Consider the following 288,358-nt stretch of genomic DNA (forward strand, 5'->3'; position numbering starts at 1 on the left):
TGAGTTATATAGAATTACCATAAAAAGATACAATGAGTAATATATAGAGAATAAGTCAAATTGTTTGATTTAAATGTAAGATTTTTATGGTTTATGATATATAGAAATATTTAAAACTGGAAACGGGATAAATTGTTTATCCAAGATGGAAACAAAGATTTACAGTTTGGGTATATAACAAAAAAAAGTAGTTAAGGATGTACTGCTTAGTATAATAGAGAATGTATATTTGTTTTAGATAGAGGAATTTAACAGAAGTAAGGGAAAAGGAACAAAGGGTGGGAAAGCTGTTGGAAGTCAACAAAAGGGGGGGAAAGGGAGGGGGTTAGAAGTGAAAAATTTGGGGAAAATTGAATGTAATGTAAAAAATAATGGATTCTAACCCAATAAAAAAATTTTCAAAAAAAAAAAAAAGGAATTTTGTTGTTGCCTGCATATGGTGTCTGGTCTTGCTATAACCCTTACCACTGCTGCTTCACTTAATAGTATATTGTGCATCTCTTGGCACCCTCTTTACTCTGTTTGGGCATGCTGACTGCATATTACCGAGATGGCACAAAAAACCCTTCTGAATATCTCAGTGTCATAATACTTCGGACATATTTGTAAACAGGAATCACGACAGTGGGTGGGATCGGTTTTTTCTCCATCAATATCACTAGTCCCCCAAAAGAGGGGAATGGGTGTTGCAAGGAATCTCATATTTACTTCAAGCACATGCTGTTTCTTTTCAGACATTATTAGAGCAACATGGGATCCAGCTAAACAGAAATGAAAACTGCATTGCCCCAATAGTGTATGAATCATCAATGTTCAGATTGCTTACTTCAGTGCAGTAGGTATTGCATATTTGAGGAGATATAAAAGGAACCTATTTCAAAATATCCTGAGAACATTGAATTCTATCTCTTGACCTTGTGTTAAACCCAAAATCGGCCACTGCAGTTCATACATCTAACCATTGTGTTTGAGATAGGGATGAGATATTGGTGTTCTGTCCCCCCCCCCCCCGCCATTATTAACTAGCTTTCTGTGTTTTGATCTTTGCTTCATTTCCAAGATGCTCCAATTTTTCTTTTAATTCAGTATCTCCAGGACCATGTCACACAAGTGGTCAAGGGTGCTAAGTATCAAAAAATAAGCTTACTGTTTTAATGAGCTTGTCTTCAGTGCTAGATATTATACCCATCTGAGGAAAGTTTAGTGCCGTCCTGAAGATTGTATCCAACTACAGTTGTAATGAGTTTGGATCCTACCAGCTTTTCTGTTTTGATATTGATTCCTTTCCTCACTGTAGCCCTTGTCTCAAGTGGCTTTTGTCCACAAAGCTTATGCCATCATCCCTGGCATAGGCTTTTTGGTAGTCAAGAGAGGGTTCTTCTCCATCCTTCCCCAGTGCAAAAGCTGGTAGGATCCAACCTGTTGGAAGAGGAAGACTAATGTTGTTCCTTTCTCGGGTTTCAGAAGCAGACAAACCAGAAAGTTGGGGATCTGTTTACTCTTTGCTCTTTACTACCCTGGCACTATCCTTTGATGGGTAGATTGCTAATCTCAGGACTTCCTCCTGGTGACATCTCATCTTCCTTTCTTTGTCACAATTTCCTTTTCTCCTCACCATATTTCACAATGGATGCAGGATAGGTAGGGATTTATCTTTTCTGTTTCCTATTGAGTTTGGAATTCCTACAATAAAGAATTCTCATTTCTTTTCTAAACCTTAAGTAAGGCTCTGAGTGTAAGTTTGTTATTTTCTCTCTCTCGTGCACACTAGCCACACTTCTACACCTCAATGTTTTTTCCCTGAAAATGATGCAACTCTGCAAATAGGTTATGGGCTCACTTTACGGGTAACTGAAAGGAGCAATACAAACTGTGTTGGATGATTTACTTATTGAGTCAAAGTTGAAGGGATAGGCTCACTAAACAAATAATAGTCTCTGGTCAATGCAGTTTAACTTCCGAATGAAGATCAGAAAGGATTAAGAAGTCAGAGAACAATAGGCAAGATGAGCGACCCTTATGATAATGCTGCTAGTTCAGCTATGTCTAGCAGCTCACAGAACAGTTCCACTCTCTCTAATCCAATACAGAGATTGAATGAGAGAACACATCTCCAGCCTGGAGATTAGCACCGCTGGTCAGGCTAAAGCCTGGGAATTATTCATACTGGAAGGAGCATTTGGAACTCTTGCTATCTCTTTATGGAGTTTGGAAGGTAATTGCTGATGATTCTCCCTCACCCTCAAACTCTGATGAGATGCATGAATGACAATTGCAAGATAAGAAAGCATCTTATTTGCTATGCAGTATTCTTAATGAGGATCAAATGGCTCTGATCCATACTGCAAAGATTGCTAAAGAAACGTTAAAGCTTCTGGAGTCCTTTAATCACAAGTCTGGATAGCCTTGAGTTAGACAGCTTAAGCGATGGCTTGCCTCCATCTGATACGCAGAAGGGGAATCCTTTGATAAGCATCTTGCTCAGCTCATGCATATTTTTAACTAGTTGAGTGATTCAAGCTTACACATTTCTGAAGAAGATCAGCTGTCTACCTTGTTTATTTCTCTACCAAGCAGTTTTGCTAACATAAGTTACCTAGAAACCAAATGGGTTCTGTCTTTAACTGACACTGCATGTAAAATATTGTTGGAAATTCAGAGACAGGAATGTTTAAGAAAAATAGAAGAAAATTGTGTGCTGAATTTGCTCATAAAGCTAACACTGGTTGGAATGGTAGGAGAGCAAATTCCTTGAGGTTCAAGGAAACAAAGGGATGAGATCATGTTACAGAAAGGCAGTGAGAACTTACAGGAGATGCTGTGAAGGTAAGGGTGTTTACATGGAAGTGCTAAAAGCTTTATTTGCAATGTACACTCACAAAGTAAGTGTCTGTCTAAGTAGAGTTTGAAAGGTGGACCTCGCTTGTCTGTCAGGGTAGTGGAATGGCATTGTTCAAAAAGCAATGCTTGGATTGGCGAGTGATTCGGGTTTGCAGACAGGCAGTTCATAACCGCCCTGAAATTGAGAGCTAATGTGCTACCTACTCGGGAGTTTCTTGGTAGAGGTAGACAGGGTCAGGTTAGGAGCTGTCGGAAATGCGAGGCACGGTACGAGTCGATCTCGCATATATTAGGGCAATGTCCAGCTATCCAGAATATGAGAATTCGTCGCCATAACAGGATCTGTGGGATACTGGCTGATGAAGCCAGGAGAAATGGATGGTTAATTCACCATGAGCCACACCTAAGAACTGCTGAAGGAATATTGCATAAGCCTGACTTGATCTTTGTTCGAGACGAGAAGGCCATTGTGGAAGATGTAACAGTCCGGATGGAATATCAGAGGAATGGCCTGAAGGAGGCTGCTGAAGAGAAAGTCAGATATTACCAAGAGCTGGAAGCAGAAGTTCGAAAGTTGACCCGTTGGTGCCAGAGGAAAATGGATTGAGGAGAATTTTTGTCTGTTGAAACTGTTGGGATTGTCTGCAACCAGGAGTAGGCAGATTGCTAAATTGATAGCAAGAAGAGCTCTGCTGTACTCCCTAGATATGATACATTCTTTTATGTCCACTTAACATTGTCTGTGGCAATGTGGCTCCCTATCGCTTTTGGTCGGATGGTGGAACCACGTGCTGCTGTACAGCCGCGTGGGCCCACTATACCTACCTCCTTTTTTTAAAATTGGGATATTTGGGTCATTAATATTTGCAGTGTGGGAGCATATTACACCAGTGCTATGCCAGCTGCATTGGCTGCCAGTGGAGAACCGAATCAGGTTCAAGGTTTTGGTTTTAACCTACAAAGCCCTACGCGGACTGGGACCGACGTATCTGAGGGACCGTCTCTCACCATATGAGCCCCGGAGGACTCTCCGCTCTGGTGGAAAACATCTTTTAAGTGTCCCTGGCCCTAGGGAGGCCCACCTGGTGTCGACCAGGGCCAGGGCCTTTTTGGTCCTGGCCCCGACCTGGTGGAATGCTCTGTCTTGCGAGACAAGGGCCCGGAAAGATTTGCTTGCATTTCTCTGGGCATGTAAGACAGAGCTATTCCGCCAGGCATATGGCTGATGCCGGGCAGTGCCCGCCCCCCCCATGAAGGGGGGGGTTAAACCATCGCCCCTATGCGAACACAGAGGCATGTATGAACCACTATGCAGCATGAATTGTAATATTTAATGTTTTTAAATGTTTTTAAATGTATTATTTAATGTTTTAAAATTTTTAATGATGTTTGTATTTGTTATCCGCCCTGAGCCTGCGAAAGCGGGGAGGGCGGAATATAAATATAATAAATTAAATTAAAGGCAACCAAACCTTTTTCCCCAAAGCACAGTGAAAACAAAACAGAGAAGTCACTTGATTTATCCACTCAGATATTATGCAGACTCTAGATGACAGAACTTCAGAAGGAATTCTTGTTGGATATTTAGCATAAAGCAAAGGATACAGAATCTATGATCCAGATACCAAAAGGACAATTGTGAGCAAAGTCATATACTTTGATGAAAGTGAGAAAGGTACACCTATAGAGGGAACATTGAAGAGAACAGCCACACAAAGCTCTTACACTTCTGCCTTTTCCCCTGCAGAGGATGCAACTCTGCTAACACAGCCCCACGTAGTTAACAGGATCATGTGAATCAGTTCCTGCAGTGCAGACAAATGCTGAAATTTTAAGAACTTGTTTTGAAAGATGCAGCTCTGATGAAAAAAGAGCCAGGATTGGCTGTCTGGACAACACAGACTAATATATATTGTCAAAAGTGCACTGAGAGTATAGAGTGGCACATTTTATTGTTACTGAGTAGCAAACATAAGGAGATAATCTCCAGTACTATGTCAGTACTTCAGCATGAAATGGCATTCCTCTAGCTTCTTTTCATCTAAAGTGAGGCTTCTGAAAGGATCTGTTTCTGAACAATATAAAAATAAGTAATACCATTCTTATCATGGAGGCATACAACCTCTGGTATAGAGAGGGGGGGGCAATATGTATTACCGAATAGATTTCATTTTCCATGACCTTAGAAAATAGATAGGTTTACCTCTTACTATTTTATCAACAATCTATGACACATACATTTCTCTTTAGACAAAGTTCCCTGCAACATTGACTGTTTCATATCCTTTTCAATGCCCCCCTGAATGAACACTTGATGCAGCTGTCTGAAATCAGGATGCAGATATAACTCCTAAATGTTGATATGCACTTCTATTTTATTTTCCCATTTACTCAGACAATTTTTTGGGAAGGTGAAAAAGGTTGGAAAGTAAACTTAAATTTTCTGAAGTATTGCTCTATATAGAGATTGGTCAGGTCGAGTTACCAAAGGATACTAAAAACAAACTATGACATTCCCTCATCCTTAAACAACAGAAATGGCACTATAGACCTTTTAAAATTCCAAAAATAACTAACTAGTTTATTTACTTTAGAGGGGAAAGGTCAAGTAAAATCAGAGGTTGAAAATTTCTAAGGTAATTCAGCATCTGAGCTAAAATCAAAACATGCACAGACTTCAATTCTTATGTTTTTCACAGATACTTAAAGGTAGGGATGTGCACCATCCCCCCAAAATCAGTAAATCCATTTTTTTACCAATTTTATGCCCCCCCCCAAGGTGCCTCCATCCATTCTCCATTATGCCCTGTGAGGAAAAACATCTGGGAACTATCCGGGGGGGGGGGATGGCGTTTTTCCTGAAAATTCTACCAAATTTTCAGGGGTCCTACTCCCACCTGTTCTCTATTGACCCCCTCCCCCAGTTTCAGAAAGATTATGTTCCAGGGACCAATTTTATGAGCCCCTGAACAAGATGCCCCCAGCCACTCCACTGTTTCCTATGGGAAAAAGTCAAAGCTGACTCCTGTTGCAGAAATACGCTGAAGCAAGGCTGCCGTGGCCATGGCACACTTCTATATGCAAGCTGAGCTCATCCCAAAGAAAGCCCAATAGAACCAAAATGAAGCACAGCGATGGAATACCCCCAGAACCAAAGTGAAGGAAGGGAGCCAACACTACATCGGAGAATCACATCCATTCTACCTAAACCAAACTGAAACAAGGGACACTGTTGCAACTTAGCCCAACAGAAGCAAACTGAAGCAAGGGAATGCCTCGTGCTTGTGGTTGGGTAATGCTTGGTTCTGTTCTATGGTGTTTCCTCACAGGCTGAACCCAGAGTCTGGCTACAGTGAATGACACTAGTTCTGTTGGATTTTCCTTGTATTCAGCATGTTAGGAAGCCTTTTTACTTTCCACCTTGAGTCTCAATGAGAAAGGCAAACTATAAAGAAAGTAAATAAAAATAACCAGTCATATACCAACACTTGCTGATGGACAATTTTGAAATATATCTTTAAGAAGGTACAGCTAAAATAATTTCTCATACTTGCTGTTTTCACTCAAGCTCTGCTTGTTCAAGTGGGTTCTTAGGCTGTGGGTAGGTTTGTAAGTTCCTCCTTGGTAACCAATGGGAGACTTACCATGCTGGGGTGGGGGGCTCACTATCAATAACACTGGTGGTGTGCAGACAGAAGTGATGCCAGAGTATCACCAAGGACAATCTGGCACATCATAAAAATGAATCTTCAAGAAATGCCAGTGTTTCCCTTATCATTTCCGGTTTAAACGGGAAGTGGCACAGGTGTACAGCTGGAGTGCTAGGCCTTTCTCCTCTCCTCACTTTCTCCTGCTCTTATCTGAGGCACCAAAAGGCATCCAAAATAATTGCCAGGAGATTGCCCACCATATATGGGCACCTGGAAATTCTAGGACAAAATTGCAGTCACTAAATATATTTGTCATACAGTCAACTTCAGTAGAAAACATATATATTCATGTCGTTCAAGGTTTGGGAATTTAGAAGATGTATGGAGAAGAAGCAATCCTAAAACAAAACAATACACGTTCTATTCGGCGAGACACTCGACACTATCAAGAATTGATATGATCTGGGCCTCCAAAGATTTGGCGGTATGGACTAAAGATGTGGAAGTAATGCCTAAAGTAGGCTCAGATCATAACCCAGTAATGTGGAAATTTGGGAAAGGCACCAAAAGACGAGGATGGAGGATAAATGAAGACTTGCTGCAAGTAGAAGATAATATAGTGCTACTACAAAGAGAGACCAAATTCTTTATACAATACAACTTAAATAAAGATGTTTCAACTGACAAAGTTTGGGACACCTATAAAGTAGTGATAAGAGGAACTCTAATGGATTTAAATGCAAGAGACAAGAGGAGAAAAGAAGAGAAAAGGCAAGAAATTATGGAAAAGATAGGAGTTACAATTAAAGAAAAGACCAGGGAAGAAGAAGCTGTATCAAGAAATAAAAATTTTGCAAGAACAGCTGAGAGTAATGAATAATAAAGAATTAGAGTGGGAACTGAAAAAATTGAATCAAAAGTCATTTGAAGGTGCGAATAAACCTGGGAAATATTTAGCATGGCAACTGAAAAAGAAAAGGGAGAAAAAAGTAATAACCATGATTCAAGAAGATGGCAAGATGTTAACAGATCAATTGGCTATCAGCAGAGCCTTTTTTAAGTACTATGCAAAACTGTATCAAAGAAAAGAAGTGAATTTGGATACTATTGATCAATACTTGAACAAGATCAATTTACCAATATTATCAGGAAAATGGAAGGAAAAGTTGAATGCAGAAATAACGGAGATGGAAATAAAAGAGGCTATTCGGACGACTAAATTAGGGAAGGCACCAGGCCCAGATGGAATTACGGCTAGGTTCTACAAATTATTGGAAAATGAATGAAATTTTAAAAGGACAAAAGATACCAGAGTCTTGGAATGAGGCTAACATATCATTGATACCAAAAGAAAACCAAGATTTAAGTAGTGTTAAGAACTATCGGCCTATTTCATTGTTAAATAATGATTACAAAATTTTTGCAAAAATTTTGGCGGAGAGATTAAAGGACTGGTTAGTCGAGTTCATTGCAGAAGAGCAGGCAGGGTTCTTTCCAAACAGGCAAATTAGAGACAATTTGAGAACTGTAGTGAATGCTATAGAATACTACGATAAACATTGTGAAAGAGAAGTTGGTTTCTTCTTTGTGGATGCAGAAAAAGCTTTCGATAATCTGAATTGGAATTTTATGTTTGCCACAATGGAAAGGCTGCAAATGAGAAAAGACTTTATTCAAGCAGTAAAAGCAATATACAAAGACCAATGTGCAGCAATAGTAGTAAATGGCGATTTAACAAAAAAATTGGAAATAAGAAAGGGTACAAGACAGGGGTGCCCATTATCTCCGCTGTTGTTCATTTTGATTTTGGAACTGCTATTGATTCAAATACGAGAAGATGATACTATAAGAGGCATAAAGATTAAAGAATTTACCTACAAGGTTAGAGCTTTTGCGGATGATGTGATGGTTATAGTGGAAGATCCAATACAAAACATGCCGAAGTTGCTTGATAAGATAAAAGAGTTCAGAGATCTGGCTGGATTTTATGTTAATAAGAAGAAATCAAAGATATTATTCAAGAATATGACTAAACAAAAGCAACAAGAATTAATGGAACTTATTGATTGCGAAGTAACACATAAAGTTAAATGCCTTGGAACTGAGCTAACTGCGAAAAATATTGATTCATTCAAGAATAACTATGAAAAGCTATGGCAACAGATTGATAGAGACTTGATTAAATGGAATAAATTAAATTTGTCATGGCTGGGAAGAATAGAGGCAGTTAAGATGAATGTGTTACCATGGATTATGTTCCTATTACAAACAATTCCAAAAATTAGAGACACTAAACAATTTGAAAAATGGCAGAGGAAGATCTCTGACTTTGTATGGGCAGGCAAGAAACCTTGAGTAAAAATGAAAGTTTTGGGTGATGTTAAAGAAAGAGGTGGACTGCAGTTGCCGAATATTAGACTATATCATGAAGCAATATGTTTAGTTTGGCTGTCACTGAAAGACCGCAAACTCTTAACATTGGAAGGTTATAAGAAGTTGTTTGGATGGCATGCCTACTTATGGCAGGATAAAATAAAAGCTGATTCTATGTTTTTTCACCATTATATCAGAAGGAGCCTCTTCACGGTCTGGAAAAAATATAAAAAATATCTGGGTGAAGGTATCCCCTCTTGGGTGGTACCGTTTGAAGTGATCGACCCGAGAGCTATTTATAATGAAGAACATCTACCATATAAAGAGATACTGATTATGGAACAAAAAATGATAAGAATCAAAACGGAGGAAGAGTTATCTCCCTGTTATGGATGGTTCCAATATAGACAGATTAGAGATCTTTACAACTCGGATTGTTCAAAAGGAGGAATTAAATGGAAAAACTCAGAGTTGGAAGAGACTATACTACAAGAAAGTAAAAAGAAGATATCAAAAATTTATAAAATACTTTTGAAGTGGTATACAGAGGATGAGACGGTCAAAGTACAGATGGTGAAGTGGGCAAATAACAATGGAGTCATGGGAATATTTATGGAAAACTACATTGAAGATTTCAACTTGTACCAGTATTAAAGAGAATGTCTATAAGATGATTTATAGATGGTATTTAACACCTAAGAAAATTGCGCTTGGAAATGCAAATATGTCAGATCAATGCTGGAAATGTAAAAAGCATGAAGGATCATTGTACCATATGTGGTGGACGTGTGAAGTAGCTAGACAGTACTGGGGAGATATTTTAGAAGTAATAAATGAGATTTTGCAGACCCAAATAAAGAAGAACCCAGAACTATTGCTACTGAATTTAAGTATGGAAGATGTCCCTATGCAATACAGAACATTACTATTTTACATGACGACAGCAGCAAGACTTTTATACGTGCAGAAATGGAAGGTGCAAGAAATACCAACTATTGAAGACTAGATGTATAAATTGCTGTACATGGCGGAAATGGATAAAATGACAAGAAAGTTGAGAGATCAGAACTTAGCAGAATTTTTTACTGATTGGGGAAGATCGAAAACATATCTAGAAAAGAAGTGGGACGTGAAAGGAGAATTATGGCAATTTGAAAATTATTAGAATGTTTTTTTTAATTGGAAGAGACAGAATCTTTACCATATGAAGTGAAGTATTAGCTAATTGTTAGCCTAAATTTAAGTGGACTTGGAGTTAATAGATATTGGTAAAATTAATAAAGTAGATATTTTATTTAATTGTTAGCTTAAATTTAAATATATTTGAAGTTAACAGATAGTAATAGATAATAGATTTTAAGTTAATAATAATAGATCCGAAGCTAACAGATAGGGCTTAGTTTAACAAAGTAGAATGTAAATATAATATAACAAGTTACAGAAAAAGGGGATAAATTAGGAATAGATTAAGATATAGGGTTGGAAAGCTGTTGAAAGTCCTGAAAAAGGGAGGGAGGGAAAGGGTGGGGGAAAATGATATTGAGATGATATTTGAAAGTTGTATGTATTAATATTCTCACCTAATAAAATAAAAAAAGGTTTGGGACTTTAGATACTTTTTTCGTAGATCGTATACTGATTAAGGAGATTAAGACTATAGGGATTCTACAAGTTTGAAATGTTTGGCTTAGAGGAAGGTGCTCTGAAATCAGTTTGGGTGTTTCTATAATCTAAATACTTCGTTATGATCCACAAATTTTATTGACACATTAAAAAACACATTGTCAATTTTATTAACACATTAAAATCAACTGAAAACTAGTTATTATTAAAAATATTAATTCAAAAATATAAATAAAGAGGCATAAGAGGTGCATTTTGGGCAAGTAAAATTTGGCAAAACCAGCCAAATTCCTTAAAAAATCAGGCAAGAAGATTTTGGACTTTTTGAACATAGGTGAATGGCAAAAGTAAATATTTACAGGTCTGAGCATCCTTATGAGCAGTTTCCCCTCAGATTACTTACTGTCAGATTTTTTTTCAAAACTCCACAGTATACCATCAAGTATGACACCTGTATCTGTCCTTGATGCCTCTGCATGTGCGTATTGACCAATCCAAGGTTACAGCTGCAGTGGCTAGGCATTATTTTCTACTAATGTGGTAGTGGTTTTTTCAGAGGCTGCAATTACAGAAATAGCTTCTGGTTCCACAGATGAGCCAGCGTGCAAAATACTGAATAAAGTACAAAGACTCAATAAACCTTTCAGGCAAAAGCAGAAGTGATCTATCTCATGGTGAAAGTTGTATGCATGATGGGGTGTGGGGTGGTAGTAAAGTTTTAGTAATTCCATGTTGAGAATGAATGAATGAATGAATGAATGAATGAATGAATGAATGAATGAATGAATGAATGGCACCTCCGATTCCCATTTGGACTGAAGAGCAGCCTGGGGAAGATTCTAACTCCATATGAATGCAATATAGTATGGGGGCTTATTCCTGGATAGTTTGGCTGTCAGGCCTCTATGTAGCAGCTAAACAGGCTTCAGATTGCAAAAGGGAAACAACACTAACACTGTGCAATTACAGTGGCGACTTTGCTAACGAGAAGCCAGCTATACCCAAGTTTCCAGATGATTTAATGTGATGGGGGTATGTAGGGGGAGGAACAGGTCAGAGCAAAGGGGGGAAAACCCCTATCTGCTTGTTTAAATTTGTTTAACATTTTTTAAAAATATTAGCAACATTATTACAAATTAACATAATCAAAAAAATCAATTCTCATCATCTAAACTATTTGCACAAAGCAGTTTTCAGAGTTCATCATAATGTAAATCCTAATTCATGTCTTGTGCTGTGAATATAATGCATTCATTTAAGTTATATGATTTTTATTTTTCAGCAAGCTGTTTTGTAAATTGGTATATTAATTGGGAGACTAGAAATATACATTTAATGCTAATGCTAATGTATTGTTATGGTAATGCTGTTTAGAAGCATGTGTCCTGGAGTAATAGGCACATTTAAATGCAACTACTTGCTGCTGGTGGTCATGCAAATCAGTCTAGCTTGAGATACAAATTATAAATCAATAGTGCATGGAAATGATCTGATACAACTCCAGAGAATGCTTTTTTTTCATATTTTCAAGCTCAGTGGGACATAGTCCGAAAAAACTTGGTGTTATATTCTGTGGATTGACCTTCAGTGGCTTCTTTACCAGCAAATAGCAAGTATCTACTTGAACTGACACCAACTTTGCAAACTTCTACATGCAAATATTGAACTGATCAATAGCAAATAATAAACGGCACTTTAGTGTTTGCAAACAGAGACAGAAGACAAATATCACTCATGGACCAACCGACCATCATACTGACTTTTTCTTAAAGGATCATTTCTGAAGCTTTCATTCATGATGAAAAGAAGAGATATCCCCAGGCCAAACAGTCTCTTGATAACTTCCTTTTTAAAGAAATGCACTATTGAAGAATGTTTAAATTACAGTGACCCAGAGGAGTTAGCCGTGTTAGTCTGTAGTAGCAAAATCAAAAAGAGTCCAGTAGCACCTTTAAGACTAACCGATTTTATTGTAGCATAAGCTTTCAAGAATCACAGTTCTCTTCGTCAGATGCAACTGACGAAGAGAACTGTGATTCTCGAAAGCTTATGCTACAATAAAATTGGTTAGTCGTAAAGGTGCTACTGGACTCTTTTTGATTAAATTACAGCGGTGCATTTCCATTGTGTGAAGTTAGGTAAACAGATGAACCTGAGGATGCTCTATACAAGTACATAATTGTAGAACAATCACACTGGGGTCAGGTAACTTCATATTGGATAAACTTGTGCTTGCTTTGGCTGATTCGTACTCTGATCCAGCATCCTTGAAGCAATGCTAAACGGTGCTCTGAAGGAGTATTCAGTGGTATCTTCTAATTGCTTTGTGGAAACAAATTCTTTATCTGGAAGATCCTGGGCAAGAGTTTAAACTGGTAGAACCACAAACAACAAAATACTTAGCTTGTCTCTCACCCTGTCTAAGTCACTGCATTCCAAACATGATACAGCAGCATCTACCTGCTGCTTGAAAACTGTGCATAGTGCAGTATCAAAGTGCTGCAAAACATTGGCAGGACTGTATGAACTCATTAGTGCTGTGTTTCACAGAGTATACATTACATTTTGCCAACAGAGCTTATAAAGAGATACTGCTGTTATATAAATGGAAAGGGCTTGTCAACATACAGTTGAAGTTTATTTCTGATCTGGATACCAAAAGGAGTTAGCATTGTTGTCAAACAACTCTTGGTTTGTTGGAAATTGCGATGTCTGGTGTACAGTAGCGACAAGGAAGGAAGAAGGGAAGAAGAGCCTTCTCCACAGGGGGCAGCAAAGATCACTTAGTTAGGACAGTGGGAGCAGCTTCTCGTTTCCTGGGGGTCATTTCCTTGTCTTGTCTCATATTGGGCTAATCAGGGCAATATCCTGCTTCTTCTCTCTTCTGATCCTCTTCTTCTCTAAGATGTAGTCAGATAGTGAGGACCTATTTCTATGTCTCTCCTTTACTCTCAAGTATGTAGTTCCCAAATAAACGTTTTAACCTCTTTAATCAGCACAGCGTGCCTTCACTGCACTTTATTTACCTACTCTGCCTAACATGGTTGTTGCAAGCTGTTGTACCAAGAGCAGCAGAGGCAAGAAAGTTAGTTACTGTGGTCTTGAGGGCTTCCAATTATATGCCATATAATCACTGTTTGCAATTTTAGTCATGTTATAACTAGCTGTTTGAGAATGTCTTTTAAAAAGTGCATTTAATGACATTTTATGCTTTTTATGGGAAATCATGTTGGTTTTGGGTAATAGAAATAATAAAAATTAAATTAGAAATATTTTACCCAATGTCACAGAAAAGCTACGAGCCCATCGTTTTGAAACCACTTGTTTTCCCTGGTTTGAAAGTCATTTTTCTGTATTAAGTTGTTTTTAATGCTGTGGCAAACACCTCCGTTTATTTTATTTTAAAATATTTATTCCCTGCAGTCTTCATAAAGACATCTTCCAGGTGGCTTTCCTTTCCTTTCTCCTTTACAGTAGTATAAAGAGCTCTGAGGGTGGAATCATTGCCTCCCTCTGTTGTTTCAGATGAGATAAGACTGAAGTCAAGGACTGCCTGCTTCAACCTGGGTGGGTTCTCAGGCAGCACAGTTTCAGTGAACTGCTTGGTGTCACCTGCTTGCTGAACTTCAGATAATCATTTGTCACTGTGTGTGGGTGTGCAGCTAAGCTTACTCATTGTGCACTCAGTGGTCTCCTCGCCTCTATTGCTCTGCAGGCTTCTGGCATTATAAAAGGATGCTGGGACTCACTCTGCCTAGATAGTGGAAGAAAATGTATGTTTCATGCTGTGGAGGCAACTTGCCTTGTTTTATACCAGGAACGACTGTTTCTGGTCCAGTCTTCCTCTGGTCACCTTGAAGAATTGTCTATAACTCTCATTAACACCTCACGACTAGACATGGGCACAAACAGAAAAAAACCCTGAACACCCTGTTCGTCGTTCGGTGCCATCCATGAACAACGAACAACAAACATGGATGAACATGAACTGTTCCCAGACATACTCGTTGTTTGTTGTTCATGGGGGCCAGAAACCCCCCACCCCAAACCCCCCACTTCACCCCCCTCCCCTCAAACCCACTTACCTGGCCCTTTAAAGATCCCTTTAAACAATCAGCTGGCAGGCAGCAGGGGGGAATTCCCACTGCCGCCTGCCAGCTAATAGTTTAAAGGACCCTTTCCTGCCACTTGCAAGGGGCAGGGCCCTTTAAACACCTCACAAACTGACCTTCCCAATGTTCAATTTCCACCAAATTTTCAGGGGACATAGTCCCCACTGTCCTCTGAAGACCCCCCAAGTTTCAGAGAGATTGTACCCCAGGAAAGGCATGATCCATGGGTCTCCCCGTTGGCTGTCATTTTCTGTTCACAGTGGCAAAAACGGGACTCTCTGCTGGAAGTACTTTGAAGGGTTAAAGCCAGAAGGAAAGCCAGAAGGAGTTCAGACAAAGTTCAGTTCCTCTCTGCCTCTGGTTGCCAAGGGGATTGATTGCAGCAGGTGCCAAAATGTCTGGCTTGCCCAACGGCTGCCAAAGGCAATGAACGAGGCTTGCAACGACCACCTGTTCGTTTAGGATGGGGCCTCACAAACAGCTTGTTCGAGAACAGCATATTAGGCTGTTCGTTGGTTTTTTCTGTTCATAATGCTGTTCGTGCCCATGTCTACTTGCGACAGCTCAACTTTAATTTGGTTTAGGATGTTCTCCTTTCATTCTCTTCAGGCAGTGGTTTTGTTTCTTCTGGCAGAAGTACCATTACCTTCCTTGCAGTTTTCCTAAGACTTGCCCATTTGTACAGAAAGAAAAATAGGCTGACACTGGCTCTAGCTCCCTTTTTTTCAGAAGCAGTTCATCTCCTACTTGGCTCTAAGTTTAGACCAAATGAGGCATTTGCACTGATCGGAATTTTTACAAGGCATTCAATTAATTCTCCTTATCCACCTGAGTGCATCAATTCCCACAACCTCAGAGACAAACCCGCGTTTCTTTGCCTTCAAGTTGCACCTTTATCATTTAAGCTATTGACTAACCTATCATATTCTCTTCCTCATCTTCTGGAGGGATGTTGATGCAGCTCTAAGAACTGCTAGTTGGCTAGGACCTCTAAGAAGATTTTATTCCGTAAAAGGCCACATCCATTACATCATGTTTTACATTCTTCATACTGGGTGCTAAATGTAGGCGAACTACAATGGATCTAATGGGACCCCATCCTTTTGACGCATGTATACAAGGCCTCAAGGCCATGATAATCTGATGATGTTCACCAGATTAAGGAAGGAGTTAAAGAGTCAGGAGCAAAGTATGTAAACCTCTGCAAACTCTACTGAGCTGGACTATAATTAGGACTGGAACATTTATTGCTTAAAATTTTATGGTTGCATGATTTAACTGTGATTCATTAGGCAACAAAATATAAAGTAATTCAAAATATGACCGGGATGGGACAGTTCATAGAAGTAGTACCATTTACCTTTTTGACAGACACATAGTGGATTCCCATCAACTTGTGCCAAACAAGTAGAATTGTTTATGCATGGATTGTAAGGTATATCACATGGGTTGTAGCGATGCTGGCAAGTTCTTCCAATATAAAATGGAGCACAAACACATAGAAACTGCCCATAGGTTGTAGACTCATAGCAAGTGGCTCCATTCAAACATGGATCAGGATCACATTCATTGATATCTTCACTACACTGTTGTCCTGTCCAGCCTGCAGCACACAAACAACTAAAGAAAAGAGAGAATTGTGAGTCTCATGAAGTAAAAAACATTGACTTAGCTACAAGACTCTCAGTTATCTGCCCCATTATATTAATTCTGTTTTTATGGCCTAAAATTTCTAAGAACATTTTTCAATAGGTGAAAATAAAAACCTGTCGGCAAAGAAAGCCTCAATCTCAGAAAACAAAAAGAAAATGACTGTTTATATACTTAAAGGATATTGTGCTGTGGAATCCTGCAACTGAGGATGTATGTGCTCCAACAAGTAAGAAGAAGAACACTCACACTGCTGTGGATATGCTCCTGAATTGGATGAGAGCGTGACCTATGCCCATCCATGCTTAAGTGTAGTGGCTAAGTACATGATCTATGGGCCAAGCTACAAGTGACAAATGACACTTGAATGGCAAGTGGATTGAGTGGAGGGCAAGTGAACAGGGAGAAATACACTTGCTGTTCAAGTGTCATCCGTCACTTGTAGCTTGGCCCTTAGTCTCAGGAAGTCCCTAGTGGGAATAACTTTTCAGACCCAAATTAAACCTGACGGAGGCAGATCCATCTATCTAAATGAACATATAAAGTGTATTTATCAACAAAACAAAGCTATATAGAGTGCTGGGTCTGATTTAAACAGCAAAAGGGAGGTCATGGGTGGAAGCACTGAACCGCCTCCCCACAATATGTTAGCTGATGGCACTTTTCTCTCAGCCAAGTTTCAACATTGGTACAGATGGGAAAAACTGCCTTACACCAAGGGCTGCAAGGAGATATACCTCAAGTGGGTACTTCAACTGAGCACTTGAGGTTGAATACCTGTTCTTTGCTTTATATCTGATCAAATGCCTGTTTTGTTTTGTTTTTGCTTTATATCTGATCAAATGCCTGTTTTGTTTTGTTTTTGCTTTATATATGATCAAATGCCTATTCTTTGCTTTATATATGATTGGGGACGACGTCATTTAAACATATGGATCTGCTGCCATCTCATGTAACTTGGGCCCTACTTATGAATGCAAACAATATGCCCAGCAAACAACAGTAGAAGCAGTTATGAAGAAACAGTCATTGCTATAAGCATCAATTGCTTAATGGGAATGGAATGTTATTTATCTTCATGTAGAAAAATATCTGGGCGTTCAAGCACCTCTCAAAGGACACACCCCAGATCTCAACTCTATCCCATTCTTTACCTTGTGGCAATATTTTGTGATATGTTACATCAGCTCTAGGACAAAAGGGCAACATTGAACTGCAAATGCAGTGAGGTGGGAGAAGAAAAATGTTGTTTATTTCTTCCAAAATAGGTGAAGTATGACATTTTGCTTTAGTGAAGCATGGAAAGAAGGAAAACCTCTGAGTTCCAAAAAGCATCCTTGCTCTAATATCAACATATTGATTTTATTTTGACACGCCAATAGCAAACGTCCCTAGATGGTTACTTTGTTACTTAAAAAGAGAATTAAAGTATGAAAATATCTATCTAGTACATATAAACTTAACCATGAAGGTTAGGGAGTTGTTGTCCACTGCATCATTACTATGAGTCATCTTGCTTGCCAGCCTACAAGAAAAGAATCCCTTCATTTTACTTGTAGTAAGTTGGCCTTTACCCTACATATCATCCCTTTTCTCTTTTAACTAGGGAAAGGAAACAGTTTTACAATATGTAGGCAGCTTTTGACTTGGCCAATTTCCATTCAAAATCTGTGGGGAACAGCAATTAATCTGGTGGCTTTCTAAAGGGCTAGGGCTGTCACTGGAATGCTCTTACAGCATAATAACCAAAGGTTAGCTGAGTACACAGCACATTTTACGCCATATTATTTAAAGCTGGCACATTAAATTATTACTATCCTGTTACTCAGAGCACACATTTATAGAGCAAGAACAGTCCCCGTTTAAGGTTGCCATTTTGCAGTTGTGGCCTGGATTTCTCCCAGAATTACAACTGATCTCCAGTTTCCCTGGACGGAATGGTGGCTTTGAAGGGATCATTCCCTGCCTCTGCATAGCAACCCTGCTTTTCCTTGGTTATCTCCTATCCAAGTACTAAGCAGTGCTGATCCTAATTAATTTCCTAGATCTAACAAGACTGAGCTAGCTAGGGCCATCTAGTTCAGGTATCTAGTTGATACCTAATAAAAATGTGAGCTGTTGCAAGTTAACTCCCAAATGTCCCATATTGAGTCTTGAGATTTTTTTAAAAAAACCTTTCAGTTGGAAATGCTAATACATGGCTGGAGTTCTTTCTTTGAAGAAATGTTAATACAATAGGAATGTGCTGTGTCAAAATGCTCCTTGATGGATTGATGCGAAATAACGATTGATGGTTTGAAAGCTTCAGTGCTAGGAGAGTCTAGATCTCTCTGAGGTGGTCACTGTTTTCTAGCAAGTAGAATATGATCAAAGTGGCCGTGTATTCAATTGTGCACCTGCCTCTGATAGCTTTAAGTCATTGTTGTGGAGAAACAACAAACTCCCTTTCCGAACCACAATTGAGACTGGAAACTTGCTGAACTTGGTACTAACATGGAGCCAGAAAAAGAAAGGTCAAAAATATGGAAGATTGATGGCAAATGAATATTAGGATAAATGATCTGAAATCTGTTTTTTAAGAAAAATAAAATTTTATACCATTTTAAATGACTGAATGTTTTTTTTTCCTGTTGAACCAGCGGACATACACAGTAGTAAACTAAACTAACATGTACTGCATATGGGCATGGAGGAATGCAGAGAGAACATCTTTCTTCAAGAAAGAATAAATAGAGACATTTATGAAAGAAATATAAATGAGTCAAAGAAAGCAAAAGAAGGGGCATTAAAAGGCACATACTGATAAACATAGTGCAATTCACTGGACCATTATCCAAATTGTTCTATATGTCAGGCCAGGCACATGGCCTATCCATGTAGAACTAGGACATGGCCAGTCAATAGCACAGCAAATGGATAGTGAATACATAACAACAAATTAAAACACACTAGAACACAGATTCCGGGGTAGGGATTGTTTGTGTTCTAGTGCATATACAGTTCCAAGTATGATACAATAAATCTCCTAGGGAATAACAGATGGATGGATACTCCATCTTGTAAGTACCTAGGGAAATACATGCCCTAATTGGGAGACTTTGCTTTGATAGCAAAATAATAGATTTATCTGTGCATCTGACTTTGGAATGTCAGAGGATCTCAGGATGAAAAAAAAAACCTACCATGTGTCTCCATGGGGGGAGGGCACTGGGGAAAGAGAGGGCACTGGGCAAAGATAATATGGAGAATTCATATTATCTTATTTTTGAACCGATAGGCCACCAGCACTTTTTTGATTGGATGATCCTGCCATTCACTTGATGAGATAGAAGGGGTTAACACATGGTATACCTTGCTTTAGTTTACAGCCTGAAAAAAGGTGGAAGGAACTCCAGTGTAAATAGCAACAGGATAAAGGGAGGAGTCATCATGGATCCATGGTAGAGTGTCTGCTTTGAACACAGAAGACCCCAGGTTCGGTCACAGGCATCTCAACTTCAAAGGATGAAGTGATGTGTCAGGCAGGCCTCTACTGGAGACCCTGGAGACTTGCTGTCAGTCAGAATAGACAATACTGACCTTAATCAATCAATGGTCTGGCTCATTATAAGGCAGGTTTATGTGTTCAACAGCTTCAACTGTTACTGTGGATTAAAGTTAATACACTGATGTCTGAATGAATGTTTAGTTGTGACGGCTGGGGGGAAAGGTAGCCCCCAAATATCAGTGTTGCCAAGACAACTCCATTGTGCCATAGTCATTGGAGGAGAACAAAACAATAGAGAGTAAGGAAAGCAATTAACAAATCTAGAAAGATGATATTCAGGTCAGAGGCACAGAAAGGATTTTTAATACTTCATATAATTTTGTCTCTGTTAATGTGAAAAATACAGCTAAAGAGAGCAATAATATGCCTCTCAAGTATAGCATATGAAATAAAATATACACAATTAAAGAGACATTTTAAAGAAGGAAAGTGTTCAGCACCAAAAATGAAGTCTGGGGTTTGCCTCTGGGATTTGGGCAGAGCAAAGGAGGAGGAAAATCTGACTGACGAGTTGTCTGTAAACAGAATGTCACTTCAGGCAACACACAAGGAAGGCAGAATATGGGGGGGCAGCACCAATTAATGGTCAACCACATACATGGTTTCTAACTTACAAAATTAACCTTGTAGTTTTGGAACTTGAAGCAGAAGCTTTGTAAGGAAAGGAGACCTCACCTACCCCGAACACACTTGTGGTGAAAAGCAAAAAGTAAATATGGAAAATGAAAAAAGTTACCCAACAATATGAACTAAAGGAGAAACATGCATACCTCTTGTATTTACCGTCCCCATGCAGCCCAGCCTAGTGTAGTTTAGGTTTCAGGAAAAGAGAAACACCTTTGGCTTTATGCAGCATCAAAGACCTCCCAGTTCAAAGACAACATGGGAATTGTTTGTGCATACTCTGTGCTTCGGAGGCGATTTCTTACGTAGCTTACTATCTCATACCATCTCTTTTTATGTAGCATACCATCTCTTCTCATACTGTTAGGTATCTGAAGAAGTGAGCTGTGGCTCATGAAAGCTCATACCCTACCACAAATTTTGTTAGTCTTATAGGTGCTACTGGACTCTTGCTCTTTTCTACTACATACTGCTATGAGTAGCACATCATGGCACATAACTTCTGGCACAGTTCTAGTATCACATGACAAATGCATTTTAATCAACTAAACAGTGGTTGGCTCAAAAATGATGTCTGGAAAATTAGCTAGAAATAAATGTAAAACTGACATTGTACTAGCATTAGAGAGTTACCTGGATTCAAACTTCTGCTAAAAAAGAACCTAGGGAGAATGACAACAAGGCTTCTCAAAAATTAAAGAACCCCAAAAGAACCAAAAATTGATGTTTTGTACATTCTGTTCATTCAGAAAAGAAAAGGTCATTATTGAGAAATTTTTTAAAAGAAAGAACAGATAATGTCTATTAAAATTTAAGGGATTACAAAAGAATACACTTTTCTTCACTGCCTGGCTAAAATAAGACTGCCAAACGGACCCCCTGTAATTTATATGGTCTGAAAGTCACTTTTCCTAGCTCATTTCACTAAATCCATGATAAGGGCTGACTGTGTGGCTTCTACAACTAATCCCCCTCAAAGCCTCTCCAGCCAAGCCACTTACGTTCTACTACAGTTCCTGAGGATTGTCAATTTCACAAGGTTGGAATAATCAGTCTTGAACCATCTTGAATCTGAAGCAGAGTCACAGTGGGGAAAGTATCAGAATAAACTAAGAAATTTAGGAATAAATTATAATTAAATGAGTCTCATGAGCAGTAGTACACCGTAAAATATATATATTTATGTGTATTAATATCCATCTAAGCAAACAGCATCAATCTGTGTGCATGTGGTTAGATGCAATTTCAACTCATTGCAAAGAATGCCTATATTACAAACAAACTCTTGACATTTTAGCTCCTGTGGAATCACTGCTTTAAATTGGGCAAGCCTGTTAAGACTATGCACTTTAAGGGCTGGTTCTGAAGGAGCTGGGTTTTTAAAAAGTCAGATGTAATTGTCATGTCAGGTATTGTTAAGGCACTCCAAATGCTTCATTTATTAGATATAATGAAAACTCACTCTTCGACTTTGTTCTGAAAGTGATCCTTAAAGATATAGGAATGTATTAGTGGGACTCCCCATGTATGTGCATATCTATTTGTATGATGCATACTTTTTATTCCTAAGCAATGCCAGAAATCTAATACAGAGCCTACAGATTGTCAAGATTGCAATTTACTGTTGAACACAACTGTGGAAACTGCTTAATGAATCATTGGCTTGTTAGCAATAATGTCATATTTCTATTTGCTGAGATGAAGAGCTACTAAGCATTTATTATCTTGGAAATTTTCAGAACCTTTCTGTCCCAAATTGAAAAGCAAATGCAGTAAATTCTTGCCAAACAAAATCTGCTGCAGGTAAGCAGCAGAAGATATTTTACATTAGGAAGAAGTTGCCAATTTTTTACAAAAAATGTCTGTGAAGCCAACAGAGCTGACCATACCAAGTCCTTCCGAAAGAGCATTGTGTTCCATTGACTGATGAGAGATAAACAAAAGCTAATGGGCTTTTCAAGTTTGATATTTCAGCCCAGCTTGCTAAAGGATCAATCAAAGTCCTTGTCTTTGCCATAGCTACAAGCCCTTCTGCATTATGAAATGTTCAAGGCTGAAGCACAAAAAAGCAATAGTCTCAAAGTTGGGTCCTCTTAAGCACTTCCAAGGACAGGAGCTGAGTATCTGATGCCACATATGTTAGATGGATTTCCGATAACGGCTACCATCTCATGATTCAGTAATTTTCACTTTGATAAGCCTACTCTGGGAGGATAGAGAGGGAAAATTCACCTCTTTACCATCTTTAGTAACATGGTAGTTAGTGTATGTTAAAAGAGGAGCTCAAATTGAGGTCACTATTTTTGGCTATTATTAAGCATATTCCCATTTAAATATGTTTTCTGTAGTGGTAGCAGTCATTCTAGTCAAATCCAGCCTACCCAGCATGAGAGTCACAAACCGGCTAGGGAAAATGCAAACTATGGATGGGCATTCAGATATATCCAGTCTTGAACAAGGAAATTTACAAGGACAATTTAGGGAAAGTAGGTTTTGCACATTTGATCTCGCAGGATACCTATAAGAGTAGCCGAACTAATTTAATTAACCAGAAACTAAAAATTCTGGATATTGATATAACATCTTTACAGACAAATGAGGCCCTAAGAGTTATAAAATTAAAACTAAAGGATCTTGATTACAGCAGTACTCTCCAGAGAGCCAGACGTACATGTTCGGGCTTATCCCTGGGACTTTCACCCCCAGAGGCTATTCCATCTTATTGCTATTCTTTAAAGATTCCAGCTCAACGCAGAGCCTTCACATTGGCTAGACTTAACTCCTTCCCCTCTAAAGTGCTTTCTGGTCGTTTCTCTGGACTCCCTTATTCTGAACGAGTTTGTGACTGTGGACAAGGAAAGTTAGAGACCTTGGATCATATAATAGTTTTTTGCCCTAAGTGGAGTAAGGAAAGAGAGAGATTTATTATTCCTATTATGTTAAAAGAAAAGCTTCCCTTCCTTCCTTGGGCAATCTCAGTGTTATTGTCTGATAACTTTCCTGACAATCAAACCTCTGCTATAGTGGCTTCCTTTTTAGCCACGGTGATAAAGAAACAAAATCTTCATGAGTTTAGATAGTTTAAAGTGATAATGATGAGTTATGTCTGTGTGAATTGGGTATGTTCAAGTGTACAGTTCATATTTTGTTGGTGTTTGTATGGCTTATGGCTTCGGCCGGAAAAGCAATAAACATATTATTATTATATATCCAGTCTGAATATATAACCAAAAATTACCTTATTGGCTTTTTGGGGTACTATATTTGGGTCAATATTTGGTATTCTTGAGAATACCTGTATCTGGGACCAAATATTTCCAGAAAAACTTGGGAATATTCAGGAATATCAGGGGCCAACATTTTAAGGATGTGATTTTTTGGAGTGCTAGTGTACCTCTAGCTACTCTGGTCTCTCTGTGCCTTGGATTAATTCTGCAGCCTGCTTTCTGGGTGCCTGTAAAGATCCTCTTCTATTGCTGACACTGTTGCGCTTTGTTTGAAAATATTATTTAAATTAGTATAATATTAATTAACAACAGTGTACTTATATACCTTCCCTCTGGACAGATTAGGGCCACACTCAGAGTGGTGAACAAAGCCAGTGTTATTATCCCCACAATATAGCTGGGGAGCTGAGGCTGAGAAAAGCGGCTTACCCAAGGCCACTTGCAGCGTTCATGGCAGTAGGGGGAGTGGAACTAGCAGAGTGCTGATTCGCAACCCAGCCACTTAACCACAATGCTGCAGCAGCTCTTGTAATCCATAACAACTTTTCTACCTGAATATTAGCAGAGTGCACTTAATGAACATTGTATATTGCAAAGGCTTTTTATGACCCTGAAAGAAAACAAATGGAGGCAAGTCTTACTGGGGTGTCCAATGATCCTGAGCCATAAATTCTCCCAGTGCATGTGCACACGCACGGACACGCATGCACGCACACACAGGCTGCTCTCTTTAGCCATATGTGTGCTGACACATAATCTCTGCACCCCTTCACCCCCATATTTTGCATCCAGATGTAGAAGCTGAACACACTTGTGTTTACCGAATGTCAAGAAAAGACTTTAGTAACAACAGTTGCTCATGAAAAACTCTGATCAGACTTTTTTTTTTTAAGACTAGAAAGTCGACCTAAACCCTATTTTTTTGAACGACCGGGCTGCAATTGTTTTTAAGCCAGGTCAACCTAATAATTTAAAAAGTAAACCTAAGCTCCAATCAAACAAAAAGGTTTCTTATTGTTTTGTAAGTCTAACAATAGCCAAATTAGTTTTTTTTTGACAGTGAACCATACGCTGAAATTTATTTTGTATTTTTTAAAATAACCCTCATCTACAACGTAACCAGAAATTTCCCTTAGAACAATTAAATTTTTCAAAACCAACAGAACACCTCAAAATTTCTTTAAAGCACTGCAAAAAATACAACACAGAAAGATCTTTAAAAGAATTCTAGAAAAACTGTAAAACCAGAACAATGACAAAATATAAAAATTTTAAGATAGCAACAATCTGGAACCCCCTCTCCCTGCAAAGCACTAACCTTTACAAAGTTAAAGTGAAAAGCAATTAAAATTAAAATTCTAAAACAAGCTGAACCCCCCCCCCTCCACTGAGCGACGCGGAGGGCAATCTAAACTTCCCTCTGTCTGGAGATCAGGGGGCAGGGCCACCAGCCATGTGACCATTTTCAAGAGGTTCCGGAACTCCATTCCACCGCGTTCCTGCTGAAAAAAAGCTCTGCATATAACTAATTTTTAAAGATCTCTTTTTCTAAAAGCAATGGAAAATTCAAGGTAATAAAACCACTCTAAATATATTGCTTGCATTTTAAAATGCACATTTGCTATTTAAGCATCTTTTGGCACAACTTTGATATTTTTCTGCCTTTTCAAAACAAACAAAGCAAAACAAAACACTACTTTGGTGTATTTAAAGCTGATCTTTGCCATATACTGAAAGTACAATGGCATATCGTTTCCTTTTTCTAGCTTACTTTTCAAATCCACCTATTATATATTTTCAAGTTCCAACATTCACAAGGATTAACTCTTTTTCAAGTCTATTCCAAGGATCCTATTTCTTCTTTTTTAAAACCTACCTTTTTAAAACAGGAATGTCTAGCATTTCAGTTTGCCTGTAAAGATGAAGATAAAAGAGGATATTGACCCTATATGAGAGGGAAGGCATTTGATAGGCAAAAGCTGGAGAGAGAGATAAAGAAAAGAGACTCTTATTATCATAACAGTGCAAGTGTGTGCCTCTTGCATGTTCAGTCTTACACAGGGAGACCTTAGAGGGCTTGTGTATTTTTCGTTCTATCCAGTTTAATTGGTTCTTTCCAATTTAATTGGTTCAGCCCTTTTTGCCTTGTTCCTTTTCCTCATTTTCTAGTATTCATTTTCTGATTTCTATGCATTTCTTATCACAGCTTTTCCACTCATAATCTCTTCTATAACAGAAACTGAAAGAACACATGCTTAATATATTATGTATTAAGTTACATGGTGCACAAGGCAGAAAAAAAAATCTGACACAGAGGTGGATCAATTGTTATGCTTTTCCAGTTTAATGCATGTGGATATTAATTACTTTCCTTCCATCATCCTCTAATTCAATGTGGTCATATTTGCAAAATTAATCCCAGAAATAAAAATCCAACTCTGAATGTAATCTACAGCCCAGTTGCAGAAGGGATTTAAGTGAGGCACTAAACCAGATTTCTGGATCTCAGCCTAAGCTTGCAATCTCCAAACAATTTATCCTGAATTGGTGGTGGAAGAAAGTGCTATCAAGTCCTAGCTGACTTATGGCACCCCCTGCTGGGGTTTTCAAGGCAAGATAGCCTTATTTAATCTAATTAAAATAAAGGCAATGCATGTTATCAAGAGGACAATTCCACACTGAATATACAAAGTATTCTGCACTTACTTCATCTAGACGGCACAGCTGAAAATAATAATATGTGTATGTCTATTAGTTAACTGTATTTGGTGAATCAAATCTACTTAGTCTAGCTACACCAAAATCATATTCTCTCTCTATAAGCTATATTAAATTACCTCAAATAAATATAATCATAAGGATTAAAACTAAAAGTGCCCTTGTAACTTCAGGTATTCTTGAAGGAAATAGCTTAGTGTTGGTGAAAGGGGATGCAGTGAGAGGCAGAGGGGAAGCAGAATGAAAAGTTCTCCCCAAGGTCCTTAGGTTCTTCTTATGATTTCCGTTTAGTGGCTTGCAAAGGTGGTCTTTCCTTTGTTTTCAGGGTAAACTCTTCTCGCTGGTCAAGCTGCTTTTGAAAACCCCATGAAGGAAAATAGGATCAACAGTATTGTCTCCCCTGAGCCACATCTAACAGCTTTAATGAGATCAAAATAAAATAATATAATTGAAATGGTCACTTCCTAGCTCATAAAGGCCCCAATTAATTAGATATGAAGCAACTGCCCTTCCATTTTATCACATACTAAATACAACTCCCTGTAATAAAATGTCACATATTTCACTGAAAATAATTGTAGTTTTAACAGAACTTTAAAGGCAAATATAAAACTATTTTACATATTGTATCTAGTTTACAGTTCTTAAAAAAACCTGAGAATTGGGAAGCTCAGTAAAAACAAAGCAGATCGCATCCTGGATGGATAAAATTATAATAGATTGGTTACTTTTCTGGCACTGAAAAAAAAATTAGTTTCTTCCTTATTCTACATAGAAAAATAGAAACTCACTGGAACCTATAGAGGTTTATCATATTCTTTTCCTGTCTAGCATCATCCTGTGGCCTACTCACACCTCTACAACTGTTGTTCCCACTGAATATTAATAGTAAATTCATGTTTCAGCCTCAGCTAGACTAGGGACAGTATCACTGCTTACTAGGGATCTGCACTAAGAAAAAGCATTTTTTCAGATTGGATATTAGGAATGTCATACATTTTGGTATTCCCAATATTTGGGGCCTCTCATATTGTTTTTGTATTTGGATCATTTGGGGGGGGATTCCAAAATTAACTGGGTCCATTATTCTCTATGAAAGATACTTTCTAGGGGCCTGGAGGGATTGTTTTTTTACGCCAACATTGCAGTGGAGTGAGAGCTGCCAGCCTGCTAAAGACCTTCCGAGTTTCAAGAATATTGGGTCACAGGGTTCAATTCTAAGGCCCCCGAACAAGGTGCCCTCAGCTATAATTCATTGTTGATTATGGTGGGGAGAGAGAGAGAAATCTAATGCTTTTTTCAGGGAAAAGAATCCTAAGCCAAACTCACAAGAGTAACCATTGACCAAAAAGAACCAACAAAACCCCAACATAACCAAGGCCAAACCAGAAAATCCCAACAGCAAGCAGCAGAAGGCACACACTCCTCCTCCCCAAAAACGCTCACCCCGAAGTTGCAACAGCTCCCCCCTCCCATTGTAGGCTTCCTGAGCAAAACAAGAGAGGGGGGAGGGAGGTGAGGCAATTCTGACAGGAGAATGGCATTGCTCGTTAGGAGGATCTCAATTGTCTGTCCAATCATGACATTCTTGCATGTGGCCTATGAGAGAATTTTGATGATTGCACAGACAGTTGAGTTCTACTTAATGAGCGACACCATTTGCTTCTGAGAATTGCCTTCCTCTTCTGACCAGTTCTGCCTGGGAAACACGTGAAAGAGAAAAACAAGCTGCTGCAACCTTTGAAATGGCAGCCCTGGTTATTCCCGAATATTTCTGGGATTAATCAGGATAGAAATATCAGTATGATCGAGAATCCCAGATATGATCGGGAATGGATCCCTGAATATTTTTGGACTAGATACACATAATTGCTCTCCCCTACCAGCTACTCTGCTAGGGAACAAAACCCCATGCACACAACAACCCATCCATGTATTGACTTCCCATGTGGGGAGGGAAAGCAGGGGCATGTGTGCTAGCCCTGTCCCCCACTAGATCACTGAATTGTGTGGGGGATGTGAAGACACGGAGAACGTGTCTGTGCACATGCCCCCACCTAGTGATCAGCAACATTCAGAAAGTGGTGTCACTGATCACAGGAAGCGACATGCATGCAGGCTCTTCCTCCATGCATTTGCACCATGCAGACACCTTGGCAACTGCACAGAGGTGGGAGTGGGGCCGGCTTAGTGAGTCAATGCACTGACCAGGACAGGAACTTTTTTATTTGCTCCATTTGGAGTATATAATTAGGATGGCTCCAGAAGGATTAATTAGCTACTGTCAACAGGATTTATGCTTATTGTTATTAAACTGTCAAGCACTCTGAATCTTCCGTGGACTGGCAGAAGAACCCGAACTCACTGTTATTTGAATACATACAATGTACAAGGTGCAGAGGATAGGCATTTTCTCTCTGCACATTTTTCCCATGCAGGCAAAAGCAAAGCATGGCCTGTAACCATGGTGCGTTTGGAGTCATGGTGGGATTAATGAAATGCTGGCCAATCCAATGAAATAGGTTTGGGGACCCCACATGTTGGAAGGAATTAGTTTAATAAATTGTCCAGTTCAGTTTGTAATGAATAAACTCTAATTTAATCCATGCATGTTGTCTGGTGTCTTCATTTTTGGATATTATGGCAACTACTAAGCTTTGTGTTTCAATGAAACTGAAAAGTCCTTATTGACTTAATATGCTTTGCAAACTGAGAGAAACAGGGCCAGTAAAGAGAAACTGAATGGCAGTATTGGTTCACATAACAGCAAATGGTTATAAGGCTAGTCAGTATCTAAGTGAAATGTTGCCTACTTGTAAATTCTGCTTACCATATAGATTAAAAGCACACCACTGTTTACCTATGGCTACATTCAGATGTGTTATTTAATCATGGTTAAGGAGAATGTGCATAAACTCAGCTTGGTGCTAAGGCTTACTCAGACATCTTGCTTCTCGTTCTCCACCCTCCTGTTTTTTCACAGAGAATCATGGTTAGAAATTAAATCCTGTTACCCACAAGGTATGAATGCAAGCACAATGAGTGAATTTTTTCACTAATTGTGCCTGATTTTACTTTGACTAATCTGTATTATTTACTATCCTAATTGGTGGGGGAGAAATTAACTCAGTTTAACCTGTACACTTATATTTGTACATCATAGATAACCAGGGTTAGCTTTTAACTGAATTTCTCTGCCAGGTTCAAGCATAACTTAAATGCAACTAAATAAGGCCAGGGCTATATAATAATTTGTAAAATGCATCTGTTTCTACTTGGACTCTACATTAGCAGTGACAGTGTCAGATGTTGCCAGGGTGCTGACTTGTCCAGTTATTTGGGATACTTTTCAGTCTAAGGGTGTGGGTAGGATCCTTGGAGGTTTGAGGCTTACCACCTGCTTGTATGACCCTTGCCTTTCATGGTGAATTAAATCTTCCAGGGGAGCTGTCTGACTAGGCAAGATGTAGTTAATCAACAAACCAAAGGTGGGAACGGTCACAATTGAAAACCAAGCTGAAGTGAAAAAGGACCGTGAAAGGACGCAAATTCGTTTCCAAAGTTTTTTTTTACTGGTTCATCTCAGGCAACGTGTTGTACATCCAGTTTAGTAATAATCATACAGAGTAAACCCCCGCGAGAAGTTGGGGGTTTCTCCCGGCGGGAGAGTGGCAATGGGTGTGCCTGGCTAAGTATCCCGTTTCGGTATATACACGCTTCTTCAAAAGCCTCCATACATTTGCCAATGAAACCTATTTTGTTTGTATGAAGCAGGAGTCGTATAACATGTGAATTTCCTTATTTTAATCCTGGGCAAAACCTCTATCCTTTCTCGATCTCCTCTCCTGCTTCATACAAACAAAATAGGTTTCATTGGCAAATGTATGGAGGCTTTTGAAGAAGTGTGTATATAGCGAAATGGGATACTTAGCCAGGCACACCCGTTGCCACTCTCCCACCGGGAGAAACCCCCAACTTCTCGCGGGGGTTTACTCCCTGTATGATTATTACTAAACTGGATGTACAACACGTTGCCTGAGATGAACCAGTAAAAAAAACTTTGGAAACGAATTTGCGTCCTTTCACGGTCCTTTTTCACTTCAGCTTGGTTTTCAAGATGTAGTTAATGCCTTTTTGAGAGAGGGGATGTTCTTCCCAGCCTTGGAACAGCCTGTGATATGTTCACTTCTAAAGAAGCCTATCTCGGCCCCAGGTGATTTCAACAACTATCAACCAATCTCAAATGTTGAGCAAGGTGATTGAATGGGTAGTGACTAGAGGTAGGCACGGACTGGAAATCGGACCAAAATTTAACATGGACTGGGCCAGTTCGGCATTCACGAACTGGCGGGTCATGGGACGGCCATTTTCCATGGACCCCATGGACTTTTTGCTGGTCTGTGGTCCGTTAAAGCCTTTCTGCCCCGCTGGCATGTGGTGCCGGGAACGCTTTAACATTTAAATCCACCCCCCCTTGCTCCAGCGAACTTATACCTATATAGTTTTAATTTTTTAGCTTTTGTAACTTTGGTTCTTTCAAATAGAATCATGGAATGAGGCTTGGCAGCCTCCCTGCCTTGTGCCCTCTTTCCCTACTTTCACTTTTTCCTGGCCTTGCAGAAATTTCAACCTAGACAAAGATAGTGAGAGAAGAGTGTTCTGGAAATGCCATGATTTATTACAGGACATGGCCTTAAGACTCTTTGGATATTTTGACTTTGCTTCTCAGCACTGGTCTATCATCACCATTTGTAACAATACATGGGCATTCTATCTAGATGCTTATTGAAACATGCCAGAGGTTACATGAATGAATCTATATAGACTGAGTATTGCAAGATACAATTACAAAATTTGCCCAAGGATCATAACTACTCAAACCCAATTATTTATCATAGGGCTGGATGAGGGACACTTAAAAATATCACTTGCAGGATACAAGTATACAGAGTACAAGTATTTTAATTTAAAATATTTGCTTTTTTCACATGGTACAGAAAGATAAGCTCAACCATTAATAAGATTTACCAAAAAAAAAGTAATTGATTGAGCTTTTAGACCTGTAGTAGACCCTGAGTACTTAATTTTTTAATAGCAATTTTGTCATTCAACTGAAGTATTTAAAAGGAAGCCACATTGCTATAGGTCATATAAACAGAAGAGAAAAGATATAAATACAAGCATTTCTTTAGTTTAAAAATAATGCATTAGTGTATAATGTTTAACAATATGGGTAGTGTTAACAAATATTGCAGCCCTCAAGCTGGACTGCTTAATAAATCCATCTGTTATGAAACAATTTTCACGGGGCTTCCATCCTCCACATGGAATTTTTACAGAATTACAAGAGATGGACTACAGAGATCAGTTCCTCCAGAGGTCACAACAGTTTCAGAGGCTAGACTCTATGGAATTTCATCCCTGCTGGGCTCCTTTCCCAAATGCTGCCCTCCTCGGCTCCGTCCCAAATCTCTAGGAATTTCCAAGTTAGAGTAGGCAACCCTAATTTTACCATGTGATATGACGTTAGTCATATGTCTGTTGTATGAAGACAACTCATCCTAGGCTAAACTGTCTCTGAAATGGATGAGAAATCAGAAAATATATTTGTGTGTTATGTGCCATCAAGTCACTTCCAACTAATATGACCCTATGAATTAATGACCTCCAAAATGTTCTATCATTAAAAGCCTAGTTTAGATCTTGCAAACTGAAGGCCATGGCTTCCTTTACTAAGTCAAGCAATCTCATGTTGAGTCTTCTTCTCTTCCTACTGCCTTCAACTCTTCCTAGCATTATTGTAATTTCTAGTGAGTCATGTCTTCTCATGATGTGTGATCACAGTACAATAGCCTTACTTTTGACTTTTTATCTTCTAGGGAGTAATCAGGCTTGCTTTGGTCTAGGACCCACTTATTTGTCTTTTTGGCAGTACATGTATCCATAAAATCTTGAGGAGTTCTGGAGGGCACACTCTTATCTCCCATGTTATTCAACATGGGAGATACATGGGAGATAAATATTGGATGTCACCAATATTTAGATGATATCCAACTCTATATCTCACTATCCAGGTCCCCATAGGACACAGTCCTAGAACTGCTTATGCTGTTTCAGCATTTCTTCAACTCTGTATTGGATTCTTGCTAATGCTATGTCTTTGTAAACTTATATTTATTAACTCTATGGCATTGCTTATGGAAATGTCCTTGATATTGACTGTACTAATTTCACACTGTGTAATCTGCCTTGAGTCTCAGTGAGAAAGGTGGACTATAAAGGACATAAATATGAATGAATGAATGAATGAATGAATGAATGAATGAATGAATGAATGAATGAATGAAATTTTCCTCCAGCATCACATTGCAAATGAATTGATTTTTTTCCTGTCAGCTTTCTTCATTGTCCAAATTTCACATGCATATACAGAAATGGGGAGTATCAGAGTCCGTATTATATTTATTTTGGTTCCAAGCAATACTTCCTTTCTTTGAGGATCTTTTCTAGAAGAGCTTCACTGACACACTCAATCCCCCTCACCACGTTAAGGTATGTTCCCAATAGGGATCCCAGGTCTCCCAGTGAGGGCAGGTAATCCCCCACTTCCACCCTCTGCCCCACCACCACTCACCTGGATGGTATGGGGAGAAAGTGGGGGAGCAGGCCTCCCGGGAGCACTCCGGGATAGTGTGATGATGTAATTCATGGGAGTGACGTTATCTTGCCACCCTGAGAGTGCACCCTAACTTCGCAGCTGGCTGATTTTGCCTGAAATGGGCTCAAATTGGCCCAGTGTGAAGCACGAGTTCACTCCAGGGACCTGTGATGTCATCACACCACCCCAGGAGTGTACCCGGGAGGTCTGTTCCCCTGCCTCCCCTCCGCCAGTGAGGAACAACGAAAAGGTAAATGCTGGTCCCCTCCCTCCCACCAGGAGGGTAAGGGGACCTGGCAACCTAGTTCCCAAGAAGGGGGAAATGTATTTCTTTTAAAAGATGTTGGTATACCTCCACACAAGGCACGGAAACAGAAAACAATAAACCTTCCCTATACGCTAGACTTATTGTTCCAACTAAGCAGTCAATGGGCTAAGAAGGGTAACTGTTTCAGTTTCATCCTAAGCACAGTTACACTCTTTTAAGAACATGCAAGTCTATGGGTTTAGAAGGGTGGAACACTGGTTAGGATTGCATTGTTATTCACTGGAGGAAATAAAAGAACCCAGAAAAACATTTAGTTATTTCAGTCCCTCTTCATGTGGCAGTTACAGTCTAAGCTCTCGTTGATAACTGTCACAATCTAAATAAGCTGATTTTTAACTCAGGCTTTCTTTATGAGCAATTTCTGAAGAGCAACACTCAATATTTTATTACTGCCCCTTTCAGATTACAAAAGAGTGTACAAAATATTGTATCTTTTATGCAGATGTGCAGTCTTTACATGGAGATTTTTTTTCTCAGCTTCATGAACTTTGGAGATAAAGTTCTGCTTTTAAAAACTTTTATTGCCTTATTTACACAGCCAAAGAGGCATTTAATGGAGGCCAATATGATAATTACCCATTCCAAATGTGTCTGCCTTTGTACTAGTAAAAAGAAAGTATTTTTTTTCATAGAACATCTCTACCAGTAGATTGTTTGCAGTTGTCGTTTTCTATAACACTTATTGATCTAACATAATAGAACAATTTAAACAGTATCCAGAAACAAGATAGCTATAAAATAAAATTCAATTATCTGTGAAGGGGGGGAAGGGTGTTACTTTTTTAAAAGCAAAATTCATTTATACCAGAAGGATTTCACATTATTCTTTGAAAAAGCAATTTCCAGAACAAAGTAATATGTACAGTTCCTATGTGTACATTTTCTAAATGTTCAATTTTTCTCCACGGTAAAATTATTTTTCAATAGAGTTCTTTATTGGTAGTCTTTAACTAGTGAAGTAAAGTTGCAAGGTAGGGTAGATGTGCTGGGGGCAAAATAATGGCCTCTACCAACTTATGTCTATGTTAATTTCAATAATATTTTCCTTCTGAAAAACAGGCAAGACCTGATAATTATAAGACAGAATACATTTATGAGTTATTATGCCAAAGAAATATAGTCAATGTAAACAAGCTAGCAAATGTTAGTTGTGAGACTAGAGTCTGAATGAAAACAGATTGTTAAACCTCAGTGATTTCAAAGGGATTTATTCACAATTAACCATTGCTGGGCTGTTCCACTAGAAATTCTACAGATGTGTACCTTCAACAGTGCACAGCAGAGCACTGGCATTATAAGTGTGCATGACGTAAATGGACTTAGATGCCAGCAATTAACATAACCGGCAACCCAATCCAGAGGGCCACGACTAGAGATGGGCGCGATCTGGATTACGATCAACCCCCCCCCCCCCCATAATGGCAATCTCCCAATCATGACCTGGTGGATCGTTGTCTTCCACGGCAAACGATCCAGCAGTCAGGACTCCGGGGCGATCGTGATAGACCGGAAAGCTAGACATTCAGGCGTCAACAATCTGTTCCCCTGGCAACGGAGGCAGGGGAATGCCTGAGCTCTGTTTGAAACTTGATAATATTTCCCCTAGCGAGGAAAAGCTCTTCTCAGTGTTAACTCTTTCAAAAACCCCTTGCTTTGAGAGCAGCTATCAAGCTGTTTTGCGCTCCTCTCCTGAGTTTGTTCAGTGCTGAAAGCGTTAACTGAAAAGAGATATCTCTCTCCTCCTGGCTTCTCAGCCCAGTGCCTGCTTTTTGCAAGAAGTTGGTATGTGATTTGATGTTTCATTTGTGTTTTTCCTATTTAAAAAACCATAGGATCCGCGAGGATCTGTGTGGATCCTGGTTTTACTTTCTTCCTGTTTAAAATATGCTTTTGGAAGACTGGCTGCTTGCTTTTAAAATCGGGTGGGATGGAAGATTCTATCCCTGCTTTTTTTAAAAAGCTGGCTGAAACTTGTTGACAGGGTGTCTCTCTCTCTCTCTCTATTTGGAGGCAGGGACGGGTTAAAAACTTTTCCCTCCTCTGCTCTAAGTACGTGTGTGTGTGTGTGTGTGTGTGTGAGAAAACGCCAGGTTAAAAACTCCCCTCCCCTCTGCTCTAAGTGTGTGCATGTGTGTGTGTGAGAAAACGTCCCCTCACTGAGGGGAGGAGGCTCGTCGCCGGGTTAAAAACTTTCCCCCCCATCTACTCTAAGTGTGTGTGTGTGGGGGGGCACCCCTCCAATCCCAGATCGGAAACGGGACTTGATTGGAGTGAATCGGTGATCTGGACTCGTCACCAGCGTGGATCCACAAACAGCTTGATCAGTATTTTGGGGGGGATCGTGCCCATGTCTAGCCATGACAGCAGAAGCGGCCAGCCACTGCTCATCTGAGGTGCTGCTAGTCTGCTCATTCGCCACGGACATTCTGCAGGGAGAGATAACACACACCCCTTCACAAGGCATGGACAGCATAGCAAGCATGCTAGAGTCCAAAGCAACCCCAGCAGCACCCACCAACTCAAGAATGTTCCTAAGAGACACACACACACTGGCAAAGCCCATCACTGCATGCTGATTTGGCCATTGCCCCTCAATACCACTCCCCACAAGAGAGCCAGCAGAAATACCCAGCAACAGCACACAGCTTGAACATTTCTCCCACAGCCCAGAGGGAAATGGTACCCATGCAGGCAACAGGACACCCACCACTACCCAGTGAGGGTCTGACTGGCAGCAAAAAAGTTGCCTGCAGACAAGCACCCCTGCTTGAAGCCACACACCCCTTCCCCAGAAAAAGTAAAAAGGTAAAGGCCAGGCTCAAACCCACAGTGCCCACCCCTGGCATCTTAACCACTGGGACAAGAAGGCCCAAGATGGAAAGGAGGCATGCCAGCATACCACAGGCACTCTACTGGAGCCAGGATGTTACCAACAGCCACTTGGAGGCAGGCAGAGATCATTGTACACACAGACACAGCTCAGTGGAAAGGCACTGGGATACCATAGCCAGGGGTCCTGGTTCTATTCCCACATGGGGGGGGTGAGAGGTGGGCAAAAGCCTCAGAGCTGATGTTTTGTCCTCTGCAAAACACAAAAAGGGGAGACAGCCCACCTGCGAATGAACCCTGCAGACCCATCATTTTGAAGGGACTTCCCTTCACAAGCCCTCGATGCTGCATTCATGGCATCAGCTTCCCTGTGTTCATCCTGGATCCCTTGGGCACTTGCACCATCAAGATGCATGGCTTATCAGATGCCTGCTGTGCTATGGGAGACTGTGGGACCTAGACACCTCCCCCATGCTACAGCAGCCACACACCCCTTTGGACCACCTTCCCACCCATCCCCTGTGGACTCTGCACATAACAGCTAGCAGAATAATAATAACAACAACATTTGATTTATATACCGCCCTTCAGGACAACTTAATGCCCACTCAGAGCGGTTTACAAAGTATGTTATTATTATCCCCACAACAAAACACCCTGTGAGGTGGGTGGGGCTGAAAGAGCTCCAGAGAGCTGTGACTAGCCCAAGGTCACCCAGCTGGCTTCAAGTAGAGGAGTGGCAAATCAAACCCAGCTCTCCAGATTAGAGTCCTGAGCTCTTAACCACTACACCAAACCACTACACCAAACGAGTATGGGAAGGGGAGAGGGACCAATATGTGTAGTCAGTCTTCTAGGTGCCACTGGACCTCTGCTATATCATGCAGCTGAACAAAACAGACATCCAGTGACACCAGAAAGATCAACTACAACAATACCACCATCTGCATCCCTGAGTCAGAACCCAACCTCTTTAATGTATGAAGGGGAGATCAGGAAGCCCCAAGGGAACCTCATCATAGGCAGCTCTCCTGGGAACACTTTCCTTGGAGTATGCCCCATTACATATGGCATAGTGATTTGTGGATCTGGCTGGGGTTGCACCCGTAAGCTCACACTGGTAGCTTCAGGTATGGAAGCCAGCATGGTTGAGATGGTGCCTAGACTCATGCAATGGGGAAGGAGGAGGCAGGTGTAGACCCCCAAGCTGGGGCAGCTGGATTCCCACTCCTTCTCACCCACAGCCCTAACCTAGATAGTCCAGGCAAGCTGAATCTCATCATATCTTGGAAGCTAAGCAGGATCGACCTCGTTTAGTTATTGTATGGGAGACCTCCAAGGAATACCAGGGTTGCTATGCAGAGGCAGGCAATGGCAAACCACCTCGGTTAGTCTCTAGCCATGAAAGCCCCACTGGGGGGGGGGGTTAACCATGTCAGCTATGACTTGAGGGCACTTTCCCCTCTGCCGCCACCACATAACGTTGCCAAATGCCTCTGCCCCAAAGTGGATCAGGAACAATCAGACTCCTACTGCAGGACTGATGGAAGTCCTCCTCACCACCCCGTTTTCTCCTAATTTATCAAAGCAGGGCCCACAACATAAGGCCGATACAACCACTGTGGAAGGGTCTAGATGGCAATTATGTGCTGCTGTATTTAACAGATTCTGGAAGCCATGATAAATATAGTTCCCATACTTTGTGGGCATGGTTGTACATACTTACCATAGTGTCCAGAGACCAAAGGAGGCTCTACCATTCAGTTTTATTACAGCCTTTATTTTATTACAACTACAACAGCCTTCTCTACCTCCCACACTGATATTAAGAGGATATTAACAGTAAACCTGTCGAATACTGCAGAACCACTCTGGTTGGCCTCGGACTGCAATAGCAGCAGTGCTTATTTGTAGCTGGACTTGGATAGGTAAGAGCTTTTAAGTTGAGAAAGCTCTGATGTCTGTCTAAACCACCCTCAGTGCATTGCGTTGTTCCAAAAAGTCCCTTGAAGTCAATGGTCTTAGAGGGAGTAACTCTACAAAGGCCTGCAGTACCTGTATAGGATTCTGCTACATAATAGTTGTGTTTCATGGATTTAGAAGATGCCCACTTGTGCTAGCTTGAGAAATAATATGTTTGCTTTCAGAAATACAAACGTACATTTGTATTAATGGTCTTTTTTGAAAACAGAAGTCTGTCTTTTACAGTGTTTCTACATGTGCACATTTATATGAGATTGCTTATTACTCATTTGCCATGGTTCAATGGGATTGAATGCTAGTAGCAATTCCCATACTTTCAAAATTTTGCTACTTTGTGCATGTCATAGACATTGGCCATGCATGAAATCTCTCATCTGTACCAAACACTGATGGATGGGGTTTTCTTTCATTTCTAATGAGCCATTGTAAAATGCCTGCATCATTTTATATTTGTTTGTTTAAACTTCATATTTTACTCGGATTTCTCTAAAGATGTCACTGTGCCTTCAGAAAACTATTGAATCAAGGGCAAAAGAACAAACAAAATTGATTTTGTTATGACTCATCAGCAGCAGGCATGTATTACAAAGGGCTTAGATTAGAAATAATGAGGTCACTAAGTTTCTTTCTTGTGCACTTTTCCCTTCTACTCCTCATTCTCCATGTATAGGTTTTGCAATTTCAACTTTTCTCATGAAGAGACATTGCAAATAAAAATTCCAAGTGGCAGCAATATGATTTGCACAACTAAATATGCCATTTTTGGATACAGTATAGAAAATATTAGACCCAATTCAGACATTGATGGAGTGGCAGGCTTGCCAATTCCCTGTTGATAGGCCCCATTTCAATCTAGTAATGTTTCAAGGATTAAAGATGTGTGATAGATTAAACACACACCACCATCGCCCTAATCTGGGCAGCTAGTCCCGGTATCAGTAATACAAATGGCATTGCAACAACCTTATGTCTATCTGCATGTTGCCAAGTGATGCCACAGAAAAGTGGAATAAACCACAGCTTATTTGTAGAGCACATGCCTTAAAGAAAGCATGTGTCAGGTCCATTCCACGACATCTTAAGTTAAAAGCATCTTGGGGAGTGGGGGGAGGAGAGAAAAAGCTCCTCACAAGAAAGTTTTTGCCAACATAGACAATACTGGGTTAGATAGACCAATATGCAACCCTGGCCTGTTCAAATCCAGATTTAAGTTAAAAAGGAGTTTCTCTAGCTAGACTTACTGCACAGTTACCACCACTGCCTTTTCCAAACACACATTTCTTTTTTTCTTGGAGAGGGGGAAGGAAATAACTGGTAGTAAGAAAACCTTAGTACACTCAAATCGCTTGCTACTTGGCCTCTACAAGAGATGTTCTGAGAACAGTTGGGTGTATCATTTTCTGACAAGGATTATAGGATTTATAATTGGGGTTCTACAAGATTCACAAGAGGGGAAGCTATCCTTACCCCCTCACTCAGTAGTCCAGTCATTTGCCTGCCAGCCAGCCAGCCTGGCCAAAGCACCACCTGCCTCTCATGAGGGCAAAGCTCCCATCCCCTCATGTGGCAGGGGGCAGTGTGGCTCCTCTGTCACCTGCCTGCAGATCTTCTGCTTCTCCTGCCTCCAGCACTGTCCCCGTCTTGGCACCCAAGATGGGCTGGGGGTGCATGGGCAGAGTGTTCCGCTCTTCTTCTTCGGCCAGCCTACAGTGTTGCAGCCAAGACAGTTGGGGGCAGCAACAACTTCCAGTTTTCTTCCTTTGCCTACCTCCAGTGTTGCATCCTCAGTGGCTGATGGGAGAGTGGCTTCTACTCTTCCCCTCTACCCTCATCCTCCACACATGTATGCCTGAGTTGTGAGAACAGTTGTCTGCAGTTACACAGGCTTAGATTTTGTTCTTAGATTTGTTGTTATCCCCCCCCCTTTTTTTTTTAGGATTTTTTCTGCAAACCTGGTTTGTAAAAATGAATGTTTTGTGTCTATAGGGCCCTAATTAATGGATTTAAGTATCCACAGATGGGCTCACATTGGCAAGTAGATATAATGACCATTATCTGAGCAAAGCCCTCTGAAGGTGCCACCCTGTAAAGGGGCAAGATCAGCCAATACATGTGCATTCTTTGTTGTGGCTCCCACTATGTAGGAGGTCAGGAAGGCTCCCATACTTTTATCATTCTGCAGAATTTTACAAAGCAGAAATGTTCAGGAGATCATTTTTTAAAGAGATTGTAGTCTAATGGAACAGTTCAGGAGGTTGCTTTTATAAGAGAACAGAATTGTAGTCTACTGTAGTCTATTTATTGTAGGTCTCATCTTGCTGCTTTGTCTCACCTTTGCAATTCACTTTCTGCATTGTTAATGCTATATTTTGCCTTAGTTTGCTTTAGGGATGTGCACTAAAAATTGGATTTTTTTTTAATTTGGGTATTAGGAAGGCCATAAATATTGGTATTCCTGATATCTGAATCCAGAAATACTGGTTTAGTATTTGGATCCAGGATTTGCGGGGGGGGGGGGGGAGAATCTCAATATACTTGGCTTCATTATTCTCTATGAGGGAATTTTTCTGGGGGAGGGAAGCCAGGGAAGTGTTTTTCAAACAAACTACACCAAAATTGCAGCAGATTAAAAGCTAGCTGTCTTCTGATGACCTCCCAAGTTTCCAATCCAATCCAATTTATTACAGCAAAAGCCAGCAATATAAAACAATACGATTACAAGCAATAAATCAATATTATCAATACAGGAAAACCACAGGCATAAAGGGATAAGAGTGAAAATGGAATAACAATAATGAAAATAGAAAAAAATTTATAATGTTTTTTCCACTAAGAGAAGTTTACGTTTTCTGATAGCTAAAGAGCAGAATTTGGCCACAGCATAGGTTACTGAGCTCTGAGAATCTTCTAAAAGAAATTTGCGCAGAACTTCTGGTCTAAATTCCAAATAGGATTGCAAAGGGATGAATTTAGACAAAAGAGGTAGTATGAGGCGAGACCGTTCTTCACAATAAAATTCACAGAATAAAAGTATGTGAGTAACCAATTCCACCATATTGTCCATGCATGGACATAAGCGCTCATACATTGGTATCTGCCAGAATTTGCCGTACAATACAGCTGAAGGCAATGCCTCAAACCGGGCTCTAGAAAATGCCCATCTGTAGGGTAATACTGGATAAATATGGGGCAGCTGAAAAATTAGGCCAAGATTTTAAGCACCTGAAGTTCTTGGGAAGTAAAGCTTCTTCATTTTGAAGTTCAATATCAAGAAGCCTCTGAGTAATAGCTGTTTTTGCCATATTCAGGGTTCCATTAAAAAGATCTTCAGGATTTAGGCCAATTTGCTTGATCTTGTTAAAGATTTGTGTGAACCAAGGTGGATAAGGGTTCGCAGCTAGGAGATGAGTTCTCATTCCCTTTGGATTATAATGAATTTTCAGCCAGAGGAATATTGCCTGTTCCCATACTTTTAATTCAACTCTGGGTAATCCTGCCTCTTGTCTAAGTATTACATTAGATGTACTCTTGGGAGCACCAAATAGAGATCTAAGAAATTTTGATTGGACTGTTTCAAGAATCTTAAGATTGGCAGAGAGTCCAATTTGTGAGCCATACAAAAGTTGGGCCAAAGATTTTGCCTGGTAAGTTTTTAAGGCCATAGGGAGAAAGCCAGCGCCTTTCCTTCTAACCAATTTAAGGATGGCATTTGCACTTCTCTCTGCTGAAGTGGCTGATGAGGTCAGATGTGCTGAGAATTTGGCATTATAGGAAAAAGTTATGCCTAAATACTGAAAGTTCTTAATTTGATCTATGACATTTCCTTTCATATTCCAGATATATTTCCTAAATGAGCTGCCAAAATGAACAATTTTGGTTTTAGAGAAATTAATTGTTAACAATTCAATGTTACATTGATCATTAAATTTTTCTAAAGCTCGCTTCAAGCCAACTTTGGTCTGAGATAAAAGAACAGCATCATCAGCATACATTAAAATTGGAACTTTTCTGCCACTAGAGAACACGGGCATGAGTGTCCGTTGTATGAAAGCATGTGATTAGAGAATTGACATAGATGTTAAATAGGAACGGGGCCAGTAGACAACCTTGTCTGACCCCTTTTTGGACTGGAATTCTTTTTGAGAGTCTGCCGTCCGGTGTAAGTCTTATCTGAAGGCTATTATTTTCATGTAACTTAATTAATAAAAACAATAGCCTTTTATTGATGCCCAAGTCAGCCAATTTAACCCAGAGCCTTCCCCTAGACACAGAATCAAAGGCTGCCTTGAGATCCACAAAGGCCCCATACAGTGTCTTCTTCCAGTGTTTCACATATTTATAAATAAAATAATCTAACACCAAGCAGTGGTCAATAGTGGAGCGACCAGGTGTAAAACCGGCCTGTTCAATCTCGAGTAGATTATTTTGGTCTAACCATTCACACAGTTTTAAACAGAGATGTTTCGTGTATAACTTACAGATCACATTCAAAAGACTAATTGGCCTATAATTTGACGGATCAGAGGGATTACCCTTTTTAAATATGGGAACAATTGTGGCCAAGCCCCAATCCTTAGGAAATTGAGCTGAGGCATCTATGTATGAGAACAGATTTGCTAAGACCGGAGCCCACCAGTTTATATGCGATTTCAGAAGCTCAGCAACAATAAAGTCACTTCCTGGGGCTTTACCAGATTTCATTTGTGAAATTAACAAGGAAATTTCAGATTCAGAGACTGGTGGCCACTGTGTAGAGTTATCTAATGAGATAGCAGGGGGAGCAGAGTGCCACTGATCCCTAAACAAAGCACTATAGTGCTTTTCCCATACATCTGCGGGGATAGTACTAGCCAGGGAAGTGTTTTTCAAACAAACTACACCAAAATTGCAGCAGATTAAAAGCTAGCTGTCTTCTGATGACCTCCCAAGTTTCAAGAAGATTGGGTCAAGGGGTCTAATTCTATTTATTTTATTTAATTATTTAATTCAATTTATATTCCGCCCTCCCCGCATCAGCAGGCTCAGGGCTGAGTACCTGAACAAGGTTCCTCCAGCTACTCTCCAGTGTATCCAAGGGACGGGGACAATCCCATGTTTTTTCCTGGGCAAAGAAGCCCTAGCCAAACACAGAAGAGCAACCACTGACCCAAAGATTCCCAGAAAGAACTTACAAAGCCCATCAGAACCAGAGAATCCCAGAATAATTGGTAGCAGAAGGCACATACACCTGAAACTTGCCACCATTTGCAGCAAGTTTCCCTTGGATTTTGAAGGTTTGGGGAAAAGGAGGGAGGGGGGAAGGAAAAGAGGTGACTCTCAGGCAGCAGGTTAGGAAGAGCTCTAGCTGTCTGTCCAATCATGCCAATTCTCTCATAGAACATGGTCTATGAGAAAATCCTTGTCATTGGACAGACAGAACTCACTCTCCCTAACTTGCCTAAATGTTTTTGTCATCTGCCTTGAGTCTCAGCAAGATAGGCAGCAATTTTAACAACTTTGGTTTCCAAGGTATTTATTTATTATTTCATATTTATATCCCACCCTCACTGCAAGCGGGCTCAGGGAGGCTAACAACATTTAAAAACAATTTTAAAACATTACATCTGTATAAATATTAAAACACCATTTAAATAGTGACATTTTGTATTGTGCAGCAGCAGCAGCAGGAAGACTTATAATATTTTGCATGCATACTGTGGTGGACAGTTTTTCACCGGGGGCGGGATAAATTTCCTTTTCCCTCCCCAGGCCAGCAGAGGCCCAACCTTAGCCATGAGCCTGGTGGAACAACTCTGTCTTGCAGGCCCGGCAGAAAGACAATAAATCCCTCCAGGCTCTGGTCTCGGTAGACAGAGTGTTCCACCAGGTAGGAGCCAGGACCGAGAAAATCCTGGATCTCGTCATGGCCAGGTGGGCCTCCTTGGGGCCAGGGACCACTAATAGCTGTTTTTCTCCCGATCAGAGAGTCCTCCAGGGAGTATATGGGGAGAGATGGTCCCACAGATACGCTGGCCCCAGTCCGCCTAAGGTTGCTGACCCATAGAAGCTGAGAGACACTGAGACTGATGTGAAAGAGAGTTTCAGTAACCTGGTAGAGGTGATTATGCATAGAATCATATCTCATTTCTCTCTCTCCCTCTTTTTTTTTTGCAGTGTTTTATTAGTAACATTGACTGCAAAATGGTGCAAGTGAATGAGAAGCAACCAAAAGCTGTGTCAAAATGTACATAGTCCGATAAAATATTTTTAAAAATTCTCTTAGTTAACCTACGTAGAATAAAAGGTGAGTGAAACGCATGAACAGAAGTGGGGAAATATATTCATCACTAGGTAATAAATTGTGGTTGTCTCACCTGCCCAAACCATTTTATAGGTGATCTTTCCTGTATGTACTCATTTCAAAAGGATGCATAAATAAAAAGTAACTCAGAGGGCTATTAGTAGTATGATACAGAATAACATGTCAATACTAAATCCGTAATTACTTCAAAGTGTCTCACCTGGAACAGAGAGAAACAATAGGAGCACATATTTTCTTATCATAACCAAATGTGTTGTGACCTTTGGTTCATGACGAAGCAGATTTCTGCTGTAGCTTCTTACAGAAATTGATTCTAGCACCCACAGACATCAATTTTCCTTCCTTTGCTAATCACAAAGAAAGTGGCATGTTGTTACCTCTGGATCACATTTTGCAGATGAGACTAAGCTGTTCTTCCTTATGTTTTTACCAATTCTATACTCTGCCAATCACTATTTTAACTTTTTATAAAGTGTGGCCTGTTTTGCCAGTCAGCTCTGCCAGGTGTAGAATTTTACTTTAGCCGCACCATTGCAAATAACAGCCTGTACTATTTTATAGCTCAAATCAATCCATAAGAGTGGTGATTTATTAAACCTTCTGTTCTAAACTGTGAGGACTACATGCTTTAAGGACTGAAAACTACAGATATTTGTTGTATCCCTATTAATGAATTAATATAGCTTTTTGGTTTTTTCCCCACCGATACTAACCCCATTAGCAAACATTAAAGGACAGATATGTAAACTGCAGATAAAATATCATTGCAGCTGTTCATAAGAAACTGCTGATATTGGTCCATCTAGTTTGCAAATCTGAGTGCCTAAAACTTGTTTCATCCTAAATGACTGGATTTCTCACATTACTACTGAACTGAAAAGGAAATTGGAATACGAATGTTAATTTCAATGCTGAGTTCAGTCTGCCGTCTGCTCTTACTGGCACCGCTTTCAACTGTTGTTGCCTTTCTGCCTTCAACTGCACCTTCCCCAGAAGCAGTCAACAGCTTCAGCCACAGATGGAGAATCTGTATAGTGCTTACTGGTCCCAGATGCCAAGCTCTGGAACACTTCTTGCTAGCAGCATCTGGCTGTTTCCCTGGCAATTCATCTATGCTTCACGGCAGAGCTGCATCTCAGACTATTTTATAGTTTGGCTGTTGCACTTCTGGCTGGCCTTTAGTTGTGCCCGCAGTGGAAATGAGGAGGATGGAAGAGACTGCACACACAGCTGGTTAGAGAACAGGCTGCAACTTCATTAAGCACATAGCCAGTAAAGGGAAATGTCCATGTCATAGGCATGGTTGAACTAGCCCAAATGGCAGAAGAATACAAGAAGCAAATAGTTCCAGGTCCATGTTTGTTGCCTTTAACGACTCATCATGATGTTGATGGGTGCCTCATCTCACTTTGAATCCATACCAGAGTCCCTGCATGTTGTTAAAACATCAGCAAATCTATACACTGCCAGTGCTAACCAAATTGTACCAGCAATTCCAAAGAAGATACTAATAGATGGCTTAAACTAGGCTTTGTTAATGGCTTATCTGCATCACTTTATTCTAACTTTTAAGTGTGGGTTGTAACTACTGACATTAGATATCAGCATTTTGGGCAACTCCACTATGGCTCCCAACTTGGCTAGCATTATTGGTAATTTTGCTTATCCTAGCATGCATATCAAATTGTGTGGGAAGATATTAAGCCTCATTCCCCCCTCTCTCAATATGTCCCTCAAAAAAACTAAGGTCTTGGTTGCTGCTGCTCAGCACCAAGGGAGTTCCTTCCCCAAGCCATATTGCCACAAGGTCAATGACAGGATAGCTGTGGAATGGCCCTTCATTCTTAATTGCCTCCAGCAGGTGAAAAAAGAACTCCATTCAAAGCTAACATGAAAGAAACCCCAAAACTTCCTGCTCTGTCCTCAAGATGACCAGCTAATCCCATATTGTCCACAAGGGATGGGTAACTGGATGCAACATGGAGGAGGTGGAACAGGCATATAAAGTATCTCCAACCCACTTTACCACTGACTATGCACTAGCCCAGGCCTACCCCATAGTGCCATGCTGTTCAAGGGGCATGCACAACAGTATCCTTGGCTCTAGACAGGTTAGTTATAACAGCAAGCAAAGAAGAATACAATTGATATGCAGCGTAATCCTAAACAGAATTACACCAGTCTAATCCTATTGATCTTAATTGGCTTTGACTGGAGTAACTCTGTTTAGGATTGCACTGAAAATCTCCTAAGAGCACTGTGGGACCAGAAAGTATTTCTGGGAAAAGCTAACTGATTTTCCACAGTACTACATATACATAAACTCAGTTTAAAATGCACAGGAGAGATCATCATATATACAAAAATCACAGAAATCATATATACAAAAAAAAAGTGTGTCCCTGCGAACAGCCCCCCCTTCCATTTTCCCCATGATGGCAATAAATGAAATGCTATTTAATAGCAAGAGAAACAGGTTGAATTTGTTGCTGATTGAGCCATGGTTTGCTAGTTTCATATATACCATTATTTAAGTTGATTGACTGAACTAAATGTCACACTTTTAGACAATTATATCCCCTCCCCCACAAAAAAATTATCATTGATAAAAAAAATTGAGGTATTTCAGTGTATTGGTATAATAAAAGTTAGGTGCATATGACATCTTTCATTTCTAATGTGCGATAAAGTGCAGTCAAATTGCAGCTCCTGCTAATCCAGCGTACCACATTCTGCATACCTGCCACATTGCAATATCTCCCTAGCTTTGGCTGCCCTAAGCCAAGAGTGTAACTTCCCCATCTAAACTCAATGAGACATAGTAAACAGCTACTATATTACTTCCTGCCTAGAGGGCATATTTTATTCTTCAATGGTTCCTCAGAACAGTGACATTTTTACATAAAACCCTAGTCAAACATAAAATTTAAAACAACCCACTATCAAAATCTGGTAAACATTTTTCAAGCCAATGTTTCTGTTTATACCTGCCAATAAAGCAAAATGGGTGCTCCTGGTATCTTGCATGAGCAAATGATAACATTAAAAGAGCCCTTTTTTTATTGGCTTTCGGCAGTAACAATCATGGAAATGGTTGCTTTGGTGAGCACAGGTGAAGCATATTCGCAGCAAAAATTGTAAAATCATATTTAAATATATGTAGTTTCCTCTAAGAAGTTATTGCTGTTTCCCTAATGCATACAGGTGGTTTAGAACTCAAGAAGCTGAATTTACTAAAGCATAGATGAACGTAATGTAGCTTCCTCCGCCTTCCTTTGAAAAAAGTCCAGTTTACATAATCATTTAAATATACAGGGCCATTCTGAATAATTAGAAAACTGGTTTCTCATGTATATAGCCCCTAAAGTCCATGTAGATATATTTTCAATTTTTAAAAGATGCAAATAGAATTATTATTGTATAATTTCAATAGTATCTTTTCATTTACAAAGTACTTCGTATTTCTTACTTATTTCCTATTACTGTGCCTACTGCATTAGATATTGTAATATCAGGCATATTACTTAGTATGTGAAGATATGGATCAGTATTCCAAATCAAGCAACAGGCTTCAAAATTGTTAAAAGGGTCTATTTCTGGAGGGGGAGGGCTACAGTCGTGACTTCTTATGCAGTCATGTCATTTGATCAGGATGAGAAAGGGCATCTATACAGAAACAGGCCGGCACCATGCATAATAATAAACAGGATAGTGCTGTAATGGTAGGACAGTGATAATTAAGAGCAATTCTTTCAAGATTTTGATGATGAACTACAAGCAATACCTGGGCCATTTTCACACTACTAACCTGCTTCCGTGACGTTGTGAAACATCACACAAAAAATGCGGAAGATTGCATCTTCTCGCAACAGTTTTGCACGATGTCGCACAAAACTCTCACGAGAAGACACTATCTTCTGCATTTTTTGTGCGACGTTTTGCAATGTTACGGAAGCAGGTTAGTAATGTGAAAACGGCCCTGGTCAGTACTTGGATGAGGAACAAAGAAAAGCAGCACTGGAAGTTCAGTCTTACAGAGTTACTCCTCTGTCTCCTTTCTACTGTTCAAAAGTTTCAGGTGCAAGAATAGATATCCACAACCACTGGATCCTAGACCAATTCTAGCTCCATCCCCAGTTAGCAACACACTCTATCCATTCAACCATTGCAGTACTTGAAACTGCTCAGATACATCAAGGAGAGGGAGGGAGATTTGCCCCCCCAGTTGGAATGAAGACAGACACAGGTGTTGGATCTAAGGGCCACTTTATTAAATAGCCTCAACGACAACATTAACATAACTGCAGCTAGGGTAAAGCGGCACAGGTCAAGACACGGAGTCCTACCTAGACCTCCGCCTTGACCTGCCTGGGCGAGCCCCGAAACCCCGGGTGCGAGCCCTCCATGTGGATGGCTAGAAGACCCGGCCAGCCAGGCAAATGGGTTCCCCCCTTTCAAGCTCCTAAGCCTCAGCCGTACAGCAGTGAGGTAAGGACTTGCACGTGGGGTTCCCCCAAGCAGTCTGCCCACGCGCGCTGGCAGCCGTCACAAGCAGTACCAGCCGCTCCTAGCAGACCCTTCTTCCCTACCAATAGGGAAACACCAAGGGTGCTCACCGGCCCGCTAATTCTAACCCAACTCCATACCGCCAGGGACACCACTAACAAGCACCACCACCAGCCAAATTCCATCACTCCTGACCAGGTGCAAGGTAGGCAAAAAACCTCCCATCCCGAGTCCAATTGGGGATAAGAGGAAAAAATTCCTACCTGGCTCTGCAAACAGCAGCCGGCTAATCCTGCACCAAGAACAGGGTGAGGTGGGTGGGCCGAGTGTTAAGCCAGACTGAGGCTGGGTGAGCGGAGCCTCGTTAACGAGGCTGCTGGCTCCGCCCACCCAGCAAAGCCCCGGATGCCCGGGAAGGCTGGCCTGCCTTCCATCCTTCCGGGCGGGCAAAACACAGCCACCTCCTTAATCAGCTATGCTGCAGGAGGGTTGGCCGATTTGCCCCCCCAGTTGGAATGAAGACAGACACAGGTGTTGGATCTAAGGGCCACTTTATTAAATAGCCTCAACGACAACATTAACATAACTGCAGCTAGGGTAAAGCGGTACAGGTCAAGACACGGAGTCCTACCTAGACCTCCGCCTTGACCTGCCTGGGCGAGCCCCGAAGCCCCGGGTGCGAGCCCTCCATGTGGATGGCTAGAAGACCCGGCCAGCCAGGCAAATGGGTTCCCCCCTTTCAAGCTCCTAAGCCTCAGCCATACAGCAGTGAGGTAAGGACTTGCACGTGGGGTTCCCCCAAGCAGTCTGCCCACGCGCGCTGGCAGCCGTCACAAGCAGTACCAGCCACTCCTAGCAGACCCTTCTTCCCTACCAATAGGGAAACGCCAAGGGTGCTCACCGGCCTGCTAATTCTAACCCAACTCCATACCGCCAACGCAAGAGCCAAGCCTCTGCTTAGGCTCGAGCGCCCCACTAATGGCCTAATGCCAACCTAAGCCCCAGCTGCAAATCGTTGAGGAATATCTCATTGCCAGTTTCCGACAGGTGTACCCCGTCACCCCGGTAGAGGTCGGCAAATTCGGCCCTGATCCTGGGGTGCGGCAAATACACCCCCAAACCCTCGGCTAGGGATTTCTGTATGGCCCTATTGGCCTTCATGCGGGCCCGCTCAATAGCTGGGCGGTCTTCCGCTTCCCGCCAAACCCTTCGAGGCAACATGGTGGACCACATGACCAGCACCCCTGGCCAACGCCGGAGTATCTCCTGCAAATCCCATTTTGCTTGCAGAGAGAGAGCCCTACCATGAATAAGCCCCAGGTCATTCCCTCCCAGATGAATAACTAATATATGGGGCGCAGGGCTCCGCCGCTCCCTAAACAAGAGTGGCAACAAACCGGGCCACCGAAGGCCGCGACGACCTTGCCACTCCACCGTAGCCCATTCAGACAAGCCAAGCTGGGACCCGACTCGCGTCCTCCTAGCTTGATGAGCGGCCCAAAACACCATACTGTGCCCGCAGATCAAAATCCGACGTTTCTCCGAGCAGGACACAGCACCTAAGAAAACATCATTAGTAAAACCCTTAAAACCGCTTGAGAGGGCGAATGTATGAACGGTAAGCAGATGACTTCCATCTGCCAACTCCCTGAATGGCCTGCGCTGAATACCCCATGGCTGCTGCCGTAGAGGCAGCCCCAATCCTGAAAGAATGGGTGCCGAATTTGACGCCTGCTAACCCAAACTTAGCCAGCGCCATTTCGGTAACTGTCCAAAACTGGTAGCGCGTCAATGGCAAACCATCCTCATGCTGAAACAAAATTCCGCAGTCAGTACCCCGCACCCTAAGGTACCTACGAAGGGCCCTTACTGGACACAAACTTGGGTCCGCACAGGTCCCAAGGCTAACCACAGCCCCCTTCCGCTTCTGATCCGTCTTAGATCTCCGAATCATGAGGGTAACTCCATCCCCCCTCAACTGTACATCCTGGGCCAGCAAGGCCCGGCCAGATGTGTCCCTTTTTGACTGTACCACCAGCTCACTGACCCTCAGTGCACCAAAAAATGCTACCAAAGCTGCTGCATGAAAGAGCTTAGCCTCAAAAACGGAGGTGCAAATGTCACCCCAGGCCTTGATAAGCCCCTTCAGGATTGTAGGAGAGATAGGCTCCCTAGGGTCAGTCCGCAGCACAGCCTCACGCGACCAGCCCTCTAGCATTTTGCGCACCCGGAAGTCTCCCGTGGCCTCAGAAAACCCCCGTGCTTTGCTTATAAATGCCAAAGCGGCCAACTGGCCACGAATGGACTTAACTGCCAGCCCCCGACCCTTTTGGTGCACACAAAATTGCAGCAAGTGCTCCACAGGAATGGGCCACAGCTGGCGCAAACAGAAATCCTTCCTAAACCCACCAAATTGGCCTACCGCTCAGTCGTAGGCACGCTGAGTACTGGGAGCCAACGCCAGCCTCACGGCCCTGGATACCTCGGACTCCCAAGCTGCCATAACTCTTGGGGCATCTGAGCTGGCACCTTGTTGGCCTCCAGGGCAAGCTGCCAAAACCGCTCCATCTGTTGGCGAGACAAAGCGTCCGCCACCCCATTACTCACCCCAGGAACGTGCTTGGCCTTAAACAAAATGTTCCACCGGAGACACAACAACGTAAAGGCTCTAACAAGCCTCATGACCCGGCAAGATTTTGAAGTCAAGGAGTTGACTACGTGAACCACCGCCAAATTGTCGCACCAGAAGTGGACAACACGGTTAGCCAATTCCTGTCCCCACAGGTGGACTGCCACCAGAATGGGAAAAAACTCCAAAAAGGTCAGGTCCTTGTCTAACCCAAAAGCATGCCAGTCAGGTGGCCACTGATCTGCGCACCAATGCCTTCGGAAATAAACACCGAAGCCCAAAGAGCCAGATGCATCAGACGTAACCTGCAGCTCGGCTTCAAGCAACAGGTCATCCCTCCAAAAGGTAATTCCATTGAAATCCCTGAGGAAGTCGGACCAGACGTCCAAATCCTCACGCATCCCCCTAGTAACCTTAAGGCGGTGATGGGGGGCCCGAAGTGATGACATGGCCTCACAAAGCCTCCTCAAAAAGGCCCTACCAGGGGCGACTGCCTTGCAGGCAAAATTCAGGTGACCCACTAGCTGCTGCAGCTCTAAAAGTGACACCTTCCGCTTAGATTTGAACCCTTGAAGCCTGTCCTTAAGGTCAGCGACCTTTTCTGGGGGGAGTCGAAAGCACTGCTTGACTGTATCCATACCCTGGACGGAATGCAAATTATCTGACATAAACGGGGAACGTGGACCTTGAACCGGGATCCTAAAACCCAAACTAAAACCTTGAAACAAAAAGAGGGCATCATGCCTCCTGGGGTAGTCGCGCAGCAGCCTCTCAAGGACCTTCAGCCTTACCGGGCTGGGACCCTTTACCGGAAGGCTGCTGGCCGGCAGCACCACCACCTCTGGGCTTCCTACCGCCGCCACCCTGTCTAAGCTTGGGGCAGGAATTGTACGAGTGGTACCCGGCGCAGGAAGGGCACTCATGCCGGAACCTACAAGGCTTACGGCCGCACTGCCCCTTAAACGCAAACTCCCAGCACAGCAGCCGGGGTTGAACCTGCTGCCCCGCTGCAGAGCGGGTAGTGCCAGTCGAAGAAGCTGGAGTAGAACGCTGAACCAAGTGACCGCTATCAGAGCGGTCACCCACACTGGGCTTTGCTGGAGACATCACTTGCAGCCACAGCTGCTGGTGAATCCGGTCCCAGGGAATATTGGGGTTAAGGGCAGCCCTCATTCTGAACTCTTCGTCGTACTGCATCCAAGCAGCACCCGAAAAGCCAGTATAGCCCTTGTAAATGATGTCTAGGTACTGCAGCAAGGATGCAGCCCTATGAGGCTGAGCCCTCACCAGCACCCCTGCGTAAATTAAGAAACCAGGCAGCCAGTTAGCCCATGTCCTATCAACACGGCGTCGCTTAAGACGCTCCTTATCCCTGTCATCCAACTCATCCTTATCCTTCTTTTCCAATTCATGAAAAAGAAGGGTAAAGAGATCAACATATTCACCCTTGACAATCTTATCACGGGTGGCCTGGGTTAAATGATCACCCAGGGGAAGCGCTGTGTCCCCAAAGGGTAGGGCACTAAACGGCACCTGCCCATATGCCAGGGCTGAGTAGGGGTAACAACCCCAAAGCCCACCTGCACAGCCAGGCCACAGTGCAGCTTGCCCCTGTCCCCATAGGCCATCAGTACCTACCCACGTGGGATGAGATGGTGCAGCCTGGTGAACCCCAGCCAACCCCGCAGCCTGGGGCTGCCACGGTTGCTGGCCAAGAACAGGCCAAGCCGAGGGAAGTTGCTGCACCGTCCCAAGGGCCGCACCCGAAGAACCCTGCATGGAAGGATGCCCAAAAGGACCCCATGGCCATGAAGGTCCAGGTCGAGGTGCAAGTTCCTTACCAACAGGCTCCTGAGGATCCACCGCCACTGCCACTGGTGCAGAGTCTAAGACCACCTCTTGCTCAGGGTCCACCTCCGGTTCCGCCTCCGCATGTGTTGCAGCTGGCTGAGTACCACTGGAATTACCCGCCGCAGGACCTGCAACACCTTCCAAAACAGAAAGACGCCTAAGAATTTCCCTATTCGTGGCATCTCTAGAAGCCCCTCGTATGGGCCGAGCCCTGCCCTTACCAGGCGCAGGCGCCAAGGATACACCTTTACTCCGCTCCAGAGCAGCTATACGCTCCAAAATGTCCTGCTGGCTAACCTGCTCCCCCTCATCATCAGAAGAGCTGGCCACAGGAGCCGGACGGTTGGCTGGCGCCCGCCTGGCAGGCTGCTTGCCCTTAGGAGGGCCACTACCTTTTTTAGGGGGCATAACGCCAATCAAACAATCTCCCCCCACAACAACTGCCTATAAGGCAGCACACCGTACTGCCCGCTCACCACCCCAACCTGGGATCAAAAATGGCCACCGCCTGCAAGGCAACAAAATGGCCAACACTCTAAATTTTGGTGGGGCCCAGTTCCCCTGTTATTGCAGGAAACCAACCAGGCCTCCAGGCCCCCGAAATGGGGAGCCCACTACGGCCCTAGAGGCACAATATAGTGGGCTAAGGAGAAGGGTGGGCAATAAGCTGATACCCCCAGACACTGTAACACGGGGGGGTACCCAACACCCCGCAGCCACCCAGCAAGGTTCGCGGAGGAGTGAGTGGGGGGGGGAAGGCCGAAATGGCGCGCCGCGCCGGCAGCCCACTACGGGCCGCACTGACGCACAGTGGGAGACCCGCCGCAGCCCAGGCCGACCCTGGCTCCCGAGGCCGAAGTGCCCGCCTATCAGCCGCAGCAGGGGCAGATACGAAAAGGCCCCTCCGCTGCCGCAGACGCAGCAAAAGGCCCGCCGCTGAAACCGCCGCCGAAAGGCGCGCCACCGCCGCCGCCGCGTAGCCCGACGTCGCCTCCGCCGCGGCAAACACGCCCGTTGCCGCCTCCGCAGCCACCGGCAGTCCCGCTGCGAGAAAGCTGCCTCTGCCGCCGGAGCTGGAGCCGGAGTTGCCGCCGCCGCCGCCGCCGCCGCCGCCGCCCAACCCAACGCTCGGGAGGAGAAGAAACACGTCCTCTCCTTCCGAGCGTTAAGCCAGACTGAGGCTGGGTGAGCGGAGCCTCGTTAACGAGGCTGCTGGCTCCGCCCACCCAGCAAAGCCCCGGATGCCCGGGAAGGCTGGCCTGCCTTCCATCCTTCCGGGCGGGCAAAACACGGCCACCTCCTTAATCAGCTATGCTGCAGGAGGGTTGGCCGACTTTTCCTCTTATCTTCTTTGTGCTCTATTCTGACTTCATTGGTGTCATCAATTAGGGATGTTAAACAAAATCACATATCCGCTAGTGCAATTGAGGATTTGAGAATTAAATAGTTACTATCTAACTTGCACCTTTGATCACTAATGGTTCTAATATTATGCCAGTGAATGAGAATGATCAGACAGGAGAGGTGAATGGCAGATGTCTCCTGGGTCTTACATTAGGATGTAAGAAGAGCTCGGAACTACAGAAAAGGAAATTATTTGTTCAATGGTTTGAACGGATGGTTTAAAGAAAGCACTTTGCCACCTTGGGTTTTTCTATTGTCAAATAATTTGCTGTTTCACCTTCTTATTTTACATTACTCTTATTTCACACTTGATAAACTTTCTTGCATGACTGGAAATTCAATTGACCCAGTTTGGCCCAATCTTGTCAGGCCTTGGAAGCTAAGCGGGGTCAGCCATGGTTAAGTAGTTGGTTGGGAGACCACCACCGTAGACGTGGGTTGCTGAGCAGAAGAGGGCAATGGCAAACCAACTCTGCTCATCTCTTGCCTGGAATGCCCCATGGAAATGGTCACCATGAGTCATTATATGTTATGATTTCAGAATTTTTGAAACAGACTCTAAGAGTCACTCTAAATGAGATGAATTTCATGAGGACATTCAATTGAAGTTCTAAAAAGTTCTTTAAAATCAAGTTCTAAAAAGCAGATCGGAATGCATTGCAAATTTCCCCTCTCTATAGAGCTTCCAAATATTGCTGCTCTGGGGGGTTTGTTTATTTCCTCTTCGCCTACCTGAAGACTCCGTTTGTTTCACCTCCCGTTCTAACAACAACAATAACATTCAATTTATGTACTACCCTTCAGGATGACTTAACACCCACTCAGAGTGGTTTACAAAGTATGTTATTATTATCCCCACAACAAAACACCCTGTGAGGTGGGTGGGTGAAAGAGCTAGAAGCTGTGACTGACCCAAGGTCACCCAGCTGGTTTCAAGTGGAGGAGTGGGGAATCAAACACAATTCTACAGATTAGAGACCCTCACTCATAACCACTACACCAAACTGGCTCTCTGGGAGCCAAAGAGGAAATAAACAACCCCCTGAGGAGCAATGTTTGCAAGCTCTGTAGAGAGGGGAAATTGACAAAGCCTGTTTTTTAGAACTCGGTTTCCTGGCTAACATTGTACCTCCCTTCACTTGAGCGTTCTTGTGAAATTCGTCTCATTTAGAGAGACTCTAAGTAAGTAGATAATGTAATTTGCACATCAGGAGACCTACCAATCAACTAGAAATGTGCTAAATGTTAAAAATGACAAGCATAAAACAAGCCAACCAGTTAAGTAAAATTCAACAATACAACCAAACTTAGAAAATAAGTTAAGAAGGGAAGAATATGAGTCCCCCAAATATAAAAGAACAGAAGGCAGGTTCATGCATCTTTATTCAAAGACTATTTCCTGATTAAGAATGATGAGCAAAAAAGGAGAAAGATGATCACATATGATGAGGACTTCTGCTACCCACACACTGTGGGGTTTGTAATCTTTCATGTTCTTCAGTTGGAAACAGCACTAGAAGGTACTAAGAGAGTCAGAAAGTCATGCAGCTATGCTGCTCCCCCCCCCCCGTAACTTCATATAGCATGGAGAGCAGAAGAAAGAGATAAGGGCAAGAAACTATGCTCTATTTTCATGTCACATTAGCCCAATAGCTGCTTTTCTGCTCCAAAGCACCTCTAGGAGGTACCAGTCTGGGAGAGAAATGTGCTTAATCCTCAATTTCCTGGTATTTTTTCATCATGTAATATAGTCCTGAACCTAAAAGTGGCTGCTGAAGGGGGAAATTTCCTTCTCTCAGCCACTTTGGGAAGTAGACCAGAGCAAAAAAAAAGAAAAAAGGAAGGAAACATTCAGTTAATACTAAATGCAGTGAGACTGTAACATATAGAATGTGTTGGAGCAGAGAAGAGGACATCAAGCTAATGTTACATGTGGATATTGGGCAAAATGTAGTTCAGTCCTGACGTGCGAATCTTCCTCTTTCCATGCATGTTTTCTTTTTTGGCTTTCCCAACCACAGCAAAGCTGCTTAGGCTGAGAGCCGGCTTTGCAGCCCCGCCCAGAGGAAGCTGGCAGGCTCCTGTCCCGGGCATCTGGGCTTTGGCCGGAGGTGGAGCCAAGAGCCGTTTGCAGGCGGCTGTTTGCAATTAAACATTTTGTTCAGGGCCAGACACGTTCCAGGTGTTAATAATGGGGTGGCAGACGCTTTGTCTCACCAACAGATGGAACGATTCTGGCAGCTTGCCCTGTGGGCCGACAGGCAACCAGCAAGGATGCCCCAAGAGCTGTGGCAGCTTGGAAGGCAGAAGTGTGCAGAGCGATCCAACTGTCCATTGCCCCAAGCACCCGCAGATCATACAGCCGTGCGGTAGGGCAGCTCTATGAGTTCAGGGCAATGGCTGGACTTCAGTAGTTATGGCCCATCCCACTGGAACACTTGATGCATTTTTGTGTCATGCAGCGGGGACGGGGTCTTTCGGTAAAGTCCATTAGGGGGCAGCTTGCGGCCTTAGCCTTTGCCAGTAAGGCATGTGGCTTTCCTGAATTCACAGGGGCTTTTAGGCTATGCAAAATGTTGGAGGGATGGTCTAGGGAAGTGAGGACACTTGGGGACTCCAGGCAGCCCATCTCCCCATTAGTTTTGAAGGGGTTGGGGGCTGTATGGGGGGAGGTATGCTCCTCTACGTATGAAGGGAAGCTCTTTCATGCTGCTTCCTTGACAGCCTTTTTTGGGGCCCTACGGGTCAGTGAGTTGGTCCCTCTGTCTCGTAGGGATAACTCTGGCCGGGCCTTGTCAACCCAAGATATTAAATTTGTCGGGGATACGGTCTCCTTTTGTATTCGGAGGTCCAAGATGGATCAGCAGCATAAAGGGAGTACATTGCTTTTGGGCTCCTGTGGGGATCGGTAACTTTGCCCTGTTAAGGCCCTCAAAGAATATGTGGAACTTCATGGGGAAGGCAAAGGTGTCTTATTCCGCCATGAAGATCAGACCCCCTTGACCAAGTACCAGTTGGGTGGTGACTGAGAGGGCTCTAAAGAGGATTGGGATGTCTGGGGTCAAATTTGGAACCCATTCCTTTAGGATTGGGGCTGCCTCTACGGCAGCAGCTATGGGGTATACTCACCAGGCAATCCAGCGTGTGGGCAGGTGGCGGTCACAAGCCTTTCAGACCTATATGCGCCCCCTGCCTCAGTTTTAAAGGTTGTTGTTACTTGCTCCTTCCTCAGGTGCAGTGTCAGGCCATGGGAGGAAGAGGATCCTGATTTGTGGCCACAGCATGGTGTTCTGGGCGGCCTATCAAGCCAGGAGAACACCAATTGGATCACAGTTGAGTTTGAGTGCTGTGGCCACAGTTGAGTGGCAGGGACAGCGTGGCCTTAGATGGCCGAGCCTACTGCCGCTCTTGTTTTGGGGAAGGATGGGTCCTCCCCCACACATTTTGGTCATTCACCTGGAGTTAATGATCTGAGGCTGATGCAGGGCAAGGCCCTGTCAATGCAGGTAGCGGAAGACCTTGGGATTATAAGCAGCCGATGGCCGGGCATGCTTATATTTTGGTCAGAGACGCTACAGCGGCAGGTCTGGCAGGAGGCCTTAGTTCCTAGGGCAATCGAGGGGGCCCAGTGCAAAGCTAATCACGCCATTAAAAAATCCTTGTGGAATGGCTTGGGTATTTACTTACCACACCCCAGAATTAGGGCTGAATTTGCCCACCTCTACCAAGGTGATGGTGTACACCTGTCGACAGAGGGCAATGACATCTTTTTGGATGACCTGCGGCAAGGGCTTCATTTGGCTTTAAGCCATATGTGGGGCGCGAGGGTCTAAGCAGAGGCTTGACCCTTGCGGGTCTGCCATCAGTGTGGTATGCTTGTGGCGGCTACCATTGCACAGGCAGACATCTGCTGGGGATCGCCAAGTACAAGGCCTTCCTTCATGCTAGACGGCTGGGGCGTTAGGTGCTTGATGGGGGGATCCCTTGCCTGGCTGGCTGGGTTGCAGCCATTCAAGGGATAGCCTACACCCAGGGCTTTGGGGCTCACCCAGGCAGGTCAAGGCAGAGGTCCGGAGTTGATCCCGTGGCTTGACCTGTACTGCTTAGTTGGCCCTTGCCTTGTTTATGTTAATGGTCATTTTAATAAACGGTCCTTTAATACCAAGCCTGTGTCTGTCTCTTCATTCTGACTGGGGTTGCAATGGCTATTGCTGTTTCTGGTGATAACAGGTTAGATCAGAAGACTTCTTTTACTAACTTGGGGAACTTTCCTCTGTCAGATGACATCTCTTAACTTAGGGTCAGGCTAAAAGTGAGTCCAGACATGTATTTGTTAACAGATTGAGTGAAACAATTTTACTTGGGAACTGTAGTTTTAAAAGACATAACAGGTCAAGATCACTGGGAGAAGAAGGATTCTCTCACTGCTCTTCACAGCCTCTGCTGGCTACTAAGACAACCCTGCTCGCTGCTCTGGCTGCCATTACTGCTGGGACAATGATGGAACTTTGCAATGGTTTTCTTTAGCAATCTCAATGGGGAGAGGAAGGACCAGTTCCCTCTCCCCCTCCCCACTGCTCTGAGTGGAATCTACTGTTTCAAAGTCTTGTGAAGGTAAGCAAGCCAGATTCCAGGTCTTAAAATAAAAGTTTTATCTCTAGCACAACAAATTGCAAAATGAGATTAGGAGTCCTATAATCACAGTTTACTTTTCTTGTTACTTAAAAGAAACTGAAGGGTCCTGTGTTGGTGCATGAGTGTGTAACTTTCCCTTACAGAACTAACACCAGGACCTGGGGAGGGAAATTTGGTTTGTGAAAATAGCAGAGGAGAAAAGGTTTGAAGCTCCTCTAGCACCACTTCTGCAGTCAAATTAGCAGCTCCGCTTTAAAGTTTTGTTGTTGTTTTTTAATGAAGGTAATCTCACAGATCCCCCGCATTATTGTCCTGTTTGACCCCAAGCAAAGTTTCAGCATTGTCCCTAGCATGGGGAGGCAGAGATGGGAGGAGCTGGTTATTCCTCGCTCTGTTGAGATTGCAAAAAGAAAAATTTGCAGAAGTTCCTCTTTCCCAGCGATCCCGCTTGGCTCAGTCTTTGAAAACTACCATTCCCAGGTAAAATTGTGTCACCTGATACATTAATGAACCTGTGGCTCTGTCACGTTTAGCCTGACCCTTAGTGGAAAGGATTTGCTGGATGAGTTCCTGAGCATAAGAATGCATCGTAAAGAAATATGTCTCTGCTATTTGTTCTAAATGTCCTGTCATTAAAATTCTTTGGACTATGTCTCGCACTGACAAAATGTGAAACAGTAAAAACCTGTTACTAACTTGCTTTCTCCCATCTCTTTGTGAACTTTTACACATCAAACACATCCCTACTTAGTCAATTGTTCAATATAAATGCCTTAATCTTTTAAGCCTATTTGAATATGATTTTTTTAAAAAAAATCCACTTGATGTATCATTTCTACATTTCACACATTTTTGTGATGGAGTACCCACTGAGTTATATAAAGGTATTATCCAGTATAGATTCCAAATGCCATTTTTGCTCATCTATACGAAATCTCAATGCTTGAGATTTTGTATAGTCACAAATGGAGATTACACATGTACATTTCTTCCAATGCTACCTTTCTCATCTTCCCAAAAAAGTAAGTGTGTGGGTTAGTTTTCTTTATTCCTGTAAATCAAAGATAGCACAAAGAGAAATTGAGCAGGCAAGAAATATTTTGCTACACGGGAACACTATAGGGACTGAAAGATTTCTTCTTCCTGATTTCCCTTTGACCATACTGGCTCCACTAGCAGCTTATATTTATAATGGATTAATCCACAGTTTATGCTTAGACTGCTTTCATACACTCTACATGCTGCCTTGGAAAACTATTCAAAAGTTTTCAAGTACAACAGCACAGCTGCCAGCTTTGTAAGTTTAACACTAAATGCGAAGTGCCTTCCAAGGACAATACAGAGTTCTGGCCAGGCTGTTCAAAGGACTGCTCATGCTCATGAGAGCCCACCTGGCAGCTCTGATCAACATCAGAACACCTGTGCAATTTCACCTGGGCAAGGTAGTTGAGCACCAGAAACAGGGTGTTGGAGCTGAAGTTCTGTCAGTGGGGTTCTACTGGTGGAACAAAACTTCCTCCTCCCTTATACTGCAGCCTACAAAGCTTCCCAGAAAGCTTTTCTCCTTACCTGAGAGGAAACCATTAGGAACAATGGTGAGGGGGTAAAATGAGGCTTTGTTGTAGGCAGGGGAATTTGGTGCCCTCCCTTTTTCCAATGACAGAAAACAACCATTGGATCCAGCAGAGATGCACTCTTTGCATCTAGCTTGTTGAGTTTGTGGTTTTGTCAATCCTCTTCTATTTCTTGCATTCCCAGTTCATCATAAACATATATATTTTTAAGTTTCATAAGGTATTTTAACATTTTAAAGCTTAAAAAAAGAATTGTTCTGAATAGTTGATTTTATTGTTCCCTGGTCCCCCCCCCCCCCCATGCTTGTATCTCTGTTTTTGCCCAGGGGAAAGAAAGAATGATGGATAAAATAAACATAGAAATAAATTAGAACAAGAACCAAAAAAAAAAAACCTGAAGGGAAGAAAAAAGGGAACTAATAAGCTTAGACAAAGCAAGTTGCATAGCAGAAGATTGATCAACAGCACCACCCTAAGCAGAGTTAAGCCTTAGGGTAACCATTGCAAGTGACAGAGAGTAAGTTATCAGATTTAGAACGACTAGGGCCCGCATAGGGTTCCAGCCATGGGTGCTCAGGAGAATGAGGAACAAATCTAACAAAGAAAAGTAGTTAACCAGCATCCAGAAGGGGAGGCTAGATAAAGTTCAGCAAAGGAAGGAAAGAGATTAAGCACAGATATGAAGCAAAGGTAGTGGCTGAATTTGGGAGAAGATGACAGAATAGTAACTGGAAAAGGACAGGGATACTATGGGAAGAAAATCAACCCATATTTATTGACTGTAAGGTGTAAGACTCTCTGGTCCTCCAGATATTGTTGCTGAACCGAGGGAAAGAGATTCTACTGACATCATGAGAATGGAGGAGTATATTGTAACCTCTGTCGATATGACTGGTATGCTTTAATGTAATAAATCTTTTGGCAGGCATCCTCAGAAGGAAAAGTCAGTTTCTGTAATAGACATTGAACCCACCCTTGAACTCAGTATTGAGCTTATGACGAGTCTGACTTAATATCAAATAACCTTAATATTTTAGAGTGGGGATGAGAAATATTGTATATTTAAAGCTAATGAGGAAGCTTCATCAAGACAACCCAGGCATCTTTTAATACATAAGCAATTTAAAAAACAAGACACAATTCAAGGTGGCTTATTAAACTTTATGGAGCTCTTGCTTTCAGCCTTCCTCTGAATGCGCCGTCAAGTAGTCCATGATGACCTTTCACTGCCAGCAGGATCATTTCATGTCAGTGCCGACAGAAATGAGAAGAATGAAAGATTCACTCTCGGAGTACCTTCAAATGCTTTCATTTTGACAATGAAAAGCTTGGCACAAAAAGACCTACAACAGCTTATCAAAGAGATGTAAACAAATATAGAAGCTTTCAGGGCCATGGGTTGACGCGATCACCTACAACATCACAAAATGAAGTCGTGATATTGCTTTTAAAACTTAGGGTGGATGGATGAATCCATTTTTTACCCAATTTAGTAAAGAAAACAAATGGAAGAAAATAGAAAGAGCAAAGATACCAAAACATCTCATCTTATATTGATTAGTATGAATTATTCAGAGATGTTACAAAGAACGGCCTTTTAGCCAGCCCTCAATAAACATTTTAGGAGTACGAACAACAATATACTGGATGCAACTGAGGAGAAAACATTTTCTTACAGAAAGCTCCACTAGTTTTATAAAACAAGCCCTTTCCATGCAATAGTGTGGGAGCTGTTTCCCCCCAGTGTGCAGAATCAGCAGAACCACATGGCTCTTTCCCACCCAATTGGTACTTCAGTGTTGTGGTAAAAGAAAACAAACAACAGATTGTGTAATCACTGAACACAATGGCCATAGATCCACACAAGTGTTAAGTGGGAATGAACTGGTGTAAGCTGTAAACCTTGCCTACTGACATTTAATAAACAAGAACATGTAAGTAACTGCATTCATAATGGCTGTTCATGATTATGTGACAAATGTAAACTTTGAAAAGTAAATAAAAATGGGTGAAATGCTAGAGAAGGAACTAAATTCTGCCTCTTGTCTATCCATTGGGAAAGCAGCTGCTTCAGAAAGCTAGTACCGATTGATCCACGTTGCTTATCAATCAGCCTTCACCATTTTCAGCAAGAGATCTTTCTTGACTGCTCTTTACTGGTTGCTTTTACCTGAACAAGTCAGCATCTTGGGTTCCAAAAAGTCCTGCCATGTTAACCCAGATGACCATGCTCAGAAAATGGAGCAGGAAAGAAGAAAAAAAAACCTTTTAACCCTCCCCCTCCTGAAAATACAAAATAGAATACATATATTACCTGTATAGTTGCCTGTGACTCACTTTTCTCAAAGGAGAATGCTCTATTGAAACACAAATAACATTCAGCCCCTACCCTCACAAATGACAGAAGTGGTTTATTGCTATTCAGCAGTTTTGAAATTTAGCCAATGCAGGGACAAAAGAATAGTTGGAGCTATTAAATCACCAGTGCAACATTTAAATCATTTGCAGAGAGAGAGGATTCTTCTTACCGATAGTTATTGAAGAGATCGATGCAAGTTCCATTGTTCTTACAAGGTTCAGAATCACACTCATTGGATTCAGATTCACAAAATGTCCCTTCCCAACCAGGCAGGCAACTACACTGGTAACCCTGAAATGAAGTAGAAAAAAATGGAACAATGAATTGGACTCCTTCTCAATGTGTCGTCTACTTACTAGTATAATTTCTAAGTCTATACAATTACTATTATTCTGAACCCCAATTATCTGCCTGACTCAGTTATGATGCTGAAAAGGATCTGTGATTTATATGCTTTTAAAAAAAATCTAATGCAAACAAAGGTTGCTTCCATTATTATATACTGGCGGCCCTTCTGAGAGATGTCTGTATCAGGCTGCCGATAGTTTCTGATGCTTTTTTCTCCTCTCTGGCTTTTTTTTTTTTTGCTAGCGATAGCTATTTGAGTACTGTATTGGCATTAGCAATTTTTTTGGCTGCACTGGCTGCTATATGAAGGTGGAAATAGAGGGTGGAATGAAAGTGATTTGTGTTGTCCAAGAGATAAAAAGCAGTCAAAAAAGTCAATGATGCAAGTAGGAAGAGACATTTGTTTATTCAGATTAAAATTCCCTATGAGTTTCACCAGGAAGGCTTCTTGAGGGGAATCTCGTCCGTCTTTCAATGAGAATGAAAGCTTAGTGTTGCCGTCTAATAAGAATGCATTCTAATTGAAAGGATATTAAAAGACAAATGAGAGTCCCCTGAAGAAGACTTCTTGGCGAAATGCATAGAGAATTTTCATCTGAATAAACATCTTTTTTCTTACTTGTGCTATTGGCTTTCTTGCCTGCTTCTGTTATCTCTGTGATTGGTGCAGCCCGCTCGTTTTACTTCTTTGTGTTATCCAAAACCATTGGGTCATAAAGGTTGCTTTCATTTCACAACAGTGATGTGAGAAATGCTTTCCTGTGATTTCATTCTACAATGCTATGGAATTACATGAAAAGGTAAATTGTAAGGGCCCTCCTTATCTGATTTACAACTGGGAGAGAAGAGCAAACTGTCTTACTGGATCTAACTGATATTGTTTTGATCTTCCAAACATAAGTATGTTGGCATGGGATTAAAGTATGGAAAAGCAGCAATGTGAAAGTACTCAACATCTGCCAAAGGGCACTATAATCTCTACACTAAGTTTAAAATGTAAACCTAAATATATTGAACTTATGAGACTGAACGTGCAATCCTATGCATTCTAAACCCATTGAAATCAATTGGCTTTTACTCGAGTAACTCTGAATAGAATTGCACTATTGGTGTTTTAAAATAAAAATGGAGCAAGGCCAGGGAGCACCTAATGCTAGAACACTGAGCAGGTGTGATAAGACCATGCCTCATATCCCCCTCCTATCTATTCTCCCAGGCAGAGAGAGCGATTAGATCTGCCACATATCAGACTTTTGGCTGTGTCATTCAGCCCTCTAGAATGGCTTACCTAAGGAAATGGCATGTCAATGATAACTGGCTTTGTAAGCCACCATCAGCAGCTGCTGAAGATGAGACAGGCAGGACATTAGCACTTTAATAAATAAAAACTCTGCCAGTGCTTGGATAGTAGACCACTGGGGATCTCACACAAGCTGCTCTGTGTTTTCTATAAAATGATCATAATAACTAAATAATAAATCATTGAATAACAGCATAGCACCTTATTGATTAGTGCTCAAGGAAAGAAACTTATATCCCTGCTTAAAAAAACACAAACATTCAAAGCCACTCTATGAAAAATGAAGTAGAAATGTAGTCACGGATCTCCTCTCTCTTCTATAATGGGGTGGATTATTTTCCTTCATTTGCTCTTCTGTTAGGAAGAAGTTGAGGAAAATTGAATGACCCACCAGACAGTGTAACTGATTTTGCTTTAAATTGTTTGCCAATTTGATTTTTAACTAAAAACACCCTAATAGGTGCTCTTAAAATAGACCTGTGCTCTACAATTGAACTTTTACAAAACTTCACTTCTTGGAATAAAAGATCTTTTATGTAGCAATAATCTATCACGCTTTGTATCTGTCATGTTGAACAGCCCTTTTTAAATGGAAAAGAACAAAATGTGCAAGTCTTGATTATTGAGGAAAGAACTCCAGCTCTGTACGAGATTGTTAAATGGTATGGACCAGTTAATCAAGTAGAGGCAATCGCTGTAAAATGCAGGAATAAAGACAGAACATTCAGACTAACAGAAGTATCAAAAAGATTGATTTTTGAGATCTTGTGCGCATCCTTTATAAAAGGCTGTGAAGGTCTTTGTAAAGAGATAGTATATGTTTTTAACCACTTTCAGCTCTCCTTTGTATAAGGGAAATACAACAATGCTTTTTTTTTGGTTAATATTGATCCATAAATACAGAGGTCAATAGGGCAACCTAGATTACTTATATAAACATGAATAGATCAAAGTGGTCTGAATTTTTTGAGATTATCTTATTATACCTGGAAACAGGACTACCCATGTCATGTGCAAGAAGCGGAGGGCATGGATCCAATTATGTACAAGCAGAAACGGAAATGGGCTTAGCACAGTCCAACCTGAAAAAGAAACTGCAACATCTTGCACTCCCCCCTCCAGATATTATGAACACATATTGGTTGTACAAAATCTTGCTCAAGCATAAATGTCAGTTAATATACATACTATAAGTCTGACACAGCACAAACTACTGCAGTCTTTTTCTCATATTCCCACTTGCACAAGAACTCTATTGCAAGCAGACCTTTTGCGCTGGATCCAACCCAATAATAGCCACCAAGGTGTTTATTGTATTTGTACTCTTTATGACATCTGGGAGGATGATTTCTTTAATGTGAGGATGGACCCCAACATGCATAAACATTACATTATATAATGAATTTTGGTATCCGGGTCTCACAGGGGACTGAAAAGAAATATGGTTTAATCCAGAAAAATTTAGTTGCAACTAGGTTCCATTAATTCAGACCTAATTAACACTGAAAGCAGGGGTGGATTCTCATGTCTTCTTCCATTCATAAAAGTTTTCCCTCCATAAGAAAGACAATAACAGTGAGAAGAGGTCTAACTTGGTCTTATCTTCCTGGCATACTATTTTTTTTGAGGAGTATGAGGCCCAGCCCACCCTTGCAGTTTAATATGGTGCAGCTGAGGCACAGGTTTATTACTTCAATGAGAACAAGATCCTATAATCACAATTAATGTTAACTACATTGTGCTCACTGTCTTTACAGTGATGTCATATTAGATGAAATCACCATCTATTGAACTTGATCTACAGTGGCTGCTTTACACAAACAAACTATGATTCAATGTTTTGGCCATCAAATGATGTATTCAACTATAGTAGGGTGCTCAGAAGGTTTGTATGACCAACCCTGGGATTAAAACATTTGATGCCAAACGTAGGAACATCTCAAATCAGGAAAACCAGTCATTACAGCTACTCTCTGAATATTCACAGTGACTCTCCACTGACACATGCGCACATACACAAAAGCCAGAAAGAAGAGCCTCAACAGCCATTCTGCACATGAGGAGCATCCTGCATGATTCTTTGGATCCAGACCACAGAGAATCATATACACCGTTTGTTTCATTTTAACTCTGTGCAAATAAACAAAAGCAAAAAATAATAATACCCCGACCACCCATGGCAAACTTCAATACACTTAGAACTATATGTGGTGCAACAAATCAACATTTTTTAATATTCTTAAAGGAACAAGATAATTGCTGTGAGCAGCAGGTGGGGAAAAAATTAAGCCAAATTATTTTGCCAAGTATATAGCCTTTACTGAGCAACATGCCCAGTGCAGTAATTTTGCAATTATAAGAACAGCAGTTTTTATTTCATATTGGGAAAAAAAATAATCTACAGTAGAAAGGGTCAAACTGAGAGCGATTGAACAGGCGCGTTTGCACACATGGCATTACATATGCACACCTGCGTGCTTTCATCTAATTAAGTGCTTCAGCTTTTAAGAACACTTCGCTTCTAAGCATTTGCATCTCTCTAAGTCATACTACATTGTTGAGGCAGGATTCATCATTTCTGAAGCCTCAGTCAATTTTATGTTACTGGAAAAGGCAGAAGAACATCTGGCAAACAAGCAATCCTGAACAGAATGTTCATCACAGGCAACAAGTGCTTTGCATTGCAAAGAGGGTACAATCTTCATTGGGGTATGCACCAAGAAAACTTCTGTTTCTGTTTTGGTTCTGGGGGTTCTGGAATAGTTCCATTCCATTACCAGTTTGATCCAGGTAGGCCAGTGCCGGTTCAGAACTGATCCATTTTTTTGTTTATTTTCATCGTTGCACATGTGTAGGCTGCACATGCACAAATGCATACTGTTCTTTTCAAAAGGGTGGAGTGGGGAAACAAGGCTCTAGGGTAGCTGTTTCAACCATTAGTTCCCCTCCTAAAGCATTGACCCACTGAGATTTTCCTCAAACACACGCATAACACAATGGACCTATAGAAGGTGAGTGTCTGTGGGTGGGGCAGTGGTAGTGGGGTGCTCCAAAGTAGGAAGGTGCTCCAACCAGTGCAGCAACATTAAAAACAACCCTGCTTCATGTTCACTTTTTTCTTTTTCTATAGTGCCAATAACTTACTTCCTTTGCATTCTGCTGTTGAATACTGCTGCTATGTTTCTTTGTGCTTTTTAGTTTTATTCCCACAATGAGAGGCAAATCCAAATGCTTCCTTTTGATGCTCAGCATTGCACTGCAAAATAGAGTGTTCTTACTGCCAATCTTCTCTATTGTCAAAGTGCAGGCAGGCAGGCAGGCAGAATGATTGTCTGAATTCCTTCCTCCAGCCCACCCAAGCAGACCTATATTTTCTGAACGAGTTTTCCCTTTGCTGCGGGGGCAGGCAGGATTGTTTTTGAAAGGGTGATGAATTTACACATTTGACTCAGAAAAGAGAGAAAACTTGAAAGACTATGGACACAACCCTAAACAGGTCTACTCAGATGTGAGTCCCATATTATTCAATAGTGCTTACTCCTAGAGAAGTGTATTACAAATTGCAGCCTATGATTAAAGTCTCTCTTCCAAACATTTCCAAAGCTGATAGGAGGGAAGGGATCACCCCTTCAGGAGGACCCAATTGGCCGGAAGAAGAAAATGCCATTTCCTAGGTAGCTATGGGGAGGGGGGGAGGGAGATGCAGTCACATGCATTTGTCTCATTCCTCCTTCCCACCAACAGAGTTAATTACTAATGTAAGTTCTCTCTCCTCTTGGGATCTGATTGGTGAATGCTGTTCAGGAAAAACAAGCTGCTGCCCTACAAGGTGAGCCCAGTGCCTACCTGCTGCTGGAAGGTACAAAACAAAATAAAGCACACACATTTTTTGGTAGGAGGGACTTTTTATAATTTAGTTTCCCAGATTTGGTTCAATGTTCTGGAAGCTGCTTTAGCAAGCCAAACCAGTGATATATATTTTTGTCCCATTTTTTCCATTATGCATACCCTAATGTTCATATTATTTCTGGGCAAATGTGGCTTATGCATAGCTTTAGTACCAAAGGTAAGACTCGACAAAGTTCTGAGTTATGAACTAATTTGAATCCCAGATGATGATTTGCTAAATAAATTGCATCATACGAACTAAGGTTATGATCCAACGGGCCTTACATACACACAACTTTTTCAAACTTTCTGTTTCCACTGTAGCTCTTTATGTTTTCTGCTCTCCCCACAACTTGAGAAACCACTCTTCAGGAAGGGGACTCTCTGGAATGACATCTGATGACACAGACAGGAAGACAGTGGGGATGAAAAGTCAGCACAACTCTCATAAATCTCTGGACAGGTACTTAAGAATTCTTAAAGTGCATCTAGGATGCTTGGATCTTAGCCACAAATGGTAAGCAGTGTTATATCTCACACTGAAGACCCAGAAGCATAATCACTTTGCAATGTTGCCTGCTCTGAATAGGACACAACTATATGGATGGGTCTAAAAGGGTCGTTGCTTCAGCAATATTCAAATCATGGAGCATGAAACAGTGATTGAAAAGGTCACATTTAAATTCCATTATTTTCATCACTTAAGACAGCCTACAAGGAGATCAATACATTTAAAGGTAATTTAGCAACTACTAAAATATCAGGAGGCCTAATCATCTCTGCTTACTTCAAAACCATAATGTGAAGCTTCTTTCAGAAATTCATGCCTGTCAAAAAGAGTTTCACAGAATGATATACAAGACATATTTTTAGCAATGAATTATTTAACTCTACTCTTACATTAACCATTGCATACCTAAGAAGTCATAGTGCAAAACCAGTGGTACAGGTGCTTGACCAGAAAGATTTTTTTTTTAAAGCTTCATTCAACGAGATATCCTTAGGGATCTTGAAAAATTGATGAGATTGGCATGTGCTTCTGCCAAGGGGGTGAGAAAACTTTGGGCTTCAACTATATTGTTGTGCCCTCACAACAATGTGTATTTGCTGAGCTGATGTGGTGGTACAGAATTTTCATAAAGATCTCAGCTATTTGGGGTATTTGATTTCCAGCCTGTCCACCTTGTGTGAGATAAGGGGAAACTGTCAGTTTTCCTGACTGTGTGGTTAAACCCTTTCTCAGGTCATAACAGAAATACCATGTAGATTAAAGTGAGGACAAAAAGTTAGAGAGATTATGGAACCAAGCATTGTTTTTTTTTAAATAATTTTATTGGATTAGATATCATTAAATTGTACATTACAATCAGTTTCCTTTAATTTTTCCAATTCTAACCCCCTCCCTTTCCCCCCCTTTTTGTTGACTACCAACAGTTTTCCAACCCCTTGTCCCTTTTCCCTTACTCATTTTAAATTTATTCTATCTGTCAAACATAATCTTTCACTTTCTTCTAAGCTTATCTATATAACACAGTGCTCCTTCTGTCTTCCTACTTACTTTAACAACTAAATAATACATAACTAAATAATACATTCTTGGCATATTTTCTTTTGATAATAATCATTTAGCTAATTTTGGTACTCTATACTCTATCTTATAATCTCATCTTCAATTACAATGAAGATAAGATTATATATGGGGCGAACAATTTATCCCTCTTTTAGCATATTTTTAGATACTTCTATAAACAGTACATTCAATATAAGTCAACCAATTTAACTTATACTCTATATATTTCTTTTTCTACATATCTCATCTTCATACTGTTTTAATTATATAAATTGTATTATTCTTTCCTTATGCAACTATCCACCAAAAATAGTCAACCAATTTGACCCATATATACCTCCAAACCAATTCAATCAATTTAATACATAATCTATACATTAATATATATTTTCCCACCTTACTTAAATTCCTTCATTGCAATTATAAAATTATCTCCATTATACAATTATTGCCAGAAATGAAATTAATTAGTTTCTATCCTTATAATTAGTTAATTTCTATCATTATAATTCTTGTAATAACACCTATAATACTTAATGCTATATATAATAGTCTAATAAAGTAGTTGCTTAGAAATTCTCATTTACCTCTCCACCCCCCGGTAAAGTCACCTCCCTCTACTTTTATTGTATTTCAGTAATTTTCAAACTGCCACAGTTCTCCTCCCACCTCCCATTTCTTCACTAAATATTGTTTCAGCTTCTCCCAATCCGTGTTGAACTGTCCTGGATCAAGGTCTCTCAGTTTTGTCGAAGGCTTTCACGGCCGGAGAACGATGGTTGTTGTGGGTTTTCCGGGCTGTATTGCCGTGGTCTTGGCATTGTAGTTCCTGACGTTTCGCCAGCAGCTGTGGCTGGCATCTTCAGAGGTGTAGCACCAAAAGATAGAGATCTCTCAGTGTCACAGTGTGGAAAAGATATCTTTTCCACACTGTGACACTGAGAGATCTCTATCTTTTGGTGCTACACCTCTGAAGATGCCAGCCACAGCTGCTGGCGAAACATCAGGAACTACAATGCCAAGACCACGGCAATACAGCCCGGAAAACCCACAACAACCATCGTCTCTCAGTTTCCTTGTCATTTTGTCCATTTCCGCCATGTACAGCAATTTATATATCCAGTCCTCAATAGTTGGCACTTCTTGCACTTTCCACTTTTGCGCGTACAAAAGTCTAGCCGCTGCTGTCATGTAAAATAGCAATGTCCTATATTGTGCTGGAATATCCTCCATTCCCAAGTTCAGTAGCAGGAGTTCTGGGTTCTTATTAATTTGAAATTGTAAAATCTCACTTATTACTCTTATTATTTCCCCCCAGTACTGCCTAGCTACCTCACAAGTCCACCACATGTGATACAAAGATCCCTCATGCTTTTTACATTTCCAGCATTTGTTAGACATATTCAAATTCCCTAGCGCAATTTTCTTTGGTGTCAAATACCAACGATAAATCATTTTATAGACATTCTCTTTAATATTGGTGCATGTCGTGATCTTCATCGTATTTTTCCACAAGTATTCCCACGCCTCCATTGTTATTTCTTTATTAAAGTTTATAGCCCACTTCACCATTTGCACTTTAACTGTTTCATCTTCAGTATACCATTTCAGCAGCACTTTATATACCTTAGAGATTTCCTTTTTATCCTCTTGTAAAAGTGCCTGTTTTAATTCCAAATTCTCCATTCTTATCCCTCCCTTCACACAGTCCGAATTATAAAGATCTCTGATCTGTCTGTACTGAAACCAATCGTAACTTGGAGACAACTCGTCCTGCGTCTTTATTTTGGGTTTAGAAAATTCCATTCGGGTTATCTCCTTGTATGTTAAACACTGTTGTTCATTATCGACAGTTCTCGGATCTATTACTTCATATGGAACCACCCATGAGGGGATTCCATCTTGTAGGTAATTTCTGTACTTCTTCCAAGTTGTGAATAGGCTTCTCCGGAACCAAGCATTGTTTATTGTAGAGTTTAGACCATTAACACTTGCATAGAAGGGAAATCTTGATTGTCAGGCTTAGGTCTGATGAAGCCTTTGTGGGGTTAACCACCACATGCACCAAGATGGACTCATCAGAGCCAACACTTACACTGACAGTAACCCTAAAAAGGAAGATAATAAAGAAACGGGGCGGGGGGGGGGGGTTGCTATTGAACTGAATTTCACATATTGGTTTGCACTAAGCATCTAGTACATTGAATGCAGGCATCTAGTACAACCACAAATGTTGCACACCTTTAGTAAAGCAGAGGAAAAATTCCATTCAAATACATATCCTATGAGCTTCCTTTTGTTTTAGCTCATACACGCAGGCTAGCTGAATAAAACTAAAGGCTTGAGCTGGATGAAAAGAATGCCATAATGGAGAGGCAGCATGTGGCACCAACTGACCAGCATTCACATCTTTATTTGGTATTTTATTATCCCAGCCCTACATTGTTTGAGTGATGTAATGCTTTGTGAAGTGGCACTGGGACAGTGGTTGACACTCCAAACCTTGGATATTTATCGCATGAGTCTTTTGGGCACTCAGAATGGATAGGGATAAAATGCTTTCACTAAAATAGAAATAGGAGCAGAGTTTGAACAACATATATTAGTTTTCTTCTGCTGACATTACACATTTAGACCACTGAACTACCAAATACTTTCAATTTCACATGTAATCAGTTTGCTGCTGAATGCTGTAGAACTGTATATTGATGAGTACTACTTTGCAGAGAGTCTAATGCAAGTGGGGCAGGATGATTCACACAGGACTGAGTAGTACAATTGGATAATTCACATGACTGGGTAGTATAATATTCTCTTCTTCCTTTCAAAGACATTGTACAATGAAATATGTTCACTGGCATATTGGCTTGATGCAATGATCTAAGACCAATCCCTACTTGGCTGCTATTCCTGAATAATTCTGAACATTTGTCATGCCACGGCAAGACAAGACAGACGCTCAGAAATAAATGCTAGTCTATATTGCAACTCCAGGACCAGCACATTAGGCATACAAAAATTCTACTCTCATTTGTGTACCACTATTGACATGAATGCCATTGTACACAATGAAAGGAAAGGAAGGGTTTGACAATGAAATGTTTGACTGTAAACCTAACAAAGGTGTGAGAAGTATGGATGTTGCATGAGTTCAGGCAAAAGGTGCACTCAAAAATTGTATAGGAATCAGCAGTGTAAGGAAAAGTCATCGACACACTTGGGAACATGTGAATTGCAAGAACAATGCCCTGGTGGAATTGTGGACAGCAGTAAGAAGCCAAAAGCAGATCCTAGAGTCAAACAATGCTAAGCAGAGGTGGAGACAAACTGGTAAAAAACAAACAAACTGTGCAGTTTGTGGTTCATTGCATTTCATGAACCCCTGAACCATGAACTTTCATGAACTTGCCCTGGTTCATGAACCAGTTTGTTCAGTTTGTGGTTCATCAGTTCCCCAGGCCCTAGAACAGCCCCCTTTACTGTCAGAGATGCCAAATATGCAGGGACTCTTCAGCAGGCTCTCCTCCAGCCCCTCTCTAAGTTTGGTGAAGATTACATTTCAGATCTCCAAGTTATAGACCCCCAAAGCGGGTGCCCCCAGGAAAGTCCCATTAGATATACTGGGAGCCACAAATGCCAATTGATTTACATAGGTTCCATTGCAGGAAGCACATTGCAGGCAGCACCAAAAAGTTATGGGATAAAGTTAGAGAATCTCCCTCTGAGAATGGAATGACAGCCCTCAGACATGGGTTATGATGGTGGCCACCCCCTCCTCGCAGGCCCAGGAGGCAGTCAACAGACCAGACCATCTCCCTTCTGTCCTGTGGGGGCCATGGTCTCCAGGGGTGGGGGGGTGGCCTGCAGCACCCCTCTTGTGCCTGGAAGGAGGCCACCACATTGGAAAGGATGGGTTTTGTCGGTGGCTTCCCCCTCCTCGTGGGCCCAGGAGACTGTCAAAAGGCAGCCTCCCTTCCTCCCAATGGGGGGTCATGGGTTCAGGGGGTTGGAGTAGCCCACAGCACCCCCTTGTGCCTGGGGGGAGGCCATCACATTGGAAAAAGTGGGTTTTGTCAGCTGCTGCCCTCTCAACGTGGGCCTGGGAGGTAGTCAACGTACTGGACCACCTTTCTGTCCTCTGGGGGCCACGGTCTCCAAGCTGGCTGTGTAGCAGCAGAGGAGGTCAGTGGTCTTCTGAAATGGCTTCAGGACATGAATCATATGGGAGAGGTGCTAGGCAGTCTGTGGAGCTAATGCTGAACTCCTCTTGCCCCTGCACAATGGGCACAGAGGACATGATATCCTGCACCACATTTCTTTGCTCCAATAGACAAACCATCATGACATAAGTGGAGTTCCAACGGGTGGGCATGTCTTCGAAGAGCTGGTGCTTAGGATTCCCCTCCCCCACTCTTGTGCAGCTGGTGGGAAGAATGAATGTTTCTGGAAAAGCAGCCAGCCAGAAGCTGTCCAACAAGTCATGTGTGTCTGACGTTCCCCTGCCCCAGGGGGCAGCCACCAACAAAACTCACCCTTTCCAATGCGGTAGCCACCCCCCCAGCAATGTTCCTCCCCCCATGTGGTCCTCACCCATCCCCTGCACCTGGAACAGAACCACTCTGTAGCCCGGCAGCAAGGCTGTCCCCTCCTCTCGGGGCCCTGATTTTACCCTGGGGGTCCGTAGGTCCTCCAGTTGCCACCAGTGGGCAGTGAGGGCAAGGTAGCCATGTTGATGGATGCTCCACAGGTCCGCCATTAAGTGGATAGTTTGCCCTTGTGCTCTGGACAGCTCATCATGGACCAGCTCTACCACAGAGCAGTAGATTGACGGCAAGACTCGCTGGCCAATGGTCCACTGCAAGCGTATAGTATACCAAGGGGCTACATGATGCAGCACCCGACAAAAGACCACACCCTCCACAACAGACAAAAGTAGTCTGTCCAGGGCAATCTCCACCACCACATGAGTGAGTGTCTCCTGAGCCCTCCCCCTGTTTCCTTTTCTTTGAAGTGCCAATGACCGCAAGGAAACAACTAAAGGGGAGCCACTCCTACCCACAGCACCTTCAGTGCTAGTCTTCTTCCTCAGTGTGGACTCTTGTTCCCCTCCCCCTTTTCTCTGCTCACAAGCCTTCTTTGTTCCCCCTGCTGGTTGGGTCTCCTTGCTCCAGAGGCAACAGACTCAGGTGGTGCCTCTGCAGATGTCTCTATAGGGTGCTGGACGATAAGTACTTGGGGTCCAAGCCTCTATGCACCAGGACACCACAGTGCCAGTAACCCACCACACAGAGGTTGTTGGAGAGAGTTGTGAAGTGCTGCCAAAGTACAGGACTGAAACAGGGACTGGGACAATTGTGGCTGTGCCAGGAGGATGCAGTGAGGGGTGGACTGCAGGCAGGGCCAGCCTCAAGAGGTTGGGATGTGGAGGAGCTGGATATTTTTCCAAGACTTCCCGATGTACCTTGAGATCCCTCCTCCTCTTCCTCAAAATTTTTTAGCAGCTGCTCTTCCTCTGGAAATGCTGGCAACTCTTCTGCCTCCCCCTCAATCCTCACAAGTGAATCTTGAAAAAGAGGCTCTGACCCCACTACTGCTGGGCACTGGTGAGCCGGTAGGACACGCATGGGACTTCTCCCCCCCCCCGCCCCACGACCACCCTTGCCCCTCATTCAAACCTTCCTGGAGCTGATAAGAGCACTCAGCCAAGGAAACCACTGAGCTTGGCCCCTGAGCCTGGCAGTAGGCCCTGAAACATGAGGGGGGGAGTCCTAGCCCACCAGCCAAACACCTTCGCAGGTGGGACAGGTGCCCAAAATGAGAAAGGAACAAACAAAATAAAAGAACAGATTTGTGAGCCCTCAGTCAAGGAAAGCCATTGAGCTTAGCCCCAGAGCCAGGCGGCAGCCCTGAGACAGGTGGTAAAGAGGTCCCTAGCCCACCAGTCAGACACCTTCCCAGGTGGGACAGGTGCCCAAAATGAGAAAGGAATAAAAGGAATAAACAACATTTAAAAAATTGTGAGCTCTCAGCAGAGGAAGCTACTAAGCGTGGCACCAGAGACTAGCAGTAGACCTGAGACTGGGGTGGGGGAAAAGGCCCCTCACCCACCACACAAAACACCTTCCCAGCCAGGGAAGGTGCTCTAAATAAGAAAGATTGTTTATCAGTCTCATTTTAAGCAGCAAGCCAGAAACTCCACCAAAACGCTCCAAAATCCTCCTTCTCTCTCTCCAACTCCCAACAGCAGCTCTTCCCTATTTCTCTGCCTGTTGGCTGGCTATTATATACTCATTGCTCTCCATAGAGCAGAATAGGAGCTCTCTGGTTGGCAGGCAGGTTTTGAGGGCTAAGATTGGTGTTTCCACTGCTGCAGAAGGTCTGCATACATTTACTCCCTCTGTTGCCTAGGGAATTAATGGATCAGCACCAGGCTGTCTGGCTTCACGAACTGATTACAAATCGAATGAACAGTTCAGAAATAAGAAATTCCCACTTTACTATGGGCCACGAAATTTCTACAGAAACCAATATATGTTGCTTCCATGGTGTTTTGCCTTTCTTTTGGGAGGGTAGGAGAGAATTCTTGTGTAAATATATTTCATTTCGAAATAAGAGTCATAATACTAGATGGACTTAAATGAAAAGTTGTGGCAGTTTGTGAAAAAGGAGTCCCATGAATCTCCAGTTCGCAAATGTCAAACTGGGCCAGTTTGTGCTGAATTTTGGTTCATAATTCAGTTCATGCCCAGCTCTAATGCTAAGTCTTAATGATAAGGAGAGAAGGCTACTCTGGGTTACAAACTGGAAAAAACACAGTAATTGACACTTATGCATGTCTTTCATATGTATTTCATATAAATAAAAATAATAATAACCTGAGCTTCCCTTTCAAGAATCCATTGAAAACTTTCTGCTGCTTCTTTATGTAACACTACCCACTTTTGAAAGAATATAAATGAGTTGGTTATATCTCTTCATTTTAAACTGCTAGTGGTTTCACATCTGTTGAGCTCACTGCCAATCAAGCATCTATCAAGGTATTAAAATCACTTATATTTGGCATGGGCTTGTAGTTTACTATCTAGCATAGAGCATAGTGCTAATGATCAACTGTACTTGGTAAGAAGACAATAAAAGGTCTTCAGAGGGTGCAGAATTATTGTGGTTGCCCTTAGGAAAAGGGTAACAGGACCTCCAGAAATGTGTTTGAGATTTTATACAGGCTCCCTGTTGTCGCCTGCAAAATCAGAGTAAAAAGCAGCAGAAGCCAGATACCCTTCCCCCATGGCTGAACCTTCCTGCCCAGCTAGCAAAGGGCACCAACAAGACTAGGCAGCAGCCAGTTTTTCTATCATGTCTCCAGGAAATTTTATTTGAATTGATATTTCTATTAGTTTATTAGAATCACTATGAACTTTCTGGAGAACCGTTTTATTTTAAATCAAGCATTCAACAGCCAATACTAGTAAGATTGAACAAACAGTTCAGAAATAAGAAATTCACACTTTACTATGGGCCACGAAATTTCTACAGAAACCAATCTATGCTGCTTCCATGGTGTTTTGCCTGTCTTTTGGGGGGTAGGAGAGGATTCTTGTGTAAATGTATTTCATTTCGAAATAAGAGTCATAATACTAGATGGACTTAAATGAGTTGGCATAAAATGTTCAATTCAGACAAGAATTTAGGGAGAGATTTATACGTTTCATTTCCATAGAAGTCAAATGTGCTAAGTTTCACTATGTTTGAATAGGATGAATAAAATTGTAATTAAAAGAAAAAAATATCTTAAAGTAAAGACATTCAGAAGGCGTAATAGTTTTGCAGCTATAAACATTTTTAAGCTGGTGACAAATATAAGCATTAAAAACACCACAGGAAACAATTAAGAACAATAATAAAAAAAACTATTGAAGAAATGAGACTGTTTAAAGCTTGCTGTTTAGGAAAGCAATTTCTTTTAAATGAAGCATTTTGAGGATCAATAAGTAGGCTGGTCTTTTTCCCCAAATACAAATGTAAACCAGATAAAAAAATATTAAAATTGATGATATTCTGTGAGATTTGTAATTTGTGTAACAGCTTGAAGTATGTTGTTCTGTAACTATTGAAATGTTTTTCTAATGTACTAAGTTTTTAATGTGTATGCATCTCTCTGTGTGTTTTAAACCCTTTCTCACAATTAATGATAATCAAAGGGACAATGTCAAGGAAGTTGGCTCCAAGGTGGCAGGTACAGCATAGCAGAAGAAACTAAATAAAACAACAACCTTAAGCTATTTGTGCAAATAAACCAAATAACCAATCCAGATTTTTGAAGGACCTTTAGAATATTGAGGCTTTGATCAGTGTATCTGGTATGACATTTACCTCGATCGTTCAGTGAATAGTGAAAGGTCATAAGCAAGCGTCAGTTGAACACAAATGCAGAAGAATTCATTTCTTTGTATAAGGACACCCAAACCTTTCAGTTTGCTCCCAGATCCTAAGACCTGACAAGACTTAACAAAAAGTAGTATTCTCAAGAAGCCTTTACTTTAATGACACATTTCACTTGTTGTTTTGCTTTAGTATTTTAATATGTGGAATGCGCACAACCAATCCTTTAACACAAGGCAAAAATAAGTATTGAACAAGTAATGTATATTCTACAGGTAACCTTTACCTTCTGTAGTATTTATGAGATCAGTGAACATATTTCCTTGGATATGAAGCAGAAACCTATGGTTAGAGGGTTTCTCTTGCATATTAGAGAGATTTTTACAGAATGTCTGTTCCCTTCCAATCAGATTCAAGTTTTTAAAATAATGAGAAAACATGTTTGTGATAGTCTGAGACCATATGGTAAGCATCCATTCATCTATTAGAATTTTTATCTCAGTAGAATATTTTGAAATATACTGTGGGGGTATATAATACACAGCACAATACACAGTGCCATCCTAGCCAGAGTTACTTCCTTCAAATTCCACTGAAATTGATGGGCTTAGGTGAAGCTCTCCTTAAGATTGTACTATTTAGAAACCCAGTTTGGGAGAGGGAACGAACTCTGCTTAACCCGTAGTTCTTGTTAGCCATGATTTTTCAAACAAGAAGGGAGGGCAGAGGATATGCAGTAGCAGGCAGGTTTGGTTAACATTTTGGTTAAATAAGTTTACTGCAGCCTCAGTCGTAGGTCTTCCAGCTGGAGATAGTCCAGTTTCTAGGATTTTCATCTCCATCCAGTGTTCTCTTCTAGGAATTATTTGTATTCTTCAGAAACTGGAAGTCTAATATTCCCTGACCAGAGGCACACATAGCCATTCTGATCTATATTGTTGAATGTTTTAAGTATTTTTAAAGAATTGTACTATATCCTTCCAGGGCTGCAGGAGTTAACTCAGTTTATTACTAGTTTAATATCTTATGGAAAGTGTCTGCTTGAGTTCTCTCCCTCTTTTTTCTCTAAGGAAAGCAATTTAAAGACTTTTCTGGTAATTGGAAATGTTTGAATTTAAATGGTAAATTCTGTGGCTCAATGATATCCACAAAAATGGTTGCTGTTATTGGTGGTGATCACTCTAATTTGCAAGGTTTCTCTTTAACCTTCCAGCTACTTGCCCCTTATTGTTGCAATTAAGTTTGAAGAAAGAAATCTCAGACTGCTAAACAGAAAAATCTAACCGTTTCACAATACTTAGCTTGGCTTCAGGCATATACACAACCTTCTTTGATTTATTTCTATTATACTTACAGTTACTGAAATAAGGTTTGGGATTTCTTTGTCAGATGGGAGATTTTTTTTTACTACATCATACTGATGTTCCATGCATCTTCCAAACCACCATAATCACACCAATAAATGTCAGAAGCCTCAGCAGGAAATTGACAAGACAGGTCATCTACCAATAAACTACCTTTTAAATGATCCAAGCTTTAAACATCCTTTCGTTTGAGCACATAGATGATGTGCATCCTTACTTTCTCACACCCTCTTCCCACTTCCTATTTAGGCAGGTACACAGGATAGTTTTGTTAATCACAAAGCCTGAAATCTCTTTCTTTCTCTTCTCCTTCCTTCCCACTCAGTGCGAGGGCATCATTTTCACTTATCTTTGGAAGCAAACTATTTTGATGCTGTGTTTAGCATCCAAATACACTAATCTAAAAAGCTGCTATGGCTGATACTGTTAATATTAGCATAGTAGATTTTTTTTCTGTTTACTGAAATGTTATAAAATAATATTTAAGAGCAACAATTCAAACTTAGTAATAATAAATTAGTAGTAATAAATTAGTAATAGTAATAATAAATTAAAATAAAAGAGAGCTTTCGGGGTGTGCATAGAATGGGAGTAAGATTGTCATGCATGCCCTCTATAAGGGTAGACAACATCCTAAAGGAGAAACAAAGTACTAACAAAATGAGCACTCTTATATAAGCGCATTCCTGTAATGGTGGACAGATTTGGGAAGGAGTGGATAACAAACATTGTAATAAGAATCCATTTGGCTACCTTATCAGATGCACTATTATGTCCATCTGAATATGGACTAAATTTCTGGCATGGTATGTAGTTAGTCACGGTGGTACTATTGATTTCCAGTGAAGAGCTTCTTGTTCTCTGGACAATGCCAAACACCTGCAAACTTCCAAAGTAATGTATAGAAACATAGCACTGGAAGCTACCACAAGAGTCCAACCCCCTGTTCAATGTCTAGAAGAATGCGCAAAAAAAAAGGATTTGTACAATGTTCAATGGTGATTACTCTCAAGGTAAAAGTACACTGTTAGTTAGAATAGTAATTTGATTTGGATTAGGATAGGTTCTATTCATCCATAAAGCTGGCTTTGGATATAACTTAGTCTACCTCTCAGGATTGTTGTGAAGATCAAATGGGATACATATATAATAAATACATGTGCTGGTTTTTTTTAGTCTGACAATGCAATCCGGAACATAGTTACACTGTTTTAAATCCACTGAAGTCTATGGAGTTGGAAGTGTAACTTGGTTTATTATTATTATTATCATCATCGTCGTCATCGTTATTATTATTATTATTATTATTAAAATTTATATTCCGCCCTCCCCGTGGACAGGCTCAGGGCAGATTACAACATACAGATAGGTTTAGGATTGCACTGTAACATTCTTTTTGACTCATGCAACTAGTATCAGAGTTTTAGATCCTTGTCATAATGTAACAGAGTGACTATTAAATATCTGGATTATAAACAACAATCTCTCTTTTTCATCTCCTCCCAAAGAGAAGTTCCCTGATTGTAAAGAAAATCAGCTAGCCTGCACTATAAAGTAAGATATTAGTCAAGCAAGAGAGTTTTCCTGGAAACAAATTAATTTAAAAGCAAAACATATTTGCTGGAATGCAGGCTAAGTTAGTCCATATTGTGTTAACTGAAACACCTGCAGAATTGGCAAGAAAGAATCACTGACAAACTAATGCCTCTTAACAGCTGAAAATAACTTCCCCTTAGAACTGCCAGATGCCTTCCATTTAGGAAGAGTTCCTCATTTTAAAACGATCCTCCTCTAGAGAGTACTATAAATGTTTCGTATTTCAGGACTTCATCTCCCAAGCATATGCAAACATGCCCACATCACTGCTGATTTTTCAAACTAACATGGTTGTTTTGAACTCACAAAACACATTTGAGTGGCTACAGTGTGAAAGCAGACAGGTGGAGCACAATTCCAGAGGGGTAGCTGTGCTAATGTGTTGCAGCGAAAATAAACTGGGGAATCATAGCACCTTAAAGACCTTTGTATCTGAAGAAGTGGGCTGTAGTCCATGAAAGCTTATGCAAGCAAAGTGAAGAACATACGGTCACAGATCAATAATGTTAGGAATGAGACACATGGGGGCTCATCCGTCAATCCTTAGGGCTTAATTAGATGACAGGAGATCTGCAAATGGATCTCCTGCTGTTTTAAATTGCAAAAAGCAATTGTAGTGCAGTGGTATAGGGAAGAACAAGATTAACTCTTTCCTCCTTCACAATTTTCACTGTTCCACTCCATCACCATCACACCACCATCACACTTCCAGCTGCTCAATGGGAAAATATATCTAGGTACTGTATGGGGGCTTCTACATTTCTTCCCAGAAAGCAAATAACAACTTCAGGAAAAAGGGAACTTAGATTGCAAAAATGGTCATCCGCAGCCGCAAATCAGGGCCTCAGAAACTGCTCCGTGTAGTGTGATGGTTAGAGTGTCAGGGTCTCACCACATGAGACAAAATACACTTGAATCACCAGGATAATTCAAGTGTATTTTGTAATTCAAGTGTATTTGAGTGTAATTTGAGTGTAATTCAAGTGTATTTTGTCTCACGTGGTTTGATCCAGCAGACCCAGGTTAAAATCCCCACTCTGCTATGAAGTTTGCTGGGTGACTTTGGGCCAATCAAACATTCTCAACCTAACTTACCTCAGAGGGTTGGTGTTGTGAGGATATGATGGAAGAGAGATTAATGTTATAAGCCACTTCAGGTTCTCATTGGGGAGAAAAGTGGGGTATAAATATCTAAATCAATCAAAATAAGTGCATGTTTAAAATGAGCAAGAGGTCTACTTACTGACCTTCCACAGTCACATCTAGTTATGCCTCAAAATTTAGTGGAACTAAATTGAATCATTAATACTGGTCCCATTGATTTGAATAGGTCTTATGATCTGTTTAAGCATTTGAAGATCAAACATCTAAAAGCTTAGTTTAATGGCATTGTAATCAGAAAGCCTGGAACATGTGCCCTGGAGTTCTCTGTGTCTCCCAAAATTTGTCCTTGTCTTTTCTATACTACTCCTGTTTTTCTGTTCTGCTGCCGGGAAGTAATGTGCTGGTGGCAGTAGCGGAACAAGGAAAAGTTGCAGTTGTCCCCCCATCTCACTCTTCCTTCTTCCAAATGTATTCTGGGAATTCCAGAAGTGGAGGTATAAAGAGTATGGAGGGATGACACTGCAAGAAGAAATTTCTTTCCTCTCAGCTGCCTCCCATTCTCATTGATTTATTCCCTATCATACTTCCCATGAACAAGGAAGATAAATGGAAGTGGGGTGGAAGAGCGCAGAGGGGATAGAGGAAATTTTTCACTGCCTCACAATTACATCCAAACCAGACAGGGGAAAAAATGACGATGGGGAAGTTCATCTAACTTGAAGACTAACTTGAAGCTTTTCAAGCGGCTGACACAGGTGCTCTAACTGACAGAGCTCATACATCTGTTCAACATCTGTAGTTTTTTGAACCTCAGTGGGACAAAAAAATATGAATGATGCAGGCTCTGAAAACTACCACCTGCACTCAGCCTTAGTTGCATATTCACACTGGTGGATTGTGCTCATTTCATATGTGGCACAAAAGAATCAGCTGAAAAATAATACTCAACGAGTCATATTATGCAGATGATTGCAGAAGCTGGAACCCGGTCTCCTCATTAGTCACAAAGGTCATTGGGTAGTTTTTTAGGTAAAATTAACTAAAAGAAGTCCAGCTTGTAAGTTTGCTGCAGAACAGCACACAGTTTGAGCTTGTGCCCTCTAAAACCATTTTGTCTCCTTTGCATCAATGAGAGTAAACAAAGTCACTGAAACCAAGCAGTTAACTCGGGTACCGATGAAAATCAGATCGTTTTTCTTTAATCAATGGCATGCTGCTGAGTGGTGCATTGGTGGATGGAGGGTGTCAGCTTATGCATGCTGAGACTTGAAAATGCAATTTTTGCCAATAAAACACCCAAATGGTTTCAAGTACTGTACCTGCTCTTTACTTCATAATATGCATAATGTGTATATAATCTCCTAAAAGTTAATACACTAGAAGAAACGCTTCAGCATATTGTACACGGAGAAGTCATGAGATAATGGAGTGTACTGAAGCATCTTGCTGTTTTGATATTTTATTAAACATGCACGTTGTGAACAAAAAGGGAGAGAAAGAGAGACCATTTTTTTCCAGATAAGAACAAGGAAAGGCAGAGTAAGCATTATTTTTGATTTCCTTCATCTATTGTACTCGGTAATAAACAAAGCCAAGAGAATAGCTGTAACATTTTGTGGAAACAAATTAGACTCAAATTCTTACAGTCTATTCATTAACCATCCCATCCATTCCCATCTCTCCCATTCTCGCCCCAAACAACAAAGTAAATAAAAAAGAGCGAGAATAAGGTTATCTATAAAGACTTGTTTTAAAATGCACTGACAAATGCCCCGTTATTTCAAAATACAATTATTGTTGCCAGTAAAGGGGCTTCCTGATAGATAGTGGAGGGAAATATCATTATAAGTGGTCATGTATCCAGGAGGATGAGGATGTTGGTGCCATTGTGGGCTCTCCGACCCTATCGGATGATTCCTCTGTGGGGCTCTCAGCCAGTGAGGTTGGTGGCCCTTCACGGGTTTGTGCTGATTCCTACTCCTGTGGCTTCTTCACTTCAACAGCTGTGGATCCTGGGGTCAACTTTGCCAACATGCCCATGGTGTTGGGAGGTACCTTTGCTGCTGCTCACCAGGTGCCCATAGTTAGCCACATGTTCCTGGGATTGTGCAGAATGAGCTGGGCCTGACCTGGGAGTGGGGTGTGCTTTGGGGGGGCCGTGTGTGTGTTGGTGGGCCCCCCTTCCCTTTTTTGTTCCTCTGCTTCCATTTTGTTTGGCGGACGCCTGTGCCTTTCATGGTGTGTGGCAGTGGCTGTGGACCAGTGCTGAGTGGGTCTGCCCCACTCCTCACACGTCCCTGTGGCCAGGCCCCTTTGGCTGCTGCCCTGTGGTTGGTTGGTTCCTCCTTATCCATCAAAGCCTCTGTGATGTTTTGTGGGTGCAGCAGTACAGCTGCTGAGGATGCCAGTGTGGTCACAGGCCATGCAACCACTCTGCAGGGGCATTTGGCTGTTCTCTGGCCTGTGCAGTTTTCCCTCAGGAACAGACTTCAATGCCTCCGAATGATATAACTCTCCTTAGGAAGGCACTGTTACTGTTGCTTAAACAATTATTAAACTTGATAAGATAAAATCTTGTAAATTTAAAATTGACCATTTATAGATTAGATCTGACCACAAAACTAGTTTTCAAAGTTTTGAAGCAGCCATTTTGGGAAAAATCTAATAGACATAATTCACTAATGAAAATGAATATATTCAGTTTCTTTTACACTAACTCCTCTTACAGGTTCTGATTTTTGGATAGCCCTCCTCAGCATGTAAGAAATTCTGATCACAAGCTACAGCAGATATACTGTGGTGAGGTATGTGGATTAGCTAGCATGCAGCTGACTTGTATTTAGTTCCTCTATAGATATGTTAGGCGAGGGGAAGCTTTAACTGCATCTTGACCTTTAAGTTAAAACAATGCTAATGTCCAACTTAAAGTTCATATCTAAATAACAAGACTTTTCCAGCTTGACATTTCCTCATCTGAACTCCATATAAAAAACCTATTTTCTATTTTGAAGAAAGTAAGAAATGTGATAGCATAGCAGCACTGCAAAATTAACAAAAAAAAATGCCCCGTAGAACACTTGGTATCAAAAACACGAGAAACAGCATCAGAGATGACTGGTTAACCATCGACTAAATGATCCATGGCAGATGAATCTGCATCTCAGCCAGGATTGGATAGAAATGCCAATTTTATCATCTGGCACATCCATGTGGCATGCAACTATCATTATTTTTCTTATTACAGTGACTCTATTATGATGTACACAGGAAGGCAACTGCATGTCCATACACTTAATGCTCTGGTTTCAACAACTGGCACTTTCACATGACCTAGACTTTGTTACAAGTTCGCCAGCATCCCTGCACATATCCCAAGGCAATTGTGGGCTGGTGCAATTATATAAATGACCATTCTAAGCTCTTTTAATGGGTTAGGATGCTGATGAAAATATGGCCAATATAAACTGGTGTATATGAGCAATGATTAGGCCAGTGTAATCCCAACAGCAATGCTAACATGTTCAGGATAATGGGCATATCTGGGGAACAATGGGGCTCAGTTAGACTCCTGAGACCCCTCAAACTTGGTCACAACCTTAGCATAGGTGTAAAATTACTCCAGACACAACTCTGGAGAAATTTTAAAAATGCCCATATAAGTACCCCCCAACCACCTTGATACAGTTTAAGATACCAGCGAAGTCTAAAAGGATTAGATATCTGAATATTATATAAAACAAGGCATGCTTAGCTCAGATGTTAGAGTGTATGGCATGGAGTTTGTTGTAATGTATACAAGCAGCCACTATTTTTGCCTTAGTGACCATTCCTTTGATGCTATAAGTTATCTTGACTAAGCCTTGGGTTACATCCTAGATGCTGAAAGTGGTATTTCTATCTGCCTGGCGAATGGGAAACTGTATTGTAGATTAGATTTCTTGTTCTATGTTTTTGGGTTATCACCTTCATTATTTTTCCTGTATATGCCTGTCGTGAGTTAATAAATATTTTATACCATAAGTTCAAGAGTTAAGTGGTTCTTTTGAAGTTGGTCAGATGATCTTAATTCCCCAATAGAAAGCTGCAACTTGGGACAGCAATGAGATCTTTCTTTCTTTTGTAAGTGGTTCTTTTGTCTCTGAGAACCAGGGACAGTCTGTCCACTGGACCCTGGTATACACAGGGAAGATCTTGGTATAAATGTTCACCAGGCAGTTTGGTTTGCACTTTGGTTTGCACTCAGAGGGATGCCTATAGAGACCACCCCACCACCCCACCTCAGAAAGTGGAAGACACAGTTATCACACCCATTGGCCTAAATATTCTAAACATTGATAATCTTGATCAAACACAATTACTCTGCAGGTTCAAATGCCTATATAGCAACCAAAGCAAATAGGGCAGATACAATTGCAATGAAATCCCCTAAAAGGACTGGAAAAGTCTTAATGGCTACACTGTGACCTGCGAGAGGAACTTTGCGCGAACAAGCCGTTTGTGAGGCGCCATTGCAAACAAACAAGTGGTCGTCGCAAGCCTCATTCGTTGTGTTTGTCTGCTGTTCGTGAAGCCAGACATCAGGCACCTTCAATCAATTCATTGGCAACGGAGGCAGGGACTGCCAGAACTCTGTCTGCACTCTTCTGTCACCCTGGAAACCCCAATCTAAGCCCAACTTAGCTTGATGGGCAGGTCTTCTTCCCAAGTGTGGCGCTCCAAATTGGTTAAAATTAGGGGGGGAGGGGGGGAGAATATGGAAATGAGAGTTTCAATTGAAAATCTGTAATATTAATCTTTACTCACCCAATAAAAATTGTTAAAAAAAATATTGGTTAAAATTGGTTACATGGGAGTAGACACCAGGGGGGAGGGAGGCCTGGTATGAATGGTGCACAAGCTGCACATGGTCATGAGGGATGTGCTCGGGCTGGGGAGCAAGCCAAGGGACAGCTGGGACAAGGGAACGTTGTCGATGTGCAATCTGCTGGACAGCTGCTGGCACATCGCTTCCCACTTCTACCATAGCATCAACTCTTCCTGCAAGCTGTTCCAGAGGCAGGGGGAGGGGGGACTCCGAGCACCAACTCTTTCAGGACTTGCCCACCCACTGGACCTCCACCTAAGATATATGTTGTCTGATGGAGCAGAAGGGCCCATTGCAGGACATCCTGTCATCTACAGACGTTCTGAGGAGGGGAGAAGAGCTGAGCCTCAGCTCCATGGAATGGAGAGTCCTTGTCCAGATGCCCCAGATGCTGAAACCCTTTAAGGAGGCCACCAAGCTCATGTGCTCGTACGAGGCCAGCCTGGGTCAGGTCATCCCCCTGATCCATGGGCTCAACCAGTTCCTGGACAAGGAGCTCAAGCACAAGAAAGAGCTGCTCCTCAGGGTCTGGGACTTTGTGAGGATGCAGGCATGCATGGCTGAGCACTTGCATCCTCTGCGCCATGAGGTGCCGTACCAAATGGCCCCCCTCTGTGATCCCCAGATCAAGGGCAGCATCGCCATGTGGGCGGGTCAGATGAAGCACTGGAAAAAGGAGCTCCGCAAAGCGGTGCTCCGTTTCCAGAAAGAGAAGGCAGGATGGAGGGAACCGGGCAGGGGCGAGGGGCAGGCAATGGAGAAATAGGAGGAGGAGGAGGAGAAGGAGGGGGAGGAGTTGGAAAGAGAGACACACCAGGAGAGACCCACCCAAATGACCCCATTTGATCTCTGTGCCTCGTCGGTGGGCTGTGTGGTTGGCCGCAGCACAGTGGGTGCATCTCTCATAGTAGAGGACTCAGCAGGGGCTATGGTGCGAGAGTACCTCATGGAACCCACCGAGCCCCGCCACTGCAATACCTTGGAGTATTGGGTGAGTAAATCTGCCTTTTGGCCAGATCTGTCCATCATGGCAACCAACATCCTGTCCTGCCCTCCCACCAGCATGCAGAGTGAGCGGGTGTTCTCCCACCTGGGAGACGTCCTCTGTCCCCACCGTACACGTCTGCACCCAGACCTGGTGGACATGTTGACCTTCGTCAAGGTCAACCTCAACCTACTTGGGTATCCCTCCTTGGACCTGGACCTACCTGGGCTCTAAGCCACCCCAAGTCTACTGTGGTTCTAGGCCAAGCTCCTCTGTAGCGGGCTCTAGCCCCCCTCAGTTCTCGGGGCTGCTTCCATGGCTGGTAACCCTTTGTCCCCCTCTACCAGACAAGTTCTCGTTCCCTCTTTCAACCTCTCCCTCTTTGGATGGCACCAATACGACCCTTCCCCACAACTTGTCCTGCCCATCGAATCCTCTCCCTGACAATTTCCCGGACAGTCCCTCTTTCAATCTCTCCCTCTCTGGATGGCACCAATACGACCCTTCCCCACGACTTGTCCTGCCCATCGCATCCTCTCCCTGACATGTTCCCGGACAGTCCCTCTTTCATCCTTGCCCTCCGTGGATGGAACCAGAATGACCCTTCCCAACGATCTCTCCTGTTCTGCCCATCCCATCCTGTCCATGAAGGCAGGAAGGTGCGTCATGTCAGCTGCCATCGCCTTTAGTCACTAGGGACTACCACGGCACTGCTGCCATCTTTGGGCCTTCCCGGGCCCACTCCGCAAATCAACTGTAACAAGTACAACCCTTTGTCATCCTCTCCCTGACAAAGTCCTGGACGTTCCCTCTTTCAACCTCTCCCCCTCTGGATGGAACCAATACGACTGTTCCCAATGACCTCTACTGTCCTGCCCATCCCATCCTTTCCGCGAAGGCAGGAAGGTGAGTGATGCTGGTGATAGCCTCCACTAAGACACAGGAGGGGAGGATAAGCCTCTCCCAGAGCAGTCTGCATAATACTTCATGGTGGATGTTGGGGTCTTCCTTCCCGGTCCTTCTCCACAACGTGGCTGTTAACCTTTGGTCCTCCTCACCCTGTCAAGCTCCCGGTCCCTCTTTGGACCTCTCCCTCTCTGGAACCGTCCAGACCCCTCCCAATGGCCTCTCTTGTCCATCCCGTCCTTTCTGCGAAGGCAGGAAGGTCGGTGATGTCAGCTGCAGTGTCTCCCGGGCGCAAGGAACAGCTCAGCTGCTGTTGCACATGAAATTGTGTGGTACTGTGGCCCCTGTCAATGGCACTGGCTATTCCCTCTGGGCAGGGGGGAATGGGTCCCGCCGTGACCAGTCACATCCTTTCCGTGAAGGCAGGAAGGTGGGTGATGTTTGCTGCCGCCACTGACAATATCAGTGGGTTTCTCAGCTCATGGCTTGCAATTGTTGGGGGCTTCCCAGTCCTGCGGCGCAATGTGGCCAGGAAGGCTTTGTCCTCGTCTTCCTGACAAATTCCCTAACGGTTCCTCTTTCAACCTCTCAGATCCCACCCAACGACTTCTCCTGTCCTGTTCGTCCCATCCTTTCCACGAAGACAGGAGTCCTCCTCTCCCTGACAAGTTCCCAGTCCCTCTTTCAACCGCTCCCTCTCTGGATGGCACCAATACGACCCCTCCCCACAACTTGTCCTGCCCATCGTGTCCTCTCCCTGACAAGTCCCAATCCCTCTTTCAACCTCTCCCTCTCTGTCTGGATGGCACCAATACGACCCTCTCCCACAACTTGTCCTGCCCATCACGTCCTCTCCTCTCCCTGACAAGTTCCTCTTTCAACTTTGCCCCCTCTGGATGGAACCAGTACGACCCTTCCCAACGACTTCTCCTGTCCTGCCCATCCCATCCTTTCTGCGAAGGCAAGAAAGTGGGTGATGTCAGCTTCCTCCACCTTTGAGCACAGGGGACTACCATGGCACTGCTGCCACCTTTGGGACTTCCCGGTCCCACTTCGCAATGCGGCTGTGACCAACAACTCTTTGTCCTCCTCTCCCTGACAAGGTCCTGGACGTTCCCTCTTTCAACCTCTCCCCCTCTGGATGGAACCAGAATGAACCTTCCCAACGACCTCTCCTGTCCTGCCCATCCTGTCCTTTCCACGAAAGCAGGAAGGTGGGTGATGTCAGCTGCCGTCGCTTTTGGCCACGAGGGACAGCTCTGCTGCTGTTGCGTAGGTGGTTGTACAGTACCGCACAGTGCCCCTATCCATGGTGCCTTCTGTCCACGCTAAGCAGGGGGAAATGGGTCCGGTGGTGCGACTCACGTCCTTCCTTTGAAGGCAGGAAGGGGGGTCATGATGTCTGCCGCCACTGCCCTGTGACTCAGTGGGTTTCTCGGCTCATAGCTTGTCAATGAAGGGATCTTCCCAGTTCTGCCCCTCGATGCGGCCAGCAACCCTTAGTCCCCCTATCCCTGACAAGGTCCCGGTCCCTCTTTGAACCTCTCCCTCTCTGGATGGTGCCCAAATGACCCTTCCCCAAGAATTGTCCTGCCCATCGCATTGTCTCCCTGACAAGTTCCCGGACGGTCCCTCTTTCATCCTCGCCCTCTGTGGATGGAACCCATACGACCCTTCCCAATGGCCTCTCCTGTCTTGCCCATGCAGTCCTTTCCGCAAAGGCAGGAAGGTGGGTCATGTCAGCTGCCGCTGCTTTCAGTTGCGAGGGGCAGCTCAAAAGCTGTTGCTGATATGGTTGTGCCGCATGGTGCCCCACATTCAATGGCACCTGCTGTCCCCTCTGAGCAGGAAGGAATGGGTCCCTCCCACTCTTTCCATGAGGGAGGGAAGGTGGGTGCTGTCTGCTGCTCCTGCTTTTGGGCATGAAGGACAGCAGAGCTGCTGTTGTGCATATGGTTGTACAGCACGGGGCCCCCATCTATGGGCACCTGCTGTCCCCTCTGAGCAGGAGGGAATGGGTCCTGGCCGCAACACCCGTCCTTTCTGCGAAGGCAGTAAGGTGGGTGATGCTGGCGGCAGCCTGCCTGTACTGCTTGCACAAGTTAGCTGTCTCTGAGTGGTGTAGATTCTGTGGAACTGCCGTCTTCTGTAGGGTGTGCTGAATAGGCTGCCACATCCATGGCGGCAGGCCAGTGGGTGATGCAGGGAGCAGCCCACAGCTCTCCATGTGGGCACCTACCTGTCTGCCCATAATCCCCTTTCCTAGGGGAACCAATACCTCCCCCACGACAGGGGGGGAAGGCATCCTCCACCGCCTCAACAGCCAGCACATGAGCCTCTGCTTCTATGTGTTAAGGGAGGGCACTACCTCCCACCCTTGGTTCTTTCCTTTCAACTTTCTAATGACAGGATAACGCAGATATTTATGCAATCCACGTCTCCCCAACATGCCTGTACACGGTATCTGCTCTCCTGTAAATCCAATACAGGTATTCAATGTATCCATGCATCCCTCTATCCTATACACCTATCCCATACAGCTATGCACCTGTCTATTGAGAAACCTGTCTATTCCATGTACCTAAACATCCAATGCTCCATGTCCAGCTGGTGTGTTTGGCCAGCAACAGCCTCTGCACCACCTCTGGGAGGCCTGGTGGGCGGGCACATGGAAGGTGCTGCCGGCGAGCGGCCAACCCCCCACCCCCTAGAGGGGAGGCGGCCCGCCACCACCTCTCCAGCCCACCAGGCCTGGCAGCCGCCGACATCACCCACCATTATACCTTGGTAGAAAGTAGCCTCTAGGAGGCCTGGTGGGCGGGCACATGGGGGGTGCTAGTCAGAATCCCCAAGCAAGAACCAAGCAGGCTTGGGAACCAACAAGCACACTATGTATGCAGAGTTTTGGCACTCAGATGGAGTTTGCTGCTACTGCAGAGGGTTACTCATTAATATACTTCTATTTCCTTTGACTTGTTTCAGGCTGCCATCTAATAGGGTTAGAGAACAGGATAAACTTTATGCAGAGACCAGTGCCAATCATCAACTGAGCCTGCAACATGACCACCATCAGCAGTGAACAGTGAGCGTGAAGTTGCTCTTTATTCTGGTCTGGCTCTAGTACTATTAGAAGCTTCCTAACAGACAGGTGTTTGACCAGGACAATTGTACCCATCATGAGCATACAGTAACAGGAACTATCATTAAAGTGGTGTCAGGCTCCAAATAGGGAACTAGTCTTTCCCCAGAACCTATGAGAAATCACCAGTATGCAATGAAAGCCATAATTGCTAGTTATTCAGGCTTCTGTAATGATCAGACATGTGAAAAGACTTGAGGTGATTTGCAACTCTAAAAGCAAATGTTAAGGTCAAATAATGGATGGTCAGATAATGTGTCTGATTTTCCTGGATTAATTACCAATTAGATCAGAGAATCAGGCTCTATCTACCTCTGTTCCTAATACTGCATACCCTTTTACCATCCAAGAAAAGAGGATTTCCTTTCATTATTTTGAAATGACAGCTCTGCCTTGCTTGCCCTGGTCAATAGCTGTCATGGCACAAGCCATTCCAGAACATATTTTTGTAGACTTAAAGCAGAATGGAATAGCAAACAAGGAGGACTCATTGCTAATATCAAATCAAGAATGTCCTCCCCAAGCCACTGAAGCCATACGGTGATTGGCAGAAATTGGAAATGCTGTACACAGAAATATCCATAGAGACAATCCTCTTTGGAGGGAACATCTGCTTAATCTTCTGGTTGGAAGACATCCATGCCACTCTGATTACCTTCTGAGACTCCATCTCCCCTTGCTATCTACCTATCATGCTGCTTATGAAAGTATGAAAAGCTGGCAACACAAGCACTAGACATTACAGTGTCCATTTCTGGAAATTATTGATTGTAATCTTTAATAACTGAATGAGGAAAAATATTAAATATAAAGGGGGTTGGTTAAAATTTCATTAATTAATTTCCAAGGGTACAGTCCTAGCAAACTATTTGGAGGAAATGTGGAAACAAATTAGATCAATGTGTGTGAATAAATCCATTAATAAAATGACAGGAAAAGTCATTTTCCTGTAGGTTACAATTTCCTAATGTGTAACTAAGTAGAGTCATGGCCTACCGAGCAATTAAATTTAGGAAAGTAATTTTGTTTTGGTTATCTTGGCCAAAGCCTGCAGGAGGGGTAGCAAACTTCCCATTCCAGTATGGAGTATGCTGGCAGCAATTCCCTCCCTCATTAATCAATCTGGATACTGACCTTCCATGATGGTACACTGACGGCCTTGAATTTTCTCCATATGTTCAGCTGGTTTGGTGCTGACTGAAAAATCACTGGCCCATTTAACAGCATTCTGGAAAAGGTGCCAAGTCACTGGGAGATGCTTAACAAAACATCGGCTGCTTACCAGCACTATTGTCTGCGTACTGCTTCAAAAGGAGGGGAAATGGAGAGAAAACAAACCTTTCTACAAATTCATTCTTCAGAGTGAGTGCATCATTTTTTTAAAAAAAACACAGGAGATAAAATCAGTTGATTCCTATTTATAATCCAGTGTCATAACTCCTATTTGCCATCTTCACATGCATGAAAGTATAATGCAACTGGGATTCAGACGCTGTTTGTTTAAAGGAAGCTATGGAAATGCTGCCACCAGACCTCAGCAGTATCAAATGTGGTTCATAATTTCAATGTTGCAATCATTTTAATATATGGGAAACAAACGTCCCTGGTGCTGCACAGAAATCTGGTTAGGCCATGTTGTCAATGTGTAACTCCTTAGTCCAGTAGACAAAAGCGGTTTTAGACTCCAATACAGCAGCCAGACTCTGAAGCCAAAATCAGGCTGTGCCAGTCTTTTTGCTTGCCTGTGCAGCGTTGTTTTACTAACATAAAACCTTTGAGCTGGAAAATGAAGGGCATCGGGCTAATGGCCTTTCCCATTTAATGCGATAAAAAAGTCTTCTAGAACCTGGCAATGAATATTTCCCCTGCATTTCAGCAGAAAATAACTTCAACTTTAGAACAGTGTGCATGATGTTGTTACAACCAAGGTACCCTATAAAGTTACTGTCCAGTCATTTGGCAGATCAATATCTAAAATTTCTATTCTCATCCCCAAAGTATCCTTCATAAATTTCTGCACAGCAGCCAAAAACTGCCATAATATAATTATATCTCTGGCACTTTCCAACTGTACTGTATTGTGTTTCAGGATTGACTCATACCACAGCCTGATTAGAAGGGCAAAGGAAGAAGACAGTAGATGCCACTCACATCATCAGACCATCATACTTAATTTGAAAGAACAAAATTAAGTGACAAGAGAGGCCGTCATGCATTTGGCTATCTGATCTGTTGTAGCTCTGAGTTAGAACCAGGTACCAAAGTCATATGTCAGAAGACCTGCTTAAGTATAGAATTAAGGAATATGTATGCCTCTTTTAGCAGAAAAAGACCAGTTGAAAATAAAGTACCAAAAAAGTGGAATTTCTCCCTCCATTATTTATGAGTAATTTGATGTATGGGATTCTGTAGTCTGAGTACAGGGCAAAGTTTCAATACTCCCATCTGATTTTCCTGTTCTTTTCTTTGTGGTTCTGTCATCTGTTAGATTTCTATGTGCATTTTATGCAATTTCTTTTTCCATTTATCGCACAGTTTGCTATAGAATAAAATATCATCACTATAACTAATAAATCAGAAAAACACTATTTTGAACATCACCGAAAATGTGTTCCAATGTTAGTCTTAAGAGCCTATGGATTCTTTTGCTTTGGTATAGATGGGCGAAATAAATCTAGGGTACTGAGTAAGATAAAGGCACCTTGAGGCATTACTATTCAACAACTCACCAGCACCAAGTCTTCAAAAACAGCTCTTGCTAAAAATGAACTACATGAGATAAATTTCAAAGAGCTGTGCAATTTTTCAGGAGTGTCTTGGGGTCACATGGGCCAAATCCACATTACTTCTTTTTTTCCGCGTTTTCCCCGCATTCTCCCCGCAATCTTGAGTGCCGGTCACATTACCTCATTAAACAGACGCATTTCATTCGCATTTCTCCCGAATATGTGGTCACAGTTTTTCAACGGGAGTTTCACGGTGGCCGTGAACAGTCCAATGCGCAATTTACGCGGTTTTTTTAAAAACCACCCCCCCTTCCTGTCTCTCCGGCCGTTCCGAGAGTTCCTATTGGCTGATTCAACTTGCAAGTGCTCCGTAGTCTGCAAAAGACTGTTTTTGACTTCATAGCATTGGATTTATTGATTATGCTGTTTCTGAATCAAATCTGGTAGTTTGAAAAATCATTTTGGGGTGAATCCATCCTCAGAACGGACTCGCAAAACTTCCTTTTTAACTGTTTTTTATTTTTTTATTTTATATTACTGTAATATCGAAATTACAGTGAATCAATCATTCAAAATAAAGAAAACAGTCGCTGCCGAGGGCCGCCCCAGCGGCGGGGCTGGAGGCGCTGGGAAGCCGGCGGGCTCATCGCTCGCCTCCTCTCCCGCCGGGGTCAAGAAGGTGCCCGGCAGACCGAGTCGAAGCCCGGGCGCAGCTGGAGGCTCCCAGCTCAGAGCAGAGAAGGGACTGGCCGAGGCATCCCCGGCTGAGCCGAACGGCAGGGCTTGCGGGGGCTGCCGGGACAGCAAAGGTGGCTTGGCCCGTGGGCTGGCACATCCGCGGAGGGGGGCTGAAGATGAACAGGGATTTTAAAAACTGCTGCCGAGAGAAGCGGCGGCGGCGGGCCGGGGATGCCGGCCGAGGAGACAGCCGCGTCCCTCCAAGCCTCTCTCTGCAGTGAGCCAGTGCTGCGCTGCCGGGGGGCGTGGATGCGCTGCGCTGCGAGGCGCCCTCTCCACTGTGGGCACTCCGGCTCAGGCGCTCGCCACGCAGAGGCCCAGCTCGCGGGGCGCCTGCCCCTGCGAGGTTGCCCATCAGCGCGGCGGTCCGCGGGAGGGGAGGGGGCGCAGCCTTCCCCCCTTGGGGTAAACGGCCCTCTGGCCACCAAGCCGGCTTGACCCCGCAGGCGCTGCCGCTCCAGTCTTGGAGAGGGGGGAAGGGGGAGCGGACGGCTGGGTGGCGTCTCGGCACGCTCCACTCGCACAGACATGCAACCCGCACCTTTCAAACCAGCCTTTCAAACTGCACCTTTCAAACCACCTTTCAAACCAGCCTCTTCATCCAAAGTGGCTGACCGGCCTGAACCCGCCCAAAGCTTGGCTTTGTGAAACTTCAGTAAAATTCGAGCACTGAACTGTCCTGCATAGGAAATGCCCACGAAAGCTTCCCGCATGCTTCAAAATGTCCAAAAAAGAAACGGAAGAGCCATCAGTGCTGTCAGTGGGGGAAAGAGAGGCATCATTATCTTCAATGATGTTTCTTTATAACACAAGATCGAAATAACGGAAAAGTGAGCTCAAAAAAATTTTTAAAAAATGGGCGGGGAAAAAAGGTCCCGCCCAAAAAAGCAGTTTTCGAGCGGCCGTGTGACCGGAGGGACGCGCGAGAAAGGCGAATTGGAAGCAGGGATGTGAACGAAGAGAAAAAAATCACGGATTGGAGGCAAACGGAAGATATCCGATAAACATGCAGGTAATGGGTGAATGTGGATTCGACCCTGGTTAAAACTCTGAACACCATTTTAAAAACATTGCAGTATAAGTCAGAAACAAACTTTACTGAAATTTCAGAAGTAAGTGATTTGGAAGGCAGAATAAAAAAAAAAAATCAGTGACTTTGTACAACACCAAAGCACCCACACAGCCTCCATTAAATCTACCCTAAGCAATGTATAATGTATCAAGGCTTACCTGCTTGTGCTATGAGCTAAACTAAGCAGTGAGCAAATGTAGCCTAAGTGCTTAGCGCAGACCTCAGAACTTCCCATTCTCAACTCATTTCTTATGGACAAGCCAAGGCAAAGAGTGCTCTAACTCGTGATTCCCATGCAGAGATCAAGGGCCAGCAGCACTACTGAAGCATCTATCATGCAGCCTGGAGAGAGTTCAAGAGCCCTCTTTCCGTGTTTTAGCCTATGCAAGATGGAGCTGGGGTGGAGTTATTCTTGCAGGCACTCTATTCTTCAAAACAGCAGGCAATCGGGGAATTAGACACACCTATCCATTGTTATCTCAAAGGTTTTTGTTGCTGTTGTTCATGGGTGCACACTTGGCTGCTGCTATTTATAGTGAGGATCTTCAGGTCTTGATGACCAGTGCAACATCAAAAGTTGTGGCTGTTGCCCCTTCTCCATAAAAGAAGGCAATCTTGTGTTCAAGTTATAATTGTTTATGTTATATTTAAGCATCCTATTGGTGGTATCAGTATTTCAGAAGGTTATGCACACACTGTTGACACCTATTTCCTTGCCAGAAAATAAATGAGAAATGTCACGGGCAGCATCAATCACTGAAATAGCTGGATGGGGGTGGGGGGGGGGAGAAGAAAGAGAATGTTTTCTCCATCTGTGTATCTTTTCCCCTTAATACAGTCAGAAGCTCTCACTCACTGGCCACCATTTCAACACATAACAAGTCACCTGCATTCTCAGTGACTGAGGCCTCTGGCAGCATAGCTCATGCAACAGCTCATGTGAGTGGTCATGTTCTAGCATGGCTGCTCATAGAAACTAAAGATTATAAAAGTACTGTGTGCTCTTCCTGAGATTTAGATGCACATCCTCATCTCAGAAGCAGCCTTTTGCGAATGTGTTTAAGCTGACTCATCTGAGGAAACTTACTTTCACATCAGACTGGCCTTTCTGAAGTTGTGTATTGGCCTACAGATTCCCAGTACCAAGGCTGGAGGGCGGGCTAGGCTCTGGCATTCAGTCCAAAGCTGGGGCTCCAGAAGTCAGGCAAGACGCGGTTGTTCAGTCCAAGGCTGAGATTCCAGAAATCCAGTAAAACACGGTGGTTCTGTCCAAGGCTGGGGTTCCAGGAATCAGGAAAGGTGTCGTTGTTCAGTCCAAGGTTGGGGTTCCGGCAGTCAGGCTAGGCAAGGTCAGGCAGTCCGAGGTCAAGCTTTCAGGAAGCAGGCAAGATAAGACAGAGTGATTGGCTTCAGTGATCATACGCATACACCTAGCAGCCTCTTTTGGCTGGTTTTATAACCCCAGTTGTGCAGCCAACTGCTCAGGAAGGATTCTGCAATTACTCTTTATCATCATCAGAGAGTAGTTGGTGCCAGCTCAGATGTGCACTTTGCCATCTTTCCTGCAGTTCAGTTCTCAGCCTCTGTCTGCAGTGCTCTAAGTGTGGAGGTAAGGCTAGAAGACTGGGACCGGCTAACTGAGTGTCCCCTGCTGGATCAGGGCTAAAGGGTGTTGGCTCTGCCCCAGTTGTTGGTTGTGCCTGCTGATTGGCCAGCATCTCCTGCTGATCAGCTTTCGTTAGTTCAGTTTCTGTTAGTTCAAGGATGGCTGCATGGGGCTCCTCTTCTCCTGAGGAGTCCTCACCTTCGCTGAGCCCTGGCTGACTCATCATGACGTGATGTATATTGACACAAGTATAATAGAATAATATAAATAATAATAATATAATAGCACTGAAGCAATTAAAAATTGGATATCAGTGTAGTCCCTGATTGTTAGCACTTTGGACTGCTTTGCGAAACAAATTAGAGACAGAATGGAAGGACCACTATAGTGAGTATGGTCATCAGTCAGGGCTTCCCTTTCCTGCTCCTTCTCTCCTTCCCACCCATTTTGTTCTCCCCTTGTCTTCAGCTTCCTATGCTCCCCCTCAGTAGCCTCTCCCCTAAGGCCCACTTGAGTGGTGTCTGCTGATCAGAGCCCAGCTGTATGATCGGGAATGTGCAAGGAGTTGTGTGAGGTAATTTACTTTTCCATGTATCCCCTTCCTCGCTCTATTTCCCCTTTCCCTCCTCCTGGAAGCCTCTATATGCTAACCTTTTTATTATTAGTTTTTAGTTCCAGCTTATTCTGATAGCAGAGTTAATCAAAAGGCTTACATTTTTTGGTTACATGATATATACCATGCATTTTATTTCGTCTCTCCAATGTCAAGATGACTAGAAGTGATGATAAAGGGCATCTCTGTCTTGTTCCTTTTTCTATTTTTATTCTTTCTGTTAAGTCCCCATTCACACTCATTTTTGCCTTTTGTTCCATATATATCATTTGGATCATGTTTACAAATTTGGCTCCATATTTCATCTCCTTTAGTTGTTCTACCATAAACCTCCAGTTGACGTTGTCGAAGGCTTTCTCTGCATCCAGAAATATTAGAGCCATTTGTTTTCCTGGGTGTGCTTCGTAATATTCTAAAATATTTCATACTATTCTAACGTTATTTCTTAACTGTCTTCCTGGTAGGAAACCCATTTGGTCTTGGTGGATTATTTGATTCAGTATCTTTTTCAGCCTAGCTGCTATTATTGTGACAAATATTTTATAATTCATATTTAACAATGAAATAGGTCTATAGTTCTTGATTTCTTTGGGGTCTGTATTTTCTTTATGGATTAGAGATATAATTGCTTCATTCCATGAATCTGGAATCTTCTCTCCTTCATAGATCTTTTCCAATAGCTATTTAAAGGGCATTGCCAAGCATTCTTCAAATGTTTTATAGTATTCCGACGAAAGTTATTTCTTCAGAAGAGGGGGAGGAATCCAGCCCCACCGTCCCTCTCCCTATCTTACTCCTTTTCAGAAGACCAGTTCTTTATCTCCTTTCACTTGTCAGGCACTGTTCTCTTTGTTTCATCAGACTTACAATTTAGTCATATCATCCTCTCTTGTTTGTACAGGTATTCCTGTTTGTTTTCTATCGTCCCGGCGTTCGCGGCTTGATGCCTGAAAATGGCGTCCTCCATGATCTGTGCTGTGAGGAAAAACTCACAGGGTTTCAACTCCAGTGCCTGGAGTGAGTCCCCAGTTAAGCCCCTTGCTTCAGAGTCCCCTCTCCGTGGGGTCTCCCTTGAACTCAGGAAATCCCAAGTCCCTAGACCACAGGGTTTGACTCTCCTAACAGAGACAAGTCCCTTGGAGCAATCAACCTCACTGTGCCATGCCGGCTCTATATGCTAACCTTTCCCTACATCCTTTTCTCTTTCAAACCCAATAAACAACTTGCCATTAATCAGCCCATCCTCACATCCACAGTATAAAAATCAATAACAACACTTTTAAATTATGTCTCTTCGCGGACGACATCTTGCTGTTTCTCTCTCATCCTATGGACTCTCTAAAGCACCTCCACGAAGAACTAGATCAATTTGATCTAATCTCAGGGCTAAAGGTTAACAAGAACAAGTCGAGCCTACTCCCTATAAATCTGCCTGATCCGTTGAGTAGCAAGGTCAGATGGCTCTTCCCGTATCATTGGGCTCAATCTCACCTACATTACTTAGGCATAAATATCCCCCAGAACCCAGATCACCTGCTCCGACTGAATCACCAGCTGATAATGAAAGACATTAAGAGCGCAATATTCAAATGGAACAAACAAACGTTATCTTGGTTTGAGAGGTAGAATTTGATTAAATCCTGCATCCTTCCAAAACTAATATTCCTTTTCCGAATGATCCCAATAGATATCCCCCATCACGTACTGGGACAATGGCAAGCATCTCTTAATAGGTTTCTTTGGGATCATAAGCGTCCCAGAATAGCTTTCAAGATCTTGAGGACCAAACGCTGTAATGGGGGATTTAACTTCCCTGACATTGGTATGTACTACACAGCAGCTAGGCTGACGGATATAGCTCAAATCCTGCATCACAACACACACTTTGACTGGATGGATGTGATGCATCCGCAACATCAAACCCACACGATTGGCGAGCTGTTCTGGACCCATACCACCCACCGTCCCGCCTCATCAAGCGGGGGCATCTTCCTCAAGGCGCTTTTGAAGCTATGGGACAAGCATAAGTCTAAACTGATCCCTAAAATCTCTAGATTCTCGCTAGTGACCTCGCATGACGGGATACCGCCTCGAGATAATAGCACAGTCTCAGCATCCTGGGAGAGCTTTAGGAACAAAAGGTTGATAGATATAGCATCTAAATCTGGCATCTTAAACAGGGCAGAGCTAGCCTGCAAATTAGGTAGGGAAGTTCCGTGGTACCTCTATTTTCAGTTAACCTACTTTGTGCGAAGCCTGGAGATAAGGCAAGTCTTTTCCAAGTCTAGGACGGAGTTTGAGATGATTCTTGAACCCAACTCACTCACCCTCAAAGGACTTCTGTCCAAAATCTACCACTTGCTGATAAACTCCCATACTAAACAGAATGTGACATTGAAAGATAAATGGCAACTAGATTGTGGGGTTGACATCTCACAATCTGACTGGGAGCGGGTCTGGTCCTCCAAATTATTAAGCATCCCGGTCATCAATACCAAACTGCAAAATTACAAAATTCTCCACAGGTGGTATCTTACCCCTCATCAGTTGGCAAGAATATATCCCAGATGGTCCCCTCTTTGCTGGAAAGGTTGTGGTGAACAGGGGACCTTTATACACGTATGGTGGGGATGCCAGTCCATTCAAGGATTTTGGCGCACGGTTCTCAATGAAATCACAATTATCACCTCCCACGTTATCCCACCTAGCCCTGAACTAGTCTTTCTGGATATCTGGACTGATTCCACTATACCACACCAACGGAGGGACTTAATACGCACACTCCTGAATGCTGCCAAGAATGCGATCGCAATCAAATGGAAGTCACCTGTCCCCCCGGGCCTACACATGTGGTACAGGATGGTGTGGGACCATCTTATAATGGAAAAAATAACTGACAGCGTGCAACTTATTACAAACCCAATGAAATCTTCTGACTTTGCTGCCAAGTGGTTCCCTTTCTTAGATCATCTAGCCAAAAATGAGTTGTTAGCATCGCAGCTGCCCTTTCAGGAAATCATACAACCAGAAGTGTGAGGGGTCAGGGGGCCATTGTGATACTAGAGTAGTCACGTTAGCTTGCTCATGAGATGTAGTTCAACTAATATCCTTTCCTGTACTTTCGCAGACTGTGTAATGTATGTTAGATAGAATATATATACCGGAAATAGTTTCTTATGTCCCAGTTGTACTATGGAAATTGTTTTGTGTACTGTTATCTGGTATGTTCTCCTGCAGTTGATATTGTTATGACTTGTTGTTAATAATAATAAAAATCTTTAAAAAAAAATCAGCCCATCCTCTTCATCTATTAATAATTTGCTTTTTTATATATTGCCTTTTACAACAATGGGGACCCAAAGCAGCTTACATCAATCTTCTTGTCTCTATATTATCCTCACAACAACCCTGAGAGGTAGGTTAGGCTGAGGGTGTGTGACTGGATCAAAGTAACCTGGTGAGCTTCCACTGCAGAGAAGTGATTCAAACCTGGGTCGCCCGGATCCTACTCTGAAACTCTAACCACTATACTACATTGGCTTTTTGAAATGGCTGCTGTTGAACAGTAGCAATCAGCCAGGCCTGCATCATGTAGTATCAAGTTGCTAGTGGTTGCTTCTGACCCTGGCCCCAATGAGTCCTCCTTCAAAAGCCCAAACAGCCTGGAAAATGTTCTGCTCCTGCCTTTTAGTGACAGAAACCAAGCCTGGAATACTGGCTCAACTGTTATGGTTCTCTAGCAACAGCCTCTCAGGGAATCTAGTTAAAGCTCCAGGTGCTCCTTTTATTATTTGAGTTTTTTTTTTTTAAACTCCTAGATATAGGAGGTTTAAATTAAATGTATGTATGTATGTATGTATGTATGTATGTATGTATGTATGTATGTATGTATGTATGTATGTATTAGATATCAGATTTATCTGCAAACCTAGGACATTTTTTAAGTGTGTAGGGAGATGTGTCTTGTCCATTCATGGCTGCAATCACCAGATTTAAATATCCTCAGATCAAGGCCATTTGGCTATTAGTATAGAAGATAACTTTGAACATGGTACATGCTAACATTCCTGAGGTGAAGCCCTTTAAGAGGTAGGGAAATGTTTCCTGAACAGTAAAGGCATTATGTTCTGTTTACAACAATAGCAGAAACATTAGTCATGGAACGAGTTACTTTTTAACACTGATGGAAATGTATGCAAAAAATTGCTCCTACCATTGGATCAGTCTTAGAAACACTCTTTGGTTTTGATGGTGAAGCCTAATCCCTGAGTATTAATACTTTATTTACTTGATCGGTTCACAATTTTATTTTTCAGCATATATTATCTTTTCCTCCCCTAAAGGGATACTAATAAACATACCAAAGTCAGGCTGAGTTATCCAGGGCTATGTCAAAAGATGATATAGTAGCTTGCTTTGGTGACCACTCCTCCATTTTCCAGATGAAAGTTCCACATCCCTTTAATCTGCTCTCATACTTCAGCTATGGCATTGCTTTAATCCATCACATTGACAGTGCAAGCTGAACACTGCACACTTCACAAACATACAAGATGCCATAAATTGTTTTAAGAGGCATTAGATGAATGGTTCTTGCTGCTGCAAAAATAACACCACCCAAGTTGTTTGCAGCTGTCCCATTCACAAAAAAGTAGGTGAGCTCATGTAGGACTGATGTCAGCAACATTCATCTTCTTCCTTTACCCTTCTAGTCAGGCTCTGTTATCTAGCAGAACATAAAAGTGACAGTCATATGTGTGCTTGATGAATGATGTTATGTACAACACTTAGGTTGCAATCCTGTACACCCTTTACTTGGAAGTAAGCTCTGAATATAGTGACACTTACTCCTGATTAAGCATATGTAGGACTCTGCTCTTAAAAATGTACAGAAAAGGCTTAGTTTTAAAAAATATTTGTTGAGTAGTTCTGTTGTTACTTATATTTCCTTATTTAGGCTTTGGGAGAAAAATCAGAAAGCAAAACATCTAAAACTCCTGCATAATTTTGGTGAGAGAGAGAACTAAGAACCAAAAATGATCGCTGTGGGTATTATCTCCTGTTTCTCAGTAGAATGCACCTGAGGCATCCTTATTGTGCTCTATCAATTATTACAGATAAATTATAGAAACTGAGGACACCCACTGTGATAATCTTCCTTAAAAATCTTAGCGATAAAAAGTACTAAAAGGACACAAAATCCAGTACCCTCTAAAAAGTCTAAAGTATTTATGGATCAGTACTCTACAGATCAATGTAGTCCATAAAATACAATTAGCACAAGACACGAGCAATAAGAAGCACCATCACAAAGTCATTGCAAAACAGGTAACTCAAACAGAGGAGACAGGTCATATGCAAGAAAGAAAAGCAAGAACTTTCAATATCTAATAGTAAAGCAGCTGGCCACTGTGACAATCACAAAAGCAGTTAAACCATCCATGTGCAAGACAGAAGCTTCTGTATACTTGAGAGACTCCCAGGTATGTGGAAATATATGATGTCGTAAATTAACCAAAACAGCCTCCACCTCAATGGCTTGAAGAGGACTGAATAGCATAGGATGTTGAGTGTAGTTAAGAGTCAGTTAAAGAGAAGATAGAGAAAATTAGCTGACTGAAGAACTTAAAGAATCCTGGAGGGAAGGATCTTGGGCAGTAGATGAGTTCCCAATTTCCTCCCAATGCAACTTTTCACAAATTCCAGCATTTATTACATACTGCCTTGCACAGTTATTAGGAAAAAAATTGAGAAAGTAAAAGGTTAGTATCCTAATCACTATTGTAGTCTGTAGAGGTAGTTTACCATTGCCTGCCTCTGCATAACAACCTTGGACTTCCTTGGTGGTCTCCCATCCGAGTACTAACCAGGGTCATCCTGCTTAGTTCCGAGATCTCATGAGATCAGGCCAGCCTGGGCCATCCAGGTCAGACCAACATACCATACATTACAGTAATTTAATCTGGAAACTGCCAAAGCACATGTGACTATGATCATGATTTTATGAGAATTTATGGCTATTCATAGTTATCTTCGCCTTTACCACAAATCATCTCAGTATCTCATAGCAATCTATCAACCAGTTTCATGAAATCTTTTCCTCCATCCTCAGTCAGGTTCTCACATTTAATAATGAAAATGTTTGTTATTGGCCCCCATATACAGGACCTCATATAATGAACAATTTAATTTTTGTTATTTCAGTCCACAGGGTTAGCCAGTTAATCAACCATAACTTCCTATTTTGTTTCTACATTAACCAAAGTGGTTTCCACTTTCAGCCCTCCAGCTGTTTCCATGAGCTATTTTTGCAAAGCAGAGAGGGAGCTTTCTTCCCGTGTTAGAATCCAGAGAGCTGGGCTGTTCCACGGAAGGAGATTAGGGTTTAGGAACAGAAGACTCACCCACTCCTTTTCCAAGCTTGCTGCTCTCCCAGTGGCTGGACTATGTTTCCAACCAAAGTACCAAATAATACTAAACATGACAGTTCAGTGGCTGGACTCTGAATAAGCTTCATATCTTTAGTATGATCACCATGCAATTATTTTGAAACTGAGGAAGGAGGTATTGCATTTAGCTCTGCCTCTTGTGGCAGCCATTTTGGCTTTGGCTCTAACTCCTATGGTAGCCCTTTTGGGGTGGCACTCACCAACTGCTCTCAAAATCCCAAAGGTGCCAACAGACTCAAGTAGGTTGGGGTCCCCTGAAGAAGCAGAATCCAGCATGGAATTTCTTTACACTTGAACCATATGAGTGAAATTCCATCCCAAAAGTACTCATGCCACCTTATCTAGAACTGACATTTATGTTAGAAATGTATTCTGCTTGAAGTAGACCTCAGAGCTGTCTACCTGTTGCTTTTACCGGCATTTATGTCCCTTAGCTCTTTATATGAATGTGTAGCACCCACATTAAATAGCCAAAAGAACAACCATCAAACAAAAAGGAATAAAAGTGAATTCCATTTTGACAATGCTTATTATCTTAAAACAGCCTTTGAGCACAATGTGATTTTACACTACAAGGAATATACAGATGATGTATTTGGTGCAAATCAGCATTATTGGTCCAATCTAAAGACTAAAGAAAACATATTCCCAACAAAACAAACACTGTCTGTGTGTACAGGGATGTATTTATTCCTACGGCAATTGAATTCTCCTCAGGGAAGGTGCCCCTCCCCCCGCCCCCACTTGGCTTTCAGAGGAACGATGACCCAGTGGGGATTTTATTGATTTGCTAACTATGTCACAGTCCATTTAAAACAAAATGGTATACGTTTCTGACAGAGGAAAAAGACAAATTACTGTAGGAGAATGGATAGACTTGAGTGATGGTAACAAAAAAAACCCTCCCCTCTCAAGACATAAGAAGAAAAATCTAAAATATGATGCCGTAAATGGGAGTGAATTAGCCTTTTTATGACAGCATTTAGTTGTTGAAGAAAACTGAGACCATGAGCACAGTGACTCCCAAGGCAGAGGTAAGCACTAGTCAAGTAAGTAATTTGTCCTGTTCTTTTTGTGTTTTTACTGCTACGTTGTTCCCAAAACAGGAGAAAGACAAAACAGGACTCAAAGAGTCACTTTGAAACAGTGTTAGCTAGATTTTTTTTGGCAAGTGTGCCAGAAATCAAGTCCAACATCTTTGAATAACTATATGCAAATGCACACAAAGCTGCCTTATGTTGGGTCAGACCATTACTGAGGTCAGTATTTTCTGCTCTAACAGTGGCTTTCCAGTGAATCAGGCTTTCACATCACCTGCCACCTTATCCTTCCAAATGGAGATTCTGGGGATTGAACCTGGGACCTTCAGTGTAAAAAGGAGATGCCCTTCTACTGGGCACAGTCCTTTTCTTACTATGGTATGCAATAGGGTTATTGGCTGTGGAACTTTTACAGCCTTAGCAGTTAGCATCTAATGTAGGAAATCTGGGAGAGGGCAGCAGGGCAAGGGGAGAGAGGCAGTGGGACTGTAGTCCAGGCTTCTGGGTCCTTCTGGTCCCCAATGCCACACTTGCTGATTATGGCATTGGTGTCATTGGCGCTGATAGCTTCTCACCCAGCAACTGGGTGAGTTTAACTGTACATGCTGTTATGACATTCCCTCATCCTTAAACCACTGAAATGGCACCAGAGGCATTTTTAAAATTCCAAAAATAACAAAGTAGTTTCTTTACATTAGAGGAGAAAGGTCAGGTGAAGTGAAGGACCGAAATTGTCTGAGGTAAAAATGAAAACATGCACAGACTTCCATTCTTATGCTCTTCACTGTTACTTAAGGCTTCTGTTTTGAGGCTTTGGTTCCCTTGTTTTCCCCCAAGCACTCCAGTATACTTTCTTTCACTATTCTCTTTCTCTTCGGGAGTTAAGAATTCTGGTACCTATTTTCTAGTATCCCAATCCCTTTCTCTTCACACACTAGTGCTTTCCTTCAGATGTTAATTGAATCTGAAGGTCACTGAAGGCCTCCACAGGCAGTTTCCAACCACATCCAACCAGGGATCTTTTCACTCTCCAGAGTTACCTCCCTGTTTGACTGAGTAGGGAAAATCTCTTCTTCTCAGATCTATCCCTTCTTCGATGGTTGTTGTGGGTTTTCCGGGCTGTATTGCCGTGGTCTTGGCATTGTAGTTCCTGACGTTTCGCCAGCAGCTGTGGCTGGCATCTTCAGAGGTGTGGCACCAAAAGACAGAGATCTCTCAGTGTCATGGTGTGGAAAAGATGTAGGTCATTTGTATCTACTCAGGAGGGGTGGGGTTGAGCTGAGTCATCCTGTAAGAGTTTCCCAGGGTGTGGAATGCTAATGGCGGGAGGCTTCACTGTATCCTGAGAAGGTTCTTTTGCATATGGATTGGTACTTGATGTGCTAATCTTCTCTGCAGGGCTATTGTCAGGGATAGAATGTTTTGTTAGCCTGGTGTTTTTCAGAACTGGAAACCATGCTCTGTTCATTCTTAAGGTTTCTTCTTTCCTGTTGAAGTTTTGCTTATGCTTGTGAATTTCAATGGCTTCCCTGTGCAGTCTGACAAAGTAGTTGGAAGTGTTGTCCAGTATTTTGGTGTCCTGGAATAAGATACTGTGCCCTGTTTGCGTTAGGCTATGTTCAGCCACTGCTGATTTTTCAGGTTGTCCAAGTCTGCAGTGTCTTTCATGTTCTTTTATTCTTGTCTGGATGCTACGCTTTGTGGTCCCAATGTAAACTTGTCCACAGCTGCAGGGTATACGGTATACTCCTGCAGAGGTGAGGGGGTCTCTACTGTCTTTTGCTGATCGTAGCATCTGTTGTATTTTTCGGGTGGGTCTGAATACTGCTTGAAGGTTGTGCTTTTTCATAAGCTTTCCCATCTGATCAGTAATTCCTTTGATATATGGCAAAAACACTTTTCCTGTAGGAGACTGTTTTTCCTTGGTTGTTTGATTCATCCTGGGTTTGATTGCTCTTCGGATTTCATTTCTGGAGTAGCCATTTGCCTGAAGTGCGTGGTTTAGATGATTAATTTCCTCATTGAGAAAGTGCGGCTCACATATCCGTCTTGCACGATCCACTAATGTTTTCATTATGCCTCTTTTCTGTCGGGGGTGGTGATTGGAGTTTTTGTGTAAGTACCGATCAGTGTGAGTTGGTTTCCTGTAGACCTTGTGACCTAACTGAAAGTTTGCTTTGCGGATGACCAAGGTATCCAGGAATGGGAGTTTTCCCTCGATTTCTTTCTCCATTGTGAATTGTATGTTCAGGTGGATGTTGTTGAGATGATTCAAAAACCCCATCAATTCTTCCTCCCCATGGCTCCAAATGATAAATGTATCATCCACAAACCGGAACCATACACTAGGCTTGTGGGGTGCTGATTCTAGAGCTGTTTTTTCAAAATGTTCCATGTAGAAGTTTGCTATAACTGGGCTGAGTGGGCTCCCCATGGCCACCCCATCCATCTGTTCATAGAATTCGTTGTCCCACTGGAAGTAACTGGTTGTCAGACAATGGTGGAATAAGGCTGTTACATCCTCTGGGAAAATCTGATTAATAAGTGCAATAGTGTCTTTTACTGGAACCTTGGTAAACAGGGATACAACATCAAAACTGACAAGTATATCTTGTGGATTGAGTTTCAGAGAACTGATTTTGTTGATGAAATCTGCTGAATCTTTGATGTAAGACGAGGTTTTCCCGATGTGGTCCTGCAGGAGATCTGCCAGATGTTTAGCTAATTCATATGTCGGTGAACCAATGGCACTCACAATGGGTCGGAGTGGGACTGAATCCTTATGTATTTTGGGGAGTCCATATAGTCTAGTTGGCTGTGCTTCAGTCTTGCATAATTTTCTGTGCGTGTCGGGATGTAGTGAGGAATTCTTGATCAGCGCATTTGTTAGCCTGGTGATTTTGCAAGTGGGATCTCGTTTTAGTTTTTTGTAGGTGGAGGGGTCCAGGAGTTCCTTAATCTTCTTTTTGTATTCCTCTGTTTTCATGATCACTGTAGCATTGCCTTTATCAGCTGGTAGAATGATGATGTCTGGATCTGCATTGAGGGTCTTGATGGCATTTCTCTCCTTACGTGTTATATTGCTGGTGGGAAGCTTTGCCTTTCGTAGAAACCTGGCTGTATCTCCTCTTATTTCCTCAGCTTCCTCTTCAGGTAGATGACGAATGGCAGCTTCTACATTTGCAATGATGTCTTCCACAGGAATTCTGGTGGGGGTGACTGCAAAGTTTCCTCCCTTTGCCAAGATGGAGGTTTCTTCTGGTGAGAGTTGACGGTCTGTCAGATTGATGACAATGCGTGCATTGTCGAGCATTGGGCTTGTCTGTCTTTTTTCCTGTAGTTTGCTAAACTTCTGCTTCTGTCTGGATGTGTGGTTGGTAAAAACTTGTTCCATCTTCCTGTAGGTGAGATTATCGATCTTGTCCCAATCCTGACTTCTCATTTTATGGCTGGTGTTGATATGCAAGCAAAATAGCTCCTTGTCTGTGGCAGCAAGTTCTCTGCGGGTAGTGTGGATTCTCTCACGTAAGAGGGCCTGTTCTAGACGGTCATAAATGCGGTTCGCCTGTGTGGTTTTGAAGATTCTTTTAGTTGTGAGAAAAGATGGAATGGTTCTTGTGTCCCTGCAGAAATGCCATCAAGACCCTCAATGCAGATCCAGATGTTGTATCCCTGTTTACCAAGGTTCCAGTAAAAGACACTATTGCACTTATTAATCAGATTTTCCCAGAGGATGTAACAGCCTTATTCCACCATTGTCTGACAACCAGTTACTTCCAGTGGGACAACGAATTCTATGAACAGATGGATGGGGTGGCCATGGGGAGCCCACTCAGCCCAGTTAAAGCAAACTTCTACATGGAACATTTTGAAAAAACAGCTCTAGAATCAGCACCCCACAAGCCTAGTGTATGGTTCCGGTTTGTGGATGATACATTTATCATTTGGAGCCATGGGGAGGAAGAATTGATGGGGTTTTTGAATCATCTCAACAACATCCACCTGAACATACAATTCACAATGGAGAAAGAAATCGAGGGAAAACTCCCATTCCTGGATACCTTGGTCATCCACAAAGCAAACTTTCAGTTAGGTCACAAGGTCTACAGGAAACCAACTCACACTGATCGGTACTTACACAAAAACTCCAATCACCACCCCCGACAGAAAAGAGGCATAATGAAAACATTAGTGGATCGTGCAAGACGGATATGTGAGCCGCACTTTCTCAATGAGGAAATTAATCATCTAAACCACGCACTTCAGGCAAATGGCTACTCCAGAAATGAAATCCGAAGAGCAATCAAACCCAGGATGAATCAAACAACCAAGGAAAAACAGTCTCCTACAGGAAAAGTGTTTTGCCATATATCAAAGGAATTACTGATCAGATGGGAAAGCTTATGAAAAAGCACAACCTTCAAGCAGTATTCAGACCCACCCGAAAAATACAACAGATGCTACGATCAGCAAAAGACAGTAGAGACCCCCTCACCTCTGCAGGAGTATACCGTATACCCTGCAGCTGTGGACAAGTTTACATTGGGACCACAAAGCGTAGCATCCAGACAAGAATAAAAGAACATGAAAGACACTGCAGACTTGGACAACCTGAAAAATCAGCAGTGGCTGAACATAGCCTAACGCAAACAGGGCACAGTATCTTATTCCAGGACACCAAAATACTGGACAACACTTCCAACTACTTTGTCAGACTGCACAGGGAAGCCATTGAAATTCACAAGCATAAGCAAAACTTCAACAGGAAAGAAGAAACCTTAAGAATGAACAGAGCATGGTTTCCAGTTCTGAAAAACACCAGGCTAACAAAACATTCTATCCCTGACAATAGCCCTGCAGAGAAGATTAGCACATCAAGTACCAATCCATATGCAAAAGAACCTCCTCAGGATACAGTGAAGCCTCCCGCCATTAGCATTCCACACCCTGGGAAACTCTTACAGGATGACTCAGCTCAACCCCACCCCTCCTGAGTAGATACAAATGACCTACATCTTTTCCACACTGTGACACTGAGAGATCTCTGTCTTTTGGTGCTACACCTCTGAAGATGCCAGCCACAGCTGCTGGCGAAACATCAGGAACTACAATGCCAAGACCATGGCAATACAGCCCGGAAAACCCACAACAACCATTGTTCTCCGGCCGTGAAAGCCTTCGACAATATATCCCTTCTTCCTTGGCCTGTTTGCGAGTCTGCACTCACATCCCAAACCTCCTTGCCAATTTTCTGCAGTTCTCCTGTCAGTGTTAGAACACCTCTTCCTTAGGACTCCTTCTCAACTCATTCACACTGGATCTCTTTCTACTAGAACTGAAAAAGACCCTCCTCTTTCCAGCCCAAGCTACCCAGTCTGAAGTCTTGGAGTAGCCTGTCACTCTGATTCTCCGAGATAGTAACACTTAACAGTCCTGCAAATGTGTGTACAGCCCTTCCAGGCTTCTTTAAGACATGCAGAATATCAAAGCTGTCCTATTTTCAAATGTTATGGATGCCTCAGTAATAGATGTCTTCATGGTGTTGTATTAAGAAATTATAGTTTGATACTACTGGCTACTGGTTTTAATGTTTATTTTATGCTAATAATACTGTTGGTTGTTCTGTTGTTTACAGTTAATATTTAAATCATCTGTGAATGATTAATTAGTGCAAGTGACATCAGGTTAGGGAAGCTGAGATTCATAAAAGACGAGCTACCTCTGTATGAGATTTCTTATAAAAAAGACTGTCTCCCCAGTTTGTGCCTTCTCTAAGATCTAGTTACTGCTTAATTAACAATGAAATCAACAATACAGCTGCTAATTTCATTTTCCAGAATATAGACATTTTTGATCTTTTTTTCATTTTTAAAAGTCATTTTTACTGAAATAAAAGAAAGTGCCCCCCTTACCATCTGGAAAGGAAGTTTAATTTTATTGTCTATTGGCACAGAAAATCAGCACTATAGCAATGTAAAAAAAAAAAGCCAAAAATAAGAAAATGTGTACTAACCAGATGAAGATCCACACATGTTGAATTGTGTTTGCATGCATTAATGATGCAGTCATCGATGTCTTGATCGCATATTTGTCCTGCATAACCAGGGTTGCACAAACAGTAGAAGCCATCTACAACTGCAATGATTTAAAAAAAAGTGTCAGTAACACATTGGGGGCATGCAGTCCTTGTTGCTGCGTGATGACTTCACTTTTGGCGCAACCCAGAAGCAACGGCATTGCACCAGGGCCGATTCTTTAACAATTGGCTAGAAATGCCATGTTTTGGCAATGCATTCACTTCTGGGCTGTACCAAAAGTGACACCATCAGCTAGCGATGAAAGGTGTATGCTTCCCCCATTTCCCTGGCCTGCCTCATCCCTCCAATCAGCTGCTGAATGGCATACATTCTTGGGAGATTGCCTGCCATACAACTAGGCATGTAGCAAACATAGGCAAGAAGTATTTTGTCTTGAGAACTGAGAAGTAGCCCTGACATGGATGCCCTAGGCAAGCCCAATCTTCTCAGTGCTCAAAAGCTAAGCAGGGTCAGCCTTGGTTAGTAGTTGGATGGGAGACCACCAAAGAAGACCAGGGTCGCAGAAAGAGGCAATGGCAAACCACCATTTTTCAAGATCTCTGGCCTTGAAAAATCCAGCAGGGGTTACCATAAGTAAGCTATAACTTGATAGGGCACTTTCCACCACCACTGAGACATAATCAATCACCTGACCTGACATTTCTTAGATGTTTCTGTATCTATGTCACGTTGCTCTTTCCACACTGTTCATTGTCATCCATCAGGAATCCTTCCAGTATCATTATTATCAATTATATTATCATCCCACCTGATCAAGGCAAATAGATGGGTTTTCCCTTGTCCATTTTATCTCCAGAAAACACTATAAAGTAGGTCTGGCCGAGATAGTGACTTGCCCAGGATCACCAAGCATGTTTCATGGCTCTGAAACTGAGTCTGATAACTATTACACACTTGATCCACTTTCCTAGGTCAGAATAATGTTGGTGTGGGGGGGGGGGCTTCCATCTGCTTCCAAAGCCACCATTATCGGGCAGGGGCAGTTCTCATGGTCCTCAGGCTACCAGCAAATATAAGAATAGCACACAGATATGAAAACTCAGCTATGTACACTGGAAGTTAAGCTGAAAGAAAGTAAGTCTGACTGGTTAAGAGCTTAAGGGTTTATACTGGACCCAGCCATTCAAAGGCCATGCAAAGTCATTCATGGCCTTGGACTCTCATATTTGCAGGATCGCCTCTCCTCCAATGCTCCGCCATAACAGTTTTGCTCATCTGAGTAGGGCCTTCTGCAAGGGTCACCCTGCAAGATCCACAACTGCCTGTACATGCGCATTCTCCAAGTGGCCTCCGCATTGCGGAATGGCCTGCTTGAGGAGATCCGGAAGGTTCCCACTCTTCTGGAATTCTGCAAACTATGTAAAATAGATTTAAGAGGGCATTTTTGTAAAGGTAGTAGGGCTGTATTACAAAGGAATGGGTCACAGGAACATGGCAGCTGTCTGCTGGAAGCTCACTTGTAGAGCACTGAATTTTTATTTGTTTTAAATAAGTCCTTGCTCTTTTATCTTGAGTGATTTATCACGAAGGAATGGTTCAGGAAGATGCTTTAATAAATGGAGAGAGAGTGTAGACTGTATCGCTTGTACAGAATGTATTATCTGTTGATTTATGTATTATCTTATGCTCATTGTGTTGTGTTTCTACTTATGTAATAACATTTTTGTATTGTTTAATATGTCATGTTTAATATTTAATGTTATGTTTGATTTCAAATTTCTGCTATCCAAGTCCTATTACATTGCTTTAATAAATGCTTTAACAAATGGAAAGAGAGTGTAGACTATAATGCTTATACAGAATGTATTATCTGTTTCTTTATGCATTATCTTATGCTCACTGCGTTTTTTCTACTTATGCAGTAACATTTTATATTGTTTAATATGACATGTTTAATATAATATGCTTGTTTTCAAATTTCTTCTATCCTAGTCCTATTACCAGGGCCAGCGCGTTCATAGAGGCAGGTCCAGCAGCCACCTTGATCGCTGAGGTGCCGGAGGGGGTGCTCGCTGTGGAGGTGGCAGCAGCAGTGCTGGAGGACTGGGAATCCACCCGCACGCCACCCCGGCCGCCTGTCACGCCTGGCCCGCAGCCGCTGCAGCCTCCCAGCCCTCCCAGTCAGCTGCCCCGTGCTGCAGCCACCGCCGCCAGCACGCAGCAGGCGGCCGGGGCGGTGCGTGGAGCAACTGAGCGGGACGGCTGGGAGGGTGCATGCACGTCGTCCCAGCTGCCTGCCACGTGACATCATCATGCAGTCCAGGTGCACATGCGCGTGGGGACAGAAACAGTGCTGAAGCTGCCCCGGCCTCAGGCGCCAGAAAACCTGGTACTGGGCCTGCCTATTACATTGCTTATTAGATGTCTCACCCTGTTGACGGCATTGACTTACATTGTGTAATCTGCCTTGACTCTCGGTGAGAAAGTTGGTCTATAAATAATGTAAATAAATAATAAGGAAACTGTGAGAGGACAGTGTCCACTGCAGCTTAGAAGAGGAAAAATAAACAGCTGCTTTGTAAAGCAAAGTAAATTGTTGCCACTCCCTTCATCAAGCTAAGGGGCTGATATATGAGAGGAAAGACATAGGGAACCTGGGTATTCTTATGTTATTTTACAAAGAAAGAAACATTTATTTTCTGGTGTGGCACAGTTCACATTGCACCACTTTATTAAAAAGAAGCTGTACAAGAGCTGAAGCCTGGCAGTCTTTATCAGCTCCTTTCATTTGCTTCCATGTTCCATTCCAAGCCTCCTGAGCTAACAATCAGTCCTTCGCTCTTTTTCATCATTAGTGATGTAAAAAGAGAAGCATCTTTGGAGAGTTACATCTATACAAGGGACACAGTGACAGCAATGATTGCAGTTCTTACAGGCATCGATTTATTATAACTTCACACAGGTCCCTGGGTTCTTCATTATCTCCAAGATTTACCATGTAATATATGCTGCCACTCAGTCTCTGCACATGTAACTGCTATTACTCTCATTAAATGCTTGGAGCCCTTTTGTTCCAGTCATATTTTTTTCTAACTAACCTGGATACTTGGACTTTTCTTAATGCACAGTTTGAAGTAGCAGCTGAAAGAGAGTACTTTCCCTTCCTTTTAACTTGAGAATTAAACTTTGGACAGCTAGTCAAAGCTAAATTTGCAGTATAATTTCCACAACTACAAATGATGTCAAACAATGCAAAGTTTGTTGATGAATATTCACTTGTACTCAAATTTGAAAGTTTTCCTTCCAGCCCTTGCTAAATAAAATGTTCTTAAGTCAACTGTGACAGAAAAACCCCCAGCCAGTTCAGTTGTCATTAACTATTCAGGATGTCTATGAAGGACAACTTAAAATTGGCCTAAGATTTCCATACAATGAATTTCACACGTTTTAAGATGTCATTAACAAAATTCTGTTCACTGGTTCGGTGGTTTATGCATCATATTAATTTCTAAAAGTACCTTTCTTACTTTGCCACAAGTACAGATCTATCTCTCTATATACAGGTTATGCACACCTGCGAGAGGTAAGAGGATACTATTAACGGAATCCAAAGGGTCACACAGATGCAGCTCTGCACACACAGAGGGGATCCGTGCAAAAGAAGCGCTGCTGGATCAGACCAATGGGTCACTCAGTCTAGCATTCTATTTCTCACAGTGGCCAACCAGGTGCCTTCAAACAGTTCCTCCCTTTGTTTGCCTGAACTGTGCCTCCTCACTCCAAATTGCCTCCCTGGTTGCTTCCCTTTGCATGAGCATCTGGGATCCTGGGTATATATGTGTATTGAGACGAGCACTTAGCGGTGCATTTAGGAATGCATTTTGCCAATCCTCTTTGTCCATATACAGACTTGGATTTTTTTTTCAATTTAAAAAGGGCATACCTGATGCTAAGTAACTAAATCAAATGCACTCTACTGTGATCCCCACCGCCAGTTACAGTATAGTAAATCCTCACTATTTGCAGATTCCTGACTCACCATTTTACTTATTCTCAGTCTGCAGTTTGATCACATGAGGTCTCCAAATCTGGTTTGTTTGTTTTCCCTTAAGGCACCATCACTATGATCATTCATCATTATATTTTGCAGGACAAAAGAAAATTTGTTCATTTACTGTGAATTTCCATTCTTGGTGATACCATGGTGGGGCAATGTCTTCTCATGGGACAGCACCTCTCGTGGTTGCAGCCTCATGGCAACCTCATGGGAGCAGCTTCCTTGAGAATCCCAGAGCAGTCTCTGAAAAGCCCTTCTGACTGTAGTATCATAAACAGAACACTCCATAATCTTGAAAAGAGTGACCGTAAAACAAAGAAAATGAAGAAGTTGAGCATCCCACTAGGCTCAAACTGTGTAAGCCCGCTACAAAATGTAGATTATCTCCTCAGAAGCCACCTTGAGGTTCTCAACATATGACTTCAGACACGGTTAGGGAGCTTGTCCCACTCCATACTATCAAGAATGGAAATTCACAGTAAACGAACAAGTTGTCCTTTCTCTGGTGCTAAGGGTGGGATGGTCTCATGGGATGTAGCAAAGTAGTGCATCCCTAGGGTGGATCTATGGTATCATTAGGTGGACACTATGCTCTGAAGGACTTTCTGTCCAAATAACAATAATAAAATGAATAAAAACACAGTTTAAAAACACAAAGGCTCTCAATAAAACAGAGAAGTTAATTAAAAGCATTCATTAATTTAATTAATTAAAAACATCTTCAGTTGCCTCCTAAAGATGGATAGTGAAGGGGCAATGTACACCTCTTTGGGGATGTTGTTCCATAATCATGGGACTGCTGCCAAAAGGCTCTCTCTTGTGCACCCACCAGGTTAGCTTCTTTCCCTTATGAGACAGTCAGGATCTCTCTATGATCTCCCTATGATTGCTATTCCCAAACAGGAACAGATGGGAGAAGATGGTCCTTCAGATACACTAGTCCCAAACCCACACTTTGAATTCTGCTCAGGAGCAGATTGGTAGCCAGTGTAATTGCTGTAATATTGAGGTCACATGTTCCTGGTAGGTGGCCCCGACCAGCAGTCTAGCCGCAGCATTCTGCACTAACTGCAGCTTCCAAATGCTCTTCAAGGGTATTCCCAATTAGACCACATTGCAATAGTCCAGTTGAGATGTAACTAAGTCATGGCTCACTGTGGCCAGATCTGATTTGAGGCGCAGCTGATGCACTAGCCAAAACTGGGCAAAAGCATTCTGAACCTCTGCAAATACCTGGTTCTTGCTCTTACCTAGAGAATCTCCATCTTGTTAGGAATCAGTTTCAGCTTGTTCTCCCTCATCCAGCCCATTACTGACTTCAAACGCCAGTTCAAAACATCAATAGTATCTTTGGAATTAGGTGGAAAGGAGTGGTAGAGCTGGGTATTGGTGACACTGCAGCCCTAACCTCCTGAAGACTTCTCCCAGTGGCTTCATATAGCTATTAAATACCATGGGGACATAAGACTGAACCTTGCAGAACCCCACAGTCCTTCTTAAAGTGGCACACCTTTGGACTGATACACCAGGGAAATACATTCACTAATCCATTTATCTACAGAAAATGGTGACACTGTAACCCCAAAGACTTCTTAAAGGAAACAAAAAGTGTATCTGTCTTCTCAAAATTCTTAGTTCTATCCATGTAAAAATAAGAACCTCTTTAACATTTAAGCAATGCCATACCCATTCCCTAGTATAGGATGGGTTGGGACAGAAAGAAGGAAGGACTATGTCCTCCAATCTGGAAAAACTGAATTTACCTTAGGAATGAATGCAGAATCTGCCCTAAATTTACCACTATGAAAGAGACACAAGTCTCTTTTAACAGAGTAGGCAATTATTTCTGAGATCCTGCAAGAAGTAGTTAAGCCTATGAGGAACACTGTTTAAAGGGGTAGTTTCCTTAATGGACAAGTCACCATGAGTTCAAAGGGAGTCTTCATCAGGGATGCGAGGGCTGCATTCAGATTCCAAACTAAGAATCTGTGTATGACAGGTGGATTAAGAAGTGATACTCTTGTAAGAAAGCATTTTACACGTAGATGTGGGAACCCTTCATCCTTTTTGCCGTGGAGAGCATGAAAGAACCATTCCCTGGCATTTCAGTGTGCTCAGTTTCTTGTCCAAGACATCTTGAAGAAATTATACAATATCCCCTAACCGAAGGCACTGAATTATCTATAGGTTTATTTTCACACCATGGGACAATCTTTCTCCAGATGACTGGTGAGATGCTCAAAAAGTATGTACCACCAAATAAGAACAGCTTAATACTGATCAATGGCACTGCTGAACCTCCAAACTGATGGGCGTATGAGGTCTAGCTGTGCGTGCTACAGTGGTCCTTGAATAAGTAGATCTGGTCAGCTGGGCAGATGCCAATGTGTCTGTGACAAGCACCATAGCAGATCCTGAAACTAATGTTTTTGTGGCCAAAAGGTTGTGATTAGAACCACTTCTTCTTTCATATCTAGGATTCTCCGGATTGTTTGTGAGATAAACTGCTTTGGAAGAAAGGCATCAGCTGCTAAGTTTCCCTTACTATGTAGATAGCCTTTGCCAACATCCTGCTCATCTTAGTAGCTTGGTTCATTCCAGTTCAGATTCTTTGAACAGGTGCCTCCCTATTAGTTTACATAGGCCTTTGCTGTGTGGATGAGTATATTTTTTTATAGATGTTCCTGAAAAGTGAGAAGTCTTAGTCAAAATGCCCTGAATTCTAGTTTGCTGATGCTCATCTTGGACTTCAAGGGGGGGCAGGACTTCTGAGCCATCTCTCCTACGGAATAAGCCACCCTCTCTCCAGGCTAGCTTCCAGTGTGACCAAAATCCCTGAGGTCACTCCTGTGCTAGTCTGTCTTGTGTCAGCCTCTGACAAGTCCACTGGTGCCAAAAAGTCTCCATAATCCAAGGTTGTTATGATGGATCTGACATTTTCAGTGTCTTTTTCTTTCAAACTTCTCCTTTTCCATTGTTAGATCGAGAATAGCCCTGACATCCCCTTTTTTTTCTTTGAATAAACCCCAGATTCTTGCTCTACAGCTCCAGTTTCTACCAGGTGTTGAACAGTATAGAGAAGCAAGCAATGCTTGGCAGGGTTCCTGTTCTTTGAGATCTGACTAACTGTTCAGTGGGAAGTCTTCTTAGTTTCAGAGAGTAGCCATTAGAGATTGTGTCCAGCATCCGGTGGTTGGGGATCAATTGTTGCCGCATTTCTGTGCAATTTTAGAAACAATGAATAACACTCAGGGCAAAGAGACTGCTGTGATAGTCTGACCAAGGTATTTTTCTTTCATCTTCCCTTGATAGGTAACATAGGAAGGTGGATTTTTGGATCATGTCAAACCTCTGTAGGAAAGCTTGGATCTATGCCATTTAAAGTCCTGAAAGTTCCCAGTGCTAGTCGTGAAATTGGAATAAAACCTCTTACAGGATTTGTCCCCTTTCTGTCTAGTGGGCAATGCCTTCAGTGTGTGTGTGGGGAAGGTGGGCAGTTTTCCCATTTCTGCTGCCTCACATCCTCAAAATACCTTCATGTGGACCAGACAAAATGGGAAACTCCCCACCCCCACCCCATTAGCATATGGTATAACTTAGGAATGATCTTGAGTCTAAGGAATGAATGGAGAGAGTTTATTCAGGAACTACAACTTTGACAGAAAGCTGAGAGTAACAGAATAGATACTAACTGCCTCACTAAACAAGGAGAGGAGGGACTTCCAGGAAGAAGCAGGAAGTAGCCTAAGAAGACCAATCTGGAGACATGCAAGAAGGACAAAAGAGAGGCAGAAAGAATGATCTTATTTGCCATCTGTCAGATTTGCCGGTATTCTGTGTCTTCTGCCTTCTCTCTGTGCAAGATATTGTATTTCCAACACACACACCCATTCTTTTTGCATGGGGGGGAAGCTTGGGGGAAAAGCAGAAACTCTCTCTTCCCTAGTGGTTGCTTTCTCTGCCTTCTCTCTGCGCAAGATATTGTATTTCCAACACACACACCCATTCTTTTTGCATGGTGGGGGAGAAGCATGGGGGAAAGGCAGAAACTCCCTCTTCCCTAGTGGTAGCTTTCTGAGCCCATTTGGGCTTTCCTTTTTTTATGCAAGCCATTCCTCAAAGCTGCTGTGTGTCTGCGCACGCCTGGGTTGGCTCCATGGAGAACTCAGGAAGTGAGTAATGTTTAGAGTGACCTGTGGTAACGGCTGCTCAAATTGCACAGAAGACTTTCATCGACTCCCGAAAGCATGAAGGCCAGGTGATCCCATGCTCATGCCAACATTCTCTTGCCTTTAGACAACAGTTTCTTGCCATGATTTCTGTGTTTGCTCAAGGGAAGGAGAGGAGGACAAAGAAAGAGAAACCACTCGTTTCCCACCTTTACTGAGGGCCAAGTTACAAGTGATGAATGACACTTGAACGGCAAGTGAACAGACTCATGCGTACTCCTCTCTGATCACTTGCGCTCCACTTGATCATGTAGTGGAGCGCGTGAGAGAGAGAGAGAGAGAGAGAGAGAGAGAGAGAGAGAGAGAGAGAGAGAGAGAGAGAGAGAGAGAGAGAGAGAGAGAGCTATTCTTGTGCCTTACCTTGCTGGGAAGGCACAACATACCACAGAATAAGCAATAAGGAGAACAGATGCTACTACAGCCTTTCATGATTGTGAGCTGCACAGAGCCACCTTCTCCATCTGCCAGCCAGAGTGGGGGAGGAGAAGACCAAACAGCATCAGAGCTCTCTTCTCTTCCATTGACTATTGTCTGCATTGCATAATTTGTGTTGTCCAGCCAGAAAAAGGACCAGCACTTCGTACTGATGCTGACTCTCCATTCCTTTACCCTGAGGGGAAGAGAAGACTCTGATAAGGTGGGAGTCACCTCTAAGCAGAGCCAGCCATTACTGTGGCTTCAGGACTTCAGCTGGTTTCCAACCCCCACCCCCATCAAAGATGGGGGAAGGGGAGGATGAAAAGTAAGGCCATGGATTAATGAGTCATCTCGCTTCAGTAGGAGCAAAGCCAACAGCCTTCTCTCTGCTAGCCAGACAGGGGCAGAGTCTCAGGAGAGCCCTTCCTATGGGTCATTAAACAGCTGTGAGCCTGCCTGCAACCATGAGAGGCACTATCCCATGAGAAGACTGTCCCACTCCTACAACTAAAGAATTGGTTGTTTTGTTACTGGGAGACAGCAGACCCCTGCCAGTACTTTTCTACATGTAATTTAAGTCCGTTGCTTTGGGTCCTATCCTCTGCTGCCAACTGGAATAGCTCCTTGCCCTCTCCTCCAAATGACAGTCTTTCAAATATTTAAAAAGAGCAATCATGTCCCCCCTCAATCTCTTCTCCAAACTAAACATTCCCAAAGCCCTCAGCCTTTCCTCGTAGGGCTCAGTCTCCATACCCCTTAATCATTCATATGATTATGACCCTCAACATACATAATCGAAGCAAATCAAGAATTGTGAATGAGTATCCGTGGATGTTGGTTAGCCATGCAGAATCTTGCTGCTGTACAGACACAAAACTGCTCAGAATGCTGATCATTTTAAATGGTGAACGATTTGTCGAGGTGATGAACTGAGGTGTTTCGACTTGACACAAAGTGGCATTGCACTTGGAGTGTTAATTGCCTTTCTTTTTGCAAGCACTGCAGCATCTCTGCCTTGCATGTTTGGGCTCAGCAAGGTTACTCTGACAATGAAGGTGTAAGGTGTTTTGACAAACATTCCTTTTGCTGCCTTCTGAAAAAGGTACACTCTGATAGGCACAGAAAGAGTTAAAAGTTTATCATGCTGGCCCCCAACAACTGGCACTCTGTCGTTCATCAGCATGATCTCATTAAATGCAATATTCATAGGTATTTGTTAAACTCATTGCAAACACTGCCTCAGTGCTCAGAGGAGCTTCTTTTTCAGCACCTGAAAATTATCCATCGTCAAATATATTGCGCAAAAGGCATTTGGGCTAATTGAAGCATCAGAAGAGACAACTCAAAAAATCTCATTAGAATTTCTCATTAGCTGCAATTGTGACCTCTGGAAACATAAACCCCTATGCCAGGAAATGAGACAGTTTGGCAAACTCCCTTCCTTCAGGATTAGGATGCAGAGTTGTAGCCAGGACACACATACTAGTGAGCTGCTGATCTCCCTGAAATGGCTCAAATTTAGTTCTGACATCAAATCCAGCTGCTGAAAGGGACAGCAACACTCAAACCCACCATCATAGCAATATCCATGGAGGCAGGGGCTGGAACTGCACTCATCAATGTTGATCTCACAACGCGGACCCGCAAAGCCCTTCACACACTGGCACTGGAATCCAAGAGGAAAGGCAGCCAAATCCATCTCTTTTAGACATGCAGCTCCATTCTCACAGGGGTTGCCACCCTCACAAGGTCTGAATTCACAGTTAAAACCTGGAAGAGAAAAGAAATGGCAAAGCTGATCCCATTTAAGTCATGAATCAATCCCTAAAAGTGTTGCCTATCACATTCGATATTTCACCCAGGTTAACCTCTTCCACCTAGAGACTCACAGTATGGGCCTTCTTTAAAAAGCTTATTTTAAAAATGCATAACAAGGCTCTTACTTTCTTTTCAGTTTTAAAAACCGTTATTTGTTTAATTGTAATAGAGTTTGTGTATATAAGTACTGTGTAGGCTTTTCTTTTGAATTTCTAATTCAGATCTGGAGGCATTATTCCAACTCGATTAATTTTGGATTTTGTCAACCCAGTTCGATTTACTGTACATTAACATAGGAAATTACTCATGCTGATTCAGTCCCTTGGCCTATCAAGGTCAGTATTATCTGCTCTGGAAGTGGATTCCCAGGATCTCAGGCAAAGGTCTTTTGCATCAGTTACACAATCCATTTGGCACTGGGGCTCTGAATTGACAGCCTCAGAATCAATTTTCTCCCCAGATATTTGCCTACATTGAAAAATACAGGGATTTTTTTAAAAAAATGAAAGCCATAGGATAACAGAGAATAGGCACCTCTATGGATATTCCATGTAAATAACAGAGACATGCAGAGGTCTGGTTTAGATCAGGAACATATTTTAATATAAGAAGTAAAAAAATAATCCTGCCAGGAAATCAATCTGATAGCTGCTTTCATTGGTTTCAATAGGAAACACATTTCTGACTGTAACTCTCCCATTTCCACACTGAAACTTCACAAAACCTTCAAGGAGTACATGCTTCACTCAAGGGAGCCTCCCTCCCAAATTTTAGGAAGAGTAGAGAAATTAGCCTTGGTTTTATAGGCAATTAAAACTCTTACTTACACAGCAGGCAAAGCAGATAAGAATTGGAATCTGAATGAGTCCTTTCTGAATACTCAGCTGGGGTGGGGGAATTGCTGGTTTTTAAAAAAGACAATATTGAGTAGTAACAAGAGAACAAAATGCACACCCCCCACACACCTTATTTTATTACTTCCCAGGTCTCTGTTGTGATTTCCATCCCAGGTCAGCTAATTTCCTGTATTGTAGAATGCCAGGAGAAAAAAGCTTTAAGCGCTACACATGGGCTGGGGCAGGGTTTATCTATTCTGACCTGGACACTCTAACTTCATTCTAAAATAGACCACCCTACTCTCAATTTCTTTACATCTGAATGTGGGGCTGCCTGTCTTTTTTCCCTACTGGTGCTAATGACAATAGTGGGGGGATTTATAATGAGGAAAAGGTAAAGTTGCTTAGAGCTCTTACATGAAATTTATCATTTAGAGATGTCAGAGTCTAAACCAGCAGTTCTCTATAAAGAAATGATCTGATTATCTATCTATCACATATTATTTGGTTTGGCCACTGTGGAGGCTGGGTGGGCTCTACCGCACCTTTGAAACGTCACCAACAGTGCAGTACTTAAACACTTAATAACAAGATAAAAATAAACACACTACTTAAAATATGCATCTGTCTGTCTGCAAGCAGTCTTTTTTCTCACTGAATAGAATATGCACACCCACAGGAACCCAGCCATCTAAACCAGCCAGGTCCCATGGCTATATAGAATCAAAAACCTGGGAGAATGCAATGAGTGGAACAAAACAAACGCTGAGGACAAAAACACCAACTCAGATGATTCTTTTTAGCAGGAAGATAGGCTACCTCTTCTGGGTGGACAACAGCCCTTTTATACACAGATGTCCTGAGGTAGACTCTCTCTTTACTATGCCTCCAGCCTCCTGCTGCTCAGGAAGATAAGACCCAAGAGCAAGGTACCAAAATATGTCAGTTTCTGATCATTCCTCAGTGTAAGAATCAATTTTGTTCAGATTTTCAGCATTTCTGACATTTACAAATGAGTGTTGTATCAGATTTTGCTTTGTAGAATTATGGTTACACAGTCAGATTCTAAGTTAGGCTTGTATAAATGATAACTCCAGCCAACAGCCCATTGGCTTGATGTAGCAAATATTTTTGAGGGCTTCTCTTCATGACATTTCCTTCTGGCAGGAAGGCAGCGAGTAACATTCTTCTACCAAAAGACTTAAAGCTTGCTTGAAAATTCCTTTTCGTAGTAAGTATGTGCTTGATGAAACCATATATAAGGATTATATGGAATATAAGGAAATGTTGAACAAATATCTTGGGGTTTGGCCTCCAGTGAACACATTTTCCAACTAGATGAAAATGCTGATGAAAAGAGTGTAATACTCTGTCCTGAGTGGATATCATAAGTCTAGTTCTCAACCCCATTTTTTGGTATCAGGTATCTTGGAAGAGGCACTCCTTTATTCAAGCCAGTATGGGCAAGACATCATCCAATGTATGATGAAACAGCACTTCATACATAGTACATCAGGGTCAAATCTAATCAAGCTTTCAGCTAGTAACAAAGGAAGGAGGAACCCCCTTTGATCACCAAAAAAGTCTATGCTGGGGATCATGGGATTTGCATGTACAAAAGCCACGTGGGATGAGGGCAGTAATAGAGAACTGGTTAAGAATGAGCTAAAAAGCTGGCTGGATCCAATTTTATGCCTTAACTTTTTGTCTATAGTCTTCTGTGTAGACAGCAAACAGCAGCACTGGCAAGGCAGGAAACCTTTGAAAAACAGTGCTGGGGAGCAACATCAAGGAACACCTTGGCTGCAATTCATTGTTTACTTGTCCTCTGGTAACTGTGTGATTTGAAACAGAATGCTGGACTAGATGGACCACTTGTCTGCTCCAGCAAAGCTGCTCTTGTATTGTTGAGAGGGATGGGAGTTCAGGCTAAATTCCGTACCACAATGAAATCAATGGATTCTCATCTTGTTATCTAGGAATGTTACAAATCTCCACTGCCTATTTTACTTGCACTAGGTCAAATACATTCCACCTACGGGACAACTGCTATGAGGTATGTATGCGTATAGGCACGTATTATACTTAGGCAGACCATGAGAGGAAGGGCAGGAAGGGTTACATCGGTGCTTAGTTCTTGTGGCTCTTTCTTACATGCCCAGGGTAACACCATGTTGGGGTCAGGAGGTAATTTTCTCCAGGCCAGTTTGGCCAGGGATCCTGGAGGTTTTTGCCATCTTCTGGTCATGGAACAGGGGTCACTGGAGGTCTCTGTGTGAAGGAGGTAGTTGTGAATTTACTGCAGTGTGCAGGGGGTTATACTAGATGATCCTGGAGATCTCTTCCAACTCTTATGATTCTATTATTCTATTCTATATGAGAAACTACCTAGAAAACACATGTAAGCTGTTCTGAGCACTTTTGATGAAGAACAGGGTTCAAATTTGTTTCATACAAACAAACAAAGCTGTCATATTGCATTTTTACTACCACAGTGCCTCATAAGGCAGAAAAATGTGGCTATATGTAGTTCTGCACACTAGGGCTTGAAAAGCCGTAAAGATGGATGATCTAAGGAAATGAGCTTAGAGATCTAATGAGATATTTCTAAAGCTTCAGTTTTCCAGCAGCTTTTTTATTGAACCCCCAACTTAAAAAGAAAAAAAAACCCTTCAGCATCTCTGTGATTTATGAGTTACAGGAAATAAGTAAATTAAATTTTCACTTTAGTCAGAAAGCATAATGCAATAGAAAAAAATCAACAATCAAAGCACTCCTGGTGGATAAAAACCTAATTAAAAAGAAGCTGACACACTCCCTGGTGACCTCTGTTTGTTATTATTTAGCAAAATAATTTTAATAGGAAAAAAGTTAATACCACCAAATCTCTGGATACTAGTTATTACTAGAATACTATTATCTCCATGTTCAATATTATCTCATACATTGCTTCGGTGAGACATCTTTTCTGCAGTATTATCTTTTAGCAATTTTAAGACTGCACTGATGCTACATGATACCTAAACTTGTATTAGTGTAATTGTTGTGACTTCTCTCAAAGAACCCTGAAACTTGTAGTTTAGCACTTGTTAGCAGTCCCTAGTCTCCTGCTACAAACAAACTTCTTGGGATTTAGGGTAAAATCTATAATAACTAGACCAATTTAAGTTTCTAACTGAATCACATCCTAAGGAACACTTAAATTTCCCAAAATTCTATGAATAGCATTTATGCCTTGAGGAAAATCTCCACTTCAGAGAGCACACACTGGATTTTTCTTCATTGTCCTGGATGCAGGCTATTAGGAGATGAAGGAGATTATAACCTTATCTCTAGATCTCAATCCAAATGGCAAACCACTTAAGATCAGTAATCCCAAACATGGTGCTTGTGAACACCATAATGCATACCAACATGTTTCATGGTGCCCACTTGCTCCTTCCCCAAAACACCTCTTACCAAAAGTGAAGACTCAATCCCGCCACCTCAAAGGTAGGAGTTCCTTCAGGGAACCCTGGGAGACATCACTTTAAGTCTACAGAGGGTACCTGTTCAAAGACAGTGGTCCCCAGAAAGGAAAGATGATTGGCCTGGGATCTCCCAACCTTTAGTTATTGCCTCCTATGGCAGCTGTTTAGCGGTGGCTCCCACTACCCTTTCTAAAAATTCCAAAAGTCTCTCAACAATAGATGGTGATATAGACCTAATTGGTTTCTCAAATTCTATAGGGAGGGTTCAATACTGATATCTCATATTATGCCATCTCTGCCCAAGGACGTACATAACTGCTTATTAAAATTCATATGATAGTACTAAACAGAATTTTTAAAAAGAACTTTTGTTGTCAAAGGCCCTAATCTATCTAGAAGAGTGGTATATAAGCACAGTTGTAGTAGTAGTAGTAGTTGTTGTTGTAGTTGTTGTTATATTTAATTCCAAGCTTGGCCCAAGAGTGCTTATCAAAAAATCTACACAATAGGCCTGGTACAGAAAAGGTATTTGTTTCTATAACCAAGGGCTGGGGAGGACTCCTAATTTGCAGAATGATCACACAACTTAAAAATAGGGGCTTAGCCACCTAAGGAACCCCCCCCCCAAATTGCTGCGATCTTGTGAGAAAAAGCAGAGACAGGATAGCACCTGCAGAAGGCCCTGTTCAGATAAGTGAAGCTGCTATGGTGCAGCATAGGAAGAAAGGTGGTCCAGCCATGGAAGAGTTTTATATGTGGTAGCCAATATACCTTGAATTGAGCCGGATAACTGATGAGTAGCCAATGGAATACCTACAGAATGGGAGAAATATGCATATTCCTCCTAACTCCTGATAATAATCGAACTGCATCATTCTCCACCAACTAGACTTTCCAAGGTAACTTAGAGAGGAGACCTATGTATAAAGCATTACAGTAATCAAATCTCTGTGTTACCACGGCATGGTTCCAGATGGCCAGATCAGCCATGACAAGGTAGGGGACCATCTTCAAGTCTAGTCTGAGTTTGTAGAAAGCATTTTTTTGCAGCTGCCTTAACTTGCTTTTCTAACAGTAGCACTAGATCTGTTAGAAAAGCTCTTAAATGAGTCTGTAAGGGTCAGACGAACTCCATCGAAAGTGGGGGATACAATATCCTTCAAGATTTCTGCCTTCTCAAAAAACATCACTTCTGTCTTATCTGGGTTCAGTTTTAGTTTGTTTGCTTCCGGTCATTTAACCACAGTTGTCAGGCAGCGGCCCAAGATCTCAGCAGTGATTTGGAGCTGGGTGTCATCTGCATATTGATGGTATCCAATTCCATAGCTACTAATGATTTCTTCTAAAGATTTTACATAGAGGTTGAATAACACATTTTGTAATAGCACACTTTGTAAACTCCTCTGAATGGCCAAATCGTCCTGAAGGGCGGCATATAAATCAAATGTTATATAAATTGAATGTTATAACATGGGAGATAAGATTGCTCCCTATGGAACTCCACAAGATAATTCCCACTTTGGAGATAGCTGGTTTCCAACAGCAACCATTTGAGTCCGTTCCATGAAAAACAATTTAAACCAGTCCAAATCACATCCTACTCCTGCCTCCAAATGCCTCCACAGGATGATGTGGTCTACTGTATCAAAGGCTACAGAGAGATACAGGAGAAGAAACAAAGAAACATGTCCTTGGTCTACATTTAGATGGAGCCGCCAGAGCTGTCTCTGTTCCATATCCTGGCCTGAATCCAGTCTATAAAGAGCACCGAGCACCAGAGTTATCCAAGAAGACCAGGAGTTGGTCAGCTACTGATCTCAGTCTCAATCACTTTGTCCAGAAAGGGCAGATTAGAGACGGGGAGATAACTGGCTGCATCATTTTTGTCTAGGGATTTTTTTTTTAATTAGCAAGTGGATAACCACTTGTTTGAGTAGCCAACGGAAGGTGATCTGTGTTAGTGGCTGATTTATGATAGACATCCAGGGCTCATTTATATGGTTCTTACATGATTTTAGCAACCAAGATGGGCAAGGATCCAGTGTAAAAGTAGTGGCCTTCACAGATGCCAGGATACTATCTATATCCATCATTGTAACTGGGCTACAGTGGTCCATAAATGGAAGAGATGGTGTATTAAATATTTCTTCCATCTTGCCTATGTTATAGAAGACATCCAAACAACAACAACAAAAACAACAGTATGCTTATATACTGCTGTTCTGAACAGATTAGTGCCACACTCAGAGCAGTGAACAAAGTCAGTGTTATTATCCCCACAATACAGTTGGGGAGCTGAGGCTGAGAGGGGTAGCTTACCCAAGGCCACCTGCAGAGCTCATGGTAGTAGTGGAGTTAAACTAGCAGAGTGCTGATTCACACACTATTTGGGCTATTTTATCAGCAAAAAAAATTGCAAAGGCATCACAGCCACCTGTCTTTACTTTAGACTGTAAAGGTTCAGATTTAGGAGTTAGAAGATGTTTGGATACCTTGAACAACTGGTATGGTTATGGACTAGCTGATGCAATAGTTGCAGAGAAAACACTGTTTCATAGGTCTTCCAATGGGCTCTGCATCCATGCTGTATCAGATTCAGCATGAGTTTTCTGCCAGTGCCACCTCATTCAGCATGAGTTTTCCACCAGTGCCATCTTCCAGCTCACTTTATGTTACCCAGCTCTGTGGTTAACCCATGGGGCTAGCTTCTCTCCCAAGGGATGGAGAGGTTGAAGAGGAGCAATTTTGTTAATAGCTTTGAGGAGCTTCACATTCCAAGCTCCTACCACAGCCTCAATAGAGCATGGTGTTGGGAAACCATTTTAATCAGTCCCCTCTTTTTGCAGTGTATCAGGGCCATATTCACCTTTGTCTTTAGTAGATAATGGGCATACCATGGTTCAGGTCAAATCTCCAACCCTGAAACAAGAACTTCCTTCAAAGGATCAGTGCAAAATATTAAATCCAGGGTATGGCCACTTTCATATTGTGGGGCTGCCTGTCACTATTGAGAGAGGCCTAAGGCTACCAGGGAAGCTACACATTCCTGGCCAGCCTTACAAGGAGCATTCAGCATGAAGTCTCTGAGAACAATTAGTCTAGGTGTCTCCAACACTACGCCTTGAGAGCACCTCTGCCAACTCAGAAATGGTGCTTACTTGGAAGCTGGGTGGCCAGTAAACAAATATTTAAATAACAGACTGAAGAATAAAGGCAAATGTATGTAATGTATTACCATCCTCTGGAATACTCTTATAGCATTCTACAGCATAGACTTGTTGCTAATAAAAACCCCACATAAATGTTTTGGCCCCTTTTCCATCACTTAATCAAAGCCCTTTCAGCACTGGAATTTTTTTTTTTTTACATTTTTTGGTTGCTGTGTCCTCTCTTATGATTTTGAATGACTGCTTGATCTTGGATCAGCTACAGTCTTAACATATTGTCAAACTCTCAAGGTTTTTAAAATCAACTGCTGAAGACTACCTACTGTTCTGATGAACTACATCCAGTAATTTATGTTCTTCCTGACCTAGGGATCATCTCTTTCTCACCAGGAAAAAAAATGCCAAGCAGCATGCAGCTATTTTAATAAAGGAAACAAAAAAAAAATTCTAAATAAAAACAAAGCGTAGACTAATGGACAATGTACAAGAAAGTCATCTATTACGTTCTATACATTTTATTATTCATATGGGTTCTACCCCTACTTTATTTTTCTCTCATATATATGCCTTAAAGTACAAGTGAGAAATTATCCTAAAAACTGTTCTGTGAATATATCTAATTATTGAAAAAAAACAGGATTAAACTAGCAGACTAGTAAAATATCAGAACAATATGATTTATGATGCTACCATTCTATTGCTGTTACATATATTGGGAACAAAGAAAGTGGTTTATTTTTATGCTGAACCACAACAGAAGCCTTTCCAGATTGAGGTTGAGGCTGTACCACTTCAGATAGAGATTGAAAACTTAAAATAAAAATTATCCTCATAGAAAACTAAATACCAAGGGAAAAGTTATTCTTCTTTTTGACATGACAGTTTTCTACATACAGACTTTTGAAAAACAAAAACAAAAGAGCTTTCAGTGATGTGCATTCTGAAGTGGTATAATCTACACACCGGTTTACAACTCACAGTAAAAATTAGGTATATGGATGCAAAGTATCGCCTTACCATCAATATATATCCTGAGCTTGTGTAGTTCCCACAACCTCAGAAAGTCATACATGAGAAAACTTGTTTCCCTAGTGTATGGGACCCCAATTTGGATAGGGACCAGAGTGTGGGGCCAGGGCACACTGGAAAGCAAAAAGGCCTGTCCCTAGCCATGCCCTCCCCTGCAGCTGGGGGAAAGGAACAAAAGACAGCTCACTTGCTACAGTGGCAATTGAACTAGCTGCCCTGGTTCTAGGTGTACGGCTGTGCTATATGTCCACACACACACACACACCCTGGCCCAGGACAAATAACACTAACCATGCCATTTCAAGTCAGGAATACAGAACAGGGGATAAGGATACAGGCACTTTACTCCCTGTGCCATGGTACCAATCCAAATCAGGTCTCCACATGCGTAGGAAACAAGTTCCTTGCATCTATGTGTGACTGTCTGGCATGTTAAAAATCTTAACTTGTAGTTTAGCCTAGAGATCTAAGTGCAGAGAATGTTGCTCACACAGATATACTTTACTAAAAGAAAAGAAAAAGAAAATCCTTTAATCCATCTACTGACCAGGCAGAACAATTTGGGAAGTTTTGGGGCTTGTTCACACTTAGCTCTAGCACATATATTTGATACAAAAATGTGCCTACAGTTCAGCCCTGCTCCCCTGTAAATACATGTGTTAACCATAAAAAGAACCCCCCTTTATATCATCTACTGGCCACAAAGCAGGAAATATTACTTTGTGAACCACTTTGAACAGATGCCTGGAAAAGCAGCATATACATTTATTTAAGTTACAAACAAACAAACAAAAACAAACAAACAAACAAACAAGGTCAAACTCATCCTTATTATATCTCAAATAAGGTCAGAGCTTTGAAAGACATCTGTGTTAAGGCCCTCAAAGCAGAAATGTTTCAATCTTCCTTATTCTTGGTACGATTTTAACCTGTGATGCTTCATTTTTATGTCATTTTGTTTCCTTACACCAAATTTGACATTTTATGATGTTATTTCATTTATGCACCACTAAATCAGCTCTATCCATTGGGTTGGGTCCAAACTATATTTTCCAATGGCAGAACGGAAGTTTCCTGCCTCCCACCTTCCGCCTCAGCTCACTCTTCTTCACATAACGCTGTTCCTAAGGGATAGGGGACCTTGAGAAATAATAATGGGAGGGGGTCTGAGGCAGAAATGGGGAACTGGAGGAAATTTCCAATTTAGTCTCGATCCAGTCCATGAGGTGTACCATATATGCATAACAGAGGTATAAAAAGTCATATATGTGTATACAATACATAAAAATATTCAAAACCAGCAGAAAAAATGCGGATGAAGGTGGGACTAAAACAAGGGACAAAAAACCTGCATGAAAATTAAAAAAACAAATGAAACAGGAGCTGTCTGCTTATCCCTGTCTCTTTCATACACTTTCCCTAAGATTTAATAGCTTCACATTAGAAGCTTCGTATTAAGGTGAAGAGGAGTCAGTCATCTAAAGTCACAGCAGCCAGTGCACAGCTTCCTCTGCATATTGGATGTTCTAAACATCGAAGCCCCAGAAAATAATGTTATACTCTTTGCCTTTAAGGCAGTTGTTTTCAGGGAGATTCAAGCACAGAAGGGATCAAAAGCCAAAGATGATGTACAGGTTAACTCCCTCCTCCATGGTAAGTCTAGCATGAGTCAATTTCACAGGGCTATTCAAGAAGTCATTATCATGTTTTCTTGGTAAACTTTTGTTACCGAGTGGTTACGGGGTAGTTTGGCCAGTCATCTACATTTTACCCCCAGGAAACTGGGTACTCATTTTACCGATGTGGAATCCCCCCATAAGTCAGTAATGACTTAGTGCTCACACAGGGGACTACCTTTACCTTTTACTCAAGAAATATGAAATTTCTTGGACTGTGGTGGAAATTTCCTGAGGGCCATGTTATACACTTGCAGTTACAGATGCTGTCACTTTGCCTGTCTTTTCTCCCATGCCAGGTCCTATAGTTTCCATTTCAATTTTTTTTTTTAAGATTAATGTCTTCTTTCAAGCCCTCAATGCTAGCACTCAACAAAAGGAGCAGCATTTCACAAGATAACACTGATTATAGTCTGCAGGTGCATTTATGTTATTTGGTGTTGGGTATCTGTTTCACAAGCACACATATACAATCTTTCAGCACATTGTGTGGCTAAAAATCTGATATTTCACTTCATAGGAAATTAGTAAAATTGCACCAGATGTTGGAGGACAGCAAAAGGAAAAAAGGTGTTATCTTTTTGTCAATAGGAAACAAATACATTAAGCTGATTCTGCCTGATGCATGTGGAAAATTTCACGTGCTAATAACACTCCCTTTTGCATGACAGAGTGAACTATGCAAAACTGTCACAAAACAGAACTTTTAAAAAGTGTTAACTGTGATAAAAGCTTTCTCGGTTTTTCTTAAGGTAGAGTGGCATTTAAAGTCACTTTCGATGTATATTCTCTCTGATGGCCAGAGGGGGGAAGAGGGTGCGGCAGGAAATATAAATCATTTTGTACCATTTAGAAATAGCACCAAACTACAGAAGCACCATCCTCCCCCATTCCCACATGTTTTCTGTCTTTACACTCCATCATTTTTGGTCTAGCAATATTTCTGCCACCATATTAGCTGTTTCACCCTAACCTCTCTCCTGTCGCTGAATTTCTAATCACTGAGCTACAAGGCATTTCAAGGTTACTGGGTGCCACGTCAAGGTCTTCCAGGATAAATATAATGAAAATGATTTTGTAACAAAGCTTTGATATATCTCTGCCTCTTTTAAAAATATAGATAAATCATATATAAAGACTGGAGCAATACACAGCTGAGACTTTCTGCTTTCTCAAAGATCTGTGTAAAAAGCATAGAGTTTCCCAAAATAGCTTCTGTCAAGTTCTGTCAAATAAATGACAATAATAATTTAAATTTGCCCACCTAAAATAAGTCTACTTAACAATATACTTATTAAATCTATATTTAGCATAGTACCTTTAAATAACAGTTTTTCAGTAATGTATTAATAGTTTCACATTTGTCATCAGTAGGAAACGGGAGTTAAACTTTTAAGATAGAATTAACATAAAAGTCCTAGGAATTTAGTTTTATCACCTGGGCTACATATTGCAAAATCATTTCTGATGATGACCTTCATGAACGTTAGAAGCAGCTTAAAGCTTTTCATGGTTTGCAGCAGCTCAATGATGGGCTCCATCCATTACTGTGTAAACCCACAATGGGAGTATTAAATAATAGTGCAAAGGGGGGGGGGGGTGAAGCTTGAACTAGGACTGAATTATTTGAAAGGGGGAAAATACAAAAACCTTGTAAAAGCATGCATACAGTAATTTCACTAAACAAGAACAGTGCTGCTTTCCCAGTATAAATCATTATGTAAGCTTCCTTAATCTAGGGACTTGTCACACTTTGCTATGTGTAAGGAGGAGGGGCATTTAATCACAGTCTGCTTTTCTCATTTTGATTTTTTTAAGCGTACCCAGTCACAATCAGGAAAAGAAGAACTTTGCAAGAACAACTTTGCAATGGTTCTTGGTAGATATCAAATGAGGTAAGCGGTTTTCTCTCAGAAGGCTAGAAAACATCACAAAACCAACAAAAAAATTCTGTCTCGAAAAAGCAGCACTTTGCACCTTCAAAACACATGCTGTCACAAATCAATGAGGTCATGCAACCATGCCAACACATGCAGGACACACACTGTGACATCACAAGAGGAAAAACTGAAACGCTATGCCATACCTGCATAAAGTTCTGAAAAGAACAAACGTGAGGATTATTTTTTAAGAAAACTTTCTAAAGCAAATTTTCACATAAAATGGTATCTTTCCCATGTTCATATCATTTCATGACTCAGTAATCCTTTATCTTACCTACTTAATGTAGCTATGCATATTTGTCAATTTAGTATAAGGAATACAAGAAAAACCCTAAAAGCATTTACATTTCACTTTCTGTCCATATAGTGTTTTTCTTAAGGATCATGCCTGAGGTTATTTATAGAAACCTATTTCCTTGTATCTGTTGTCCAGATATTGTGAGATTTGCTGGAGCCAATCAGAAGCAGTGTTGTAGAAGTAGACTCAAGCAACATTCTGAACAGTTGGGCCTCCTGGGTCTATCATATCAAGAACTATCAGTCTCAGAGGGCCTTTTGCACAGGCAGAAGGGAAGGACACCTGGTGGGAAGGACAAAGAAAAGTACCATAAGACAGCAGGAGCAAGAGCTCCTGCTTCTTTTGGTAAGATTTACAGGCCCATAATATATTTAAGTGTCTAATTCATGTACAGTCACAAATAGGGTTGCCAGATGGTCTCTGCAAAAAATAGTGGATGTAGGTAAAGGAGGGGCAGTACTCATATGAGGAATGATCTTTGTGTGAACGCAGTGTGTGCACATTTCTGGCCCCAGCGTGATGACATCACTTCCGGAAGTGACGTCTTTGTGCCACCTACAGCTATTGATGGCATCGTGTGGGATCCTTGCTGGACTGCAGGTATTTTATAATGGGGCAAGAATGTTTAAGCCAGCTAGCCATCTTGTCTCTGGAATGAACATGCAACAGAATTTGGCAGAGGAGGTGGTAATTCATGATTTTGCAATAAAAAAGGCTGGAAAAATTAAGTTTTATGTAAATTGGAAATCTTTGCAGCGCCACATTGGCCCATTAGAATTTTATTTTTAAAAAGACATTGATAGGATAATCCCTTTTTAGTGACCAAAAAGTTACAAATTTAGAAACCTTGTAGAACTCTCAGGCTGAGTTTTATTATTAAACAAAATTGCAAAAGCAGGCACTTTTCAGAAATGTAGAATATTTAACAGTAGTTTCAAAACAAAAACTTTTTTTATGGTTCATGAGATTGTATGTATGGGATGAGGGATTGTGATGCTGGTGTGTGTGAGCATTTTACAAACTCGAAATGGGCTCCCAAAATAATGCCTGGGCCCTGAATATAGGATACCCTGTGCTCATGCAATAAGATCTGTGACCACAAATTCTGGGTAATCATTTCACACAATCATATTTTGAGCTTCTCTTGCTGTTTGGGACTTGGAAACTCTCCACGTATATTCATTAGAAAACAAAATAATGATAATGATAATCAGAATGTACCTCAGTTACAGCACGTGCCTGAGAGTACATTTTTAAACTGTAATATATGACAGTGAAGAGTAAATAAATAGTCAAGCTATTTAACCCAAAAGAGAAAACACTTTTGTTTTCTGGAACTGCTTCTGCAGAGGATAAATCAACGTTCATAAAATCATTACAAGTTTTGCATATAATGCAAAACCTTCTTTATTTTCTCAAAACATTCTATTTCTCTAAATTTAAAAGGTCAATAGAAAGTTCAGGAACCAAGAGGCATGCAGCAATTTGCCCCCTCACTGTTGATCTTTAGGAGGCAGCTGAAGACTGTTGTTTAGGACTGCTTTTAATTAACTTAGTTTTATCTAATTTCTGGTAGTCTTATACTGTGTTTTAAAAAAAATAACAGCAACAACAATAATAACTGTACTTATATATCACTCTTCTATAGAGATGGACACAGATTGAAAAACAAATCAAAATTTGACACAGACCGGACCGGTTCAGCATTCACGAACAGGTGGGGCGTGGGATGCATATTTTCCATGGACGTGATGACTTTTGGGCCAGTCTGTCAGTCAGTTGGTCCGTGAAATCAGACAACCCAGCGCCAAGCAATCAATTCCCTAGGCAACGGAAGGGATGTCCGCAGACCTTCTCTGACTTGTCAGAGAGCTATTTTTCTCTATGAGAGCAGAGGAATACACCCCCCCACCACCACCTCTCAGGCAAGTGATTTCAGTTTCCAGCAGGCAGTAAGACCTGGAGAAACTGCAGGATGGATTTTTCAGTCACAGAGGGAGGTATTTGAAGCTTTTGCTTGAGATTCTGGCTGCTTCTGTTCCACAGCCAGGCTCAGAGGCTAAGCCTGTGAGGACTCAAATAATACTTTTATATATTATACTTATTAACAGTATCATTATTATTTAGAACACTTGTCCTGGCTGGGAAGGTGCCTGGGTGGGCCAGAGCTCTGGAACCCCCCCATCCTTGCCAAGTGCAAATGCACCCCGCCACACACACATACACACACAAGGGGAATTTTAACCTCCTTCCCCATGGGTCCTCCTGTCCCCTAGTCCACCAGTGGCTGCCAACCTCTGGCTGCATCCCAGCAGAGGGTCTCATTGTCCATATCTGGGATCATTCCAGGAGGATCTGAACCTCCCTCCTTTTGGAAATTCCTTGCCACTAGACCATGAGGATCCATGGTTTTGAAGCATGTTTTTGCACTGTGGTGGTGCAATGAAGCAGTGAGTGCATGGTTTTTTGGGTGCAATTTGTGGCAATAGACATGATATGGGATTGTGTGGTGGATTTTGAGTGGCTCCATATAAAAATCAAGAGGATCCCTGAGGATCCGTGCTTTTGAAGCATGTTTTTGCTCTGTGGCAGCGCCACAGATCAGTGGGTTCATGATTGTTTCAGTATTGTCCGTAGACTAGTACATGATCCATAATATGATGGCCTTTTTGTTTTGTTTCAATATAAAAATCATATGAATTCATGAGGATTAATTTAAAATCATCTGGATCCTACTTTTACCCACTCCCTTTGATCTGTTCTCAGAGACCATCATTCCACTCTGGTGGCTGTCATTCCTGCCCCAGAGCAGTTTAGCCACTCCCAGGGACTGTCATTCCACTCTGGGGAGGGACTTCATTCCAGGCCCAGATAGGGTTGCCATCTCCCAGTTGGGAAATTCCTGGAGAATTTGGGGGGGTGGACCCTGAAGAAGGCAGGGTTTGGGGAGGGGAGGAACCTCAGCAGGATATAATGCCATAGAGATCTCCCTCCAAAGCAGCCATTTTCTCCAGATGAACTCATCTCTGTGGCCTGGAGATCAGTTCAGGAAGATTTCCAGTCACCACCTGGAGGCTGGCAACCCTAGGCCCAGAGCAGAGCAGTACATCTAAGCTTGTGTAGAAATAACAGAAAATAGTGCCTCTGCAGAGCAGTTTCCATTCTCTGAAGAAGATTCTCTAACTCCATTCCACATTTTCATTGCAACTTTTTGGTGCTGTCATGTATCTCAATGGAGCCAATGCAACTTAATTGGCATTTGAGGCTCCTATTATATCTAAGAGGACCTTTCCTGGGAGCAGGTGGTTTAGGTGTCGATAACTTGAACGTCTGAAATGCAATCTTCACCAAACTTGGAGGGTGGCTGGAGGAGAGCCTGCTGAAGACTCCTTGCGAGTTTAGCATCTCTGAGTATGAAGGGGGGCATCCTAGGGTCCCCAGAGGTGACTGACTGTGGACCAATGAACTGGTCCATGAATAGGGGCAGGTCCATGAAAAGTTCATGGTCCGTGAAACGCAATGTATCATGGACCAATGGTCTGTGGTTTTTTCCCGGTCTGTGCCCACCTCTACTCTTCTACACAGACTGGTGCCCACTCAGAACAGTGAACAAAGTCAGTGTTATCATTATCCCCACAATACAGCTGGGAAGCTAGGGCTGAGAGGAATGGCTTGTGTATTTTTTATTATTATATTATTTATCTTGTAAGTTGCCTTGAGTTCCTGCATGGTGGCTAATTTTTTAAAAAATATATATATAAGTAACTTTGGCCTTCCTTTGGTTCCTGGACAGATATTTTTCTTGTCATCCCAATCCATATTACTTTCAAGGCATTCTCTCTTGTTTTGCTTTCTCCCATTCCATCCTGGCCAAAGTATTTTGCAGTATTCCAAATATAGCAGAAATTATACTTAAATCGAATTAAAACACTTGTCCTGCTGCTCATGCCTCTTACAAACTTCACCAACCTAACTTAAACTAAGGGATACTGAAGATCTGCTGGAGATTTTACAGCTGAATAGATTTAAAAGAATCATGTGTTGATTCAATGACAAAACCAACAGCAACCACAGAGAAAGAGTTTTAAATTGGGAGATATTGCTTTCATATTTCAGCAGAGTCCCACTTCTGAGAGATATTGGTTTTCTAATAGCCGCAAATCTCCACTGAGTCTCATCACAAAATGACTAGCTGTGATCGCAGAAAACAAATGGTTGATTTGGCCTATTGTTTGTACATCATCTCTCCTCTTCAGGAGTGCTTAAAATCCTTTTACTTATAATCTGTGTTTTAATTATCTCTGTCCATAAATAGTTCTGTATTGAAAACTATTATTCTCTCGTTTATTCCTTAGAAGTCTTTTCTTTTCGTTTAGCTGTTCTTACCGGCCTGCTGCATCTTCTTCTTCTTCTCCTCCTTTTTTTTGAAAAATATTTAATAATTACTACCATTTTGCTTTAATTTCTGTTTGCCTTCTTGGGGGCCCTGTTTGGGGTGGAAAGGTGGCATACAATTTTTTTAAAAAAAATAGTAATAAACATCTGGGGATGTTTGTTGTTAAGGCTGCAAGAAACAAATACACATTGCCTTTTAAATGAAGCATGCTCGGATTTTTGACTGAGTCATACAGCAATTTGGATAAAAAGATAGTCCTCCCCTTCCACTCCCCCAAAATTAATTGAATAACTTCTGAAATCTTTTGGGCATTCTACAGTTGCAGAATGTTACATAATGATGAACTGCTCTGTAGCCAGTCAGGAACATGCTAACAGGATAGAAAAATGGTTCCAGGTATGATCTGCTTTATTACATAGTACATTTATACTTCCCTATTATAATTTTGCCAGCTTGATTGTCTGGCACTCTTTCTTCCATTAACTGGCCAGCACTACAACATCTTCTTGGGCAAAGATCATCCATTGTCTGGGCTCTGGAATAGAGGTGGGAACAGACCAGAAAATGGACCTAAATTTGACATGGTCCGGCCCTGTTTGTGGTTTGCGAACAGGCAGTTTATGGGACCACATTTTTCACAAACTCTGGTCCATTTGGGTCAGTCGGTCCGTGGTCCATGAGTCCAGACATCCTGGCACCGATCAATCAATTCCCTAGGCAATGGAGGGGATGTCCACAGACCATCTGCAGCCCTTGGAACACACCAATCCTAGCCTCAAAACCTTGATAGGCAGCTCTGGCTGCCAACCAGAGAGCTCCCATTCTTCTCTATATGAGCAAGGAGCAAGAATTAATTCCCTAGGCAATGGAGGGGATGGGCATTCTACAGCCCTTGGAACGCACCAATCCTAGGCCTTAAAAACTTGATAGGCAGCTCAGGCCAGCAGAGAGCTCTCATTCTTCTCTAAGAACATAAGAACATAAGCAAAGCCATGTTGGATCAGGCCAGTGGCCCATCCAGTCCAACATTCTGTCACACACAGTGGCTAGAAATCCAGTGCCATCTAAAGGACTGTCAGTGAGGCCAGGACACCAGATGCCCTCCCACTGCCTTCCTTCCAGCACCAAGACAACAGAGCACCACCTCCCCACAAAGAGAATACCATCTATCTCCTGTGGCTAATAGCCACTGATGGACCTCTGCTCCATATATTTGTCCAGTCCCCTCTTGAAGCTGGCAATGCTTGTAGCTGCCACCACCTCCTGTGGCAACGAATTCCATGTGTTTATCACCCTTTGTGTAAAGTAGTATTTTCTTCTATCTGTTCTAACCCGACTGCTCAATAATTTCATAGAGTGCCCACGAGTTCTTGTATTGTGAGAAAGGGAGAAAAACACATCTTTCTCTACCTTCTCTAACCCGTGCATTATCTTGTAAACCTCTATCATGTCTCCCCTCAGTCGTCTTTTCTCCAGGCTAAAGAGCCCCAAGCGCCTCAATCTTTCCTCATAGGGAAAGTGTTCCAACCCTTTAATCATTTTAGTTGCCCTTCTCTGTACTTTTTCCAGTGCTATGATATCTTTTTTAAGGTGTGGCGACCAGAACTGTACACAGTACTCCAAATGAGGCCTCACCATCGATTTATACAGAGGCATTATGATACCGGCTGATTTGTTTTCAATCCCTTTCCTATGAGAGCAAGGAGAGCAAGGAGCAAGAATTAATTCCCTAGGCAATTGAGGCAATGGATGTTCTGCAGCTCTGAGAACACCAATCTTAACCTTCAAAACCTTGATAGGCAGCTCTGCTTGCCAACTAGAGAGCTCCCATTCGTCTCTATGTGAACAAGGAGCAAGAATTAATTCTCTAGGCAATGGCTGAAAAGGTGTCTGTGTGTTGAGTGAGGGGGCTCTTCCTCCACCCTTTTCTGTTTGATTTTGCTTCATTGCAACTTTTTGGTGCTGCAAGCCAAAGCAAGTCAATTGGCATTTGTGACTCCTAGTATCTACTAGACGTTTCCTGGCATGGCCACTTTGGGGGTCTGTAACTTGGACCTCCAAAATGCAATCTTGGCCAAACTTGGCGGGTGGCTGGAGAAAAGCCTGCTGAAGCCTTGCTACAAGTTTGGCATCTCTGAGTGTGAAGGGGGCAGTCCTAGGGCCCCCAGAAGTGACAGACCATGAACAGACGAACCAGTCTGTGAACAGGGCAGGTCCGTGAAAAGTTCGTGGTCTGTCAAATGCAGTGGACCATGGGCTGACAGTCCGTGCCCACCTCTACTCTGGAGTGTGTTGTTTCCTTCCCTGTGCCTTTGTGATGAAGGTCCTGAATCAATGGACAAAGCTTCATACTTTGCATGTTCCATTTTTGTAGAGAATCGGTCATATACACTGGGCCTACACTGTTGTCATTGCATACAAATGTTCACAAGGAACATTTTGTGTGCAGTTGAGGGTGGATCAGTCCTGGATACCACCATGTGCAAACCTGAAGAGATGGACCATGTATGAACTAGTACTATGACAATCCTAATTACAAAGCAGTTTCTGTGTAAAGAAAAAATGTTAATTGTTCTGAGCTTTGGAGGAGAGCATTAATGTAAGATGGACAGAAAAAGGCCAAACAATCAAATATGAAATTGGGGCTGTATCACAAGATGTTTTGCGAACAAAAGAAATATATTGGAAAATTTAGGAAAACACACACTTCAGATTCCCTCAGCAGAGAGGGAATAACTCTGAAGAAAGAAGCAAAAAATGTAAAGAAGGAAAAGAAGAGCAAATGCAAGGGTGACTGGATTATATCAAGAGTAAGAAAGTCTAATTTTCCCCAAAGGAAGTACTGAAAGACCTGCACAGCTCAATTAGGCAATCACTGAGTAGGAAAGAATGTAGTGTAATTCCTTTTCTTTTTGTTGTTCTCAAGCTTAAAGGAGGTGACAGTTTTATAACCCCATCATTTTCAAGGTCATCTTTCTCAGTCCTCTCCTTATAAAAGATGAACTGAACTGTATTTATAAGGCTCTGTTCAGGGACAGAAAAGCATAGTGACACCCAGACAAAATGGGACAAGGAGGATTCTAAAATTTACAAACTGTGACATTCTTTTTGGAAGGATGATTTTAAAGTTCTTTTATTTTATAGGATAAGCGTCAATATCTTTTTTTCCAAAAGATATGTGCAACCTCTTGATCCTGCTATTAAATAATGGTTAATATTTATCAATAGCCAAGACAAAAGGAATGACACAATACTTCTCTGTTTGATTTCCTCATAATTCTCAAGATAGTCTATGGATTTGGAATTAACCTTTCCAGAGCCAGAAATCTGCAAAGTGGGGCAGATGCCAAAGGCTGAAGGCTTCCCAGGGCCCACTTGCTGTGAAATAACTGTTTCTTTTATTAAAAGTCCTGTGGCATATTAAAGGCTAACAACTGCCATTTGCCACTGCACGCTGCAGTAAAGGGTAGAGACTAGGTATGGGCACGAACCAAAAAGAACCCGAACCATGAGGTTAGTGGTTCGTGGATTTTCACGAACCAGGAAACATGAACTGGCATGGAACTGGGGCCAGTTACGAACCAGTTCATGGTTCGTGGGGTTTAAATACCCCTTTCCGGCTGCTTAGCAGTGGCAGGAAAAGGAGCATTTAACAGTTTAAAGGGCCCTTTCCTGCCTTGCAAGCGGCAGGTCCCTTTAAACTATCAGCTGGCAGGTGGCGGGAGGGATCCCCCCTCGCCACCTGCCAGCTGATAGTTTAAAGGGCTCTTCCTGTGGTAGGGCCTTTTAAACTGCCCAAACCCCAGCCCTTACCACCCCCAGCCCCAGCCCCAGCCCCAGCCTTACCTTCCCCTGCGGTGCGCAGCGTCCTCCCTCTCCTCCCACAAGGGGCAGGAAGGCCATTTTCGGCCTCCTCTGTCCCTCTGCATGCCTGCAGAGTAGCAGAGGAGGCCAAAAACAGCCTTGCCGCCCCTTGCAGGGGGAGGAGGAGGAGTCATCAAAGTAAATGTGGGACTGGAGGGGTGGGGGGTGGGGCTGGGATTTGTGGGCCGTTTAAATGGCCCTGCTGCTTGCAAGCTGCAGGAAAAGTTTAAACTGTCCCTTTCCCAATACGACCCAAATGAACCCAAACCAGTAACCAGTTCGTGGAAGTTCATAGAAAGGAGCTTCCACGAACTGTGGTTCGCAAATCACGAACTGGCCTGGTTTGTGTGTTTTTTTTGGGTCGTAATTGGATTCGTGCCCATCTCTAGTAGAGACAGGTGGATTGACAGACAGAGACCAAAGAGATAACTGCTCATGCATATACCTGGCTTGTAATCGATACACTTAAAACTGTTTGAACTTTGTGTGAATTGTAGAAATGTAGTGTTAATTTAAGGCAGACTGTTGTGATCTGGTATTTGTTTTTGCTGTTGTTAAATTGTTTGTTAATTTTTTAAAAAATTCAAAATAAAAAAGTTTTTAAAAACCCTCTATCTACATCTCCCACTATAGGCTCCCTTCATTCAAAACAGGTAGCAACCCGAGAAAGGGCCTTCTCAGTCATGGCGCTGAAAATTTGGAACTCTCTCCCAGGAAGACTTTCAGTCTCCCTCTACTGTTGTGTTTTGGGTGGCTTTTTCATTTTGTTTGGCATTCCCTCATTAACTCTTATCAGCTCTCCTTAGTGTTTATATATGCATATATATAAAAAGCATATATATATGCTTTTTAATGTTTGAAATGTTTAATGTTTGAAATGTATGAAATGTTTTAGTGTTTTAATGTTCAATGTCTTGGGGATCCTGAATAAGGTAGAAAGGCAGCAAAGAAAGGTTTTAAATAAAATAAAATAGCTTTGGAATCATAACTTTAAAGATGCTAGTACTACTGTAGAATAAGTGGTTTGATTGAAAGAAAGACAAAATTAATTTGGTGAATAAAAACTTCAGAACACAATTGTATCTTTGAAACAAGCATTGATACGTGCTAACATAATATACCTGAGGGAACATATAGGCCTAAATTCCACAGCTAATTGAACTTCATATGTAAAGTCATAGTGGGGACACCAGTTTTTACCCCCCTCTCCCTTGTTTATATTTTGGTTGGGAAAGAGGAGAGGGGGCTGCCATCTGAGATTTTGATTGTATATATATATATATGTTGATGATTCTGGTTTTAATGTATTTAAATGTCTATTTTGTATTATATTGTAACCCGCCCTGAGCTTGCTTGCAGGGTGGGCGGGCTATAAATTGAATTAATAATAATAAAAATAATAATGATGATCAGGGTTTTTTTTTCAGTTGGAATGCAGTGGAATGGAGTTCTGGAAACTCTTGAAAATGGTCACATGGCTAGTGGCCCTGCCCCCTGATCTCCAGACAGAGCGGAGTTTAGATAGCCCTCCATGCCACGCGGAGGGCAATCTAAACTCTCCTCTGTCTGGAGATCAGGGGACTGGGCCACCAGTCATGTGACCATTTTCTCCGAGGGCAACCCCCTGAGTTCCACCACCTCTTTTCCCAGAAAAAAAGCCCTGATGATGATGATAACAACCAGACTGAAATTTTTACATGGGGGAATTATTCAAGCATGTTCCTCAATTCCTCTTTTAAGTTTGTCATTTTTTTAAAAAAAAACCCTTCTCATCTGATAACATAGCCAACCTCTTTCAGGCAATAAATAAACAAAGTTTATTTCACATTAGTCACAGCATAAGAGATAATTGGCTGGTCACTTTTGAAGCTTGCTTTGAGAAAATAAAGGCCTAATAATGCTGCTTGGAAGAGTGAAATGAGTTCAGACAAGTGACAGAAATGCTTTCTAAAGTTAATTATGTTTACTTTTCCTTCTCCCTCGGTGTTCATTACCTTTAAATGGAGCCACACATTGGCAGGAGTAATTACCAGGTTGGTCAATGCAGGTGCCTCCATTCTTGCAGGGAAATGAAGCACACTCATCTATATCAGTTTCACAGTGCATACCTTTGAAAAGATAATTGAAGATGCAGCAATTTAGTAAGACAAGCAGGTGCCAATTAATAATTGTTCAATTTGTACCTCAAAATCCCAAATCCATTCTGTGTTGAGAAGCCAGTCTAAATCAAGCAAATAAGGACCTTACATATATTACTGTCAGAGCCTATTTATTTCACTTTACCTCTAGCTGCAACAGCTTCCTTTAACTTAGCACATCCAGACGTCTCTGTGTGGCAATATTAAAGCCTGTTTTAAGTGTGACCTCATTCATCATATGCGTTGCTATTAAAAGTCCACAGATGGAACCAGTGAGCCAGTTTGTTGGAATGCAAATGAAACATTAGGTTGGGGCAGTTAAAGAGTGGGGGGCGGGAATGGAGGAAATGAATCCATAATGCCTCAGTGAATGACTCGGAAGCTATTTTTCCACAGAATACAGGATTCATTCCCAAAGCTACTTACCAGTAAAGCCAGGTAGACAGAGACAGTCATATCCACCAATAAGGTCTGTACAGCTTGCATTATGGAAACAGGGGTTTGAGAGACATTCATTTATGTTGATTTCACAAAGTGTGCCTAGAAATGATAGGAAAAAGAAGGGGGCAACAGTAGTTTGCAGCATTCCAGATATTTGATCATGACCACATTTTTATTTCTTTTCCATTTTTACATAAAGTAGCTTACTTCCAAGAATATTCTGTCAGCTTTATTATTGTGCCTTCAAACCTGTTGCTCTCCAGCATTTAATACTTTATTATTTGAGTTATTTCACTAGTTTTCTAAGATCAAAGTGAAAGTGAATTGATTCTCAAGACTTATGGCAGGCAATTTCCTTATCAATATACATCAATATAAAAAGAATAGAAAAGACACTGAAACATAATAGATTACATTTGCTGTGTCATGAAGAAAACCTTTCTTCTGTTCTGGGTAATGCAGTAGATGAACTTTCACCAAAATGAAAAGGGAAATTGAAACAGGAAAAAAATATTTTGTAGCAAGCAACAGTCCTTAAAATTCGTGGGTTGTTGTGGAGGGTATTTTGAAGGATAAGAGAAAGAGTCCCTCCTCTTCTTCCTACTGTTACTTCCCCCTTTCCACATTTTCACTACAGAATCCTTGTATTTGCTATCTGTGCAATCACAAGAAAAAAGAGTGTTGGGAATTTAGCAACTATGAAAAAGAAGAGACAGAGAGAAAACACATCTATATTTAAGAGAATGAATTCAGCAGCCACTGTCCTTGCATGTAACTTCCAAACATTCAGGTGAGCCTGGGAACAGAACTTAAATGCACCGAGTTTTGAAGATACTCTCTGTACACAAGGGCCTAGTTATATGTGTATAGGCTCTGTTCACAGATTCAGTTGAATGCACAAGGTCAAGTAAGTGCAATCCCAATCTCCCTGCCAAGCATTCAAGTAATGTGGATTTGTTGTGTGAACTAGCCAAGGGCATGTTAGAGATACCCCAACAACTGACCAGTCCAGTTAACTACCAGTTGTGATCAGGCAGCCAATTAATCAACAGGCTGTTCAGCTGTTTGCAACCTGTCCCTGTATATTAAAGAAATAGGCTACTTGCAGCCATCAGAAGCCATCACTCAGGTCATGAGAATCAGTTGGGAGTCAGCTTTTGATCTCCTGCTAGGAAAATTTTGCTCTGTACTCAGCATGGGGGCGGGGGGGAATCAGGCATCAACTCCCAGCTGATCATCTGGAAGTGGGGTTCTTCTGATTCCCATCCTAGAAAATTTGCTGCCCCCCAGATTTACTGAGGTGCAGCATATTTGTGTGTGTCAAGCAGAGTGATCAAAAGCCCAGGTGATGTTTCCCCTCCCCCAAGCTGTAGTCTTGGGCTGCAGAGAAAAATTGGGACTCCTGGCAGCAGCATCGTTGCTTGAGACGGGTGCTGGGCTTTGTAACTTTGCCCAGATGGAGAAACAGACTCCCTTCCTGGGCATCCTGGTCTTGGCTGGGGGCAGAGCCTGCAGTAGGCGGCTCTGCTTACCCAGCATGCAGTCAATCTCTTCACTCAGCCCACCCGTCTCACCCTGTTGTAGAGCAGGATTAGCCGGCTGCTGTTTCCAGAGCCAGGTAGGATTTTTTTCCCCTTTACCAGATTGGCTGTTGAGTAAGGGTTTTTTTCGCCTACCTTGCACTGTTGGCAGGGGTTAGAGGTTTTGGCCTGGGTAGTGCCATTAGGCTAAGTCCCTGGCAGGAATTTATTGGGAAATAGGGAGCGGGCCAGTGAGCACCCAGTGGCACTTTCCCCATGGTGGGGAAACAGGGCCTGCCAAGAGTGCGGTATGCTTGTGACGACTACCACAGCACGGGCAGATGCCTGTGGGGATCCCCAGGGACAAGTCCTTCCCTCATGCTGTATGGCTGGGACGTTAGGAGCTTGATAGGCGATCCATCTGCCTAGCCGGCCAGGCTACAGCCATTCCATGGATGGCCTACTCCCGGAGCTGTGGGGCTCGCCCAGACAGGTCAAGGCGGAGGTCCAGGTGACCCCGTGGCTTGACCTGTACCACTTAATTGGCCCTTGTCACACTTTATGCATTGTTATGTTAATAAACAGCCATTTAGTTCCACGCCTGTGCCTGTCTCTTCATTCCGGCTAAGGTTGCAAGGAGAGGAACCAGCTCTTTCTCCTCTCCTTTTGCAAAGACATTAAAAGTGTTACTTCTGTCCCCACCCAGCATGGACTGCATAGAAATTAGTTCTTTGCCTTTTTCAACAAAGAGTGAAAACACTGGTTCAATCCCCAGCTCAGAGAGGAAGGAAGTCAAAGGAGTTTTTTCTCACCTCCCTTTTGCAAATTTACCGTGTAGCTATTTGATTGAGTAAACCTCCTTCCCAGCTGATCCTCCATTCAGCTATGACTGCTTCTGACCAACTTGTTCGGCACTTGTTCAATTTCTCCATGTAATCTGGACATATCCCTGATCAGCTCATGCATCAAACAAGGTAAGTTAATCTGCTGAAATGAGAAACTTGTAGCACCCTAGCGCGGATGTGTGTGTCTGTGTGTTTGTGTGTGTGAGAAAAAGAAATATTACTTAAGCTGTAACATCATTTTATATTCTATACTTCCATATTTATTTCTGTAAATAATTAACAAGCAACACAGAACATTACTTAAACTTGAAGATCTTTTAAGATTCAAAGCAATCTAATTAATAAATAAAACAATAAATTAACTTTAATAAGGCTTTTAAGACAAAAACTATAGAAACAATGTAGTGTTAAGCAATTGTAGGTCTCATTAATTTCTGAAATCTGTGAAGTTTAGTATTGGTTAACAGGAGCATGCCCTGTATTTTCCATGAATACTGAAAATCAGTGCAACTTTTGAAAAATGGTAGAGTCCAGTAGCACCTTTAAGACTATCCAACATGCATGCATCTGACAAAGAGAGCTGTGGTTCTCGAAAGCTTATTCTATAATAAGTTGGTTAGGCTTAAAGGTGCTATTAGACTTTTTACTATTTTGCTACTATAGACTAACACAGATAACTCCTCTGGATCTAAGATTTTGAAAAATGGTCAGTGTAAACCAAGGGCATGTAGCAATATTATTGTTTTCTATTTATTTTTGTATCAAAAGCTTTATATTCATTATGATAAATTTTCTACCCTACTTTATTAGAAAAAAATTGTACCCGTCATCAAGGCTACCACATCTGCCAAATTTCAGACTGTTAGGACAAAAAGTTCTAGTTTTATAAGCAATCAAAACTGGTCACAAACATTTGTAGCTGTAAAACCTTTGTTTTCCATTCAGTGTGGATAAATTTCTCAGGGACTGCATCCCCCCAATGGAACTTTAATGGCAAATTTCAGCAAATAGGAAAATGGGTCCCAATTTTATTGCCAAATGAAGGTAGAAAATGTGCAGTTACTGTTAAACACAGGGAACCAAATTAAATGCATGGAATCCATTCTTTCTTTGTTATTTCCATTTGGTTTTGTTCTTTATCATTCCACCTTTCTCTCAGAAAACTGGGGACTCAGAGAGGTAACTAACTATAATAAAACCAATACATCATAAAAATATCAACGAATAACTGTTAAAATTTATTTGATATTATTTGTTTATAAATAGCAGGCAGTGAGCAAAAAAACCTTTTTGGTAAGGCTTTTTTCATTAGTTTGGAAATGAATGCACATCACTAGTAAATACATGCAATTGAACAAGCATTGTATTAATTAATTTCACTCAGTCTATTACCCTGTGAATGGATGCATTACTTTGGTGTAGATAATATACAGTGAGTGAGTTCTGCTCTCTTACAAGAATACCCTTGGCACACTACCACACCAGTGTATTGTGTCTTTTCTTAAAACAAAATACTCAGTCACACCATACAATCTAATATATTGTGAGCCCTTTGGGGACAGAAATGCACTAGAAAAAACTTTTGCAAGCACTCTGAGTCCACGTCTTAAAGAGGAATATAAATCAAACAAATAAATACTTGCTAGAATACTAGACTCCCCTCTCCCACTATGCTGCACAGCACAATGCCAATTTTCCACAGGGTACATTAACAAAACGGCAATTATTGTTTATTTATATAACACCATCAGAAAGCATAACACTTTAGTGAGTACAGTATTAACAACATCAATAACTGAGCAGCAGCCTTAACCACACCATAAATACCCCTCAGCTTTGAACACTCCGCGTGTGATCGGATCAAACTGAACCAGATTTAATTTATTAGATTTCTTGCTGGCCCTCCCTTCGAGCAGGCTCAGGGTGGGTTACATTATACAATGGTACAATAAATTAAAACAATCCTCCAAGCACCTGCCAAGTGTTTGACAGTTTCCCTTGTGTTTGCTGCCCCAGGATAGCAGTAAAACAGGAGGTTAGACTTCCTTACATGTCCAGTGAGCTGTGTTCAGCTTGGTTGGGCACAACTTGTGGCAAGCCTGCTCTCTAGGAAAATGAGTTCTGGAAACTAGCCATGTTCATGTCATTGCGGCTATTTACTACCAGAGCCATCAAGCACCACAATATGTGCCCAAAGAGTTGTCCTTTTACTTTTACTAAGCTTGAAGATTATGAACAGCAACAAATCTATAAGCAAATATATCAAACCAATAGTCCAATCCTAGGCAATATAGGTGGTAGAAAGTGCCATCAAGTCACAGGTGACTGACTTACGGCAACCCTCTAGGTTTTTCAAACCAAAAAACACATTCAGAGGTGGTTTGCTATTGCCTGCCTGTGCATTGTGAGCCTGGTCTTCATTGATAGTCTCCCATACAATTACTAACCAGGGCTGATCTTGCTTAGCTTCCAAGGTCTGATTAGATTAGAGTAGCCTGGAACATCCAGGTCAGACAATATTACTTGGGAGTAAGTCCTACAGAACCTGATGGTGCTTATGGCTGAGTAAACCTCAGTAAAATGCACACCATTGCCCCAGAACTAGATTGAAGTAACCAAGGAACTAATATTAGCAAATATTATATGGAGATATTTTGTATTTTCAGCTGACTTTTGTCAGTTTTAGGATTTAAGAGATAATTCTCTTTTCTTACTTAGCATAAACTTAAATTTCCTGTGCATATCTTTACATCAACTGTATTTAGAGATTGATAGAAGCCAAGAAAAGATTCTTTTTTTTTGTTACCTTGAAAGCCATCCGAACACAAGCAGCTGAAGGCATTGAGCTGCTCGACACATGAAGCACCATTCTGACATGGGCCACTCAAGCACTCATCCACTTCTGTCTCACAGTTATCACCTAGAAATAAGTGAGAGATTTAGTTTATTAAATATCATTGAGTAGCATAGCTAAGAACAATAGTCAAGTTACACAGGATTTTACCAATATATCTTATTTTCTTGGAAGGAATCCCACGTTTTCTTAAACTTTTTACAAAGAGAGTGTGCTAACACCTTTTGTATTATCTCAAGCACAATTCACAGGATGCTAGCCAAGAAGCATCCCTGTATTGTCCTTAAAACAAACAGCCTTAAGAATAGTTTCATGTGTGTAGCTCTGTTGGTCTGCATTGTATATGCTGAAGGCACAGTTTGGCCCTTGGATAGTCAAAGTGGATAACCTTTCTACAATGTAAATAAATGAACAGCACAATCTTAATTGGAGGGGGGCTGAAAATGCTCAGGGACCTGAATAGCCCCTATGTCAACATATCTTGCTGGCACTTATGTTATCATAAACCCAATTTATGCTGATGGAGCTTCTTAGCGGAGGGGGGCATCATGCCCAGCTGCTGGTAGACTTTAAGTGTAATTTTGCATGCCAGCATGGGCAGAAGTTAGTCAGCTCCCTAAGTTGCTCCAGGCTGGGGACACCCCAAACAGCAGAGGAAAGTTACACCACAAGAAAAGGTGGTGTACCACATAGGTGCCCATGCACTGGGAAAAAGTCAAATTGTCCCTCCCCCATGCATGGCCCTGCTCAAATGGCCTGGAGGAACACAGGATGCCAACTAAAGCCACAACCCCAGCAGTGGCCAAGCCCCCTCTCAGACACCCAATCATGGCCTCCTCATGTATTTACTAGGCCTTGGCAGGAGGGGTGACACAGTATTCACTGGAATGATGATCTTTGTGTGCTTGCGCTCCCAGCGTTGGTGGTGAGAGTGCTCCTGCGCTTTGTGCAGTGCCAGTTCAGCCTATTTTTGGCAAAAATTGGCCACCATGAAATGTGGGAGCTCAACAACATCACCTCAGGTTTGTGACTTCCGGCAGATCACCAGTGACTGGTGAGCAATGGGTCAAGCCATCAGAAGTTTGGCTGACACTGGTGAGCAACTGATCCCCTACCCTACTTAAACCCTGGCCAGAGTACCCAAGAACTTGATTCATTGAGGGCACTCTCCCTTCACGAGGACCTTAGTGGGCAGACTAGCATAACCAAAGTTACGCGGGCATCCCTACACATCCACTGCAGCACTGCTTAGGATTGCTCTGCACATGTCATGTTTACAGTGAGAAAACTGGTATCTGTGCATATTTACTTGCATACAAGTCCTACTAAACTCAGTGGAACTAAAGATGCAAAGATATAGGATGCAAAATACCTAATTTGAGCTAGACCAGGTTTACTCTAGTATTTTCCCCATGGGGAAAGGTAGTTTCCCCTCTACTGCCACAGCCGCTGATATGTCAGCAGGACTTCCACATGGCAGGTTTCCCTGCACTTTCTCTCCTTCAGTGCCACTCCCAGGCCTTTCACAGTTTTTTTTTTCCAATTGGCAACTGAATATCATTGTAATATATTAACAATGTGCCTATAGATTCTCTGGATTCCCAGTTTTATTTTTTTTTTAAAGTGAGCCTCTAGCTCCCTTTTTAAAAAAAATTAAAGTTGAGAATAATATAATATTGTAACATATTGTGATTATAGTATTGCAACGTTATAACAATCTGTGATCTGAATCACAGATTGCTATAATGTTACAATATTATAATGATAGTCAATTGCTGATTAAAACAGAAACAAAAAATCCCCCCTCCCCCTTGTCCAGAGCAGCAGGAGCAAAGGACCATCACAGGCATGGGGGCAGAGAAAACAGCTGCAATGTGGGAAGGATCAGGAAAATCACAACTTTCCAACCCACATAGCAGCCATCCATGCCTTCCTGGGGTCTTTGCTGTGAACTTTGCAGAAAAGTAGGTTTAGGAAAGACCAGAGAAAAGTTGGGGAACCCCCAGGAGGCGCATAAATGCATACCAATGATGTGGGGAAGCAGGAAGGGGCTGCTTTGCAATCACATTGAAAACAGGGAATGCAGGGAACCCTGTGGAACAGCCTCTATATATTGGAACTTCAACACGTGCCTATTTTTTTTAATTGTGTCTCTTTGTTTCTGGTGTAATTAATAATTCTCTTTAAATGAGGAAGACTGCTGTATGCTACTGTGGCAGTTGCAGTGATATATTGAAATAAGAAAATGCTTTCTTTCAGCATTTTCTTTCATGCGTAATCAGATATTTAGAAAGGAATTCTTAATGATTTAAAATTTGGAAGTGTAATTTGGAGCTTTCTCTCTGAAATGTATTTAGAAAAAAATTTCAACTACAATTGTAAGCATAGTGGATCCCCCCCCTCCAGTGGAACAGAATTAAGCACATGTTAACTCTCTTATTGATATAAATGACTTTTAAGTCTTAATTCTAATTGTATTGCTTTCACAGTACTAAACAGCTGCTATAACAGTGTACTGTGTAACTTCTGCACTGCTTAATGCGTCATGTATAAATATGCTTGTGCTTGGTTTTTAGCTCTGTTTTCAGACTGTATGTTGTCAGTCTCCTGATAGTCAAGCCCTATTGCATTGTTCATTGAACATCCCAGCTATTGATCATATTTGTCTTACACTGTGTAATCCACTTTGAGTCTCAGTGAGAAAGGCAGACTATAAATAAATTTGCCATCGACAATAATAATAATGTAAAACTGTGCTCTCCCTGCCTCATCTTAGCAAAACAGGTACCATGGATGAGTGGATCAAACACCACTGAGAGATCCAGGATAATTAACCAGGACACAGGAGTTAAATTTTGGCTAGATCATGCCCACTGTGATGCTAGAGGCACAATCCAGCCAAGGTGAGCATTTTCAGGTGATTCTAAAAGGAGAGTGAATGTCAGTACTGATTTTAACAGTGAGACAGACTTTCTTGTTTCATTTGAATGGCTAAACTTGTGTATCAGCTTATTCCTCATTAATAGACTTTTTCTGAATACAAGGCTTACAAACATCAAAATCTGGATGATTAAGAATTACAGAGAATTTCCACATTTAGCATAACTACAATTATAGCACAGACCCTCAACTTTTCATGGGCTGGCCACCCACTTCAATTGTACAATTATGTTTTCAATAGAAATCTATGCACAATGCCTACACAGAAGGCAATAGACAGTACAACTGGTTGCCTGTGAAAGAACAAATCCTTCTCCTACTGATGTTCCCACCTGAACTGGCTAAATTCATACAGGATCACTACAGTTTGGCAGCCAAAGAAGCATACTCATTTTCACGATGTCTTTGGTATTAGAGCAGATTTAAACAAGACACTGGCAAGGAAAAAGCACTTGTTCTGGGCCCAGGCTGCTTACTGGCGTAAAGTAGCTACGCATGCATAATTATTAACCATTCGAGAAGTCCAAAGCCTGGGCAGGTGATGTACTGACATCCTATTAAGCAAGTGTAACTGCATCACATAATTGCAGCCCAATTTAAAAGAGATACCGTGTGAATGCAAGGCTGTGAGTAAATTCTTTTGCTTCACTAATGAGATGTTTAAATCAGAACCTAATCAACAACTGTGACAGATAGACAATGGAACAAACATACCATTGGTCAGAGAAACAAGATCATGGGATCCTCCTATCTGACTTCCAATCAACACAGGGGAAAAGGGGGACTGAGCCTGATCTTACATGCTTTCAGCTATAAGAAAATTCTGGAACAGTAGACCATGATGGAGAAGAGAAAGTAAAAAGAGTGGAAAGGAAGACAAATAGGCCTGTGTCTAAATCCCTTTCTAATATCAAAACGAAGCAAACCCCTAATTCAAGATGTTGAGGAGAATTTCATTTATATCCCACCTTGGCTATACCCTGTTAATACATACACAGCTCACATTAAAGGTCCCACAGACCATTTTCAATGACAGAATTATGGCCATTCTCTCTTACCAGTAGGGTGCAATCAGTCAGACTGCAGAATGAAAACATTAATATAGTATGGGTCTGGTTCAGATGCATATTAGTTCCCATGCAAGAGTGAACCTGGCTACTGGCGAACTTCCACACAGACAAATGTATAAACTAAGACTTCCATTAGAGGCTTACCTTGTAGTTACTGTGATTTGCCATGAGCCTTTTTCAAATAGGTAACTAACACAGAATGCAGTAGTCATGTGTACAGGCCCCGCATGGGTTGCTAGTGCATATAATCTCCACTTCTACATGCAGTCCTTGCTGGGTCACAGACACATTTAGGTACAAGTGACCATATGACAGTCACCATGTTCAATTAATATAAATTGGGCCATTTCTGCCAAAACCAAACTCCAAAAACTGATGAAGACATCTGTTATATTTTTATTCCAATAAAAAGATTTAAACTTACCTATAAATCCAGGTGCGCAGAAACAACGATAACCTTCCAACTCATCCTTACAGAGGCTGAGAGAACCACAGGGTTGTGATAAGCAGTTACCAATATTTGTTTCACAGAGCTTCCCAGTAAACCCTGTTAAACACAGTAAAAACAAATCAAGAAAGGGGGTTAAAAAGATAAATGTTTAAAAAGAGGAAATTAAAATAACTTCTCAAACTAGGCAACCATAAAGTTGTAACTTTTGAATATTACATAGCACTTTTAGTTGAAAAGTTGTCAGAAAAATAAATAAAATCATAGTCAGAATTTTAAATATTCATGACATCTTACAGTCCTCTGAGAATATTACATGACGTTAACAGAAAAAGAACAACAAAAAAGCTTCATATTGTGTAGCATATCTAGAGCCCAGATTTGGGCTATATATGTGGACTATAACAAGCAAGACTTGCAAAGTGAGCCTTTATTTCAGAAGTAGCATAACTAGAGATGGGCACAATACGCATTACGATCGGAAAAACCCCACGATAATGGCGATCGCGCGATCGTGAACCGGCGGATCATGATCGTCCATGGCCAACAATCAAGCGGTCGGGAGAGGCCTGGATCGGGGCAATCAGGCTCGGATCAGGGATCCAGACACTCAGGCGCCAGCAATCTATTCCTCTGGCAACAGAGCCGGGGAATTCCTGAGCTCTGTTTGCCCTCCTTCTGTCGCCCTGGAAACCCGAATGGAAGCCCAGCTTTCCTTGATCAGCAGGGCTTCCTTCCAACCACGGAGCAGCAAAGCAGTCACAAGTTGGGAGAAGACACCCAGGGGAGGGAGGGGGAAGGGGGTGTTCTGTAGCCATGCGCACTCCAATCTCATCCCTGCAAACCCTGATAGGCAGCTCTGACGGCCAAACACAGACGAGCGGCCAGACCCCCTGCCCCCTGAGGGGAGGCGGCTCGTTGCTGCCTCCCCATGCCCGCCAGCCACCAGCATCACCCACCTTCCCACATAATACCAGCGTGCCCCACTTTGGCCTCCACAATCCACGGCTCGGGAACAGGAGATGATCGGTGCGGATCGTTATTTCGGGATCGTCGTCGGCGCCGATCCACAATCCCCTGGATCGTTAAAATTTTTTGGATCGTGCCCATCTCTAAGCATAACCACTACTGCATCTGCTTTAGTGGTACTAGTACAGTTGTTGATCCCCTGGTGGGGGCAGGGGATCCCCTGTTCCCAGCCTCCACACCCTGCCACCATTCACCTGGCTGACAAAGGGAAAGGTGCAGGAATGGACTTCTTGTGGTATACTCCTGGCGCAGCATGATGATGCCACTACCAGGAGTGATGTTATCACACAGGCCCTGGGAGTGCTCCCAGGCTTCATACTGGGCCGATTTGGGTCACTTGGGGGCTCAAATCAGTTCAGCATGAATCCTAAAAGCAATCCTGTGTCCTGTGTGATGTCACTCCCCCAAGTGACATCATCAAACCACACTAGGAGTGTACGTGTGCTTTGCTCACACACAAGGACATCCCAGAGGTAAGTTCCAGGTCCTCCTCTCCCACTAGGAGGGTAAGGGGATATAGAAACCCTAGGCATTGAATGAGTGATTGAGGGTTTGCAAGCCAGTATCCCAGAAAGAGAAGGAGTTCTTTCAAGGAAGTCGTGGAGGAAGATAGTGGAAGAAAAATCATTAGTTTGGTCCACCTTCTCCCATTTCTGAGTGTGCCTTTTGAACCTTTCTGGGCCATAGCAGTCTTGCTCTACTTCCCGCAGAGATGACATTTAATGAGAAGAGGAGGATCTTTACTATGTTTAACTCACATCCTTTCATACCAAATGTAATTATTCTGGAAAAGCACCATTTATCTGGCTATATTTAGGCATAAAAAGTAATCACAACAAAAGTTACCAAAATACACTTTTCTAAAACAAAAAGTAAAAAAACGTTGAGAGAAAAAGCCTTTACATTTTGCTATTAATATGCTATTTCCAATGAAATCTGTTTTCCATTTTGAAACTTAAAACGGTGAACCTGCTCTGGTAACACCAAGACTAGACTATTGTAATGTACTCTGCATGGGTCTGCCCTTGAAGACAATGCAAAGCCCCCAGTGTTGGTACAGAATGCTGCATTTCTGCTATTATCAGGAGCCCACAGAGCATGCATATTAAACCTGTTGTGCAGTCATCCCACTGGCTGCTCATCAGTTACTAGGTTCCATTCAATATACTGGTTATTGCACACAAAGCCCTTCATGGCCTCATATCTGTGGGACTCCCTCTCCCCCATGTTCTTCCACGATAGCTTTGCTCATCTAAGCAGGGCTTTCTGTATGTCCCCCCCTGCAAATGAGCGAGATTAACAACTGCCCATGCATTCTCTACAGTGACCCTATCTCAGTGGCATAGCATGGGGGGTAGGGAGTGGCCGCCCTGGGCACAAAATTTTGAGGGGGCGCCACATCCACAGACCCCCCGGAGAGTGCCCCCGCTCACCTCCCTGCCCTTTTGCTGCAGCTGGCTACGCCATCACCGCCAGCTCAGCGCCCAGCGAGCCGGGCATCCAGGCAGTGCAGCAGGCGGCACGGCAGGCGGCCTGCCTCCTCACTTGTCTCCTGACCCTCCCCGCTCCCAAAGTTCAGGATGCTCACATCCCCTGCCCCTTACGTTTGCCACAGCCACCTGTACCGCTACCGTCAGCTCAGCGCCCAGCGGCAATGTGGGCAGCTGCAGCAAAGAGGAAAGGGGCAGTGAGATGAGTGGCCTGAACCACAGAAGCCCTCTGGAGGAGCACTCCTGCAGCCCACCTCCCTGCTCCTTCACCACAGCCACCTGCACTACCGCCACCAGCTCAGCGCCCAGCGGTGAAGCGGGCAGCTGTGGCGAACAGGTAAGGGGCAGTGAGGTGAGCTGCCCAAACCGCGGGAGTGCTCTGGGGGGGTGAGGGTGCACCCCTCTGCGATGTCACAGAAGTGATGTCATTGTGCATGGCCTGGAGCATGCATGCACTTTGCGTGTGCGCACGAGGTAAGGGTGCCACCTCCTGGCCCAGGCGCCACTAACCCAAACTACGCTACTTCCCTATCTTGTAGAGTGGCCTGCCTGATGAGGTCAGGAAGGTTCACGTTTCTGGCATTCTGCAAACTATGTAAAACATAATTGTTCAGAAGAGCTTTTTATAAAGGTAATAAGGGTTTATTATAACAAAAAAGTTCAGGGGGAACTTTTATCAAAAGAACGGGACTATGAAGTATATACTACTACTGTGTATAATAGCACTATGCTACCTTTGCTACTTTGTTTTTCATGCTTACATAATATAACTTACATAATATAATTTTCAGCACTGTTTAACATAGCATGTTAAATAATGTGTTCTTTGTTTCAGGCTGCTGTAACATTGGTATTAGAATCATAGAATCATAAAATCATAGAGTTGGAAGGGGCCATACAGACCATCTAGTCCAACCCCCTGCCCAGTGCAGGATCAGCCTAAAGCATCTCTGACAAGTATTCATCCAGCCTCTTCTTGAAAACTGCCAGTGAGGGGGAGCTCACCACCTCCCTAGGCAGCTGATTCCACTTTTGAACTACTCTGACGGTGAAAAAGTTTTTCCTAATATCCAGTCGGTACCTTTGTGCATGTAGTTTTAGCCCATTGCTTCGCGTCCTACCCTCTGCTGCCAACTGGAACAGCTCCCTGCCCTCCTCCAAATGACAACCTTTCAAATATTTAAAGAGAGCAATCATGTCCCCCCTCAACCTCCTCTTCTCCAAACTAAACATTCCCAAGGCCCTCAGCCTTTCCTCGTAGGGCTCAGTCTCCAGACCCCTGATCATCCTTGTCGCTCTCCTCTGCACCCTCTCGATTTTGTCCACATCCTTTTTGAAGTGAGGCCTCCAGAACTGCACACAGTACTCCAGGTGTGGCCTGACCAAGGCAGTATAGAGAGGGGCTATGACCTCCTGCGATTTCGATGCTATGGCCCCTTTGATACAACCCAGGATTGAATTAGCCTTTTTTGCCACCGCATCACACTGACTGCTCATATTCAGTTTACAGTCCACTCTTACCCCAAGATCCCTTTCACATATACTACTGCCCAGAAGTGTATCCCCCATCCAGTATTTGTGCTTCTCATTTTTGTGGCCCAGATGTAATACTGTGCACTTGTCTTTGTTGAATTGCATCCTATTCACAGCTGCCCACTTCTCCAGAGTATTCAGGTCTTGTTGAATTTTAATTCTATCTTCTTGGGTGTTTGCTACCCCTCCCAATTTGGTATCATCAGCAAATTTAATGAGCAGCCCTTCCACTCCTTCATCCAGATCATTGATAAAAATATTGAAAAGTACCGGGCCCAAAACCGAGCCCTGCAGCACCCCACTGGACACCTCCCTCCAATCTGATGAAACGCCGTTGATCACCACTCTTTGTGTGCGGTCCTCCAACCAGTTCCCTATCCACCGAACTGTCCTATAGTCTACTCCACAGTCTTCCAGTTTGCCCATCAGAATGTCATGGGGGACCTTATCAAAGGCTTTACTGAAATCCAGATAAATCACGTCAACAGAGTTCCCCCGATCCAGTAAGCTGGTCACTCGATCAAAGAAGGAAACCAGGTTGGTCTGGCAGGATCTGTTAGGAATAAAACCATGCTGACTTCCCCGGATCACTGAGCGGTCCTTCAGATGCTTACAGATTGATCCCTTTAAAATCTGTTCTAATATCTTCCCAGCAACAGAAGTCAGACTGACTGGTCTGTAGTTTCCCGGGTCATCCTTCCTCCCTTTCTTAAAGATTGGGATAATATTCGCTCTTCTCCAATCTTGTGGCACATCCCCAGTCCTCCAGGAGGCCTTGAAGATGATGAACAGGGGTTCTGCAAGTTCTCTGGAAAGTTCTTTCAGCACTCTTGGGTGCACCCCATCCGGTCCAGGGGATTTGTATTCATCCAGTGCAGCCAGATACCTCTCCACTACCTCTCTGTCAATGTCAATTAGCCACTCAGGTGTCCTGCCACATTTTCTACTATCTCAAGATGTGCCTGAGTTCTTCAGGGAGAAAACAGAGGCAAAAAAGTCATTAAGCCTGTCTGCTTTTTCTCTGTCCTGCATCAGAGTTTCTCCATCTACTCCCAACAGTGGTCCAATTGCCTCTTTTACCTTGTGTTTGCTTCTCACATATCTGTAGAAGTTTTTCTTGTTGTAGCGAGCCCTCCTGGCCAGACCCAGCTCGTACTGAGCTTTGGCCTCTCTGATGGCTGATCTGCAGTACCTAGTAACCCTCATATACTCCTCTTTAGAGGTCTGTCCTTCTCTCCATTTCCTGAACATTTCCTTTTTCTCCCTTAGCTTATTCTGGAGCTCTCTGTGCATCCACATCGGTTTCTTGGAGCCCTTACCATGTTTCCGTCTTGCTGGGATAGTGAAGGCTTGAGCTTGCAAAAGCTCGTGTTTGAGAATGGCCCACCCTTCACTCGCTCCTTTTCCTTCCAGCACACTCCTTCATTGCTTATTTGATGTACCATCTTATTGATTGGCTTTGGCATACATTGTGTAATCCACCTTGAGCCTCAGTAAGAAAAGTGGACTGTAAATAAATAAATAAAAGGAGTAAAGTAGGTGTTGCACAAAACAGTGTGCAAGTAAAATTGCACTAAGTCCATTTATGTTCCCATTTGAGCATCACAAGATAGAGCTCTGAGTGTGTGTGATAAAGGGTGGAATTTTCTAATTGCCTGCAAGCAGCTGCTTTTGTAACCACTTCTTCCATGGAGAAATGGCTTGTGGAAAGCCATTTTTCCACACAAAGTGGAAATCTGAGTACAAATCTCAAGCTTCCTCAACTCACAGAAGAAAATACAAAAAGAACAAGAGATTGCAAAGAGTGAAATGAACTCTTTTTTCTAGTTTCCAAAAACGCACTAGTTCTCCTGACAAGTCAGCATCACTCATGATGATTTAGTATGTGCATTTTCATTATAATTCTGCATTAACTTTTAAAACTGACCCCCCACGCCCGCCCCTGAAAATCATTTAAGGTGTATCATGTTCTTTAAAATCCTTGTGGTACAAGCAGAAAACAAGCATATACTTCTCCGATTTCTAGAAAACATGTAAACTTTATTCTGTGCTCTTGACAGTGGAGTTTATTAGTGTTTCAACTTCTGTAAGGAATCTTATTTTTAGGACTATTGCTTGAAAAAGAAAATGTTGATGCCAGCAGAACTAGAAATGTGAAAGCTCTGGAGATAAGTGTCCATTATCACTCTGTGAGTGGAAACAATAACGGCATACTTGCTTTTGAATGACATTTCTGTACTTTGCTTGATTTTAAAAACAACAACAACACAGATATTCTGTATCCAAGATTTATAATGGAAGCAAAAAGCTGTGGTGAGTTTGCTAGCAGAGTTCATTAGAAGTGCCCAGCGCCATTAATCCTTGTCTGTAGCCACACGTTATGTGGTATGTGTGTTTTTTAAAGCAAATTTATATAATTTAATGCTGCAAGCTATCTTTCTTCAGGGACAGTTCAGCTGAAACCATTCAACACAGGTGCAATGTCATTGGCATCAAAATGAATTCACTATGTTATTGTTATGATTAAGTGTGTTATTGTCCAGCATCAGATTTTTTTATTATTCTTTAGCTACCCCAGCCTGTTTATTAATTATATTTGCTATAATAAAACAATAAAGGTCAATGGATGGCTAGCTAAGGGCCTGTCATTAATGTCAGAAGGAGAGGTCAGAAGGTCGGGAGAAGTCAGAATATTCAGCTGGGCAGTTTCTTCAAAAAGGGTTCCTGGCATCTATTATGGAACATAGAACTTATCAGCAAAGATTCCCATGGCTGTGCCTGTGATTGATCTCTGTGAAGCCTTACCCCAATAAACCTTGATTATGGGGGCTGGTTGGGTCTCAAGAACAAGGGAATGTACCTTGCATATTCTGAGAGATAATCTTTACAGCAGATATATCTTTAGAACCTTAGGTAAAATGAGGGACCACACAGAAAAAAGAGACCGAAATAGATACATTTTGCGTCAGGAGGGACAGTCATTAGTGATTTTACATCGGCTATTTAGAAACTTGGCTAGGGATTTAATGAGTAGGGATGACTGATGTGTCCTGGGGCAGGGAAGAGGGACAGCAAGAGAGCAAAGAGAGCCACCCAAGCCTTACCTCCTCAGCTGGCCATCTGGCACTGAGTCACTCCAGAGGCCTGGGCTAGTTAGGGCTGGCAAACCACCAGGGATATTCTTCCCTTAGGTCCATGCTAAATAACAAAACAGATATTTGGAGGTGAATCAGACCATTGCAGACCTCTGCCAGGAAAGCCTCCATTCCTCCCTCTTGGTTTTCAGAATTTCTGGTATCATGATTTATCTCACAGGGTTGGTGTAAAGGAAAACATAATATGAACTGGCTGAAAAATATTTGGTATCATGTATGAACAATACATCTAATAGGATCACTGGATACAGTATTTATTTATTTACTTCATTTATACCCCACCTTTCTCCCCAGTAGGAAATCTAGAGGGAACTGATATAGAGGGATGGATACAGAAAGCTGATTGATTAGTGTCAGCAAAGATGCAGGAATAGGGGTGTGTACTTAGGGTTTCTGATTTGGAAATCCCGAAGCAAATCTTTCCGAAGTGATTCGGGTCACTTCGGAAAGCTTCGGGGGCCCGGGGTTAAGTTTAAAGGGCCCTGCCACTTGCAAGCAGCAGGAAAGGGTCCTTTAAACTGTCACATTCCCTACCTTACCTCCCCACCCCCCACTTACCTGGCACTGTGGAGGGGGTGGCCCTCCTGCCTCCGGACTGGCCTCCGGCAGCAGCAGCCCTCTGTCGGCCATGCAGGCCGTGACTGCGCAGTGGTGGTAGCGGCCCTCTATGCCGGTCAGCTGGCCATAGCTGTGTGGCGGCCCTATCTACCAGACAGCCAGCTGTGCCGGCTGCGGCTGCATGGTGGCAGCGGTGGTGGTGGGGAAGTCCATCTGGCCAGCGTGGCAGCAGCACCAGCGTTTCACCAATCAGGTAAGTGAGGTGGGGGGTGGGGTGGGATTTTAAGGTTGGGGTTGGCCTCCCCTCTCCCCCTCACTTCAGAATGCTCCAGATCTTTCCGGAGCATTCCAAAGTGACTCAGAAACCCAAATCCGAAGCGGCATGCTGCTTCAGATTTCAGAGTTTTTCGGATTTTTTTCCCGCTTCGGGTTTACCCGAATCTTTTTTGCGTGCACACCCCTACGCAGGAATCTTACACTCTATGAAGAAAAGCAACTCCTACCAGACTGAAAGTGATACTGAATTTTCTGGGGAGAAACTCATCATGCCTTGTAGCAATATCAAAATACCATTCCTTGTATCCTGAATGACACATACATTTGAATCTATTTTACTCATTCACAATGAAGGGTTTTATTAGATCCACAAGGATCTGACATACATTCATCCTTTTTTAAAAACTGTCTTTAAAGATCAGAAAATCTTTAACAGGCTTTATGAAAAATTATGTAATTTCACAGCCACAAGTAGCAGTTAAAAGTTCAGCTCTCAGAGAGAATTCGTGGGTAGGAAGGGTTCAGCTGCTATTTGAATTTTGAGAAATCTCCCAGGAATCTTTTCAACAAGAATGGAGTGATTTACAAATTCCCAGGTAGTTGAAATGTGAACAAAATCATACTTGTACACCATTGATAAATGCCTCACATCGGTCACATCAAGCCACATCTGTAACAACAACAGTACAAGTCCTGGTTTTATGATTAAAATTGCATTAAGTATTACATTTAGTAGCCCAGAAGAAAATCCATTGTTCTTTAATAGTGGGACAACCTGCTGTCCTGGCACAGGAAACGAGGAGATGCAGGGCCGCAGATGTTCTGGAACCGGATGCAAGCTGCCATGAGAAAGAAGCTGTCAAAGCAGATGGTGTCAGACAAGCTCAAGAGACTTTGATGTGTGTCAGTAGCTGCCTTCTGTGGAGATTCCAGGAAGGGCTCAGAGCATGCTCATGGAAGGATCTAATGAAAATATTTTGGATGTTCCATAATATGTCAAAATCATATAGGTGGAACATTCATATTCTATCAGAACAACATGATGCAAATACCAGAAGTGTACTACTGTGAAACATGGGCCCTTCAGTTTCATTGCCATACTGGTCATAGTTAGGCATAAGTTTTTTAAAGCCTTTATGGCCTATTTCCCATCTTGAACTAAATGGTTTTTTGAAACTCCCACTTTCTCATTTTCATATCATTCCACTATGCCACTTTTTGCACCTAGCAGTGGCATTGTTCATCTAGATGAACTGTCAGGATAAAAGTTTTCTTGCTACCTTATCCTGAAGGTACTGTAAGCATCTTAGAATCTTCCACATAGAATCTTCCACAAATTGAGGTGAGCTTATTACCTGGATGTGAATGTAGCTCTATAACATGTAATATTTCTTGAAGGAAATATATTATGGAATCCAAAGTACTACCTTACCCTGTAGTGGGCCATGTTTTGTCTACTTCCATTTGTGCTGGTGTTCCAGCCAAGCACATAGGTAACATAGACTGTTTCAGTACCAGTATTTTCTGTGCTATTCAGTTTCCCATTTCTGTGTGGAGGTCTGCCAGTTAGTGAAGAACCAATCCCTATGTTGATCAGCAATTACAACTGAAAGTTAAGAACACTACAATTTTTTTGCCCATCACTCCATGTTAACCCACAAACCATCTCCTCCATAAACCCCTAATCTCTTTAACCGGTGCTGTTTTATATAATGGTATAAAGGCATACTGTTGTAGGGCAAGAACTCCTTCAAGCTCCCCCCAGAACAGCTTCCCCTCTCCACTGGGTTTCAAATGCATGCATTTGAAGGGAAACAGCAGCTTGGAGAGATGACTTTGAGCAAGAAAAAGGCATGTAGGGGAAGAGTTAAAATGTTCCCTCTGTTCAAAATTGCATTCTTCAAAGGCTGCTTTTCATTGAAAGCATCAGGAGGACTTTATTATATGCACTTGTGTATAATGCCAAACTTGTTCCAAAAATGAACCTTTCACTAAAACTTTATAATAAGAACTGCACTGAAATATATTTACTAGGAGCAGAATGCTATCTTGCAATTATTTTAACCAAATAAATAATGGACAGAGTATTTTTTTAAAAGTGTGACATGGCATAATAAATTCTTCAACACTAAACTTCTTGTGGTATTCTTCCCAGCTACTCCCTTGTTTCACAATTTATTTGTCTTTACCCTAGTGGTGAATGGCTTTGTTACAGCCAGGGCACCCTAAGGAGCCATACCAGAGCTTTTTGTTGGCAGCCATACAGAAATCAGTTTTGCACACTTTGGTACTTCAAGCAGCAGTGTTCAATTAGCCTGATTTATTGAAGCCTTAAAAGCTATTGCCCTTTAAGAAGAAGGTCTAGCCCAGTAATAGGGACATATTGTGCACCATTTAGTTCCCATTAGGCAATAGTGAAAGCCTTCTCCCGATTTGAGGGGAGCTAGAATTGGTAGTTAGGAGTTGCATTAAGGGGTAGTCTGTATCTGTAGAAATGACGACATGTGGTTATTGCTTCATATATTTGAATTATTGCAGCACAGAAGATAACTGAGATACACTGTTTTTCTTGATAACCCTGAACTACTATAAATGACACCAAAAAATGCATTTTCATCCCAAAGGAGTTCATTTCATGTAGTACATTCAATCATTTCATTGTCATCCGATCCACAACAATAGGGTCTATCACTAGGTTACACCTCTAAAATTTGAGGCCCTAGAGCCTAATGCTAGCTATCCATTATAACCTAACTCTAAAATGATCTAGTTAATTTTTGAAAAGGTCATCATGAAATTCAGCTTGAAAGGAATACTTAGACACTCATTGTCTTTCTTAGTTAATTTGTCACACTGTCTTTGTAATCAAGATACATAGCCTGCAAGAATTAATGCAGAAGACAACTGGATACAAAAATTATATTGATAAACAGTGATGCAATAAACCATGCTTTGTTTTATTATATCTATTTATGATGCAGCACAAAGTAAGGTGACAAGGCATATGTGCTTAGATAACGTGAAACTAGTAAGTCCAGGCCCCAGACTTACTGGGTGCCACTGTTTGCAAGCCGCGGGGTTTGAGTGCAGTGTGAGGCAGCTGCAATTTCCTTGGAGTCTGGGTGGCTCCCAGCAGCCTCTTTAATGCTGGGAAAGAGCCAGTAAGTTCAAGAGTATTTCTGTACGTCCTGGCATACTCACGGACTAAGGGCGTCTTCCTGGCGCGATTTCTGACCATCATCGCGCCTTGAGAGCGGCATTATGGCACAATCAAATCAGAAATCGCGCCAGGAATATGTCCTCAGTCCATGAGTATAGCGCTATGCTGGGATGTGTGGAAATTCCCGAAATAACCCAACTGGCCAATCAACAGCAGGCTGGCTGGGCTCTCAGGGGCAGGCCCTGCCCATGGACCTGGAATGCGCAATATCCAGTTAGGTGCACCCACTGGGCTTAAATTCTCAGACCAACTGGGCCCCTCCAGCAATAGTTTTTGCCTGACATCCCACCCATCCCTCCCTTGGCTTAGGTCAGGGGCTTGCAGCACTTATTTGAGTTAGGTTCCTTATCTGTTGGCATCTGTGGCTCCCACATGGTTCTGAGACCCCTTGGTTGTTTGTTCTAATCTTGTCACAACTTTAGGCGGTAGTGGTTTTGGCACTGGGCATGGATCCTTTTGCATGGAAACACAGCCTGTGTGCACTTTCCTCCCCATAGCTGGGCATCCCCTTAAAGGATCTTGGGGGTGAGGCATGGCAGGACAAGTACATCTGGGGGGCTGTCAGGACATGCTAGTTCTCAGATGTTAGGGCATCCACACAGAGGTTTATACCCATGTGGAATCCCAACCTACTGTCATCTCACCCTTAGCAGATGGGCTGAGGGGGTCATCAGCTGATGCTTAGATCTGTGCCCCATGAGATCCCAAGGCTCCTTAAGCTGTCATTAATAAAGTTGTGGCCTTTTAACTCTATCTGATGCCTCTGTATCTTCTGTCACCTTGCCTTCATTTCTCACCCCTCAAGCTGATCCCACAAAGCCTTCTCCTGTTCAAAGTCCACAGCCTTCACCTGTTGAAAATCCACAAAATGTTTCTCCTGCATTTGGCCATCCACCTTCTAGCATCTAAGAAATCTGCCCATCCAACTTTTATATGTTCTATCCAATTCTATGCAAGAAAAAATACTATGCAAGAAAGCTTTTCCTCTGTCAATTTCATTCCACTAGAAAACCATCTCAAAATTGAAAAGCTATACACTACAGTGTCTGAATACATAGTGGCATTTTCAAGGAAAGGGGTAATGTTTGATCTTCTCCCATTATTGCTCTATGTGAATTATTAGAGGATAAGACAGACATTTCTGTATCTGGCCTAAGGACCAGAAAACCATCACAATGAAAAAAGGGAAAGAAAGCACTATTGCTAGTAGGTGGGTAAGGAACAGTTGGTTTTAGTTGTTAGGCCAGGGGCATATCCTAACTGAAAAGAAATCACAGAAATGATTTAGTATATACAGATGAAATTCTACTGCTTTAGAAAAAAAAATAGAACAAAACATCTGAGATCACCTCAACTCTACTTCGTACCAGTTCAGTCACCTGGGATCTATTATGCCACTGATCAAACCCACTTTGAAAAGCTTTGTGGTACTGCTGTATTGCAGCTATAGATGTGATGGAATAACCACACCAGGTACTTAGTTCTACATGGATTGACTTCACTTCTTTTGATTATGCGTACTTGCATTTAAAACATAGTAAAACAAAACTAAACTGTATAATGAATCTCATATTCCTGCAAAATGGAAGGATATCAACGGTTATTTTAAAAGAACGTTGGACAGTGTTCCTTGCAAAAATTAGCAACTATGTTAGAAGTAGGTCTGAGACACACACACAGGACTTAGACTATAATCTTTCCTCTTCAAAAAAATTGGAAGTTATTTGACCCATATATTCCAATTAAAAGGAACACTTGATAGTCCAACTAATTCCAGGGATTTACTAGGTATTGCAAGTGTTAATTAAATTGCATCATTTAATTAAGACATAATATGAATTAATTCCAAACACTTACATAAAGCAGAATGAGCTGCCACATGGGCGATTTGTGAAGATTTAAGAAAGTTAACATTACTGAGGGACAGTAAAAACCCTGATGAATCATGAATATATTTTCCAAAGACTCTGCAAGGCCTTCTCAGACCAGTTCCTATTGAAGGGGCTGTGAAGGCATTTGGACTAAGGTTCACTGCTAATGTCTACAATAATTGATTACTGCTAAAAATGAAGACCACTTATACACTATTGTACAGTTAAACAACATATTATATTTCAAAGCCCCCTGCCTCTCAGGTAGCTTAACTGGAACAAAATTCTACAAGGATTCTTCTAACGTAAGCTTCCCTATTTCCCCCAAGAAGTAATTTGCCCGAGCATACATTGCTAGTCTCTCAGTGACGTCACAGGGACAAGTCTAGTGTGTAAATACTATGGCAGGAGAAAAAAAAATGCGGGTGGAAATGTACATGTAGTCAGATTGTTGTTGAAGCAATCATGGAGGAACTGACATCCACACTGATATAATGTGTATCCCAAAATCAGAAAAGAAAAAATAAAATGTTCTGAATGTTTGAAATTATGAGAGCCATTAGTTTTAACTGTGCATATTGCTCTTTACTCTGACTGCCTCTGTTGATGGACTAATTATTTGTTACACAATTGAGCATTTGCACACCCACAGAAACACCTTGCAAAATCAAGAAGAAAGTACTGCAACTGACTTAGAGTTCTTGTTTTAGGCTAAGACCTTATAGCATCTTTTGAGCAGAGAATTCAACATAGTACTGTCCTGCCTATGAGACTGATATACATGTATTTGAATAAAACATGCTGATCCTCTCAGGCTCTCATTAAATCAGATGCGTATGGTCAAATAGAATGTAAATGTATATTACAAAAGAATGGAAAAGAAGGCAATGCTGTCCAGTGGCTAGAAGATAGCCTGGGGAAAACTGAACTCAAATCCCTCGCTCAGTCACTGGCAAACTGCTTGGTTTTGAAACTTTCAACTTCAACTCCCCATCTGTAAGGGATAATGATTTTTCTGGGGTGGGGCAGGCAGGAGGGACTGTAGTGAAGAGGCATTGGAATGCCAACCACTCTGAACAATAAAATGGTTGCATGAATGACTAATCCATTAGAATATCCAGTTCTCCAATAGCAAAAGTATACCATTCCCCTGTTCCTAGACTATTGCAGTTTTAACTGCTTTTATAGAGCTCTATGCATTTTCAAAATGTGCTGTGTATGAGATTTATGAACCATACCACACTATGCATTTTCTGGGGGGAATGACACTGAAAACAAACATTATGAGGCTTTGTACAAAAAATTGACTTTGAAATATAAAAAGAGCTAAGACAACATTATCAACCCATTTACAGAACACCTGGAAAATTGCTATAAGTACTGTATGTAGAAGGCAGACCTTTGAATACATCTAATAGAAAAAATACAAAATAAATGTGTCTAATTTATAACAGAGTGTGTAGCTACTACCCCTTGTCCTTAGATCTGGTAGTATTGTTGACTATTTGTTTGATTGATTGATTAAATTTGTAGTCCATTCTCCCCATGAATGAGCTCAGAGCAGATGACATCAAAATTACATTTATATTTAAATTTGTTCATTGTCTTCGCTTGTGACTTCATTGTTTTGTACATTTGCAGAATTATTGAGATTTGTTGTCAATTAAACATCAATATTAATTAATGCGGCTCAATCACCTATTAGGTTGGTTTTCAATTCAGCTGTAATTTGTGAACTGCACAAAGTTAAATGAAATGGCTGTAGGGGTTCAAACAGTTTGCTTGCATATGTTTGAAGGTGCAAAAACAGATGAATCAGGCAACAGAAGCATGTCAGTCCTGCCCTTAAACTTGCCACGCCTGCCCTGTGCTGATGCCTGCTGCGTACTAAATGGAACAATGGCAAAGTCACCTTTGTGCACAAGGAGTGACATGTGACAGCATGAGAATGGTACTTTTTATACATAATGTGTCACTGGCATACTTGCTAAAACAGCAAGTGACAAGGAATATTTCATCTGAGTTGACTTTTGGTGTCGGCATGTTTAGCTGCTACGATAAGTGGAAGCAATACACTCTTTTATTAAGAAACATGCACTACACAAGGCTGGTGTGAATGGACATAGTGGCCTGCTAGGATGAGAAGTTCTCCATAGACAGAGGATACCTGCTAGAATGAGAAGTTCTCCATGAAGTCCTCCACAGACAGAGGATACCTGCTTACTAATGTGCTCTTATTTCAACAACTGTTCTTCCTTTTGCAGGGATAGATATGTGTAAGACAAGATATTTTGGACTGCCAGTAATCCTCACTGACTGAATTACAGCTACTGTTATTAGCCTTCTGACCTTCATAGCTACCCCACTGCCCTCCATCTCAAAAGGAGACATCCTCATGTGCTGTTCTTTTTCTTATATTCCTCCTCCTTTTTCTGTTGCTTTAAACAGTTTAAAATTCTTTATTGGTATTTAATACAATAATTACCGTATTTATTTTATTTATTAAGATATTTATATCCCACCTTTCCTTGTGGCTAAAGGCAACTTACAAATCACAATTCAAAGCATCATAGTATAAAACCAATAAAATAAAAACCCAACTGACCTCCTCCAAAGAGATCTGCCATTTATAGCCTATAAAAAGCAAATAAAATGGCCTTACGGCACCTCCTAAGAATTTCAAATGACAATGCCTCCCCCTCAGGGACCACGTTCTATGAAGTGGGAGTAGGCCCAGGCTGTGGTTGATGTCAAACAGGCTACCTTAAGCAGGGGGAACAGCCAGTTGGTTGAGGACCATACTTGGCACATGGGGATGCATAGGAGGAGATGGCTCTTTAGATTTGTGGGTCCTAGACCATGAAGAACTGTAAAGGATCTAAACAGCATTTTCAATTGCTTGGAAATAAACTGTCAACCAATGTAGCCATTTTAAGGTGAGCAAGGTATGCTCTCTTCAGCTCTGCCTAGAGCTAATTGAGTGCATTATATCAGTCCAATCATAAAGTTACTAGAGCATGGATATATGTGGCCAGATCAGCAGAGTCTAAGATGGATGAAAGTTGGCAAACCACATGCAGCTGATAGAAGGCCCTCTTGACCAATACAACAACTTGCTTTTCAAAGAGCAAGGTTGTGTGCACAAGCACCTCTTAGCTGTTAACCTACTCTGCAAATGGCAACTTACTCCATCCATAAGTGGATCCAATCCCTTTAAAACATCAGCCTTGCCGACTAGCTTCAATTTTCTCTTATCTAGATTCCGCTTTTCAGCTCTTTCTGCCTTAGCCACCTGACGATGGCCTCAAAGCAAGGTTTCAGAGCCAAGACAGACACAGGAGGCCTAGATAAAGATGACAGATGAGTGAAGCTGCTGTGGCAGAATATAGGGGGAGAGAGGTGCACAGCAGACATGAGCATGGACCCAAAAAACCTGAACCACATGATCCATGGTTCGTAGCATTCCACAAACCACGAACTTACAACTTTTTCCCAGTTCGTGGTTCATTAGGCTGTCATTTCACAGACCCCGCACCGGACATCCCCTTTCTCCTGCCACTCTGGCAGCAGGAGAAAGAGGCTGTCATTTCACAGACCCCGCGCTGGAACCGGCGCCGATGGGCTGAAACTGGCATGGAGTCTGAAACTGGCAATGGGCTAAAACTGGCGTGGGGTCTGTGAAACTCCGAATCATCCACAGAATGGCTGGAAAAATTCATTTGTTCTGTAAACACGCGTTCCCATGGAATGCGTGTTTCGATGCAAATGAACCAGCCATTCCATACAGAATTTTATTCCATGGTTCGTTTCGTGCCCATCTCTAGTGCACAGATATGAGGGACCAAGGCCATGAAAGGCTTTAAATGATACAGTCATGACCTTGAACTGAGCCTGATAAATTGATGGGAAGCCAATGAAGTGTCTGCAGAATGGGAATGATATGCATGCTCTATCTAACTCCTGAAAGTAAAAAAGCTGCAGTGTTTTGCACCACCTGGAGTCTCTGAGTTGACGTTGAGAGAAGGCCTATGTTGAGTGGATTGCAGTAGTCTAGTCTCAATGTTACTGTAGCAAGAATCCAGGTGGCCAGATCAGCCATGTCAAGGTAGGGGGGCATCTTCCTAACTAGCCTAAGTTGGAAGAAGGTGTTTTTTGCAGCTGCATTTACTTGCTTCTCTAGCAGAAGTTCTGGATCCAGTGCTGGATCTCTAGCAGGATCCCATGATCTTAACTAAGTCAACCAAGGTCAACTTAACCCCAGTTTGGAAGCACAATGTCTTTCAAAAGCTCTGCTTTTCCAACCACTGAGGACAATCAACCCTGAAACTCAGACAATCTCATTAAGCAGACTCATGTAAAAGTTAAGCGTAGGTGAGAGAAAAGGATCTTGTGGCACTCAAAAGGACAAATGCCACCCCATTGATTCTGCTCCTCCAGTGGAAACTCTTTGTTTCTAATCAGTCACAAAAGACCACCGAAGCCCTAATGTCCCTGTATTCCAAACAAAGGATGAGAATGGAGTGGTCAACTGTGTCAAAAGCTGTAGATAGATTATTATTATTATTATTATTATTATTATTATTATTATTATTATTTACATTTCAAACCCGCCTTTCCCGCAAGCGGCATCAGGACAAGGTTCAACAGTTATAAAAATACAATACAATATAAAATAATGGTTCATATCATAATACAATAATCAATAATCTAATAATATCAACAGGGATAACTGTCCCCTGCCCAGTTTAAAATGAATATCTTTCACCAGTGCAACTAAAGCTATCTTGGTTCCAATCCCAAGCCTGAAGTCAGAGTAAAATGTGTCAAGGACAGATTTGTCATTCAAGATAATATTGGTAAAGAACAGTGAAAGTCCACACAATGAAGGATGAAAACATGCCGTTCAGATTCTTTACTTCTTAGTCTGAGCCTGAAAAAAAATCCTTTCTTCCTCCAATTTACCTGTCTACTGAAGTGAAAGGAGCCCCCCTCCTCTGTGCCTATTGTAGCAGAACAGAAGAAAGATCAATCATTTTCTTTATCTCCTCAACTGACCCCCTTCCCAGCACCTGAAGTGCTACTAATTTTGTTTTGTGAGATTTGCTGACTACCATCAAGCATCTATGTGTCTGAGCAATCCTAGCAGTTTGATCGCAAACACAACAGTGTTACAGAAGCTGTGGTTGAGGAAGAAGAGATAGACAGCAAGAAATCAACCTCCCTTGCATTGCAATAGCCACAAGGAGGGAAGAGAAGGAAGAAAAACCAGAGGCAGGAAGAGAATTACCCCCCCATACCACCGCTGTTACCCCAGACACCTATAAGCTGGGGGTCATAGAATCCAATGGTATCAGATAATTTCATTTTAATTGTCTGTTAAAAGGAATGCTGCCTCTGTATTTGATCCTTACAAGCCCTGGGAGCACAAGGGTATGAGACAGCCCTGTTTATAAAGTAACTTTGACTTAAACTTTGACTTGGAAGCTAGTGCAGCCTCTTTGACTGAACCATCATCAAGTGAATGTTTGTAAATTACTCCTTTATTTTCAATGTTTGTAAATTACTCCTTTATTTTCACAAAATACATGAACATTAGGAGTTAACAAAAACTGAATCAACTTGTTACAAAGTGGGACTAAGGGTAAGCTCTTGACAAGCCAGTTCCTATTCTCTTTTTATATCTTTGGTAAGTATATTGAAGACAGATGTGCAAGCCCATATAGGTTAGGGTAAAAGTACCAGGCTTAAAAAATAAAACCACCCCTCTCTTTTCCTCATAGAATAGCTTAAAATGAGGGAATTCTCACTCCACAATCATATAACCAAAAAAGATAGGAGATAGACAAGTTCCTAGACCAAAAAATGAGAAGTCCAGTTCTCCCTCCAGAGCATCCCCCCACCACTAGAACTCTGTAACACTTTTTTCTTCTGGAACAGGCAAAGTATGACTCTATTTCCTCTCCCCCACTTTACTTTTTTAGCCCATCACCACCATTCACCCTCCCTCTTGGAGTTTTATTCCAAATATCTCTTCCTCTGTAATTCACACCTATCTTATTCTTCTTAGCATTCCCATTTCCTCCTGAGAACATACACTCAGGCTTCCAACCTTAACTCTGTTCCCATCTCTTCAAACCCCAGAAAGTTTGCCTCTACTTTTTTTCATCCAATTGTTTCACATTTTTCTTCTCTCCGAGTACACTATATACACATAAACAAGTATGTTCTATTTAAAGTAGCCATGGATGGAACACGCTTTGGTGAGGAATACAACTGCTACCAATACGAGAAAGTTTATTAGCATTCTTTCTCACTCAAATCTTTTTCTAACACCTTTTGGTAGTCAATAAAATCAGTCTTATTACATAAGAAGTTTCTTTTACATCATGAACATATTGCTCCAACTATGACTTGGGTACACACAGACTTAAATGTCCCAGAAGCTGCACTTGTGGTTGTTGCCAGGTAAAACACACAATGGTGGAGGAGATGGAGTCACAGACCAACACCAGATAACAGCTTGGAAACTGGCAGGGGTAACAATTATAATGCAAGAACACTAGAAATCTCCAAAAAACAAGACTATCTTTTGGAATGGTCAGGACATTCACTCTGAAGTGCTTCTCCCAATGTAAATCAAATCTGAATGAGTTCACCCATTACTTATCAAAGCATATATGTAGGTTTTAATTGAGGATTAGGCAAGAAATCTGCTTTGTGCCTCTGTTGGGCTGCAATTCAAAATGTAGTAGGCTGCTTAAATGAAATCCCATTAACGTCAATGGGATTTAAACTTCTTAGCTGTGTACAGAATAGTAGCATTGAAGAAAAGTGATAATGAGAAAGGCCATATAGGATCCTGCCAAGAAACAATGCTATTATTCACAATATGATACTCCAGTTTAAAAAGAAATCACCAAAGCTCGGTGCCTTGTGGGATGGGAGATAACAATCCCCAATGTACGTTACGTTGCATTAGTCAGCTTTGAAATAATTTGGCTATTTTTCCAAAGTTGTTTACTTCTGAAAATCAGTCAGTCCTCTCTAGGCTGAACCAACCAATAAATACTCTCTTGAATATGCAAATGCTTGTACTTCACTGTTCCCTGACATGTCTAAAGCATGAATATGCACATTAACTACTGCATGAGGGATAATTTCATCCCCTCCCCTTTTTGGCTGGCAGTGAAACTTAAATATACAAAATGTGTTTTGGTTTTCTGAAGAGGAAGCATGAAAATGGTTCTAAATAAAATAAATATAAACACATTTTATTTGGACTATCTGTGAAAGAATACTTGAAGCTAAAGGAATTTATAAAGGGCCGTGGTGGTAAAAATAATGATTTGGCAGCCTTATTTTACAGTATAATAAGCTTTAAAAGTGAGCATTTGCAACTTAACTAGGCAAAATCCAAGCCAAACACACTACTGATCTCTGAAGGGTAACTAATTGGAGTGAAATTTCCTTCAGCTTTTGGATCTGAACTAACTAGGTTAGAGATTGCCATTGTTCTGTTGGTACTTCAATGCCTGTGGCTGCATTCTGCTTCCAGTTTCCAGAACCCCACACTTTTCTTACAGTTTGCATTTTACAAGGGTAGTTAGAGGCAAGAGAAGAACGGCAATGGTGAACTACAGGTCTGGTAAAACATGATTAACACACTGAATCAGAGTGTGCAGCCCAAGTTCGTGCAGCATGGAATCATTCCTATGTGCAGTGATTCTTCAACCACATTGTTGACTCATGGGCTTGGTCTGGACTCTCATTTTACATAATTTGGGTCACTCTGTTGCAGTACATAACAAATATGTACACAGAAGGTAAAGTCTGAGATTTCACACTTTTGATTTAAGGACATTACCCATGATCCAAACTGAATACATTGCATAAGTTATATATGCAACTTTTTAAAAGTTACATATACAGTTTTCCCCCTCAACCCCAGTGAACTTCCTTAATGACTTCCAAGACTCTTCTACCATTTTTAAAAATATGATAAAAACAAAAGAGATAAACAGTAATATTATAAATCTCTCTCTCTCGAACTTATAATACACCGTTTTGCAAGCCAATCATGCAATCTTATTATCAATTTATATATTTTACAAAATGACTTCCTAGTATTATGCAATACTGTAGTTATTGAATAAGACAGTGGCTCAGTTCAGACATCATGTCATACTATGGTGTACACCTAGTCTGGAACCCGAGCAATGATTTCTGCTTCAAATCACTTAAACCAAACCTTTCCTTTAATACATTAACCTCAGCAACAAATGACTGTGTAAGTCAAACAGCTCAAAGTAAGCTGTGAAAGTTCACTCAATCCATGGAGAAACAGTAAATAATGGCTAAATCAAACCTTCCCATATGTAATTAGAGTAATACTTTAGTCAATTAAGAACCGCCAGATGCATTTCAATTATTGTAATCTTCAACAGCAAATTTTTAATACATAGGACCTCAGTTCCTTACATCTATATTCTTAATACTGTGTAATATATTTTGCTTATTTTTTTATTTATATCCCACTTTTTTCCCCAATAGGACCCAAAGTGTAGACACAGAGAGATACGCACAAAATACAATAGTTTTTAGTGGATAGCCATGTTGGTCTGCAGTAGGGCAGAAGAATTTGAGCCCAGTGGCACCTTAGAGACCAACAAGATTTTCAGGGTGCAAGATTTTTAGAGCTCCCTTCTTCAGACACAACTAGGAATGGAGATCCCTGAGCCTTTATACCCCAGCTAAAATTGGGTGGGGTGTTACAAGGGAGAGCATTAGGACATAAAGGTACAATGCAGCTTGATTAGATGGGAAGGGTATAGCAAAGGAAGATGCCAGGATATAAAGGTACAATAGTACAATGCAGCTTGATTACAGTAGAAATTAGCATCTGTAGTGAAAGAAAACTCCTATGTCTCTATTAGACATGGGCACAAACAGAAAACCCCCCCGAACATGGTGTTCATTGTTCGTTGCCAACCAGGAACAACGAACAATGAACACTGACGAACATGATCCTGTCACGAACATGTTCGTTGTTCATGGGGGCCAGCAGGCTCTCCTCCAGCCATCAAGATCCCTACTGCACCACTCCCAGAAACCCTACCTGAGCAGGCAGCAGGAAATGTACCAATAATAAAAAAAATCTTGGCCCCAGAGCCTGGCAGCAGCCCTGGAACTTGAAGGGGTAGATCCCTACTGCACCACTCCCAGAAATATGACCTGAGCAGGCAGCAGGAAAGGTACCAATAATAAATAATAGCTTGGCCCCAGAGCCTGGCAGCAGCCCTGGAACCTGAAGGGGTAGGTCCCTATCCCACCACACAAAGAAAATTCAAGCTCCAATGCACTCACCCTGTCTCTCTAACAGCAGCTATCTCTCCCAGAAAGCCAGAGCTGGAAGCCCCCCTCCCCCCTGGTCTTTTCCTCTTGTAACAAATTTGGAGCTCCAGTCCACACTTGGAAGGAAGACCTGCCTATCAAGCTAAATTGGGCTTAGATTGGGGTTTCCAGGGCAACAGCAGGAATTCAGACAGAGTTCAGACAATCCCTGCCTGAGTTGCCATGGGAATTGATTGCAGATGCCAGACTGTCTGGCTTGACAAACAGCAACGAACAAGGCTTGCAACAACCACCTGTTCGTTTAGAATGGGGCCTCACAAATAGCTTGTTCGCGAACAGCAGATTGGGCTGTTCGTGGGGTTTTTTTCATTCATATTGCTGTTTGTGCCCATCTCTAGTCTCTATTCAGCCCTGAGGGGTGGGGTCCATTGTTCTAAATTTGTGAATGAACTCAATTTCAGCAATCTCATGTTGTAATCTCCCCTAGACATTTCTCTGTTTGTGGACAGTCATTTTTACTGTTGTGATTTCTAATGTCAGATTTATGACTATTTATTCTTTTGCCGAGGGTCTGATCTCTTTGTCCAATGTAGAGAGTAGAAGGGCATTTCTGACACTTAATAACTTATATAACATTGGAAGATGAACAAGTGAATGAACCTCAGATGGTGTGACTGGTGGTCTTACATCCAATGATTGTGCTGTCAGAGTAAATATGGGGACAGAGTTGGCATCTTGGTTTACTGCAGGCTCTGGTCTCAGAGTCTATGTTAGTGTTGGGAAGTACATTATTATGAGTAAGAAGTCATTTAAAGGTTAGGGGGCTTTTGTAAGAGAAGAGTATCATTGTCCAGCATAGGTTGCAAATAATTGATGATACAATAGCATCATATATTAGTAACCTTTTCTCGATCAGTTTTCAAAAAATAACATTTCAGACTGGTTTGAGCAATTGATTAGATCTAAAGTTTCCATTCTCCTAAAAACAGTGCACAAGAAGCATTATACTAGTGGAAGAGGCATGTTTCAAAGGCAGAAAGCTCCATATGTCAAAAGAAAGCTCCAGCATTGTATTGTGTCAAAGGATGTTGATAGTTGTCTTTTAAATACCCTGCATAATTTTTTTTTACCAATTTTACAAGCATACTTTTACTATATATTGTCGAAGGCTTTCACGGCCGGAGAACGATAGTTGTTGCGGATTTTCCGGGCTGTATCGCCGTGGTCTTGGCATTGTAGTTCCTGACGTTTCGCCAGCAGCTGTGACTGACATCTTCAGAGGTGTAGCACTGAAAGACAAGAGATCTCTCAGTGTCAGATCTCTGTCTTTCGGTGCTACACCTTGAAGATGCCAGCCACAGCTGCTGGCGAAACGTCAGGAACTACAATGCCAAGACCACGGCGATACAGCCCGGAAAATCCACAACAACCATACTTGTATTAATTCGGACAAGTGCTGTTATGGGAAGAGGAATTTCTTATTCTTTTAAAAGAAGGATTTCTCTTTGATTTCTCTTTGGATGGTGGAAGAGGACAAGAAAGGCTGGGTGGGAAGAAATTGTAAAACAGAGATGTTCTCCCTGAGAGTGATTGAAAGTGACTGAGAAGCTGGCCAACTATCCTGCAGGTCCCTTGCCTGTTTTGTTCTGCTCCATTGTCTAATGAGATCTGTTGTGCCACCCAGAATATGTATTGATAATTTATCATGTATATGATTTTAAACTGTAATTTATTGTATGTATATCTTTTTGAAATTTTGGTTTTATGTGACCCACTCTGAGCCCGCTCGCTGGGAGGGCAGGATATAAATCCAACAAATAAATAAAATAAAAATAAATTGTCTGCTCCTGAGTGAAATTCTGAAACTTTGCAGAACCACCCTTCCTGCCCCCACCCCTCTTCAAATCCGTCCTTGATCAAAATGGAATTGATTAGAAACAGACTCCAAATTTCAAAAAAGAGGAAACGAAATGGATTGTTGGATTTCAGAGAGAAATGAGGCAAATTGACATCAATTAAAATTTCTTTTAACAACGCTAGATTGGAATATGTATGAAAGAAGAAAGATTTAACCTAATTAGTGTATCTTCTTATTTTTAGTAGTAGTAGTAATAGTAGTAGCAGCAGTAGTAGTATTTTATTCTGCTCCACGTTTGTTGAGCTTCAAAACATACAGGCAAACCATGATTTAGAACTGCTTGCCTGTTTTGATTTTCCATGTACCCAGCACATCTATCTCTACATGCAGCAAACTTGCTAGGTGAAATACCACTTATAATTATGGTTTATTAATAAAGGCATGACACCAAAGCATAATTAAAAACATTTTAATTTGTTCAGTTTGTTTCTTTTTTAATTCTCGTATGCCTGCCTTTCACAAACCATGGCTTGCCAATTCAGCCATCATGCAAATTACAGTTAAAAGTTATTAGTCCCAGTCATGAGCGGTCATTAGTGATCCAATGCATTTCATAGAATTTATTTCATTAAGATATAAAACTTTTAGATCACCCATCTCCTCAATATGAAGACTCAAAACAGTTTACAAAAACATACTAGATTGTCATCTCAGTGGTGGCACAGGAAACAGAAAATCTGTCAGGAAATGGGAGACATGGTACAAATCCATTTGTTCTCAGCCATTTTCTTTGTCTTTATTTGAACATTAGTGCAGTGAACCATGACTGGAATGACTTTATGGAATGGATCTCTCCATTTCCACCCGCAGTCTTTTGGGCCTTCCCTCCAAGATGCTCCTGAGAGTCAGGGACACTCAGGAATGAAATGGAACATGGCCTGAGGAGCTATAAGAAGAGGGAATCAGCACAAGTGCTGCTTCCTTGGGTGAACTTTTTCATCCTTGAATTCATTCAAATGAATTATTGTTCCACTGGGAGTATGAGCTGTTTAACCTTTTTCCTTATGAATATATTCTTTGGGAAACTCAAAGGGAAACACTTCAGCCAAATGCCATAGTCAGTTGAAGGAACAAAACAGGGCATGAAGAGTAGTGCTTTCCTAGTGACATTATTTTGTATTTCGCCTTGCAGAAATACATACCATCAATTACTGGCAAAAGAGATGCTTCACAAAGACACTACACTTTTCAAAAGGCTTTCTACTTCCTTTTCAAATTTATCTTGCCTTTGTGGTAACTGGAGCAGCTATGAATAATACCAGATTGAAAATGGGTATTACAAGAGGGCGCTCTCTAAAACTACAGTTGGTACAGAATGCCACAGCCCAGCTACAATCAGGCACCAAAAGGAATCTGCTCCTGTTCTGCAACTGCTACACTGGTTACTGATCAGTTATGGGTTCAATTTAAGGTACTAGCTATCCCCTATAAAGCCCTTAAAGGCACTAGATCCACATACTTGGAAGTCCACCTCTCCTGCTATGTTCCACTGTGACAGCTCTACTTATCTGAGCAAAAGCTTCTGAAGGTGCCACTTGCAAACAGGTAAAATTAACAGTTGCCTACTAGGGGTGTGCAGGAGGGGGTTGATTTGGGTTTCATCCTGCCTTCTCATGGGCGGGGTCAAGTCACGGCTGGGCTTCCCCTGTGGGCTGATATCAGATGGCATCCAGGCAGGAGTCATGTTAGTCAGACACTCTGGCCATGACTCTCCTCTCATATGTGAGTGGGACACCCTGGATTGTGTAAAGTCCCCTCTGCACATTCTTCACCTGCCACCCCCTCTCCCACCTCGCGCTTTAAATCCCCACGGCAGGCAGCTCTCGGACAGAGCCTCCAGCTGCCTCCCTACTTAACTGGGGTCATAGATGCCCTGGGCAGAGGTTATGTAAGATGCCAGGAAGCTGACTGGGTGTGAAGGATGGGACTCGGCTGCAGAAGGGGCATGAGTGGATTGGTCCCCATGGTAGGCAGCATCTTATGCTCCAGCAAGCTATTTGGATGAGCCTGGGTGCACGGGGGCAGTCGACTTTTTGCATACACTGGGTGCCTATGGGCTAAGGTGTTTTGTAGAGTAACTTTCCACCGTTGCTGTGGGTGTGCCCATGGCTGAAATGTCTTAGGGAGCTAATTAAATCACGACCTGCTCCCGGCCCAACGTCTGAGGCCTACCGGTGAAGGGGCTGCAGTTATGCCCATGTTTGGCCACTGAAGCCAGGTGCCAACAGAGGATCTGGGCAGAATGGTGCTAGGTCACTCTGCCAGTGTAGGGAAATCCAGGATAAGACAGCATCACTCCTAGTCAGCTTCCAGAGCACTTTCAGCCCCCCTTCCCGAATTGTGCTGTAAATGGGTAATGTTGGCCTGTGTACCACAATTCTTCCCAAAATGGTGTTTATACCAAAATATCTTTCCTTAAAGAGCACATGGCACTTTACAGAGTAATAACCAAAATCTCTTTGCCCAAAAGAGCTTATGGTCTAAAATCTGGACTGTTTTTTCAAGATTTTGTTCTGCCCCATGAAAAAAGAGGCCATAAACATGATAATGTAGATAAAGCCAAAAGATGGCTTTAGAAATTAACATTTCTCACCAATCTAAAACCTTCTCTAAGTCTTGAAAGGTTAAAGGGAAAACGTAGCTGCGTTTTTTCCAAAAGAGCCTATGTGTAACAGATTTTTTCACAAATATGTAATGTAATAAGAGCATTATGATATATAAAGGTTTTAGAAATTGGAACACCCCTCAGGATTTATTATGAATGCAATTGATATTATCATTTAAAATAACGTTTTTTTTGCATTAGTATGCAATGCCTCGTTTTACAGGTATTCCAGCAACTTTGTTTGTAAGCAAATTCATAAAAAGAGGGACTGCTGTCCTTATCATAAATGTATGGTGTTATTACAGAGACATTTATAGTTTCTATGTGTAAGTGTTTGGGAGGAGGGATGAAGAGGCCTGCACAAAGCAAATTTGAATCTAAAATAATGGATCTAAAGACATTAGTTCTATTTCTGTCCTGAACATTTGTCCTAACTCTTCACCCACATACCACCTGAGCACCTACCTGGCAAGCAGTTACAGTAAAATTCTCCAATCAAATTATGGCAACTGGCTCCATTTTTGCAGAGCTTGAAGGCACATTCATCAATGTCCATTGAACAGTTTTTGTCTGACAGAAAAGAAAATGAAACGTTAAAACTATAAATCATGTAGGGTTTCGGATAGCAGAAAAGCTACTTCATAATCCAAGTGACAACTACATAATTTAACTTTTCCTGGTTGGGAACATTGTATTTTATGTCTGCCTGACAGCTTTAAAGCAAGGGGTTTTTTTTCTTAATAGATCATAGATAGTTAAACAAATTAAATCTTTTGAAGGCAGGGAGTATTTACAAGTATTTCATAAGGTTATTCTAGAATCAAATTTTGCCACAGTGTAACTTCAGCTAGTATTGTGTATGCACAAGCCTAAACATCTAATTTTAGATATTTAGAAGTCCATGTGTGAACAGTAACCATTAATAGAAAGATATAAGTAGCCTAGTGAAGACCACTGACATTCAAGTGTCCTCCGCTCCTACAAACACACTAAGCAACTTACCTTTTACCTGCCCCCCCATCTATATTTCTTAATTTATGTTCTGCCTTTCTCCACCATGGGGACCAAAAGCAGCTTACATTAGTCTTTTTGTCTCCATATTATCCTCACAACAACCCTAAGAGAGTAGGGCTGTCGTCACACGGCCATAAATTTAGCGCCAAACTAGTGCCATCTCCCGCTGAATTCTCACCTTATTCTGGTTCTCTTGCGATTTCGCCATTCTCCCCATTTCACGCTTTGTGACTCTTTATGTTGTCTTTATCCACTTCCATGTGAATGCCCTGGATCGACTATAAATGCTTTGCAACACTAAAACACTCACTCTCCTTGATCATCTGTCTCACCTAACACTGATTCTCCTGCTCTACACTCCCACAAGCCCCAGTGCGACCCACAATTAAGCCTCAAAGTAATCTTTTTTTTAAAACGTCAGCCTTATAGCACTATAACGCTATAGTGCTATAGCACTATTCTGCCATGGGTGGGAAACCTCTGCTACCCATCACGGTTGGCTTTTGGGTTGGCCCAGCACAACATTATAATAGAAGAATGATATAACGCAAATATGTGAAAAAAAAATTTTTTTAAGGGGGTGGGATTTTTAGGGCCCCGTTTCTGGAGGCACTTTGACTGACCATTGAATTGCGCTTTTCCTTTTTAATGTGACTGACTGGAAGCGTAAGCAGTCGTCAAAAGATGGGAGAATCCGTTCTAATAACGATAACAAAAGAAACGATTTCTAGTGCAAAACTGACGAAATAAGGGCCCGTGTGACGACGGCCTAGGTTAGGACATACCAATCCTAAGAGCCCTTTAAGATGGTTCTCATTTAGCTGTTTCAAGCTAGGCAGTATCCTTTCCCACTCAACGCAACTCAACACACTGTTAGCAATACAGAAAAATATTAAAAGCAGGTGCCATTCTAACGGCAACCACAGTAACTCCACAGTTTGCCAACAAAGACACCAATTCTCCCATGTAGAATAGAAAACATGAATGCCTCTCTATCAAAGCTGGATGGCTGTAAGCATGTTCACTTCCCCCTATAAAATATTTCAAATAATATTTGTTGGAACAAAAGCCATTCTGGGACCATCTTGTATTTTTAGTTCAAGGGTCCCCCACGACACCGGTTAATATCTTTTCTGGGATTTGTCAAGTTTTTTTTAGAAAGTGGGCAGGGTCAGATTAAACTTTTGCCCAACAGGGCTTCTGATTGGCCACTGGAGATCTGATTGGCTGTGCAGATTTTTAAAAAATGCCTAACTGAAGGTAAGCTGCCAATATGCAAGAAAAAATATTAAAATAATACGTTCATTTTAAAAGGTATCCTGGTAAGCAGAGGTTCTGCCTGAAATGTTGAAGAGTTACTATCAGAGTTATATGTAAAATTATTCCCTGATATTTAGTGGTTGGCTCCACCTCGTGCAGCAGCCATTTTGTGGTTGTCTCTGCCATCTGCAGCAGCTATTTTGTCATTGCACCCACCACCCTGTGTCAGAATTCCAAAGGAGCCAGCAAGCTCAAATAGGTTGAGGACCCCTGCATTAGCCAGTAGACAGGGGTGCTGAAGTTAGTCGATACCAGGAGCTCAATTCCTGGTTCTAGTATACTGTATTCTTCCTTTTTCAGTGCTAATAACTATCCATAGGCAATGTTTTCAATTTTACTGAAACTTGCTTGCATTTCAGCTAATCTCGAGAAATATTACAATCATGCACAGAACGTTCATTAATAACCCTGTATACAATAGCTCAATAAGATGGGTCCTGCAGTTCTGTTCTACTAACATTGGTACTTTCCTCTAATGCAAGACTCTCGCACTGGGAGGAAACCCTTCTATTAGGGGCATTGATTTACAGGATCTAATACATTGTGTCAAATAGAGGCATTGCTTTCCTCGCTTGTTTCTCAAATAAGGCACAACAGCTCAGACATGGGAAAGTAAAGCTTGGTAGCAGTCCCAAAACATCATCTACCAAAAAAAAAAAGTCTTGTTTAATCTCATTTTATTCTAAGCTGATGAATGAACACATTTTCTCCAGATGATTTCGACTCTTAAGCTTTAGTTCTAATTAAAGAAATCATGCTAATTATTTGCAGATGAGAAACTTTCAGCAAATTATGCTTCTGATTTCATGTAAACAAGACACTTTGGTTAATTTCTAACAGGGAGAGAAAATTGTGTTGTTGAACCATAATTGATTTTGCCTTAATTTTATGCAACTCCCTGGTAGCTCTACTCTTTATTCTTTATGCAGCAATTAACTGTTTAGTTTAGTGTATGATGCCTTGAAGGTTTTCCAAACACAGCCTTAGGTAGTAAGCCTTTATGTATGTATTCTCTATGATTTGTGCCTTCAGATTTCACAGGTATTTTGTCATCATTTTCTCACTTCCTACTTCACTCACTATCCTAGTCCCCAGATGTTTTTCTGTTGTAATACCAAAAACTGTCCTGGGTGATCCATATATTTGCAATTGGATAGAGTCAAAAGTAATGTTTTTTAGTGGCTGCAAACTTCCATGGATGTTTGGCAAAAACTTAAGACTGGCTGGAGCAAAGGAGTGTTTAACAACAGTAATATTCAGGCATACAATTCCTATCCCAGCATTTCTCAGCACTGTTTGCAATACTACAGTCCTGTATGCACTTGCTTGTGAATAAATCCCACTGGATTACATGTGTTCAGGCTGCATGACTTGTGAAGTCCATACAACTTGCCTACAGATTCTGTAGAAGCCATGCTCTTCTGTCAGATGTACAATGCAATCCTAAGCAGAGTTACACCTTCTACGTCTATTGAAATCAATGGGCTTAGAAGGGTATGGCTTTGTTTAGGATTGGGCTGCTGGTCTGTCATTCAGAGATACCTAGACAAAACCCACACATCTGTGGAGATTGCACCATCAACTCCAGGATTTTTCAGTCCATATAGGAAAACCTAAGAGTTGAATAATTATGATAGCCTAATATTCAACAACATCTGAATCTATGAGCACGGAAGGGTTTGTTTGTGCCTCAGGAGGGCAACCATTTTTGGTCCCTCTCCATGTTAAAAAATAGACACAGCTATTGGTGGGGAGACTGAGTTGTTTGTTTTGTGCAGCCAATCAGCAGGCACTTAAACAGGCTATTTAAAGCCTGTATGTCCAGTTGAGCACACAGTCTTATGAATGGAACCACCCAGCCTCCCTCCCTTTACAGAATGGGACTGCATGGTCGCTTCAGCACTACAAAAGAATTTGGGGGGACCATTTTTAACTGGCTATAAAGAGAGCTGTTTTCCCTATGCTTCATACTGTAATGGCATGCAGAAGTTTACAATGCATATACCTGGTCATACACCTGGTCAAAGTAGACTGGTAAGGTAGTACATTTAGTGTGGGCTAGTAGTTGTTCATTAAATTGGCAAACACCCTTAGGACAGGGTCTTTCTTGGGGTGGGGGAGAATTATTCAGCAAAAAAAAATACAAACTATAGCCATGAAAAACATTCATGTTGTCTTTCATTGAGCCTTTTTCCAGCTTTCTCATGAGACAGGGCCTATTACAGGAAATAAAAGGCAGACACAAAGCTTGGGTATAAAACTGGGCCACTTTATTAATTACAATATAAACTGTCAATATGGCAAGGGGTCTAACTAGTAGTAGAGGACAAACCCATGACCTGCGCCTTGACCTGTCTGGGCAAGCCCCTGCTGCTCTGGGGGTGAGCCATACAAACACAGGACTATACTCGGCAGCCAGGAAAATGGTCCCCCCCTAAGCCTACCAGTTGCTCCTGATGGACCAATAGGGATGAGCCAAGAGGGTCACTGGCCTGCTCATTTTCCCATCCTAACCTACCAGTGGCCAAACTATTTACAGCACCACCGTACCAATTACCACAACTTCGTCCTGCAGTGCAAGGTAGGCAAAAAAAAAACAAACACCTCTTTTTATATGCCAATTGGGAGAGGAGAAAAAAATCCTACCAGGCCCCTGATAAACAGCTACTGGCTAATCCTGCACTGCTATAGGGTGGGTGGGCGGGCCGAGTAACAAAGGTGATTGCATTCTGAGGAGGGTGGAGCAGGTTTATATGCCATTGGCTCCATCCAACGAGCAAAGCACCCAGATGCCCAGGAGAGACCCAAATGCTTTTCCTTTTTCCAGGCCTGCAAACGAAGTCCTTGTCCAAGCCGTAGTGCTGCCAACTGGGAGGGCCAAATTATTTGAGATTTTTCAATCAACAGTAAACTACTCTGAAGGAAAGGGGTATAGTTAAAAGCAAAAATTACCTACATCTCCAGGTTTGACAGTGCTATCCATAAAAGGTCAGATAGATTCAAAGTGCTAAAGAAGAAAGTTTATAGAGGTTTCAATATACATATTCAGAACAGAGCCCACATTTGTCAGAAGTCTCATCCTTTGATGAGGAGCTTTCAATTCAAGATGAAAATAGAATGAATATGCAAGTCAGGCATATTTCTATAAATCTTTCACACATGCAGTGACAGCTGCTGTAGCATACTGGATAAGTGACTGGATTATGAATCAACACTCAACTGGTTTGACTCTCACAACTGCCATGAACTCTGCAGGTGGCCTTGGGTAAACCACTCCTCTCAGTCCCAGATCCCCAGATGAGTATGGCACTAGTCTGTCCAGAAGGGTGGTATATAAGTACACTGTTGTTGTTGTACTGGAACAAATAAATGCTTAAGAATGGTGGGGAGGGATGAGTAATGTGAATGTAAATAGGAACCATATAATTCTAGTCTTGCTCCATCTACACTGACTCCCAGTTTACTTCCAAAAGCAATTCAAGGTGCTTGTTGTTGACCTTTAAAGCCCTATATGGCTTGGCACCAGCATATGTTAAGTATTATCCACTTCCATACAAACCTATGTTACCATTATGGTCATCCTTGTGGGCCCTGCTTCAGGTACCCCCATCATCTGAAACTGGATGAGTGGCAACCTAAGAAATGACTTTCTTGGTCACGGCATCAACACTGTGGAATTCCCTCCCCAGAGAGATTTAGCTATCCCCTTCGATCACTGTCTTCCACCAGAGGGTGTAGACTTTTCTGTTTTGTTAGGCGTTCCCTTATTGACCCTTCTTCTCATTTATGTTTTATTTGCTATTTTGCATATATGTATTGTTTCTAAATTTGATTTTTAATGTTTTTTGTGGCCTTGAGAACCCTAATTAAGTGAAAAGGTGGGATGCAAATGTTTTACAGGAATACATGAATTTAAACAGGACTTAAAATCAACAGTTGTTGCTACCAGAGCAATATGTTGCCTACCCCCATTGCATACTTCTTTTCTATCTTACTCTGAACTCTACTAAGAACAGAGCTCTGCTGAATCAGACCAAGGGTTCATGCAGTGTAACTTCGGTATTGACAGTGACTACCTAAATGCCACTGGTAAATGTAAGAACAGGGCAGATACCCAGAAAGCTCATCCGTGTCCTTTGGATGGAGAACAGGATTATGAATGGACAGCAAAGATCTTTTGGCAGTTTAATCCCACTATATCCTAAAATAAATTGCTTAGCAACCACAAATTTATCAAATGAAGTGTATTGAGTCTCTTTGAAAAAGAACAAAAATGTCTATGCTGAACTGAATCTCAATCATATTTTTACCAAAATCCCAAGCAGGCTAAGAGGAGGACAACCACAGGATAACCACCATTTTATGTGAGCAGTGATCATCATTTGCTTGTACTTAGCGAGTATCTTGGAGGTCTTTTTTTAATATAAAGTGAGTTAGTTATTTATAAGTTATTTTTAAAATTGATGTCAGTGATGAACATCAAAACACTAACGTCAGCATTTCCAAATTTTCATCTTACAATCAAGGATTAAGGAAGATAATTGATAGACCCTACTGCTCCACCATACCATTCTATTTTTATTAACCATCAGACTATGTATGAAATGTGATCGTGCCCAGTTATTTACTTTTAATTTGGAAGATATAATGAAATCTTTAAATATTTATTCTTTCATTTAAAGTCTTTGAGAAACGCTTTACCCGTGAAGCCTGGAGGACAAACATAAGCATAGTCTGCAACCAGGTCTAAACATGTTGAATTGTTTTTACAGAAGCTGTAAGAGCAGTCATCAAAGTTGATTTCACAGTTCAGACCTTCAAATCCTTGGGTTGGGGAGGGGGAGAAGGTAGTATATTATTTATCTACAATGCTGTCTCCTCTCTGAGCCCTCTCTTTGTAAATAATAAATCAATCCTTATCAAATTACTCTATAAAACAGAAATAATTCACTTTTATGGCTCACCGTGAATGTTTTCTAAAGGCTGGCTAGCTAGCTCCTCATCAGTAATTTTTTCTCCATTGTCCTTAAACTGTGGTACTATTTAAAGGAACAAGAACATCAAACATACTTCTGATTTCACAATCCAGAAGTAGTTCATTCTCACAACAATTCTATGTGCTAGATAGCTAGTGTGTTTATTATTTTAGCCCTGTATACATTAATAATTGTTTCAGGACACACCTCAAGACTTCAATAATATTTAATTTCTATACTTTGCACACCTTGTAGGGAGGCAAGAAGTAGTGTTTGTGTGAACTTTATAGCAGTAGGGTACTGCTGTCCCCATTTCGATTGTGTATCTGTTAACAATAGAGTGCATAGCTGTTTGCAGTTCTGGGATATGTGCATATAAATGCAACATCAGAAAGTCCAACTTGTCACAGATCACTCAATGAGATCCTATCTGACCTCAAGCGTCACAGATTCCAAACCTAACACTCTAAGCACAGGATGCCAGAATGCTGCTTCAAAAGTGTTTTACTGAAATTGTACACTGCTCATATCACTTCAAATTTTATTTCCATGTCAAGTGCCCCCCATGTCAAAATTATGTTCCATGTAAATAAATAAGGAGAGTGGGAAAGTTGATTTTGCACTCACTTTCTAATGACTAGAGATGGGCACGAACAGAAAAAAAATGAACATGATGTTCATTGTTTGTTGCCATCCATAAACAGGCCCTGTTCATGAACATGTTCATGGTTGGCTGTTCGTGGGGGCCAGCAGGCTCTCCTCCAGCCATCATCCAAGTCAAGATCCCTACTGCAGCACTCTCAGAAACCCTACCTGAGCAAGCACCAGAAAAGGTACCAATAATAAATCATAGCTTGGCCCCAGAGCCTGGCAGCAGCCCTGGAACCTGAAGGGGTAGATCCCTACCGCATCACTCTGAGAAACCTTACCTGAGCAGGCAGCAGGAAAGGTACCAATAATAAATAATAGCTTGGCCCAGAGCCTGGCAGCAGCTCTGGAACTTGAAGGGGTAGATCCCTATCCCACCACACACAAAGAAAATTCAAGCTCCAATGCACTCTATCAAAATGCCAACAGCAACTGTCTCTCCATGGTCTGCAGTCAGAGCTGGGAGCCCCCCTCCCCCTGGTCTTTGCTCCCTTGTTGTAACAAATTTGGAGCTCCACACTTGAAAGGAAGACCTGCCTATCAAGCTAAATTGGGATTAGATTGGGGTTTCCAGGGCAACAGCAGGAGTTCAGACAATCTCTGCCTAAATTGCCAAGGGAACTGATTACAGGTGCCAGACTGTCTGGCTTGACGAACAGCAACGAACGAGGCTTGCAATGACCACCTGTTCATTTAGAATGGGGCCTTGCGAACAGCTTGTTCACGAACAGCAGATCGGGCTGTTCGTGGCTTTTTTTTTGTTCGTATTGCTGTTCATGCCCATCTCTACTAATGACACAGTAAGTTTTAGGTAGAGTGATTTTATGCATAAAACTCCCTCACTAAAATCGAGGTAGTCCAGTACCCTCAGAGACTGGTTTGCATTAACAATAATACTTTTGGATTGGTATGTTCTATTGAGGCAATGTGATTATTTTACTTCAATAATCATTATTTATTTATTTATTTATTTATATTTATATTTATATTTTTGATTTATATTCTGCCCTCCCCGCATAAGCAGGCTCAGGGCGGATTTGAAAAAAATGAGTCATATCGAAGTGTGTATCCCTCAGATCTCCATTTGAAAGGTAATATTTTCTACCAATATCTGTGACTCTGCTTTTTACAAAATACTTTTCTTGCACCTGTATTGTGGTAGCCAATTTAAACTCCTAAGAGTATAGAGGGTTTCTTGTGCTAAGAACTGACAAAGAACTCTCCACTTTGGGATCTGGCATTTTCTGCTCTTGTAAATCTATTCTAATACATGGTCACGCTACAAAATGACTATCATTAAGTGCTGTCACAGGCCATGGCTGCGGGAAGACCATGACTAATGCTAAGCCATCAGCCCCCACGGTGCAAGGCATATTCTCATCATTTCTCAAAATGACCATAGAACCAATTTCCACTGATCCCTAAGTCATAAAACTTTACAATTACCCTGAGTTCATTAATAATGTATACAGGAACCGATCTCATTCACATCCAGATTTTAATCAGACCCATCTCTCTCCCACCCAGATACCATCTAATCCACAAAATTATCAGCCATTTATTTTTTCAAGTTCAATGACGGAAGATATTTAGCAAGAGAGTAAACAGTAGCATTATCCGTTCTAACCTTCTTTCTCAGAACATGCATGTCATTTTTTAATCATTAATCTAAATTGATGACAAAAATTGTGGAGGGGCTATTGGAAAAGTCTCTGCGATGTAGCGGTTATAGCTAGGATCAGACATAAATCCTTCCATGAATGGAAATGCTCTGCTGGATTCAAGTCTTTGTGTTGTTACCCCAGTGTTGCTGTTGATAAGTGTTTAGTTTCTAGTGAACTAAAGCAGTGTTTAACATTGCAATTCAAGGCCGAGTTACCCCCTTTTAAAAGTCCACTGACTTCAATGAACTGAGCTTTGCAAGATGCCATAAATATCTTATGTCTGTATTTTTCAGAATGCTACACAGAGAATACAGGATTCATGTACAAATCATCTTCATTTTGAAATGCATATATGTTTTGGGTTGGACACAATGTGGGAAACTTTCTTTGATATAAGGAGCCCTCTGACAGGACAAGGAACTTTGCATTGAAGGAAGAGGCATGCTCTGCCAATGAAAGCTTTTTGCATTGAAAGAAGGCTCCACTGTAAGTGGAATGGAATGGAAACTATGCATCACATCTAACATCAGTACCAACACAGATGCTTTTCAAAGAGCAGAAAGGACAAGATCCCCAAGAAGATTTACAACCTAAGACATGATCAAGCTCCTCCCACAAGTGTAGCTCTCAATTGACATAGGAGGACAGACAGGGCTTTTTTTCTAGGAAAAGAGGTGGTGGAACTCAGTGGGTTGCCCTAGGAGAAAATGGTCACATGGCTGGTGGCCCCGCCCCTGATCTCCAGACAGAGGGGAGTTGAGATTGCCCTCCGCGCCACTCAGCGGCGCGGAGGGCAATCTCAACTCCCCTCTGTCTGGAGATCAGGGGGCGGGGACACCAGCCATGTGACCATTTTCAAGAGGTTCCAGAACTCCGTTCCCCCACGTTCCTGCTGAAAAAAAGCCCTGAGGATAGATCCACTCAGGCCTCAGCCAGCCAGTCCTTGGAGAGTAAGTAAAACAATGGCTGGATTTGCATATGGAAAACATGCATAATACTCTCAACCAAAGGAGAGGCTTAATTTGTTGCTTGGTATTTGGAACTGCAATCTACTAGCTAAGAGAGAATGATGTATTGTCGAAGGCTTTCACGGCTGGAGAACGATGGTTGTTGTGGGTTTTCCGGGCTGTATTGCCGTGGTCTTGGCATTGTAGTTCCTGACGTCAGGAACTACAATGCCAAGACCACGGCAATACAGCCCGGAAAACCCACAACAACCATAAGAGAGAATGGATTATGTTCTATATTAGGTAGATAGGAATCAGGCTATAGTTAGAGATTTAAAATGTGTGTTAATGACATAATGGGAAAGAACCAATGGTTCATAAGTAGGTAAAACACGATTGTTTAGAAAAGCCCTGTGCTTCCCCCTGCCCATAATCTCTCTCTTGCAGTAATATTCTAGTACAAAAAGAAATGTGCGCCCTTAACTATTAGTCCACTGACTAAAAAAGTGTCCTTTAAAAATTGACATGGATCAACCAAAGAATTATCTATTAACTCATAAACCTGTTAATCGTTCAATCCTAACTTTACTATGAATAGAACAATAAAGTAATACAGCACTTTTTAATGGAGATTAAACGTTGGCACTAGATGCTGAAAAATTATTACTTCTAATTAAAACTTTATTAGTTTTCATTTTCCCCAGATGCTTAAGTAAAAAAAAGTACTAGGAGAGGAAGCATTGTTAGAAAAACGGTTGCTTTTAGAGACAAGTTCAATTGCCTATTTTGACTTTACTATTATTCTAACACAGTTAAGAATCTCGGGCATATTATCAGACATACATTCACAGTCATGGACATAATTATTGACAATCTTCATGTGAATAGCCTGCCTTGACAGACATAGATGCAAATGACATTTTAAGACTGAGCCACTTATTTTGATAGGAAGAATGTTTTCAATGCTTTGAAGACAACCTTGCCATCTTCCGGCAATCCTGGCAAATTGTCACTTATAATAAATATACATAATGTCGAACAACTTACCTTCAGGGCAAAAACAATCATATCCATTGGCGTTATCCACACAGACAGCACCATTTAAACAAGGACTTGAGTCACACTCATACGCTTCTCTTTCACAGAACTGTCCTGAAAATCCTGAAAAATAAAAAAGAGATTAGTTTTTTTTTCTCACTACTTAAAACCACATCATCCTTAGCCTCCACCACTTTTAATTATTTTCACTATCATTATTCTGGAAGGAGTGATATTGTGTAGAGCCAGCAATTAAATTTCACTACTGAGAACACACAATTCCTGTCAAGCCGCTCCAGATGGTGATGCTATGTTTTGCCAACTTCCAGGTGGTGCCTGGAGAATTGCAACTCATCTCCAGATAACAGAGGAAATGGCAACTTTGGAGGGTGAACTTCATGGCATTATACTGCGCTGAAGTCCCTCTCCTCCCCAGACCTTGCCCTACCTAGGATGCATCTGATGAAGAGAACTGTGAGTCTCGAAAGCTTATGCTACAGTAAAGTTGGTTAGTCTTAAAGGTGCCACTGGACTCTTCTATTTTGCTACTACAGACTAACAAGGCTAACTCCTCTGGATCTACCCAGGATACAACTCTAAATCTTCAGAAATTTTCCAAGAAGGAGTTGGCAACCCTACGACATTGGGTTCTATTACATTTATAGTATGGGGTTACATTGGTCTCCCTTTTATCTCCCATGCTATTTGACATCTATCTGAAACCACTGAGTGAGTTCATACAGAGATTTGGAAAGACATAATCAATAAGCAGATGGAACTCATGTCTACTTTTATCAGTGAATCAATTTGCTGGCCAAGGGCTAATAAACTGAAGCTCATTCCAGACAATATGGGCACCCTGTTAGTAAAAGATGATTTAAAAAAACAAGGTGAAATAATTACTGCACCCTTGAAGATTAGTTTTGCAACCAGAGGGCGGGGGGCAATATGGCTTCTACCTTGCAACTGGATGCTCAAATGGCTTGAAACTTATTTAGGCATTTTGAAAAATGTTTTAACGGACAGCAGACTAGTCATACATGTCTCCTTAAGCAGCAAAAGAAATATGACTAACATTTTATTTTTGTAATTTCTATTTATTTTACTGTTTATACCCTGTCTTTCTCACCAGTGGGTACACAAAATGTTTCATATGATTCTCTTCTCTATTTTAACCTCACGACAGCTGAGGCTGTATGTGACTGGCCCAAAGTCACCAAGCAAGCTTCCATGGTAGAGCAGCGAACTGAACTGGATCTCCCAGATCCTAGTCCATCATTATATCCAGTACACAATACTAGCTAACATCTCTGACACATATATATGTAAGTAAATTTAACTGGGTTTAAAGTAATTACTTACAAGCAGACCATATAGTCCCAAAGAAGGCGTAGTTTTATAATTTCAAAAGCCTCAAAAATTATTGTCCAATTTCTCAATTTCCCCCTTTTTATTTACATTTCTTTTCCTTTTTATTGCCAAAAACATTGAGACAACAGCAAATATCTTGCTCCAATATTCCTGCACAGATAATTCAACCAAAATGTGGAACAAGGTGCCAATTACCTCCCCACATCTTCCACAGATATTTGATACAGATATTAGATATAGATCACTGACCAACAGTGCAATCCCATGCAGATTTATTCCAGTCTGAGCCCATTGAAATCAATCGGCTTAGTTTGGAGTAACTATGCATAGGATTGCACTGTAAACTCAAAAGTTTTATTAGGTAAGTTATATCTGGCAATCAGACAACCAGATTTTTCTACCACATACAGGCTTAGGTGGGGAAAAGATCTAATAGCAACCATCCTAGCTGCAACCTGGTTTAAGATGCATGTTAAATATTGGGCAAATCCACACGCCCTCGGGGCGTCCCAGTGTTGCGCTAAATGCCTGCTAAACACCTGAAAGTATAGCGTCTTTCTAGTGTGATTTCTGAAATCGTGCTAGAAAGACGCTATACTTCTGGGTATTTAGCGACCATTTAGCACAATGCCGGGACGCGCCAAGGGTGTGTGGATTTGCCCATTGTTAATACTTCACTGAATGCTAGTATATGCATGAACAATTTTGAGCTAATATACGGGTGGTATTATAAGCTGGCTAAATTGGGCCATATTTCCAAGACAGTTTCCTAATATTATTTTGGGATCTAGGAGATCTTCTAGGAGTTATCAACAAATAAAAAAGTACAATTTAGCATCTTTAAAAAGTTAACATAGGGGGATTCAATATGATTGATTTTGATTAGACTTTCTGAACAGTTGTGCTGCAGTGGAGTCGTACAAATCCACCACTCCCCAATTCCACATTAAGGCTTTTGTTTTGCATTGACATTTCATTTCATCATGCTCAAAGTCCATCGTGCGGAATTTGCCAGTATAAAAATTGACTCCTCATTGCTTTTTCTGGGGGAAGTGTTGACAGACGAGCGTCTTCTTCATTTTTATTTTTATTTCCAAAAAACCGCTACATATAAATGTTGCATCAAACAAACACATCTGATAGGTCAGAGCATTTCCAGCCGATATTGTGGAATGAGTATTGGTTATTGACATTTGGAGGGAAAATTGTTACCATTGACCCCGCTTTCCCTCTGCCTCAGAAGAAATTAGCTGTCAGCGAGCAACAAGTAACAAATCCGACGCATTGAAAAACGGACCTGTTATTGGTCAGCTGTTGTTACATGACATATGGTATGTTTCTGCATAGACTTGTAGAAATGTTGCAACGTTTTTTATAATTTAAAAAAAAAGATGAAGGGAAAGGTAGTGGGTGTGGCTTAGAAAACATGAACAACCAATCAAATTAAGTTGATTCAAAGGGCAAGAGAAAAGGGCAAGGGTGGGGAGAACATCGGATAAAGAATTTTGCATGATTAAAATCCCTAATCTGCTGCGAATGGACAAATAAATCGGAGGAAAGCAGGATGGAAAAAACCCAGACAAAACCTGCAGTGACTTCGAAGCTGCTGCTAGGATTGCCTTCTCATGTGTGGAAACAAAAAGAAAAAGCGAGGTCATTTGGAAGCTGACTAGCGTAAAACCACTAGTGCGGAATCACCCATAACCTGCCTGGCCTGTGCCTAATATAATCTCCTCTGCCTTCTCCTGCTGTGCTATCTCTGCTAAGCCAATCCTCTCATTCATACCCCAATTCATGGAGACTTTGGAGAGAAAGGACAAATACTGTTTAATTCTTGCCCCAACTTCTTCTAACCATCATCACAGGAATGTATGGAACAAGGAAAATTATTTTATTACATGCAAACAAAAGAATCAGGACCTGTTCAGTTATTCCTATGTTAATGTAAAATTGATTCTATAATGCATTTGCTCAAAGATAATAGAACTGCTGCCTATTTGTCTTTTAAAGGAATTGACCCAAATAGGCAATTTAGAATTCCAATCTTCAAACACTCCATCCTGACATATTTTATGCTAGTGAAGCACTGAAAAGCTCAAGTGCTGCAGTTTAGCACTAAAAATTCTTCTGAAAGATCCTGTTGACATTATATATTCTATAAAACCCAGAGACCTGTTGCCTCTCAAAGTAAGAATGAGATCATACTCCCTAAGACAACTTTAACAGGCTTCTCAAGCAGCAGAAATATCATATTAAGGTTTTCTTATCTGTGTCTGATTGCATTGCACAACAACTCTTGAGTATCTGATTGAGCAGCTATCCAGATAAATCCCATTTAAGTCACATGGCTGATAAATGTTCAGAAGGTTATTTTCTTAGACAGTTTGAACTTCCAGTTCTTCTGTTTGAGGGGGAAAAAGTTTTATCATAGCACTTCCCTCCCTAAACATGGAAATAAAAAAAGAGTAATTTTTAGTGTATCTTGTTTCTCATTTACAGACCATTATTAAATACTATTTTGATGAGAACAATTATTTCATCAGCCGAGTCTGCGGTCCTTATTATATTGTTTAAATTATAGAGAGCCAGTCACATGAGATTCAACTTTCAATCTTTATTTACAATACATTTTTAATTGAGAACAGATCTAAAGCATTTTGCCTTTCAAATGTCTAAGAAAGATTTGCATGCTGAAATGTATAAAGTCCTCCTTAATGCATACTATAAACATCACAAGTTGACATTACCTCCCATTTATTGCTGACTGGTTGTTAACGCTTGTCAGTCTTATGGTACTATAATAGGCCTCACCGATTATGGTTCAATATCAGCCATCTTATAAAGGAGAAAGTCATCCCCCAGCCCCAGTCAGAATAAAGAAGCAGACACATGACTTGGATACTAATGGGCCATTTTTATTTCACAACAACAGCAAATCTAACACAGCAAGGACCTAACTTGTGATACAGGTCAAGCTCTGGGGTCATCTTGACCTATCTGGGCATGCCCCGCTATCCTGGGTGCGAGCCATCCATGTGTATGGTTGGGACCCAGCCAGCAAAAGTGGTTCCTCCCCTTAAAGCTCCAACTGCTCCAATCCAGGTAGCCTGAGGGGAGGACTGGCTTGTCCAGGGGTTCCCCACCAGGCAGTCTGCCCTCATAACTGGCAGCTGTGAAGCAGTACCAGACCTTCCTGACAAACCCCAATTCGCCATCAATGGAGATGTGCCAAGGGCCCACTGATTTTTCCCAAACTCTATCCTGCCACTAACAAACCTAACTGCAGTTCCACCTTAAGCCAATTACCACAGCCCATGCACACAGTGCAACATAGCCCCCCCCCCAAAACAACCTCTCCAATAGAGGAAAGGGGGGGAGAGAATCCTATCTGGCCCTGGAAACCAGTGACCAATAGGAGGAAAGAGGAAAAAATTCCTATCTGGCCTTGGAAACCAGCAACTGGCTAAACCTGCACTGCTACAGGGCAGGCAGGTGGGCTGAGTATAAGGCAGCAACTGAAAGGTCTGGGGACGGAGCCACCTTTTAAGGCATTCAGCTCCACCCCGCCCCTGAGTAGCCTGAGGCATGCCCTGCCATTTTTCTGTTCAGAGGCGGCAAAGGCGGCCTCCAGCCCTAGCAGCAGAGAGATAGAAAAGCACAGCGAAAGACATCACCTAGTCATCTGAGACCAGTGAGATAATGGACAAGGTCTCCAAGGCATAGGGCAAAGGAATCCAGTAAGTGTTTTCCAACTTGGTTAATTGCTGGAAAAGTTGGCTTTCTTAGAGATCATAAATAGAAATATTAGATAAATTATACATTAGATGTATTAAATTAGCACGCTTGTGTTAATCCATCGTGTTCATCCAAAGACTCTTTTTTTTTAAGACTGAGCCAAGATTTCAGCGATTCTGCCCTCCTGCTATAGCCCACCAACTTACCAGAATTCTTTTTCTTTGAGTCAACTGACACCTCAAAATGTGGGTTTGTTGTGGAAAGGGGGGAATCAGTAGAAATCATTACCCCTCTTTAATTTATTAAATAAAATGTATTTAAATATTTGTAATTTGCCTTTCCCACTGTCAAATACTGGCTTAGCAAGGAACTGTACAGAAGCAACTGAGAACTTACTAAAACAAAACCACCCATCAGAATGTGCGTTTAAATGTGTGTTTCCATGCTGTGCTGATCTATCTGATACATGAGCACCGCAATGCTTCCCTGCCACCAATCACAGATGGACAAAAGACAGCTCCTGGAAGTCTTGGTTTTCGGGGGCTACTTTGATTACAAATACAAATTAAACATTTTCAAATAATTCTAGGTCTTTTAAAAAGTACACAACCATGCCTACACAGGTCATTCCACTCACCTTCTCACACTTATTTGGTAACACAGTAAGAACCAATTTTAGTGATACACAGTACTAAAGCAAGGCAATGATTAATGTGAACCATATCTTCTCTTCTACTTGTATTTGTGTAGATGCAGACTGGGAGACAACCTTTCGTTATCTTTTTTTCATTCCCTAACTGAATTTTGCACTGGAATAGATTCTATAATCATTCTTTTCATGCCAGGGCAGGTTAAAAATAATAATAATAAAAAATCCTGCAATTCAGAGTCAAAATGCTGAAGCCCTGTCATGTAATGAAGAAACAACCAGCATTGCTTCTGATGTGGAAAGAGACTTTTCATGCAGAAACATTCTGAGATAAACATACTGCATTAAAAAGCCTCCAAACCAAAGCACAGATAGTCAGGCTATTAATCTAGCCCAGTTCAAAGGGCTACTAGCAAAAACAGAACAGAAAAAGCTAGTTCACTTCCCCATGAGATCGAGGTTTACAGAAAAGGCTGATGACCTAAACTTTTCCTTTATTCTAAGTGACAAGCATGGTAATAATTATCTGTTCTAAAAGACCCTCCAAACTTTAAGAAGAAGGTTATTTCTTTATTATTTATTTATTAAGAAAAATCTTATGCTGTCCAAGGTGGCTTACAAAATAAAACAATAGAACAGTGTGTAAGGCCAGTCAAGCCTCATTCATGCTCTCCTGTACATAGGTAGAGAGGGAAGGGGGAGAGGAAAGTCTGTCATCTGCTTGGATGTCATGGCCTCAGTTGAACCAGAAACCTAACTGAAGCCATCAGCAGCAATGAGTTCTTCAACTAGGGTTGTTATGGGGTAGGGAATTTCTTTTTACGAAATTCATTTTTTTAGATATAGTCATTGATTCCTCTTGTTATCCTTTCCCACTTTTAAGAGCAAGATTTCTCTTTCATTTTTCTTCAAAGAGAAATCAAGGCGCCCTTTTGTAACTTCAGCTTTTGCAGTTGTTTTATGTTATATGCCTCCTGGTTGTGCTCTAGCAGGAAAATAGTTGGTTACTGTAACAAGTTGTCACAGGCCTCAAGAGACACAATATAGCTACATCAGCAGCAGGCCCTGCAATATTCAAAATACCAGTTGGTACACGTAGAACTATTTCTCAGACCAGCTGCCATGAGGTATCATAGTGCAGTGTGCATGGGTTGTCCTCAATGCAACAATTTAAGTAATTCTTTAAAATGCGACAGGAACTACTATACTTTGGATATCTTTTTTCTTTCTACCACAAATTTAAGAAAATTTACCCTCAAGAAAAAAACAATTTAAATGCAAAGTAATTTGTATTTATCTTAATTTGCTTCTCTGAAAGTAGATAATTCGCTGTCTGTATAATACTATGTTGCTTGATTGTGTTTATCCATGGCTGATTTGTATGCCACCAAATGACACCTCATGCTCTAAAAGAAAATTGCTGTTTAAATGTAGTGGAAGAACATAAGTTTTGAGCAAAGAAAGACAAGGATCTCTCTGCTTTCATCTTAAATGAAGGCAGAAAACCAAGGCAGTTTAATTTCACATATTTAAATAAATGCTGCATCCTTCCTTTTGGAATGTTTTAAAGCATTAACGCTCTGCTTTATTTTAGCCAGAATGCAATGACTAAATTGATTGGGGATATTAAACTATAAATACAGATATCTGAAAGCTGTGCACACAACTAATGATGTTTAAATATGCATAAATTGTTTCCAAACCTCCCCAGTCCCCTCAACTATTTTCAGCAATGCACAGATGAGAGAAAATATTTGTTATAAGCATTAAGATATAATTTGGAATTATTGCTGCCTTAATGGGCAAGGTTGCATAAAGAGAATAAAGTTATTTGTCATCAATAAATTAGTTTAGGATAATTGCTGTTTGAAAAATGAAATGCTTAACTGTACTACACACTTTTTTGTTTTAACAGCTTGAATTATTTAAATTTGAAGGAAGGGAGTTCGTCATTGAACTATGTAAGTAACACATGCAAGTAGTTCTAATGAGGGGAAATATAGATTAATCTCACAGAGGAAAAAATCATACATTAATATTACCTTAATGTTCCACTGTGTATTTTCCACAGACGGTTTTACATTGCACAAGGCCACCTCTGGCCAAACGGGACACAAACAGCCCAGTTTAAGTTCATTTATTCCCCTTTGATTTCATTGGCAGATTTAAATGTATACTTAAGCCTTACTCATTGAAATCAATAGCCCTTCACTCCTTAAAGATACTGGATTGCGCCTCTTGTACTTTGGTGGCTTTGCTACTTGTTTCATTCCAAGTCTCATTCCAGCCTTTTGTAGTAAGAGCACCAATGAAGATCACAAGAATATGCTCCTGAGTGTGGCTCTTTTGCTCTATCCTGAAGACTTCTCATTTTCCCCCCAGTTCAGAATATCTGTAATGTATAGTAACTTCTATTTCCACAGGACTAGCCAAAGCCACAAGCTTCACCAGCAAGTCCTTCTAGGGTTGGCAGCTCCATGTTGGGAAATTCCTGGAGATCTGGGGGCAGAGTCTGGGGAAGGTGAAGTTTGAGGAAGGGAGGATGTGATGACATAGAGTCCACCTCTGAAGCAGCCATTGTCTCCAGAGGAACTGATCCTTGTAGTCTGGTGATCAGTTGCAATCCCAGGAGAACTCCAGGACCCACCTGGAAGTTAGGAACCCAATACCCTACTCATTAGGACACGCAAGAACAAATTCCTTTGCCATAAAATGTACCAATTTTTAAACCGTTTCAACAAGTGTCTCATTTGGGCAATTCACTATTAGTCTACAAATTCACAAGACAGTTATGTTTATGAATGTGCACCTGAAAAAAAAGTATTTTTCAGATTTGGATTTCAAGAAAGGAATAAATGCTGATATTCAGTGGTATTTGGGTCCTTTGCTACCATTTCAGGTTTCAGGTTTTCTGGGATTTTGGAATTACTTGGATTCTATTACTCCCTATAATGGAGGGGTGGGGGCTGAAGTGGCTGTTTTTCATCCAAATGAGACCAAAACTGTACGGGAGCAAATACTACCTGTCCATTAAAGTTCCCCCCTCCAAAGTTTCAAGAGAATTGGACCACAGAGTCCAATATTATGGGCCGCTGAACAAGGTGCCCCCAGTCATCTGACTTGCAGGGGGGGTTGATTGGAAGGGGAAAAAGCTGCCCTGGCAAAGGGTCTCATTCCCACAAAGGACGGAGAAAGAGAAGCCAGTCAGATCCACAGCTCTGTTGGGCCAACCAAGACTTTCACTGGCTGCAAGCTGCCCTCCTCAGGCTGGCTGAGACTCTCAGCAGCCATAAGCTAACCTCCCTGGGCAAGCCAAGATTCTTGTTGGTTATAAACTGGCCTCTCTGGGATAACCAAGACTCTCGCCAACCATGAGCCACCTTCTCATTGCCCAGGAAACCGGGGGGGGGGGGGGGCGGACCTCGGATTCTCAAGATATTCCCAAATGTTTTTGAAAATATATGAGATCTGGATACTGGTATTCCTGAGAATTCCAAATACTGCTCCCATTACCTGAGTATACCTGAAAATACCAATAAGCTGTTTTTGGGTTTGTATATATATATATATATATATGGGTGTGAGATATATAACTAGAGATGTGTACTTGGATATATTGATATCTATATATATCTATATATATCTCTATATATATATCTCCAAGCACACATCCCTAGTTATATTGCAGATTTTAACTTTAAATCACTGTTTAGGATGTTTTGACATAGGCCTGAGAGTCTGGTTTTAGATTTTTGGTGTAAATCTGCAAATGTGCATTTTTTCACTGTTCTAGTTAACTTACAATTTTCAGTCTTATAAGCCGCTTATGCTTCTGGACATATATACCCAGAATAAATCCAAGAACAAATGGAACAGAGCTTGCACAGCAGAAATCAGGTTTAGTAAAATCATGTGTTGGTCTATGTAATAGCTTCAGCACATGCTGGCTATACCTTGTAACCTCTCAGTCACTCAGATCTGGAATTCAGTGAAACCTACTTTTCTCTTTTTTGACAAAGCTCTAGGTAAGAAGCTTTGAAATGTAACCATTTTTCTAGAAGTCAGGTAGAATAAGAATGACATATACACTTATATGGGATTTATTTCTATGTGTATCTATTCAATGATTTGTTTAATCAGATCTAGAATGATCTTATTATCTTTAAATAAGAGTTTTAATTACTACATTGACAATTTATTGGCTAAGAAATACAGATGAACTTTGAACCTGGAACAAACAAACCTCAGTATCTTCCTTTGAGAGCTGTGTCCTGTAAACACTGAATATTTTAAGGGAGCATTCATATAACAAGCAGCACTGTGACTAGTGGTTAGTATGTTGCTTTAATTCAGTGAAAGTTTTTTTTTAAAAACTATTTATTTTTCATTTTACAATTTACAATATTCATAAATACATATAACAATAATACAAGAAACAAACCTTGGAACGGTCAATAACAATAACAAAGCCAATGTAATAGACTACAAAAACAGTGCAAGGGGGAACAGTGAGGAGATATTCTCATAATATAGCTAAGAAGCTAAAAGTATTGATGTCAGCATTAGGCAGTTGATTAGTATTGTATAAGTAATTCAAAAAGGGCAACCATTGCGTAAAGAATGATGACTGATACTGTGGTTTATCAATAGAATGAAGGTGGTCTGCTATTTTTTCCATAATAAAAATATCCCATACTTTCTGAACCCACTGTTGTAGCTTCGGAAGCTTGTCTGATTTCCAGTGTGCTGCTAGAAGCATTTTTGCAGCAGCAAGTAACATAGATATTAAATTTTTCCGCACCTTTGGTATGACAGGATCTTCCCAAAGACCCAGCAAAATTGATTCTGGAGTCATGAGCAGTTCATAATCTGTAATCTCCTTAATTTTCCTTGAAATTAAGTCCCAGAATGATTGGATCTTGGGGCAAGACCACCACAAATGGATATAGTCACCAATTTGACCACACTTTTTCCAACAGAGCGGTGTTAAATTGGGATTAATTTGGTGTAGTAATTGAGGAGTCATGTACCATCTCGACAACAATTTAAAAGAAGACATTTTGATATTGATTGCGTTCGAATTTAGGGGCTTGCCAGACCATATTGTGGACCATTGCTCCTCTGTTAAGGGGGTACTGCAGTCCGTATTCCATTTCAGTTGGTACCTTAATGAGGATTGATCATTCTGTGAGTTTAAATTAGAATAGATGCTAGCTATGAGGCCTTTACGATGAGGTTCTATTTTTTTTAATAAACGTTCAAAATCTGTTAACTCCCGTTTCCAGGAGTCGACAAATAATTGGCTGCCTATAAGGTGAGATAATTGTAAGTATTGATACCAAGGGACCACAACCTCTGTATCCCCTTCTATTTGCTCCTTAGTTAGGATGGCCCCATGTTTGGTGATGTCAATGATCCTAGATTTCTTAATTACCTTCCATTGCTGAAATGAAATTAAATCCTGACCTGGTGGAAACCACGATTGGTCCAGGAAGGATGATAGTGGTGACGGTGTAGGAGCTAGATAGTTTCTTACCCTGTCCCATACAGATATAGTAGATTTCAAAAATGGATTGGCAAGAGTTTGGGTAGGCCTGTGTTTAGGGTCTGTCCAAATTATATCCTTTATATCATGGGGAAGAAGATGTGCAGTTTCAGCATATGTCCAGTCTGAACTATCTGAGGAATGCAAAAGAAGCACTATGTTTGCTAGCTGTGCTGCCATATAATAACATTTTAGGTCTGGAATAGCCAAGCCACCCTTTTTGGTTGAACGTTTCATGGTTGAAAAATTAAGTCTAGGACGTTTATTAGCCCAAATAAATTTATTTATTTGCCACTTTCGGATATCTTGATCAGTGAGATTAATAGGCAGCATACGAAAATTAAATAAGAAAAGTGGTAAAATCATGGTTTTGACCAGTTGTATTCTTTCAGCCCAGGATAAAGTCAACTTGCTCCATTCTTTAAATTCACCTATAACTTTGAGTTCTAGGGTTTTAAAATTAGATTCCTTTAAATTTGCTAGGTTGACAGGGATCGTGATTCCTAAATAGACCCAGTTCTTGCTGATCCATTGGTATTCATAATTGGAGGCTATCTGAGCTTGTGTGTCTGGGGATAAATTAATAGGATAAATTTCAGATTTAGATTTATTAATTTTAAGACCTGATAGCTGACCAAAGGTATGTAACTTGTCTTCCAAGGGAGGTAATGAAGCAGAAGGGTGAGAGATATACAGAACCATATCATCAGCAAAGAGAGAAATTTTATATTCATGACTTTTTATTCTAATGCCTTTGATCTCAGCTGATTGTCTTATGGATTCCGCCAGAGGTTCTATAGCAAGGGCGAACAGTAGTGGTGACAAGGGGCAGCCCTGCCTGGTCCCTCTTGTAAGTTTAATATCCTTTGAATTTATACCATTTATTTTTAACCGGGCCGTAGGGTTGGCATAAAGTAAGCTGATTGATCGTATAAAAGTTTGGCCAAAACCCATTTTTGACAGGAGTCTCAGAAGGTAATTAGTTTCCAAGCTGTCAAACACTTTTTCTGCATCAAATGACAACAAGAGAGCCTCCATTTGATAGGTAATGCAATGATTGATTATATTAAGAGATTTACGCACATTGTCTGCCATGTTTCTGTGTGGAATGAAGCCGGTTTGGTCAGGGTGAACGTAATGATTAATGATTTTGTTTAATCTGTTGGCCAATATAGCTGTAAAGATTTTAGCATCCTGATTCAGCAAAGAAATCGGACGATAGGATGATGGGAGGGTGATATCTTTACCTTTTTTGGGGATCACAATGACCGAGGCTTCATTCCATGACTGAGGGAAGATGCCCTGGGTAAGAATTGCATTGCAAGTCAGCCTGAGTGGTTCTGCTAAGCTATGTGTGAAGCTTTTATAAAATTCGGCAGGAAAACCGTCCCTGCCGGGAGTTTTGTTAAGTTTAAGCTTCTTGATAATCTCTGTGATTTCTTGGAGAGAAATGGGCGACTCCAAGAATTCCCTATGCGCTGGCGTAAGACTTTTTAGGGAGGTGCAGGATGCTAAGAAGTTGTCAATATCAGATATAAATGGGTTTGTGGTTCTATAGAGCTTAGAGTAGAAGTTGTAAAATACTTCCAACATTTCCCTGTTATTGGAAGTATAATCCTTATTGCCTTTTTTAATCAGATTAATTTGGTGGGCTGAGATTTTTTTTTCACTTTCCAAGCAAGCAAGCGAAGTGTTCCAGGACCTCTGTGCCAAAATTTCTGTTTTAAGAAAAGTAAGTTCTTCTTGATTTTAGAGGACTCTAGAGATTCCAACTTCTTTCTTTCAAGCAGAAGTTGTTTGTAAACTTTATTATTATTAAATTTTTTATGCTTAATTTCTAGTGCTTGGATTTTGCTTAAAATGTCCAATCTGAATTTCTCTCTTTCTTTCTTGTAGAAGGAGGCTACTGAGATGATTTTCCCTCTGACCACTGCCTTCATAGCATCCCAAATTGTTGCCTGGGAGACCTCCCCTGCAACGTTCTCTTTAAAATAATTTTCAAGTACTTTCTCTATTTCTTTATGTATAGATGGGTTTAATAAAAGAGATTTATTTAATAGCCAATGAGTTTCTTGTTTTATTTTATCATCTAAATTCAAGTGACTTTCCACCCAGGCATGATCTGACCAGATTTTACTCCCAATATTAGAAGAAATTAAATTTTGATAAAGTTTACTGGAGGGCAGAATAAAATCGATTCTGGTATGAACTTGATGCCGGGCTGAAAAATAAGTGAAATCTTTCTCTACTCCATGGTGAGCTCGCCAGACATCCTTAAAAGCAAATTTATCGAACAACATTTGTAGTTTCAGTTGACGTGGTATTTTCTTGCAACGTCTCCCATCCCTCGGGGACCGATCCAGATTTAAACCAGCTATACAATTAAAGTCCCCCCCAATCAGAATCTCACCTTCAGCAAACATACATAGGTTGGAAAAGGTTTCATGCAAAAAATCAAGTTGCTTATCATTAGGCGCATAAATCGAAGCTAGGGTTACCCTTGTCCCCTCCAGGTTCCCTTTGATAAATATGAACCTTCCTCTAGGGTCCACTTCAGAGTCTACCCATTGAAATTTGATATTTTTCGAAAATACAATTGCAATCCCTCTTGCGTTTGAGGAGCCGGGAGCTTGGAACTGCAAATTAAATCTATTAGATTTCAGTATCTGAGGCATTTCCTTTTTATAATGGTGTTACCAGAACTGCTCTTTATTATAATGGGGAATTAGCTGTAGCAGTCTGTAACTTTGAAATTAAGCGCGGATCATAACCTATGTTTACGGAGGTCCCGATCCCAGACACTCTAGTGAAAAAGAGGCAGACAACAAATAAGTTCCAAACACGTGTATTTAGTGTGGCGTAAGCCTAACTTGCACAATCATACGAGGAACACACAAGATCTAGGAAATACAGAGTAGGAAATACAGAGACGTTCGCATTAGCTGGTTCCCAACGATGATAGGGGGAATACTCACTTATCCTGGAGCGAAGCAGAGACACAGCAGCGAGGGTGGCCCAATGCCAGCACTGGGACCACAGACGGACAGCAAGGAGGTCTGGATAGGGAATGGCCTGAGCCACGGACAGCAAAGGGGGGGGGGGTCTGGATAGGAATGGCCTAAGCACCGAGTGGTCTGGGAGACCAGCTTAAATACCCCAAAACGTACCCTGGGGCTGGTGCTGTACTTGGTGGTTCTCACAGATTAAAACAAAGGGTCTAATGGGCTACTGAATGGCTTAGATGGGCCACTTTAGTAATCTGATTGTGATAAGTGACACCTCAGGAAGAGGGGACAAAAGAGGGAGGGGGAAATCCAAGTGGGCTGAAAGGATGTTCCAGCGGACAGGGCTTGTCCTGATGTCATCAGCTTCTGGAATGCGGAGGTTTCTTTGAGATGCATTCTCTAAGTGCTTGGGATGGTCAGCACTTAGCTCTTCTCCGGGGCGGCTCCTAAGATATGCAGAGCGGGGCGAGGGGCTCTCGCTGCGGACGTGGTGTGCCCGCTTCGCCGAAATGGCTTCTCAAAGCAGTCTTCTTCCCAGGGTCTTCTTGCTGCCTGAGAACATGGATGCCGGCTGGGCATAGCTGGGGCTGGATAGCAGGCTGCCCGGTAGCGAGGGCAAGCTCGGCGACCGGCTCGCGGGAGGCTCCAGGCGGGAACTGACCAGGGAGCGCCTAGCCAGGCTCGCTGGAGGTTTCCCCGGCAGGCGCCCGGCTGCTAGCAGCGGCTTGGGCCCATATGAGGCAGGCTTCCATGGAGGCAGGGGAACAACACTTAAAACACAGTCCAAAGCAGGGAACAGGCCCGGTCCGTGGCAGATGGCAATGCAGGCACGGGGCACACTTGTAACATAGTCCAAACACACACTGGAGATCCAGATACAGGTTAGGGCAGGGTTGCCCAGAAAGAGAGTCCTTTGTGTAGTTAACCAAACATGGAGTCAGTAAACTACACAGTCTATTGCAGCAGCAAGATAATTGACACGCAGGCAGGAAACTGACACGTGTATCAGAACACACACGTGCAAAGCAATCTTTGATGTAGCAGTGAAACAGCAATGCAGGAAACTTTAACACAGTTCATGGCAGGCCTTAAAGCAGGGGAGGGGGCCTACTTGGCAACAATGGGTCTCCTGTAAAAATAATATATCTGCATTCTGCTGTGCTAAAGCTGTGGAAACACGTTTGAGCTTAATGGGGTTATTTAAGCCTCTGCAGTTGAAAGTAACAATTTTAATTTTCCCTGTCATGACCTAACATTGTGAAGAGACTAAGCTGATGCAGAGTACAAGTAATAAACTCAGACAAAAGAAATACAGCTCTAGAATGAAGAATTGCTTCTTCCTTTACCTTGCATGGCTTACCATAGGAAGCTAAGAATGACCAGACCTTCCAGGGGAAAACATTAACAGTACCAACTAACCCAAAACACCCCCCAACCAGTAACAACTTAGACATAACTAACCTAAACTATAGCTCCTTGAAACCAAAGAGCTAACCCCTCCAGAAGCACAGAAAGAAATTTCCTGTACTACTAATAGGGAGGAAAGAAATCTTTACCTCCCTATATCTGGAGGTCCCTAAGAAATTTGGGAACTAGAATGAAAAACAGGTAACTCCTACTCCCCCCCCCGACCACAGATTGGCAAGAACAAGATGAAATAGCTGGAGATGAAAGGGTGAAGGGCAGCGAGAGAAAGAAAGAAAAAAGATAAGGGTAGCGACAGAAGAGAACAGTCAGTTCTCAGACAAAAAAGAAACAAGCCAAAATTTCCCCCCTCTTTTCCTTCCCCCCCCCCTTATTCCTTGCAAGCTCTTCGCATCAAAAGCCGAGTCAAACAGGAGACATTGGTGAACGATCTCTAGCTCAAGAAGATGATTTCGTGGGGATTGTGATCCATCTCTCTTGAGTGGGAAGGTTTTGAGCCGAGATGTTTTCTGCTGGGTTGACGATCAAGTCTTGGGTTGGCAAGTTCAAATCGGTGAGAAGTTTCAGGCCAGAGACTATATCCACTGCATGAAGAACTCTGCCTTGATGTGCAACCTGTAGCTTAGTCGATGACACCCACTTGTATCTGATATTTGCTTTAGTTAGCGTTGAGGTGACAGGCTTAAGCTCTTTCCTATGCAGCAGCGTTTCATTCGACAGGTCCTGGAAGACTTGTATTTTTTTCCCTTGAAAAGAAAACGTGCCTCTTTTCCTTGCTTCTTGAATGATTTTTTCTTTGGTACGGGAATCCAAAAAGCGGACAACAATGTCTCTGTTAGCATTTGCTCTCAGATTTCGAGGGGAACCCAGCCTGTAAGCAGACAATATGGTTGGTGCCACCCCCTTCTCCAACTGCAGCTCATGAGCAAGCCAGCCTGATAAGAACGCAGTTAAATCTGCTGTGCCTTCGTCTGACTCTGTAAATCCGCGGAATTTCAAATTATTGTATTTTATTTTATTCTCTAGATCCATGATTTTATTTTTCAGCCAGTATTCATTTGCTTGCATTATGCGCGCGTCTTTTTGCAAAGACAGGCTGAGGTCTAACGCTGAGTCAGCTGTTTTAGTAACTTGCTGAAGAGTTTCATTAATGAGGGTTAGCTGCTCATTCATAGGCTTAAGCAACTTTTCCATCCGATTAGCAAATTTCTCCTCAAGTTGATCTAGTTTAAGATTAATATGAGCTTCCAGTACCTGGATTTCTTTGTAATCTGCCTTCTGACTGGCAGGGGCAGCAGCCATCTTGGTTGCAGCATGCAGCTCCATCTCAGCCCCGTTCTTTGATTCAGATGGTGAGAAAAAGGTTTTAACCGTTTGTACGGTCAATTCTGAAGTCTTATTTTTATTACCTCCTGTTTTGCCCATGATTTGTTATGAAGAGCTCGGGTTAAAAGCTGATTAAATCAGTCGGGAGGGAGTTTGAGTCAGGAGCCTGAACTTCACGCGTCTGGCATGCACGCTCACGACGCCCCGCCCCCCAGTGAAAGTTTTTAATCTCTATGTGACAGTTAAAAGTAACGCCCACTTCACAGGTTGTTCCTAGGGGAAATTTTTGGTAAGGGTACAGGGATTATTTACCAGATGATCCAATGCTGGATATCTCCATCTGGAGAAAGAGTCAGTGGGCAAGTGAGCCTCTTTGGCTGAAGTGTCATGTGGTTTCAAGAAGTCTCAACTGAGAATAAAACCTGAAACTTGTTGCATAAATTGTCTTAAGACACATTATTGTTTCTTCCATTCAGCCCTACTGACCTCTCCTCTAAAATGGTTCTCCAATCTCCATCACAGAGATATTCTCCTCCCTACTTTTTCTCCAAAGAATTTAATACAAAGGTTTGTTGGAAGGAAACAGGGCAGCAGCAGAAAACATATGAGATGTCCTTCACTGAGGAGTACATCAGTGCTTAATGTACCACACGCCTAAGTACCTCCTGGAGAACAGCCATTAAAGTGTCCCCAGCGTTCTTGGAAAAAAGAAAGAACACCAGCCAGCAGAACAGCGGGCATTTATTTTCATTACTTCAGAATCTCAGTAAACGTCATCAACTTCAGGCAACTTTACAGTGTTAAATATTTTTAGTGTTTCCAAATGTAGTTGTAGGACTTAGTCCTGGGGGGAAAAGCCATTTGGAAAGGAAGGATTTTAAGAACAGAATACAAGAGCCCAAATGGTAACATGTAAACATATTCATAACATGTAAACATAAATGGCATCAATATATGCATAACACTTTTTACAACAACATAACATTTCGTGGATAAAAAGTGTTTGAAATAGCCATACAGTCACAGGCTGTTTTTTAAGAGGGGACATTAACTATATGTATGGAAAATTGGGAAAGGTCAATAAACAGTAACGCAAAAGTAGTACAAATGCTTTAAGTGGTTCCAAAAAAAAAGGCTATGAAATTGTAAGCAATTTAACAGACCTTGGGAGCTCTGCACGGACAGTGGAAATCAGCATGTCAAAGGATCAGTGGACATACTGAGGAAGGCTGATATAAAAGCATTTCAATTTGAAATAATTTATTAGACTTAATTTTGATTTGTTTATGGTAGAGAAAAAAACAAATTCATTTTAAAAAGATATTTAGACATTTGTGTTCTGGAAAATTAATTTCTGTATGTACATAAAAGTCTGCTGTACATAAAAGCCAGTTTGGTATAGTAGTTAAGAACGGTGGAATTCTAATCTGGAGAACCAGGTTTGATTCCTCATTCCTCCACCTGAAGCCAGCTGGATGACCTTGGGTCAGTCACAGCTTCTTGGAGCTCTCTCAGCCCCACCCACCTCACAAGATGATTGTTGTGGGGATAATAACAACATACTTTGTAAACTGCTCTGAGTGGGTGTTAAGTTGTCCTGACGGGTGGTATATAAATCAAATGTTGCTGTTGTTGTTGTAAGTAACACACCAAAATTCATCAGCAGAAAAAACATTTTCTAATGAAGTTTCAAAAGACTTGTGCATTTTCCTTTCAGTGCATGCCTAAACCAAGTTACTCTGGTCTAAGCCCACTGAACTCAGTGGACTTAGATAGAATTAGACATGGGCACGAATCGAAATATGAATTTTGTGACGAATTGGACAGATTAATGCTGTGCAAAATACCTTTCGTGGGGCCACGGTTTTCACAAAATTCATGACTTTGGGGGCTGATTTGTTCGATTCATGAATGATTTGTGATGCCAGACAGGCTGGTGCCAATCCATTGATTCCCTAGGCAACATAGGCCCAGAATGTGTGCAGACCTTTGGTTGCTATTGGAAACCCCAATCTTAGCCCACATAACCTTGATATGCAGCTCTCCCTGCCAACTGGAGAGCTTCCATTCTGCCCTATACAGCAAGGAGTGCGTGGGGGTGGTGGTAATCCCCTAGGCAACTGAGGAGATGGGTGTTCTGTAGCCAAGGGAACACCCATCTCATCCCTCCAAACCCTGCTAGGCAGGTCTGTCCGCCAACCAGAGACCTCCTGTTCTGCTCTGTATGAGCATTTCTTATATAAGGCAGAGCTCTCTGCCTCATGCTTTTCAGTTCCAGTAGACAGAGGGAGAGAGAGGACCTGTTGCTGGGATTTGGAGTGAGAGAGTGGAATTGGGAGCTTTTAGCTGGATTTGCTGCTGCTTTAAAAGAGACTGAAAAGCCTTTTTCTTATTTTCAGCTCTTGGCCTTGTTGGGAAAGTCGTTGGGTGAGGGTGCCTTCTTTCCTCCACCCCACCCAACCCGAGTCTCAGGCCATTGCCTGGTAATGGAGCCTAGCTTGACTGAGGCCTACCTTTTAAAAAAAAATTCTTTGCTTATGTTATTTAGAGCATTTGTTCTTGCTGGCTTGTTGGATGAAGGGGGCGGTGGAGTAGAGCTTGCTGAAATCTCCCTGCGAGTTTGTTATCTCTGGGTAGGAAGGGGGGCATTGAAGTGCCCTGACAAATCATAAAACTAACAGACTGTTTCATGAAATGGGACAATTTCGTGAAAGCTTGTGATTTGTGGAATGCGAGGAAACATGAAACGCTCATTTCAGTTTTTCCCATTTCATGCTCATCTCTAGATTGAAGTAGCTGTGATTAAAATTGCACTGTTTCCTTTCTGAAGCCACAGGCATGGATGCCAGTCCAAGGAAGTCATATTGTGATTTCCTGGAAGAGATTCATGTGAAAATGGGTATCCAATATTGTCTTTGTGAGCAGCCATACAAATAGCTACAAATAAATCTTTTTTAGCAACAGTAAGAACCAGGTCAATGTTTCTTCTTCAACTGTGTGTACATTGATACTTAGTATGGAGGATTTTAACTGCCTATGAATTACCCCAAAGCTGCACCGATCACTCCAACAGTGGCCTGACTTGCCTTAGAGACAAATCATGTGGTGGTAATAGATTTATGTAAGAAGGTAATACCCATGAAAAATCTCACTGTGCTCACTGAGTAACCACCATGTTGGTCATCTGAGAATCCGGTCAACCAGTGCAATCCTAAGAAGAGTTGTATCCTTCTGAGCCCACTGACTTCAATGGACTTAGAAAAGTGTATATATCTTGCTGTAAATCATTTGCCAAAATGAAACTTTCTCAATCAGAATGATCTACACACTTGGAGATCTTTAAGATGGTTACGAGCCTCTTCATACATGGTGATTTCATATTATGTTTTCCAGCAGCTAAGTATCTGTGATTTATTTATTTAGAAATTACCAAGACAGATGTTCTTGCCCATCAAGTATGCTCATTCTCTTCAACAATGATTTAACGGTTGCTTATACAAAACTACTTTGAGCCAATTAAAAAGCACATAAATAGTCTCCATGGAAGGTAAATTGCTTCCTCTGCTTTCAGTAGCATATGTGCTACAGGAAGATAAGATGTCAGTCTTAAAATCTGTGTGGAAGACTTCTTCATCAAAACACTGTCATGTACAAAACATCTGTGGTTACCTGTATGGCTTACAACAGCCCTTCTTCCACAGTTTGGACAGATGGCAAGAAACGCAGATGCAAGTCTATTCTGTAGGACATTAGTATTGTAGCCTTTGAACTAAGATAATTATAAACTACTTTCTGCCCCATTCCCAATATCAAAAGAAGCATAAAAATCCACAAATGACAAGAGAATCAACTCAGGAATAAAATCACTCCTTTATGAACTTTAGCTTTCCTCAGCAGATATGCCCTGGACTTTGTTACTAGTTCGATCCTTCAGATACGTAGGGGGCAGAAATCTAAAGGGCATTTATTCCTTTTACCCATTTGCCAAACATTTAATGAAAAAGCCAATCCAAAAATATTTTTTTTTCAAATAGGAGAACACTCATGATGGCCAAGAATTTAGGGGAGAAAGCAACAGATGTAGAAGTGAATATGTTGTTATTCGACACCATTGCTCAAAATTTACAGGAATAATAATCTATATATAAATAATTAACTAAAATTATAATAGCTAATGAACTGGCATTTTCCAAGAAAATCAGTGGAGATAAAGGCACTTGTACTAAATGGTGTTTATCTTACTACAAAGCCCACCAGCAAAATACTAAAAATTTCTCTTTCACTTTATCTGTGCCATAACATGAAAAGGAAAAAAAAACTGAAGTTACAGCAACAGGCCAATGTAAATGAAGCCATCATGACATGAAAACTCAAAACTGATTCTTGGAAGCAAGGCCAGTTCTCTTAAAGGAACATTTCTCAAGGACAAAGCATGGTGCAGAGAGATACTGAATCTGTGATTAGAAATTTTTTTGGTCACCTTGAGAGAAAAGAAAAATTCCAATAAAACAGAAAAAAGGGGGAAGAGGGAAATTATGGAAGACTAATAAGAATGAGAAAATAGACATCATAAAAACCCTGCTAGATTGGGACAGTGGCCCATCTAGTCCAGCATCCTGTCTCACACAGTTACTCTGGAGGGTCAACAATAGGAAACAGAGGCTGTGGCCTTCCCCTGATGTTGTCTCCTGGGAGCAGTATTCATTGATTTATGGACAAAAAAGGCACCAAGTTATACTTGATTTGTGAAGCCTGTATCACGGTATAAACAAATTTGTTGATGGGAAAAACATTTAATGAAACTATGATTTTCTTTAGTGATCAGCATGTCTTTCATATTGTATTTAAGTAAAAGTACTAGTCCCTCTATGATCACAAGTGGCATCCTGCTGTCCCTGTTTCTTCTGCTCTCCCTCCATCTTTGCTCCCCCCCCTCTGGTTTTTGTTTGTTCTGCCTATCTGCTCTTCCTGCTCAACTTTGCTTCTTCTCACACTCTCCTTCCCTTTCCTCTCTCCCATCAGCTTGCAACTTCATGTCACTTCTCTTTCCCCTTGCCCATCTGGATTGCCCTACTGTCACACATAATTTCTGCCCACTTACTGCTTTCTTCAGTCTTGCTTGGTTTTCTTTCACCCTTCCTTCTGCCTGTTCAACTTCCAGTTTTTTTCAGGCCGGAAAGGTGAAAGAGAGATGGAGAAAGTTGTTTCGGCCCCAATGCCTCACAGGTAAAATTATCTAAGTGGCATTAGTACACAGTAAAACTTTGGTGAGCACCCTGAGACATCAGGGTGATAGAGCAATCCTCAGCCCAGAGGCTGGGCCATCTGGACCTTCATGGAACCAGGACAGAGCCACCTTGAGGGATGCCATTATTCCTGACTCATACACCTCTCAGCTAGGAGGACTGGACATAGCACCCCTTCCCCAAGCAAATAATTGTGTGGCAAGGAGGAGACTGATCTGTACAAAGCGGACAGCTTGGAGCAAGGTGGCCTTGCCGATTGAGTCTGGGATGTGCAGAGAAACAAGGCATGATTCTTCTACATCCTATCAATGGCCTGCACTACAAGTAGGTTCAGAGGGGGTTAATGAATTGGTGCTGCAGATTCCTTAACCAATGTGAAATTAAAGTTGGCCCTTTTATTATCCCAGGTAATGGTGTTGGCTCTTATTCCATATCTGCCAGCAAACAGGTTTGGGGAGACAAGCTATAGCCCACTCTAGTCCCTTCGTTGCCTGAGCTTGCCATTGCCACTACATTTTCAAACTTAAGTCACCTGAATCCCTTTTTTCATTAAGACTGTGTGACAGATGGGAACAGTTCCCACTCCACCTCTCCTGGGGAACAGTCAATAAAAGCTAGCAGAATGGTAAGGCTTGGGACAATTGAAATCTATTAGGGCAGTTAGTGAGCTAGAGGAGAGAGCTTTTTAGGCTGAAGGCAGGAAGCAGAGATATAGCTGGCTGTGGATACCTGTTCTCATACATTGTAATCATCCACTAGTCTAAAAGTGGGTTATAAATTCAACTCTTAACAACAGAGCATCTATGTGTTTGAAGTTGTTAGTTGAGGGGAAATAACACACACATGAACATCAAGCATTCTGGTCATTACTAATGGGGCTCATTAATTAAATGGTGGCAGGGTATAAAGGAAGGAAACACTTTCTCTTTCCCCAACTGCCCTGGGCATTTAGCTGCATGAGGGGTAGTGAATTGAGGGAACTAGCTGCCTGTCTGGTAAAGCCCCTGCGAAGAGGAGGGAGGGGACCCTAGTTAGATTTAGGCCAGAGCTCTCTGCCTAATAATTAGGGACTAGACAGGTAGTGAATGGTGACTGCTCTTAACTGCCTGTGAAGATCCAATCTGTGCAGGGATGTTTATAGCGGGTAGCAGGGTGTAAGGGGGGTCACAGCCTGTGTACAGATATTATTTTTTTATGTTTGTGGATGGAAGGGTTGCCATTCCTTTATTGGGAACGAAAATGTAAGTAGGCACAGGCCTCCCAGAGGCGCACTCACAGGGGCACGGTGCACTCTCATGGGCCCGATCTGGCCCAATCCAGGCCCAGGTCAGGCTGGATAAGATCATTGCAGAGCAAGGGAGGGCTCCCGCACTCCACAGAGGCCCGATCCGAGCTGATTTGGGCCCAATTCAGGTAAGAATTGGCCTGGATTGGGCCTGAATCAGCCTGGATCTGGCTGAATTGGGCCGCTGCAGAGCGAGGGAGCACTCCCCTGCTCCACAGCAGCCCAATCCAGGCTGATTCCCAAATCATTTCCCACCCCCCACCCCGAGCACAGGAGTGTTCCCAGGGTGGCTGTGGCGTGTGCAATTATGTTACTTCCTGTAAGTGACATCATCGCACGGGCCCAGGAAGAACAGGTAGGTGCAGGGTCCTCCACCTCCTACCAGAAGGGCAAGGAGATCTGACAACCCTAGTGGAGGGCTTGCTTGTCAAATTTGTTTGGTTTGAAGAAACACATAGGTTGCAAATCTGTGACAGACTTTAAAATCTGCCTGGTGAGGCCATTCATCACTCTAGATACATGATAAGAGATATAACATTTAGAAAATGGCACTAGGAGCACATCTTGCTGTTTTGATGTAGGCATACCATCTTGGTTTGAAACTGGGAGAACTAAAAGCCAGGGCCACTCCACACTATTTATGTTTGCAACAGAGAAATGCAAATTTAGTTCGTGGACTGAGTAAACACAAAAGCGGGCACAAGTTGCAACTTATTTGTTATTTACTACCCAGTGGCTATGAAGCACGCACAAAATATCTTGGCTCAGTGCTCAAGACAAATTTTGGCAGAAATCTCCAAGTCAATCCAACTAGGAGCTCACCTTGCATGAAAACAAGGAAGTTTTACCTAGATAAGTGTACCTGACAATCATGTTCATATTGCAATTTTCAGCATGGCTGGTCTAATTATCCTCCCCTAGGTTAATCCAGGACCAGGCCACTAATACAGCTCAGTGATATCACTCCACATCAATGTGCCACACCTTGACCTGAATCTAGTGAGGCCCACCTATTATTACTTCTATGCTGCCAACTAAGGTAAAAAAAACACCTAAGGCTCCCATCCTTTTGATGGATGGGAAGAGTGATGAATTAAAATATTTTTAAAAGAGCAAGGAAAATATACTACACTATTAGAAGAGGAATTACTCTTAACGACAGAGACAATGTGAACATGTTTTAGAATTGTTAAAAAGATTCTGTACTGTATGTACATAGTTCTAAATACAGTACATTGTATTAAAAAGCATAACAGCAATTCTCCCATCTTTTAAGTGAATGTTTTCGTTTTTATGTTATACTACTCCTGAGCATGAGACTGGGTTTAGGCTTGCCTCAGTAATATATTACTAGACTTAGTGGATGCCCAGGAAAAGCGGTGTATACAATCCTGGGTCTACACCACACAAGTTCTGAGCTTCTAGCACATTCAAGTAAATTATTCCCTTGATACAGGAAAGAATGGCTATCTGTATGAACAAAAATTAGAAGACTATGATTCTTTAATGGAGGCTTTAATGAACAAGCACGTTTTATAGATTGTTAAAAATAGAAGGCAATCGCAGCATTGCTAAATGTAGATTAGCAGTTCTGCAGTTAGAAAACTGCAGAAGACCAAATAATAAATCAGTTTCAAGCTGTATCTACTAAGCATCCAAGCACAAATTAGAAATTACGATATACTAAATACTTTTATTCTTCATTTTTAAAATGTGTACTGATAATGTTAATTATACTAACTGCATGATTAATGACACATCCACTGCAATTATTTAGAAAATTAGGTAGCAAACTTTCAAATCTCTAATACTAATAGAAGGAGCATTTTAATCAATATAGTTTCAGAGTCAGTTTGGGGCATTGTATGAAGCAAAATGTTACTATAAATGGTAATGCCTTTCTTAAAACAACTTATTTTTTTATCAAAAGCAAAAAAAAATTCTTTATCTCATTCCTTTTACTGCCTACTAACCTGTGTGAAAGGTGAGAGGTCCTTTTCAAGCCACAGGGAAAGGGACGCTTTGCAACCCCCCTTGGCTTACTCCAGCTGACCCATGGGGGAGTCATAGGTAGACTTTCCCTCTGTTGCCACTTAGGCTGTGTTCATCCACAAAGCAGAACACTCAAACTTCCACGCAGATTGACTGAACCAGACAGAATCTCTGAGATACACACAGACTGACTGAGAATGTTTCCCGCTGCACTCTCCCAAAACTACACTTCACTAGGGTACAGCTACCATCCAATCATAGCACTCTTCACTCACCCAGCCAGCCCGTGTCGTCCTTTTCTCAGAGGCCTAAACTACTAACCGCAGTATTCAAACCAACACATTAATACACAGAAATAGAATACACAAACTATTTACATGGCAAAGCATTACAGGAAAAGATGAACTTGATTTTTATCCCTAACTTCCATAAATGGCAACATTCCATTACAAAGGATATATCATTAGCATTTTTAAATTTTTCCATGCCCTGAAATTGTTCATATCTTACTACCACACATTTTTGTGGCAAATTGTTGAAGAAATTTATGATATTGATGACATCAAGTTTATTCCCTTTTAAGCGGCGGGACTCTAATCTGGAGAACCGGGTTTGATTCCCCACTCCTCCGCTTGAAGCCAGCTGGGTAACCTTGGGTCAGTCACAGCTCTTCCAGATTTTTCTCAGTCCCACCCACCTCACAGGGTGATTGTTTAGGGATAGTGATAACATACTTTATAAACTGCTAAAAGAACGAGGCTTCAGAGTGAACATCAGATTCATGTAAAAGAGTTTGAATAATCTAATTTGGGGTTGAAAGCATAGTTGGGAGGTACCTACTGATGATGTCTTGCTTCAGGCCCCATATTTGGTTTTAAAACCTAGCTTAAATGGTTTCAAAGAATCATTGAAATTCACAGACATTAGGTTTGGCAGCTAACTGGAACCTCCAAACCCAGAGATAGTATGCTACTACCCTTCTTGACCTGCTTTCCCAGGGGAAACTAGATGCTGGACTAGAGGTCCACTTCATTTGATCCAGTACTACTCTTCTTATATTCTTAATCTGCACCAACTCTGGTGCAGGGACAATCATCGCTGTAGAATCAGAGAAGAATACTGGCTGATTTGAGCAGTTTCCCTCACTTGGTAAATTGTTGAGCTTTTTCTCTCTGGCCACAGGCGTAGAGTGCCAAGAGGAGTTCCCTGTGCTCTGGACATCAGAACATATGAGCATGTGGTACTGTTTTATACTTCGTTATCTCACTTGTTCATCTAGCCCAGTACTGTCTACTCTGGTGGGCAGTACTCTCAAGGGTATCATGCTCAACAAAACTATAGAAAACATTACACCAGATAATGAACAGATAATTGGACATTAGAGGGTACAGTACTGTTACTGTGTACACTGCATGACACAGAGAATGCTCCTCTAAGAGTCTCTCTACACAACACTTCTGACATATGTTCTTCACTTGTCAGGAGATGCAATTTAGCTGGGAAGCGCAGTTTTAAATGACAGAGCCAGTAGAGATCGCTCCGGAGCGGACAGATTCTCTCACAGAAAAATCAAAAAGAGTCCAATAGCACCTTTAAGACTAACCAACTTTATTGTAGCATAAGCTTTCGAGAATCACAGTTCTCTTCGTCAGATGCATGGAGGGCAAGAAGAAACTGGTCAGATATAGAGGAGGGGAGGGAGGAGTAGATGCAAACAGCTCTCAAACAGCTCCTTCTGATATGGAGATCTCACAGAAAACACTCCTTGTGCTGCTACTGTTTCTTACTGAATGTGGACTTTCACAACACAGGCTTGGAGGTACTGTTTAGGTAGCTGGGTTCACCTTTATTTTGGAAATTGGTTTTCTGCTCATATATGTTTCATATGTATCACTTCTCCAGAACATATACACTCATGAGCCCTGCCTCTATCAATATTCACTCCAAGAGCCAACACTATATAGAACAGATAGATCCTTTAAAATTATTCAAATAAAGTTCCTAAAAGAATAAAATTACATGGGCTGAAACCGTTTACTTATTTTGTTGTTCCTGAAACATGACATATTTGATCAGAATAAAATGCTGATTGGACGTAGCTTTCATTTACATAGAAAATCCATCATTTAGACATATGTTAAGTGAAAACTATTTCTGAAGCAATAAGCTAGTATTTTCGGAATTAGTTCAAGGGCTACACTGCAACCACCATTACATAAGGATAAAGAATACAAGATGGCAGTGAATGAGAACTTTTCAAAACATCTCTGTAGATAATAACCTTAAATTTAATTAGTATCCTTTCTAATTTTTCTAATATGTTGCACTTAATAGAACATATATCACAAGATCTTTGATTGGTACTTATCAAAAGATTTATAATATTAAGTAACATAAATCTCCACACTTGAATAATCCAAAAGTCAAAATAATTATAAATAAAGGTTACTAGAACAGATAATGGTACCTTTTATCAGGACCAAGTCAATATGCTGATTAAACAGACTATAACAGCAGAATAATAGAGCAGAAATAAATTTTCACAATATTCAACTAAAGTAATGATCTGTCTCCCATCTGAAGTATTTTACCAGAGCACTGCTGTCGATAGAAAAAAAAAACCCTCTACCAAGCCAAGATGTTATATAACAAAGCATATAATGGAGGTGGCGGTAGTTTCCAAAGTTTTAAGTTCTTATGAAAGGTGGTGTTTGTCGAACGCAAAATTAATCACCAAATAATCAGTGTCTGAGGTCTATTGCTGCTTTGTCAGCTGTGTTGAGTCTGAGAAGATACGGTAGCATATAAATAATTTAAACAAAAACAGAGACAGAAAGACAAGGAAAGGAAGTCCCAGGTTCAATCCCTAGCCTCTCTAGTTAAAAGGCTCAGGTAGTAGATACTGTAAAAGACTGGATCCTGGAGAACCACTGCCAATGAGAGTGCACAATAATGACCGTGACAGTCAAAAGATCTGACTTAGTACCAGAAACCTTCATGTGAAATGGATTCTACATAAGATGGTAAAAAATGGCACAAAGTACTCCTCTTTCAAAGCACCTCCTCTTCTTACCAAGGATAACTGGGGCTTGGATTATATAGTTAAAGAATATTTGTGTGTGGAAATAACATTTCAAAAGAAGTAGTAAATGGAGACTTGACTGCAGATTAACTATCAAAATAGATTCTGAATCAGAGCTAAAAAAAATAAGATGGGGGGGGAAATAAGCACCAAATAAAAGGTATTAAAATTCAGTTATTTAGAGCTTAATTTTCAGAATTTGTTTTCATGATGAAGTGAAAACATCAGTATTTGTTTTATTTATTTATTAAAACATTTTACCACATCTTTACTTGTGGTTCAATGCAGCTTACAATAATAGATTTTTAAAAATTAGTTAAAATAAAAATAAAATAACAATTACAGCCACCCCCAAGATGTCTATTATTTAAACCCCTCAAAAGGCCTGGCGAAAAGATCTCCAAGGAACCCCCTGCACCTCTTCAGGGAGCCCTTTCCACAAAGCAGTGGCCACAATAGAAAAGGTTCAAACCCTGTTGATGTCACATGGGCCACCTCGAGAAGTGGTTCATAGGGACTTATGAAAGGAGACAATCCTTCATATAGGTGGGTCCCAGGTCATGAAAGGCTTTAAAGGTCATAACCAGTACCTTGAATTCAGCTCGGAAACAAACTGGGAACCAATGCAGTTGTCTTGAAACAGGCAACGTATATTTCCAGCAGCTAGCCCCTGACGATATTTGAGCTGCTGCCTTTTGGACCAGTTGTAGTTTCTGAGTTATCAAGGGCAGCTCCAAGCACTATGCATTGCAGTAATCCAGCCAAGAGATTACAGAAGTGTGAATTAGCATAGCCAGATCAGCTAAGTCTAGGTAATGAGAAAGTTAGCAAACCAGATACAGCAGATAAAAGGTACTCCTGACCACCATGCCAATCAGCTTTTCAAAGAGCAGAGCAGGGTCCTGAAAGCAGTGGGAAAATATTTCTATGAAGGCTGAATTAAATAACATGGCAGACCACTTTGGAAAAGGACTGAAGTTTTGAATACAATTTGCAATATATTCTGTAAAAAAATCCTGTCAGCTCTTGAACACACATAAAACAGTTCTAGGGGTCCCAGTTTCCACATCATGTTTTCTAGGTATCCGCAATATCTCTTTCCTTTGAAAACAATGGCTTGAATCCATTGGAAATTTCTGCTTACTGGAGGGATTTCTATCAGCAGAGCATGACTTCCTCACCTTCTTCTCCCACTGTAGTCACAAATGCTCCATTAAATGTTGTTCCTGTAGGATAGGTTGCACTCAGGAATGACATATGTTACATTGTGTGTGTTATGTGCTGTCAAGTCACCTCCGACCTATGGAGACTCTATGAATGAAAGACCTCCAAAATGTCTTAGCATTAACAGACTTGTTCAGATCTTGCAAACTAGAGGATATGGCTTCCATTGAGTCAAGCCATCTCCTTTTAGATCTTCCTCTTTTCCTACTGTCTTTCACTATCCCCAGAATTGCTGACTTTTCTCATGATGTGACCAAACTACAATAGACTCAGTTTTGTCATTTTAGCTTCAAGAGAGAATTCAAACTTGATTTGATCTTGAACCCACTTACTTGTCTTTTTAGCCATTCACAGTATCTGCAAAACTCTCTTCCAGCACCATATTTCAAATGAATCCATTTTCTTCCTGTCAGCTTTCTTCACTGTCCAACTTTCACATAGTAATAGGGAATACCATAGCTTGGATTATGTTGATCTTGGTCCTGAGATAAACATCCTTATCTTTAAGAATCTTTTCGAGTTACTTCACACCTGCTCTTCCAAGTCTCAATCTTCTTTTGCTTTCTTGGTTGCAGTCTCCTTTTTGGTTGATGATTGAGCCAAGGAATAGAAAATCTTGAACAATTTCCAATGTCCTCATTGTCAACTTTAAAATTCTGTAATTCCTCATTAGTCATTATTTTTGTCTTCTTGATGTTCAGCTTTAATCCTGCTTCATCAGTAGCTGTTTCAAGTCTTCACTATTTTCTGCCAGTAATGTAGTCTCATCTGTATATCTCAAATTATTAATGTTCCTTCCACCAATTTTCACTCCATCTGCTTCTGAATCTAATCCAGCTTTCCTTGATATGATATGCTCTTCTGCATAGAGGTTGAACAGGTAGAAAGATAATATGCATCCTTTTCTGACACCCTTGCCAATAGGAAACCATTTTGTTTCTATATATCCTTCCTAAAAGTAGCCTCTTGTCCAGTATTTAGAATTCTGACCATATTTATGTCACCTTTTGCTTTTGGTTCCTGTATTGGCCGCTCGGTGATTTCCACATATACAATTGTCTTTTTGGTTGCCTGAAATATGTGCTGTTAGCTTCACTTCATGATCCTAGTCCAAATTTTCCAACTCTGTTTGATTCTGGTTTGTCTCCTACTTTTGTGTTCCAGTCACCTATGACTCTCATGTAGAAGAGCTCTTAGATGAAACCTGGCCTGTCTTACTGAATGCCAAGATAATGTCTGGCCTTTGTAATTGCAAACAGTTAGGCAGACTTTGCAGGGCTGCAGCTTTAACTGAGATGGAGCCTTCTGGGCTGGGAAGATGGCATCCTGAGCAGACATAGCAGCGTGTCGCTCCTGCTTTTATCCGGCTTTAAGATAAGTGTCTGTACGGAACTTTGTATTTTGATAAAGCCACAGTTTGTTTGGATTTTACATCTTCAAGGACTCTTTCCCAGGGAACTATAGTGCATTTCTTATCTCCTTCGGGCTGTCTCACTTCCCCCTGGCAGTAGTGCTGAGAGCCCACAGCTGGAGAGTCAGTCACCTATGCTTATCAGCATATCTTGTTTAGATATATGATCAATTTCATCTTGGATACTTGCATAAAAGTTTTCGAATTCTTCTTCACAGCATCTGTAGTTGGGGGAAAAACTTGAATGATGGTTATGTTAACAGGCCTTCCATTAAGTCTCATTGATAATCAGTCAGACTTTACATTGTAACTCTTGACTGCTTGCGCTATGTATCACCTCACTATTAGAGCAGCACTGTTTCTTTTGAGTTTGTCATTTCCACAGTGAAACATTTTGTGGTTTTCTGACCGAAAATGTATTGAGTTGGTCTACATTAGTTCACTCACCCCAAGGATTGCAAAGTTTAAACATTCCATTTCTTGTTTTACAATTTCTAGCTTACTTGGCTTCATACTTCTCATGTTCCATGTTCCTATTATGTGTGTCATACAGCTTTGGACATTCCTTTTGCATCTATTCACATCAGCAACTGGACATCCTTTCAGCTTTAATCCACTCCCATGATTAAGAACAGAGGTATTCGTACTTTTCCTCTGCTCTTCCCCAGAAGTCAATTGAGTGCCATCTGATCCGGGGATCCTATCTTCTTTCATTTTGGATTGTCTGATCATAGGGTTTTAAAGGTAAGAGATTAGCAGAAGTGGTATACCATTGCTGCTTTCTGACACTTTACTAACCAGGGTTAGCTGAAGTGACACTGTCGTTGTCTGTAAAATATCCTCCGCCATTGTCACTTTCCACTACTGCTGCTGTTCAGTAGCTATCCTTCAAGGATTCCTCCACCCCCATCACCATTGGAACTTTCAATTCTCTTCTGCTGATGTGGCCATTGATTCCTGAAGGGGGTGGATGCATTTTAGTCTGGTGTCTCAGCTTTGACCATTCCACCTTGAGCGATTCTTCCAGGAGTTTAGACTCTTGACCAAGCTCTCAACTTCACCGACATACTCAAACCCTCATCATGTTAAGGTGTGTATCCAAGAGAGAGGGGAATGGCATGGCAGGATCAAAATTTTGTTGCAAAGGGCGATCCATAAAAAAATAACTTTCCTTCTGCTGAGGTCCTCTAATGAAACCAAGGCAATATCCTTATTCTTATTAAATATAACATCCATATCAGCCAGCATGGTCCACTGGATAGTGCCAGGCTTTCATAAAGGGAGACAGGGATTTCAGCTTCAGTTTCTACCCACAGATGGGTTTTTAATTCAGCATATTTGACATCAAGAAGGATTCATCTTTTAACTTTTCCTGCCTAAAATTCCCATCCATCTCTGCCTCCCCTTTCCTTTCATCATGTGAGTTTTTGTTTAAAGTCTTGCTCTGAGTTACTGGCTCCATAGGTAATGATAGCTCTGCTCCTGTTCCCTCTTCATAGCAAATTGTGCCTGGATTGCATTGGTTAATTTAGGAGGGTGGTGGATTGACAGCAGAGGGTTGGAAACGGTGCTATTCAAGCTTTGTGAATTAATAAAGACATGCTCTTTTTGACATTTTTAAGCCCTGCACTCTCGTCAATTAATGCAGGATGTATGTGGTAATTAGAGAGCTGGATATAGGGCAGCTTGGTTCTGGTCCAGAATGTTATGAAAGAAAACTGTATTCTCCTAGACTTTTTGATTAAATCCTGAAAATCTGGGAAATTCTGGATGGTGTTAGACTCTACTATATACGTATGGAGATTTTCAGCAAAGTGCATAGTCTGGTGACAAAATCAAGCCATACAAAATACCTAGAACAACCAGAAACACAAGTAGGGATACAAAGAGTTTGACTTAAAGCAAGTTGTTACTGCAGTTCGTTCATTCATTCGTTCGTTCGTTCCTTCCTTCCTTCCTTCTGCATCTCCATCTCTTGTGCTTGCTAGAGCTCTTGTGATGGATCTAACCCATATACTGGACTGTGCTGCTCAAAAAAGCAGTCCTTTCTTGTTGTGGGTGGCTGTAGGGTAAAAAAAGGGATCCTATATTCCAGATGAAAAAAGTGTTTTACTTAACCAGAAATAAAATTTATTTATAGGTACATATGCATTTGTATCAATAATGGATGCATCTGATGAAGAGAACTTGATTCTCAAAAGCTTATGCTACAATAAAATTGGTTAGTCTTAAAGGTGCTACTGGACTCTTTTTGATATGCATAACAGTTTCAGAGTAATTTAAAGTGTATTGGTTTCAAAATGGTTCATAAATCTGGTGGTTTCAAAACAGGTACAGATATTTAAATGTTTCTCCACAGACCCAGTCACAAAGACTAATTTTCCACTCAGTTACCACTTAGGCCAAAACAATAAACAGTCACAGTCACAGCTACTGTCCAATCACAGCATACTTCACTCACCTTTCCAGCCCCCCTTCTTTAGATGCCTGCATTCTATTAACCACAGTAACAAGTATTCAAACCCCCCACATTAACCAGTAGAAACAAAACACAAAATATTTATATGGCGAAATATTACACTCATCATATCTCTAGAAAGTTCCAGAATCTATTATACCTACCAAGTTGGAGCATTCACTGTACCAACTGTTTAAACAGAATTTCTGTGGCATAGCTCACTGAATAAAAAGTCAGAATGCTTACCTTAAGAAGCAGTAGCAAACTATGTTTGAAGTAGCTGTTCACTTGTCTGTCTGGTAATCTAAAAAGCGTGAATTCTGACCAGGGATGTTAGCAGTTAAGTCATTTTGTCACATAAAGTTCAGTTCACCGAGGACAGACATAATTTATTATCTCTCTTTCTGACAGCAGTATCCTTGATAGCTCAGGAGGATGTCTGGATATTAGCATAGCAGAAAACCAGCTTGATTAATTCAGTGAAGATTTATAGTATGACTGGGAGAGAAGATCCAGAGGAGTTAGCCGTGTTAGTCTGTAGTAGCAAAATCAAAAAGAGTCCAGTAGCACCTTTAAGACTAACCAATTTTATTTTATTGTAGCATAAGCTTTCGAGAATCAAGTTCTCTTCATCAGATGCCTGATCCAAACTGGTCAAATACAGAAGAGGAGGGGAGGGGAAAGAACAGGACATATATCACAAGAAGACAGAATGCAATTAGTGTGAAGGCAATCAAAACATTCCTTTGCTTGTAAATGTAAACATCTCCTTTTGGTGTGGAGTCAGTTTGCCGCAGTGAAGGTATACAATTCCTATGTAGTATAAGCCCTCGATAACCACAGCTCTCCCTGCCAGCTGCATCTGACAAAGAGAACTGTGGTCCCTGAAAGCCCACAGGCACTCAGGCTGAGATAATTGACAAACAAAGCCCACACCAGGCGTCTCTGGGCTCCCCCAGACCACGCCTCTGTAAAGGAAATCTGTTACCTGTGATAATGTGATAACCATTCATAGTCTCTATTCAGTCCCAGCTTGACAGAGTCAAATTTGCATATGAATTCCAATTCAGCAGCCTCCCGTTGGATTTTGTTTTTGAAGGGTTTCTGTTGAACCACAGCGACTTTTAAGTCTTTGGTGGAATATCCTGGTAGATTGAAGTGTTCTCCCACTGGTTTTTGGACGTTTCCATTTCTAATGTCAGATTTGTGTCCATTTATTCTTTTGCGTAGAAGTTGGCTGGTTTGTCCAATGTACAGAGCAGAAGGACATTGTTGGCACATGAGGGCATATATCAGATTGGAGGATGAGCAGCTGTAAGAGCCAGAGACAGTGTAGTTGATGCCATTGGGTCCTGTAATTGTATTCCCTGGGTAGATATAGGGGCAGAGCTGGCATCTGGGTCTGTTGCAGGGCCTGGTACCTGTGCTGGTGGCCCTGCTGGCCGATTCATGATTGTAAGTGAGAAGTCGTTTAAGACTGGGGGGCTGTCTGTAGGCAAGGACAGGTCTTCCACCCAGGACTTCTGAGAGAGATGTATCATTTTCCAGGATGGGTTGTAGCTCCCTGATGATACGTTGGATGGGTTTGAGCTGGGAGCTATAGGTGACAACCAGTGGTGTTCTGTTGTTAGTTCCTTTAGGTATGTCCTGGAGCAGACTGTTTCTGGGTACTAGTCTGGCCCTGTTGATTTGTTTCTTCACTTCATTTGGTGGGTACTGTAGTCTCAAAAATGCTTGTTGTAAATCTCTTAAGTGTGAGTCTCGGCCGAGAGCATCGGAGCAGATACGGTTGTAACGTAAGGCTTGGCTGTAGACAATAGACCGAGTGGTATGTTTAGGGTGGAAGCTGGAGGCATGTAGATATGAGTATCGGTCTGTTGGTTTCCGGTATAAGGTGGTATTTATTCGTCCATTATGTAGTTGTACAGTGGTGTCCAGGAAGTGTACCTGTTGTGTAGAGTGGTCCAGGCTTAGGTTGATAGTAGGGTGAAAGTTATTGAAGTCCTGATGAAATCTCTCAAGGGCTTCCTTCCCATGGGTCCAAATGATGAAGATGTCATCCAGGAATCTTAAGTATAGTAGTGGTTCCAGTGGATGGGAGCTGAGGAAGCGTTGCTCCAAGTCCGCCATGAATATGTTAGCATATTGTGGTGCCATGCGTGTGCCCATGGCTGTGCCATTCACCTGTAGATATAAGTTGTCACCAAATTCGAAGTAATTGTGAGTGAGTACGAAGTGACAAAGTTCAGTGGCGAGGTGTGCTGTGGTTTTGTCCGTGATAATATTCCGTATGGCTTGCAGTCCATCTGCATGTGGGATATTGGTGTACAGGGCCTCCACATCCATGGTTGCTAGGATGGTGTCATCTGGTAGGTTGTCAATGGACTGTATTTTCCTGAGGAAGTCAGTGGTGTCCCGTAAGTAGCTGCGTGTGCTTGTGGCATAGGGCCTGAGGATAGAGTCCATGTATCCCGAGACTCCTACTGTGATGGTGCATTTTCCTGAAACAATTGGGCGTCCTGGGTTACCTGGTTTGTGGATTTTGGGTAGTAGGTAGAATCTTCCTGGTCGTGGTTCCTGGGGTGTGTCCATATGGATGCATTCTTGTATGTCCGTGGGGAGTGTTTTTAATATTTTATTGAGTTCCCTTTTGTATTGCTCCGTGGGGTCAGAAGGTAGTATTTTATAGAATGTTGTGTTGGAGAGTTGTCTTTCTGCTTCTTGTATATAATTTTGTTTGTCCATGATGACAACTGCTCCGCCTTTGTCAGCTTCCTTGATTACGATGCCAGAATTATTTTGGAGGCTGTTTATGGCCTCTCTTTCTCCACGGCTGAGATTCTGCTTTAGGTGTTGTTGTTTGTCAATTATCTCAGCCTGAGCACGTCTACGGAAGCATTCAATGTAAAAGTCCAATGAGGAGTTACGGCCCTCGGGGGGTGTCCATGTGGAATTCTTTTTCCTGGAGTTTTGTAACGGTGGTTGTGTATTGCTGGGTTGGGGGGGTGGGGGCTGCTGAGGCTGCTGTGATGGTGTCTGTTCAGTGCTTTGTTCATCGTTTTGTTCAGCAGAGTAGTTGAAGAATTCTTTCAGTCTTAGGCGTCTAAAATAGGCCTCCAGGTCTCCACAAAGTTGTATGGTTTGTGTGGGTCTGGCTGGGCAAAAAGATAGTCCACGTGAGAGGACTGATTCCTCTGTTGGGCTCAGCTTGTAACTGGAAAGATTGATGATGTTGCTTGGTGCATCCAAAGTGTTTTTGCTCTCTGTTGCAGGCAGGAGTTTTGAGAATTTCTTCTCCTTCTTGTTCTGTAATTCAGTGAATAGATTGCAATAAATAGTTTCTCTGGTTGTGGTAAACATCTGCCAGTTCCCGGTCTGTGCAGAAGGGGTGTACTTCATGGAAGAGTCTAGTTCAGAGATCTCTTGCTTGATCCATTGTTGCTTGCTGTACATCAGTCCAATGAGGTGAATTAAGAGTTTCCTGGATAAGGTGTTGCATAGTTTCTCACTGTAGTCTGTGTGGTAAGTGGATTTCAATGGATTCCTCACACAAAGTCCCTTGGGTAGAATGTCCAGTCTTTTGCATTTAGAAAGAAGAGTAACTCTTTTTAGAATTGAGAGAGAGGTCCAGTTTTGACACAAGAGTCATACTTTTTCACCCTTGTGTAATTCCTCCACATATATCCAAATGCAAATCCAGGTATCTTTAAAAGCTCAGCACATGGGAGACCACCATGAATTTTTCCTTAAACCCGCTGTTCTGGATGACTCTGGTCAGGCCTCATTCAGATATAGGTGTGTCTTAAGTCCTGGCAAGAGGTACACCACAAATAATTTTTTTAGGTACATTACCAGGAATAGTACACAGGTAATACTATAACAGAATCTCTGCTTCCATTCTATTTTTTATTAATAAAATATGGTTATTCAGCATTCTAAATATCAGCTCAATCAACAGAAAATCATACCAACCATTATAGCTACATAAAGGAAAGCAATTACATCCGTCCAAAAATGTATCTAACCCAAAGATAAGAAGGCCACAGACAAGAAGCCACTTCTAAGAAGAAGCTCCTGATCAGCTTCTCATATTTTAAAGGTTTCAAAAACATTTCCTAACTGGCCCACTTCAAAGGGCTCACATTCTTGGCTAACTAATTACTTATAACTTCAAAGACCCCGACAAGGTTATCTATGTTTGAAACATCTTCTTAAGGTATATAAAAATTGTTAGTTCATTCTTGCTACAATTTTTCTTAACAAAGTCTATGAAAAATTAGTGATTACAAGTTTCTAATACTTATGAATATAATTTGGCCCTCCTCCACCAATACACCCATCCTTGAATAATATTTCAGCTTCTGTGAAGGTAGACATTCCTGTCATTGGCCATTTCCACACTACTTATCTTCATCCAGAACGCTGCAGAACGTTGTGAAAAAACCACGGAAGATAGCGTTTTCTCACGCGAGTTTTGCGTGATGTCGTGCAAAACTCACGCGAGAAGATGCTATCTTCCATGGTATTTTCGCAATGTTCCACAGTGTTCCGGATCAAGGTAAGTAGCGTGGAAACGGCCATTCTCAGACTCTCTGCACCTGGGCCTCAACATATTCTATCTATTGATATAGCTCCTCTAATCTACATAAGGCCAAACAACTGTGATATTCCTGTTTTGTGCCCTTCTCTAAGGCTGTTCTGTTCTAGGCCTCCAGACTCCCTTTGTGTCATGTCCAACTATGGAGCTGGGATAGCTCCATTTCTGTGTGCAAAGATCTTCTATGATTTTCTTGGTCAAATTCAGCAACTGCTCTCCTATAGTTCTCACTATATCCATAACGCTGCTCCACAAATTCATAGACAAAAGAAGCAGTTTTTCAGAACAGATGTATCCTTTTAAATATAGAGGCAGCCAAAGGACATGGTACCCTCTAACAATATGCTTTGTGACTGCTGAAAGCACATAAAAGTAGTATAATAAGCATATAAAAATAAAGCTGAACCAAATAATAAAAAATAAAACACAAGTAAACATAATCTACAATAAACCCAACTAAAACACGATAATCACAAGAATACAAAACAGAAATATTAACCTTGTAAAGGTCATCAAAGATGTCATATGACAGGTCAATAAAGGGGAGCATTCCAGAGCTACAATGCTGTAACTGAGAGCCTTTTTCTGCAGTCACCAAATCAATCTTCTAACACACACAATGGGAAGTGGCATTTATCTTAAAGATCTTAAGAGATCATATGCAATTAAATGTAGTCTAATTAATGGCAACTATTCTATATCACCACTTGCCTTACTTGAGCATGATAAAAGAAACTGAAGCCAATAAGTGTCTAATACTTGAGTAAAATCCTTGAGGATATATATATATAACAAATTCGGAACATAGTCCCATCTGTGGATAGTTAATTCCAGAGACTGGAGTCATGAACAGCCATGACAGATATTTCTACAAACCTAAGAAAAGCCCCGGGTTTGCAGAAAAATCTGAAAACTAAAAAAAAAGGAAGTTAGCCCCCTACCCAAAAGGAAGTTAACCCCCTACCCAAAAGGAAGTTAACCCCCTACCCATAATAATAGGAGAAGTACCTATACCTTTAAGAAATGGTTGCCCTCTGATATCTCAGTGGCCATTGTGGTGTTTGCTTGGCAACCACAACAGTATTGCCAGCTTACAAGTCTTGATTTCTATAAATAAATGGCAGGGGGAAGGAGATGAAGTGGGACACTTCTTTAAGCAATTTTGTTCTCTCTCCTGCCCTGAAGAGATGAGCCATTGAGACCAGGCCTAGCAACATTCACGAAGCAACCTGCTACCACATAATTTGTACAACTCACCCATCAGTAGCTACAAGTTGATGCCACACAACTCACCTTGTTCCAGAGGCCGCACCCACACAACTCACATGATTTGGCCAGTCCTGGCAGTGGCCGTCACACAGTTTACCTGAGTGACTTTCTACCAAACAATTTGCAAGTTGGACAGACTTTTCCCAGAATGAAGGGGGATGAAGGACAGAAGCTGAGAGACAGTGTAGTATTATGGTTAGTGTCAGATCTGGGAGACTCAGGTTCAAATCTCCACTCTGCCATGGAAGTTTGCCAGGTGACATTGGGCCAGTCACTCTCATAATAATCTACTTGACAGGGATGTTGAGAGCAGGGTGGATAAAAATCAATGATTTTTTTAAAAATATCAAAAAAATCAGATTTTTTTGATTTAAATTGGATTTTTTTGATTTAAATCGGATTTTTTAAATTTAAATTGGATTTTTTAAAATAAAATGCTTTTTGAGGAAAATATATTACCATCCAAAGGTTATTCCATCATGAAATAAAGATTAGTTTTTAATTATGTAGAATAAGGCTGTATATGTTTAATTTTTTTGGTAAATAAATTCCATTAATCCATTCACAACGTTATGCTCTTCCAGAGGTTTTTGTAAGATTATTGGGCAGTTTCTCTGCCTACAAGATATTATCACAGATGCTTGGTTTTGCAGTTCTCAAAACTGAATTTCTGTCAGCTCAGCAGAGATCACATGCCTCTTCTTCACAGCAAAAATGTTATAACATGAACAGAGTTGAGAAAAAGACCTTAATCCTATTGTTCTACAAACCTATGAAGACAGAATCAACCCCTTCAGTGCTAAGTTTCAAGAAGTTCAGTGAATAGAAACAATATTTTTCTGATTGTTTGGAGTGGAATAGATCTGCACAAGAAGAAACTAAGTGTGAGGAGGGAGGAGCAAGCAGTACAAAATGAAAGTGAAACTTTTTGAGCACAATACTGCACAAGTCTTTGGATCTTTTGTGTGTATGACCTGAGGTTTATCACATTCTTTCCTTGGAGGAAAAAACCTATAATGGCAGCAGGCCGTAAAAGAGACCCAGTTTGGGAATACTTTAATGAAGTTCCTTTACCTATCGGTAAGGCAGGCATGCGTGCAAAATGCAAACACTGCAACAAAGAAATGCAAGGCCTGGTGGCCCGAATGAGTCTTTATGTAGAAAACTATGATTTAAATCAAGCCTTACTGACTAGTGATTTAAATCGTGATTTAAATCAGTTTGATTTAAATCAAATCCACCCTGGTTGAGAGTATAAAATGGATGAGAGGAGGGGGCGTGGCTTTGGCTCCAAGGGAGAAGAAAGCTTGGAAAGTTAGCTGCATCCCTCCCCACCCTAAAGCCTCAAAATAAAACATTGTGACTCATAACAGAACTTAAAAGTGAATAAAGAAAGAAATATGAGCAAACAAAACCTTGAGAAGGAAAAAACAAAGGCAAACTCTTCAAAAAAGCTTCAGGAATTCTTCCCAGCCTTGCAGCAAGCAACAGAGAAGAAAAGTGCAACATCCAAAATGGCTGCTGAAAACAGCAAAGGTAAGAATAAACTACCCAACTTATCTAGCTCAGCAGACCCAATACTAGCCAGAATGCTTGCTCAATTGGAACAAAAAATTATGAATAAAGTCTCAACGATTCTTCAACCCTTTGAGGAACAACTTGCTGAAATAAAATCGGCTATAGACAAAGTAGCACAAAAGGCTAATTGTGCCCTTATATTAAGCAATTCACTGCGATCTGAAATAGCCGTTTTACAACAAGAAAATAAACAGCTACAAGAAAGACTATTACAATTGGAAATCCAGACAAAACAATCTAACCTTAAATTCAGAAATTCTGATGAGAAGATATCTGATAATGAAGATCCACCCTCCTTTTTAGAATCATGGCTGTCATAGCATTTACAACTTGAAAAGGGAGCAACTCCTATAATCACCAAGGCTTTTTGCCTGGGGTCACAAAATAATCCAAAGTATAATAAACCAAGAGATATATTGGCCACAATCCCAGACTGGAAGACAAGGAACAAAATATTAGAAATAGCAAGAAATAAAGGATCAATCCACTACAAAGGTACAAATATTCATATACTTACAGACTTGCCATCCGCAATATTAAAAAAAACAAAAGAACTCAGATCTACAACAGAAGCATTGAGAAAAGCCCAAATAAAATATAAATGGACTAATTATATACATCTTCAAGTCAAAATACAAGATACAATCTACCAAGTTTTAGATCAGGAAGCTGGAAAGACATTACTGCAAGATCTTGGCATTGAGACTTTTTCAGAGATAGAGTATCACAGAAAAGAAAAATGCTCAGTTCGTTATCACCCTTTAAGGAAAACAAGACCCAAGCAAGACACATTTAACAAGAAAGAAAAAACAGACTGAAAAGTTAAAATCCAAGTTGATAACAAACTAAAATATCCTGTAAAATGTTATGACTGTAAAATGCATATATGTAATATCAGACTAGAGGCATGGTGGGGAGGGAATGGAGCTCACAGACAGGGCCTCCATTTATTTACAGTTCTTCAAGTTGGTAGTAGTAGGCCAAATAGTCTATAGGGGGTAACTCTTGGGCTATAGAGAACTGTTATTAAGCAACATAATTAATCCAATTTAAATAGCACTATTTAGTAAAGTAAGAGGGGACAGAGGGAGAGGGGAGGGGAAAGGGGGTTAAATTTAGCAAGGTTTATAAGGGTTACAATAATGAGTATATATTATCGTTGTTGGTTCTTCTATTAATATCTGTAATCGATGGGTAAAAGGTTTGACTTCATAATAATACTTATTTAATCATTATTATATATATTGAAAATATCTTCCTTAAACAGTATTTTTATTAATAATCTAATTATTATCTAAGTAGTTCAATCATCTATGTTTATGATAAAAATCCTCTATAATAAGGTTAAGATTTAAGTTATCATTTAGTATATCAACCTTTAATGGAAATCCAAGTTGAAATACTCATTTGTAAGAAAATTCATGGTTACAGGGACATGTACATTATTATTAATATGTAACAGAAGATTTCTTAGTTATCAATGTTTAATGACTTTCTCTCAATATTGTAACTATTAATGTGCATAATTAAATAAAAACTTTTTAAAAAATGGATGAGAGGACAATGATGTCAGCTGCTTTGGGTTCCCATTGGGGAGAAAGGTGGGATATAAATGAAGTAAATAATAAGTAAAGCTGAAAATTGGGACAGCAGATAAAAGAAAGGTTGACTGGTGAATTGAAAGGAGAGAAGGAAACTAGAAAATGGAAGAGGATATGGGGATTCCCAAAAATAGAGAAAGAGGAAATCGTGTAGGGAAGGGGATATGGGAGGAAATTAAGTAACCTCTGCAAGTATTTGCAGATTTTCCATTCGTTTAATACAAAAGATTGTGCTAGTGGGAGATATTTTTAAAAGAGAACTGTAGTCTCTCATTCTATATATTAATGTACCAGCAGGACTCACCTAATGGAATCAGTTATGGCTATGCAGCATTGGGTCCTCACTTACAACAACTCAACAGCCTATATAAACTCAGACACCCAGACAGAAAGTGCAGGCTTGACATGAATGGCCAGGATTGATGTTCATCAGCTGGGACCATGGGACCCACAACCGACTGGAGCCTTCAAAGCTAACCACTGATGTGAGGTCCAGCGTTTCCAAAGCTTTCACATCCTCTAGAGACTTTTCAGGCATAAGTGGGTGAGAGTAGGAGCTCTAATTAAAACCAGGAAGCAGTGAAGCAAGCAAAGGAAGCAGCTGCAAAGCATCAGCAGTGCTGGACAGAGCAAAGTGTTCTCCAGTTACTGGGATGCAAGAATTGCCAGATTCTAATATTCAAAATCAGTTTGTTCACTTGGCTAACATGATTGCTCACTCTTCCCTAATCAATTAATAGGACGGTCTACCTGAAAGTAAAGCCTGTCAATTCTATAAAGCGTGTGTGTTCAGGAGTTTGCTTGCCACATCTTCCTTGTCTTTGTTGCTCTCTTGTTTGCTTGCCACCCTTTCCTGCCTACTCTCTTGCTAAGACAATACTTTTTTTGCTACTGCAACTGGCTGCTCTCAGGTTCTTGCCTCTAGTGTGGATGTATATACGTTGATAGCACTCTTGAACATTCAGGTAGAGCAGTGGTCACCAGAATGTTTTGGAATGTTGTGGATAAAATTCTAAGGTGTATCATAACCATGGCATGGTCATAGACAAAGACTTTGGACTTTGAAACCTCTTCTTGTGGCTGTGCAGAGAGCCAACCTGCTGGAAACCAAAACTGAACAGTTTTTCTCTTCCAAGAAGCTGATTCTGGCTTTCTTCAACCTTCTAAAACAGGAAATGCTTCAGAAGAGCATCTGCAAGAGAATTTAGAAGTAGGTGTTTCTTTTACAAGGAGTCACTTTGCTTTGAATCTCCCAAGCTTGGCCCTGCCCTCATGGTCATTATTTTGTAGTAGCATCTACTCAGAATTCTAGAAGTACTCACAGGCTCTACAAGGTCAGGAGCCCTTCCAGTAGAGAAATGATATACACATTCTTGACATAATTCTACATTTCATCTACCAAACCAAACCAATTTTTGTAAGGAATAGCAAATACATTACTGTGATTGCCCCCCCCGGTCGAAATAAAAGGCAGACACAAAGCTTGGGTACAAAATTGGGCCACTTTATTAATTTCAACAAAGGATCTAACTAACTAGTGGTACAGGTCAAGCCCTGGGGTCACCCATGACCTCCGCCTTGACCTGTCTGGGCAGCCCCCACTGCCACAGAGGTGAGCCATACAATGCATGGTTGGGACCCGGCCGGCCAGGCAAATGGTTCCACTCCAAGCCTGCAGTACCTTGCCATACAGCAGAAGGGCCTTACTTGTACAAGGGAGCCACGTGGCAGTCTGCCCTCGCAACTGGTTGCCGTGGAGCACACCAGTCGCTCCTGACAGACCCCAATTCCTCACCAATGGGGATGTGCCAAGGGGGTCACCGTCCCACTCATTTTCCCATCTTAACCTGTCACCGCTAGGGCCAAGCCTCTGCTTATGGCCCTGAGACAACCTGAGCCCTTGCCGTAAATCATTCAGGAATATGTCATAGCCAGCAACTGATAGGTAGACCCCATCACCTCTGTAGAGGTTGGTGAATTCAGTAAGCTGGGGGACAACCAATAATGCCCCAGAGCCCTCCCCAAAAGCCAAAGTCATTACCATCCAGGTGAATGACCTAAACAGGAGGCGGAGGATTGCACCTCCCCTAGAACCATCAGGCCACAACTTGCCTGGGCGCTGGAAGCCTGGTGAGCCTAAAAGGAAAGGGCCCTGCCCTATAATTCAAGAATAACACCATCCAGGCAAATGACTAGTACGTGAGGCAGAGGACTGCACACAGGGCAAATGACCAGGATGTGAAGCAGAGGTCTGCACCTCCCCTCAAAGCATCAGGCCACTTCTTGCCTGGTGCAAGCCAGTGTGAATCTGTAAGGAAAGGGCCATGCCCTGTGAGCCAAGGTCATCACCCCCCTGGTGAATGACTGGGATGTGAGGCAGAGGTCTGGCCTCCCCTCAAAGCATCAGGCCACTACTTGCCTAGGCAGTGCAAGCCTGCATGAACCTGTAAGGAAAGGGCCATGCCCTGTAAGCCAAGGGCATCTCCCCACACCCCCGGTGAATGACTGGAATGTGAGGCAGAGGTCCGCACTTCCCCTGAAAGCATCAGGCCACTACTTGCCTGGGTGGTGCAAGCTAAAGGAAAGGGCCATGCCCTGTGAGCCAAGGTCATCACCCCCCTGGTGAATGACTGGGATGTGAGGCAGAGGTCCGTACCTCCCCTTGGAACATCAGACCACTACTTGCCTGGGCGGTGCAAGCCTCCGCGAGCCTGTAAGGAAAGTGAGCCAAGGTCATCACCCCCCAGGTGAATGACCAGGATGTGAGGCAAAGGTCTGCACCTATCCTTGAGGCATCAGGCCAGTACCTGCCTGGGTGGTGCAAGCCTGCATGAGCCTGTAGGGAAAGGGGGCATGCCCTGTGAGATGACCTGATGTGGAGGACCACAACTCCCCTTGAGCCATTAAGCCCACTACCGGCCGGAGTGCAGCAAGTCCTTGTAAGCCTATAGGAAATGGGCATGCCACGACTCTGAGGTCACCCAGGTGAACCCCCCCCCCCGCTACCTAAACTGCAGCACAGGAGCATAAATGGTCTGACTAGTTTCATCACTCTGGGGGGGGGTGACTTCAGAGCATGGGACTGCCCCTTGAATTGTCACACCAAAAGTGAACAATGTGGCAGACAAACTCCCTTACCACAAAACACGACCACTAAGATCTGGAAACCAAGAAGCATCAGAGCTAACCTGAAAAGTCTGCCTCTAAAAGCAGGTCCTCCTTCCAAAAGGCAAGCCCATTAAAGCAGTTGGGAAACTCAACTCATCCTACACTGCCAAATGTTCCGATACCTCTACAAAACTTAAGCCTGTGATGAAGCACCTATGGCCTCAAGTAGGGGTACCAAGAAACTCTCTATCAGGTGCCATCACTCTACATGCAAAATTAACCCTTGCAATGGCCAGAACCCTCATGCGCAAAAAGAGCTGAAGCACGCAAAGTCACCTAAAAGACAGAACACTCCCATCGAAGAGTCCTGAATGTAAGATATTGCCCTTATGATATTGCCCTATGAAGGAAAACCCAATGACACAAAATCTTTGAGATGAACTGGTGAGTGAAAGGCAGGCTCACTGCCACATTTTGCCATTTAATTGCATACCCCACATCACCGAGCCACCTTGTCTGCTGGTCAAAGGACCTATATATGCAAAAAGAGGGGCATCAAAAAAGGGGGGTAGCACCCAGCCCACAGCACACTCCCTTGCTATTTTGTACCAGGACCCTGAACAGGCATCCGACATCTATGTGAAACCCACTAGCAAATAAAGGGGGATCCTGGTGCCTGGAACTTGCAATCCAGTATATCACGTCTACTAGATTGGGTTGCCAGCTTCAAACTGTGAAATTCATGAGACTTGGGGGGGGGGGGGGGCGGGGACAGCCTGGAGAGGGTGTGGCCTGAGGTGGGGAGAGACCTCAGCAGGGTATAATACCATAGAGTTAACCCTCCAAAACAGGAAGTGAGCTCTGCGGCCTGGAGATCAGTTGTAGTTCCGGGAGATCTCCAGCTACCACCTGGGATTGGCAACTCTACTACTAAAGAACTCGTCCTATCAGAGGAGGACAGCACCGGCACAGCACTTTCAGGGGCTTGCCTCTTTGCTGGCTGTTTGCCTTTGGGCTTTCTTGGGCAGCAGAAGTCCACATGGTTAAACTGGGTACAGAAGTGAAATGGACACCTATGGGGTGACTCAAAAAATGGCTGCCCATCACACAAAATGGCTGCTGCCCAATAAGATGCCCTAAACAAAGATGGCTGCCCCAGTATCACATAATGGCCACTGATAACACTTCTGTAGTTGCCCTAATAAAAGATGGCCACCACCCCACACTACCAGGTCTAGCCTCTCTCAACAAGGCCTGCTAAGACTGGAAGGCCTGCCACCCTATCTGCATGAGCCTATCCCAAGCCCCCAAATTGTAAATGGGGAGGGGGGAGGGAAAAGCCCAGACAGGGAGGGGGGCCACCAGCATCCACCCTGTTAAGCAATAGTATATGAAGCAATCCTCCCCTCAGATGGCTGCAATCCACCCCTGTGGCCTACAGTAAATCCTATTGCTGCAGCTTCTGGAAGAACTCCCTTCCAACAAAGTGAAAGGGGGGGGCTAGGTAGGCCTGAGGCCTACAGGGGCTGAGCCTCACCCTGCTTTAGCCCTCCTGACTGATAGACAACAGGCCCCAAATGTAAATAAGAAGGGGGGGAAATCTCTGCCAAACCACTGAGCCTGGCACTGGGCCCTGGCTCTCATCCTGGAGTTTGATGGTAGCAAGCTGGAGTTGAAGGTAGCAAAAAGGGGAATAGCACAGCTTCTCCAAGGCCGCTACTGATGCCTAGACCTGAGGGCCTCAATAAAACCAGCCTCAGAGGAACTCAGCTTGAAGTCTGCTCAGCTCAGGCTGAGCAACAAAGACAACTGTGTGCTCGGGAAGAGCAAAGCTGGCAAAGATGCCTTGGGCATCGGATGCCTAGGAAATGTCCAACTGCCTTTCCTTCTTCCGGGGCCTGCAAACGTGGCCCCCGTCCAAGCAGTGGTGCTGCCGTCCAGGTGGGCCAAATTAGTCAAAAGATGTTCTAACTTTTAGAAAACAATTTGTAGTCCACTAGCCATGTAGGTAAGTCTGCCAAATGTTTAATGATCATCCTGCTTTTGTTATTTGCCCAAGATTACAAAACAAGGAAGGTTCTGAACAGACTGCAAATAAATGTGTTCAGCTCATACATTTCAGAGGCTAAGATTAAGCACCTTTCATACTCAGCCACTGAAAACAACAGGAGCTGGAACTTTAGCTGTATCTTGCCTAGTTAAATGAGGCAGGCCCAATATTAATATTAGATTGATTATGACTTAAAAGAATACCTAACTACAATAATCTATATGAACCTTAATTTATGCTTTATGTCTCTAAGTACAAAATTAAACCAAATTTAACTTGCAGTTCAGAGTGTACCTCAGAATGTGGAATAAAAGCAGTAATTAATTGCTTCTAGAACTGGCACACCTATAATCTAGAGATCTCAACCATTAATCCTTTAAGCTTCACAATATTCTTGTGAAAGAGATAAATACCTTGTTATACAACTTTCACAGATGAGTAAACAAAGGCCTGCAATTAAGAGAAACTACTGTCGCACAATAACATTGGCTCAGGTTGACACAAAAGTAAAGTACCCAGATGCATAGACTGGTTCTATTAAAAAGAGAAACAAAATAACATGTTTTTTTAAAAAACTTTAATTAGCCAAAGACAGCAATAGGTGCAAATCTAATGTGCAGTACAAAATTATGGAGCTGAATCCAGCAATGTATAAACAGAAGAAATCTACTTAGCGTAATTCTGCTTGAGGAAGGGCTTTTGCAAGACCTTATGCAACATCTCCTGCTCCTGTCCTAGTTTGTTCACATATGCAATGACATATACGCACAAGATCTTGTGCAAGAACATCCTCCCCCAACCATATTGTATACCATGTAGGCATTTTGACAATGAAGAAACTGTTAGGTTCACTTCCTGAAAACCTGCACAATATCCTGCACAAGTGGAAACACATGTGGGGATACAAAGAGTTTCACTTAGGGCAAGTGGTTTTTTCCATTTCCATCTCTAGCGCATCACAGAGGTTTGGTGCTGGATCAAACCCACAGACTAGGCTACACATCACAAAATTGCAGTCTGTCCTCAGGGAGAAGACAGAGGCCTAAAACATAAGACACTCCTTATGCCATCTAAATCAATGGTATGAGTTAACTTTGAAAATTATCATTTCCTACAGCTACACTGAGTAATTTTCTGCTGCTCTGAGGAATGAGATCCAGTCACTTGTGGAGAGTAGGGTCTGGAATAGAGATGGGCACAAACTAGGAAAATTCCGAACCGTATGGTTCATGGTTTGTCGTGTTTCATGAACCATGAACTTTCACAAACTTGCTCTGGTTCGCGACCGGTTTGTTCAGTTCATGAAAACATCACTTCCAGGTCAGCAGAAAGTCTGCAGAGAGTCCATCCCCCCGTTGCCTCGGAAACTGATTGATCAGCACCAGGCTGTCTGCAGTGACGAACCGAAATATGAACCAAATGAACTGGGCTAAAATTCATCATGGTTCATGAGAAATGAGCTCCCAAGAACCGGCCGTTTGTGAACCACAAACCCACCTGGTTTTTTTTTTTTTTTTGAAAAATTTTTATTGGGTTAGAATCCATTATTTCCACATTTACATTCAATTTTCCCCAATTTTTTCATCTCTAACCCCCTCCCTTTCCCCCCCTTTTTGTTGACTTCCAACAGCTTTCCAACCCTTTATCCCCTTTCCCTTACTTTTATTAGCTTCCTCTATCTAAAACAAATATATATTCTCCATTATTCTAAGCAGTACATCCTTAACTATTTTTAACATTATATGCCCAAACTGTAAGCCTTTGTTTCCATCTTAGATAAACAATTTATCCCAATTTTTCAATTTCAGGTATTTCTATGTATCATAAACCATATAGATCATACATTCGTTTATATCAAACAATTTGACTTATTCTCTATATATATTACTCATTCTATCTTTTTATAATAGTTCTATATATCTCTCCTCACGTAGTCAATCAATTTGACCCATCTATATCTTCAGACATTCAGTTTGGTACAAAACTTGTCAGAAAAAAAAGAAAATATTGTTAGTTAATCGCTCCTTATATTTAGTCCTTATAATTAATTATTTTCTCTATGTTCTGTTTGTTAACCTATATATATCTATATATATGTCAATCTATTAATCTGACTGCTTATTAATTCACATTTATCTCTTCATTTAAAATAGGAAAACGTTAAATTTTACGCCACGGAGTTAAGGAAGAGAGCGGATTCGTGGGAGCGAGCTAAAGCAAGCCCCACGATGTCAAAAAAAAGAGTGGCAATCGGCAATAGAAAACCTGGATAAAAACCTGGACAAAAAACTTTTAGATATGATTAAAGAACTTAAGGACACGAAATTGGAGCTGATAAAAGAGGTTAAAGAGGTTACACAGACAGTAAAATCGGAGCTGTCAGAAGTGAAAAAAGGTATGGAAACAATACGAAGTGAATTACAAGGAACGCAGCAGAGAGTTAAAACAGTAGAAGACGCGATGGAGAATTTAGCAGACACGCAACAAACAGAGATGAGATTGGTGAAGGGGAGAATGTCAGTTGCAGAAACTAAACATATGGAGAAGCAGCTACGTTTTCGTGGCTTGCCAGAAGTGGAAGGAAAGTCAGCGCAAGAACAGATGACTGAGGTGTTGGCTGAGTACCTGGGGAAGGAGGAGGAGGAAGTTGTGGCTATCCTAGATGTGGCATACCGTGTGAATTCGAGAATAGCAACCCAGAGGAAACTACCAAGAGATGTGATTGTGCAGTTTACAACACGAAATATGAAAGAGAGGATTGTGACAAAACAGTTTCAAGATCCATTGGAGATTGATGGCAAGACGATTATTATAATGAAGGAACTGCCCAGATCAGTGTTACTGGACCGGAAAAAATATAAAGTGCTAATTCAGATTTTGAAGGACATGAAAATCAGGTACAGATGGGAGTTACCGGAAGGAGTGTCCTTTGAGTTTGGAGGGGCCAAAAAACGCATCAGATCTGAGCGAGAGATGGAGCGATTTATTAAGGACAATGAAAAAGACTTACCAACAAGATCATGAGTATGGAGTGTAAAGTATTATCTTGGAATGTAAATGGACTAAACTCACCGAATAAGAGGAAAAATACTTTTCACTGGCTACTAAAACAAAAATGTGACATTGTTTGTTTGCAAGAGACCCATATCAGAAAGCAGGATGTAAAATATTTAAAATCTGGAAAATTGGGCAAAGAATATGTAGCGGAGTGAAGCGAATATATCATTGATCCCAAAAGAGGGCCAAGACCTGACTAACGTGAAAAATTATAGACCTATATCGCTACTCAACAATGACTATAAAATTTTTGCGAAGATATTGGCGGAGAGATTGAAGGGGTGGCTCTCGGAAGTCATAGAGGAGGAACAAGCAGGCTTTTTGCCAGACAGACAAATAAGAGACAACTTAAGGACAGTGATCAATGCTATTGAATATTATGACAAGCGTTGTGACAAAGAGGTTGGTTTCTTCTTTGTTGACGCTGAAAAAGCGTTTGACAATTTAAACTGGGACTTTATGTTTGCCACTATGGAAAAGCTACAATTGGGAGAAAGATTCATCAGAGCAATTAAGGAAATTTATAGAGACCAGACTGCAGCAATTGTGGTGAACGATGAATTGACCAAGAAATTGACGATAAGTAAAGGAACAAGACAAGGTTGCCCGTTATCTCCATTGTTGTTCATTTTAGTATTGAAGATTCTGATGATACAAATACGTCAAGATGATGAAATTCGTGGAATAAAAATAAAGGACTATTCATATAAGGTCAGAGCATTTGCGGATGACATAATGTTAATTGTAGAGGACCCATTGGAGAACATGCCAAGAGTGATAGATAAGATCAAGGAGTTTGGAGACTTGGCAGGTTTCTTCATTAACAAAAAGAAGTCAAAGATATTATGCAAAAATATGACTAAGCAGAAACAACAATTGTTAATGGAAACAACGGATTGTGAAGTAACAAGTAAAGTGAAATATTTGGGAGTCGAATTAACTGCAAAGAACATAGATCTATTCAAAAACAATTATGAAAAACTATGGACTCAGATAGAGAGAGACTTGATTAAATGGAATAGATTGAATTTGTCATGGTTGGGCAGGATTGCAGCAGTTAAGATGAATGTGTTACCAAGAGTAATGTTTTTGCTACAGACAATACCAATCATCAGAGACTCCAAACAATTTGAAAAATGGCAGAGGAAAATATCAGATTTTGTTTGGGCAGGCAAGAAGCCTCGAGTGAAAGTGAAAGTTTTACAAGATGCAAAGGAAAGAGGCGGAATGCAACTGCCCAATCTGAGACTTTATCATGATGCAATCTGCCTAGTTTGGTTGAAAGAATGGATGACATTAAAGAACAAGAAACTATTAGCCCTAGAGGGATATAAAAAAATATTTGGATGGCATGCATATTTATGGCATGACAAAGTAAAGGTCAACTCGATGTTCCTGCATCACTTTGTTCGGAGAAGTCTATACATAATCTGGAAGAAGTACAGAATTTATCTACAAGAAGGAACCCCTTTGTGGGTGGTTCCATATGAGGTGATAGACCCGAGAGCTGTTGATAATGAACAACAATGTTTAACGTATAAAGAAATAACTAAAACTGAAGCATCCAAACTTAGAATAAAGACACAAGAGGAACTATCACCTAACTACGATTGGTTCCAGTATAGACAGATCAGAGACTTATATAATTCGGACTCTGTAAAGGGAGGTATACGAATAGAGAATTCGGAACTAGAGCAGACCCTTCTTAAAGAAGATAAGAAAAGAATATCCAAGGTATACCAAGTACTGTTGAAGTGGTATACCGAGGATGAGATAGTTAAAACACAAATGGTGAAATGGGCTATAAACTTTAATAAAGAAATAACAATGGAGGCATGGGAATACTTGTGGAAAACTACAATGAAGACAACGACATGTATTAATATCAAAGAGAACATTTATAAAATGATCTATCGTTGGTACATGACACCAAAGAAGATTGCGCTAGGGAATTTGAATACTTCTAATAAATGCTGGAAATGTAAGAAGCATGAGGGCTCCCTCTATCATATGTGGTGGTCGTGTGAGGTAGCCAGGCAGTACTGGGGGGAAATAATAAGAGAAATGAGTGAAATTTTACAATTTCAAATTAATAAGAACCCAGAACTCCTGCTACTGAACTTGGGAATGGAGGGAATTCCAGCCCAACACAGGACGTCGATATTTTATATGACAGCAGCAGCTAGACTTTTGTATGCGCAAAAATGGAAAGTACAAGAAGTGCCAACTATTGAAGATTGGACTTACAAATTGCTGTATATGGCTGAAATGGACAAGATGACAAAAAAATTGAGAGATCTGGACTCAGGGCAGTTCAACACAGACTGGGAGAAGCTGAAACAATACCTGGAGAAGAAATGGGAGGTGGGAGGAAAACTGTGGCAGTTTGAGAACTACTGAAGTATTGAAGTAGAGGGGGGAGACTTTACCGGGGGAAACCCACCTGGTTTGTGATGAACAATTCATATTTCATTTAGTGCCCACCTCTCGTCTGGAAACTTCTTATGACTTCAACAGTAATTTGGCCCCTTCCCGGCATGCAACTTTGCTGCTAAAGCCGGGGGCCATTTGTTGCCCACCCTGGAAGGAGGGAGGCAGCACCACCCCCTCCTTCAATGAAGGGTGTTGGCTGGGATGGCAGAGACAAGAGCCTTAGGAGGCTGGTCTGCCCTGCCCAGCCGCAGTTGCGAAGAATTGCTTGGCCCACCCACCTCACCCTGTATTGGTACAGGATTAGCCGGTTGCTGTTTCCAGAGCCAGGTAGGAATTCCCCCCCCCCCTTTCCAATTTGGCACAGAAAGGAGTGGTTTTTCCTCTACCTTGCACCGATTTTGGGTTGAGGTCATTGGTTCAGGGTGGTGCTGGTTAGCAGTGTCATGGGCAGGTTTGAGTTTGAGATAGGGTGCGGGCCAGTGAGCACCCTTGGTGCTTCCCTGTTGGTGGGAAGAGGGGCCTGCCAGTAGTGGCTGGTACTGCTTCGACGGCTGCCAGCTGCAGGGGCAGTCTGCCTTCAGGAGCCCCCGCTGCAAGTCCTTCCCTCACTGCTGTATGGCTAAAGCGTTCAGGAGCTTGAAAGGGAGGTGACCAAATTGCCTGGCCAGCAGGGTCTGCACCATTCATGGATGGGTCGCACCCAGGGCTTCGGGGCTCACCCAGACAGGTCAAGGCAGTGGTCCAGGGTGGATCCTGTGGCTTGATCTGTACCGCTTTAGGCCCTTGCCGCTGTTTTGGCTTGTTCTAGTTGTATGAAGTTAATAAAGTGGCCCTTAGATCCAAGCTTGGTGTCTGTCTCTGTCAAGGAGGTCTTCCTTGCTATGGTCAGCAATGCCGGGTTGCAGGGAACCGTTGCTATACAGGCACACACACACACCATGAAAAGTGTATGATGTTTATTTACAAAGACTATATTACAATTGTCACAAGACTGACTGGCATAAGGCTCTGCCAGACTTGTGTTACCAACAGAGGGCACACTATAATGGCACTTCAACTCTTAAGTACACATATGCTTAATTACAGATTACACAAATTGAAACAATTAACCAATCATGGAATAGTTGCTGACTCACCATGACTGAGTCTGATTAGCCTTGTGTATCACCTGACATGCAATCATGTGACTTAGTACCTGTCAGGCTAGATCATTCTCATCTAGCCTGCTGTCACTGCCAGTAAACAGCTTCAACAGTCTCTTCATTCTGACTAGGGTGGCAACAGACGGCTCCCTGCCTTGTAATTTTTAAAAAAGTGCAACCATTTCTTTATCAGTTAAAAAAAACACTAAAACAAAAACTGAGAACTGCTGGATTAGAAAAATAAAAATGGGCCAGCAAGCACCCTTTTCATAAGGTTCAAATGTACCAGTCCTAAGGATGCCACTCATAAGGTCAAATATACTGGCGGCCCAACTATTATGCATATAGGGAGGTCAAACTACTCATGATCCTCCCAATATGTACAATTGCCATTCTCATTGAAACTCAAGGCAGATTACACAGTGTGAGTCAATATGATCAATGGCTTGGGCACTCAATAACAATGCAATAGGGTATAGAGTGCAGAAATTGGATACAAACAGAATCAATCAATACAGAGCTGAAAATGAGCTGAAACAAAGCATCAGCAATTAGATATGACATATTGAATGATGCAGAAGCTACCCACTAGGTGCACAGTAGTATAATTTGCAGCCCCTGTCCCTTAATCAAAGCTTCTCTCTGAACCATTTCCTTACAGTACAGCCCTCCTATCTGTGTAAAAAAAAGCCATCCTGAATAATTCAGTTTTGCATTAGTGAAACTGCTGTGGCAGAGCATAGGGAGAGAGGCAATCCTGCAGATATGAGGAACCAAGGCCATAAAGAGCTTTGTATGTGATAGTCAATATGAACTGAGCCTAGGAACTGATAGGTGACTCCAGAATGGGACTGATATGCATACTCCGCCAAACTCCAGATAATAACAGAGCTGTAGTGTTCTGGACCAAATGAAGTCTACAAGTTGACATTGAAAGGAGGCTCATGTAAAGTACATTACAGTAGTCTAGTCTTGATGTTACTGTGGCATGATCAAGGTGAATAGACTGGCCGTGCCAACATAGGGGACCATCCTCTGGGCTAGACTGAGTTGAAAGAAGGCCTTTTTTTGCAGCTACATTAATGTGTAATATGCCATCCCTGTGTGCACAGCAGAATGTAATGACATCCCTCCAGCAAGTCTTCCTCCAACTGACAAACTGCTAAATGAGAGGAAGCCTTCCTCTGTCAGAAAAATTGGTTCTCCATTGGAAGAAAGAAGTTCTTCTCCCTTTAAGGAAGACTTAGCAGGAAAGAGTCATAGGATTCAACCCCAAATCTAAAATATTAAGGAAAGGGAGAAAATTTCCACCTAGCCCAGCTCACCAAGCACTCACTCAAAATGCCTGAGAAAATGTTTACATCTCACACCAAGGCTTGACCCACAGCAAACCAACATGGTTTTGTACTCCAGATATCACAACAGAGACAGCTGTGCTTCAGTTGTCTGACTATCTGGCATCAGCCAATAACAGTAATGGGACAACTGTTGCTGATCTTAACTGATAATAGATTCACATAGGAACAATATTGCAAGGAAGTGACAAAAATCCCAGGTGCCAGGTTGCCATGGCACCTAGACATTTCATTGTGGTGCCTAGTATTTTCAGCAGTGATTTTAGTGTAATGCCTTTCAGTAATTTGCCATGGAAATACAAAGGGCTGTTTTTCCACTGGTGAAAAAGGGAGAAAAGGGTCCCCCTTTGACTACCAGAACAGCTATGTTTGGGATCATGAGACCTGCACAGACAAAAGCCATCTGGTATGGGAGCTGTAGTAAGGAGAGAAATTGACTGAGATTGAGCAAAGAGCTGTCCAATGTTCATTTTAAAAGAGTTTCTCTAAATATGAAAAATCAAGGCTAGCTTAAGCTTAGGGTTGGAGGTTAGCTTTTTGTTTTGGTGATGACAACCAGGGTTACACGAGAAACTAGAAAGAGTTTAGGATTAGGTACAGGGGTAACAATCATTAGAAAATATGGTGAATACATATAGCTCCTAAAATTTTGAACTGGGTCCTACAGCCAAAGAAAATTTGTCATAGCCTGCAGTGTTGTACTGTTTATCCTAATTTACATTAACAGAACTCCATTACAAAGGACACTGTGAAAATGATAAACAAGTGCCTGTATTAACTGAAGAAGGTAATCAGAAGGCAACAGTTAATCACCATAGAACATATTCATTATAATCTCTATATAATCCATCCATGAATTCACTAACACAGGACATTCTGCTGCTGTCAAAGGGGGACCATTAATACTATGAGCACAAAAATCTTTGGATAAGCTTCTGCTGAAAAGGGATAATTATTAAGATGAAAGAACACCAGTTTCTCAAGTCCGCTACTCTCCCCACAACATCACAAAATCAATTTGCTGACAGCTCATTAAAAGCTTTCTAATCATTTCAAATAGGTTCCGTAATACAAAATGGTTGTCATTTTACATCTGTAACTTTCATAAGCTGTAATGACAGCTCTCAGATGGTATGCCCTAAAGAAAAAATAGTTAACTACTATTCATAATCTTTAAGATTGCTCCCTTTCCTTTCCAGAACATTGTTCCACAAGCACAAAATAAAAGCTGTTCCTATCCAGCAAAAATACAATGTCCATTTGGCAAACACAGTCATCCTTCTGCAGAGAGCCAGAACGGCACTTGTCAACTAGAGATTCAAACCTAGTCATCACTAAAGTGGGAAACATGAGCTTTCCCTACTCAATATGAATTACACCCTGATATTAACACACTTGTGAAAGTCCGGAAAAATTACATGAATCTAAATCATATAACTTATCACATACTACAATCTGGCTACAAGATAGTTCATTTTACACCTTAGACTTGGTCACTACACCGTTCAAGTTACCAAAACACTGCCAACATATTGTGGTTTGCCATGTATCATACTGAAAATTATATGGGTTTATAAAGTATGGTTAACTTTGGCGAAACAGCTTCCTCCATCAAAAGTCAGAAAACTATTTTTTAAAACAGCCCATTTTCTGGTATGAAATAGGGATGCTTTATTACCCAGCAATTAATCTCAGATCCTGCTTTCAGATAGTAAAAGATGACTACACATGAACAATTACATGCTTTTTTGCCACAGCTGCCACCCCCTCATGCTACTATGTCTGTACCTGCCTGAACTCCAACTTAAAAGGTGTACTGAAGGAAAACGAAGGTTAATATGTTGATATTTTGTCTCAACACTGACTCTTTTGGTCTTCCTGCGTGCCTTATGATTATATAACTTGGTCAGTTGCTCAGGACAGTTCTTTACACAAAGGTCATGCCACATCGATAGACGATGCACTGTGGTCAGTTCTTGAGATCATAATAGGTGCAAAAACAGGCAATGTTCCCTCTGTATGTCACTTATATAATGTATCCTAATGCACAGGCACAAAGACAGGACAAACTAAGTTTCAAAAAGAGTTCACTTTAATGACCTGACTATGACACTAAGGATTTGTGTGCCTTTTCCTCAAGTAGATTGAGTTTGCTGACTGAGCAGGTACAAAAGTAGTTACAAGCTACAAAAGAGAAGTAAATGAAACTTATCTACCAAGACATGACTGAACCAGTCCCTGTAGAACAAACAGCTATTGTGAAGGCAGAAATCTGCTTGGCAGGGTGTTTGAGTTGAACTGCAACTTCAGGGTCTTGGCTTGTGTTTAAGTGAGGAGTTCAATCAAGGAAAGCTTGGCTGATGATTGCATTCATGTCAAAGTTCTCAGCATCCCTGGTGTGAATGTGTATTTTGATTTTCTTTGTGGATCACTGTCTGTCATGCCACAGCAAAACCTACATATCTTCCCTTCATCATGTCAGAAAAGGGTTGCTAACTCAGTTGTGAATGCCCTTTATGTATTTAAGAGGAATTTCCTTTTTCTATTCTGCAAAGCATGAAGTGTTCCTCTTAGTGTCCTCAATTAAATTAGTTGTTCAGCATTTAAGAGGGCTTGGTTCAACCTCTGCATCATTTACAGAGAAGTTTGGAAAACTTTATTTGCCTTATCTTCCATGACTGACTAGTTTCTAATGCTCAACATATCTGACTTGGGTCATTTTCACACATCTTTAACATCCCGTAAAATCACGCAACTCACAGAACAAGGGTGTCTTCATGGCGCAATTTCATGAAGACACCCTCGTTCCATGAGTTTTGTGTGATTTTGCGTGATGTTAAAGATGTGTGAAAATGACCTTGAGGTATCCTGAGCTACCTTATCCTTATGCCTAAATACTTTAATGCTAAATTGTTTACAGAACAAAATGAATCAAACGATCAAAAAGGTTATTACAAACAGTTCACTTAGACTTCATCTTACCGAGAATGATGGCACCATTATTTTGAGTCCAGGTGGTGGTAGCTGTGAAGCAACATGATGGGCCAAGCCTTTGCTTAGGCCCTTGCGTCCCACAGGTGGCCTAGTGCCAACCTGAAGCCTTGCCACAAGACCTCTAGGACGATTTGCCTGTCACTGACAGGTGTATCCCGTCTTCTCTAGAGGCTGGCAAATTCAGCCCAGATTCTAGGGTGTGGTAAGTAAATTCCTAGTCCTTCACCCAAAGCTGTCTGTAGGGCCCTGTGGGCCCTGTGCCTAGCTCTTTCCATACCCCTTGGTCCAGCATTTCCCACCATGCTCGGCAGACCGAGTATAGCAGACCAAAAAATATGTACACCTGGCCATCGGCTCTTAATCTATCGCAAATCCACAATCGCCTGCAGTGACAAAGCCTTGCCCTTAATTAGCCCCAAATTCACCGACAAACTTGACATCCTGAGCCAGCAAGGCCCGATCTGTCACTCTGGGACTGGGTCACCAGCTTGCTCACCTGTGGGGACCCAAAGAACGCCTCTGCCACTCAATCTGGTGGCCATTGGTTGGCACACCCATGTCCCCGAAAGTAAACACCAAATCCTGTAGCTCCTGAGGCATCCGAAGCAACCTGAAGCTCAGCTCCAATCAATAGGTGCTCCCACCAAAACGTCACCCCGTTGAAAGTCCCCAAAAAGTCATGTCAAACTTCAATGTCTTCCCACGTTCCTCTGCTGATGTGCAGCCAGTGATAAGGGAACCAGAGTAAGCCATAGCATCACACAATCGTCATAACAAAGGTCTGCCGGGGGTGACCGCCTTGCATGAAAAATTCAGGTGGCCAACCAACTGCTGTAGCTCCAAAAGAGACACGTTCTGTTTGTCTCTGAAGGAAGCCAGCCGCACCCTGAGCTTGCTGACCTTGTTGGGAGGGAGGTGGAGGGTATGGTGCACTGTGTCAAGTTCGATGCCCAGAAATGTTAACATCTGAGATGGACACTGTTTTCTCGTGGGCCAATGGAACCCCCAGTTCCACAGTGAGAGCAACAAAACCCGCCTTACTGGGCTGGGACCCTTTATCAGCTGCCTGCTTACCCCTCCTCCACCTGACCATCTGCCGCCCCCCTTGCTTGGATCTGTGGTAGGCCACGTAAGGGTCTGAACACAAGGGGCATTCGTGCCTGTATTATTATAGGCCCTTTTGGATGTAAAGTCCCAACAGAGCAGCCGGGTTGAACCTGCTGCCCCACTGCAGCGTGTGTCCCTGAAGCTGCTGATGGACGGTGAATAAGATGGCCACTGTCTGAACAATCCCCCATATTCAGTTTTGCTGGGGACATCACCTGCAGCCACAGCTGCTGGAGAATTTGGTCCCAGGGGAGCAAATTGGGTTGAGGGCTGCCCACATCCAGAACTCCTTGTCCTACTGCAACCATGCAGCTCCAACCAAGTCAGTATAGCCCCTGTAAATGATGTTGAGATATTGACATAAAGAGACTGCCCATAAGGCTGGGCTCTACCCAACGCCCCCGCATATATCAGGAATCCTGGGAGCCAATTGCCCCAGGTGTAATCCACCCGCCTGCACTTGATCTTCTTCTAGTCTCTTTCATCCAGATTGTCTTTATCCTTCTTTTCCAGCTCCCTGAAGAGAAGTGTAAAGATATCCACATACTCCCCTTTGACTATATTCTCCCTTGTAGCCTGGGTAAGATGATCTCCAAGGGGTAAGGCTGTGTCCCCGAAGGGGAGTGCCTTATACAGAACCTGGCCATAAAGAGGCAGCCCGTAAAGTGGGTAACCCCCTGGCAAGTATGGACTGTACCGCCAATATGCGGTAGGGTAAGCATAAGCCTGATTGTCCACTCCCTCCCACTGGGGAAAGTGGGGGCTCCCCACTGCAAGCTGCGAGCCTGATGTGCCCACTGATGGCCAAGGCCATACTGGGTGCTCAATTGAGTGTGTGCTGAGTGTTAGGAGAAGTTGTGGGGCCCAGGGACTCAGTGGCCTGACCCCAGGGCCATGTGCATGCCTGCTGCAGCAGGCTCCACCACCACCACCACCTGTCCTCCATCATTCTGCACTTCCTGTTCAGGCTCCCACATGATGTCCTCGTCAGCTATTCCCAGAGCCTCCTGGGTGACCTCACCCTCAGCCGTCGCTGGGCCTGCACTCAAAAGCAGAAATGCTCTTGATATCGCAGGAGGAGCCCTCTTGGGAGGCTGCTTTTTAGCAAGTTGCTTGGCTTTATATGGGCCCTTACCCTTCCTAGAAGCCAAGCTGCCTCTCAACCCTTCTGATAGGGTATAAATCAGGCACCTTTGCAATCCCTGTTAATGTCCAGACCAAGCTCCCCACACCTTGGGTCCTACTGCCCCTGGCTAAATCCAATCCTGTATACCCAAAATGGCCACTGCCAAACTGAACCCTTAGAAAATGGCTGTCCGAAGTGTATGGGAGTAGCTCCCATACACCAGCAATAAAACTAGTCTAGAAACATAACACTGGCAGATCTACTAGTAGAAGAATCTTGAGGCTGTTCTTACAAGAATCTCTCTTTCTTTAATGTAAGAAGAGAGATGTTTTATCTAAGCTAGTTTTTATTGATTTTATATTATAGTTTAATTACTATGCTTCAATATGCTCACTGCAAGCTACTTTGATTTTACTTAAAAACGGCACGGAAACACTTTCAAAATAAACTAACGATATTCTTAAAATGATGTTAAGAACAAACTAGCAGTTGAATCTTTTGGCTTTTTTCATTTTGACTCCCAGAAAATAGCACTTAATATTTATATAACATATAAGGAGAACCTTTATACTGCTTTACATGCCACAGTTAAAGACAAAACACTTGCATGGCAGATTTACTGTGACAGTTGTTATTTTTCTGATGCCATACTTAGAGCACAGTATGCTAATTTAGCTATTCGTATGTTGGAAAGACTACCTTGTAAAGCCGATCTATAACCCATTTTTCTACTGAGCAAAGGCACTGTCTGTAGCCTGTTGATAAATGTAAGCATCTCCCAGTTCTGTTACAAATAAATCTTGGCTTTACTTCATATTAACACAACAATCTATAGCCCCAATGCATGCAATATTCTTGGTAGAACACTACAAGGTTATTTACACCCTAGCTAATAAATATACGTCTGATACTGCACACACTCAGATGTGTATTATTAAGAACAGGTTAACTTAAGTTAATGTGATACTTCATTGTAACAACTGCAATACTGTGGTTGTTATGGATTTTCTGGGCTGTATAGCCGTGGTCTTGGCGGATCCTTCAGAGTATCACACTAGAGGAAGCTACGTATGTGAGGTGTCTGGACAGACCGTGGCAGTACTGTTGTTAAGACTGTGATCTGACATCTTAAGATTGAGGCTCTGAGACCACTTGCATGACCAACCTGTAAGAAGTATAGAATGGATCTGGTTTTGGGTTTCGTGACCCCTTTTTCTTTTGCATCTCCTGTGAAGGTTTTTTTTTTCCTTTTTTAAAAAATATTTTATTTATTTATTTTTACTTTGAGAGGGAACTGAATGGAAATACCTTTCTTGTTCATAATTTGTAGTCGGAAGGGTTTCAGAAGTCTGTAAGGGTCTTGTAAGTAGTCGACCTCACTGGATGGTGTTGATACTCAGAATCAGTAGACCCATCAGTTTCACAAATGTCATCAATAAATACCTGGCCTTGATGATCCCTTGAAACATCTCCTTTCTCTTCTTTGTCACTGCTTCAGTTCGGAACAAACAACTGTGTGTTGTTCTAATAGGGCTTCCAGATGTTCTAGTCACTGTTTGGATTATAAAGAACTTCTCTGTAAATTGATCAGGAACTGTAAGATTGTAAACATGCAGAGCTTAACCTGATCAGCAAGTCATCTAGGTAAGTGTGTAGATTAACGCTTTTCCTCCCTTAGCTTTACACTGGGTTGATCAAATTCTTTGTGAAGGCCCTTGGTGCCCTAGAGAGGCCAAATGGAAGTACTCTGTAGATGGAGCCCCGTTGTGCATAAATGGAGGAGTCTTCAGTGCCTGGACAAGATCGGAATGTGGAGATACGCTTCCATTAGATCTAGTACAGTAAGGTACTCCTTTGGTGTAGGTCGGCCCAGAGATCCATGAACAACTGATGCCGGGGCTGAACCTGGGTCCTTCTGTATGCAATGCAGGTGGTCTGCCACTGAGCTATGGCCCTCAATTAGTAGGGATTTTGTGATGGATCTCATTGTCTCCAAACTGAGATGTCCAAGTTTTATGAACTTGTTGAATATTTTAAGTCTAGTATCACCCTCCAATCTCCGTTCTTTTTGGCACTGTGAATAATATGGTATACACTCCTTTTCCTCTTGTCCTTAATTCCTCTTGACTTAATTCTTCAAACAACCTTCCCAAAAACAGCATCTCCAGTATGGGTATGTGCCCCACGTTTCCACAGAAAGAATTCATTCAGTTTCTCTGCCATATTGCCATCTTCCTTAAGCAACCCTTTCATTCCTTTGTCACCCAAAGGCCCAACAGTCTCCCCAGACATTTTCTGGCTCCTGATATATTTCAAGAAATGCTTAATGTTTGTCTTAACGTTTTTGGCAATCTGCTTTTCAGCCTCCTTTTACATTTGTTATGTCAGAACATGTGTCTGTTCACCTTGTTCAGGGAAACCTACTTTTTAAAGGAAGCTTAAATAGCCCAGCTTAGCCTGAGCTCATCAGAACTTGGAAACTAAGCAGGACTGGCCACATTTCGTACTTGGATGGGAGACCATAAAGAAAGACTGAGCGTGCTATGTGAAGGACAATAATGGCACACCACCTCTGCTCATCTCTTGCCTGGAATGCTCCATGGTTAGGATCACTATGAGTTGGTTGCAACTTGATGGCACATTCTTCTTCTTTTAAAGGAAGCCTACCTTGTGTGGTAGATTAAGCTGAAAGAGACTGATTAGCACAAAATCACTGTGACCCTCATGGCGTGAGGGGGGGGGGGAATGTCAACTAGGGTCTCCTGAACTATAATCTAAGACTTCAATCACTATACCACATTAAATATCATGGTGTCCTATTAAATCCAAAACTTGCCAGCTGCTGAGAATTGCCTGATAGTAATGGCTGTAATGCTTGAAGGGGCAAGTGATTTTAAAAAGGAGCTTAGTCACCTTAACCAGACAAATCAGAACACTTAGATAGTAAGGTTGGAAACACTGAAATATAATGCATAAATACTTATCCAATCATGTTATTAAGAATTGGCCCTTTAAGTTCTAAAAACACATTGTATCATACCTGGTTATAACATACAGGCAGCTCTCCCTTATTCATTTCTTTGCTCAAAGTGAAACTTGAAATACTCCTAGAAGGTGCTGGCTTTTAGCGCTCTATTTTGAATAATGTATGTAAACATTTTTGTGTTCCTTTCATTCTGGAAATAACAAATTGTTGCCGTTTTGGATGTTGCTAAAGAGTAGTTTTTTAAGGCAAACCTGTAACACGCTCTGATGGGTATTTATGTATTATATTTTAATGTTTTCAACCTTATCATCTAATTCTTCTAATTTGACAAATTATGTTTTTTTAATTTTATAACAGATCCTCTGACGATGCTTAAAGTGAAACGCATAGAGATCAAAATACACCCTTTCACCTTGAACCTGTTTTTTCTTTTTTTTCTGCCTTCTGGTGCGGCCACTGTTTCTCCAGCATTGTAACGCTTGAGGCAAGTAATTAAGGAGAGGGGGGAAAAACATAGTTCCTCTCATTCTGTTGCCCATAATCCCATATCTAAAACGTATGCAACAATCTTTACCCTTCACTATTTCATAGTATTTTCCCCTGGTAAATCAAAGTACTACCTATTAGGATTCTGAAAATATATCACACAATTCTGTGAGAAAGAAATTTATGCATTCCACTGAACATCAACCACTCAGCAGCATTCTCAAATTTACATGAGACTCATAACAATCACAAGGCAATCACAAAGGTACAAAATAAAAGTTGCACATGCCTTTCTGTAATAGAGAAGATGTAAAAATCACTCGGCAACAAAAATCATGGAGTTTTTTAAAAAAAAGATTGCATAATGTAGGAACATGGTATCAGTTATATGAACTCTAAAAATGCCTTTCTGGAAAAAATATACCCACAATGAAAACATTCAACTTTTCAGAAAATGTAAAGTTTTCATGCCTTGGTATTTATCAAATGCCTGAATGTGTCCTGCAGTTGGTCTTCAATGGGTATTAACAAAGGGCAGACTATCATGTTTCCCTCAGTCTTTGACTTACTTAGACATGCTGGCTTGAATCCAGCTAGCTTTTTTGTTCAATCTTAAACAAAAACCCTGACTCATTACAGCCCCCCCCCCCCATCTCACATGGCTTTTGTCCATATGAGTCTCTAGCATAGCCTATTTGGTAGTCAGGGGGGACCCCTTGCCTCTTTCTTCCCAACAGAAAATCTGAATGGATCCAACCTACTGTAACAAGTACCATCTAAGGGAACTATTGAACTCCAACAAGTACATCTTATAAATAAAATGTTCCTTGAAAGAATAGGTCCCTCTCAGGTCCAGAATACAAATTCGTTGATACTCAGAATCATTAAGGTTAGGTAAAAAGACCAGGAGCTAGTTAAAAGAATCAGGTAGTATGTGATGAGAAAACCTCTATCTGAAAGCCTTGAGAGCCACTGCCGGTACTGGCCTTGATAGACCAATGGTCTGGCTCTCCATATGGAAACGTCATGTGTTTAAAATCCTAGATTATGTGCCATTGGAATGTGTTATAAAGAACAAGGTTAATAAAATACATATGACCTGGTCCATTCTGTATGTGTAGAATTGGAAACAATTTTAATATGGGTCATCCCCAGCTTTTCCTATAATTATTGTGCAAATGATATATAAGGGAATAGCTGCAGACTGGACAGGTTTGGGTGCTAAGAAAGCAACAGGAGGCTTAATTCTCAAACTTTCTGTGTATCCATGCCTTGCTTTTCCTGGTAAAACTATGTCTGTCACAAGTCTTGCAGCAATGAGTCTAAATCAGTGTCATCAGTATTCTTTTTCTGTCTTCTCAGCTTTTTCTTTTCTGAGAGTTCTTGATGCAGCTCACTCAATCATGCCACTTCTCTCCTGTTTATTCATGTAGGTTGTGACTCAATCAGGTACTCCTTCCTAAGGAAAGGATGATATTGAATAGAAACAAGCATATTTGTTATGTATGTCCCAAGGAGGTCTTGAGGGTTAACTGAAGCTTCCAAACACACCATTGTTCAATGTGTAGAACATTGTGCTGACTTTTGCAGTCATATGACACTTAATGGGAGAATTTTTGCCATATTAGTTTAACCTTGAAAATTATCCGGGTGTTAGTTTATATGCTAGTCTTCTTTAGAGGCACTCAAGACATTAACACCTGTAATGGCAATGCTAGTATCATGATCTAAATATATTACTTGCCTACTTCTGGTAAGTTAAAATTCAGTCTTTGCCAAAAAAACCAACATTTCAATATGTGGTGCTCAATTCACAAAAAAACTTCTATCACAGATCGATCAAGTTCTTTAAGATTAAGAACCAAGCTTATTTTCAATAGGTCTCTAGGCACTTGTAGATGAGTTACAGCTTTCTAACCACAAAATATCAATACATCAACTGGAAATTCATAGAACACACAGGGAAAAAAGAGAGAGAGAAAAGAAAAAGAATGAAGGTGAAATTGTTTGAATGCTAATCCATTACCCTTATACTGAATTTGTCCTGAAGAGGGGATGGTATAATGTTTACTGCTACACTGATAAACACTATGTACTACCAAGTCAAGCAGCTGAGCAAAACATCTGAGTCTGAGCTTCACAGATGTAATCTCTGTAAGCACTGAACAAAAATTACTATCTTCTCTAGAAAGGTGTTCTAACTCTATACATAAACAGACCTTGACATTATAAATCACACGGTGTGAATACCTACAGTATTAAAAGGCTGGAATAAAAAATTACCAAGCACAGAGACCAGTTCTGAGCAACATTGGCCTACAAATCACCTACTGTGGCTACTGTGGAAAGGACATTATTTCAAGCTACACTGGGTGTTACATGCTATAAAACAAGCCGTCCTACAAGAAACGAAATTGAAATCGAATACCTTTATTGGCGTAACAGGACATACATACGCACAGTCAGCAAGGAGACAAAAAAAAATCCCTTGCCCCATCACTTAAACCATTCCTCTCCTCTTCGATGCACCACAAAGAAATTTAGCCACCGACTCAATGATCCCAGGGTTATGCGTGGATAGTAAAAGGCATGTCTTACTGTCATCTGATTGACCTTCATGATTTTGACGTAAAGGTTCTAGATAAACGGTGTGAATATCACAATACAATAAGCAGTACAGGAGAACATGTTCAGTACTTTCTATGTCCCTCAAGCCAAGGCACAATACCTTGTGGAGTAAGGAATTTTCTTAAACCTCCCATGGAGTACCACAGAAGGAAGAACATTAAAGTGCGCTAACATAAATGCTCTCCAAAGGTGAGGGGAAGTCAAACCAGAAAAATACTCTGCCAAAGAACCATTAGAGGAAATCTCCCATCTCAGAGGAGAACATCTACCAGAGGCGAGGCTCCTAAGTTCTTGCATCTCAATATCTACAAGTCTTTGTTTAATCAAAGCAAACACAGACCTCTTGGAAAGAAAAACTAATTCATCAAGGCAAAGCCCGATTAGAGATTTTTGTTTCTATATCAGCTAACCATGCAGAAGACTGGGATTCAGTTAGCATGTATGCAATAAGACTATTGGGGCTGCTCCTGAAGTGCAAATGCAGCCAGAATTTAATTGTTAGAATCCAGGCTTTTGTCTCTAGGCGTATTTGGTTGGTCTCCTACAAGAGATAATTAGATATATAATTTTCAGTACAGACTGCATACAAGATCCAATCAGCCAAAATTTGTCATTTGACTGACACATTTTGCTATCTTTAATGTCAACTTCCTACAGCTCGCTTCCACCCACTGTGTTGATATTTGGAGTGAGGAAGAGTGCCAGAAATGCCTTTAGGTATACTTTACACAAGCTAGTATATTAGAATGACAACTGCAAAGTTCATTGGCAAAGCAAATCACAGCATTTGTAAAGACAAATATGATAGTCTTCATAAAAAAGCAAAGTGAAAGTGAATAAAGCTTCTTTATTTTTGACATATAATAAATTACAAAAAGATCCAGAAATGAACAGAAGTTAGTAGTGCAAAATAATGTTTTAATTATAGTTTTAATAATGGCAAGTACTCTCATTGTCTCCAATCTAATCCTTAGCATTTTATCCATTCTTGAAGGGCTCTTTTTTCATCCCTGTGACACCTCATTTTACCACAAAAGATCTCTACTCTCTCTGTCATTCATATCCTTGGGCTAGTTCAGAACCGATTTAGCAGCACACAGTTTAAGTTGGCCCCTCTCATTGTTTACTAGAGGCAACTACAAAACTTTTCTCTCTCTTTCCATTTCTAAACTCATAAAAATGATTCAGCTTAAGTTAAAAATTTCTAAATCACTTTTACTTCTGTGAAAGAAAATGAAACATGCACTTAACTCTTCCATAGCATCCCGTGGGACTAGTCGCTTTTAAAAGACCAACTAGATTTCCAGGGTATGAGCTTTTGAGACGAAGGGAGTTCTGACTCTCAAAAGCTAATACACTGCAAATCTAGTTGGTCTTTTAAGGTGCTACTAGACCTGAATCTTGCTCTTTTACTACAGACCAACATGGCTACCCACCTGAAACTACATAATGGGGCTGTGTTTAAAAAGATCAACTAATTAAATAACAATGCAACACCTAAAACATGCACTCAAACTTGTAGCCCAGGAATCCAAACATTACTAGTCAACTAGTCATGTGTGGTAACCTACTAGAGAGCTCATTAAAGAGTCAGACTTTGCTTCTTGCCTTTGGCTGCTAAAGCAGAAAAATAGATAGTATGCAACATTCAGCTTATAAGATCACAACTTGAGCATTCTTGCTTTGAAATATTAATGATAAGCTTCCCATCTAAGTATTATTATATGCTCCCTACTTCCTCGAGCAGTGAGAAGGTCTGGGTGTCAATGCTACCAGATTAGGAAGAGCACTATTGACTTCTGACTTAGCGATATATCATTTACAAACGTATATGCAGAGCACAGGTGGAGGCAAAAAGGAATTATCTACAAAGCAGCTGATTCTATTCCTCACATCATATCCTCAGAGAGAGGATGCTCTCAGAGAGAGAATCTTCATCGTCCAGCCAACTCATAGACTGATTAGTCTGTATCCTATTTGTCCAGAGGGATACAGGCATATCACACCTACTGGCCCCCTCGCCTCTTCCTTTCTTTTCTCAGCATGCTTCACCATAAAGATTCTACACTTATCAGGAAAGAACACAGTGCGGCCAATGGCCATGACTCACTGGCTCAACTGCTTTGCATGGAAAAAGTTCCACCAATTTCAGTTGCAAGGATCAGGTAATAGGTGATGTGAAAGACCTCTACCTGAAACCCTGGAGACACTTCCAGTCAAAATGGGTAGACCTCAAATGATCAATGGATTGATTCGGTATAAAGCAGCTTTTTGAGATTCTGGTGTTTATAGTATAATGCTGACAGTGGCTTTATGTAAAGTACACCTGTGCAAATAGCTGGGTGATATTCTAAAAAACACAGTGGGACTTCCTTCTGACTAAACACAATAGGGTAGCACAGTTAAAATGCTTAATGCACCTAACTGGAACTTCCATTGAAGTCATAAGATCTTTCCAGTTAGAATATATTTTTATCATTCAGATGGAAGTTGATAATAACATCAGTACATAGAATTTTGGTCAAATTTCAAAAATTGCTTATGTCCCTATCAGAATCTGGAAAAATAAGGATAGCAAAACAGATAAATAACATTTAGTATATAGTATAACAACATAAATATCACAATAATGAATGTATGCAAAACAAACTATTGCAAACTATGCAAAAAAACTATTCAATATTATTACAAAATAGATAATGAAATTAACACCATATAAACAATGAATAAGAAAGAATGTGAACATAGAAATACATAGGTTCGCTACATAGAAATAGAGAACCTCTTCCTCTTCCCTTTGTTTTGTTGTCCTGTCAAAATCTGGCAGAATCTCTCTATTACAGTACACATCTTATCTTCAATGATCTCTCATCAGCCCTTCACCACCAACGATCACTATTATAAGAAATAACACAAGTTCAAAATAGTTGAGCTTATGAGAAAAGGGTTCAACCAAAGCACAGAAGAAGCCAAGAAAAGCATTGTTTCCCCTTTTCCACAGGTGTGTTATAGGCTTGCAAAATGAAGACTGATGCTGCCAGATGAGGTTTCCTTAGATAGTTCAATTTGTATGCTTATTTTGAGCATAAGTGTTATGACCTTTACTTTCTTTAGGGTAGATTTTTCTTTTAATCTATCCCTTAACCCTCTGGGTAGTCTGTTGCCACCAGGAATACTTTATTCCAAGATATTTTATTTAAATTTTCCCTTTGGTAACGTTCCTAAGCGTCAGGCTCCTTCGGGGTTCTATGTGGCCAAGAGGATAGGAATGGGATATAACAATGACAGCTACTCTGGGATATAACAAAACAAAATAAATGTTTATTTTTCAAGAAGCGTATTGGTTTCATAAAAGTAGTTCTTAGTTCTTAAAGTTACTTCATTTACTCTCATTCACACAGATCTCTTCTAAGGCTTCATACACAGTTAGCCTCTTCGTCTAACTCAGTATTTGTCTCACAGAAATGCTTAAACTCTTCAGACAGCACACAGCTAGCCTCTCTTTCTCTGACTCTCATTCACAGAAATATTAAACCTGCTCAGGCAGCACACAGCTGGCCTCTCTTTCCCTGACTGAGTGTCCTTTCACAAACAGTTCAGCTCAGTTCAGGTTCCAGACAGGTTATATTTCTCTCATAAACACTTCAACATATTCAGGCAGCACACAGCTAGCCTGCTTTCTTCCGACTCCTTTTCTCTCCCTCCCAGTCTAAACTCCATTCACTCCGCCCACAATCTCAGTCAACCAATCATATCGCTCACTCATTCCTCTCTTTCACCCCCACTCTTCACCAAGCTCAAACCAAACATTTAAAGATACATGCACCCATTTCTTGAAATCATTACAATAAGCAAGAAAATATTTTTAAACAATGCAGTAATTTTAAATGCTTTATTAAACAGAGCTTCTCAGTGAAATTATTAGAGAAATCATTATTATTAGAGTTATGCATAATGTCATTCCCTGACATTTTGTAGTTGGCTCCACCTCCCATGGCAGCCATTTTGTAGTTGTGCCCATCACCCTTTGTCAGTATTCCAAAGGTTCAAAAAGGCTGGGGACCTCTGGATTATACTTTAGCTTTTTATTGTGTTGATGACAACCAGGGTTATCCACACTTTTCATAGTTTTCATAAAATTTAGAAAAACTGTGAAGAGTTCAGAATTAGGTTTTGTGGTAGTAATAATTTTAAAATATTGTCATTAAAAGGCAAAGCTCTGAAAGCTTAAAAAAAGGAGTCTGGCTACTATATTTTGAGCTGGCTCGTAGAGCCAAAGAAAACTTCTTAATGCCCGTCCTAAGTAGTAGCTGACAATTTGGGGGCATTAATCTAGCAAAGAAATAGTCAGGCAGCCACCACCAAATATAAACCTTACAGATAAGAACTGTCAACTTAAAATTCACTAATACATACAGCATTTGTTATCTTAATTATCTGTACAAACTCTTAAGAATTATTATGCTGGAAATTCTAAATTGGTTTATTTTAGCTACTCTGTGGACTTTCCACTAGCCCTTATTTTTTATTTTGATATTTAATTCTTTCCTCTCTATTAACAGCTGTTTTATCAGTTTATTATACGGTGTTATTACTTTAATTTTTAATTGGTGCCATCATCATCATTGCTGGGGAGGTCCAGAGTATAATCAGTAAGTTGACTAATATCAGTCCTTTATGGCCTCAATACCTGGAAGAAAATACCTTGGACAACTGAAGGAAATAGAATCTGTTCTTGCCCAGCCATATAATTTGTTTTTCATTATACTACTTTTCAAAAAAGAATAAAGAGGTATCTTGGAAAGCCACTGAGAATCTAGACAGATATGCAGTGGGATATAGATAAGAATATTTATGTTAATTATCATCCACAGGCCTGCACAGAGGTCCAAATAGTTTTCCCGTATCAGTCTTATGAAATGAACCATCTTAATTTTTAATCATGCCTTCTCTATCCCTATCCAATGAGGCTATATTGAAAACAAATACAATTTAGCGATCCCGTCCACATAATTCTGTAAACATGACCTATGCTCAGGCTTGGCAGCACCTGTTGTTTTAGTGGCTTTTCATCTTTGTTCTTCACACACAGTTTTTGTGTATGTCATATTATAGCGGGGAAGCCTTTTATTACACTGGGGGAAGACTCCTTTTCCTTAATCTAAAGTATTGTGTCATCTGTGCACCACATATTGTGTTAAAAGAACAGGCATTTTATCCCTTGCTTTGTTTTCTGTTTCTATTACCTACATTGTGTCTTAATTAAAACCCATCAAGCAACCAGTGACTTCTTATCACTGCACATACAGATGCAGAATTTTTTTTGTCTTCCCATTGTTTATGGATAAATTAGCTCTCACATTGCTTAAAAATATTAACTCTCCCACAATACAGCAAAATGCTTTTCTTTTTGTAATCTGAAGTTAAAGAAGATAGCCAAAATGGTGATGAAAACTGTCCAGAGGGTTGTTCTAATTCTTGTTTAGTTATAAAGCAGAATACAAATTTATGCTAGCCTTAGATACTTGATTTTCAAATGTTCAACTCCCATAAATTAAACCTATCTCCTAATTATCAAAGTTCATTTTAGGATTATTGCTTAGGGTCACACCTACATAACTAGAAATTAGTAAATATTGGCCTCATACCATGACCTGCTTTACTTACATATAAGAATACCTGTAAGGGGTATAAGGTATATAAGGAGTGCTACAGAAGAATATCACGAGGACTCAGCATTGTACACTGGGATTGTTCAGCACTGCCCTGTAATATCCTCTTCCACCAAATACAGCAAGACCTAGTTTTCATAAGGAGCTAGGTGTACCAGTTGGGTTAAAAACGTCCAGGTAGAGCATGGAGAAGTCCTGGAATTAACTGATCTCCAGGCAACAGATATCTGTTTCCCTGGAGAAAATAGCTGCTTTAAACTTTCTAACATTATACTCTGTTGAGGTCTCTTCCTTCCTCAAATTTTGCCTTCCCCACTAACATCTGATGTTAATTAGAATTAGGCTTTTACAAAATATCTCTAAAGGCACCTATTTTAATGACCATCATCACATCTTGTGACAGTGAATACAATAATTTATGTTCTGCATGAAGTACCTAGATCCCTGGAGGTAACAGGAAAATATAAACTGTAACTGGAATTATACCAAATTCAGATAAAGTAATTGCCACAGCCTTTGTGAGCATTTCCCCCCCCCCCCCCCCCAATACATTAAATAACAAAGGCTACAATCCTAATACTGCTGCCCTGGGAATAAGCCCCATTGAATAAACTGGGATTTACTTTTGAGTAGTTTTATTTAGGATTGTTCACAAAAAGACTTAACGATGAATGAGGTGAATAAAGCGCCAATGTACTTTCACCATATTTTAATGGGAAGAACAAGATCCAGGTCCAATTAGCACCTTAAAGACCAGCTAGATTTCCAAGGGTGTGTGAGCACATGGTCAGGCCATAGGCAGGAATCAAGGCAATATATCTTAACTAAATCAGCTTTATTACTACAGTGCACACCTCTAGAGTAAATACAATTCCCAGAATAGGATACAGAGGATACAGACTAAGAAAATAACAGAAACATTAAAAGATTGCTCATCTATTTGAGATTTACAAATCAAGAGACTTGAAAACTCACATCTTGGAAATCTAGTTGTTCTTTAAGGTGCTATTGAACTCAGAACTTGATCTTTGACTGCAGACCAACACAGCTACACACCTGAAACTTTTAATGGGAAGTTTACCATAAGATAAATGAGCCACTATACCCAAGAAACTATTCAAACTTATTAACATGGAAAAAACAAGAGTAAGAAATGACTACATACTAACTTTCTGCCTATTATAGTGTTGGTGAGAAAAAGTTTTGCAGTCTCCAAAACACAGCAAGATATTATATACGCACTAATACAATGAGATTAAACAGTAACTTAAGGTCAAATCAAATGTCCAAGGCCACTTATTGTTGCAAAAAGAGTTTTCTAAAATGTTCAAATGAGAAATATACTGGGATATGAGTTGATGAAATACAGATTTATGACCAAGATAATATTGTGGCTGTTACACACCCTAGGAGAAAAAGGCAAATGTTATCAATATATACTTTCTTTCCTTACTTTTCTTTTCCATAGTATAGTAAGGTTGTTAAGTCTCTTCACCCTCCTTTGTAAACTTCTTGTGCACGATGATGTCACTTCCGGGAAGTGAGGTCATCGCACAGGGCCTGGAAACACTCCTGCTTTTCACAGTGGGATGTTTTGGGTCCCAAACAGGTCCGATTTGGCCTGTTTGGGGACCAAATCAGCCTGTTGTGAAGCCAGGTGAGTGGGGCCGGAGACAGAGGTTGGGAGCAGGAAATCTCCCACCCCCACATGTACAAAGTAGAAATACAAATTATTCAAATCAAATGCCTTTTTTTACAAAGAGAGCAACAATTCAAAGAAGAGACGGAGACCATGTGAGTACTGATGGGCTGTCTATTCTCTGTTGTAGGCAGATGCAGACACTGGGAATTGTTCAAACAGTTCATTTCATTTAGCTCCTGCTTTTGTACACTTGTCCAGGTTTCAGCTCTTCAGGTCAAGAAAGTAAGAGCCAAGCTACAAAAGATGAATTACACGAGGAGGAGCATGTGAAGGGAGTCACAATGTTAGCTAGGAAGCTGAGTTTTAAAAGAGATCGGAAGGCTTTGTTAATTTCTCTTCTCTTCAGAGCCAGGGAGATCACTTCTCAAAGGGTTTGTTAATTTCCTCTTCACCTCCTGAAGGCTGTCAGTTTCACCTCCCCTTCTAAGAGGAAGAGAGGAAATTAAACCCTCTGAGCAGATTTCCCTGGCTCTATAGAGAGGAGAAATTAACAAAGCCTTCTGATCTCTTTTAAAACTCACCTTCCCAGCTAACATTGTGACTCCCTTCACGTTTCTTGTAGCTTAGCTCTAAGAAATAAATGGAGAGAGGGAAAGAGAGTGTATAAACTGGAGGAAACCAGAGCTACAGATAAGAAAACCAACAAGAGGTACACTCCAAATTTCTATATGACTAAGTTCAATAAGCTACCACTAGTGGATGAATGTTTAGGTTTAAATACAGTGCTAGGGCAGTATCACAACTTGCAGCACTAAGCTGAGTGAGGACAGTGCTTCGGTGTTGCAGACCAATTTTACTCTAGCAACCATTGACCAATGCCATGTGTAGTAAGAATGCATTCCAAGCTCATTTTAGCATCTCCCCCCCACACCCCCCCCCAAAAAAAATTGTTGGCAAAACCCTGTATATTCAATATATGACAGTGATAGTAAAGTGTTTCCATAAGAAACTAGATGATAAAAGATATCATATTTCTGCCCCCCAAAAGAGCCTCTAACTTAGTGTGGCATGCCCTTCCTAGATTTGAACCAGATACTTCCTGATTCGTATCTTGTGCTCTTTCATAACATACTATTCTCACTCTAAAGCTATAGGTGAGATTAGGAGTGCCATAACTTCATGTTGCCCAAGCCATACATGGCACTTATTTCACAGAATGCCCACCGATTACCTAAAGAACTAATCATTTCCTTTGCTTTAATACAACCCCTGAATCTGCAACCTGAGCATATTCTTTTTCAGTCTACCTAACAAAAGTCTAGCCTTGATTCCGTTTTGGTGCACAGAAGTTTTCCACTCCAACATTTACTTTTTAAAAGCATTAATAATCATTGCTATGATTTGTTACATAAAAATTGTACTGTTTGGGAGCAGCCTATCTTTCCACCCTCTCCTGTTCACATGCTTGTAACATCTAATATATTGCATCATCTTCTAATCTCCCCTATATTTGACATGTTCTCTCTTGAGAGAAAAAAAAATCAGTGAATACTTCAACTAAAACAATGGGTTTCAAATATGTTACCTTTATTCATAGTAAGAAAAGAATCACCTTTTGATTTTTCAACTGCTGGGCTGAGCTGAGTCTTTAGAGTTTTCCTTTCAAGATATGAATGATTTAAGTGAAAGGCTGAATTTCAATGCCTGGTTTCTAAAAATACCTTGGCTACCTTTTTATCTTTAATAAACAAAGACATCTTTCTCAAAGGGAAGAAAAAGTGAACAGCTGGAATGAGACTTTCATTATCCCTATTATGAGATGAAATCACAGATTTTAAAAATGGCAGTTCCCATCAGCAGCTTGTAAATACAGATCAGAGCAATAAAACAAGAAACAAATACATACTTGGGGCCACCTAGTCATTCAGTTAACAAGCAGACTTTCAATGACCATCACGAAGTTTCTGAAAACACTACTGTACCCCAAGTACACATTTCTTCTTTCCCTAGAAAAATTCAATAATGATGAGAAAGACTAATACCACCATCTTAAGCACCTGCCAGTAAGAGCTACTGAACAGTGCCTCATCATCAAAGAGATGGATATCCTCATCCCTCATTTTTTTCTTTAGAATTAAATTCTTCTTAGTGATGACTTGCAGCTCAGCTCTAAACCCTAGATGCTTACACATCTAGTCAGGATCCCATACTCTCTGAGAAGAAAAAAAAGAAATGCCAAAAGAAACCAAGCTCCAAGGAATGAGAGCATAACAATGTAAAATAAATGAATTAAAATAAATAATTTCACTGAAGTCCATGATGACACCACCCACACTAATAAATCATGTCGCAGCATGCTGATAATACCGTCCTCCAAACCAAAAGGGAAACAGTCAACCAACACATGGTAAGGCATTGAGCATAATGGGCTTTTCATTAGATAAACAGAGCTAGCAACCATTCACGGAAGAAGGACCAATATACAGTAAATATATGTTGCAGAATCAGGGGGTGGGGGAAGACACACGTGGAAGTCCAAGTTTAAATAAGGAGATCCCTTCCCTGCTTAGCTGTGTAGGGCATATTATCCTTGTCTCTCTAGCTGGTGGAATGGAGAATGCTGGTCAATAGCTTTATCCTGACGTGGCAGACTCACAAGAGTTCTGAGAAGAGCAACATTAGTTCTGTTATGTTGCTGTTAATTATGTTTGTTCTCATCTTTGGCTCTTTGTGTCAAGTGGTTTCTTGTACATAGTGCTTTTTTCCTAAAGTTCTTATTACCTATTTGTGATCTAAATTTATACAACACAAGAGATGTAGTGCTATGCCAACTGATCAGGAAAAGAGCTTCAGAGAGCTGTGACTGACTGAAATTGGATTGATAATGTAAGCCAGTGGTCCCCAACATGTTGCCCATGGGCACCATGATTCTTGCCAATTTGTGCGCCCTTGTTTTGTCACCTAAGAGCCAAACCTAGCTTTTCTGTACTTCACTGGAGTAGGAAGTGCTTCAGAAGAGCTCAGGCAGCATCACTTTTGTGTCTGCAGGGATCATCCATTTAGAAACATCTGCTTTAATTGTATTCTTGCCTTGGAACCTCCTAACCTTTTCAGGAGCTTTCCAACATTTTCTAATTCATCCCAGCCCCCATGTCAGCCATTTTGCAGCATAAGCCACTACCTGTTCTCAAACTTCCCCAAGTGCCTGCAGCTTCAGCAAGGTTGGGCAATTCTGTCCTAATTTGTGTCATGGTTGTGCAGATGTTGCAAGAGGCATGTGGGGCAGATTATATCTCATTGAGTTTAATAGGAGGGCTTAGATTTATTCCAGTTTTTAGTAGCTGCAGCACTACATGGGTTGAGAAGATCTAGTCTCCTGGCATGTCCCTGTGCCATTAACATTAATTAAAGAGTGGAGCTGTAATGGCCAAAAAGAGTTGAGGCCTAGGGAGAAAAGCATCAGTCAAGAACTGACATTTGAGTTTGGACAGTTGGAAGTTATCAGCTGGAGATCCAAGTTGTTAGTTAAATGGGTTAGCTTAACAATAAAGAACGATATATATCAGATGGTCCAAACTAGCCCGATCTCATCAGATCTAGGCTGCTAAGTAAGGTTAGCCCAGATTGGTACTTGGATAGGAGATCACCAAGAAAAAATCAGGGTCACACAGAAGTGGGCAATGGTAAACCACCTCTCTTGCCTTGACCCTTACTCTTGGGTTGCCATAGTTTAGCTGCGACTAAACAGAATTTTACAATATACAGTCTGGGTAACTTCATGTAGAAGACTAAGTTGAAGCAAGGTTCTGGGGTTGTGTTTAATAAAATTATGAAAGTCTGCCTGGAAACTGTTTTTTATGGGCACGTACAGTTCAAAAAGTTAAAGATCCTGTACTTCTGTGCTACTTGATAATATTTACCTCAGTTTGTGTTACATCCAATGGTCTTGATTCTTGTTCAGAATTAGTTTATTACACAAGTCAGGCCCATGAGGATTCACACAAGAATGGATATCCCTGCTTCCTGCTTTCTCCCCTCCTGCTTGCCTCCCAACCTCCGATCACTGCATTCTGTTTTTCTCTTTTCTGCCACTGCTGTTGTCTCTCTCATTCCCCCTCCCCAGCCTCCAAGCCTCTTGCAGCAGCTACAGTTCCCCCCTGCAACACACATCCCCACCCACTGCTCTGCAGCAGTAGCAAGCTTGGAGCAAAACGTTTTTCACCACCAGGAAGAGAAGATTCTGATTAGGTGACATGTAACATGTGACCTAACATTCACCTTTAAAATAGTGTGTGTGTCGGGGGGGAGACAATTGGCTCCCGAGCACATGTAGAGGCATGTTCTCATTCCCTCCCTTCCACTCTGCAAGCTTTCACTAGCAAGCAACAGTAAGACAAATAGTCCTCCCCCAACAGCCCTTTTCTCCTAATTAAAGCACACTGGGTAGAAGGGAGAGAATGGTGACACTTCTTTTGCCTCTGCATGTGCTCAGGAGCTGATTTGTGCCCCCCCCTTTTAAAGGGGAGCATCAGGTCACACATTAAACACAAGTAGGGACAGGATGTTTTTGGAAGCTGCAACAAAACAAACTGTGCAAAGGAACATATTCAAGATGTTTTGATGGAGCCAAAAAGTGTGATAGACATGTGACTCCAATTATTGCTACCTGCCAGTCAAACAGAAAGGTGATTGAGCATGTTTGTGCCGCTGTACTTCATTCTTGTGGGACAATTAACATTCTGTTTCCTAGCCTAATTAAAACTAAAAGCTGGACCCACGACCACTGAATGAATGCAAGGTACTTATATAACAGAATGGCATGATTTCCACAGATTTCTCTCAATATGTAGGCTCCCATAATGGTCCCACATTTTTACAGGTTTTCCCGACCCCTCCCCACCGAAGTTGTTGGGGTGTGTGTGCAACACTAAAAGGGAGGCAGGAAAGATCTGTTGTACGAGCATAGTTGATTCTTAAAGAATCTTCAATGGTAAAGATCTAGCAGATACAAAAAAAGCCCAAGCCCACATGCCCGCCATAACCTTATTTTGCCCACCTGTGGGTCTGACCTCCTGTGGGTATAGTCACTTAACAGACTTAATTTGGAAGAAGGAGATATATCCAGGTAAAGTTTTCTTTCTAGAAACATTCCAGTAAGTATGTGTGAAAGTCTACTTCTGCAGGAGATATGACTTAGCAAAGGGGATTTTGAAAGTACTCAAATTACAAGGGTGATGATGAATAATAGGTGACACTGCTGCTAGAAAAGAAGCAGATTTAAAGAAGCAATTCTGTAGGGTATTAAATTCCTTTTGGAAAGTGACTTGCTCATAACTTAACTGAAAAAACTAGTTACTAAAATGTGAAACATGCAGTCCATCACAGATAAATTATGTACTTAGTACCAATATATATTTTTGGAGAAATTTGTATTACTCCTATTTCCATTGTGACCTGATTCCCCCCACCCCGCCCCCAAATCTTGTGTAATTAATTCCAGAAATATTATATAATGTCATATCAAATTATATGCACAACAAAGTTATTCAATGTGTCTTAATACATTTGAAAAGATGTAGCATGTAAAATGTCAGAAGAGATAGTAATATTCTCCACTGAAGCCAAATAGCAATTAGCAGTATCTGAAATGAAAATTGCATATCCACTCAAGGATTAACTCAGCCAACCTTAACGTTCCTCTGTTCCCATAATAGTCACTCTAACATCTACATGACTGTGTGAACAATAGGTCATCCTGCTGTGGCAGATTTGAGACTTTTTGCAAGCCACTGTGAAACTATTTTAAAATTATTTAAAATTATTCTTTAAAAATTATTCTTAAATTTTATTCTTAGCCCGATCATCAAAAATACTTCTTTTCCTTCAATATAATCACCAACTTTTTTTTTGCCATGGCTAAAGTAATTCTTGGGTCCTCATCCTTTAATAAAAAGGTACTATTTCCGTTCTGTCAAGTTTCTTAGGATTGGGTCCAGCCATTTCATTCTATATAAATAGTAGGTTTTTTAGACCAGTGGCACCTTAGAGACCAACAAGATTTTCAGAGTGTATGCTTTCGAGGGTCAGAGCTCCCTTCTTCAGACATGAGCAAGAATGGAGATCCTTGAGATCCTCAAAGGTTCAAGGATCTCCATTCCTACTCGTGTCTAAAGGGAGCTTTGACTCTTGAAAGCTTACACTCTGAAAATCTTGTTGTCTAAGATGCCACTGGATTAAAATCCTGCTGTTCAACTACATACAAACATAGCTACTCACCTAACTATGTAATTCATAATATAGGCCGAATCCACACTTCCTTTTTGTTTCCACGCCTTTTTCGCAAGAGTCGTGCTATTCATGCAGATACTCACACGCTTTCTGATTCCGCGTGTTCCCCACCATCACTGTGCCATTATTGTGCCTTCCCTCAAAACCATGTGATATTGGCGGAAATCTGTTTTCTCCCCTTTTTTTTCACAGTGCATAAAGGTCAGTATACCGGTAAACCAACCATAGTGAGCAGCGGTTTGCGTGGGAAAAGAAACAGTTACCGGAGTCAAGATATCGGTACAGCGGATAATTGACCCTTTAAAAAAAAAAAACGAGAAGTGACGAATGCCGTCAATTCTGATGGCGGAGGATGGAACCGCCCACTGTGACGCTTTACTCAGTGGCGTGTGGAGAACTGATTGCGCCATGAAGACGCAATGGAAGGGTGAATGTGAAGATGCACAGCACGGTAGCGGAATGAACCCGATTGCCACGACTGTGCAAGATAAGCGGATGGTGAGTGCGTGTGGATTCGGCCATGGACAGTCCAAAATTATATGATCCAATCTCTCATGCTCTCTCCATCCACATCCCCAATATCTATCCTGAAATGAAATCTTTATATAATGAGCCCTCAAAATTGCTGGTCTAGGAGAAAAGCTTGACTGTAGGTGGGAACTGTTAAACATTTCAGATAAGCAGGAAGACAAGTAGAGAATGCAAACCAACTGAAATAACAACCAACCCCTATGTGCTCTAGAAGAGGTATTTATCATATCTAATTCTACTATTCTCTTTTTCAAAATAGAAATTGCTGCAGCGTTACCTAATTCCGGCATTTTTATTCTTAGCATTCTTATTTTTTTCATCAGTAAGTTAGAACCATCCACTCTCATAATGGACTTGCTTTACTCTGGCAAATAGTGGAAAGCCATCTGTTGAAAAGAGAACCTTGATTCTCATATTCATGGCTTGGAACCAAGCATGCACCTCCAGCAATGTCAATACAAGTTCTTCCCATAGGGAGGTACCACGATCCTTCTCACAAAATGGATTAGAGATTGATCAATTTTCTCATTCACCCTCAATCCATTTCTCCACCCCATAGATTATTTGCCAAGTTATGAGTAAAAAATAATAAAATCCCCTTAAAATAATAGAGTACAAATCAGCCGACGGAACTATAGGATTTAATTCACAGTCTCCCTCTAGGAAATTCTACACCTGTAGCAAAATCTAATTTCCTTCTTACTTGCAGAATTTTACTCAGACTAGTTATGTTACTTTTCTGTAAAGGTGTTTTTTTTTAATTTTGTTTTTGTTTTTTTATTAAACTCAGATGGAGATATTGTTCTTTTCCACCTGTGAAACTCTGGAATGCAGAGACTTGTAGTAGGGGAGAGAGAAAAGGAGTGTTATGAGGTGAAGAATCAAAATAAACAGGGTAAAAGTGATAGGACTCCGGAGCAGAAGAGCATTTGCTACAGAGCATAGAGAAAGCAAGGTTGTTAAAAAGAGAACAGGCAAGAAAGAGTAAAACTGCAATTGCGGATCTCAGTTGTTAATCTAGCAATGTGTTCCTCTTGAATTAATAAACATTAGGGAGGTACTAATATGGAGCCTTTCATTACTTTTTGTTTACTTATATGAATCTTTTTCAAAGCATTTTTCTTGCAGGTGCTCTTAATTCATTTGCACCATTTAGACACACAAATAATGTTGCAAAATGCTTAATTTTTAGGGCATGTGTAAACAGATAATAATAAATTTTTAAAAATCACAGGTGTAATTAGCACAATTAGAAGCAAAATCAAAGCAAGGAATTTTTTAGATAAACCAGCAGGGATGAGGAAGTCGATAGCATCTCTAATAAAAATACAGAAGGGGTCTTTAGAGTAATTTGAGATGTGAACCCCTGATTTGTATAGTGCTAATGAACTATGAAGCTTTAAAGCCCCCAAGTATACGCTAAGCCTTAATAAGTCATTGGTCATTTTTACAGAATATTACTGTTTTACATTTTCTTGCAAATGCCAGCTGAATTTCTTTCAATGCAAACTGCAGATTTCAAAATGGTACAATTTCAAAAATAAGATCCTACTTGCAATGATTTATGCTCCGAATGATCACCAGGAAAATTTTTTATCAGAATTTGATTGATGTGTTGGCAAGATTTGATTATATGTGTTATGTATTGGGCTAGTTTCGAGTAAAACAGGGCTCCTCAACTATCCAATCCTATTGAGAATTAGGTTAGCAGCAGCCAATTGTTCCTCTGGGTTATGAGTCAATTGCTGCCTTGTAAACATGTTACCTTTTGTTAAGTGCATGCAAATGAAAGATCCTAGTGCCTGTGTTCTTATTGGGGGGTTACTGAAAAGGGGTGTAGTTTGAGGTGCATATATATGGCTCCGCCACAACAGAGTTCTCTTGCAATAAAGTTACTCTCATGAGCTGAAATCACTGCCTGGCTGAAATCACTTGAGTACAAGGCTCAATATCTAATACCGGCGACGAAGGTAGGATGTAAGGCGGGTATGCAGCCCTGCAGCCAGAGTGCTAAGAGTAAAATCACTTCATGTGGGTAAGCAGCACTGCATGACAGAGCTGAAGCACGCACCGGCGAGGAATTGTCACCTTGGCCGGGTCAGCACTCACTCTTTCCTCCACCCACAGCATGTACACTATGCTGCTGCAGGCCGCTTCAAGCCATTCGACTCAGCCTCTGAGGATTGGGAGTCCTACATCACAAGCTAGAGGATACGGAGTGCAGAGAGCTACATTCTTCAGCGTCTGTGGATGGTCCACGTTTGATATCGCCCGGGTGCTGGTGGTGCCCACAATGTGATAAAAAACAAGCTCCAAGACCACTTCTTGCCACAACCGTCTGAAATCGCCAGCCAGCATGCCCAAGGCGAGTCGGTGAACAACTTTGTCACAGCCCTCCGACAGGCGGCGTGACAATGTAACTTCACGGACCTCAAGACAGCGCTCCAGGACCGATTGGTATGCGGCCTGTGAGACGAGAAGCTTCAGCGGTGACTGTTTGCGAAGAAGAAACTGATGTTTAAAGAGGCTCTTGAGGAGGCACTAGAAGCAGAAGAGGCAGACCAGTCCACCAAGGAAGTGCGACAATCACGAAGCCCGACCCTGCCCCAAAAGACAGAACAAGTACATCACAAGAACCTTGAGAGCGACGTTGAGGAGGAAAAAGGTCCACTGAACGCAAGCCAACCAGCCCAGATGCTCTGAGCAGCAACTATATAGGGGTCCCCCGTGTGCCAGTTGTGGGGGAACCCACGAGAGAAGATATTGCACATTTCGCGACGCAGAATGCTGGGCATGCAAGAAAAAGGGCCATATCGCTCGAGCCTGCTGAGCATCCAGGAAGGGAAGCTCTCCACCACCGTCTCCACACCTCCCGTCACGTTCCCCGTGGCCAGCGGAGAAAAGCTCGTGCCGGTCCAATGAGTGCAATACCACGAACGAGTGTTCCGGCAGGACTCTCGTCCTGAGCACCGGTGCAGCTGTCAAGCAAAAGATCCGCATCACGGTGCACATCAAGGGGATGCCATGCAAGATGGAAGTAGACTTTGGGTCAGCGCTCTCCATCATCTCCATGGACACCTTCAACCGAGTGTGCCAGTGGGAGGAACCAACTGCAGATCCATGCGACCTCATCCTGACGGACTTCCAGGGACGGTGAGTTCCAGTGGCCGAATTGTGGTCAGCTATAAACAGTTTCATGGGCCCGTCCGCTTGGTCGTAGTCAAGGGGCGCCTTAAGAGTTTACTGGGACTCGATTGGTTTGAGGCGTCGGGCATCCAAGTCACCGGGGTCCAACAAATCAACCAACCAGACATAGGCACGGTCTGCAAGGAATTTCCCACCAGGTTTCATGGCTCGTTAGGCTGCTATAAGGGGCTGGCCTGGCCCACAGCTATGTGTGGTGACCAGGGACGGACGCTGAAGTGGAAAGATGGGTCCGGACATGCCAGCCTTGCCAGGAAGCCTGCCCCGACATGCCGCAGGTGCCGGTACAAGCCTGGGAGACAACACATACAGCATGGTCACAACTCCACATAGACTTTGCTGGGCCCTTCCAAGGATACACCTTCTTGGTTGTTGTGGACTCATACTCCAAGTGTCTAGAAATAATCCCCGTGTCAGCCATGATATCGGAGACCGTCATTTGCGCCTGCGGCACTTGATCGCCACTCATGGATTACCGGACACTATCATGTCAGACAATGCCGCCCAGTTCACTTCGCAGGAGTTCCAGACATTCCTGGACAACAATGCCATCTGGCACGTCACATTGGCGCCATTCCATCCCTCCACTAATGAACAAGCAGAACGCATGGTGAGATCCACGAATGACTCACTGCGCATGCTCGGGTGCGGGAACTTCAGCCAGCGGCTCACAGAACTCCTTCTGTGGCAGCACATCACTCCGCACGCCACGATGGGCCAGAGTCCCGCAGAGCTACTAATGGGGCGAAGACTGATCACCCTCTTGGATTGGCTTCATCCGGACTTCGCACCAGACACAAAGCAGGAGACAGGAGTGTCAGACCCACCCAGGGCGTTCCAGCTGGGCGACTTTGTCTATGCCAGGAATTTCGGGAACAGGCCAGTCTGGTTCCCCGCATCTGTCACCAGGACCACGGAGCCAGTTTCCTACGAGGTTGCCAACTCGACCAGCAAGACTTACTGCCAGCACACTGACCAACTACAGCAACGATGGCCGCCGCAGGAGCAGGACTTACCCCGTCACTCCACGGAGGCGAGATCTGAACCAGCCATGGCAGCAGAGAACCACGGGGACCGGTCACTGGAGGACCGCAGAAGCCTGCCAGCAGTGTCAAACATCACGGGTGCAGCCGAGGCAGACCCTTCTACCCCAACAACGGACATTGGGGGTCCAGTTGCAGGAACCCCAAGCACAGAAGGTTTGCATATATCTCAGATGGTTTGTCAGCTGCCGGCTTACTTGAAGGACTATGTGTGGAGCAGGGTGTCCCAATCTTAGGGGGGTGTTATGTATTGGGCTAGCTTCAAGTAAAACAGGGCTCCTCAGGTATCCAATCCTATTGAGAATTAGGGTTAGCAGCAGCTAATCGTTCCTCCCCTTGTAAACATGTTACCTTTTGTCCAGTGCATGCAAATGAAGGATCCTAGTGCCTGTGTTCTTATTGGGGGGTTACGGAAGGGGGGTGTAGTTTGAGGTGTACATATATGGTTCCTCCAGGAGCCACAACAGAGTTCACTTGCAATAAAATTACTCTCATGACCTGAAACCACTGCCTGGCTGAAATCACTTGAGCACAAGGCTCAATATCTAATAATATGGACATATGTCTAATAGGAGATTTTAATGCTGTATTCGACCTTGACAGGAAAACAACATAGAAATGTAAGAGTTCAAAAGGACTACTCCCAAGATCCTTTCTTAGATTGGCAGAAGACTATAAACTGACTGATGCCTGGAAAACAAATCCATCAGGAAGAGACTATACATTTTATTCAGACTATCACAAAGCTTGGTCCAGAATAGATACATGTTGGATTTCCGCAAGCCTACTACAAGAACTTAAAGGTGTGGATATACTTCCCAGGACATGTGCTGATCATAACCCCTTAATGGTGAAAATAGCAGAGGTACCAAAAAAATTTAGATGGAGACTGCATGTACAGATATTGAAGAATAATTTTTTTTTGCAAGAGGATAAGGAAGAAATGAAACATTACTTTCAACAAAATACAAAACCTGAAACACATGAATATTGTTTGGGATACAAGTAAAGCATACTTTAGAGGTTGGGCAATAAGATATGCAGCTAAACAGAAACGAGAGAAGCAATATCGCTACAAAGAAATATTGGGAAGCTTAGAGAAGAAGGAAAAAGACTTAAAAAGAGATCTTGCAAATATAACTTTAAAAGGTAACATTAAAGCACTCCAGAATCAAATAAATTTGTTATTGATGGAAGACATTGCACAGAACATTAAACTCGCCAAATAAATTATTTTGAACATGCAAATAAATCAGGAAGATGGCTAGCCTACAAACTCAGAAAGGAAAAGGAGAAAAGACTTATTTATGGCCTATATGATGAGGCAGGAAATGAAAAGACACAAAAAGAACTTAAGAAGATTGTGGGAACCTTCTACAAAAAATTATATGGTAAAGTTGGAGTACCAATAGAAAGGCAAATACAGTATTTACAAAAACATGATCTACCTAAGCTATCAGAGGAAAAAAGGAAGAAGCTGAATGGACCAGACGGGATTTCTCCCTAAAAGACAACTGAGAAATAACATTAGAACTGCCTTAAATCTGTTGGAATACTATTAAGTACATCTGGAAAAACAGATGGCCATGGTGTTTTTGGATGCTGAAAAAGCTTTTGACAATGTTAATTGGCAATTTTTTATTCAACAAATGAAAGAGATAGAATTTGGAATGGCATTCTTAAAAGTGATTGAAGCTATATATATAAGAAGCAAAAAGCAAAAGTAGTTATTAATGATGATTGGACAGAAACGATTTGGATTAAAAAAGGAACAAGACAGGGCTGCCCCCTCTCACCATTAATATTTATTCTGATGTTGGAAATATTGATGAGAACTGTGAGAAGTGACGCGATAATCAAAGGAGCCACAGTTAAGGGCCATAAATATAAAGTACAAGCTTTTGCAGATGATTTACTATTCATACTTGAGGAGCCTTTAGAGTCAACAGAACAACTAAAGTATCATCTTAAAGAATATGGCTCGATGACTGGAATTAAGATTAATTACCAGAAAACAAAAGTGATAACAAAAAATGACAACACTCCAAAATATGGACTTACAGTGCAATCCTAAACAGAGTTACACCAGTCTAAGCCCATTGATTTCAATGGGCTTAGACTGGTGTAACACTTCTTAGGATTGTACTGTTAATTAGACTGACTGGATTTCAGCTAGAGAAGAAAGTAAAATATTTAAGGGTGTACTTAACAGAGAAATGCAGTTCGTTAATGAAAGATACCTATGGGAAGTTGTTTCAAGAGATTAAAAAAGATCTAGAAAGATGGAAAGGATTTCACCTCTCGCTGTTGGGAAGATTTGCAACTGTCAAAATGAATATACTACCATGAATTATATTTCTGTATCAAACTATTCCGATATGTTTTAACAAATCCTTTTTGAAGAGTTAAATAAGGCAGTGTCTAAATTTATTTGGCAAGGGAAAAAACAAGAATTAAATTGAAAACACTCCAAGATGTGAAGGAAAATGCAGGCTTTGCTCTACCAGACCGGAAAATGTATCATAAAGCGTGTTGCTTAGTATGGGCGAGAGAGTGGATACGCCTAGAAAATCAAAGACTTTGGGCAATAGAAGGGCATGATTTGCAGCTGGGATGGCATGCTTTTCTATGGTACAGGAAAATGAAGGGACACAAATATTTTAAGAACCATTGGATTAGAAGTCCCTTATATCAGTATGGGAAAGAACTATACCACAGGTTTACTCTAAAACTCCTCAACGGGTATCACCTTTAGAAGCGTTCTCACAACCAAATGTATTCTCAGTAGACAGAATGATTAGATATAAAGACTTATTAGATGATAAAGGAAGATTAAAAACAAAAGAGGAATTACAGAAACAAGGCCTCAGTTTACATTGGTAGTCAAGGATTGGTAGTCCAGGTAGAATCTAGGTACAACAAAGATAAAAAAAACTGGGAGGTTTCCATTTAGAACAAAGTATCTTTAAAAAACTGTTATGCGACTAGGATGAAAAACCGATTTAAAAAATGCATGTATTTCTAAAGCAGATGAAGAAGAAAAACGAGGGGGTAGAAGAATATAAGAACAAATGGAAACAAAATTTAGGATATAGTATTGATCCAATGCAATGGAATAAGATATGGAAAGTGAATGTTAAAATAACCAAATCAGTAGCGTTTAATGAGAACTTATATAAGATACTCTATAGATGGTAGATGGAGAGACTTGCTAAAATGTATAAAAATGTATCTAATAACTGCTGGAAGTGTGAGGAACATAAGGGAACATTTTATCATATGTGGTGGTCTTGCAAAGAGGTACATAAATTTTGGATAATGGTTCATAGACTTTTACAAACAATTTTACAGATTGTAATTCCATTGAAACCTGATTTTTTTTTTGTTAAACTGCATACCAGAAGATTTGGACAAAGATCAGAAATGTTTTGTTATACATGTAGTGACAGCAGCAAGAATTCTACTAGCGTTTTATTGGAAAAGACCAGTAATACTCCAGCAGAAGGAGATAATAGGGAAGATAATGGAGAATGCGGAACTAGACTAACTTGACTAATGAAAGGACAAATGCAAGAAGACTTTGCTGCACCATGGACCCCCTTTTACAACTGGATGAGAAACAAATATAAAGATTCGAATGTAGTAATTATATTAAGGCAATATTGTAATTTCTTACTAGCAATCACAGAAGTGATGAGCAGTGTGGAAAATGTGGATAAGCAGAATGCTGTTTCAAGCAGAATGTATGATATTTTTGTCTCTTGTTTTCCCCCTTTCCCCTACCCCTAATGGAAAAACTAATAATTTTTTTTAAAAAAATGGTACAATTTTGTTAATTAGATCCCAGCAGTACTTCAGAAAAGAGCTAAGATGAGATTTTTATATGGCAGCTAACGTCCATTTTGTGAGCAAAGTGCAATGGTGCACAATAGAATTTTAGTCAGATTGACTCAGCACTTTAGGGCTGAGATAAAGAGTAAAACAAAACAAAAAAAGAGGATAGGACATATAAAATGATGAGGGATGAGTTGAATGGATGCACAGTCCTGCAGAAAGGAGATGGCAGACAACAACAGCTCAACAGCTCAAAAGGAGAGCTCAAGAAAGCAGTGGACAGGTGAAATGATAGAGGCTGTATTCCGCTCTGTAGGCTTAGCAGAGTGTACTGAGGCAGACGAATGAGAAGAAATTCTATGATAAACATTAGGCATGAGGGGGAAAATATCAGCAGTGTTTTCAAATAACAGAAAGAAAAACATCTTGCTGCATTCAAGTGTGTTTAAGTTAGGAGGTAGCATGCTCTTTTCTGGCTCTTTTTTTTTTTGACCTGCATTTATTCTATGTGAATAATGACTGGCCCTGTTGTTTTCCTTTCCTCAAACTCACAAAACCCTTTGACATAGGACAACAGGTATGCTATTGCTGCTAACTATTCAGAAGAAATATTCTCAAGCAGCATGAAATGATCCTCTCCAAGGGACTTGTCATCTTTAAAAATGGTATCAGAGCACACATTTACAGATAATGCAGTCTGCTCCTGATTAATTCAAAACAAAGTATATTTGTAGTGCAATCCTAAAAACAATTTCCTTGGAATAATTGCCACTGATTAGACCTGAGTAAGATTCTAGCTGACCTGTTTAGGACTGCCACCTTAAATCTGGTATTAAACTTTCTACATTGCTTTTCTACACTGCAGATTTGGCATGAGGTCAAGCACTGATGATGGCACATCATTTCAGCTTCTTCTTCCTTGCTTTGCAGCATTTAGGAAGACTCTTCTGTGTCATGATATCAATTTATGCATTTCCCTGCCAGTTCAGTAGCTGCTGCAAATCACTGGGAAGTGGGGATTACAATACAAGGCGAAGCCATTTTTGACAGCAGACCTATGTCAAGTATAATAACTAGTTCCAGTCTAAACAAGTGTATGTTTTAATCATATTGACTTCTCACTTGATATTTTAGGGTGAATTCTTTTATCTATGCCTGTTTCCACTGAATGATTTTTCCCCATATGGGCAGGTTGTAGGAACAATACTTCATCAATATATTTTTCTGTGTAACAATAGTAAAAATACAACTTAGGTTTCTTGAAGCCAACAGTTGCTCTCCTAAGAGTCAACAACCTTTTTATAATACTCGGCATGTATGCTCTAAAAGCTCTTCCTTTATTTTGTTAAAACTGCCCCCTCATGCAAGGTTGCTTGTGGCTCCAAATACCAATAAAACCTATTTAAATGATATGTCTCATTACTACATGCAAAACCTTGGCCCTTAAAATTTTACTGTATAGGCAAGAGAATGTTTAGTGCGCTGAGAGTTCGTATTTTAACATACATTCATGTTTTACTGACATTTTCATTGTCGCCGAAGTTCTGCAGGTCATTATTTTTTGCTTCCAATTCCTGCAGAAGGAGTGAAATTCATCATATAAGCACAAAACAGAAGATTATGTTTTTGAGCATGCTGAGAATATTGCTTGTTTTGCTATGCTTGTTTTTAAAAAAGATACATTTCCTGAAAGGAGAAGAGAGAAAAAGGATTTCCTAAAAATGTCAGCTGTGGAAACTGCAGTTTCCTAATGTCTGTCAGCCAGGATACAAACTATGATTTATGCTTTTAAATTTTAAGAATTATATTAATGAAGCCTGTTTCAAATTTGAGCTTCACAATAACTAAGGGTGAAGACTGAAGCAACAGAAAAAGACAATTTGCATAGTACCACTTTCAGAATAGAAATAATATAAAAGTATACAAATGAATCCAAATTTGCTTCAAACTACCAGAGTAATCTTTCGTTTGCTTCTTCCTTATAGACAAAGCTAAGAAAGCTGGATACATGAGACAAAATTAATGCAGTAGCATCTTGTATCAGGAAGGGGTTCAGGGTTTCTTCCCCTCCTGCTGGAAGAGCAGGAGGGAGGAGCAGCAACAGGACTAGAGACTGAGCAAGGACAAAGGGTGGGGCGGAGCATGGTGGAGGAAATACTGGTTCAAGTCAGAGTTGCATGCTATGCTTACTTATTAGTTCCACTGAGAACCAATATGAATTCATCATGAGTTCTGTTTTACGTCTGTTTTCACTATGTGCAATTGTGCATGTGTGTGTGAGCATGAGAGAGTACACTCTCTCTTCTTATTCTAGTCTGTTGAACACTGAGTGGATGGGGGGAGAGAAAATGACAGCTTTTAATCAAATTTGAAGAGTCCATTCTCTGTTAATTTATTCTGGCTTGCCAGACAGGCGGAGGGACTATCAGAAGCTCTCAGTTTTTAGCATGGGAATGTGCAGAAAGACTGAAACTCTGCATGCTACCTATCTCTGCAGTGCATCAGGACTAGTGAAACCACAACAAATTGTGTCCGTTATACCTGATACCTGAAATAATATTTTATGGGGAGCCGGAGGGGGCGGGGGGGAGAGGATATGAGAAGTATATATATGCAGTATCTTTCCTCCAATTAATGGCACTGTAAAAAGCACAAGATATAGCTCGGCAGCATTTTAACTGAGGCACTATCAGGATCCCTATGCTGTTAGTTGTTTTAAAAAATAAAATGCTAATATTCCTATGATTAAGCTAATCAGGTCTTCTGCTTTGGTGGGACACCTTCTGCCCCTGGTGGTGGTGATGGTGGGGTAATCAGCGTCACATCAATGCCTCAACATCACTTCTAGCGCAGACCTGGAGGCGATGTCACCACATTGGTGCAACGCTGTATATTCACTTGGAACTTTATGGATCCTAGAAAGCTGGAAGTGATGTTGCAGTGTCAGTGCCACCCCCTTCATCTGCCAAGGGGTTGACACTGATGAGTTGGCAGCCCCTACCTATAACGAAGATTCTCCCTTCTGGTCACAAAAATCAAATTTATGGGCAACAGTAGAAATGTTGTGTGTTTGCCTAACTTGCCTTGGTATGTTAACACAAGTAAAAGAAAGGAAGCATTTTGCATACCCATACTGCTAGTTCAACTACATAATCAGAAATCTCATCCTATATCTGGGTAGCAAACTATTCCATGAAAGTTAGTTTAAAATGATTGGAAAACACTATTATCAAAAGAGTCTCTAATATGATGTGAATAATACCAAGCAGAAGAAAACAAAAGGTCTTTTTTTTCTTTTGAAGTAGAATGAAGTTCTAAAAATAGGATTTCCTTAGTTTTTGTTATTGTTGAGATTTCTAATCCAAAATGCAATCTGACAGATCATTCTTCATGCTTATCTAGATAAAATTTTAATAGCACTATTAGTATAAATCAGTAGTAGAATATGAACACACTAAACACAGACACCATTAACTAAGTCCTGCCATCTGTAAAACATAATTGAAAAAGCATTATTTTGAACACCAGAGGGCTCCCTTATTCTTTCAGTTAATGAACAAAGGGAAAGGTCACTCTTCAATGCTTTCTGCAGTTTGACTACAATCAATTTGAGTTTTTCCCCTCAAGAGTAAGAAGTGCTTAAGAAGACATGTTGAA

General features: G+C 41.6%; 1 protein-coding gene across 1 annotated transcript; it reads right to left on the reverse strand.

Annotated features, from left to right (window-relative positions):
* Positions 1-54,093: 54,093 nt before the first annotated feature.
* On the reverse strand, positions 54,094-196,792 carry LOC129324194 (fibropellin-1-like). Its single transcript, XM_054971276.1, has 7 exons — positions 196,783-196,792; positions 195,226-195,339; positions 190,908-190,982; positions 184,075-184,179; positions 156,580-156,702; positions 152,098-152,211; positions 54,094-54,605 (listed from the first exon to the last, which is right to left on the reverse strand). The coding sequence occupies exons 1-7, from the start codon at positions 196,790-196,792 to the stop codon at positions 54,094-54,096; spliced, it is 1,053 nt and encodes a 350-aa protein (XP_054827251.1).
* Between the last annotated feature and the right edge of the window lie 91,566 nt (positions 196,793-288,358).

The sequence above is a fragment of the Eublepharis macularius genome, chromosome 1, assembly GCF_028583425.1.
Source record: "Eublepharis macularius isolate TG4126 chromosome 1, MPM_Emac_v1.0, whole genome shotgun sequence".
NCBI classification, from domain to species: domain Eukaryota; kingdom Metazoa; phylum Chordata; class Lepidosauria; order Squamata; family Eublepharidae; genus Eublepharis; species Eublepharis macularius.

What these genes read in the sequence shown, in the direction of transcription:
- LOC129324194 (XM_054971276.1), bottom strand. An exon ending in TTACTGTAACTGCTTGCCAG is followed by an intron (nt 156,703 to 184,074) that starts GTAGGTGCTCAG and finishes TGTGTTTAACAG; the next exon opens with GGTTTACTGGGAAGCTCTGT. An exon ending in GTGTTCGGATGGCTTTCAAG is followed by an intron (nt 54,606 to 152,097) that starts GTAACAAAAAAA and finishes AACGCTCGGAAG; the next exon opens with GAGAGGACGTGTTTCTTCTC.